The sequence below is a fragment of the Hesperophylax consimilis genome, chromosome 28 (genome assembly GCF_061612785.1).
Source record: "Hesperophylax consimilis isolate HC1 chromosome 28, BYU_Hcon_1.0, whole genome shotgun sequence".
Taxonomy (NCBI): Eukaryota; Metazoa; Arthropoda; class Insecta; order Trichoptera; family Limnephilidae; genus Hesperophylax; species Hesperophylax consimilis.
Window position 1 is genome coordinate 22,686,140 of NC_142863.1, and position 288,358 is coordinate 22,974,497.

Consider the following 288,358-nt stretch of genomic DNA (forward strand, 5'->3'; position numbering starts at 1 on the left):
ATCAGACCTAGACTGCCGGCTGTACGGATCCTCGCTCTTTGGTTTCAACGAATACGAGTCCGACATAGACCTGTGTGTGGGTGACAAAGACTCTGACTTGGAAGCCACTCTTCTAATCATCAAGCGCGCAGACCCGGCAGCCAGCCAACATATGAAACCAAACAGGCGGGTGGAATTCACCCTGGATAAGTTCGTCTTCGAGGCAACCCTTTTCGGAGACGGGGTGGTGAAGTCGAATCTAGTGACGGACCGATTTGACGAACATCCTTCAATGTGGATATGCCTGCGGGTACTGACACAATGGGCACGTGCTGTGCATATCCTGAAATCGCGTGGAAGCCGGGGTCTTATGCCTCTGGTGGCCTTTGTATGGCTCTACATCTTCCACCTGGAGCATAATGAGGAAGAAGTTCCTGGGCCACAGCAGAAGCCGGGTCCCCACACTATCTCCCGCTGGGCGAAGTGGCTGATGGTACCGTCCACCGGTCACTGGGGAGCGCACGTGCTAGACTTTTTGCACTTCCTTAGTGACGATATATCGGTGCAGTGGATAGCCGCCCAAGTAGATCCCGTCAGCGGGGATCCCCTGATCCAGAAAGAGCTCATCCCCGAGCTCGCTATGCAGGCGCAGGTAGCTTTGTTCATCCTCGCCGTGCACGAAGGCTGCATTGAAAAACTCTTCGAACTCTCTTCTAAAAGGAGACTGTTCAAGATAGATTATCGTATGTCTTCTGACAATCCGCAAGTTAGAGAGCAGTATATCCGGCAGATCACGGAAATGAGCGATCCCAACAAGGAGTTGAAAATGGAGTTTGTGAAGAAGAGTGAGACCTTGTTCCTGGAGGTGTCGGGTGACCCCAAGATGTTTGAGTCTGTGGAGAGATGCCTCCGAGTGATGTTCTCGAGGATGCGCAGCATCAAGCTGCTGATGCGCAAGGTGTACCACGCCTGCGGCTCTTCCTTCCTGCTGCTGGAGCAGAGTGCCGGTCGTAACACCCGCGTCCAGTTCCGGGCCTACAACGGCGACTATAACTACCAGCACATGGGCACCGTGCGTCGCCGTATTCAGGTCCTGCTGGACCACCCCAACTTCTTGTGGAAATCACAAGGCAAGACCCGCTTCTTGGAAATCACCGCAAATCAACTGGAAAAGTATGTAGCCTATAAGGGAAAGCACTCAGAGATCCAGCATCGCTTCTTCGGTGACTTGTACTGCACCATCAGGACGGGCAGACATTACCTGTTCAACGTGCCCAGCGATATCGATAATACCTTTGACACGGTGACGCTGGGTGACGTGGAGACGGCCATACGCCACCAGGAGGAAGCCTTTATTCAGGATGAGGAGGAAAACATGCATAAAATTGACAGAATGAAGGAGGCCATCGACAAAGATATTGAATTGAAACAGCTGCAAAAGCAGAAAGCGGAAAGTTCCCAGTCCCCGCCGGTTATAGAGTTGACCTCCTTGAGACAAGTGGCCATGCAGGGGGCCATCAACAGGTGCTTCGCCCTCAGCAACACGTCGCAGACTCGCATCCGGAACTCCTTCTTCCCGTCGTGGCGCTATTCCCTAGAATCGGCGTACACATTTGCCGAGGAGCATGGATTCCGAGAAACCGACGAGAGGCCTTTTAAGTTTGGGATATATTACACCGTGTCGCTGGTCTGGAAAGGCAGGGAATTGATTCTGGGGCTAGATGAGAGGGGTTATTTTGATATTTTGCAATATCGCAACACCCGCTGGGTGTCCACCACCATCAAGGCTCACAACGACAATGACGACATCCGAATATACGTGGAAAGTCACCAGTTGGTGGAGGAAACCTGCCCGCTCCACGCGGTCGTTGCAATATACAAAGAGAGGTCTTTACTGACTTCGATGGATACTGACGAAATTCCCGACAAGCCCTTAATGTCGGACATCTTTGAATGCGACTGGGGTGTCCGCAGTATGCGACGCATTCGCAATATCAAAGCCTTCACGAACCAAGATGGTGCAGTTATCACCCTGAACGCCATCAGTGGGGGTTCTTTTGACCTGGACAATCACCGGTTTGAGCGTAGTCCCCATTACGTGGAGATGGAGCTGATGCAGCCCGTGGAAGGGATGGATGCAGGGGCCATATTTGACATTGGGATTGCGCTTTACGATTACATGGCATCGCTGTTTCCCAACTTGCACAACCAACCTGTAGGTTGATATGTCTTTAGTCTCTGTTCTCTGTAGACGAACCCTTAACGTAAGCTAGATGCATTTACATGTTCAACATGTTTAATATATCGTCGCCGATCGGGCAAAAGTCATCAACCCTTGAGATTTGCTGATGACACCGCTTTGTTGTTTGAATGTAATGGAGACGTTGACGAATTTAACAAACAAGTTAACGAGACTTGCCAATTAATAGCAAACTGGCTGTTATCGCAACATCTATCACTCAACACAAACAAAACCCAAATTTTAAAATTTTGTCCAGTGCAAGCTACACCTATAAATATAAATGTAAACATCAATAATAATATTATCGCAAAAATCAGTAGTTTTTCTTATGTTCTGGGTACCTTGAGAAAAATATTAAACACCGAATCAGTAATAGCCGCATACTATGGTTATGTATATTCAATAATAAAATACGGTATTATTTTTTGGGGAAACTCGGTAAACGCTAAAGATGTTTTCATCATACAAAAGAGATGCATAAGAAAAATTACAAACTCTGATCGTTTAGATTCATGTAGACCTATGTTTAAAAATCTGAAAATTCTGACAGTCACAGACATATATATATATATTGGAGTTATGCATGTTAGTGCGATCATCTACAGACAAATTCCCACTAAAAAACTCAACACATAAATACGCTACAAGGCTTACAGAAAACTTACTAATACCAAAAGCAAACAAAACAATATTCCAAAAAGGACCATACTACATGGCCATTAAAGTATATAACAACCTTCCACATAACATTAAACAAATACAAGATACAAACAAATTCAAATCGTTACTAAACACTTTCCTTGTTAATAAATGTCACTACACGTTGAGTGAATACCTCACGTAAATGAAACGCCTATTTCTATTGGTATATATATTTGTATTTTTTTATTTTTTCATTGGTATATTGTTATTTTATCTGTATAAACATTGTAATTAAATAAATGTGGTTAGCTGGAAGAAATGGGGTCTACCCATAAGCTACACCTTTTGTAATTTTTATTTTTCAATAAATAATTTTTGATTTGATTTGATTTGATATCTATATTCATGCCGTTTCACCACAGGGGTAGGCAGAGAGGACGAACCGCCAAACAACTCGGTTTTCATTCAATTCACACTCATATATCGTCTCATACATACTCTTTTATTTTTAAATTTCTGTTATATAAACTCTTTCAATATATAAATACTGATTTCCTGAAAGCCTTTGATAAAGTGTCTCACAAAGTACTGATCCAAAAACTTCATGCAATAGGAAACAGAGCAAATATATCATGCTGGTTAAGTAGCTACTTATCTGGTAGAACTTTATTTGTTAAAATATGTTTTTTTATCTAAGCTATTTTTGGCCATTAGTGGCGAACCGCAAGGTAGTCATCTTGGCCCAATTTTACTTATTGTTTTTATAAAAAACATAGTCAACTAACTGCTTTAAAATGTCAATGTTCTGCTCTTCGCCGACAATATTAAAATATATAAAGAAATAACCTTCTTAAACGACTGTCATGTGCTTCAATCTAATATAGACATGCTAAATAACTGGTGTTCACAAAACAATTTATATTTAAATGTAGAAAAATGCAAAATTTTGACCTTTTCCAGAAAATAAACATCACATTTTTTTGGTTATTCAATTTTTTATTTAATGTATATAAGTGGGTACAGTGGTGTTATATAAATTACAAATCGATACAAAATATATTTATAATCGCAATCTCACCAAAGAAGAAACTGGTTCTTGTTCTTGGTGAGCCAGTTACACTAATTATAAGAAATATAGAATAACATTATGCAATAGGTAAGTATATCCTATATACGATTGAAACTTCTGGATCATCTATATGTGTCTATCTAAATATTGAGCGATTAATTTTGTAATTAGAAACATCTAAATAAAGTAGAGAAGAATATAGACTGATAACAAATATAAATAAAGGGAAAAACAGGCAATTATTTAGTTAATTATTCCTGACTTCAGTTTTAGTTTCAGTTTGTTGATATCCTTTAATTTATTTATTTCAATCGGAAGGTTGTTGAAATAATTTATTCCTAAATAGGTATAAATGTGTTGCTTTTATTTAGTATTAAATTTTGGTATTTTGATTTTGTATTGATATCTTTTTGATAGATGGGTTTCAAAGTTTTTGATGATTTTTTCTTTGTAAATTTGAATAATTGCATTTTTCTTGAAGATATCATAAATAAATTAAACAAATTTAGAAAGAGTAAAGGAAATGCGAGATCTTGACATAATAATGGATGAGAAACTCGACTTTACGGCCCACATTCAACAAATTGTGAATAAGGGTATGAAAACTTTACAATTTATATTAAGAACAGTTAAAAACTTTGAATCTTTACAAATCATAAAACTATTGCACACATCATCCCTTGTTAAAAACCTGATAGAGTATAACTCCATAGTTTGGTCGCCCTTCTACAATTTACATACTCGTAATGTTGAAAGAATTTAAAGAAAATTTCTATGCTTCTTAAATTTTAAACTTATCATCCCTTTAGAACACATAAATTACCAGTCGTTATTGAATCTTTTAAATATTCCAACATTGAAAAAACAGAAGAAAAATAAACGACCTAACCTTTTTATTACAATTATTGAACTCTAAATTCGATTGTTGTGAACTCTAAATTCGATTGTTGTGAACTCTAAATTCGATTGAAGTGAACTCTTGCATTTAATAAATCTACACAATTTATAATAATAATCTATAAATCTAGTGCTTAAAGTACTGTTCCTTCAAACTATTTGCAGATGACACCCTTTTATATATTATAGCAAATAATATTGAAGATGCATTGTCAAAAATACAAAATGAACTTAATGAATTATCTAAGTGGTTAAACATAAATAAATTGAAATTAAATGTAACTAACAGTTAATTCATGGTATTAGGAAAAAAACTAAACGTACATACTGTCCTAAATATAGACAATCAAAATATCGAAGAAGTAAAATAAATTAAATACTTGGGAATCATAATTGATAACAAGTTAAAATTTAACACTAACTTTGAAATTTTAAATTTAAAAATGCGAAAAAGGTTAATTTCTTAAGAAGGATAAAGGGAAAATTAGACATTAAAACAAGAATATTGGTCTACAATAACACTGTAGCATCCCATCTGAATTATTGCACAAGTGTAATCTTTCTGAGTAACAAAACCCAAATAAAGAGAATGGAAATAATCCAGAACAGAGGCATGAGGTCAATACTGTGTTGTAGCAGGTACACCAGGATAAAAACCATGCAACGTCAATCTTTTAAGTGTGTGACAACGATTAGTTTATACAAATACCTTAGTGTTTATTTATAAGTTAAAAAATAAAATGTTACCTGACTATATGTCAAAGAATGTTAGAATTAATAGTACAGTTCATTTATATCCTACGAGAAACTGCTACGATTTTTGGGTTCCTAAAACAAATTTATCGGGAACACAAAACAATATTTATTATAAAGGTTTTAATGTTCAATGAACTCCCGGTAATTGTTAAGGAAGCTAAAAGTCTTGCAGTTTTTCGTGGATTATGTCTCAACGTTGTGAAGTCCAAATTTTAGTGTGTAAGTAGTAAATAATATTATAGTAGTCCTAGAAAATAAAATATTAGGTATAAGAATTCCAACTATAGTTTTCACTCTCCAATACAACGTTTACACAGTCTTGGTAACAAATACTTAAACAATATAAATGTATTTGACAATAATTTGTACTTGGCAAACTTTAACCGGAGTATGTGCGAACTATTTCTACCACTTTGTAAACTATTGTTATCAACTAATTTTATACCTTCTTATTATCATTATCGATGATTTGGAGGATTTTCTATTTTTTGTCTCACTTATTTGTACTCTATCATACCTATATTTTTTAAACTCTTATATTTTATGTAACCTATATTTTGTTTACTCTGATATTTTTTTATGTAACCTATATTTTGCTAACACTGATTTTTTTATGTAAACTGCATAGTAAAAAAAAATAAAGATTTACGTTATTATATGTAAAAGCCCTATGGGCGTTTAAATAGAATGAATAAAACAGTATTTTTTCATTATAATTCAATGCTGTAATGCATACTTTTTATTTGCATTAATATTTCTTTGTTATATATTTTTTTTATATTGTAAGAACTATAAATTGTTCTGTTTTCAAAGTTTAAACGTTGAGAAGTGGTTTTTTTATTAGTATGGCTGTATGTGTATAATCACTGAATAGATAATACACACTAGAAATGTCTTCAATGCAGATTTGAATGGATTTATGACATTTATGTATGTACCTACTTTTAAGTATGTACCTATAATAATTTCACCATCTGAATGTTATAATCTGTTTCCTATTTTTCTATTTTTAAGAGTTGTGAAAATAATTGCTCGTAATGGAGCTTTCATAATAGAAAAATGCCGTTTATAATATATTTTAAAACAGTTATAGATTTTGTTTCTATTGAAAATAAATGCTGGTGTATAAATGTAGTGTTAAAAATAATGATATATTAAAAGTTTATGTTATTAAAATTTGTCTAATATCATAAAATGTTATTTAGTTGCTTTTAGTAGATAGTTTTTTTTAATAATTATTCAGTTTTAACTGGTTTTTGAATATGAATATAAAAAAATATAAATGTGCAAAGACTCCTTATGTGCGTTTGAAGTTGTTTTTAATTGTTCACCAGGCTAAATTATGACGATTACTTAACCCCTCAGGCCTCTGGCATATTGACCGTTATATGTCTTAAAGATTTCCGCTTTGCAATAAAATCCAAATAAATGGAATATAACTGAACGTATCCGAAGACTAAAAACCGGTTTTGAAAGGTTATGATTTACGCTTTCCAATTTTATTTTTAAAAGGTCATTTTTGAAAACCAACATAAAAATTAGTCACTTTACGTTTTCTCGTCTAAACACTGAACTAAAATTGCTGGTAAAGAAAAAAACACACATTTCTTAGACAAATGTTATAAACATTACTGTCACCTCATTTTATTAGACAAATGTATTATAAACATTACTGTCACCTCAATTTATTAGACAAATGTATTGTATAATAAGCATTACTGTCACCTCATTTTATTAGACAAATGTATTTTAAACATAACCGTCAAATCATTTTATTAGACAAATGTATTATAAACATTACTACCACCTCATTTTTTGTCGTTTCATATAAACATCATTAGTAAAAAGTTCACAAACTTTCATAAATTTTTCGGTTTTTTGGTTTCACAGGGGAGTACATTTTAATTATGCTGCGGTTAACTTCTATATTTGAATATAAAGCTTGGTGTTTTCTCTTTCTAAATCTGTTTACTTCATATTTAAAATTACGACAGTAAGGAAGATACAACGGTTTCTATGAGACAATATGAGCTGTTCCAAAAAGCAAAGAAATTGACTCTACGGGTAATTCCTGTTTGTTCCCAAAACCGAACTAATTGGCCTGACGGGTAAAGTAATTCTTATGCATGTTTTAAGTTTTTTTTTATTGTTGACCAGGCCAGATGATTACAATTACTTGAATGTTAAAGTGATTTTTATATTTTTTTTCATTCTGTGTTGATTTTAGGTAAATCAAACGTTTTTGTAATACGAATATAAAAAAATTGTAAAGGTTTAAATAATCCTTACAAAGTTATGTTTTAACTTTTAAAAAGATTTGTTCGCCAGGCTAATAATTGACTATAATTAGTTAAATGTTGAAATAATTATAATTTTTTTGTTTTAAAAAGATAAAATAAAAGTTTGTAAACAATATTGTGAGTCCTTTTTTTACCTGTGTATGTATGCATATTTGCGTGTTAGGGCTACGTAGTGAGCGTTCAAAAAGAAGAAGAAGATGGTTTACGGGGAGATATGCAAATACGAATGTCAGAGGGAGTGTGATAATATTAAAAAAAAAAAAACAATTATAATTAAGCGGAAAGTGTGAAAATATTTAATAAAGCTGACTCGTTTAAAATATTGTAAAAATCTCTCGGCAAATGCCTACGTTGCATTTAAAGAAACACTATGAATTTTTCATACCTTTAACTTATTTTATCAAAACAAAATATGATTTAAAAATTTCATATAATAACCGTTTATGCTCTACAAATTTACAAATATTATCTTCAAAACAACTAAAACAAATAAAAAAATAGTGTCATTTATTTACATGATAGTTATTGAGTCTAGTACAAAATATGGTAATTTGTATAGCTTTTGAGAAAAATCACCTCAACTCAAGGGTACAAATTTTACTTACTAGGCTTTATCTTATTATGTACAGGATATAAAAAAATACTTACATGAAGCTTATACTTACTGAACCTGATGTTTACAATAATTATTTATATAAGAAATGTTTAGTTATATATTTACAAAGTCGCAATCTGTGGTGTAATCCTCAACAGTTCCATGACTGTTCCAAAGTAGCAATCTGTGGTGTAATCCTCAACAGTTCCATGACTGTTCCAAAGTAGCAATCTATGGTGTTATATTCGACAGTTCCATGACTGTTCCAAAGTAGCAATCTTTGGTGTAATCCTCAACAGTTCCATGAGTGTTCCAAAACTTATGTAAAGTGATACGAAATCATTATGTGGTGAAACCTATTATGCTAAATCACTATTTTGATTAATCTTTATAACGAATTGGTGTACATTATGAATACCAAAACATATGCTTTAGATAAATTGAAGGTTTTCCTATCGTTTCGCTTGAGTAGAATACAAATATAATAATAAATTACTCAATAAAAAATATAAATGTAAACTACCAAAAAAAAAAATTTCAATAGAAATGTATGAACGCGTAAAGGACACAACTTAAAAAAAAATCATTATTATAGCTAAGATTATCTGTGACAGTTTCAATTGATTAACTTTTTTGCTTTATATAAAATTATTTACAAAATAAATAAAAACCAGTTTTGTGGTCCAAATCGAATGTTTCTAGACTCCGTTTGTCAAGCGATTTTAATGCCTATTACCTACAATATAAGGTATACTTTTTTTATACTTATTTTTGGCTTGTAGCTTCCTCAGGAGGGCGGGTGGGCGGTGTGCGGAGCATGCGAGGGGAGGGGATGCACCGCTCTACGAGGTTCCAGGTTCACTTCGCCCACGCCACACAGTGGGCTGAAAATCGCCTTTCATAGACATAGAGACTTGAATTTTCAAGGGTATTTTTTTGGCTAGAAATGGATTCTGCTAATCATTACTATGCTATAAAATTTCGTACGAAGCAATTGCGTGTACAAATGAAGGAGTTATCATTTTTTTAAGAAAAAATTGTATGGCACTGACATTAAAAATGAGGCTATCTCTGGAATCACAAGGTTGACCATTATATCCTTACACACAGATATACTACTATTTATTTGTATTTTTTGACATACTTCGTATTGAATCATCAACGTTAAAAAGTTTTTTTTTCAATTTTGAGGATTTAAAAAAAAAATCGCAAGTTGCGCCACAATACGAAGTATGTCAAAAAAATACAAATAAATAGTAGTATATCTGTGTGTAAGGATAGAATGGCCAATCTTATGATTCCAGAGATAGCCTCATTTTTAATGTCAGTGCAATACAATTTTTTCTTTAAAAAATGATAACTCCTTCATTTGTACACGCAATTACTTCGTACGAAATTTTATAGCATAGTAATGATCAGCAGAATCCATTTCTAGCCAAAATAAAATACCCTTGAAAATTCAAGTCTCTATGTCTATGAAAGGCGTTTTACAGCCCACTGTGCGCCGGCTGTTCGCCGTCCACCGGCATCCGTCAACGTAAATATGATCAGGTCGCTGTACACTGCTGCGCATGTAAAGCCATTCTTCTAAATACTTAAAAACGACTCGAGTTTTATGCGCGTAGCATACGCGCCGCTCGTTAGTATCCGCCATACTATTTTACTAGGGTTCGTACACGACGCGACGCATCGACGCACGGTGAGTGGTTCATTTATGGTTGCACGCTACTGTCAGTGCTGGTAGCGCGCTACGCTAGTTGCATTTTCATCTACTGCCCGTTTGACACAAATGACGTCCGAATATGATTTGAATGTTAAATTTGTTCCGGAGGTGGGAATATATCCATGTTTAACTGTAATTTACCAGAATACTTGAGAAAGGATTTAGAGGAGAACGCATGACAGTAAAATTAATGTTTATTTCGTTGTATGGGTGAACCCAAAATATCACTTTAGATTGTTTTCGCTTGCAAATATAAAGAACGATATATTATTGTCTTCTTCGCTAGGGTCTGGACTGGAGTCAACCACGCTAACTACTGAGCCAAATCTCGATTGGGTAAGACCGACATTTATTTTGTATATTAACTGCTCTAATTTCATCCAATTTCAGAGAAATGTGTTTAAATGATTATCGCCACTGCTAAGTCACCAAATGTAGCGAACCTCTTGGGGTGACCTATGGCGAAGGTGTTGGTTATCCAATAAATGGTTCCCGGGGTGGTGGTACCCGTACCCGACTCCAAATTTAGTTTCATGTATTTGTTTGTACATTTTATATGTACAATAAATTATATCAACTTATTTATTAATTATTGCTTAAACTTATAAAAAATAACCAAGATCGTGAGATTTCCAGGAATTAAAAACAATTGACATGTTGTATTGTGTGTGTTTAGCGCGTTTAGCGTATTTTAGATACATCATGTAATGTAGGTAGGTACTTGTAATTACTATTAAATTTAACCTACAATTACAAACATTGCACAATCACCACAACTTGACAACGGCACTCCGGCTGGAACACTCCTTTGGTGTGAAAAGCCATTTAAAATTTAATTTAAAATAAAGTCGCTGCCCGCGTCTGTCTGTTTGTGCGCTTAGTTCTTCTAAACTACTCAACGGATTTTGATAGTGTTTTCACTATCCTTTGGAGATTTTCTTCCGGAAGGTTTATGTATAGTTATTAATTTGATACATGCAAACATAAATAAACCACATGCATATTAAATTTATAGAAAAGTCGAAAAAAGCTGGAAGCACGTCTGCTGGTATTATATAAATCGCCAATAATATAATTTTCATAAATAATAATTTTGTTGTCATCTTGTTCTCCGTTGTCTTTGATCCAATTTGACAGCTGTCACTGAAAACCATAGAACCACACAAACCAACGACATACTAATAGAGTGGTATATTTATGTACTAATATAAATATTACAAAAATTCTAATGGTTACGGTTTGGAAAACGTATTTCAGCTTCATTTATTCATTTTACATTAATGTTTGACGTTTTTTGGTTGCGTAAAGTTATATGCATACGTTCTTACGCTTAAAGTTTATATTCATTCGTAAACATTAGTGATAAAGATGGCCTCGGCATCTTCAAGCAGTGCGAGAAGTTTGTTCGCCGATTCTAAAATTCGTTTGGCAGACAGAGTGCAAGTAAACGTAAACAACATAGCTTCTCTTACCAGACAGATTCAAAGAGGTTCTAAAACTAACGAGGTGACTTCTTTTTTACGCATTCCCAAAGCAATTCAATATTAATCATAGTTCTTTCTTTCAGAAGAATGCAGCGGAGTGCAATGCAATACGTTCCGTATAATTATAATCTATATAAATAAAAATTTAAATGTTTGTTTGTTCTAAATCTTGAATCTCCGAATTTTCTTCACCGATTTCTTTGAAATTTTGACACAAAATGTTGCATTCAAATACGCGCGTTTTTATATACCTATATTATATAGACGTCACCTGTGACAGGTAAAAACAGTGCCATCTGTTGGACGTAATAGCAACACCCTCTATTTTTTCTCTATCTGTACAGACAGACTTTAGCCACAGCCATTTCAATTATTTTTTTTACATAGTACTCACTTTTAACATAAGTCTACTTTTGTAATACGACTCCATAAACTGAAGTTAAAGTCAGTGGTGGGCCATTTAGTGATGTTTTCTTTGTTAAAAATGTAAATATTATATCACATTACAAAAAAATTATATTTCGTTTTCGCACAAATTACAAAAAAAAAAAACCTCCTCATCTCCGGTGCGATAACTATAAGGATGTATTATTACCTTTTCTACGGGTTTAAATATAGTTTTCTTTTGATAAAATATTCTTACACACAAAATACAAGAATTAGAAGATGAGAAAGAAATGGTTCACATTTTTAAATACAGGTGCATATAGTTGGGACTCTTGCAAAAAGATTGATTTAAAATGTTTGCATAAAACTATTGGACAGAAATCCCTTTTCCGCCATTTCAAGTAGGACTGGCGTAAAATATAGAACCACCCTTCCTGCCCCGAGTGTGTTAAGTGATTGAAAATAGTAGTACTCCATAAAAATCTTCCTTTCTTTCAATCTTGGGAGATTGTTTTTGGTGCTTATTTCTGACAGTGTGGAAGATCTACAGTCTCTTGTATCTAGGATAAACCGAGAATGAGGACAGAATGATCTAATTAATGAAGATTGTTTGTTTGCAGCTACTGATGCGTGCAGCGCGGGAGTTTGCGCAGGTGGAGCACTGCGCCGACAGCACGGAGGCGGGCTTAAAGAAGATGGAGCTGATCGCTGTGCACCTCGGCTTCCAGAACGAGAACATGCTCAAGTCGGCACAGCTGCTGGACGAGATTGAAGAGCAGGTGGCTGCCATGCAGCGCTGACATACCGTCCGGCTAGGAACTTTTCGTAGATCAATATGACGCAGAGTTAAAAGCGGATTTTAAAAATAAATTAATTTACTCGGTTTTCTCTCTTTTCCTATCTCTGTGATATAAATTATGTTTTCCATCTGCGTAACAAATCAAAACGTTAATTTACACGAAATGCGGAAGTAGTTTCAAACATTTGTAAGACGTTTAAGCTGCTCACGTGTAGACTATGTTAACTGACATTTTTGCAAAACTGATTTTTTTTTACTGTAAACAGTGTTTTTTGATGTCTTCTTTCACTGGAGTTCTTCATTTTCATAATGGTAGCAATCTTTTAACAGACGATTTTGGCTGCGTAATCAATGGTATCTGACATACTGTTTTATGTTAATAATGGTAAGTGATGCAAGATGGCGAATGGCCCACGCATACCAGGTTCTGTGTCATCACAATCAACGGATGACGAGAAACATTGTAAATATTGTAGATTTTTTCGACAGTGCAGCAGATCCCACGTAATTCTGCCGAAAACAATAATGCAAACTCTTTAAGTAGTTAAGTACGACCATGATCAGATTTTGATGCATTTCTAACCTGTTTCATGTAAAGCATGTTAAGTGTTTTCATTTAACATGTTTTAATATGTACTTTGTAGTATCAACTTTGATTTAAAAGGCTTTTAATAGATCTACATGAACATGCCATTGTCTACCTGAAAATTTTATTTTGTGGCACGTCAAGTTATCACTCGATTACATCTTGATGATGATTAATCATGGATAAAAAATGTAACGGTTTTGAACTGACATTAATATCACTTTGAATATACTAAGCATATATTTTTTTTTCCTTTTTGTACTTATTAGATTATATGGAACATACAGGGTTTTCCAATAAGAGGTGTTATTTTGAATAGCCCGCTATTTCGATAGATGTTACTTTTGAAGCTGTCATTTTTTGATATTTGACAAGTAGAAACTACGCCATTAATAAAAATGGAACGATACACGCTTCAACAACGCATTGAAATTATTAAAATTCACTTGAGTGAATCAAATGCAAATCATCTTGAGTGATGAGGCCCATTTCCACCTCGGTGGCTTCGTCAACAAGCAAAATTGTCGCATCTGGGGCTCGGAAAACCCAAGAGTTATTGTTAAAAAGCCTTTCTTTCCTCAACGTGTGACTGTCTGGTGCGGTTTATGGTCCGGCGGAGTCATTGGACCTTACTTTTTCGAAAATGAGGCTGGAGCAACAGTTACGGTGAATGGATTGCGCTATAGAGAGATGATTAATGATTTTTTATGGCCGGAATTGGATGGTATTGATCTGGACAACGTTTACTTTCTACAAGACGGCGCTACGTGCCACACAAGCAACGAAACCATTGATATTTTACGATTGAATATCAAAATAGCACCTCTTATTGGAAAACCCTTAACTATGTGTTCCAAAGATTGTAATTCTCACATTTAAATTTTTTATTTCAAATCGTATAACTGCAGTGAACATAACTGTCTTTTGTCTTACAATAAAAGTTTAATAAAAAATAAAACAACCATTAATTTGAATTGAATTCTCAAACATTCAAAATGTCATATCCCAAAACTTGTTTTTGTAAATTAACATGGTCTACACACGAGCTGAATATTTACATAGATGTTTTTGTTGAGAATTAAAAGAGTTAATTGTCTGCCAGTTTAGCGTGAGATCTACCTTAAAATCGTGGTCTACTTTTGTAGTGCTGGTTTACGAGATAGTACATAAAAAGTATGAAGTAGAGTTTAACTAAAGCCCTTTTCAGTAAAGTGCACTTTTTACATCCGCAATTGTGGCTTGTTTGCGGTGAGAATTTTTGTGAAAGTAATGCTATGTATCAGAGATCGCACCCTAATGTAGACTTCACGCTAAATTGGCACCGATAATTCAATAAAATTGTCGTAAAAGTTGTTTATTTTTCAAAGTTCTATCCACTCTTTCCTATTCCCATTTAAAATTTGTAAACTGACCCCCAGGTTCCTGGTACATACGTTTTTGGTTCGTCCCCAAAAATGAAACAATCGCCAATGATGAGTTTTAACTTTTTCTTCTACAACTTGATAGTTTATAAACAGAACATCACATTTTCAAGATACAGGGCTGGCATTGATAGGATATATGTTTATTTCCGTGTTGTGGGGAGATTAGATCCACAAAAAAATATTAATTTATATTATTTAAAAAAATTAAGTAAGCCTGAATTACTAAATTGGCATCTGTAGTTGCTGATGATTAAGCCTGAATTACTAAATTGGCCTCTGTAGTTGCTTATGATTCTAGATTCTAAATTCATGATTTTTTAACTTTCTGAATGTTGATTTTTTTAAAGTGCCGGAAGTGCTTATCAGCCATGAAAATTTTGTTCCCCTTAGAACGCCGCAGTGGATGATAGGCACATTCAAAACATACCTTATTTTCATGAGATTTTGCATCATAAATAATGTTTATAGCTTACTAAAATAAATCTTATTCGATTTGCAACAAAATAAACGGTGAGATAAGAGAAAATCTTGCTTTTTGTTTATTACACAGCAGCCATTTAAAATGTGTGTTTTATGTTTGGGTTTGAAATGAGAATATGCATAGTTCCTACCTGGATGTCATTTATCCAGTTCCTACCTATCCCTAACCATCAGATTGGAAAAGTGTTCGAAATTTGGAACAATGATAAGAACCTGGTAAGAACTATGTAAGAACACAATTCGAGTGCATTGATTTGATTGGTGAAACTACTGGAAGCAATTTGTTTGTGTTTTTCGTGTACACAATCTTTGAAAAGAAGGAAGTTGACTATATTGGAGGTGTTAGGCGATAATTACCTCGGGGTATCGCGGCGGAACTCGTTTTATTGTGATTGTGTTGCGCTTGAACTGACTATACTGTCAACATGTTCGCAGAGACAGTGGTAAGTGATTACCATTTCATTTCGTATCGTTTTAAATTCATTTAGAGTCCACAATTTCATTTCCATCTAAAGCTGTAATTCGGAAGCAGTTTCGGATACAACATTTTCCTTATTTTTATTATGAAAAACACTTCAGGAGACATTAAAATTTCAAGAATATTTTCCTGTTCCTTTAATATATATTTTTATGAAATGAGAGATTTTTTTCTGTATGTAAGCTGTCATTCTGAGGAAACTACGGTAAAGGTTACGAATTCCGCTTCACGGTAAATATGGATTGTTTACTTTGAATTAATTTTTTTTTTTTTATATTAACTCCACACAGGAGGCCCTGAAGAAAATAATTTCCCTCAGGGCCTATGTCATCTTTGGGGATGCTGTGTGGAGGGTCTTTTTGTGGAGAGGAAGGAGTGAACATGGGTCTTGAAGAGTCCCATGTTGTAGGAGGGAGGAAACACAGAGGCCAGCAGTTCGTTCCACAGCCGAGCTGTTGAACTTAAGAACCAATCGTAGAAGCGACCCGTTCTCATGTGACAAATGTCAACCGTGTACAAATGTTGGGCGCGCGTTTGGCGTGTATCTCGACTACGCACCGGTGCCGAAGGGATCAATGACGCTAGTTCCTCAGAGCATCTTCCATTGTAATACCGATAGAACAGCATACTTACCTGACGCCTGTGCTAATAATTAATAATTGAATTTAGTTATATTATTACTAAAAGTTACTATAAATGTTGGTGAACCTTTAATAACGCCTGCTCGCGTCCCCTTTAGAGTTATATCCCAGTTTTCAACTAGTTTGTGGGCTACGCTAGGTTTGTATAGACTAGTTTGTGATTTAATTCTAATACGATATTATGAATATAATCCAACTCTTGATATGAATATAACGGCGCCGCATACTAATTGACATATCGCGTAAGTGACTTAATAAACGAAATTAAAATTAAAAGTGCGTATTTTTCCGTCTCCCCCGACATAATAAATCATATTTTGAATTAATAAAGCTAAATCCATTTATTTGAAAGTGAAATATTGCGTATTAAGAGTGAAACGGAATAAGAGAAAAATAATGAAACTACTTATGCATCTACTAATGGTAGATTATAAAAAAATAAAACAATTAACTTATTACGAAAATAGAATCAGCTGGCGCACGACAATTTTGCGTCGGCACATGGTCGGCACACTGCACGAGGGCATTATAGGCAATTATAGGCATGCACATAAATAAATCACTCCCTGCATGAATACAAAGTTTATGTTATCATTTGTCGAAACGTTCGTTGCTATTTGTTTTCGATTGATTTCATCGCTAATATTGACTATTGACTCCGTTTGAATTCTGCGAAATGTGCATTACTTCACCACATAAATATACCAATCTCTAGATCGATATCTTCGGGCTTTTTGTATACAACAGAATTATACAGTACTTAACCACAGATATACAAGCAGTACCTACCGTGCGGAAAAGAGCAGTAGACAAGATAGAAAAAACTCAAGGTCATCTAAAAGTAAGATGCAACCATAGACAATATAATTGCTCTCGGCCTACTCCATTCATTCACTAGCCCAAAAAAATATTTTAAAAATAAAAATGTCCTTGAAGCAGAAAAATGTCGAAATGTTTTCCGAGGGCAAGGTTCATCTGACTAAGAAAATAAACTTTTACAGTGCATTTCCTTAAGATGAAACTTGTTAATCTGAGAAGAAGAAACCCAAAATGACGAGAAATTTGCAACAACACTGAAGAAAATTTCCAAAACATGATTGTCCGACAGTACGACGAAGAATTCCGACATTTTTTAGCCTCATGAACTCATGGTTACATATGTTTAAAAATCTTTAATTTCACCAAAACAATAAGATAATACAGGATAACACTAATCAATAACATGAATAAGTTGGTCGATATAATAAATAACATTTATACGTTGTGGAGGAAGACATATGTCAAGTATGAAGCATTGTTCAAAAAACCGAACGAATAACCAAAAACTGTTAATTCACTTTAAACTTGAATAATAATAATAATAATAATAATTGGATAATTTGTAGAGCGCCGTTTTTGTGAAAAATCACCTCAAGGGCGCTGTACAATTTATTTCCTAGGATCTACATTTGTTATTTAGAAATGATACCAAAACATACTTACCTGGCAAGTCACTTCCAACAAACACACTTATATTAAAAAGTTTATGCTTATAAAAGATAGAACTGCACGCAGAGGACACTACATCAAAAAACACTGGTAGTCGCATGATCTTAAGTCTGCTATAGTTTTTTATTTTAATTTAAATGTATTTTAACTGTCTTAAAAGCCTACAAATTGTTAGTTGTTATCATTTTTATTTATTTATTTTTAATTATTATTTTTATTTATTTTATTTTATTTTTAGTATTTTTTACATTTTGTTAATTTAAATTTAAATTGCCGTCAACTGTGAAAGTGAAGGTTTCTGAAATTATGGATACGACTGTCTGAAAAGGTGCGTTTTAAGTTTAGACCTAAATTCTGTCGAGTCTGCGATCATTCTCAAATCATGTGGCAGTCCATTCCAGGCTTTAGGTCCTGACACGGCAAAAGCACGCTCACCGAACTTAGTATCTGGTGTGCGCTTTGGTTCCTTCAACCTTCCGATAGCTGATGACGTTGCTGACCTAAGGGTTGACTGTCGGGAGTTGGAATCTTCTGGAATACACAATTCTGATAAATAAGCCGGAGCCATTCCGTTAAGTGACTTAAATACCATCCAGCATACCTTGAACTGGATTCTTTCAGGACATTTGAGCCAGTGCAGATTTTCGAGATGCTCTGAAATGTGGGAGTATTTAGATACTCCGGTGATGAGCCTTGCCGCGGCGTTGAAAACGGATTGTAATTTGTTGATTTGACATTTAGGGAGACTTGCATATATTCCGTTGCAATAATCTAGACGTGAAACAACATAGGAATTGACTAGCAATTTAGTCGCCTCTGTTGGCAGGTTTCTCCGCACTGCTTTAATTTGCCTTAATTGAAAGAACCCCGTGCTTACAGTTCTGTTCACCTGAGTTTTAAGGGAAAAATTAGCATCCAGATTGACACCCAGTAATTTGATGCACGTTTTTGGAGTGATGTCACTTCCGGAAATGGTTATTGGGGAGTTTTCAATGTTATGCTGACGTCTGCTTGTAGCAGTCCACAGAAACTCAGTCTTTGTGGGATTCAGTTTCAATCTATTTGAGGTCATCCAGCGAGTAATTGCTTCTATACACTCAGTTATACGAATTTTTAGACTGTTTATTTCTTCTGGTAAGCAGTAAAAATAAACTTGCTGGTCATCAGCGTAGCAGTGAGATAGAAGGCCGAATGATTCTATTATTTTAGCGACATCATTTGTGAAGAGGATGAAGAGTAGTGGGCCCAGAACGGACCCTTGGGGTACTCCAGATGAAAGGGTTGCATAATTTGATTGGTTTTTTCCTACTTTTACGGCTTGTAAACGGTTGGCCAGGTACGATGTCAGCCAGGTCTTAACATCACAGTTTAAACCAAATGATTCATCTAATCGTTTAATAAGAAAGTCATGGTCAATCGTGTCAAATGCAGCACTCATGTCCAAGACTGAAAGAAGTGCCAGTTTACCCGACTCAATGGCAGTAGTTATGTCCGACAAAACACGTAGTAACCCGGTTTCTGTGGAGTGGAACCGTCTGTATGCAGATTGGTATTTAGTTAATAATTCATTTGAATTTAAGTGACATATGACCTGTGAGGCAGCGATTTTTTCTAATATTTTTGATATAAAAGGCAGATTTGAAACGGGTCGGTAATTTGAAAGATCTTCAGCGTCCAGTTGTGGTTTTTTTAATAATGGAGTTACGATAGCTGATTTAAGGGATTTTGGAAAGTCACCCGTGCTAAGTGACTTATTGAAAAGATGAACTAAAAAGGGAGCAATTTCATTGCAACACTTTTTCAGTAGCCACGTTGGAATAGGGTCGAGCGAACACTGCTTGTTCGGTGAAGTAAGAATTAATTTCCTTACTTCTTCTAGGGATGTAGGTTTGAAGGCAGAAAGGTTTTCTCTATTGCATTTAGTAAAATACGGTGGTGGAGCGTAGGTTTTTAGGGCTCGTATTGACTCAATTTTGTCAAGGAAAAACTTGGAGAAGATTTCCGGAGCTATGTCGATTGTATTTGGTGCATGGACATCAGCAATGACTGTCTTAACCGAGTTCCAAAGACTACGTGGATTTTGACGCTCTGAAGTGATCCTATTTGTCCAATATTCAGACCTTTTTGAACGGATTAAGATCGTGTACTCTTTTTGAGCCTGTATCCAATCGTTCCGTGATGTAACCCCCGAGTGTCTGTAGGACCTCTCCAATTTACGCATCAATCTCTTCTGGCTCCGACATTCTTCGTCAAACCAGGCATCAGATTTTCGTAGACGCCGAGTTTTTGTAGAAATTGGGGCATATGTATTTAAAAGGGTTGAAAGGATGGTGTTATAATCTGCTGCTAGTTTGGTTGGCGACTCTGTTTCCCATGCGCTATGTGTACAGAGCGGAGAAGCTTTTAGTTCTGACAGGAAGTCGTCAAAGTTAAAACCGCGCCATGCTCTTGATGTGATAGTAACGTAAGGAATTTTCGGTGGGTTAAAATCGATTTCTGCGCGAATAAGTCGATGGTCTGATAGTCCTACATCCACACTATCCGCTACCAGAAACGGACCGCTTGACTTTGAGATAAAAATGTCCAAAGTTCCGCCAGCATCGTGAGTTGGGGAATTAACCCATTGACGGCATCCGAAGCAGTCTAATAAATCAGTGAATTTAAGAGTATTTGGTGATTCTAGACGCTCTAAGTGAATGTTAATGTCACCTGTTATGAAAATATTATCGGAAAGTCCCACAACCCGCTCGAGAAAACACGAAAATTCATTAAAAAAGTCCAAAGTGATTTGTTTTGAACCAGGCCGGTATAGGGTAAATAAAATGAATGATGCTCCTGCAGACGAAACTCGGCATCCCAAGTGCTCAAAGGTTCGGTATGCACCAATTGACACCCTTGTTAAACGCAAGCCCTGGCGACCTAAAATCACGATACCCCCGTGATTTACGCTAGCGATGTTGTCATCCCGAGAAATTGTTGCTTTAGGTCGGGCTTCTTCTAGCACGACATAACCTAAAGCTCGGAGTCTCTTTATTGAAAAAGAGTCACTATTTTCGTGCCAAGTCTCAGTTATGGCCAGGACATGAAGATTCTGTTCGTTGAAAACCTCCCCTACCTCCTCTATCTTGTTATTGAGAGATCTAACATTCCAGGATCCTATACCTAGTTGACGGCTCTTAAAGTTTGCATGCACTTACGTAGGTAGGTTGAATATAATATGTTTGTAACTCGCTAACATAATATTGTATTTTTATCACGAACAACTTTAACACGCAATATTTTCGACGGAAATGATAGTATTTCGGCAGAAAATGACAACCCGCGTGTATAAATAAACCACTCTCATTTTGTTTGAATGATTTGAAACTGTCAAACGGAAAAATTCCGTCATCTCTTTCTATTACACGAGTCATTATGGTAGAGAGCGAGAGATCAAACCAATCCTTCTGTTCTCACCAATGAGATCTGAGCTTTTAGCCATATTATTCGTTTTCTATAAGAATTTTGAGGTGGGCGTGGCGGTTTCAAATGAGTTTCAAGGCCAAAGCTTAGTTAAATGCCCCTGCTTCACCATCTATCCAAAATTCAAACAAGACTCGTTGTTTTGTTATCGCCCTTATCTATGGCCAATGACTGACAGTGACAGATGTGACAGAATTACAGACAATTACAGATAAACAAGGATAAACAACGTCAAGCAACGTGTTTCGCGCTCTTTTGCCGTCGAGTTTTATATTGCGATAATGTTTTAACAGTTTTAAGTTCCATCACAACTTTTTAAACTAGTACATATAATCGTCACAATGGAGCCAAATGTAAAGAATTTAATACAGTCTTTCGTGTTTCTGGACTTGGAAACTACAGGATTTCCTTGGCAAGAGAGAAATCAAACTCAGATAACAGAGCTGGCGATGGTGGCCGTAAGCCGACACACTTTACTCAATACTACTACTGGAAAATTACCCAGGGTTCTTCAAAAGTTAGTCTTGTGTTTCAAACCCAACCTTAAAATTAACTCCAAGGTCACAGAAGTCACCGGTCTCTCGAACCAACTTTTAGCCAATGAGAATGCTTTCAACCAGGCGGCATTTGCGATGTTTAACAACTTTTTGTTGAATCAACTAGCGCCTGTATGTTTAGTTGTGCATAACGGTTTCAAATTCGATTATCCCATTCTCAGCGCTCACATCCAGACGTCAAGACAGGAACTAGTCAAAGACATAATGTGCATCGACTCCATCGTAATGTTTCGAGAAATCTTAAAAATTCCGCCAGTTTTAGTTGACATACAAAACACAGTTGTCGACGAACAGAGCGTCGAAATACAAAACACAGTTGTCGACGAACGGAGCGTCGAAATACAAAACATAGTTGTCGACGAATGGAGCGTCGAAATAGATGAGACGGATTTGGCAAACATCGACAGTCTGGAGCAGCAATATTCCTCTTCATCGGAGCTTGATCGCACTCCAGAAAAGAGTTCATGTTCTCAAGTTTCTCCTGCAACGTGTACTCCGATTACTGAAACGAGTCAAAAAGTGAAACGTGTTAAAAAGGCTGTCAAGCCCAAGAAGATTGGTCCGAAATTGTATAATCTTAAAGCCATATACGAGTATCTTGTTGGGAAAGAACCGATTGATGCCCATAGGGCGGAGAACGATTGTCTCTTGCTCTTGGAAAGTTGTATTGCGCGTTCAGCGCAGATTGTGGATTGGTGCGACTCCAATAAGGTTCCGTTTAGCATTTTGCCACCGATGCAATCCGGAAAGAAGTTTCCGAGCATTCAGTACAAGAATAAGGAACTTTTTGTTACAAATTAGTAATCCCCCCGGGCTGGCATTTAAAAACAAAACAGATATTTTTTTATATATTTACACATCATGGTTATATTTTGCCTTAGATCAAAAATTCACTTTTACTTGATTTTATTATATTTATTAATGACTATTTAAATAAAATGTATAGTATGTAGTTTATTAACAGTCCTCACTAGGGATTCCTGTACCGAGGCGGACGAGAGGTTGTTGTATTGATTTCATTATCTTCATGTTTGTTGATTTCATCATCTTCATGTTTGTTGATTTCATCATCTTCATGTTTGTTGATTTCATCATCTTCATATTTGTTGGTTTAATCATCTTCACGTTTGTTGACTGTAAGTTGTGCTGGTGTTACTTCATAATTTTAAAGATTTTTTGTCTTCATGTTTACTTAGCTGCATTTCAATGTTGCTTTTAAACTTGTTTATACCTTACTAGTGGACCCCGCAATGATTCGCTATAGCTAATGTCTTTCTTGGGTGTCTCTGACTTCTTCCACCATTCACAATGTTACTGTTAAAAAACTACATTACATGGATTTTAATTGGACTCCGTATCGCATTCCATTGCAGAGATATTGCGTTAACCATTCCTCGAGTGTCCCCGCCTTCTCTCACCATTCAAAGTACTCTAAACAATCCTGGCACTAATGACTTTAGGGTTTAGCGAGCACAAACATACGCAGGCTGAGTTTTTATATATGAAGATAATAACTCATATTGTTTATCTCATATATAACCCTGCCATTGGTCACCCTAAGTGTTTTGTTACATTTGGTGTGTTACATGTTGATGGGTTGAGGTTTGTCTAGGTTTTGGTGGCGGATACCGCTTGTCAGGTCGAATCGGGATAGACTGGTTGAGGGCAGTGGAAGCTCGTGACTTTTGATTGAACAATTCGACATTAGTCCAAAACGATTTTTTTATTTTTTCGAAAATTCCATTTTTTTTAGTTAGGCCGTGCGCCGCATTTCCTGAATTTTCATACAAAAGCCATAATTAAAAAAAAAAAAAGAAGACGTTTTCAGCGACAACAAAATTTAATTTTTTGTAGTTTGGCACTTCTAGTACACCCAAAAGTCACGAGCTGCCACCTTTTGACTCTCCAGCCAAACTCTCTTTTGACCCATCGCCTTGCCTTGCAGTAGAAGTATACGCCCTTCACTATTTATGTATATGTATTTAATTTTGGTTAATTAATGTTCAGTAGATTCGAGGTTTGCGTCCTTGTGGTCTAGGTGTGTTGGTCAGTAAAGTTCTCATTTTGGTTAATTAATGTTCAGTAGATTCGAGGTTTGCGTCCTTGTGGTCTAGGTGTGTTGGTCAGTAAAGTTCTCATTTTGGTTAATTAATGTTCAGTAGATTCGAGGTTTGCGTCCTTGTGGTCTAGGTGTGTTGGTCAGTAAAGTTCTCATTTTGGTTAATTAATGTTCAGTAGATTCGAGGTTTGCGTCCTTGTGGTCTAGGTGTGTTGGTCAGTAAAGTTCTCATTTTGGTTAATTAATGTTCAGTAGATTCGAGGTTTGCGTCCTTGTGGTCTAGGTGTGTTGGTCAGTAAAGTTCTCATTTTGGTTAATTAATGTTCAGTAGATTCGAGGTTTGCGTCCTTGTGGTCTAGGTGTATTGGTCAGTAAAGTTCTCATTTTTTCCTTTAAATTTGAGTAGAGTTTTATGATAAAATTTCTTTTGATGGAAACTTTCAAGGTTATTTTTTGTGCTTCATGTGGGTGTTTGCAGCAGATGCATGTTGCTTCTTGTGGGTGTTTGCGGCAGATATTGCTCAGGATGTTTAATTTAATTAAAATCTTGTGCCGGATGAGCTGGATCAAATATTCTGAGCGTGAGACTATGGGATCCCCAATTGGGGTATGTTATTTGGCTGAATATAGGGGGGAGGAGAAGGAGTTGAGGAAGAGGAAGGTGGGGAAGTACCTGGCCATTCAGGTCTGGTCGCCAAACACGGCCAAAGCCATTTCAAGCAACGTTTCAATTCTGATTGGTGGTCTTACACCAGGGCGATGCTGAGAGTATCGTTCACTCTGGAACGTGCCGCAAATATACACTATATATTTTTTTAAATTAGTAAATTGTGAAATAACACAACTTAAATGTCTTTCTCTGTCTATCTCCTAATTCGCTAAGCATCCCTTTCTTAATCTTTCTTAAGCTGTGCATTACTTTACGAATCTCCACACTCGTAATACGTATTTCAATCGAAATGCCTCTGGAATCTCATTTCTATTCTTCAGCATTCATTCTACTTTCATCCTTCCTCTGTCAGTTACGTGTCTCACTGCCAATCGTAGTTGGCATCATAACTCCATTGTGGACTACTTCTATTTTATTAACTATATTCCTTTCATTACCCCCTGTCCCCTGCCCCCCTGTAAAAGGTATGTCTTGTTTACATAACCACTCTAACGAAAGCTACCAAATTTTGGTAACGCAGCTAATGCCCTTGAAGCGATAGTTACCTAAATTTAGGTAGACCTGTGGGGGTGATTTTTATAAGTTAAAATGAATTTATTTCGAACTTCCCGCAGTCGGCAAATATATTTAGTCACTAACTTGATTACGCTTCTATCGAATGCCAAAATATGTCAAAAAGTTCTAATGTTGAAATAGAAATACTCAATATTGCCCCAAATACTTGGGCAATTTCTAGTAACTAACGTACAGAGTTCACGGTGAAATATAGGTGGATTTGTCAGCTTTAAACCACAGTAAGCATTTTGTATGAGCACAAGAGTCCAAACTGCTCCCAAACTTCTGGAGCCAGTTACACCATTTCATCCCCAATTAGTGTATGTTGTAGTGGAGAGGAAGGTGGGTGAATGAGCACTGCCGAATTCAAACCCGGAAATGTATATCCCCTGAGTGGATAATAGCAAATTTAATTTTCAAAGAGTTAATAACACTTATTTGACTTACTGTACTGCTCCTCTGTTTATAGTGGTTAGTTCTCTTTGCCCTGATTATACCTAATGATACAGCTATTGAACTCTGTGATATTGCTAATGATGACTAGTTGAATTCCGCCTAATGCGCCCATTTTCACTATCTGTTTTGATAAGAATACGATTTGTTATCATTATAATCTATAGCCAATATCTGACAGTGACAGAGGATGCCAATCGCAGTTAACAGCCATTGTTCACAGTTGTTATTATTTAATTCGCTTAAATTTATCTCTAACCCGAAGGAAAGGGGACTTTAAATAATAATTTTGAATTCAGGAAACATAATCATGGCAACAGGATCAAGTGCGAAGTCTGACATACAGACTTTTGTATTTCTCGACTTGGAAGCGACTGGACTGCCTCGCAATGAGGGGAATAGAACCAAGATAACGGAACTAGCTATGGTGGCCGTGCATCGAAAAGTTTTACTCAAAACACGGGCAGGGAATGTACCCAGAGTTCTTCAGAAGTTGGTCTTGTGTTTCCGACCTAATCGTCTAATTACGTCGAGAGTCACGGGACTAACCGGCCTCTCAAACGAACTTTTGGCCAGTGAGAATGCATTTGATAAGTCGACAGTTTTCATGTTAAACACTTTCTTATCCAGTCTCGAAGCTCCTGTATGTTTTGTTGCGCACAACGGTTTAAAATTCGACTACCCGGTTCTTCGTACTCATATCATTGAAGCGAGCAGTCAACTAGTTAAAGACATTGTGTGCGTTGATTCCTACGTTATGTTTCGAGAATTGTTTGATGTTGGTGGCGGCCCGAACTCGTACGGTCTAAAAGCTATTTATGAATATCTCCTTGAGAAAGAAGCAATTGATGCCCATCGAGCTGAAAATGATTGCCTCTTGCTCTTGGAGTGCTGTGTCGCATATTCAGCGTCGACTTTTTCTTTCTGGTGCAATCACAACATGGTTCTGTTCAGTGCGGTGCCGCCGATGCGACGCTGAATTTGGAGTTTGCAATTTTCAGTATCCGTAGTAGGAAATTATATTTACAAATCAATAAGTTCACTGTACAACTTAGAGTGACGTCAGAAGTAATTGAAATTTATGCGGCCGGTAGAGAGAAAAAACACATTTTTATTTACATTATTGCTTTTGGATTTCAAGCTATATCCGTACTTGGAATTGAGTTCAAATATAATCAAATTGAGACAGAATTTGAAGTGATGAAAGTGATTTTGTATGAAACACGCATAACATATCTCCAATTTTCCTGTAGATAATGTATGTACTTTTATTTTACGCAGTATTTATTATTTGGAATTTATCGACCGTGAAAAAAGAGAATTAAGTGTATTGAATTTGTATTTATATAACGAGTTTCTATTTTTATGTATTTATATAATTGAGTTTCTATTTTTATATATTGAATTTGTATTTATATATTGAGTTTCTATTTTTATGTATTGAATTTGTATTTATATATTGAGTTTCTATTTTTATGTATTGAATTTGTATTTATAATGATTTCTAAAGCAGGTGTCTTGAGTGGAATATACTTTCAGTATTGCTCTGGATTTAGCTCGTCTTTTTCAATTTAAACATTGTAAATTTTATTTTATGTATAATTTTTTTTTTAAATTGAATTTTTTTAATCAAATTTTGTTTTTAAGAAAGACAATTTTTGATGCACAGTTTTAAATCAAAAAAAATATATCCATTTATTTATGGTTTCTGTGTTGTACTCTGCGTATGTTTTTATTTAAATATTTTTATTTAGTTTTGCTAGTTTTAATTATATTGCAATACTTAATTTACTGTAAAGAGTAATTAATCTTTTTTTTTATTGATTGATTTTTTTTTTATCTAAATAAAAATTTTAAAAACCTTTATACCAGGTGTAGTGATGCGCTATAAGTGAAATTTTGTCTATTTATTTTTATGGCATTATTTGCTATGTGTTTTGATTTTTTTTTGGCTTAAATTGAATTATTTTATCCAATTTCTTTCCAATTTTTATTGGTGTATCGATTTTGTATTGGTGATTCAATCCTATATTGTATTTGTATGCCTCTCTTGAAAGAATTAAGTTTTTATACGGACAAAAATATTTACTCATATTCATGTTGCGTATGTTTGCGCACAAAAAAATATTACATCTTAATATTTTTACTTAGAAAAGTGTGTTTTACTAAAATAATTAAATTTATGCCATCTGCGAACGCGTAGATTATAACGTATGTTACGTTCACCCTTATTAAATTTTGTAAAAAGGCATTATTTTTTAGCAAAGTATAAAATAGTGTACAGGATTTATAAAATATATTTTTGTATGGACTGAAGAGTTAGTGATAGAAAGTTTAGGTTAGGTTAGGTTAATTGATATCGTTTCAGAAAAATTTAGTGATATAATGGTTAGGTTAGGTTAAGTTAATTGTCTTCGCTCAATCAAAATATTATAATATTTCTTGGTTTTAAAAAATATTTATTTCACTAAAATGTGTCATTTTTACGAATAAAAATTATAAGTACGTATTATATATGTACGATCAATATGCACGAAATTATTAACCCCTCAGGCCTCTGGCATATTGACCGTTATATGTATTAAATACACTTTGCAATAAAATCCAAATAAATGGAATATTTCTGACGTATCTGAAACCTAAAAATTGTTTTTGAAAGGTGACGAAATACGCTTCAATACGCTAATAAATTTTATTGTTAGAAATAAACATATAATTTTATTGTTTGAATTAAACATATAATTTTACTGTTAGAAATAAACATGTAATTTTATTGTTAGAAATGAACATATAATTTTTAAAATAATAAATTTTTTAATGCAAAATAGTTTATTTTTTTAAATGGCTCACTTTAAGATTTTTCATCTAAACGCTGAACTAAAATTACTTATCTAAATTTGATTTATCTAAAAAAAACATACATTTTATTAGAGACATTATTACATTATTGTCATCTCAATTTTTTGTCTCGTACAAAAATAATTTATAAAAAAATCACAATTTGGTTTTGACTGTGAAATTAATGATTAAATGCATTTGAAAATTTGCACAATTTAAAATATTCATTTTAATTGAAATAATAAAATTCTGCATTTTTGTTGTGTGCTGAAAAGAATAATTTATTTATAATAAAAATTTATATAAAAAAATATATATTTATAAATAGTACTGAGATATTTTGTTTATTTTGTATTCACCTACAACCTATTTTATTATTATACTTTTAACCACTATATTGTTTCTTTAGCCCTTAATTAAGATAGCGATAATACTTATGGCATTTATTTATCTAATCCAACATTTAAATATTTTATAAACAAATTATGAATCAAAATTTGAAATTATTTTTATAGGTACATAAATATTTTTTTGTTAACATTAGCAAACACCCTTTAATATTAATAATGCCTCCAACCTCTGATATTTTTCATACATTCTGATGGCAACATGCTATACTAGCGCCTCCCAGCGGCATGAGTTGTGAACCTTGGTTTTCTTTCCTACATTTTAATGGATTTTATGTGAAATATATTCTTTGAAAAAAATAGGTAACCCACAACATTTCTATTTCTGTAAACTTTAATATGGGCTATTTATTATTTATTGTAATTAATTATTAATTCAATTCAATTCCCATAATAATAACAAACCTGTCAATATTTTTTGGCATCCTGAAAAACGACTTGGAGTGTTTGTTGTTGTTTGTAATTATTACATCTGTAAACTGCACTCATAAAACCTACCTTTTGGGACATTTTTATATATTTTATTTAATCAAAATTGATCAAATTATAAATTATGAAGCACAAAACATCGCCACTAAGTACAAAATAAATTTAATTTTCCGCCATTGAAAAGAATGCCAACGTCAATATGCCACACTGGCGTCTCTAGCGACCAGAATTGTCGATATTGCCAATAATTCACTGGAGTTTGACGTATTATTAACCACTTAATGATAGGGTTTTTAAAAAAAAAAATCATATTTTTAAAAATGTTTTATTCAAATTTTATACATTTTTCGAGCGTGACTCGTTTAAAAGCACGAAGCGGTTAATATTATAGTGAATTTGATATGAATCTAAAAAAAAATTCTATGCCTGTATTGTATTAAAAGATATACAATTTTTTTTAACCTTTTTAAAATTTTTTATCCACAGTTAATTCTTTTTATTATAATCCACTCGATCGATTTTTGGCATATTATGGCAAGTTTGCAAACATTTTTTGAGTGATCGCTTTGTCTTAATTTGCCAAATTTATAGAATCTAAAAATATGTGATAAGCGGCGAAATCTGGCTGGATTCATTGGCTTTAAACCGCAGTAAACTGATTGTATGTTTCCATATTAATATTTTGAGGAATGATGTTAATTAAATAATGTGGTAAATGTTGTATATATACAACCGATCGCTAGCGTGGATATGTTATTATTAGTTTATGGATAAGAAGTTGAATGAACAAGTCATCGTTCAACAATGTATGTTTGAACATAATCGACAGCCATCTTGACTGTCAGTTTGTTGGCATGTTTTCAGGATGGCGTTGTCTTCACAGTTGTTCACTATACATAAGTTATAACATATATCTAATATTTTTTTAATGTTTCAAATACAAAGTGGTATAAATATATTTTATAAAAAATTGTATTCTTTTATTTTCTGTTATTTTTGTGTTTTCTTCATGAGTATTTTGATTTTTTTTGTGCATTACTCCATTTACAATACACAGAATATTTTTAGATACAATCTTAAAAAGAAGAAAATAAATAAAAGATGTACTTAACGGGTGATGTCTGGCATTTACCTACTTGAATCCTTCAAGGCTACCGTTAAAAATGTCAACCGTCTAGGAAACGTTATTTAACAGTGTCATAGCTCATATCACTCTATGCAGAACCAGTCTATATGTCTGATATATAGTAGATCATGGTGCCATCACTGGCTGTAGTTGTACAGTACGAACAACTTATAGTAATTAAATTATTATTTAAAATAACTTAGTAAACACCACTTTCTTGGATTGACGTGTACCCGGCTTTGCTTGGGGACTAATGAATGGTTTGAGGAAAGTTTTGGCTGCTTGGGGACATTTGTCAGCAATGTAAGCGCCCGAAACCTCCTTGACCTGAACTCAAGAATGAGTCGTAGAAGCGACCCGTTCTTATGTGGCAAATGTCCACCGTGTACAAATGTTGGGCGTGTTTCCCGATTATACACCGGTGCCGAAGGGATCAATGACGCTAGTTCCTCGGAACATCTTCCATTGTCCACTGGAAGAACAAGGACAGCATACCTATCTGACGCCTGTCATCTAAAGATTGCATTCCACCTATTAAGATAGGGGAATTGATCAAACACACCGTCCGTTTCTGCACAGTCGAGGGTTTTTTTCAAGTATTTTGGGGTTTTGGACCAGAGGTGGTTGCCGAATTCAATAGTAAGGCGCACTTGCGATTTGTACAGGGTCAGCAGTTGTGTACTATTAAAGTATTTGCGTGTCATGTACAGTACACCCAGCTTCTGTGGGGTTAGCTTGACTACGGCTTTGATGGAACCTCCGTGCCTGAACTGGTCACTCAGAGTTACACAAAGCATGTCAATGGAAGGCATCTTGGAATGACTGCTTCTGTCGAAGGAGACTAGATTGTCATTTCCATCCCTTTCAGACATAATCAGACAAGATTGGGTCTTTGAAACATTTAATTCGACTAGGTTATTCTTACCCCAAGGTAAGAATAACTTTTCTTTGCCTCTCCAGGTATCTGTTTGCTTCAAAGCCTTCCAAGCTGTTGGAGTTTGTGTATCCTTTGGAGGCTTGTCAAACAAAAAGCTACGTTTTACGAAATAACACAGCAATTTATGATGAAATGGTAAAGAGACAATTTCCTGGAGAGACCATATTACAAATGAGGAGGTTCTCCAAAGAATCGAAGGAGGAAGGCACCTGCTCAGGACCTTGTCCGAAAGGCGTGCAAGATGGATCGGCCATGTTATACGACAAGAAGGCCTCTTGCATGTCATAATAGAGGGTATGACCGAGGGGACCAACTCTAGGGGACGCCCACGCCGAGAGTACCTGGAGGACCTGCTGGTGGACGTGCGCTGCTCATCATATGCACAAGTCAAAAGAGCCGCACAAGACAGGGAAGAATGGAAGAGGAGATTAGATGAAATTGCTGCAAACCAATCCCAGGATTGAAACCAGAGAGAGAGGTAAAGAGAATAATCACTAATATTAATATATATTTTTTTAATTTTTTTAAAAAGAAATACAAACATTCCCGGGTTACGAATAACCTGACAATATTTGAAAATCTCCTACTACCACCACAGTAAGCGGAAAATGTTGCTTGTGTTGTGATGGAGGACTTAGCCAGCCGAGGAATTGAACACACTACGCCTAAGTGGGACCCAAGCGCGATGTCAACTCGGCCACCGACCGGTCAGCCTATATCTCGTTACATTCCACAGATGTGTTAATTTACCTCATTTAAAGCTTTTTATCTAATTTATAATTTACTAGCTGAACTCCGCCACGCATTGCTGTGGCTCAATCTATCCGTGCAGATAAAAAACAATAGCGTGCAACTTTTACGTCCAACAGATGGCGCTATTTAAAAAAAATGTTTTTACCGGTGACAGGTGACATCTATAAAATATATTGATATAAATACACATTCGTATTCGAAGGCAATGTTGTGTCAAATTTGAAAGCAATCTGTGAAGAACTTTTGGAGATTTAAGATTTGAACAAATTAAATTCATGATTGACATTTTTTGTTATATTGGAACACTTAAAATACAGGGTAATATGTATAAACTTAAAAAAAATAAAAAAGCCGGAAACAAAAAAAATTCACAAAGAAAAAGCCTATTAATTTATTTGGAATTAACGTCATAAATGCCATTTACATTCATGATAGTTATTGACAGACATAGTTCGAAATAGAAAGGAGAAAAAAAGAAGAAAAAAAAAAACAATAAAATTATATAAGTAAACAATACAATATACATTAGTAGAAATTTAGTGAATGAAATGAAGACGAAACAAAAAAAAAATTATGCATTGATTTCATTAAAATATACACTGCCAAAATGTTTAATCAGTACAGATTTATATTTCAATGGAGACATATTACAAACATCAGCTAACATAGCATAACCATACCAAAAGTTTATAATCTATTTATACATTAAAAAATCAATATAAAAAAGCAGAAATTAAAAGTAAAAATTAAAATCAATCTATTTGTATAAAAAAACAGAATTTTGTGATTCTTCCGGATTCAGAAATATATAATCTTTCTAATTGTTTTAGTCAGTTTTATGATATTAATTTTTAAGTGTAAAGAAATCACACAGAAATTTAATTTTTCAATATAATTAATAATAATGAGTTTATTGCTGAATGTGGGGAGGTTTATGCAATCCCACATATTCCATAAAAATCTTTTACACATATTTTTTTATGTGTAATTGTTTGATATAAACACACAATAAAAATATTATGGAACATCCTGTATGTTTGTATAATTGTGTTACAACCCAATAACAAATGTTCATATCATGCAAAAGTAATACACATAATAATACATACTGTGTGGCATTTTGTCTAAGAGAAAAAAAAACGAAAAAGCAAGTAATAATCATAAAGACGAAAAAATTTAATAAAGCAAAGAAAAAGATTAAGTTAAAGTAAAGAATTGCCAAGGCGCTAATAATAGCTAATACTTAAGGCGAAGCTTAATGCCAAATCACTATTTTGATTGATCTTTATAACGAATTGGTGTACATTGTGAAAACCAAAAAATATGCTTTAGTTAAATTGAAGATTTTCCTATCGCTTCGCTTGAGTAGAATACAAATAAAAAAATAAATTACTTAATAAAAAATATAAATGCAAACTACTACAAAAACATTTTTCTCAAAAGAAATGTATGAACACATAAAAGAAACAACTTTTAAAAAATACAGTTTTATAGCTAAGATTATCTGTGACAGTTTCACTTGATTAACTTTTTTGCTTTCTTATAAAATTATTTATAAATTAAGTAAAAACAAGTTTTTTGCTTGAAATCGAACGTTTCTAGACTCCTTTGTCAAGCGATTTTAATGCCTATTACCTAAGATATGAGGTATACCAAAAATATACAAATTTTTGGCTTGTAGCTTCCTCTTATCACCTACAACAGTCCTAACATATCGCCTTTGTGATTATTTTTCACAAAAATGGCGCCACACAAAAATAAACATCATCCGAATATTATTTGTGATCACCTACAAACGATGATGATACTATGATTACAGTGATCACCTACAAACGATGATGATACTATGATTACAGTGATCACCTACAAACGATGATGATACTATGATTACAGTGATCACCTACAAACTGGTTTTGACAAGGGGCGACAAAATTTTACAAGCGGCAGGCTGTGTTGGCTCAGAGCCGGCCATGGTTAAACCCATCAATGTAATATATAAACCTAAACGAAACATGAAATAGAACAAGACACAGAAAAATAAAAAGATAACGGTATCAATTAGTAACTGCTATTTTAGTCTATTTTCATATACATATACATTTTGTTTATTTCTTACTTTATAAATAAAAACTTTCTTTCTTTTCTTTACCCGATGTATATTGTAATGGCACTACTCCCCAACTGAAACACGAAAAACGTTTTTCTCTATTAAATTGGGTAGTTACGTTAAAAAGAAGAAAAAAATATATTGTAATTAGTTTTTTTAGTATAACATATTTATGTTTCTAAATAAAAGAAATATAGTTTTAAATAAAAAAAATAATAATATACATATACTATAAATATTTAGATACTCCATATAAATAAAAATAGGATATATTTATCCAAGACACTATCTTGGTTATAGACCAACTCTTAAGAACTTTGTAATCATTCAAAAAGTATAAAAAAAAATTATGAAAAAAGATGATTTCGTTAATTCTGAATTTGAAATATGAGATTGACAAAAATGACGTATAATAATTAGGTCCCAATGGTCGAGTGGTTAAAGACGTTGTCCCGGTAAGACAGAGATCCTGGATTCGATATTCGATTCACAGTTAAGACTGTTATCTTTTTATTTTTCTGTGTCTTGATCTGTCTCATGTTTATTGGTACATATTAGGTATCTTCTTTTTCAATAAATATTTTTATTTTGAAACAATTATGAAGGTAATCTATTTAACAATTGTAAACTATGTTATTTTCTGGTAACCTATTAAAAATAATCCTAAAGTGTATGACAGAATATCAACATAGAATATAACATTTTATTATTGTAAGTTCTTTGAAAAACAATGACTTATCCCTAGTTTTCTTACTTGCGACTTAAATATTAATTATTGATGACAAAAGAGCTGAACAACCAATATCCCCATTCAAGACTTTGTATATGTAAGTAATATTAATTATTATTATTATTTTGTAAGTATATTTTATTTGTATATCAATTCTAAAACTACTATTTAGTAATAAATCATTGAAAACATAAATACATAATATTCAACGACCTATTTACTAATATTTACTAATACTTCACAACATTGAGACATAATACTAGAAAAAATTCAAAATTTTTAGCCTCCTTAACATTTTAAGGGAGTTCATTAAACATTATAATTTTTTTTTAACCCATCGGCATACCTGCCGCCAAGATTGGGGGGCTGCACTTCTTTCGCATCGGCATATTGCCCGCCCCGTTGGGGCGACTAAAACTTTTCCCACATTCTTAGATAGTTCACATAAAATTAAAATCTATATAAAAGCATAAAAAGTGTTTAATTTGGGGAAATGTGGGTTGAAATACTGCACAGTAATAATCCTTCTCAAGTATGCACGATGTAAGGATGCCGATGGGAATCATCAATTAGTATTGTTTAGTATGTATCCCTATTTTGTACCTAATTTCATAGAAAACTTTCTGTGTTGATCTATCATCTGTTATTCTATTCTATTATACTTAAATTCTATTGCCACTGGTTTGTCAGACATTTCACAATCGAAAAATATTTATGAAAAGTTTTTTGAGTATGCACATTTTTTTTGTGGTGTGGTTTCCTGCGACGATATACAATATCGTCAGCAATATAAAAATTATAACACATTTAATGTGACCTTCGATTATGGATTGTAAAAGAATAATTATAGTCACACGCATGCATAAAATAATCCACACAACATGAAACATGCTGTCAGTGACAAAAGCGGTTGATTAATTCAGCGTTTTTAAAAGCCCAGCAAGAAGTCTGGCAGTTTTGGTGTGGCCATGAACTTCTGCCAACTGCAGGGGAGTTCTGTGTTCTGTATCTCTCGAGTTCATCACCGCCTCCAAATGTCTCTGGTCTCCCTGAGGAAGCACAGTGCCGCCCCGCCTCGCCATCTCAAATGTCTCCTCGGCTAAACGCAGAAGTTGAGTGACAGAGGGATTGCTCGAACATTGCAGAGGCGTGCGATTGTCGCTTCTCTTTCGAATATTGTAGCATGCACCGTGTGTCAACAGGCAATTCACAATATCAGCAGCTCCCTTCTTAGCGGCGATGTGTAGAGCTGTGGAACCCCCCACTGCAGTTTTAGCGTTGATGAAGTCACGGTAGGCGCTGTGTTTGATTCTCTTTACGTTCTGCAACAACAGACGGACGGTTTGTCCGCAAACTCGGGACGTAGCGAGGTGTAGGAGAGTGTTTCCTTTCTGCGACATGACAGTAGCGTCGGCTCCGCTGTCCAGCAGCAGCTCTGTAACCTCCACCGTGGTGGAAAAGTGCAGCGCCGTTCTACCCTCGCCATCCGCTGTGTTCACATCCGATCCATTCTCTATCAAACTACAAACCTTGCCCCTGTCTCCTTCACTGGATGCATTTAGCAAATTGAAATCACATGGAGCAACGTAGCCAAGATCTAAATTGAATTTTGATTTGTAATATATTTCAAGACTTTCAATTTCTTTATCCAGTTTCGTAAATTTCGGGCTGTTGGGGCCGAAGACGGCATTTCTCGCATCCAAACTCGCCTTGTGAACCTTTATTGCGTTGTGCAGTTCATTTTGATCCAGATAGAGACGCGTTATAATACATTGAGTGTTGACAGTGTCCTCGTGATTGAGTCCCAACACGTTCTTCTGAATAGCTAATATTTCCTGAAACTCTTCCAAAGCTTCGTCATATTTGTGATGGCTCGCAAGATCAGATGCCAAATGGCGCCTGGCCATGAGAGTCTCGGAGTGATTCAATCCCAAAATATTTTTTCCTACTTCATAAACAGTTTTATTCAAAGCTGTGGCTTCGTGGTGCTTGCCTTGAGCACGAAAAACCTCGGCAATATTATTTTGTATGCCAAGAGTGAGAGGGTGATTGTCACCTAGTGTGTGTTTATGTCTTTTATAAACTTCTGCAAACAAGCGTAAGGCCTCTTCATGCTTCCCCAGAGCAGAAAGTGTGACTCCAGCGTTGGTTTTAGTTTGTAAAAGCTCATCATGGCCCTCTCCCAGCACTTCCTGTTGCCTCGGCATGACTTTCTGGAATATATCCCACGACTCTTTGTTCCTTCCTAGCTGGTGTAATAACATGGCCAGCATACTCCTGGTATCCAGGGAAATTGGATGGTGAGGGCCGAAATCTTTAAGTCTCTTTCTATAGATATCTTCCAACATGGGCAAGGCTTCCAAAAATTTACACTGTTGGTGCAATGCTAGTATTATTTTATATTGCACGTCCAGCGTTCCTGGATTATCTTCTCCCAAGATTTCGATTCTGTCATTTAGCAGCTGTTTTAAAATATCTATGGCTTCTGTAAATTTTTTTGACATGAACATTAAGTCAACCCTGTTTAAAATTTCAGTAACATTCGCTAGTGCTACCTGCTTTAACTGGTCTACGTCGGGGAAATCATATTTCATAGCAACAACAACAAGCGTGTTGCCATCGGCGTCGCGAGCCTTCATCACCACCTTTAAGATTTCTATGTCCCTTATTTGGGTTATATCTTTAATTACCGCAACATCCCGGGTTCGTACTTTCCGGAAACAGATTCCAACAATTTGCAGTAAATATTTTATATCTTTCTGTAGCAAAATCCAACGGAGTCTTCTTATTGTCAGCCTTGAGGTTGTATGCTGCGCCATGTTTCAATAAAGATTCAATAATTCCTGGATGAGAGAATCTGGATGCGTAATGTAGAGGAGAATTACCGCCCTTTCCAACAGCATTGGGATTGGCTTTGCTTTTCAACAAAATGTCACACACCTCCTGAAAGCCCTCCCGGGAGGCGATATGTAGTAGTGTTGAATTTTCACAACTTTTTACATCTACATATTGTGCTAAACCTCCAATCAAAGTGTTAACCTTTAAAACATTATTTTCTTTGACTGCTTTAAATAGTTTTCGAATGGACTCTAGCACTTCTTTAATATCTTGACTTTTAGTCAAATCTGCAGGGGTACTTCCAAAGTTGTCCGTGGCATCATATACAGCACCGCTGTGTAATAACAACTTGACCATCTCTATGTGTTCTTGTACGGCGGAAATGTGAATAGGCATGGAACCATTTATATCAGTGGAATTAATATCGAGCAGTTTGTCTATCAAGTGCTGAGCCATAGTAATGTGCCCTCCTGCAGCGGCGCAATGCATCATGGTACAACCATTGCCTCCTGGATCATCAATACTCATCCCAAGCTTTAGAAAGAAGGCCAAGATGTGGTGGTTGCCATGAATAGCGGCCATGTGGATCGGTTTTAAATCCATGTTTCTAGCATTTACGTCTGCTTCCCGGTCTACCAAGAGTTTTATTACTTCAAGACTACCCGCTTGAGCCGCAATATGAAGTAACGTGCAATTATCCTTGCCTCTCTCATTAATCCTGTCACCTACTTGTTGCAACAGTATTGAAGTATTTTGTATTTGGGCATTACCAACTGCCCGTTCTAACGGCGTTCTGTTTTCCGAATCTCTGATATTGGAGTTGGCTCCCCAGTGGAGTAACTTTTCCATGACATCTGGATTATTCTCGAGGACTGCGTGAAACAGTGGTGATAAATTAGGATCCGCAGGATTTATATTAGCTCCCTTTTCTAGTAAAACTTCGACAAACTCCGTATGTCGTAAAGCTGTTGCAATAAATAAAGGCGAAGGGTTTTGTAAGCAATATTCAACTTTAATACCCTTTTCTATAAGCGCCTCGGCTATTGACGCATCGCCGCTTAGAGCAGCCGTGTATAAAAGGTTTGATCCGTCTTCATGTTTAATATTGATGTCAACATCTTTGTTCTTCAGTAAAGCCTTCACTACATGTCTATGCCCTGCTTTAATTGCAGTTAACAAAGGTTTACCTCCGCCAACATTAACATCGGCTCCTTTGGCAATCAATATGTCCAACAGGTCTTTGTTGTTATTTCTTGCTGCGTGGCATAATATGGAAGAACCGTTAGAATCCAAGTAATTAACATCCGCTCCGCACTTTAACAAGATCTCAACTGCTGTCTTGTGATTTCCACTGACAGCCAAAAGCAAAGCGGAGGTACCATTATTTTCCTTATTAACATCAGCCTTTTCCTGAAGCAATGCTTCTATGATTGAACTGTATCCAGCAAACGATGCACTTTGCAACGCTGTGCCAACATAAACGCCTTCCCCATTAATATTGGCTCCATACTTTAGCAATAATTGAATAGTTTTTTCATTGCAAGGTTTAATGGTAGCTGCAAGCAATGGTGTCATATATTACGGTTGTCTTTACAGTTAACATTAGCCCCTTTTTTAATCAATGCCTCCGAAATCGCTTCATGACCATTTCGAGCACTGTGATGCAGAGCTGTGAAACCATCTTTGTCTGCAGAATGTACATTAGCTCCTGCAGCCATCAAAATATCTACCACTTGTTTGTGACCTGCTTGTGCAGACAGATGCAAAGCCGTCATTTGATCTGTGCTTTGGGTTTGGAGTTCAATGCCTCTGAGAATTAAAATCTCTACAACAGAAGTATGGCCACTCATTGCAGCAAGGTGTAATGCCGTACATCCTTTGATATCTATGCTATCCGCCAGAGCGCCATTCTGCAACAAGAGATCAACTATATCCGCATGTCCACACCAAGCCGCAAGGAGAAGCGGGGTGAGGTCATCATTTCTTCTAGCATTGACTTCGGCGTTGTATTGCAACAGTAGACCTACGATGAAAGCATTGCCATTACAAACAGCCATGTGGAAGGGGGATTGTTTGTATACCACATCTCCGTTATTAACAACAGCACCCTTTTCCAAGAGGATCTTGGTGATCTCTTTATGGTTAATTTCCACTGCGTAAAATAATGGAGAGTGACCACTGGAGGTTCTGAGATTCACATGAGCTCCCTTCTTTAGCAGAGCGTTCACAACCTCCATGTGACCATTGGATGCTGCTACATTCAATGGAGAGGCTCCTGTGTCAGTCATAGCATTGACATCAGCTTCATTTAGCAACAAGTACTTTGTCATTTCAATATTACCAATTCCTACGGCTATGTGAAGAGGAGTAAGGCCCCCTAGAAAAGTTTTATCATCCACAGCAGAACCTTTCTCTAAAAGGATTTTGACCACATCTAAATAACTGTTATTCACAGCAGAATGCAAGGGAGAGAATCCTTTGATATCTTTGATAGTTTTTTTGGCTCCTAGTGAAAGTAATGTCATAACAGTTTTCTTGTGGCCATTTTGGGAAGCCAGGTGTAACGGTGTTTTTCCAGCATTGTCAACTTGATTAATGGCATTTCCCATTTCTGTTATTAAGAATTTCACAATGACCTCTCTTCCATACCTTGCGGCTATATGAAGGGCGGTGTGTCCATCAACATCTGTCACTTCAGTGCTAATAATTTTCTGCTTAGTTAAAAATCTGATAGTTTCAATGTTGGATCCCTGCGCAGCGTGGTGTAGCGTAGATGACAAATCTCTAGTTCTTGAACATATATCAGCTCCTCCCGCGATTCCTAATGCGAATTTCTCAAAATTCCCGTCAAGCAGAGTCTTCCACATTTCCTTCTGTTTGTCAAGAATAGATAAGCCCCGCTCGTATCTCCGCCTCAATTGTTTGATATCGTGTTTTAAAACATTCCCTATTGTACAGTTCAGTAAAAGGTCTTTGCTTTCAGTAAGTTTCACGGCATTTAGAAGCACAGCAGACCAAGCATCAGTTGGCAGAATAGTTACCAAGGTATGGAAATGAGCCAAGTGATTGCGCAAGCACTTGCCGCTCAATAGAGGAATGACCCCATCTAGGTACAGCACATTGTTAGGAACACACTTGGAGCGGTCTAAAAGGGACATGATATCCAGTACAAGGGCTTCTACCGTAAACCTGTCTGTAGTTTTATCATCTTTATAGAGCAAAGAAAGATGTTCATATAACTGACCAGACATTCTATCAGTTCCTAAGGTATTCCTCAGTTCAGTTATTTTCAGAGTAAGTTGTTCATCAATTATCCCTTTGTTGTTTTCAATACTTTTGTATTTTCCCCCTCCCTTTTTATAGTTATCTTTTATTTTTCTTCCAAAATCATCAATACATTTAACATCACCTTTGTCAAATGACCCAGTACATTTTATTCTAAATATCGCAAATTCTAGTTCAAAAGTAATCTCTGGTTTTATTCGCAAAGAGACGCTGTTATATAATTTGTATAATAGGTCAGTTAGCATATATTGTCTTACGTTTTCCATACGATTTTTTTGAGATGTTAAGTTTTTTAGGGCCGATTTATTTATAGTAAGTTTCATGTCCCTTATCATTTTGCCATCACTTTTTGTATTACCGTAAAAGGAGGAAGTAAGAAGGAATAATTTATTTAATAAACTATAGTCCTCCGTCGTTAATCTATGATGCGAATTGGATTGGTTGAGCTCATCCTTTATTTCAGTAAACAGTTTGTTCTCGTAGGGAGTTAGATCTGCTATGTTTCCAATAAGATCTACAAGCTTTCGATGGTCTTTTGTAACTGTATCTGGTTCTTGGACATCCGCAATGCAAACGTTGCGAAAGACATTTACAAGTTCGCGAAATTCATCTACACTGTCACTATTGATGAGCGTGGTCAGTATACACTTTACTTTATTCACTTTTTTGGAGTTTGAAATGGTAGTAATGACAGATGCGATCTTTTTAATGTCATTTTGAATGTTAGAACATAGTACAGAGTCATCTAACAGATGTGGATGAGATAGAGAGTCGCGCAAGTCTATCAGGACTTTTCTGGTTTCTTTGGGCGCAGAGCGGAGAAGAAGATCACTCACGGCTGGGGAGAGCTTGGGGCTGTCCAATGTGTTCTTCAGATGCTCTCCTGTCACCTGCAGCGCTCTCTTGATTGTCAACTTGCCGAGTCTAGTAGCAGAGTCTGCCAGCAAAGCCGAGTCAAGATATGTCTTCATGATCTGGAGCGAGGATATGTCTCTCACCTCTTTATAGTCAGTGTACAACTGGGGGTATCTGCAGCTGATGTCAGCGGCAACTTTTTCTCGGCTAAGGATCACAGATTCCCGAAGTTTCCATACATCTGTACGCCCGATATGTTCCTCCAACTCTTGCAGGGCAGAGGCAAACTTGTCCAATTCCTTTAGTAATCTCTCTTTCTTCAGTACCGACAGATAGAATAAATTCATTTCTTGGCGCAGAATGTGGGCTGACACAAAGCTCACCAAGCAGAACTCCATTTCTTCCCAGGGCAAAATATTATATGTAGACTTCAATTGATTTTTCAGTATTTGAATATTTTGAGCTATAAACTTGGCGGTGTATAAAAAGTGACTGTCCACTTCTTCATAAGTATTAATTTGCGCAATATTTTCCACCAGCAGTTGGATGCGTTCTTCGATATTAGCTATGGAAGTTACAGAAAGCGCTCCATCGCCTTTGGAAAAGAAACGTAGATCAAGCAACCAGTATTGGACAAACAGATGCATTTCTTCTATTACAAGGACATTGTTCAATAGTAATTCCTCGTAAGACTCGGAGACGAGTCGCTCCGAGAGTTCAGGAGTTACTGACTCTAGGAGAGTGCGGAGGAGCTCCACATTGCTTGAGCGGATGGCGTAATATACAGCACCGTGCCCTTCATCTTCCTGTTCTACTGAACACTGGCGGGGAATAACAACAACTGCGCCATCAGAGGTGTTAACCTCCAATAACAACTTCAATAAGTCAGCCCTGTTGTGCTTGCAAGCCAAGGTGATGAAAGGGAAGGAGGCAGAGTCCATCCCCTGGAGCCGTGTCAGGTCTGCGCGCGACCGGCAGGCCAGAAGAGCTGACACTTGAGAAGCCTTTTCATCCATTGTCAGCAGGTACACTTCAACACAATTACAACAAACACTACACCCCAAATTGTTATTATATTTGAAAAAGTTCGAACATTGAGCCAAATCCGAATGAATAATAATATAATTATAAAAAATTATTACTCGTCAATCTCAAGTGAATCTCAATTCACCGATAAGATAAATGTGATTTAGGTAGGTGTATGTATATTGAAATTTCGCAGATAAGATTGTAAAATTCAAAAATAAAATGCAATATTCTTACTAGCACAACACGATAATGTTGTTGCCACTAGCTGAATCTGTTATAACAAACTTATGGGTAGCAGAAGTCGGGGACGCCCGAGGAAGACATGGCACGATCAAGTGAATCAGATACTTGAGTCGGGCCATATCAAGAATCAGAATAATAGAAGAGTATGTATGAGATGATGTAACTAACTAACTAACTAACTAACCATCACGCCGTTTCACCGCAGGGGTAGGCAGAGAGGACGGACCGCCAAACAACTCGGTCTTCGCACACACTCCTTGCCTCATTCACATTCACACATCGTCTCATACATACTCTTCTATTGTTCTGACTCTTGACATGGCCCGACTCAAGTATCTGATTCACTTGGTGGTGCCATGTCTTCCTCGGGGGTCCCCGACTTCTGCTACCATTCACATTTGCATTGTATATTCTCCTTACACTCCTTTCTTCGCTCATTCGCTCTACATGCCCAAACCATCTAAGCGTCCCTTTCTTGATCTTACTCATTACGCTTACATCAGCCTTGCACTCTTTGTGGATATCCACATTCCTCACACGATCATACATGGTTTTACCACACATACGCCTCAGGGATAATGTATGAATGTGAATAAGGCTGGAAGTGTGCCTTGCAACTCTGCCTACCCCTGCGGTGAAACGGCGTGATGGATAGTTATTTAGTTAGTTATGCGTATTAGGAATAGTAGTGGTCCCAATTTAGATCATTGTGGTATTCCGTAGTTTATTCAATATTGAGTTCACTGTGAACATTGCCCATAGTATTCTGTTGCTCAGTAGTTACGTATGAGAGCAGGATCAATTATTGTCCTTGTTCTATTGATATTTTAATGGAAGATGCTCCGAGGAACTAGCGTCATTGATCCCGACAGATACGAGATAAGGGAGATGATACAAAAGATAAAGATGCTTCAAAATGAGATAGATGCAGGCGCGGCCGCTCTGAATCTGATCCTCGGGGCGAGTCCGAACAGTATCCTCGGGGCAGTCCACGTCCAGTTTGTGGCGGGAGAGGCGGGGGCATCGGAGAGAGAGAAGCTCTCCTGCCCCCTGAGGGAGACAGGCGTATTAATATCAGAATGAGTCGTTTGTACGAATCGTTCTTGAGTTCAACAGTACGCAGTGGAATGATTTGCAGGTCTCTGTGTTTCCTCCCTCCTACAACATGGGTCTCTTAAAGCGCAGGTTCACTCCTTCCTTTCCTCGATAAGATCCTCCACTTAGCATCCTCAAAGATGATATTGACCCCGAGGGAAATTGTTTTCTTCAAGGCCTCTAGTGTGCAATTAATGTAAAAAAATACAAATTTTATACTTTTACCAATTTTTACTACTATTGGTGTTGTGCAACTTTTTATCAAGTTTTCTTATCTACTATTACTGTTGTGCAACTTTTTATCAATTTTTCTTATCTACATTATCCTTATCTGCTACATTTTTGCAGATTTTTAATTTTTTAAATAAATTAAAAACAATTGTGTGTTATTAATTATTCATTTATTTTTATAAAAAAATGTTACAGTTTTAATACAAATATCGTAAGGAAAACACTATTTACATGAAAATATTTATATTTAAGTACCTACTTACTTTTTTAAAATGTCTCAGACATTATATTTTATTATAGCACCGATAAAATACTTAATTTAAGAAGGAAAATAAAATAGTTATGTATCGCTAATATTACACATCATGTTTAATGAAATTTTGACCAACAATTATGTATTATTTATATTATTTTAAACGGAAACCGAATGAATGGAAACCTGAAATTAATATATTTACTACAAAAATAACACTCAATAATGGCCTTTCATACCACAAGATAACATTGTTCAACAATAACACATTTTAAGCGGGTGAAAATAGCGTCCCCTTGGAGAAAATGAATTTTGCTACCGCTATTTCTTTAAAAATAATACATACAGTGTGTCCGGGGGTAAAATGCAAAAACTTTGGCAGGTGATTCTACGTGATGGTAGAAACAAAAAAAACTTTTGTACCCGAAAACTACCTTAAAATGTTGAAATTTTGAAATGCATATAAAAAAACACAGTATATTTTAATGGTTTTTTTTACATTATATGTACTCACCACACCCCAACACACCCCAACTATGAAAAAGTACCGTAAAATGGTTCCATGATAACTCAACACAATGATAATTCAACACACCTTTAAAAAGGATATCAAGTCATTAAAAGTAATGAAACAAAACTAAGTTAAAAGTTAAGATAAAAGAAACCACTTTTCGTGACTGTGTATCACTTTTTAAAGATGTGATGTGTTGTAATTTTGACAGAGATATGCAAAATGGGTACCCAAAACCATTTGAAATGCAAGATGGAAATGGGTCAAAACTTTTCCATTTGAAAATGCAAAATGGTTTTTAGAAAAGCATTTCAAATGCAAAATGCAAAATACCTGTTTTCAAAATGCATTGAAAATGCAAAATGGTTTCTCAGGTAAAACAATTAAAATAATTATAGAATTTTTAAACAATTTTAATGGACAACAATGTAGAACAAACATATTACATGATGGTAAATCCAAAAACACCGAAACTGCTATCTAACATTTAATATTACAGCGTCATGGCCCCATTTTCAGTATTTGAATCTGTTTTTTTTTTGTAATTGTATCACTCAATTGCCAGGGCTCCTACCAGGGAGCAATTTGACAAATGTAAATTATCTCTCATAGCGAGGTTGAGGACTGATTGATATTTGGGGCTTATGAAAAAAAGATGAGTGGAGATAGTAGGAAGAATGTTGCAAAAAAATCTTTTAAAATGGAAAATGCATTGAGAAAAGCATTTAAAATGGATTTATTTGAAATAAAGCACATCTCTGAATTTTGATGAGTAGTTATCCAGTCACCGTAAAAGATGTATGTGTTATCACATACATTTGGTTTTCACTTTCGCACAAATCGTTACAAAAAAAAGAAGGATTTCCGCATCTCCAGTGACATAGTGTATGGATGTTATTATCCATTCTACAGTTTTACGCTTAGTAAAGTTTACTTTTGATAAAATATTCTTCCACACAAGAGACAAGAAGGTAATTGTATCACATTTTGTATACATATACATATTTATAGTTGATAAAAGATTGGTATATAATATTCATGTAGAATTATCGAACAGCAATGCCTTCACAGTCATTCAAGTAGGATTGGTGTAAAAGTTAGAAATACTCTTCCCGCCAGAAGTGTGTTAATGAGAAAATTAAATTTCGCAATAAATTATTAGAAAAGAAACATTTGAATTTCATTCTAATATTTTTACGTATTAATCTAAAGTCTGGTAAAAATTCTTAAATTATACAAAATATACAATAGTAAAAAAAAGTTAAGTTGCAAAAGATATCTTAAAAATAGGACTAAGGAAGAAAACAAAGCTTGGCTTCAAAAAATAATATTAAAGGCAAATGGTTATAAATTTGTAATGAGAGTTTTAAACGTAATTATGGCGTATTATCATTAAAATAGCATTTAATTTCAACAATAACATTGTTTAAAGTTAGTTTTTTGTGTGTTTAAAACATCAATAAAATAATCTGCCATTTCATGGGGTCTTTGTTAAACTATTAGAATATACAGAAAATACTAAATTGAATATGGTAGCGATGAATTAAAATCTAAATGTAAAAAACTATTTATATTTTTTTCGCCATTTTATTTTCTAGGACTCAATTCTGCAATAATTGTTCTCTCGTTGTGTTTCCGGAGTTGTTCTGGGTTTATTCTGACTTAAGGGGTGGGAAAAAGGGATGGGGATGGGTTTTATATAGTTCATGTAGTCAGTGACCTTTCTATTGTTTTGAAGGTCAAGTGTGCAAAATTTCATCAATCTAGGAATGAGACTGTAGATTTGAATAAAAAAACAAAATCTCCACATAACCTCTTCCTCATTTACAAGTTATCTGGAATCTCGTAGTACATGTGAGAAATTGGCGAATCTATAATCGCAAAATAAATCGAATCGAATCATTTTTGTGTAAATCAAGTTCGAAGTCCGAATTTCAAAAAAATCAATTGCTAGGGGGTTAATATCAATAGACCCGGTTAAGTTTGGCTAGTAAAAGCATGGGATGTTTGGATTCTAGCCTGTGAAAATAAAATGGAGTCAAAACAAAGTACATATAATCTATTTTTAGTGAAGTCTGTTAGTGCTTTCTGTCTTTTTGCTTTTCTTGGTTATTTTAAACCACCCGGCCGATTTGTTTGGATCTTTCGGCATCGAGATGGATCGAGACAGTCTTTCCCTCTCAACTGAGCTGCGTTTCATTCCCTTAGGGATATCTCTATCCCTTTCCAAAATCTCACTGGATAAGCTCTTTTTATAATCTCTTGAACGTGAACTTGACAGATCATTTCTGCTCTTGGAAAGTGTACCAATGTTGTGGTTCATGTTGATATTCTCTTTACTTTCGTTGGTTGATCGTACTTTCCCGTCGGCTTTTCTCAAAGTAGATATGCCATTTGAACTGATTCTTCCATTAGTTGTATTGGGTCTTCTCGATAATGTTGAAGTGCCTGATCGGTTGGGAACAGATCTTTCTTCGCTCGGTCGAATGTCGTATTTGGAAGACGTCAGGTTCTTTGTGGAAGCCGATTTGCTTTTACCGAACAGAAAGCTGGATGATTCTTTCTTGGGTGGTTGTTTGACGGGAGGTTTCTCCGTGCGTTTGAGAGTACCCTGCTGGTTCTGGGAATAGTTGATGTCGTAGCCTTCTCGGTAGAATCTCGGCTTCCAGGGAGCCAGTACGGAGAAGGACCTGGAGACGGTTCTGGTGGATGGCTGGATCCGGGAGGAGTTGATGGAAGATACATCGTCTCTGGATCTGCCGCGAGATATGCGGCCGGATGTCGGAATATCGCCAACTGAAAAAAAAAAGAATTATAACGGGTTTAAACGCAATCCTAATAAACGATCTTAACAGAAAATGGATTCCAATATTCAGAACATGTAAGTCGTACATCAAGTGGGAATGCTGTGTTTATTCTATCGACTTTTCAATACCCAAAATTGAAGAATTTTACTTGTCTCCTGAGGATTGTCATATTTTGAGAAATGTAAAAATATTTTTACCTGTTGGGGCATGCAGGTAAACCACGCTTCTCTGTGACTGAAGACTGGACTCTCCCTCCGTACTGCTACCTGCCGGGCTCCCGGCCTGAGGGGCACGCCGCCTTCTGTTGTGAATAATACAAACATTAGTATAAGTATTAGTCCAGATCCTTGAGGAAACCTTGTTTGGCTCACCCAAATCAGTTATGTATAAATCATAAATTACAAGTTTTTTTATTCAACCATTTTTTTTGACACCATGAATCAAGCATTGTCATAGAAGAGGAGGTCGGAAGACTGCGGCTCGTAGAAAAAAAAAACTAAGTTTTTAAGAAGTTCTCCATGAAATGGTCAAAAATTGTGCATTTCACTAGGTAACCAAGAGATCACAATATGAGGAGCGACAAATACAGGATTACCCTACTGATAATGAAAGGGAAGATTGATGGGAAGATTGGCTACTACAATTGCCGTTCTGGGCAGTGATGATACCCGGCCTCTGATAAAAGGGGGCACCAAAAGAAGGGCATCAAATAATTGATTATGGAACCCCCATGCTTTTAACGGAATGATTTGTCTCAAAATTCTTCCCTTAAATAAAGAGTTAGGTACTAACCTCATATCATTTCTGCTTCCTGTCAATTCTTGTCTGCTTCCCCTAACATCGTGCTTGCTGGAGTGAACATCGGTAGCAGTGTTGGCTCTGTTGCTTTCTTCAATCAAGTCTCCGCGACTTCCCCCGTGACCATTCTTCAAAGCAGGTCCGCTTTTGCTGGTCTTGGACCCGCTGTGACTTCTGGACCTTCTCTTCTCTCTGTACGGGCTCATCGGAGGCTTTTTCAAAGTGCTGGCACCGTCCTTTCCACTGTTTTCATAAGTGCGATCTTCTTTGCTTTCCCGGATTTGACTCTCGTCCTCAGAGTTGCTGTGTATCTCGGAGATGTTGTGCAGATCACGTCGGCCATTTGTCTGGTTCTCTGAAATGTTGTGCAAGTCTCGGCGGCCGTTGTTGTATTTCTCTCGGCTGTAACTGTTCGCCAGTAGATTCTGTCGGGAGTCGAATGCCGGGTTACCATTTTGCAAGTTCTGCATGGAAGAGCTTCGGTATTTGCTCTCTGGTTTGACAGATCTGTCCAGGGCATGCACGGAAGATGAGAGAGTTTTGCCTGATCGCGTGAGAGTCGACTTTCCGTTGGTTTCTTGCGGTCGTTTTCTCAGAGTGCCCTGTTTGGAGCCACTACCGTTAGATTCTTGATCGGTGTCTCCGAAGAATCTCAGACTCTTGGTGGGAGCCTTGGATCCTGAAGGAGTGTACCGCTTAGGAGATATGCTAGAGTCTTCTTCGGTAGTGGTCAAGATGCTGTCCTTTTCAACCTGGAAAACAGAAACAGTAATTGTTATTTTTTTTTTAATGATAAACTAATGTTTATAAGACAGGGTTTTATGCATAGCATAAAGGATAACAAATAATTATAAGCAATAATTTTTGATTGCGGTACTAGTACATATTGAATTATTTAGCGGGTTGGAAATAAGCCGACATAGCTCAGTGGTTCAGAGCACCTGACCGGACATCAGAAGGTACGTGTTCAATTCTTGTTTGCGGCATTTATTTTTACTCGGGAGATATTTTCAATTTGTATTGATATTTTAGGAGACTAATTATTGCTTATAATTATTTAGTAATTGTTATATTTTCTGCACATTGTTATATTTGAGCTTCATGCAGTCGCAACGGTTAGCGGCCAAGAAATGAAGTTTTCTTTCCGCACTTCGACAATTTCCGCACATTTCTCTTTCGATCCATTTGCACAACTGTAGATATCAGGTATATATTTTCACACTTTTCTACATTTTACCACTAACATAACCTTAAATTATGAAAAATCCATTACCTTGATATCTTTCTTCTTCCGTGATAGCCTGTCCAGGGATTTGAACCAGCTGCTTGGGTTGGGAGTCTCCACCTTCTTAACCGGCGTTCTCTCCACTCTCTCAACCCTTTCTGACCTTTCCACCCTTTCCGCTCTTTCCAACCTTTCTCCCCTGTCCACCCTCTCCGTCCGCTCTACCCTTTCGGGGTCCTCTCTGTGACTCCCTCGCAGCCTTGCCTCGCTGCTGCCCCTCCTGTCTGAGGGTATGACGGTGGGCGGAGGCGTCGCTAGGCGGCGCCTCTGGCTGTAGTCGAAATCCTGAAAATCACAACGATATTAAAGAAAGTCTGTCAGAAAAAGAAAGAACTTCCGAAATTATCCATCCAAGTTCCACGCTAAAGATAATCACCCTTATTGTATATCAACATAATGACTGGTACTGGTACTAGGGAAATTACAGGAGGAAACAGAGTTAAATGTGATGACAAAAATATCTGAAATGAAAGAAACGCGTGGGGATAAACTAAAGCGATTGCGTTGTATTAGCTGAATAACACTATCAGTTAGTGCTAGTTGCTGGTTCACCAATTTATTAAGTCAATACTCACTGAATGGAAGGGTGCGTCAACTACGTCCCTCCGGGAGCTGCGACTGGTGGCGGGTCCCTTGTATTCCGTGTAGCGCCGGCGCAGATCCTCCTCGCGCACCATGGCCTCTGTCTCGCTCTCCCTCACCTTCTTGCTCTTCTTGGAAGAGTCACGGGAGAAGAGCTGCTTCACCTAAAGTCACAACAGTCTAAGTTGTACAAGGGTCCAAGCCACCTGAAGCCAGGGAATTTTATACACAATTTTGAAGGAGAACATAGACCCTAGGAGTACTTTCGAAGCATAGGCGAAAGAACCGGTTAATATTTTTATGCCATGAATATTGAAAGCAAGCTAATGGTTGTGTTAAAGAATTGTGTTCTTCTCTCTTTAGAGTTCTTTGAACACACTCAATACTTACCACGATAAGAAGAGAGCAGAGAAAATTAAATGAATTAGGTTTGTGCTTATAAATATTTGGTAAACTTACCTTCTCTAAACCGCTAATCTTTTTGGTTGCCTTTGGAGGCTTGGAGTCAATCTTATCCACGGCGTTCTTTCTGTCTTCGAACTTGTCTAATCTTGGATCATAGAACGAGCCGTCGTCAATACTCCTCTCACGGTGAGCAAACTCTTCCCTCCTTGGTACTCTTCGGCTGTCGCCGTTCTCCTGTCGGTAATCTGCGTTCTCTGTTCTGTATTCAGAGTGCTCGTGTTCAAAGTCCGAAGCGTATCTGGGCTTCAGCGGAGGGTGGTTGTCTTCCGTGTGTTGCCTCTCACTGGCAATCAGGAGAGAGGAAGCGAATCCTTCATCTTCGCTCTCGTTCCTCAAATCTCCCCGACTTCTAACTCCCTTAGAAGACGAAACAGCTCTTTTAGAATTGATGTCTCCATTCGAGTCTTTTCTGTAATCGTTTTCGATTCCAGAATCGGCGAACTTGTTGTCGCGATCCCGGTCGTTTTCGTATCTGCTTCTCGAAGACTCTGGTCCGGAGGTCTCTCCCCCGTAGCCCAAGTCCCGCCTCTCCTCTGAGTCGTGTTGCCTCAGGGACCGTGAGCTGGTTTGCTCAGAGTAATCTAATTGATTTTTGAAATGCTTGTCACTAGCGTTTTGCTTGTTTCTCCTCAGGGAATTGTGGAAGGTTTCTGGCCTCTCTGGGTCGTACTGTTCTTCTAAATTGCTTTTTCCTCTTTTGACTATTTCTGGGTTAGACGCGTAGTGGTCTTTGCTGTTTCCAAATTTTTCCTGTTTATATTTGGAGCTGGTGTATCTCGAGTGGGTGTTGAGCCCATCCTGACTAGAGCCAGTTCGAGTGGTTCTGGATTTGTACTTTTTGATGTCGGGTGAATACCTAGGCCCACTGGCTTGAGAGTCGAGGCTCGGAGGTTCGTATTCTGGTTCAGGAGGGAAATGCCTCGCGGGTTTTGGAGGGGCGAAATATTTTGCTCCCGAAGGCTCTTCCGCTAGACGCCTGTCAATAAACTCACGCCTGTCTATTTCTTCACCCAGAAGGGGTTCGAACCGGGAGGTCTCCGGATTGAATTTTGACTTAGAACTGTGCTCGGTTTTCCTCAAGGTTCCATCCTTGTCCCTGCTTGTGTTTAAAGTATATTCATCTGTGTAACCAGATTTCACATTTCCATCTTCTCTGTAATATTTGGTCATTTCGGAAACGTATCTTTTAGTTGCTTCTACGGGGTTTGCATCCTCAATTTCGAACTCCTTTTCAGGAGTGTATCTCGTGCTAACATTTCCCGGACTAGTTTGATCTCTGTTTTTTCTCGCATTTAGCCTCGACTCCAAAAGTTCCCTCCGGTGACTTAGTTCAGCCTTCTTACTGTTGTATTTCAAATCATCTTGCTCTGCTGAGCTATCTCTTTTTCTGGCGTCCATTCCGTCTGCCCTACCGCGAGTTCTCTCGTAATCGAGATATCGCTGATTTTCTGCGTTAGCGTCTTCGAGTGGATATTCGTTTGCGTAGTCAGGCTCCTTGTCCAAAAACGATCTTTGCTTGAACTCCTTGAATCTCGGAGTAATAGGACTATCTGTTTCCGTTATGAAGTCTTCTAAATGTCTGTATGGATCATCACCTATCTTCTGGCCACTGTACGAAAAGTCAGTTTGATCACGCGAGTAAGAGGACTGCACTCTGCTTTCTTCATACCCTAATCCCTCGTCTTCGTCTGAATTTTGTCCTCGCTGCCTTCCCGGCTTCACGGTCGTATGCACGGTTGACTTCATGCCGGCTTTTTCACCGTTTTCACCGCTTCCACAAACGACTTGGGCGTAAATAATACCCTGTGGACTTTCTGGGACTGATTTGTTGACTGGTGACGGTACTCTCTCTGGACTGAGAGATCTCATATACAAGTTGGGATCGGGACTGACGCTCGGCTTAGTGTAAGAAAAGGGTTGATTGTTGTTATGCGCTGCACCATGTGTTGGAGAAAGAAGATTTGCCTTTGGAGGGGGAGAAAACTTATCTTTGTTCAAGAATCTGACCATGCTGTCAACTGTTTGTCCTTTAGTAAGTGGGAGTCTTTCTGGCGGTTTCTGGCTACTATGAATCATATCTGGGGACTTATCCGATTGTGGCTTGTTTTCTAGCAAGCTAATAGTTTCCTTGATAGATTTTTTGATATCTTTGGATTTTATTTCCTTATTCTTAACTTCTATTTCATCTACGATAATTTTTTTTCTAGAATTATATTTCGGAAGTGTACTAAATGGGTTGATGGATTTCCGCGCTTGGACGAATGGTTCGTCTTTGCCGGTGAGAGTTTTAGCCCTTTTAGGCCTAGCTGGAGGTTTTGGTTCTTTGATTCGAGGCGGTTTTTCGACAGGGTTAACTTTATAATCAGAAGAAGCAGCAACCACTGCTCTTGTAGGACTTCTCTTAACGTTTGTCGATTTAGCTTCAATCCTTTCCTTATCTCCGCCCGGAGAATTTTGAAGTCTAGATTCAGGTGACTTGAAATAGTCGTCCGCCTGATTGATTTCTATTATTGGCGATAGCTGAGTCTTTTTACCAATGACAGAATTGAGATACTCTTCTGATTCGCTTCCTGTTCTCTTCCTGATCGGCCTCTGTGTTGTTGACTTGAGATCACTGACGTCACTTTTACTCCTCTTGACTGTGATGTTAGATTTCTTAGTTCCCTGGGACTGAGAGGAAACCGGATCCTCTCTTTCTGTCTTTTTGAAAAGGTTCAACAGTGAATTCTTTTGCAATTTCTTGGGTTTTTTCGTGCTCACATCGCCGGTGGACCTCCCCAATGAAGACTTGAGGTTCTCAACTGGGAATGTTGAAGTGACCCCGAGTTCTTCACTTCTTCTTCTCGGAGGGCCTAAATTGATATCGAGGGTAGGTCTGTTGCGACGACGTCTGAAAAGAGAGGGCACAAACATAAGAAATAAACATTAACTCTTATCTCCATTCATTAATTACATTCATTCGACATTATTGGGACAATTTTGTTTTTTAAGGTTTTAAGGTTTTTGGTAAAATAAAAATATTGGGACACCTCGGGGGAATGTGCAGTAAGTTCCGTTAGTTTTTTCCATTAAATTAAAAGCGTTAGTAAAACTCTTATTTACATCACCCAGTTTGTATCACGGAACTTATATAGTTGTACTGGGGTGACAGAGTTTCTGTTATTCTGTTTCATTGGGTTGTAGGAAAATCAAATAGGCATTAAAGGCATTGAACATAAAATGTCCAGAAATATGACCTATAGGTACTGTTTGAAAGAAAACTGATTTCGTCAGTTTACATAAGATCTTTCAGCACCTTCTCTCTAGGCAGGTCAATGAAAACTGCTCATGTTTGAAAATTTCGTTTTTTGAACATATTTTCTCGATTTCCCTTGAAGTTAGATAAAATTAACCTTATTTCCGGACACACTCACAGCATAATCGTATCTGTGTATCTCTTTAGCGATTGCAAGCGGAAGTTTGTCTAAATGTATGAAAGGGACATCTAGAATTCTTCTTGAATAGGAATACACTTGATGATCGGGAGTTTACAATAAGTATTTCGGTCCGTGTAGGATTAGAAGTTTCTTTATTATCGTGAGATAATTGCAACGAATATCTAGCGGGACACAAGTCCGTTCTATAGGAGTGAGTTATTCTGGCGAGGGAAGGAACTCATACTGAGCTGTTGGCCTGGAGATCGGCTAGCATCGGCTGTACTCGTAACCATTCGGGTAGAGCCGATATGTTGTCTTTATCATGTGGCGTTACTACTGCCACCTTTGGAAATATCTTAAAACTAAATATCAATAAGTTGAATCTACGCACTCTACCGATATCTGTTGAGCGGTATTGAAACCATAACTCTTAGTCAACACTACAATTACGAATGAGACAGCATGATAGTGGGTATGCTAATAAAATAATATGCCTGTTGTGTACCGTCTTCTTTATCACCGCCTTCCAGCGTGCAACTTCTTATAGTCTTACGAATTGTATCAGCACTACCTAAGAATTATTATTCTCCAAAGAGCAACAGTTTTTTTTTAGTTTGAATATATTTCTTTAAATGAATAAATTGTCAAATAACACAAATTAATCAAATAAAATTTACTTGTGCACGCCGGTTTGGAATCCGCGACCTGGCCAAGACAAACAATCACCACAATTGGCGCATCTGGTAGGATAAAGTATGCGTTAACGGTTAAAAGGGGCCCAAATATGCAAATGCATTTATATTAGGTACAATGTTTAATTATTAACACTGGCGAAGTGAAGAAAGATCGAAGTAAGCAGAATTGCTGTATAATGTGTGTATCTTACCCCCTGACCGGCAGCGAGTGAAACCTGTCCGGAGGCAAGCCAGCATCAGTGGAGTGGCAGGTAGCCCTACTGGCTTGTAGCAGGACCCGCTCGGCCTCCCGGGCCAGCTGTTGCTTGCTCAGCCCGCCCAGCGACTGGCGGCGCACGGGAGGGCTGGCCGGGGCCGACGGCCTCACAGGGGCTGGAACAACAAAACACAACGCGGTTAGTTAAAACAAGACTGTTTCAGTGGCCAACACAGACCCGATAGGCTATGCAACACAATGGCACCATCAAATTAAAGGAACAACAAAACCCGGGTCCATTATACTGAACAAAACCTCCTCCCAAAAGCAAGGCACGCTAAGACCAATACAGAATGAAGGAATTGCTTCGAAACTTTCAAGGAGTTGAGAAAGAGTAACAAAATTATCTTTGATACAATTTGAAATCTACACACGTTTAGATTGATACAGGATAACAGAGTTGCGACGACACTGTAAAAAAGAAAAAGAAAAATAAGACCAGACGTCAAGAAAAGGCATCATCATAATCAAGATAACATCAGAACATAGGGACACCAGGAAAATCCAGAATAATTTTCATTACACTCCAAATAAGAAAGCTACATATTCTAAGACCGACACAGAATGAAGAAGTAGTCACGGGACTACAAAACCAAAACAAACCTCATAATCAAGAAAAAGAAAGCAGCAGTGGTTTTAGGGCCAACAGACAAACTGAGAAACTTACGGAAAAAGTTTTGTATAAAAACCGTTCCTCTTAAACTTCTTTTTAATAAATCGCAAACGCAAGACAAGTTTCTTTGACCCTAAGAGGTTGGTTCCTACTAGTACACAATGTATGCCTAATTATCCGAACTTCATAATTATTCAAAGACATTCCTGTAAAATTTTGACGGCATCTCATTGACAAAGGAGGCGATATTTTCTTGAATACAACCTTTGAGAGGCACAAGGAAAATTACTGTGTTTTTATTTGCAATTCATTCTCACGTCACTAATTAATATTTTCACGAAGGTGATCTTTGGAGTAAGGAATTTAGTGCCATCTGTTTAATTATTTGCTTACTAAAGCGGTTGTTCCTGCATGCACATCGAAATTGTATTTATTTTCGCGCAGTTCGCGGTTACTTCATTCTTTTACCATAATTGTGGCTCGGAAATTACTGGACTTGTTAGTGGTTCTTATTAGTGTACCGAGTGTTTAGAGTGTGGTTTGAACGGTAGAATAAGTCAGGGACGCCAGAGGAAGGGTTAACGCGTTATCGAGTTATGAGGAAGACGAGGCACGATCAAATGAAAAAAACTTACAAAAATGAAAATATTCAATTCTTTAGTAAAATATTATTTCCACCTTAAAACTAGACCCAGTTTTCAAGTGCACTAGAATTCACAACTTAAAACTACACCAAACCATTCATAATCCTTAGTAACGCCAATATATATGTTTTTTGATACAATTTGAGGTCGATGAAACTGTTGGCTTAAAAAACTTGGCTACCTAATCGATGGCTTCTCATTAGTTATGTTGATGTTTAATGGGTTACAGGTTATATTAATTTTTCAACGCTTACATCGATTCGATATATTTAATGAAAAAAAAACTTGCCTGACAAGTACAGTTCAAACTGAGTTAGGTTTCATTAATTAATTAAGGAAGGCTCAACGAACTTGTGTAGGGGTATTAGACGATATTCTTTGACTAAAACGAGCTTGTGTCGGGTATTAGACGATATTATTTGATTACGACGAGCTTGTGTCGGGTATAAGACGATATTATTAGATTACAACGAGCTTGTATGGGGAATTAGACGATATTATTAGATTACAACGAACCTGTGTGGGGAATTAGACGATCTTATTTTATTACAACGAGCTTGTGTCGGGTATTAGACGATATCATTTGATTACAACGAGCTTGTGTCGGGTATAAGACGATATTATTAGATTACAACGAACCCGTATGGGGAATTAGACGAAATTATTTGATTACAACGAACCTGTGTGGGGAATTAGACGATCTTATTTGATTACAACGAGCTTGTGTCGGGTATTAGACGATATCATTTGATTACAACGAGCTTGTGTCGGGTATTAGACGATATTATTAGATTACAACGAACCCGTATGGGGAATTAGACGATATTATTAGATTACAACGAACCTGTGTGGGGAATTAGACGATCTTATTTTATTACAATGAGCTTGTGTCGGGTATTAGACGATATCATTTGATTACAACGAGCTTGTGTCGGGTATAAGACGATATTATTAGATTACAACGAACCCGTATGGGGAATTAGACGAAATTATTTGATTACAACGAACCTGTGTGGGGAATTAGACGATCTTATTTGATTACAACGAGCTTGTGTCGGGTATTAGACGATATCATTTGATTACAACGAGCTTGTGTCGGGTATTAGACGATATTATTAGATTACAACGAACCCGTATGGGGAATTAGACGATATTATTAGATTACAACGAACCTGTATGGGGAATCAGACGATATTATTTGATTACAACGAGCTTGTGTCGGGTATTAGACGATATCATTTGATTACAACGAGCTTGTGTCGGGTATTAGACGATATTATTAGATTACAACGAACCCGTATGGGGAATTAGACGATATTATTTGATTACAACGAACCTGTGTGGGGAATTAGACGATCTTATTTGATTACAACGAGCTTGTGTCGGGTATTAGACGATATCATTTGATTACAACGAGCTTGTGTCGGGTATTAGACGATATTATTAGATTACAACGAACCCGTATGGGGAATTAGACGATATTATTAGATTACAACGAACCTGTGTGGGGAATTAGACGATCTTATTTTATTACAATGAGCTTGTGTCGGGTATTAGACGATATCATTTGATTACAACGAGCTTGTGTCGGGTATAAGACGATATTATTAGATTACAACGAACCCGTATGGGGAATTAGACGATATTATTTGATTACAACGAACCTGTGTGGGGAATTAGACGATCTTATTTGATTACAACGAGCTTGTGTCGGGTATTAGACGATATCATTTGATTACAACGAGCTTGTGTCGGGTATAAGACGATATTATTAGATTACAACGAACCCGTATGGGGAATTAGACGATATTATTTGATTACAACGAACCTGTGTGGGGAATTAGACGATCTTATTTGATTACAACGAGCTTGTGTCGTGTATTAGACGATATTATTGGAATACAACATAAAATATTAAGTAATGATTTTTGTATCTCTTTTGACAACGTCCGTGGTCGTAAGCTGAAGGTTGCAGGTTCTAATCTCGGCGAGGTCAATTAAATTTTATTTCATTAATTTGTGTTCTTCTAGTTAACATCTAGATTTGAAAATAAAGTGTAGTGTTTTCTCTCTCTGACATCGTTTAGATAATTAAACAGTTATGTTGATACAACGATTTCTATAAGACCCTTTGAGCTGTTACAAAAAGCGAAAAAATTGACTCTACGAGTAATAGCTGTATGTTTACAAAATCGAACAAATTAGCAAAAAGTGTTAAAGGTTTTTTTTTTAAATAAGTTCTGTTGTGTAATTATTGCAACGCGTGACAGCTGTTTCACCTTCCGGAGGCATTATCAAATTGTGGTGAAGTCACTTACAGACGATCTACGATTCAGTTTGCAATGTTTTCTGTGTATTTCAAATACATTTTTTTTTAATTTTCCTTAAAAAAATACCGTTTTAGAAAGTAGATAAAATAATCTTTCCGGTGTACGCATTTAACCCTTAAATGCATGATTTATTTATTTTTCTGGAAAAAAATATATTTTGTAGATATTTACATGCATATGCAAGGAAATTTAAAGAATTTTATTTTTTTGTAATTTTTTAATGATATTCGATTAAAAAAAAATTGTTGCAGGTTAACAACACCATGTATTTAATAAAAATTAATATGAACAATTTACGTATGAAAAAAAAATAAAAAACCTAAAAAAAATTCTCGAAACTAATAAGTGTACGGAAAAATACGAGTTATAACATTTAAGTATTGTATTATTGTATCTACTTATCTAAGAAAATCAAAATAATAACAGCAAAACAAAACTGTAATTCTAACCTCCAACCAATTTTCGAGAATCTTCACTTTGTTAAAGAAAAAGTGACATTTGACATTCGCGAAAGAAAAAAAAGGTGATGCCACTCGATAAAATATATTACCGTGAACTTGATAATTCTAAAACGGCATGCATTAAGTATACACCAAAGAGTTAAAGGTGGTTTGAACGGTATGTTGCAGTTTTGCAACAGTATGCATTTAAGGGTTAAAAAACATTGCAATATCAAACGTGAAAATGTTGTCAAAAACGCTAACCACATTTTTATTGAATCTTTTACTCCAATCATAGCAAAATTGAGAGAAGTCGATATTTCGAAAACACATTCGTTTTGTTTGGGGAATTTGTAAAAAAACTTTAAGTTCACTTTTATCTCGTTCATATAATAAAAATAAATTTTAAAGTTGAACAATTTGTTACGATAGAGGTGCTAAATATGAATGTTTCACGTTTGGCTATTTTTACGATTTTATTAATGGATTCCAGTATAAATATTTGAAGCAAACTGGAAACAATTATTATTTGTCTTTCTAACGTTAAAAAAGTTAGGTATTTTTGCATCATAGAAAAAAGATAAAAAAACTTTTATAAAATATGGACGCCCGGTCATATATGATCTTCAAACATTGGAGGGGTTAAAATGAAAACCTTAGACAAATTGCTTTTATTTTTACCACCGATTCGATTATTAATTTCCGACAAGGAGAAACCACAATTTCTTCTACCATTCTAATTCGCGTCATATTTATTCATACGCTCTACATGCCCAAACCATCTAAGCGTCCCTTTCTTACTCATTAACTTACATCATCCTCGGATTCTTTGCAAATCTCCACATTTCTCACACGATCATACACAGTTTTACCACACAAACGCATCAGGAATCTAATTTCTACAGCATTCAGTCTACTTTCATTCTTCCTCTGCCAGTTCCATGCCTCACTTCCATACATCAGGTTAGGTATCAGCGTTCCATTGTGAACTGCTAGCTTCGCCTTCTTTGGACAGTCTTTGTTAGCGCCAACCGGGTTCAGTCCTCCATTAATAGAGTTTCCTGCATTTAGTTTTATTTTAATACCTCTATCAGCCTTTGCATCTCTTGTAAACATACTTCTTAAATACACAAACTCATCCACCTGCTCCAAGTAACTAATTTGCAAACTGTTTGTTTTTAAAAACCCCTGCCGAAGATAAAAAGAAACACATTTGCGTCAAAAACAGCGTCCTGATCATTGGTGTAATATATTCTGGAAAATTAACTGCGTACGTTCATAGAGTTACTGATAAAATCAGTTTTTACGACTGAGCATTAATTTTGCACTCCCCACGACACTTTATTTAGAACTATTAACTGATAATAAAATTGATTGCGTCGTTATAATGTCCAATACTGAACGAAAGAGGGTGTTAAATACTCGACGGGTAACACTTTTAGTCCGACAGTTTTTATTTATTTATTATTAAGTATGAATAAATCAAATAAAATAACACGAAACAGGTTTTATTAATAGTGACAGATTTACCTGTCTCTAATGATGTCTATGAACATAAGTGACTTCAAAACAGTTTGATAATGTCTCCGGAAGGTGAAACAGCTGTCACGAATTGCAATAATTACACAACAGAACGTCTGGAAGTGACTTCACCACAGTTTGATAATGCTTCCGGAAGGTGAAACAGTTGTCACGCATTGCAATAATTACACAACCGAACGTCTTTAAGTAACTTCACCACAGTTTGATAATGCCTCCGGAAGATGAAACAGCTCTCACGCATTGCAATAATTACACAACAGAACGTCTGTAAGTGACTTCACCACACTCCGGAAGGTGAAACAGCTGTCACGCATTGCAATAATTTTAGTTTTCAGATGCATTCAGAAATATTCCAATTATATGGATTTTATTGAATTCTCCGACTTCTGACTGCGTGTTTAAGAAATATAATGGACAATATGCCAGAGGCCCGAGCGGTTAAAAAATGATTGCATTAAATCATAACTGGTACTGATAGTACGATTCTGTGGTAGCAACGTAATACTGTGACACCGGTGAAGTCATCGATACTTCGGTAGAGTTAGCGCGAAGTCGGTGTTATTGACAAATGTGACATACTTCTTTACACAATTTCAGTTCATACTTCGAGATACCTGCCACATACTTTGTATTTCTGTAAATTACTCTGATTGAGTATTGAGTATCCGAGTGATGGCGACCCAAATTTGGGAAGGTGATTTTATGATTTATCTCGATTTAAAAAAAATTTACACTAAAACTATGGCATAAACCGTGGATTTAACTGGATTCATTGGCTACATTTAAACTACAGTAACCAGTTATTTCCGTATTAACATTTGGAGGTATGATATTAATTAAATCGAATGGTTTGAATCGAAAACCGAATGCTAATCGCTCGAGTGGTTGTATATATTATATCGCTCGCTATGTTCGATTATGTATATACAGAATATAATTTTGAATCGATTTTTTTTTTTTAAATAAATGACAATATTAATAATTATGTTGCGTCTTCTTAAGTCGACGTTTCGGACATCGTTAGAGTGTTCATCATCAGGGCAGATGTGTACAATGTACATTGCGGTGTAATGTGTGTTTACGCATGTAAAAGTGACACCGTGTTGTGTTAGGGCAAGCATTTCAGTAGGAATAATAATCACCTGAGTTCTGGAGCCTTTTGACTTTAAAATTGAATTTATTAGAGATATTTTTTAAAGTGAGTATTTTTGGTTGTCTTGACCGATTAAAAAGATAATAATAACCTGTAGCAAAACAATGCTGATATCAGAAAAAAAACATTATATTTCAAATTTCCTTGACAATATTACAAATCCTTGATAGAGTTTTTTTTTACCACCTTTTGAAAAAAAACACATCAAGATCATAATAAAATGATTCTTGTAATATAATTTCAGCATAAATTTGGCGACAAGCCGTTGACCTTGTGCCAATAATGGATTCTAAGAATTATCAAACAAATAGCATCAGCAATAAACGATCTTCCCATTTGAATAAAATGTCAATAAAACTACGTTACAGACTCCAGATGTTATCCGATCTTTGTTACAAATTGTTTATATTATATAAATTCATTGTAGTAATATGTAGACAATATCTTTGTTCGAGCGACAAATGCGAGATTATACCCTACTGATAATCCAGGGAAGACGTAGTTACAGACAGACGTTTCATGGCTTAAAAAATATAGATGATTTAAGCAAATAAACTGAATAAGACTATCGAAAAGCTAAAAATCCGTTTACTTGCTGGAAGAAGATGCTACAAGACCTGGGAGAACTGGGGTCGAAAACACTTTGCAAAACAACCAAACTGCATATTTATAAAACGACAGTCATACCATTAGTTACCTACGGTTGTGGGGCATGGTGCCTAACGTATGTATGAGACCGAGCTAACAGTCCTTGAATTCTTTGAACCTACCCTACCTATCTTATTCAAGAACTTGAAAACCTAATAGATCATGAGACAATTGTGAGGTTCTGTAGGTCTAACAATAGGCTATGGGCTGGTTACGTGTAATGCATGCTAGATGATAGGAAGCCAAAAGTTATGGTCAAGAGGGTGCCCCAGTAGAAACTACCCAGAGGCATACCGAGGAAGAGGTAGATTGGCTGTGTGGAACCGCAGCTAATGGAGAATATTTGAGGAGGCCAAATTGCACTCTAGGATGTAGCGCTGTGATGATGACTATCACGTAGGTTTTTCTGAGTTGTTCCTGTTAAAAGCTGCATAGGAAAGATTGCCCCGATGATAGCCAAACGCCGATGGGAGAGTGCACCAAAATATGTAGGTTTTTAGACTTGTGATTACCGAACACGAGTACCAATTGCTCGGAACCAGTGGAACGTGGGACTGCTGCATTATGTACTAATCTGGGGAATCTTGCAAGATTGGAGGAAGTGGGGAGGAAGGTTAGGAAAGTACATGGATATTCAGACAAATATATAATGAGCTCCGTTCAGTTTTCTTGATAATCAGAGAGGTGCTCGAAAATTCGGTTTTAATAAAAGAATTACTCAAACTGAGGCAGAAGGTTAAAGAAATTAGTTATCAGAATGAACGTTATAATATTTATGTTTCATTTGATTAGAAAATATACCTACAGACACAATTACAGATTTTTTTAAATTGCGGGAATGCAAACAATTTCTCCACCATGGATACCAAGAACTATAAATCCTCGTCGTCCCTATTAATTATATTAATTGAGTTTTTGTGGAATTCCATATCCTCCGAAGTTAGACGTGCTCGGTGCATATTAGGTCTTCCCAGGACTTAATTAATAAATTCAAAGTAATGGCGACAATTGCCGATTTATCCGGATGGCCGAGTTTGCACGCTCGAAAGTGTTCTGAGATCCTTTTGGAGATGATCCATCCTCTCTAGCCGACATATACCTTGTCCGATTGGCTAAAGAAGGAGAAAGAGCAACACGGTATAAAAACCCAGAATTTAATCACGATACCACCTTTGACTGTGATAATACCTTTTATCCACACCGTTTATCACAAATTTCTAATATCTTTGGTATTAGTTTTGTTAATTTTCTTGGTGTTGTTTGTGTAATGCCTCACCTAACCCAACCTAACCTAGATGACTTCATTCTGATGATCGTTTTAAAATACGTTATACATTTAGTCAGTTTTGGGCTTAGCATTTAAACGGCTAGAAACAGTTGCCATTCTGCCTAAATCGCAGCTTGGAGTGTTATTAACGTTTGATTCATATCTTTACAAGTTATGTTTGGTGCCAGAACAGGGGAGTATTCATTTTAGTTAATAAAAATAACTAACAATATTTAGATACACGGAGAGAAACCGATTTTTTTCCTCAGGATAAATTAACAGGCCTCATCAATGAAACATCAATTTATGAATGTTTCATCGATATAAGAATTTTTGTTATAGTGCAAAAATACTTGGATTCTCATTAACGTATTCCGACATCATGATAATTTATTTGTAATGTACTAAAATTTTATCAGGAAACCTGTTAATTCATTCGTAAAGCCTGCAATCCAGTTATTAACCAGAATTACTAATAATTCAAAGAGGTTCCTATTTTTTTAGAAATAGTCATTATGTAAAGTTTAGCTATCACGGTAAATGTTGTACAGAAAAATAAGAAAAGTTTTAAATTTATGAACCAGGTATGGCTCTCGCGTTTGTGTTATTGCACAATTTAATCAATTAAAATAATTTAAGGTTTATTTACAGCTCGTTCCAGAGTGGAAGATACTCTCAGTATCGCCCTGGTGTGAGACTACCATTCATAATTGAAACGTTGAATGAAATGACTTTTAGCTGTGTTTGGTGACCAGATCTGAATAGCCGGGTACTTCCCCACCTTCCTCTTTTCCATCTCCTTCCCCCTTTACTACCTTCAGTCTCACAACATACCCCAGTTGGGGATGCTATAGTATCATTGGCTCCAGGCGGTTAAGGGCAGTTGTGCGGTATTCACATTAAAAAAAAACCACCACGGGATGAATTTAAACCGTATTCATCAAGATTTTTTCAATACAACATTTATTGGCGTTAAAGTAAAAAAAAAATGATTAATGAGATATTGTCTAAAGATGTGCATGTGATCCTTTAGTAATTAACAGAAGAGACATCGATACGAAACAGAAAGAAAGAGTATGGAACAGTAAAGGACGTATTACATAAGAGATTTGTAACAATTTGTGTGGATCGTTCTACTTATTTTATATTTATATTTTCGGTGTATTTGCATTGAAAATTGATGCATTGTTTAGAATGCCAACCATGTATTTTATTGGGGACATATCGGTTGTCATACCTGCGATCAAATCATAAAACCTGAGGAGTTAAAATCGAGGCAGGATTCATTCCTTGTTCAACAGCCCAGAGCAGTGAGCATCCTTTTGGCTGGTCATCATTAAATTTAACAAACTGGAATCTTCATTCTTGGACGATGAGCAATCGAAAAACATCTTCCGATCCTGCACTTTCACGGGATTTTGTCTTGGAGACAAGATTGACAAGGCCTTTCTAGAACTGACGAAAATATTATTTGTTGCAATTTAAGTGGAGATGAGTTGCTGCCACAAGCTGTCTTCAACCACTATGCAATCAATTTATTTCTGTTATACAAAAAACATCCTTTACAGAGCATTATTTTGTATTTAAAAATCAATTTTATTAATTTTTGCCACCTAATCCAGAATGAGTAAAAGAGAAGCTGAATCATCCAATGTCCAGCAAAAAAATATATTATCACTGAATTAAAATATTTGTGTCTATTACCTGTCCGACTCTGTTTAAAAACGCATTGGAAGCTTCCATTCGTGGGTCGAGAATATCGATAACTTGTTTTCGTCATCTTTCGTGCAAGATGACGCCAGCGCTAACATTTTAGCATTTCGTGTGAAATGCGGGGACATAAGGCATATAGTATGAATGCACCGTTCAGGACGAAAACTACCCACTTGTTAAGCTAATCAAGACGATTCCAGGTATAAAGAAGCTTCCAAAATACTATGTCAAAGTCTCCGATAAAGTAACTGTTGTTGTTCCCAATATTTTAATATCTTCCAACCCACTTCTTCTGCTTGTCTCCTACGATTTTCTCAATTTGGCGAGACGTTAATCGACACATTAAGCAGACATTGCAATAATAAGGAAAAGGGAAATGGATAAAGCAGAATTAAATTAGACATTGGTGTTGTGCCATTTTTGTTGAAACTACAGCGTAAAATAAGCAAAAGTTCAATAGCTCTTGAAAATAGGTATAGCGGAAATATTTCCGGCCGCAAGTTTATTCCAAAAATATAGAATATCGAAAGGGGAACGAAATGGACCTATGAGAGGATGCCACCAGAATGATCAAAGTCCTACCTTTGATTCTGGTGTCCAATCATCAATGTTCCCTCTTTCTGCCAGCACGTAAAAAAAAACTCCACGGCGTAATTGCACTTAACCCGGATAGCAACCTAATAGAGGCGGTGCAGAAATTGTACTGGTGGTACTTACCGTCTTCTGGTGACAACAAGGTAACAGGATGGGAAGGTAGGGATTAAATTATTGAACACAGCCCGAACACAGGCAATAAAACATTGGTTTCCAATGATTGTGAGGCTTTAGAACCCGTGCAAGAAAAGGATTCACGGAGGTAAAAATGGATCATGAACTCAAGATTCCAATTGAGCTTTTTTATATTAACATAGGATTTAGGATTAGTGTGAAGGGTCTCTTTAAATAAACAATGGAGAGGAAGTTCTGGGAAGAAAAAGGTATGAGTGGCGGAAAGTAATCTGGGGGACTGTGTCCAGAAGTGACACATGGATACATCCCTCCCACCGCGTTGCAAGGCGATGGGTCGACAGATACCACTTGTGGTGGTGACCTATGGCAGATGTGTTGGTTATCCAATAAGTGGTCCTCGGAGCGGCAGTAGTACCCATACTCGCCTTCCAAATTGGAAAATAAAAACATTGTAAGACTATGTAAGTCTTAAAGACTGCAATTGACTGGGCATCTTGTAAGAATGCAAGGTAATAGAATACCGATAATCAGGACCAAATCGTTGTTCCAGTGGAAGCTACCCAGAAGCAAATCGAGGAAGACTTGGATAGACCACGTGGAAAAGGTTTGAACGGTACAAAGACTGGAAAAAAATTTGGAAGGGCAAAATCGTTCTTGATAAATCAGAAAATTTGATTTCAAGAGAGTGTAATGGCATGTTGAAAAATTGTTGTAAATAATTTGTAACTGGAGTATAAAGATCGTGACTTCGTGACGATTCTCAAACATTCTCACAAGTTACTTACGGTATAATTCAAATGACTATCAACGGTTGTAAAGACACTGTATTCATTGTAAGTACTCCTGCATAGTTGCGCGACAACAAGCGACAGAATACTAACACTGCCTACTAACCTCACACATAGACTTCACATTACCTTTCTGCTCTGGTAACCGAGGCACTGACTTATGTCGTGACGAAAGTACATAATATTGTCATTAAAATAATATGATTTATTTCTGGTTAATAATATAACTTAACAGGTTCATCAGTTTGTCCACAATTTGCTTTAAAAACTATGAAGCAGAAACTCAGTATTTTAAATATCAACTGGAACCTGTGAGATTATGGCATCCCAATCAGGGTATGTTGTGAGGCTGAAGGTGGTAGGGAGAGGAAGGAGATAGGAAAGAGGAAGATGGGAAAGTACCTGGCTATTCAGATCTTGTCGCAAAACACGGCTGGAACTATTTCAAGCAACGTTTCAAGTACTGAGAGTATCTTCCACTCTGGAACGTACCGCGAATACTTCTACTAGGTATATTTTATTTTTAAATGAAATTAAATTGTGAAATGAAACAAAATAATGAAGTTTAATTAACTGCCGAATTGTAAGTCGAGAGCCTTACCCTCGACCACGGAAGCCTTGTTATTATTTTTAATTTTAATTTTAATTTTTTAATAAGTTTTCACCAAGAGTGTACATCTGTTTTCAGCTCTAGCTTGCAATTCGCAAAGGTATTTCCAACGCAAAGTTTACAAAGTCTTGGTAAAGCATATTTCAACGATAAGGACGTATTTGACAATGTTTGGACGATTTGGATGTATTTGACAATATTTGGACGATTTAAATGTACCCGTATTTGACAATAATTGGAAGATTTGGATTTATTTGACAATATTCGGACGATTTGGATGTATTTGATAATATTTGGACAATTTGGATGTATTTGGAAGATATAGATGAATTTAATATATATTTAATACTTATGTACACAGTTGAAATTTGTCTCAAGGGAACGGATCGCTTTTACGACTCGAGTTCAATAGCTCGGCTGCGGAACGATTGTTTCCTCCCTCCCACAACATTGGTCTCTTCAAAAACAATTGTGTCTCTTCAAGACCCTTATTCAATCCTGCCTCTCCTCAAAAACACGCTCCACACAGCATCCCCAAAGATAACATAGGCTCTGAGGAAAATTATTTTCTGAATTCGGTAGATTTACAAAAACTTCGGCAGGTTTTCAAAAATTTCTGTTGATTTTACAAATGGTATCTGGCTCTTAATTATACACACGCCTATGTGGGTCGTTTGCACTCTCCTTCCACTTATTAAAAACAGGTCAGTTGCATTAGATTTTCCGAGAATGTGTGGAAAAAATGTATGAATAACAAAATCCAAAACATAAAACAAACAAAGCTGGAAACTTCACTTTGGGCAGCATAAAATCATCTCTTTTTCTTTTCAATGAAGATTTACAGGAAATCCGTGCGGCGAACGTCCAAACTGAAATATCTTGAAAATCTTAAAACTAAGAATCGAATTTTTCATACATAGCACTTTATCAGACTCAAAGTCACGAGACGCCACTTTATTGAGACGTACATTGCACATTGGATTTGTATATTAAAAAGTGTATAAAAATCTGCTGTTACAACGCAGCTTTCAGCGGCAGAATCACAATTAGGTACCTATTTAAAAATACATAGCTCGAGCATGAGGTATTTTTTAATTGGCGTCTCCCCATTGCATGTTTACCCGACCCCAATGACGTGACCGCTCCCAAAAAGGACCTGCCGCCTCAACACCCGCCGTCCTGCCCGCGTGGGCAGGCAGAGAGAGAGCCCAGGACCTGAGGTGGCCGCCGGTAACTGTAACACTCTCCCACTGGACACAGACAAACAAGACACGGAATTAAAAATGCAAACATGGAAAATGCATCATGTTTAATATGTCAGCCATTAAAATGTTTTCAATATCTCTGATATGTGAGGTCATTTGTTTACTGCTTCTAGAAACATAACAATGTATTTTTTCTTATGTGTTTCTTACAAGAGTTCCAAGTGCTCCCAACCGTCTGGAGCCAGCAAGACTATGACACCCTCCATTGGGGTATATTGTGAGGCTGGAGGGAGGTTGAGAAGTATCTGGCTATTCCAATTTGATCACCAAAACATGAGCTTAAAGCAGCAAGCAACGTCTCGATTCTGAATTGTGGTCTTTCACCAGGGTGATACTGAGGGTTTACACCACTCTATTTTGAAAGGAAGCCATGGACCGAGAGAATAGTGAAGAAAATAAGAAAATAGAGTAAAAAATAATGTGCCTTCAACAAATAGGTAGGACGGTACATGAGAGTACCTAACACTATGAGATGACTGAATCAATTATTTGTTATTATATTATTAATTAATCATCAGGTAGCATTATGCTCATGCGCTAATATTTGTTCCATGCTTCCACTAGGTACTTTATTTGCAAGGAAGTGTTTCCCAGGATTGGATGCAAAAGATGTTTTGTTAATTTTTTTCTAGTGTCCACGGAGATTTATATCTCTCTTGGTGATGAAGATTTTTTGAATACTAATGCAATTTTTTAAAGTCTAAATCAAGTCATCCCTTTTCCTTCTTTCTTTTAATATTTAATTTTAGTTCCTTGAGTCTATCTTTATATTGCCGGTTTGAAATCTCTTTGTATTTTTGTGAACTAAATCAAGTCACCCGTTTTCCTTCTTTCTTTTAGTGTTTAATTTTAGTTCCTTGAGTCAATCTTTATATTGTCGGTCTTTCAAATCTCTTGGTTTTTTTGTGAATCGTCTCTGATACATCTCTTATATATATCCTTCTCAAATTTCATATTAGACATCTATATTTAACAGAACTGTGATAGCTGGAGTTCTATCCTGTTTTGATTTAAAGGATGGTTTACTTTTGTGGGTAGGGACTCATCAACAGTTTTCTGCATAAATCAATAAGTCTTGTTGACGTGAATCAACCGAATGACGATATCTTTCATTTGAACTCGATTTGAAAACATCAATGAGTCACTGACAACAATATAGATTAGGTATGTGTAAACGGAAATGATGTATTAGAATGAAAACTTTGAAGCCAGATATTTTTCTAATTCATTAATTATTAATAATTTTAATTTTTTTTAAGTGGACACTAACTAATTTATTAGGAGTCTCTTCAAATCATTCGTAACCCAGTTAAAAACGGGATTGCAGGCCTTAACGAATAAATTAATAGGTTTCCTGATAAAATTTTATTTAATGACGAATATATTATCACGATGTCGGATGAGTTCACAAATATACAATATTTTCGCATTTCAACATTATATATTATCAAGTGCATGAACACGTGTTCCGATATATTAGAAATTTACTAAAATTTATTAGGAAATGGCCAGCAATCCTGTTCTTTACCGGATTACCAATGAATTGGAGAGATTCGCAATACTAATTTTTATCAGTGTACGTTGAAGAAAGTCTGTGCTTATAAGTAGTAGAAGCTCTGGTTGATGAGTTCTGGCGTAATGAAATTTGCACAAATTTTATCTCGAATTTCAATTTTTCAGTTCTCAAATTAATTTCCATCATGGGCCGTGGGGTTTGGAAAAGACCATTTTACTTTTAACAAATAAAACAAAACACCATTTTGTTTATTTAATTCTTCATTTGTTATTAAATAAATGGGAATTACTTGACGGTAAGTGAATCAATTTAGTTTTAGAATCTACCACACATATTAAGTATTGGGTTATTGTAAGCACGATCAATATTCTAGAATTTCATAAATAATCAAATAGACACACGAACAAAAGTTAATGTATGCGCATGTTTGATGCAAATTTAAATACGAAACAGCTGTCTATGTTTAGAACAGTTTACGTAAGTCTAATGATAGTTGACAGTACCCCCACACATCTGTCAAACGGTGTTTAGGTAGGTATCTACTAGATGGTGATGATGATGACCTAACGAATAATTACTGTACTAAGACGTTTAAACTTGAATTTAAGATGCATGACATAACTGCGAACAAGTGCACAAGCCTTGGAATAAGTAATTTATTGAAGGTTCGATGAACAAACAGTTTTTTTTAAATTTACAGTTGGTATTATCACTGCGTGATGAACGAGATTTTCAGTTATGATAAGAAAAGATGATGCAGAGGATATTGGAATAGATTCATCAAATGATTCAACGAATGCTTTTCAGTTAGGGTATTATGATATTGATCGTCGAAATTGATGAATCATACAATATCTAACTATACAGTTGACTTTAGAGAAAATAAATACAGTACAGTACCAATATAGGACCCTTGTGGAACTCCGTGTTGAAGATTTTATTGTAGAAAACTTTTAAAGTTTTTTTTCATTAACTCCACACGGGACTCTCTGAAGAAAATAATTTCCCTAGAGGCGTTTGTCGTCTTTAGGGATGCCATGTTGAGTTTCTTGTTGAGGGGGGAGGAATCACAGATGTCTGCAAATCGTCACACAGCCGTGCTGTTGAACTCGAGAATGAGTCGTAAAAACGATCCGTTCTTAGCGAAGAATGTCAACCATGTACAAAGGTCGGACGGATTTTTCATGACCATGCACCGATGTCGAAGGGGATTCTCAGATCATTTTACATTGAAATACCAGTAGAACAAGAACATCGTTCCCACCTGACGACTGTGTTTGATGATTGCAGTCCGTTTGTAGGGGAATCTATCAAACGGACTATCCAATAGATATTTCTACAGCGTTGATATGTGTACAGTTGAATTAGTATATACTATGAAAGCAAAAGGGGTCTACATAAGAAAATATAATTCATAAAGTAAATTCACACAACGCAACAATCCATAATAAGTCTGACCAGCACTTCCCATTAAATCAATACTGATTTTTTCGATATTGCGCGTGGGCGATACTGCAAAAAAATCTTAAAAAAATAATATTAATGGTTCAATTAATCTACCATTTCCTCCTTGTCTCATTCTCGTATCAATGAACTAGGCCTTTGTTTGGAGCCCAGAAATAATTTGATTGAAGAGGGAGGCATTTACCGCAATTCGGAGCCTTAAGATAACCGTTACTCCCACTAACTGCTCATGATCAATTTGCATGAGTCCTTTTATGTCCTTGAAGATTTGCATGTAACATGTTATTTATCCTACGCGACAACAGAGCTTTCTAACTGATATTATAAAATTGTCAACCTGCAAAGATACATTATTAATGAATCGTAATGATTTGCAATAATCTATATCTATATAAACAAAAATGTTCATTTTTCCAGCGTAGTTCTTCACCGATTGCTTTGAAATTTTGACACAACGTTGCATTCGAATACGCGTGTGTTTTTATAAACCTATATCATATAGATGTCACTGCACAGACAGATTGAACCACAACAACGCGTGGCGGGGTACAGCTAGTATAATAAAATCAAGCGTTATCGCAGCATAGTATCAGATAAGCTTCGGTTAACTCTCAATATTCACATATATTTTTTAATAATGTCGTTCGTTATTTAAAATTATATGCTTATTAACGAACGGAGACGAAATAACGAAACTCTTAGAGTTGAAAGTAGTCGTTTACACTTCGAGAAATTCGAATGACGCTACATTGGTTCGGGCTTGGAGAAATTATGATTATCATTACAATACATAACAAGTTGTGAATAAAGATATTATTTACTAATTAACTCCCTTTTAGTGTCAAAAGGTAAATGCGGACTGTGAAAGCATATTTCAGTTCAGTTCAGTTGACGGCCGGCATAGTCCAGTGGTAACGCATTGGACTACCATTCCGAAGGTCGCGGGTTCGAACCCGGCGTGCGCAAATAAATTTTATTTGATTAATTTGTGTTATTTCACAATTAATTAATTAAAATAATATATAGTATATTTGCGGCACGTTCCAGAGTGGAAGATACTACCAGTATCGCCCTGGTGTAAGACCACCATTCAGAATTGAAACGTTGCTCCAAATGGCTTTAGCCGTGTTTAGTGACTAGATCTGAATAGCCAGGTACTTCCCCACCTTCCTCTTTCCCTTCCCCACTTACCTTCAGCCTCACAACATCCCCCAATTGGGGATGCCATAGTCTCACTGGCTCCAGACGGGAGCAGTTGGGACTCTTGTGAGGTATTCACTATAAAAAAAAAAAAAAAAAGTTAGTATTTCAATTCAAATTTCGAGTCAATTTATTAATATTTTTACGTAGCTGTATGACGATTGACGTTTTGAAATGTAGTGACGATACCGCCAGCAAATATATATTTCTTATTTATCGCATTATCAATATCGATTGGGCTATCAAAAGCGCAACCGTGCTCGGGAAATCGGTATGAAATCGTTGGTAGTTACACTTATCGATCCGATATTGTAATGTTATCTATTATATTATGTTAGACCCCCTAAAATTCGATGGTCCACTAAGGCGTGTATTTTTATAAATCTTGTTACTCTGGGATAAGACACTGAACAGGTAAAAATTTCCCTTCTAACTGAGAGCAGTTGCAGGGGTCATTACACATCGGTATTATAATGCGTATTTTTTTTTTGTTTATCCTGGTGTTTAATTTGGAACAGCCGCGAGATTCTGGGAGTTACAACAGTAGCCATGAATAATTCAAGAATTTAGTTGACGTTGAAACCATTGTGAGATTTGTAAGTCCCAAATACTGTAATGGGATGGCTACCTGGAAAGAATACCAGATTACAGAATACCTAAAACTATAGACAAATAAGTTCCCTAGAGGAGAAAATGTGATGGAGCACGTTCTCGACTATTCAAATCTTAAACATGTTTATGAGGGAAAATAACAATTCAAGACATGCACAAGTGGTAAATTTTTGGAAGGTACACAATGTTAAAAATTAAGTGTCTCACTTACCAATGCGTAATGGTAAATAAGGCTGCTTGTCACCAACATTTAACCTACATTAAAGATTGAAGGAGTATACGATACAAAAAATAAAGTAATTATAGTTGTTCACATATTCAAATATATTATATTCACAAGGAAATCACCAAACCGACAGAAAAGATGTGCCCAGTGCCTGTTGCGGAATTATTGCGAGGAATTTGTCAGAAATTTGGCTGCTTTTCCGCAGAGTTCATGTTGTTATTGACGTGTTATAATATCATATTATATTATAAATATTATTATTGGGTGTTATTCACTCAAATCCACACTTGTTATTGTTATGTTATTTACAGAAATCCATTAGTCTTGTTCTTTTCGTCACTTCTTTTTGGTTTCAAAGGTTTTTATAGTTTTTTTTTATTGCTACCCAAAAACGATGTGATCAGGAATACCACAAGGCTCGTACATTGGGACCTATAATTATTTGTCAAACTATGCAATGTAAAAAATTTGTGATAATGTGTTACACTCAGTGATTTTAGAGAAACTTTAAATTAAATATTAGCTGCGATACGCAATAATAAGTCATGACAAAATGGATACTGTAATACTACTTCTTCTCTTTCATAATAATATTTTTTTGTATAAATACATATAACATAATTATTGTATGGGCTGTATTTACAAACAATATCCATAATATTTAAACTACGAAAAATGCACAAAAGTTGTTAAAAATTAGAAATTTGGTTATTTTCTAGTAAACGCTTCAAAGTATTAGATTAGTTAAAAAAATCATAAATACTCGAGAAGAAACATAAAAAATAAGAAAAAATGTCAATCATTAGTCAAAATGTTAAAAACTACTTATTCAAACAAACGCAAGAAGGTGAGATTAATCATTAATAGGGTATGGTGAAAGTATTATTTTGGTATGAGTGCCTTTCCTCGGAAAGTGAGTGTCCATTAGTCCAACAGATTCCCGGATGACTCCGACTTCTTTAATCATCTTACCGATTCGTTTTACGTGGACGTCCCTGTTGAAGGACACGCTCCTTTGCTTAGTGACTGGACTCTGCTTGTTCTCTGTCAAATCTTTGGTTTCTGTTTCTTCTTTTGGATCTATTTCATCATCTTGCTCTAGTGTTTTGACTGCATCAGGCATGGGTTCTTTCGGTTCTGTCGGTTTAGTGATTCGACCTTTCTTTCTTTCTTCTTTTCTGTGTCGTTTGTCTCGTTCATCTGTGCTTACTTCTTATTGGTGGTTTACTTTATCGGCGACTCTGGTTTGCTCTATGGCATCTGGAAATTCGACAAGTCAAATAAAATAAAGTCTTTTCAAGCACAACATATTTTATACGTAGTTTAGTAGGCACTCGTCAATACTGAGAGGAAAACAATATATATAGAAACATGAAACATTAAAAAATAGTAATTAATAAACCGAATAGATTATAACTCGAACAATAAGCATGTTTAATCGTTAGAGACAATTCTCAAACGAAAAACGTGAAACAGAAAAAGATTCGGTCACATCTGGGAACAAACATATTTTTATCAAACATGATTTGGGACTTTTGCCGTGGTGCTGAACCTCCTTCTTTTGCCAACGTTTCGGATAGCGTTACATTAGCCATCATCAGGGCAGATTTAGTCATCACATTTACACATCTTTACATTACACCCTTTGCTTTTGATTACACGTCTGCCCTGATGAAGGACACTATAATGGTGTCAAAAACTTTGGCTAAAGAAATACGAAGCGAAAAACGGCATTATTATGCCCAAAAATAAATCAAAACAATATTTTTTATCAGTATAATTCACAATAATTGATAAAATGTATATTTTTTGGTGTACCGTGTTTCTTTCAATACTAAGAAACTCATAAAGCTTTATTAAATTTATGTTTCTAATATTTTATCTTGTTATTCTTTTCTACGTTACATCAAATAATAAATGTATGAAGGTGTTTATTAACTTTAAGCTATTGAAGCTCCTTAGGTATATATAAAACTCAAATACATTATTATTACTTTATAAAATTGGTTACAATCGTAATATGTTTTAAGCCAGTGCCTTCACGCCAATCTAAAGACGGGTTAGTTCACAAAATTTGAACAATTCATCAAATTAATCGTATATTTGTCACTCGTACGCAGCTTGCTGGAATACAATTCCATAGTTTGGTCTCCATATTATCAAATTCATATAAGAAATATTGAAAGAGTGCAGCACAAATTTTTAAGATTTATTAACTTCAAGTTACACATACCTATTCAACACATTAACTACACATCTTTACTAAATACACTTAAATTGCACTCCCTAGAAAACAGAAGAAAAATAAATGATCTAACTTTTTTGTTTAAAATTATTCACTCCGAACTAGATTGTTGCGAACTCCTGAATCTCATTGATTTTAAAGTACCTACTCGAGAAACAAGGCAAAACATATTATTCTGCAACAATAATTCTGTAACCAACTATCACACACATGCACCAATTTCACGACTACACACACTAGGGAACAAATTCACCTCAAACATTGATGTATTTAATACAAGTTTACCTTTATTCAAGAAATATCTGAACAATATTTTTACGTAGAATATTTTGATATCTATGGAGCATCACATAGGGTCTATTGCATATACATATTTGTGTATTTCTATATTAATCTACAATGTAAAAACATATTACCGTTTTCTGTTTATGTATCTTGCATTTTGTCATGTATTATTCATCACATTTAATTAGTCACCTGTAAATTTTGTAATTACTAACATACATACTAGTTTATTTCTATGCCATTTACAACTTAGAATCTTTCTCTTTTATTGTGCACTATCTTTGCTTAAATTTATCTGTATACCTTTCATATGATGTTTACTAGTTATATTTTTATAGTTATCTTTTTTATTTATAAAACCGTCTCTGTATTATGAACTTGTCATGTAGAAGCCCATCAGGGCGTTGAAAATTAATAAATAAATAAATAAATAAAATAAAAAATTTCAAAATTGATTTTCAAGATCTGTGAAGGTTATATTCAAGTTCTGTTATTATTTCAGTTTGATCCTATAACTGTTCCGTAATGATAAAATAACAAAACTTGAATAGAACCTTTACAGAACATGAAAATCATCATTGAAATATGATGAATTGTTAAAAATTTTTTCCGACAATCAAATTGTATACTTAAATTTTCTTCATTTTTCGTCAAATCAACTATCGCTTTTATATCTTTCAAAATCAATATGATTATCAAATTAGTTTCAGAGGTACAAGCACTGTAGGAAATGCTTCGGAACCTTAAAGAAACAACCTTATCGTTTATGACCTGACCTGAATGTGGTCTAGAATGGTATGACATATTATGTTTATCATAAGTTAACTTACAATCTCAGAAAGCAATCGACGATACTTGTATTAGTCAAGCTTTCTTTAAAGGGTATATTTAATTCAGTTAAAGATGTTTAATTGCAAAGCGGAAATTGAGGATTCAGGTAAAAATTGATTCCATTTGTAAATATCTTTCTTCTTTCTCCTTTCTTTTCATACTACCCCTTCAGCATCACACACATGGAGATGATTCTGTTAAAAAGGGACAGCATGCCAACTTCCTGATTAGTCATTCAGAATATACAGACAACACATGTTCATTTTCTAATAGTTATCATGGTGGAATGCGATAGTATCAGTATGTCAATATCAATATCAGTATTTGTATGATCACGTGTTCAAACATTCGTTTTTGACTGATACTTTGCTAGGCACTCTTTCAATTCATTCGTTATAGGCCTGTATTTTCATTTTCAACAGGAAAACGAATGATTTGATCAGATTTTTAATAAATTAACAGTATTTCATATCAGTTTTATCCGTGCAATACCTACCCCAATTGTGGATGCCATAGTCCCAATTGCTCTCAATTGATCTGAGCCAGTGGGACTCCTTGATGATATCTTTATTTATGAGATAGAAGATGTGGAGAGGAAGATTGGGAAGTATTTTTATATTTAGATGTGGTCATCAAGCGCAGAAATCCAGATCAATAAAAAAAACGTTCGACTCACAAGTAAACTTAGTGCCAAGTGCAAATCTACAAATCTGCCATAATTTCCACAATTTCGCTGTAAAAATACTTGCGCAAACAAGTTATTGAATCATGTTAATCGTGAAATCTGACTTTATTTATCAGGATTAACCCTAAGAACTTTACCCAAAAGAAGTACAATTTTCAAATTTAGAATTAAAACAATTTTCTGGTATTTGATTTGAGATTTTCACAGCCTATCTTGATTATTTTTTGGATTATTGTACCGTGTTGGTGTTCCTGCTTCTTTAGCTACGTTTCGGACACCATTAAAATGTCCATCATCGGGGCAGATGTGTAAAAAAAATGCTGTCCGAACGTTGGCTAAAGAAGAAGGATACCCAACACGGCATAATAACCCAAAAATTATGCACTTTAAAATGTTGTATTATTAATGTGTACCAACTGATCACATAATTTAAACATAAATACGAGCTCCTGGAGCTCAAATAAATCAATATATTAAATTAATTAAATACAATAAATAAATATATTAATTAATTAAATAAATTAAATATAGTTTAATGCGAATTCGAATCCAAAACACGTGAAAATGTCTCACTCAAAATAAAATCAATCAATCAATGGAGAGAATGAAGCCGACTACGACTCTCTTTATAAATTGTGTGATTAGTTGACTGAGCGTAGTGATGTCCTGTTTTAACTCGACTAATTGGCACTTCACCTGCCTGTATATTTGTTTGTTATTTCTGGTTTTAGATGATGGCCGTGTTGGATACTAACTTTTTATTGAATATTGGAATTCGCACACGGAGAAAACTTACTGATTTGAAATACTGTTCATATATTAAAAATCTGATAAAATTATTTCTGTTAAAAATGGGACTGCAAGCCTATAACGAATGAATCGAAAGAGTTCCTAACAAATTATCAGCAAAAAGCGAATGTTTTATGGGGACGGCAGAACGCGTGTTAATACAAATACTGATATTGAAATTGACATTGTCGCATTCCGTCGTGATATCTATTAGGAAAAGAAAACGTGTTCTCGCTGTATTCTGAATGACTAATATTTTTTCAGGAAGTTGGCATGCTGTCACTTTTTAACAGGATCATTTTCTCCGTACACGATCGTGGTATCGTGGTACGGGTATCAAATCGGAATAATCAATATTATTGTACTTACTGGCATGAATAAAGTTTCATAAAAGAACTTAAATTGAGATGGTGACATTATCAAAAATAAAAACAGATGCGTTAAATATTTATACTTTATGATTGTAGGTAAGTGCGTCGGTAGTTGTCGCTCTGGGCCCGGGCCATGGAAGCGATGCGAACAATTAGTCTACTCGTATTGATAATAGGCGATGCAGCCACTACACAACGAAAAATTATTTTTTTTTAAATTACAATTAGGTTTACTTTACCGGTTATCGGAATTCTTCACACATTTTGTTTCAATTTTTAAAAAGACACTAATTCCAAAACAAATTCGAGTTCATTGAATCATAGACACACAACCGAAATTAATTTGTATTTTTGATTACATTTGTAGATTTTTTTAAAAATTTCTCATGTGAAACCACACAAGAGTCCCAATTGCTCCCAACCTTCTGGAGCCAGTGAGACTATGGCATCCCCAATTAGGTTTTGTTGTGAGGCTGAAGGTAGTAGAGAGTTGAAGAAGATGGGAAAGAGGGAGGTGGGGAAAGTACTAGGCTATTCAGATCTGGTCTCAAAACATGGACAAAGCTAGTTCAAGCAACGTTAGAATTCTGCAAGCTGGTAGTGGAACCAAATTCTTTAAACTTGGGTTAGATAAGATTGAAAGGGAAAAAGTGTTTGCAGGAAAAGATTTGTGGTCGTCCGTCGGAGCCGAACTAAATTGATGGTAACGATGCTTTTAACGAGACTTTTACTTTCTCGTGACATTTGCCTCTACCGACTTACTGTGCAGGGCCGCACTGGGGACAGACGAAGATTGGGTGATCTTTTCAAAAACATTAAATTGAATTATTTTAATTTTTTAATTATTTTTTTAAATTTTATATATATAAATTACAAATAAAATGAACCTTTGTCTGTCCAACTGGGAAGGATTCCCGTTTAAAGACAGCCAAATTGTGTATTTAGTACATAATATTCTTACAATGGAATGGCGAAGCTGTCAAAACCAATTTTGAGAACATTGTTGATTGCATTTGAAGTGACAGGATGGTTTCTTTATTCTTGAAAGAATCGCAAAGATGTAATTTATTACCAGGGTCAATTTGTATAACATTAGTAATTGCATTCAGAGCAGATGAATGGTTTCTTTAGGGATATCACAATTCTGAGATTCTTTCCAGGGCATTTTGGAGAACATTTACAATTGTAATTGTAAGTTAGAATTTCCACATTTAGAAATCAGTATAAGACATATGAATCCTATAGTAGTATATTTTTAGAATTTCTTAGGTGATAGAAATTACACATTACTAGACCAGAATATATTATGCCGTATGACATATGAATTTCCAATTTAAAAATTTCGAATCTTTATTTATTAAAAGACTAGTCATTATTTATTAAAAGACTAGTCATTATTTTCACTCTTGTTTTCGGAAATGAATTAATGAAACTTTTGGAAGTAGAAATCAACCCACTTCCCGACATCCGATCGGTAGATTGACTCGTTGTCGATGACAATGCATTCTATAAAATTTTGCTGGCAATCACGCACATATACGTTGAAATATATGCGTTTTTCTGAAATAGGAAAACATTACAGAAGTTATAATACGAAATAAATGTCGGTCCTACCCGATTGGCATTCGGCGAGGTTTGTAGAGTTTTCGACTCCAGTTCCTGGGTAGAAAGGTTTTTCGGAAAATTATGTTTTTGTAAAGTGTACCGTCTTATCAGATAATGAGTTCATTAAATCACAGATTATATAATATCACATTTTTATAATAAATTATATATCTATTCTATGTAGTTTCCCCAGAATAATATATAACTTACGCTGAGAAATATTCTTTTGCATTTAATGTTACTAAAAAAATCTTACATAATGAACACATAAGAAAATATTCTTATGTTTAATAAATATATACAGTAATATGGCTTTTGAGAATCGGAATTATGACAGTTGACGCGGAATTTCGCGACGCGCTTTTTCACAAATTAAATAAACATATTTTCAAGCGACGAAACGACCTGCTAGAATAATATAAGGATAGATAATTTCCTTGCCAAGCGAATAAATTATATTTTAGTGTACTAGTAATATTTTCTGATGTTCAAATACCATAAAATCGAGGCATCATAAATTCAAGTGAAAGAAATTCAGAGTGGATTTCTTAGCAAACTAGAGGGTCAATGTATTTTTTTTACCTTACTTCGGTCCTGTTCTCAGTTTGAACTACATATTTGCTATGTTACGAAACTTCGTGATTTATAATCTCTTGGGTGCTCGTCTAAATGGTTAATGGTGTCTTCTTCAGTTGTTACTTCTTATTCCTCTTTCCCTTCTCCGTCTTCTGCTTCTAAATCTAGAGAGTGGATCGTGGACACGTAGTCATTAAAAGCTAGGTATTATCATGTGCCAATGCTATCGTTTAACCTACCATGCATTCTCTCATTTGTAACTTCATGGTATTATTCCTCGTGTCATTGATTAAATAACTTCATTTCTCTTTTTACAAACTTTGCCAGAAAGATCTGATATCAATCGCTAAGATAAGCCTACCTTATTTTATTTCTTTATTCATGTTCTCCGTAAAACGGTTTTCCATCAATATATCACGGAGAAGATCACAAGACAGACGTTTAAAATGTCGATGGTCAATGCAGAATCGTTAAAGACTTGATTGGCGCATTCTGACAGGCAGATGTCCTCGCTTTCGGGGTATAAAAAAGTGCATCGGATCTCCCCCAAGTATACTTGTAAGGCACATATAAGTTAACGTTGCCACTATTAAATTCCATGTGCCGACTAGGAATACAAGACATAATATAACATTCTTGCGCAATACATATACGACCAACTATCAGACACACTCAGTGACCAATAGGATGCATGATCTGGGCAACAAGTATGGGGGTGCTATTGATTTATTTACTGACCACATTTATAGAACTAAGCATAATCTATACCAACACTTTGTCGAATCCTACAAATTAGAGTAGCGTTGGTAAATTATATTTGTAATCACAATTTTACAATTGTGTATTTTGTACCTACTTTACAGTGGATTACGTCTATTTACTGTCAGTATCTCCTGTATAATACAGATATTCTCCTATGTGCACTGCATCATGTATCACTTTTATATAAAAAGTCTTTTTAGGCGTATTAATAAATAAATATAAGTGGATTAGAACATTTTGTGTGCTTCTAAGCTGTTGAAATCGAGCATTCCTGTTAATAATAAGAATGAATATATAAAAGGATAGTACGTATATTCACCCACGTATAGGTAATGCACGTTTTTACTTTTCTATTTTGCTCTTACTTATTCGTACTTTTTCTATTTCTAGGATATGGTTTTATTCAGAGGGGGCCCAAATAATGGAACTATACTCCAGGATACTGTGAATAATTGCTGTATGCCGCTCAAGAGTTTCAAATATTCCCAACCGTCTGGAGCCAGTGAGACTGTGGCATCCCCAATCATTGAGAATTGTTATGAGACTAGAGGTGGTGAGGAGGGTCGGTAAGGAGACGAGGAAGATGAAGGTGGGAAAGTACCTGGCTATTATTAAAATCTGGTCACTAAACAAAAAGGCATTTCATCCAATGATTGAAGCAGAATGATGAAGCAGCAAGAACTGCGTTCATTAAAATGAAATCCCTCTTCTGCAATGATAATATCAGCTTAAAACTAAGGAAGAGAATGCTAAAATGTTATGTGTTGTCGGTCTTCTTGTATGGATGTGAAACATGGACCTTGAAAGTAAATACCATGAACAGGTTAGAGGCTTTTGAAATTTGGCTTCACCGGAGAATACTCAAAGTCCCATGGACCGACATGATCACCAACACAGAAATTCTCAGGCGGGCTAGAGCAGAGAGAGAACTGCTTAGATTAATAAAAATCAGGAAAATTTCATATCTGGGTCATGTACTTCGAGGGGAGAAGTATCACTTGCTCCAGTTAATATTGAAAGGCAAGATAGAGGGTCACAGAGGGCCTGGTAGGAGACAAATGTCTTGGCTGCGAAGTATACGAGAGTGGACCGGCATTAGAAGTGTGGAGGAGCTATTCCGGGCAGCGCAAGACAAAGAGACATTTTCTAGAGTGATCGCCAACGTCGGGGGACCTGATACGGCACATAAAGAAGAATCCAATGATTCGATTCTGAATGATGTCATTTCTCTCGGGCGTTACTGAGAATATCTTCCACACTTGAAATCTTGTCGGCAGACACGAGCGTCACATTCCATCTAGAAATTTAATATTAAAATAGATTTGCTCTTTTTAATCGAAAAGTAATCTAGCTATTAAGAACTAATAACTAAACCTACCTAAAGTCAATTCAAGAAATTCAATCAAACATTTCTGATTGGCGATGTGACACTCTTTTTTGGTCAATATTGTCTTATATTATCTTAATTTACCAAATAGGTACTTTGTGTGACTACATAATTTATTGACACCAATTAAGAGATGTTTCTTTTATTTCAATTTGCATATTTGGTAGGCTCTTCATTGATGTAATGATTGATAATGATTGTAGGTATCTTTAATTATTTATCTAGTGATGTCCACGGCATAAGGTATCACAGGTGTGTTGCACCATCGCTAATTAAGATTATTTATTATATCGTTTGGTAATGCGCCACACGCAAACTAATTTGATTTTGAAATAATAAATATTGTTGTGTTGCTAATATTGTAAAGATAGTTTTAGTCATTAATCATAGATGGCACTGCCTGCAAAGCAAGCGGCGCTTGCGCACGCCAGGTTCCGAATGGTTCCGATTTGGATACCCGAACCTTAGCTGATCGTAGGGGACAGAGCTCAGTGTCTTAATTGTTTCGACATAATAACTTAGATACTCAACTAGAAAAGACCTTAGTCTGGTAAGACTTATTTGTAATTCTTTACGTAAATAAATTATCTTGTAATCTTGACGAAACAAAGCATTTAATAAGGTTTCCTACAGCAAAATTGCAATTGGGAATTTAAATAGGTATTACTCGTATTCCATGACATTACAAGCTTTAAACAAAATATATTCATGCTAGACTTGTACACAAGTCATATATCTTGCATATATACATCATATAACTTTTCATCCCTAAATAAGAGTTATTTCCAATTAGGGGTGAATTAAATTAACAGCTTAGAACTTGTTTTTATTTGCATTGCTTATATGTCCTGTTTTTTCGTTTTTTATTATTTTATTTCTTTTTATATAACCTAATCGTTGATAATTACTTATGGTAACTTATAATAATGTTAATCTCTTCTTTTGAATGAAAATGTAAGAATTATATTTTAATAAACTAAGAAAAAAAAATTATGAAAATATATGTATATTTTGGGGCTCCAGAGTACGCAAATAAAAAATGTATTTACTAATTTCAACTTTTTAGATTTGAGCTGTCAGTTAACGGTTAATAAATATAATCTAATTAACACTTGCTTTTCAACAGTTTAAGTTTATTTTTATAATTTTGTTTACAAACTTACATTAACTTTGTTATTATATTATTATCAAACAACACCTTTCTACAAATTTCGATATATCTTTTAAACTTCCATACTTCTTCGTATATATCTTTTATCGCTGTATTAATTTAGCTGTGTTCTGTACAAGACACAATAGAGGTTTGCTAAATACGAACATACTTTACAACAAACTGTAGTAAAGGTTACTACACATTGCTCTGTAACTACTTTCATAGTATCTTAAGGCGATGCACTACGTAGTAATGCAAAATCATGTGTTTTTGGTTTGAAAATTTGGTCGCCTAGAAATTTTTCGGATGCTTTAATTAAATACTGCAAGTAGAATACATCCTGGCCTTTGAAATAATCGAGTATTTTTAGATAAATCTTTTTATAAGACAACAAAAAAATAATGTATAAGGCCTATGAAAACTGCTTTAAAGTTCGAAATCTCCTACTTACGAACCCATTTTCGGTTATAGTTTTATTGCATAATGTGGCAAAATAAGTTATTTATAAAATGATCGAAATTTTTTTAAATATTACTGCCTGAACATCCACAAAATAAAATAAATGCACTTTTTAGCCATGTTTTTTTCTTGCATAAATCAAAACAGGCGGATGGTGTTAAGCGGGAATTTAAGTCTTATCGCCATCTACGTAAGGTGTGTTTTTGATAGCGGCTCGATTCAAAATATTACACGACGTAGTGCATCGCCTTAAGTACTTATTTCGTACTCTTGTTATTATATACAGTTATTAAACTCCTTTGTATAAAATAACTCTCTATGATAACTTTTTATTTTTGTATTTTACCTGCTAACATCGTTCATACTCAGTTTATTATGTTATTAAGTATACATTTATTATTGTACTCCTGAACAATGTATACAAGTAAAAGCATTCAAGGCGTGAATAAATAAATTGTGTGCTTTTCTCATTTGTACGTATTGATTCTTAAACCACTGGTTGCTTACCAACGTTTTAGAATAAATTAAACCTATTCCTAGAGATAAAATACTAAAGTGTCGTTAATCACTTTAAACGGCTCCGAAGTTGATAGAATCACCTCTTAAACATGCCCACGTTAAAACCAACAGACACGACCTTCAAAAAAACAATGTTGCTTTTAGAGAATGGGGGATAAATTATTATAATACTTGCATTGTTAACAAGTATTACTTTAGAAAAATACATTATGAATTATTGTATTAAAATACAATTTAGAATTATCAGATCGCATCACAATCAGTGCAAAAAAAAAAAAAAAAAAATTAATAAATGTTTTATTATCTTCCTTTTTTGTTGTAACAAATAGAGATAATATGATATCATCACTGGGATCTCCAATGTTGAGGATACCGTATATATTCTCTCATCATTCTCGACAGCTAACGCCATCTATGGCTGAGCTAATTTAACCTAGTGCCATCTATGGGTTAGCTGATACACTCATATCAAGAATGTTACAATTTAGCAGTACGAATAATATAAAGTAATTACAAAAATATTACGTAGTGTTTTTTCTTCTGAAATAGTTATAAATATATATTACATGGTGTTTTTTAGTACAGTTGAGTGGTTTTGGTTTCAGTCTGTATTTGGTTTATTATGGTTTTCTATTTCTGATCTATGTTTTGCATCCAGATTTAAATTCGAGATTTAAATATTATTTTGATTTTTGAAAGAGAGTAGGATTTTGTGGAAAACCCGTGGAAAAACGGCGCTTAACATAATATGAGGTTTTCATTATATCATCATCACATCATTATATTAGACGGCAGAATACTAATAATAAGTCTGCAGCCAGTGTGACAATGGCATACCCAATTGTGGTAATTGATTACTTAAAGCTGGTTACCAAACATGGCTATATTCATTTCAAGCAAAGACTTGACCCAGGACGACACTGAGAGTGGGGATTTTGCGATTTAAGTTAGTTTTTTTTATTTTTTTTTTTTTTTATTTAATATTTGAAAAAAATATTTTTTTACATAGATAAGTATACAGGATATAAACAAGATTTAAAACAATAGAAATTAAAGTAGCCTTTCCTCACCATAAAGAGACAATGCTCTTGTGTTTGGTGAGGGAATTCTAGTTTAATTATGTACATGTTAGTATTAAGGTAAATAAATTATTAAGAAACAACACAAGATTTAAACAATATTACTTCTAGATGTAAGTAGTGAACGTATTTTGGACTTATAGTAGTTTAATAGTTAAATCATGTAGTATATTAAATTTTTTTCATCCGATCAAAAATAAACGAAAATAACTTAAATATCCACAATCTTACAAAATACATAAGGTTTTATAGAAGCGGCAAAGCAATCATAATCATAACAATACATAAAGTAATTCAATTTAGCGTATTTTTGTATGGAAAATAAGGAAAACTTTTATAAAATCCTAAATAAAAGATAAAACAATTTTGTATAAAATTGTATGAATACCTATGAAGGGCCTATATGCAATCCGGACGAAATAAATTTTCTAAATTATAGCAAAAATTAACGAATACTAAGAAAATTCTTGGAAAAGAATCTCTACGTATAAATTGTCAACAAAAAAGAAACTCCTGTTAAAATCGTTATAAAGCAAGCCGATTAACACAAACCTAATCCACTATTACACAACAAAACGACAAAATCATTCATATTCTAGTCATTTCGACGCTCGACGACCCAAATTTGTGCATTTTCCAATCTGTGCGGGAATCGAGACAACAGCTGTTTGCCGGCGCCCATTTTGAATCTAGTGTCACCTGCGCGCCATATTGGGAAAAGTTATTCGCGCAATCGATACCTCTCCTTTCAGGTACACCAATGGCTGACCACGTATGACGTAATACTTAATTGACGACTGTTTGCTACTATATATTACTTTGTGTTGAAATGGTACGAGATACACATTTATTAATGTGACACCAAGAATGGTTGACGGAATGCGCTCTAGGAAGGAGATGGGGAAATTGTGGAACTGCCTAAATAGTGTATCTAGTCACAAAACATAACTAAAGAAAGAATTTGATTTGATTTTGAGGTTCAGTTAATACCCATAAAATATTTTTTTTTTTTTTTTGTTAGGATTGAACCTTCCTCCCGGGGGACTGATCTTTGAACATTGAATTTTTGAAATATTTTTTTTTTGCCTATAATGAAGATTGAACCTTCATCCCCAGAGACTGGAGTCCAGCGCGCTAACGGCTGAACCATATCCCGATTGGGTAGGACCGACAGTTATTTAGTATGTTAACTGCTGTAAATGCGTATATGTCCACGTGTGTATGCGTGATTGCCACCAAACCTTGATAGAATGCATCGTCATTAACAAACGAGTCTTTCTGCTGAGTTTCAGCTCGATCGAATGTCGGGAAGTGGGTCCAATTGCCACTTCATTTATACATTCATTCAAGATAAACAAAAGTCAAATTCAAATGTATGTATTTAAAAAGGACTTGATATGTTAACTTTTTCTTGCAAGAATCATTTGTTGCGTACATTTTTCAATGAAATATCGAAGAATGTTTGGGTATCTGGTAAAATTAGGTAGTATTATTATGTTATACTATTAGAATAATCAATTACCGGGCCAAGTCGGGTATCAGCATTGGCTTATGATTAAAATGATATTATTTTATGCTGTCTATGTTAACAAAACAATACTTTGATTAATAATTCAGATCTCTTTCATTATGAATAAACGTCTTCCCTCGCTAAATTCCTTAGCCGAATTCGTCTTTACTGGCTCATTTTAATTCGTAGGTGTTTAAGAACAATAATTTATTAGTCAATGGTTTCTTAAAATTAAGGACGGATTGTTTCACAGAAATTGAACAATTCATTTCAAAGTTAAAATTTAAGTGCTGTGAAAGTTCTATTCAAGTTCTGTTACCATTTCATCATGGGCCGATTGTTGAACGTTTAAATTTAATGAATTGGTCAAATTTCATAGTTGATTTTCAAGTTCTGTGAAGGTTCTATTGAAGTTCTGTTAATACATCACTATTAGCCAGTTGTTTAAAAAAAACTGAAATATTAACAGAACTTGAAATACAACTTTAAAATGTAATGAATTGTTCAAATGCTGTAAAACAACCTTAGTTATCCTAGGGACGAGTTTTTTCTCAGAATTCGAACAATTCTTTAAATTTCAAAGTTACTTTTCAAGTTCTGTGAAAGATCTTTTCGGGTTCTGTTATTATTTTAGTTCTGTCAAGTAACTGGCTTACAATGATATAATAACAGAACTTTAAAAGTATTTTCACAAAACCAGAAAATGAACGTTGAAATTTGATGAATTTTTTCAAATTCTGTATTTATTTATTATAATTCTGTTTGTTTCAAACACTGTTTTACAGAAAGTAAAAGTGTTCACCTGTGTGTGAAGTTACATAGGCACTAAAGGTATTAAAATTTATTATTATTATGTAATTTAATATAGTTGGCCTCTGTGGTTGGGAAGTAAGGCTCTCGACTACGAATACGTAGGTCGCGGATTCAAATCCCGTCGTGCGCAACATAGTTTTAATTAACATTAAATAATTTTAAAATAACATGTTGTATATTTGCGGCACGTTCCAGAGTGGAAGATATTCTCTGTATCACCCTTGTGAATGACCATCATTTAGAATCGAAATGTTATTTGAAATGGCTTTAGTCGTGTTTACCGGATCTGAATAGCCAGGCTATTCCCAATCTTGCCAACCTTCCTCTCCTCCATCTCTGTCCTCTTTCATCTCTATTCAGCCTTATCGGAAAAAAATTAAGTAAGTACTATAATTTGGGAAATTCATGCGTTGTGTCATTATTACTTCTCAAATTTTTATGAATTATACATTTAACCCTTAGATAGCATACGTTGTTATTGTACGTCAATATGTGAACCATTCGACTTTTTAACGAACATATCCTATTTTCAATTTTGATTTTTGTTATTTTATTTTAGTAGTAAAATACATAATGCTAAGGTTATTATTTAAACAACGAAATAACAAAAACTTATGTTATTTAAGTTTTAAGTATAAAATTTTATCACACATATGAAATGGTACTACTTTTTAAAAAAAATCACATTTAACACTAAATAATGATAGATTGGTAAAATTGCATTTTTTCTTTGACATCGAGAAGGTGTAAATAAATATGACAACCGAATTACAAGCTTATATAAGTGATTTTTTTTAAAGTTAAATATAGATTCATTTATATAATGTCAAGCCACAAACTATTTTTTGGCGCAGGTTTGAGAAAACCACTAAAACCACCAAAACCATTGAACATTCGACAAAATGACGTAGTAGGTATCTCTAAAACAAAATAACTTACCGAGCTGTCGCAATGCGCACGAGTAGGTATAGCGGTCGCTAAGTTGATTCGTGATGACTATACTCTCGATATAAGCATCGATTTGCATCTGATGCTCGTCATTTTGACGAACGTTAGCTGTCTGGGGTTAAGATACATCTAAACTGATTAAGCAAAAAAAACATTCGACATGTTAGAGTTGCATTTCCATCTGATTTATCCGACTTATCACTGTTTGCAGTCGACAAATAATAATAATGTTATGTTGGTTTGAGAGCAGCTGGGTATTGGGCGACCTCCGGACCGTGATAAGTGTTCCCAGCAACCTTGCCGCGGCGCGTGGGTCGCTGGCACTCCGCACATAACACAACACTCAGTGTCAGGTGACACCCACACTCAGTGACAACACACCACATCACAACGACAGTCCAAATAGACCATCAGATACTCCATCAAGAGATTGAAAGCTATTATCCAAAATCCCTTTGGAATCATCACCATGCTCTGAGTGTTGTCCCTAATGAAGAACAACAATAATAGGGTCTTAAATATTTTAGACAGGATCCAAAAACGAATCTTTGGAGTTCCATCGAAGTCGAGTTAGCCTCCTAGAAACTGGGCGTACCATCTATATTGTACATCCTTGTACTTAGATGTACAAGGCCAGTTGATAATTTAATATTAAACAACTGCTGACTCTTCACAAATCGCAAGTGCGCCCCTATGTTGATGTAGGGTAAAGTATTGGTAGTTTACATCTCCAGAAAATAATGACAACATTATTTTTACCCACATTCTTGCGATACCTCGCGTTATCCCTATATCTCCTCCAGCGTACGCGATCTGTTTGTTCACAAAATTATTGTAACGTGAGTTTTGTTAAAATAAAAACTAAATTGGTAATATCAGAATTCTCATTATTACACACCGAGAGTAATCACGCAACCTTGGATTCTGAGGATTGGAGAACCACATAATCATTCGGCTAATTGGCGATAATCACAATCATCCACATTGAATATGGCAGGCGTCTATTCTGGAGTCCCAACATATATAGTTGAAAAACACCCTTGATTCGTTTTACCAGTATTTAAATAGAGGATGTTTCTAAGAACTAGTGTCGTCAATCCCTTCGGCACCAGCAAACGAATCAAACGTGCGCTCAACATTGACACACGGTCGGCATATGTCACATGACAACGCCAAAGGATCGTTTCTAGGACTCGTTCTTGAGTTCAACAGTTAGGCTATGGAACGATTTGCTGGCCTCAGTGTTTCCTCTCTCCTACAACATGGGTCCCTTTAAGATCCTTGTTCCCCGAAAAGACTCTCCACACAACATCCACAAAGGTCTGATGGAAATTATCCTCAGAGCTTCCTGTGTGGAGTTATTGGCAAGTAAAAGGAAAAGGTAGACTCACACTGCACTATTATCAAAATTTAAAAAAAAATCATTACCCTCTTCGAAGAGTTTTTTTTAGTATTTTTTTCTTTCGTGTATTCATATTATGAAGAAGAACACTAAAAATGCCTTCCATGTAGATTTGAATGGAAACCAATGTCACTATGGAACGATTTGCTGGCCTTAGTGTTTCCTCTCTCCTACAACATGGGTCTCTTCAAGATTCTTGTTCCCCGAAAAGACTCTCCTCACAGCATCCACAAAGGTCTGATGGAAATTATCTTCCTCAGAGCCTCTTGTGTGGAGTTATTGGCAAGTAAAAGGAAAAGGTAGACTCATTACCAATTAAAAAAATCATTACCCTCTTCGAAGAGTTTTTTAGTATATTTTTCTTTCGTGTATTCATATTATGAAGAAGAACACTAAAAATGCCTTCCATTTAGATTTGAATGGAAACCAATGTCACTAAAGACTCGGTTCGTCTTTTTACTTGCCAATTTAACAGCGCTATTTCACTTGCCTGACATTGTATATCGTCATCTCATTTTATAAAAACGAACATTTACTGATGGAGTAATGTTGGGTGCATTATTAAGCATCTTTTAGGGTAGGAACTATTTAGAAAGAATTTTAAAGATTTGCTTGTGGAATAACTTTGTATAATGTTGTTCAATCAAAGCCAAGAAGCTGGAAGATTTGGGTAAGCAGTAGGTATTAGTCTGGAAAATATATTGTTTAGCCTGTTTTTTTAGCCGCTGAAACGGGTTTGTATTATAATGTTGTAAGTTGATCTCGTGTCAATATCTCGAACGTAATTTGTTTGTTTTTTTTTCATGTTATTATTTACATGTGTGCAATGCACATAAATGCACATAACATTTAAATCTTGTATAAAATACTGATTTCATTGCGGTTCTTCAACAATTTTTAATTAAAACTCCTAGGAATTTTGTGTACATGCATTTTTTATGAAATGTTATGAAAGATAAGTAGTTTAGTTTTTTTCAATTATTCTCAAAACAAGAATTTGATACAACATTATTCCGGTCTCTTTCTAAATATTGCACAATTATTAAATCTAGTTATTTACTAAAAATCGCTTTTTTATAAACGCAGACCCTTAAAAATTACAAAATCCAACATTACTTGTTAAGATTAACTATAAGAAATGTAAACAAAGAAATACACGTTTCAAATATAGTATATAATATATAATTATCGTTTGTCTGTGTTCATGATCCAATCTGTTCAAGTTTTTGACACTTAAATTAAAAACAATTCCGAGTTTATTCAACAATCACTTACAGACTCACAACCGAAATGAGTAAGTTCGATGATTAATGAACTTCAGCATTCAACTTTAAATTTATTAAGAGTGGTTTCCACAATCCACAATATGTTATCTCCTTGTCAACCGAGATCCGAGACAATGGAAATGGCGTTGAGGCGACTCATTATGCACTTTATGTATCCAGTGCAACAGATTGCAAGGTTGCAATTATGGTTTTACATAAATATCTTCACGGGCCCTACGCAAGCTATTTTTAGGAGCACACGTAGGCTTATGTTTACTGAGATGACTGACTAAGGATGCACAAACTTAACATGTGTATAATATCACATAATGTCTATTGTAAAATTTGGCCAACAACCTAAAGCAATTGTAGCGAGTTAAAGATTTTCTCTTTGTTGAATTGAATTTTTGATTTATAGTAATTTATTATGGGGTATTATGTCGTGTGACGCTACTTCTTTCTTTAGCCAACGTTTCAAACAGCATTACAGTGTCCATCATCAGGGCAGATTTGTGGTGCTGTATGCCTGGTGATGCTGCCTAATATGTAATGCTGTTCAAAATGTTGGCTAAATAAGGATGGAGTGCAACGCGGCATAATACAAAAAATACTCTAATACTTTTGCCGCAAACATTTCAAATCATGTATGAAAATAATAAATTATAATAAAGTATAACAAATTACCTAATTATCCCTAAGGTCCTTACTTTGGACCACAACTAATCTTCCCTATAACATGTCTACTATAACAGGTTACATTTATTATTATAAATCCACATATCTCATTTGAACCCTTATATATAGCATTGCTGGTATTCCTTAAGATCGATTCATTGGACCTCAAGATATCTGTCCTGTAAAAAGCCTATGTTACACAGAATATTACATATCAATCGATATGAATAGATTTGTAGTGTATAAGAAATTAGATTAAATTTCCATTGAATATTTCCAGTGTGTAAGTATTTTTTTACATGAGTCCCATAGTGTCCCTCAAGGTCGTCCCTTTAGACCACAACTAATATTCCTAGTAATAAGCATTCCTTAGCGGCCTGCAGAATATTAAATATAATATACAATAAGTAATATAAATAATAATGCGTTATATTAGTGTTTTAGCATGAGTCATAGTGAAACCTTTTTTGAACCCTTCCAGAAAGCATTGTTGGTATCCCTCAAGGTCGCCCCTTTGGACCACGACACATTTGCCATATAAGGTGACGTCTGAAGACTTTGAACAATGAACCAGTGGCCGCGAGGCAAACCACTCACCCACTGACCTACAGAGGCGAAAAAAAGCCTCGAATTTTCCAAATAAGGTGACTATAAAGGCCTAGCAGTTGGAGAAAAGGATGGCCCTGTAGATATTGAGTGAGTTAAAAGAATTAAAACGTGTATCATTTCGATTTCGTTGAAAATGGTGATTTTTTTTTGGATCCTCCTTATTCGCAATATTTTAGTTGTGAATGGGTTTACCACGAATTCTAATATGTGTAAATGGTTAAACCTTAGCATTATTTGAAATAACATAAATTATCGTCAGACATCGTTTGTCATATGTCCAATTGACCAATTGATTTGTTTTGTAGTATATTATTTTATTAATACAGTTCCAATTTCTTATTTAGCTCTTCGGGCTAATTTGTACTGTTTTGGGAACAAACAGATATTGTCCGTATTCCATTTGTTCGCTTTTAGGAACAGCTCATATGGTCTCAAAAAAAATGTTGTGTCCCCCTTATCGTCCATAGTAAGAAATATAAACTAAACGGTGGTTTAAAGAAAAAAAACATCAGGCTTTATATTCAAATATATAAATTAATCACAGAATATTAAAAATGTACACTTTTGTGAAACCAAATTAATTATTTTCATGTGAAATGACAAAAAAATAAGGTAGCAGTAATGCTTATAATACAGTTGTCTAATAAAATGTGTATTTTGTTTTCGTTAAATTTTTTTTATTTATTTATTTATTTATTTGCAAAAACAGTACAAAAACCAATACATTGCAAAAGCGGTAAACAAATTATTGAAGAAAATTTTATACATAAGTATACAGTTAAAACATATGCAAAAGCGGTAAACAAAATATGGAAAAAAAATTATACATAAGTATACAGTTAAAACAAATACAATATTTCGCGCTTAAAGTCGTTGTAGGACATATGGAAAATATCCAAGTTAGCTGGAAGGGAGTTAATTAACCTAGTGAGTCTTCCCAGGGGCATCACCATTGGTAAGTATTTATAAGTATTTATTTATTTGGTATTTAATGATATTGACATATTTTCGTGTAATTCAATAACATTTTAAAAATATATCGTAAGTATTTATAAGTATTTATTTATTTGGTATTTAATGATATTGACATATTTTCGTGTAATTCAATAACATTTTAAAAATATATCCTAGCTAACATTTAACAATTTACAATTTTTAATTATATTTATTTTTTATTATTTATTGAGTTAGTTTATACAACATTTGAAAATAAACTAATATAAACAAGATTATATTTCATTTTGTAACTTAAAATATTTTTACAATAAACATAACATAAACTTTTTAAATACATTCATTCTTCCTTCATTCTTCAGACTTTCATGCATTTCATCATACATCTTTAGTCCTTTGTACATTAGGCAGTTCTGTGATTTTGATTTCTTCATATGTGGCAATCGAATTCTATTTACATTTCTAGTTTCGTAATTATGAACATCTCTAAAACGATTTCATCCTTAAAATATTTTGGCATTTGGTTGTTCATGACTTTATGCAGAAAAATTAACACATTAAATAACAGTCTCTTTTTTATTGGGATCCAATTTAGCTGCCCTCTCATTTGATTAATGCTTGCGTATTTGCCTCATCCCAATATACATCACATAGTTCTATTCTGTATAACATCTAGTTTGTTCAAATTTCCTTCATTGGCCAAATATAACATAGTAGAGCAATAATCTAAATGTGGACAAACTATAGTTTTATAAATGAGCTCTGTAGTGTTTCCATTTAGTTTATTTCTTAATCTTCTAAGGAAATTGACTTTTTTTGATACCTTCTTTAGCACATATTTCAAATTTGCTGTGAAAGTGAGTTAACATACTGCAAGTTATCATGTTGCTGCTATGAATCCTGTTTAGTTGCGTACCATTCATCTTGTAAACATTTGTTCAGTTTAGTTGTGAATGATTATTGCTGTTGGTAGTATAGAGAGGATTATATGTTTTTATGTTATTTTTTTTAAATATTTATGTGTTTTTATTTCTTATTTTATTATGTATCTAATATTCAAAATTTTTGTAAATATTTTACCCCACGGGTACTGTAGAGCCTTAGTTTTTGTTGTTGTTATAATTTGATGTTTATGTGAAAATCTGTCATATGATTTTATTTGTATGGTTTATAAGTTTATTATTTATAGATATTATATTCTAAATAAATAAAAAATAATCTAACTTCAGTGTTTAGATGAAAAAACGAAGGTGAGCCGTTTTTAAAACCTTTTCACGTTTGATTTAAAAAATTTAATATTTCAAAAATGATAGAGAAGCGGAAATATACAAAAATACTCCGACTTTCTCATAGAAATTTAACGGTCAATGTGCTAGAGGCCTTAATGATTAGACTATTATGTTACATCAAAATCAATTGAAATACTAATCAACACGTTATAAAACTAGCAATTGTTTGCTTAAGGCTATAAAGATATATACGCGTTAGAGAAACAATAAAAAATACTAAGGTCATACGGTTGTTTCTAAAAGAGACTCACTGACATTACAATGCACTGGAAAAAATTATCTTCTCGTGTTTGATAATGCAGCCTTGAAGGTTGGTCCTGATCTGCTAACTAGGTCGCAGGTATTATTAATACATGATATGAACAAAATCTTTTTTAACAATAGATTATTTGTTTATCAGAGTAGCGATTTTAATGTTCATCGAGATTTTGAGGTTATTTCTTCATATAAAATTACATGCACGTTCAACTGATGTTTTTTGCATGTTAATAAAAAGTTTTTTTTTTACTTGTGGGTACTTTACTTTATAAAGTTTAAAAATAAGAATTTTCTTGATATTTTTTACATCTTCCTCGTTTTTTATAATATAGTTTTAGAAATGTTATTAATTTATGAAACTATTTAAATAAAACTCCTTTTAAAAAATACGTTTTCTTGTTGAGAAATTGAAAAATGTGGTAAAAATCAAATAAAAGATCAGTAAATGTTGAGTATATTTATTAACTGAAAATATGTTCATTGATCTAACAACTAAATAACATTAAAAAAACTGTGCACTCACTTTAGAACTCTAAAGTTCACAGATTATTGTCTCATATAATATATATATTCTTAGTCAACTTGAGTACAATTCTCTCGTCTGGAACACACATTACACAGTAGATACATTTTACAAGATATTGAAAGAATGAAATATAAATGTTTACGCTTTACAAGTTTTAAAATTTGCTCAAATAAAATTGTTGAACTATAACATTCTTTTAAATGATCCGAATACGCTTAAATTTTTAGACAGAAGGATTTTCACCGTCTTGGTATTTCTAAAAGATGCATTTTATCGTACAGAATTGCTTGCATTTATAAGTTTTCTGATTCCATTACGTACTAGAAGTTGAGATTTATTTTCAACTCCTCACTGCCCAGAATACTAATTGAGGGAAATACTGAATTATCAATGTCTTGTGTGATTGTTGTTGTTTTATATAATTCTGTTGTATTGAACATAATTATTATTGTTATATGTGATTATTGTTGTTTTGTATAATTCTGTATGAACATATTGCCATGTGTGATTGTTGATGTTTTATATACTTCTATATTGAACATAATTATTATTTTTATTGTTGTTGTTTTATATAATTCTGTATGAACATATTGCCATGTGTGATTGTTGATGTTTTATATACTTCTATATTGAACATAATTATTATTTTTATGTATGATTGTTGTTGTTTTATATAATTCTGTACTGAATATAATTATTGCTGTCATGTGTGGTTGTTGTTCTTTTGTATAATTCTGTATGAACATATTGCCATGTGTGATTGTTGATGTTTTATATACTTCTATATTGAACATAATTATTATTTTTATGTGTGATTGTTGTTGTTTTATATAATTCTGTACTGAATATAATTATTGTTGTCATGTGTGGTTGTTGTTGTTTTGTATAATTCTGTATGAGCATATTGCCATGTGTGATTGTTGATGTTTTATATACTTCTAAATTGAACATAATTATTATTTTTATGTGTGATTGTTGTTGTTTTATATAATTCTGTACTGAATATAATTATTGTTGTCATGTGTGGTTGTTGTTGTTTTGTATAATTCTGTATGAGAATATTGCCATGTGTGATTGTTGATGTTTTATATACTTCTGTATTGAACATAACGAATGTTATATTCTGACTTATTTCTACTTTCTGTCTAGTACCTTCCTAAATTATTACAATGATAGATATATGTTGCTTAGAAAGATTTATTTTTTTATTTTTAGAATAATATAAACCTTCTGAAAGAAATTCTCTAAGTGATAGTGAAAACCCTATCGAAATCCGTTGCATGGTTTGGAAGAACTAAGCGCACAAACCGACAAATGCGGGTAGGGACTTAGTTTTATACTATTACTGTCTCGATTACGTCAGGAAACGGACTGTAATCTTGTTTTTAGTTCATTATGATATGGGATGTTCCGGGATGTTCTCGAACGTTCCACACTATTCCCGAATGTTTCGGGATGTTCTGAGATGATGTGGAATGCTCTCAAATACTCTCGAATATTCTGGACTGTACTAGAAATTTCTCGAGGGCGAAACTTCCAGCCTTTATATCTTCAAAAGTACGCCCTTCGGGTTAAAACGGGAACCTTCTTTATGAATGGGGGATAGAGAGCTATCACACCATATTACTCCATTGATCGTGCCGGGATCGTCATATTTAATATATTTTGACTTCTACATTATTGAGAAGTTTCAAGGTAAACTAATTATTTTATGGCATCTCTAATTTTACTATAAAACCATGACGTAACGTAGACCGTAAAAAATAACAACACAATAGCATCATTGTCACGCCATATTTTTCCTACTTCTTAAGTAATAACAAATTATTCTTTCATTCTGGGTCTAGGTCACAAAGTGTCTTCAATTTCATTGTTTGTGAAAGGAATTGTCACGATTGTCGTTTGTTATAAATTTAATTCAATTGATGTTAAGACATCTCGTTTTGTTGAAAAATTGAATAGTAGATAGACCTTGAAAAAGGCTTGAATTAAAATATTATAATAGAGTCACATCTGGTGTAGATTTAATATATTCCTAGCTCAAGCTGTAAGAATAAAACAGACTTTCTTAAAAATTCAATCACAGAATGGCTGATAGAAAGTGGCAGAACACAATCGAAAAGCTTCCTGAATAAAATCATTGTTTGACTCAAGAAAGATACACATTGACGAATCAGCGGAGACGGTTTACACGTAGTTCCCGGAGCACTTAGGCCATAGGCCCATTGTGCTATCTCCCATTTTACCTCAATCCTTTAACAACAACCCGGTCCCTTTAATAAAGTTCACCAGGGTTGTTATTGGGTATGTGGCTATGTCTTCTGGTTCTACTGTATGTCTCCCCAGGTATATGAGCCTAGTTCCCACCAGGGCAGGACATTGGCACCAAAGGTGAATTGGAGTCTCTTCATCCTCTTCACATTTCCTGCATTCCTGGTGTTTTCTACTCCCAATATCTGCATGTATCTCCTGAGATGGCAGAGTCCCGTTAGTAGTCCTACCAGTTCCCTCAGTGAGTTTCTGTCCATGTCGAGTAGTTTCTTGGTTGGTCTAGGGTCTGGTCCTTTTATGAGTACTTTGGATTGTCTCATTCCAGGTGCCCTCTCCCATTCTTTGCGGTGGTGGGATTTGACCCACCTATCAATATGTAATTTTGTGTGGCAAGCTGCTACTCCTACGGCCAGCTCGGATTCTACAAGTGGTGCTTTCGCCCCTTTCCTTGCTAGTTCGTCAGCCCGCTCGTTGCCCTCAATACCTTTATGTCCTGGTACCCAGAGCAGGGTTACTTTATTGATGGTCGCCAGTTCTATAAGGATAGTCCTGCATTCCATCACCAGTCTGGAGTCGCATCGGTTACTTCCCAGTGTCATTAGGGCTGCCTGGCTATTGGAACATATGCTTATGGAGCTGGACTTAAAGACTGGAGAAGCAGATTTTAGAGTGATGTTATTCAACACGATGTCTCCGGATTTGTCTTCCAACGCTGAGGCACTCGAATCTGTCAGCCAACAATAAATGGACAGCTGTCCAAAGAATGTAACGTAGATGTCGAATAACCATTATGTTTATTTTGATATTATCATTAGTTTCACTTCATATGTAGATCACTGTATTATAGCTATTATCGATCTTCTTGGGATGATCTATGGTAGAGGTATTAGTTCCATATTTTGGTTGTAAAAAAACGCCACGAAAATATGTGCTGAATAAATCACAAATTAGTGAAATATCCAAATGTCCACAAGCCGTTACGTTTACTTATAAATCTGGACATTAGCTATAATTAAAAACTAGTTTCGTAATGCCGGTTTATTTGAATAGAGTTCAAATTAACTGTTTGTCAGTTGGTTTTCGTTCGAAGTGGAGAGGCTCGAAGTTCAAGCGATGACAATAAATTATTTAATATTATTCAAGATCGATTTTTTCGTACGGTGGAAAGAAATACCTGGGCAAGTCCAATTCATTGTAAATACCACTGCAAATACAAGATTGAGACAGTATTATTATGAAGTATAGATACATAGTGTAATTATACACAAATAATGAAAAAAAAATAATAGGTCTCTAAATAGTATAAAAAAAGTCATATCCGCGTCATTTTTTTATGTACATTTTATTTAGTTATAAAATTTGACATCTTATACCTAATATATTATTTTCTAGAACTACTATAATATTATTTACTACTTACATACTAAAAATTGGACTTCACAACATTGAGACATAATCCACGAAAAACTGCAAGACTTTTAGCTTCCTTAACAATTACCGGGAGTTCATTGAAAATTTTAAAACTTTTATAATAAATATTGTTTTGTGTTCCCGATAAATGTGTTTTAGGAAGCCTAAAATCGTTGCAGTTTCTCGTAGGATATAAATAAACTGTACTTTTAATTTTAACATTCTTTGACATATAGTCAGGTAACATTTTATTTTTTAACTTATAAATAAACACTAAGGTATTATAAACTAATCGTTGCCACACACTTAAAAGATTGAGTTGACGTTGCATGGTTTTTATTCTGGTGTACCTACTACCTACAACACAGTATTCACCTCATGCCTCTGTTCTGGATTACTTCCATTCTCTTGGGTTTTGTTACTTAGAAATATTACACTTGTACAATAATTCAGATGGGATGCTGCAGTGGTATTGTTGACCAATATCCTTGTTTTAATATCAAATTTTCCCTTTATCCTACTTAAGAAATTAACCTTTTTCGCAATTTTTTTATTTAAAATTTCAAAGTTAGTGTTAAATTTTAACTTGTTATCGATTATGATTCCCAAGTATTTAATTTCTTTTAATTCTTCAATATTTTGATTGTCTATATTAAGGACAGTATGTACGTTTAGTTTTTTTCCCTAATACCATGAATTTACTTTTAGTTACATTTAATTTCAATTTATTTATGTTTAACCACTTAGATAATTCATTAAGTTCATTTTGAATTTTTGACAATGCATCTTCAATATTATTTGCTATAATATATAAAACTGTGTCATCTGCAAAAATTTTGATGGAACAGTACTTTAAGCACTTCACTATATCATTAATATATAAAATAAATAAATAGTAGCGTCTGTCTGTTTGTGCGCTTAGTTCTTCTAAGCTACATAAAAGATTTCGATAGGGTTTTCACTATCATTTAGAAAAAATAAATCGGAAGGTTTTGTATATATAATACATGCATATTCGTTTTATAGAAAGTAGAGAAAAGTTGATGTTTTGTAATCAAGTCGTAAATAATATATTTTTGTACACTACATTGCTATCGCTGGCTAAGTCTTGCGAGATACATCAAAATAATGTAGTACGGAATTGTATATAATATATTAAAAAGGCCTACAAAAATGTCCGAGATGGTATGTGTTTATCTTTTAAGGATAACCCCCAGCAACGCTGGGTGCACTTAAGCTAGTTTAAAATAAATAAAAAAAGTGACACCGTACAATACATGCATGCCTGTGCACATACTAGAGTATGTTACAATATACGTGTACCTACACAACAGACTTTCACATAGATTACAATATGTACATGTAAATTAAAGGGTGAGACAGAATATAATACATATTTATATTAAGGCGATGCCATACGTAGTAATGCAAAATCATGTGTTTTTGGTTTGAAAATTTGGTCACCTAGAAATGTTTCAGATGCTTTAATTAAATACTGCGAGTAGAATACATCTTGGCCTTTGAAATAATCGAGTATTTTTTAGATAAGTCTTTTTATAAGCCCAGAAAAAAATAATGTATAAGGCCTATGAAAACTGCTTTAAAGTTCAAAATCTCCTACTTACGAACCCATTTTCAGTTATGATTTTATTGTATAATGTGGAAAATTAAGTTATTTATAAAATGATAGAAAAAAAATTAAATATTTATGCCTGACTTCCACAAAATAAAATAAAAGGCACTTTTGGCCATGTTTTTTTCTTGCATAAATCAAAATAGGCGGATGGTGTTAAGCGGGAATTTAAACCTTATCGCCATCTACGTAAGGGCTGTTATTGATAGCGGCTCCATTTAAAATATTACACGACGTAGTGCATCGCCTTAATTAAAGAGTGATACAATATGTGTATTGAGTATTATAATATGTGCGTAAAGGGGTGATACAGAATAAAATATATGTATATAAAAGTGACTATTGTTATGATGCGCATAAAAGAGTACTTCAGAAAATAACATGTTGGTAATTACATCAAAACAACTAAAACACTAAAAAGCAGATGGAGGGCCAGATGAGACGTAGAGAAATTCAGATGGTTTAACGGGGAATTCAATATCTAACCTATAACTGTAAATCAAAATAATTTGATTTGATTATAGCCAATAATTGATGCAAACTTAACATAAACACTCTCGCTATACTGAAACGTGACCAATTAACAAAACAAGGTGACTCCGTACAAACAGAATGCATATTGGAGTCTTCGGCCTCGACTCTTTTCACTTTATCGGTAGCATAAAGCCGTGGATGACCTCGACTTGTTAAACTTCACTGCAGCCAGGAAATGCACCTAATATGGCCTGCGAACCAGGCGGCCTCTGGCGGGCCTTGGCCTTACTAGCCAGGGGTTCGAATCTCGGCTAAGCGGCAACTAAATTATTATACTTTTTGCGATTCGTTTTGTTTATGATTCATGTACGATGGAGAGTGGCCTAGAAAAGAGTAAGCTTAATTATTGTAATTTTAAATAATTATAAAAGTTGCATCTCGATTAAAATTCATATAAATAGGTTTTTTTCTGGCCATCAAGGAAGTTCTAGGCTATCATTTCAAATTATGGAGAGAGTGAAGGTGAATGTATGTATTAACATTGTTTAAACGGGCAAATTTCATAATTATGTGGATATTCGAGTCGAGTTCAGACTTCGAAGAGATGAGACGTTGAACGGAGAGGAGGCAATTTTAGATAAGGCTTGATAGAAGAGATGATATTTGTTTGGAGAGGGACAATTGACAAATATGTGATCTAAAGTTCCCACTTCTAGACCACAGAATGTACAATCTGAGGAGTCATGTATGTGAATTTTATAAAGATGAGAAGGAAGCGAACATTGTCCAATGTTTCCCACGAATAAGTAAGGAATTTTTTTTTTTTTAGAAATGGAGGAATTGTTGAAACCACGTTTTTAATGGGATAGTCCTTTGTATTGAAGCATAGCAGGCTTCCTTGGATTGATTAGCAATGTGCCAATAATCTGCCCAAACATTGCTGGATCTATCTTTGAAGATGGATAAATTGTCAGATAGGGGGATGTGGTTTACAAGGGTAACAATAGGGTCGGATGCTCCTTGTTTTGCTAAGTAATCCATAATGTCGTTACCCACGATGCCAACAATTCCAAGAACAAATTTTCAAAATGTTCAAAAGGAACTTACCTCCAAACAACTGGATTTTTTCAGAATCTAAATAGCCAGGTACCTTCAACCCAACCTTCCTCTTCTCCAACTCCTGCTCCCCACTCCATTCAGTCTTACAATACCCCTATTGATGATACCATGGATCTACTGGCTCCGACCAGTCAGGACTCTTGCGGGATATCCCAATAACGAGCCAAAATATTTGCTAGGAACTCACAGCACTTGCCTCGACTTTATGGTATTATGAACCTTAAAAAATGCTCTTAACATAAGAAAATAAATTTTATTCGCTTGGAAATAAAATAATTTATCTAAATATTAATTTTGCTTGGCGTTTTGTCACTCGCAAACATTGATTTTTTATCTGTGAAAAATGCGCGTCTCAAATTCTGTTTCAATATTATTTAAAAAAAATCATTTTCACAAGTAATTATTTACAGGAGATTATTTAACACGATTAACAAATGACTTACTTTTATTTTTAAGAATGCTTCTTTAGCTTGAAAATATAATAAAACTCAATAATGATTTCGTATTTCACTGTCACATTTTTTTTATTACATTAGGCATACAAAAAAAACATTTCTCTGAATATAATTAGCTGTCCTGGGGAAACTACATAGAATAGATACAAAACGATTTTATAAATTATTTGGTAAGACGGTAGAATTTTTAAATATATAATTTTGTAGAAAAACAAGTAAGTTATTATGAAAATAACTATTTTTGCTGGCACACTCTGGGCGGGTTGTTTCATAGAAATTCAGTGGTGACATTGTAATTAAATGGTTAATCAGCGCCACTTTTTTACAGTTGAAAGGTCCCCGTTAATTGCAGATTCTAAGTAAGTTTCAGCTATTGTAATAAGTGTGGTCAGCAGAAGAAGACAACTCTCACGTTGTTAAGGCGATGCACTACGTCGTGTAATATTTTAAATCGAACCGCTATCAATAACACCCCTTACGTAGAGGGCGATTAGGTTTAAATTCCCGCTTAACACCATCCGCCTGTTTTGATTTATGCAAGAAAAAAACATGGCCAAAAAGTGCCTTTTATTTTATTTTGTGGATGTTTAGGCATAAATATTTAATTGTTTACCAATCATTTTATAAATAACTTAATTTGCCACATTATACAATAAAATCATAACCGAAAATGGGTTCGTAAGTAGGAGATTTTGAACTTTAAAGCAGTTTTCTTAGGCCTTAAACATTCTTTTTTTCTGGGCTTATAAAAAGACTTATCTAAAATATATTCGATTATTTCAAAGGCCAAAATGTATTCTACTCGCAGTATTTAATTAAAGCATCTGAAACATTTCTAGGCGACCAAATTTTCAAATCAAAAACACGTGATTTTGCATTACTACGTAGTGCATCGCCTTAACATAAATATAAAGTTAAAAACTACAAACTTCAAAGTACACAGCATAAAGTTTAATGTATAATTTATGGAATAAAGTTTAAAGGTTAAATATAAAGTAAGCATAAAAAACTTAAACGTTTAAGTTTATTACAATATGATAAAATGCGGAAACGCACCTAGAATCTGCGTTTTTATAAGACATTTCAACTGTCAAAAAAACAAAATGGCACTGAATTGCAATTTGATGACTTTGTCACAAGTGAAAATTTGCGAAATTACTGGGCTTAAGCAAAGCAACCAACAAATATTTATTATTTTTTTGCTTATCATCTAACATCTAACATTAGTCATATGATGCAAGTATGTATTCAATCCATTATCATGATAAATTGGGTTAGTCTGTCACCAGTTACATTACAAAATTAACCTAATTAATGTAACCTTCCCTACAATCTCACAAGTCATTGTTTCAACTTACATGGACATCAATTTGTCAATTCTTTCTAATGTAAATAGGGCGTATCTAACACGTCATTTAACTCAACAAAGCAATTAAAGATTGTCTAGTAATTAAACAATGTGTTATGGTACATCATGTGACTATGAGGTAACACGAGAAAACCATTAAATAGCTCTACATAAAAAAAGCTTTTGCAACACTTTAGTTAATTATGTGGAAATGCGATCCCTGAGGCGTGTATGTGTGGTGAAACCATGCATGTTCTTGTTAAAAATGCGAAGATTCCCAAAGAATTCAAGGCTGATGTAAGCGTAATGAGTGAGGTGGTTCGAGCATGTAGAGCGAATGAACGAAGAAAGGAGTGTGACTGCCATATATAACATACATATAATTAAAATAAAATACAATAAGATTAAATTAACTAAAATAAAATAAAACATATTTAAAACCTGTACTACGGTGGCTTAAGTATATGACGCGAACGTGAATGCTGGAAGTCGGGGACGCTTAAGGAAGACTTGGCACTATCAAGTGAACCAAATACAGAGTCAGAATAATATGTATGAAACGGTTCCATGACAAATCAACACATCGACAATTCAACACACCTTTAAAAAGTGATATAAAGTCATTAGAAACGAAGAAAAATTAATTTAAACCTAACCTAACCTACTTAACCCAGTTAATAAAGTTTTTGTTTTATCACTTTCCATGACTTTAAAAAGTTATATAAAGTCATGGAAAGTGATAAAACAAAAACTTTATTAACTGGGTTAAGTAGGTTAGGTTAGGTTTAAAATATTATAAAAAGTTATATAAAGATGTGATGAATTATCATTTTTTATTTATCCGGTCACCGTATGAAAGGATGTATTCATTAGCGCCCTTGAGATGATTTTGCATAAAAAACGGCGCTATACAAATCATACAAATATTATTATTATTATGAATGTGAACGAGGCAAGGCGTGTAATATTTGGAATTGGGCGGCTAGCATTAGCACTCCTTGTGTAGATGGCGATAAGGTTTATATTCCCGCTTAACTCCAGCCGCCTGCTTTGATTAATGCAAGAAAAAACATCGCTAAAAAGTTTGTTATATTCTATTTTGCGAAGTTCAGGCATAAATATTTAAATGGTTTACGATAATTTTTTACAGAACTTCATTTGCTAGATTATACAATAAAACCATAACCGAAAATGGGTTCTTCTTGTTGTTTTTAACGCTTTCTACGGAGCTTTTAAAGTATATGGTAAAATTATAATACTAGTTCTCTTTCTACCAGCACAGATACTATCTTCAATACTATCAAAGTTATGGACATAAAACAGCTCTTTGCAAGATCCATCTTGTTTAATTTACACCAAAACACTATACAAACTAACTCAAACGATACACAATACCAGAGCCAAAAACAAAGAACTTCTCCAAATTCCTTTTGCTAAAACTACCTTTGCGCATAGACATTTTAAATACATAGCTTGCAAACTATACAATATACTACCAGCCACTATTAGACGAACAGAGTCAATGACCAAATTCAAACATGAAATAAAGAAATGGATAACAAGTATTGGGCGTCCCACTATCACAAACATATGTAAACCAAATTACACGTAAAGATTAACAACAATTCACATAAAAAATAAAATAATAGATTAAATAATTTTATAATAGCCCCTTTGTAAGTAATCTTTAAGTACCTGAATACGTCTGTCTCGACACACTAGTGAGACAGATGTCGAAAAATTTATGTAATAAAACTTTATATTGTTAAAAATTAAGTAAATAAAATAAAAAGTTTGCCCTATTTTCTAATATGTTTTATAGAAGTTAACTGCACAAATGCACTTTAGAAAAAATCGCCACTACTTATTCTTGTGCATTGAGAATTGAGATGAGAGAGATATAACTAATAAGGCTTGGCTTCCTTTCCAGAACTTTGACTGATTTTAAGTCCTTAGATTGTACGAGAATCTTCTATATTTCATTAGTTAGAACTCAAATCGATTACAACTGACCTATTTGAACCCCTTTGTATAAGTTCACTCTCACAATATAGAAACAGTTCAGCACAAATTTCTCAGGTATGTAATATCTAAGCTAAAAATAACAATTGAATACATTCATTATGTCAGTTTGATGAATCAATTGCATCTAATAACGCTGTCCAACAGAAGAATTATGTCAGACCTGGTTGTGTTACACATAGTCATTAACGACTTAATTGACAGTCCTGCCATCATTGACACTATTAAATTCCATGTGCCGACTAGGAACACAAGAGAAAATGTAAAATTCTTATGCAGTACATACACAACCAACTATCAGACACATTCATTAACCAATAGGATGCATGATCTTGGCAACAAGTTTGGGGGTACTATTGACATATTTACAGAATCCTTTCATAAAATTAAGTGTAATCTATACTAGCATTTTGTTGAATCCTACAAATTATAGTAGCGTTTGTAATGTAGATTTAGTGATTTGTCTTATATGTAGTGTTGTTCTATTTTCTATATAATTTCATATTACTGTTACATGTTTTACTAAATTTTTTAATATTCAGTTTTATCAGTTTAACGTTATTTAATGCTTTAAAAACTTTTTGTATAATATTCGATGGCTCGCTACGTATATTCTGTTCGTAAATGCCAGGCGACTGGGCGTAAAAGCAAATAAATTAAAATAAAATAAAAATATCTTGGCCCGAAGAGTTTCACAATAATAATCCATATTGGATAATAACATGCAACATCTAGTAGTGTTTTGGGATTATTGATTGCGTGATATGGCATTAAAAATGTTTCAATATGACATTTGTTTTTATAATACCTGTTTATTTGGCGGAAAAACCTGATTGCGAGTCGGTAAATCATGGAGTGGTTTCTAACAAAGATTCTAGTATTCCATAGATGATAGAAACGAAGATATGGCGTGGAAGAGTGCCAACTGTCATGTTATTAGGAACCATCAAAGCTGCTATGCAATGAAAGTTGTGCGATTAGTGTGTAAACAATGGCGAGCAGCTGAGAAAAATGAGTATTGGTAATTTATTAAGAATCTCTTCAAATTATTGTTAATCCGGTTAACAACGGGATCGCAGGAATTACAAATGAATTAACAACAGATTTCCTGATGAAATTTTAGTAAATTACGAATATATATCATAACAAATGTATGTTTAGTACTTACAAATAATATGACTTACAGAGACGATAATGTGTAGGCGACTTGATTGGAAATATCGACTTTTGTTATACGGACGAATATCCTCTCTGCAAACGTACGAAAGTGCAAAAGAAATAATCTTTTAGGGGATGAATTGTTCAAGGGATTAACTGTCTGGGGGATCAACTGCCATAGAATCGATATTTCTTATACTTATGTACAAATTGGTTCAAAATTCGAAAGGAAAATACGAAAATGTCGGTCTGCAACATTTTTAGACATCTATTTGAAATGGGAACGTATGTTATTTGAAAGGCCTTACAAACTGAAGAAATCAACGGCTAATTTATTTATTTAATTACTTACGTATTTATATTTATTTAATTAGTTGTCGGACCCGTGTAGCTGTTAATATTAACAACATTACTGTCTCAATAAACATGTCACTGAACTAGCTCAGATGGAAAAATATATTTTTAATACATTTTGTTGACTGGAGATTACTACTTTGAATTAACGAATAGCGCTGCCGGAGGTGCTTTATTAATAATAAATTATTTATTCCAGGATGTGGGGAGGTGAGTGTAATCCCACACATCCCATAGAGGGTATAAGTACAGATAATATTTACATAATAAGAAAATAAATAAAAATAAAAATTAAAATTGAAAATGAGATTAAAGCAGAGAAGCACGGGAATCCATCGGATCTAAGATTGTGGGAGCAAGTATCTTTCTCCAATGGTCTTCAATGCTCGATCCTGAAGTCAGACGGGATTCTATGATAATAATATTTCTGGAATGGTTTATCCTTCCCCTCAGTCCTGCAATCCTGGTTCTTAACAGAGCTGTAAATCCTGGAACTCGCCCTTTTGTAAACATTGAGGAGGAACTGCAGTGCCTGGGGAGTCCGAACATCAATTTATTGAACGTGAGCGTAACAATTTATTGAATGTGAGCTTTTTTAAGTGAATACCGCACAATAGTCCCAACTTTCCGAAGCCTGTGGTAGTATAGCATTCCCAATTGGGGTATGTTGTGGGGCTGAAGATAGTGGGAAACGGAAGAAGATGAAGTAGAGTAAGTTTGGGAAGTATCAGGCATTTCAGATCTGGTCACTGAACACGGCTAAAGCCATTTCAAGCAAAGTTTTTCTGGAACGTGCCGCAAATACACTATTTTTCATTTGTAATGATTATATTGTGATCAGGGATTTGAAACCGTGACCTCCGGATTCATAGTCAAGGTTCATACCCACTCAACCACGAAGTCTTCAAAATAATAAAAATCTCCCTATTTATTCATTTTTTAATTTAAAAAATATTATTAATTTTTATCAATTTCACTAAAATTCGGTAATTGACTTTACAAGATTTGTTCTAGAAAGCTACCTTAAGGCCCCGTAGTAAGCGCCCAAAGACGGTTTGAAAGGGAGATATGTAAATACGAATGTTAGAGGGAGCGCGCTAATATTTAAAAAAAAACGAAAATAGCGAAAATTGTGAAAACATTTAATTAAACAAGACTCGTTTCAAATAGATCAAAAACTTTCGGGAAATGCTTTAGTTGCATTTAAAGATACACTGTGACTTTTTTTCAATCATATTAAATAACATAACAAAACGTGTTTTTAATAATTTTCGCTGATTTGCCTTTTTTTCTATCAATGGAATTTCAAATAATTAACGTCTCGGCATTACAAATGCATGAATTATCTTATAATTATATATATATTTTTTGGAAATGAAAAAAGAAACTTTTTATAAATCGGTAGAAATTGGGAATGCGGGGCATAAAATGTTGAAATTTCTCGGACATCCTGTATATAAACCTTTTTTATTGAAAAATAATATCTATATAAAAAAAGAAAAAAAAACTAGTAAATAAATGCACGTTTTTTTTAAGTTACCTTGAGAGAGTTCGTCAAAATATTAGCAAATCAAAAGGTAAAAAAAAACAAGATTAACATGCGGTCAAAGTTACCCCAAGACCAAACGTTTAATTATCAGCTATGTGACAAGGCTGCGAAATAAGCCTATAGTAAAATGGGTCAACTGTACCCAAAATGCACAAAATTTCACCTTATTCGAGGTAGGTACTTGACGAGACCTTTACCAATATGGACATGCGACCAAGAACGAGAAAAAAATAATCGCCTGTGGACTAACAATTTTTCTTTGGCATTTTGTTTGAAGGTTATTATTTAACTTCGTATTCCTTATAAGGATGATATGAATAATGGATGACTTGCCCAACATTTTTTTGTGTTTTTAATTGAGATAATATCACATTGTGTCATTGGGAAAGTTAAAATGAAGATAAGAATTTGAACAGCTGTTTTAAACACGTGTGTAAGCATTAAGTTATATTAAATGTGGTGAAATCGCTAGGTTTACATTACGAATACAAATATGCTTTAAATACATTTAAATTTAAAAGTTTCGCTTGAGTGTAATTAAAATAAAATTGTTAATTAAGTTATAAAAATATCTTTTTTGTATCAGATTGGAATAGCCAGGCACTTCCCGAACATCCTCTTCCTCATCTCCTTCCCCTCCCCACTCCCTCCAGCCTTACAACATACTCCAAATATTGGGGATGATATAAACTCTGAAGAAATTTCAGAGAAACGTGAATTGAGTTCCTTAAAATTATTATCATGTTTTATTTCAGAAATAAATAATTTTATTGATACATGTAACGTCGTGTAACATTTCGGATCGGGCCACTAACAATAACACTCCTTATGTAGATGGCGATAAGGTTTAAATTCCCGCTTAACACCAGTCGCCTGTTTTGATTTAAGAGGAAGCTACAAGCCAAAAATGTGTATATTCTTGGTATACCTTATATCGTAGGTAATAGGCATTAAAATTGCTTGACAAACGGAGTCTAGAAACGTTCGATTTCAAGCACAAAACTGGTTTTTATTTATTTTGTAAATAATTTTATAAGAAAGCAAAAAAGTTAATCAAGTGAAACTGTCACAGATAATATTAGCTATAAAAATGTTTTTTTTTTAAATTTTCCTTTACGCGTTTACACATTTCTATTAAAAAAAATATTTTTTAGTAGTTTACATTTATATTTTTTATTGAGTAATTTATTATTTTATTTGTATTCTAATCAAGCAAAACGATAGGGAAACCTTTAAATAATCTAAAGCATATTTTTTGGTATTCATAATGTACACCAATTCGGTATAAAGATTAATCAAAATAGTGATTTGGCATTAAGCTTCGCCTTAAGCAAGAAAAAAACATCGCCAAAAGTGTTTTACGTAAGTAGAAGATTTTGAACTGTAAGGCAGTTTTTTATAGGCCAGATGCTTTATTTTTTTCTGGGTTTATAAAAAGACTTATCTAAATAATGCTCGATTATTTCAAAGACCAAGATATGTTCCACTCGCAGTATTTAAAATATTTCTAAGCGGTCAAATAATCAAACTAAAAACATATGCATTACTTGATAGTGCTTCGCCTTAAGCTGGCATTTACGCACTTTAAATTATTCAATATCCCTACTTGAAGCTTAGCACAAAGTTCACGAGACAAACCCTAAGTTTGACATTTAAACTAGGAACTATAAAATCGTCCCTAAATCGAGAGTGTTCGATTGAAAATTCAAGTAAAATACTCCATTTCGAAAACCGTTACTTCCTTTTTGAGCTTTGATTTACCGCGGGAAAAGGCGAAATGCAAAATGGCGGCCCCTCGGGCAATCCGTGGACGTATTAATCTATCTTTCGTGAAATCTATGGTAGACGCGTGCATATTTAACAATATTATTGTAAACTTACGGGGAAATAAGTGTTTTATAATAATATACAGAGCTTGAGCAGTGTTAACGGACGGTTCCCACGACTCAATAAAAACAATTTCTCTTCTCATTGAATCTTGATATGTGTTTGCGTAGGTTCCTTGTTTCGAAGTCCCTTTATTGTGCTTTAGAAACGGTGAATTTAGCCTTGTAAACTTGAGATTAGTGCTTTAAACTTGCGCTATGGTAAGTAAGTAAGTAAGTCCCCTTTGTGTAAAGTTCACTCTAACAATAACGAGTTCAACACAAATTTCTTAAGTACAAACATTTTAAGCTCAAAATTCCAATTGAATACATTAATTATGTCAGTTTGATGAATCAATTGCATGTAATAACGCTGTCTGACAGGAAAATCATGTCAGAACTGGTTGTGTTACACAGAGTCATTAATAACTTAATTGACACCCCTTCCATCGTCTCCACTATTAAATTCCATAAAACCTTAAGGAACATAAGATAAAATGTAATATTCTTTTGCAATACATACACAATAAATTATCAGACATGCTCACTAACCAATACGATGTTGGCAAAAAGTCCAGATCGGCGTAAAACCAAAACAAATAAACTAAAATGGCAAGTTACACTCAGTGGTACAATTATTATATAATAAACATTCGGTTTTTTCGTCCAGTTTCCATAAGGATCGTCTATTCATTTTGATTCGTGATGAAAAAAGGACTTGTTCTATTTTGGCATTAATTTACGTACAGTTTAAGCCCCGCATTCCAAATTTCTACCTATTTTTAACACAGTTCCATTAAAAAACTTCTATAATTGAATACAAAGCTTGGTGTATTTTTTTCTTTCAAACACGGATTAATTCATATTTCTATAAGGCAAGGGAGATACAACGGTTTCTATGAGATGATGTGAGCCGAAAAGCAAACGAATTGTTTCTGTGGGTAATAACTGTTTGTTCCCAAAACCGAACAAATTAGCCTGAGGAGGTTAAAGTAGTCGGTACTTACCATAAATATATTCAGTTTAATATATCTAGTATTGAGTTATAAGTATGTTAAAGTGATATTAACAAATCTCGACATTTCCATGTCGTTTGATTATAGTATCCTTCAAAATTTTAGTATCCTTCTATCCTATCCTTCATTAATTATAATATCCTTCAAAATTGTCCAAAGAAACGAAGTTTGAAGTCCACAATGGAGTGCTGGTACCTACCCTGAAGTATGGAAGTGAGGCATGGAACTGGCAAAGAAAGGATTAAAGTGGATTGAATGCTGTTGAAATGAGATCCCTGAGGCGTAGTATGTGTGGTAAAACCATTTATGATCGTGTGAGGAATGTGAAGATCCACCAAGAGTGCAAGGCTGATGATTAGTAAGATCATGAAAGGGACGCTTAGATGATTGGGCATGTAGAGCAAATGAGCGAAAAAGGGAGTGAAAGGAGAATATACGATGCAAATGTGAATGGTAGCAGAAGTCGGGGACGCCCGAGGAAGACATGGAACCAAGTGAATCAGATACTTGAGTCGGGCCATGTCAAGAGTCAGAATAATAGAAGAGTATAATATATGAGACGATGTATGAATGTGAATGACGGTCCGTACTCTCTGCCTACCCCTGCGGGGAAACGGCGTGATGGTTAGTTAGTTAGTTAATTCAAAATTTTGTCTGAATATTACTAGTGTGTCCGGTATACCCATAGACCACAGAGCCAGCCAGTGTGGAGGCAAGTTCAATACGTCCGTGTGGCGGGATAATTCGGCCAAAGTAACTTTCACTCGGCCCGACCGACGCAATGTGAGATAACTGGCGTATTGGATGCGTTATGTCATCATGACACAAGGAAAGATGTAAAAAATAGAGTGGTTTTATACATATCTACGTAGCTTTCTTGTACACCTGATTATAAGTCGATAGAAGTTGGAATATATATGTAATGCTTAGAGGAAAAAAAATCTCGAACTTAAATAATTCAGTTCAGGTGAAGTTAGTTGTAAAAAAGTGGTAATTTTGTTTACGCCATTTTGAAGACGAGATATTTTTGTCAAATTGTTGTGTACTACCTATTATTGTCCTGTCTTGACTGTGAGCTTTCACGGCTACCGATATTACGACAAAATTGCCAAATCTATTTACTTCTCGCTCTGTTACGTTAACTGGACAACTGAACACAGTGACAATTCAACGCACCTTTAAAAGTGACGAAACAAAAATTTGTCTAATTTTATCATCGCTTTTAATGACTTTACATCACTTTTTAAATGTGTGTTGAATTGTAATTGTGTTGAGTTATCATGAAACCATCGACATAACTTGATAACTTTTATTATCAACAAAAATGAAATAGAACAAGACACAGAAATATAAATAGGTAACGGTCTCAACTGGAAATACCCAGGACTACTAATTATTATACGTTTTTTTTCCAATCTCATATTTATTTATTTATTATACGCCCATAAGAGCTTTTACAAATATTTGATTACATGAAAATAATAATTCAGTGAAACAGTAATTAAAATTAAATTTTGCATTTAAAATTAAACAGAACCCATCCAGAAGAATGGTATTATGCTAAACTTAATTGTTATTATTACTGAGGTATGTTATTATAGCCTTCTTGTAGCTATATTGCATGCAGTTGAACACATCTACAATTTCTGAGAAAACATTGCCAACTGCATGCAATCTAGGTACAAGCGAGTATCTTATATTTCAAATTCAAAAATAACAATATTATCAAAATTCTAAATAATTGAATTAAAGTATAATAGAGAACCTGGTTTAGACCGTTACCCTTCTATTTTTCTGTGTCTTGTTCTGTTTAATGTTTCTTTTAAAATTATTAGTATTGTCTTCTTCTTCAACAATATAGTTAAGTTTTAGTAATACTTTCTCTTGGCGGAGAACTAAACGGTAAAAACATACGTTGGTCAATCAACTTTTGAAATCAGATAAAGCGGTTATATAAAACGCAGTTGTAAATTGTTTAGACTATAAAAGATATCCTGACAATAACAAAAATTTCCTTGTTTATTTCCCAAAGGCGGAGAAAGGAATTCCTGCTTTATTTTTGCTGTCGGTGCAAGATTAAAATACATTTAAGGCGAAGCTTAATGCCAAATCACTATTTTGATTAATCTTTACAACAAATTGGTGTACATTATGAATACCAAAAAATATGCTTTAGATAAATTGAAGGTTTTCCTATGGCTTGGCTTGAGTAGAATACAAATAAAAAATAAGGTACTCAATAAAAAATATAAATTCAAACTACTAAAAAAAATTTTTTTTTCAATATAAATGTATGAACGCATTAAGCAAACAACTTTAAAAAATACTTTATTACAGATAAGATTATTTCTGACAGTTAAACTTGATTAACTTTTTTGCTTTCTTATAAAATTATTTACAAAATAAATTAAAACCAGTTTTTTGCTTGAAATCGAACGTTTCTAGACTCCGTTTGTCAAGCGATTTTAATGCCTATTACCTACAATATAAGGTATACCAAGAATATACACATTTTTGGCTTGTAGCTTCCTCTTAAGAAATAACAACAATTATTAAATTACTCTTAATTTCCGAGTTAATCTTTTATTTGTATTACCAATTGAAGAAAGGTGTTATCACGTTTTACCTATAAACAAAGACACAGAGCAACATAAAGCTAATGATAATAGGTAATAACACCAATAGTTAAGTTGGTTGGGACATTGTCCTTGTAAAACAGAGTTCCTGGGTTCGATTTCCAGTTAAGACCGTTACATTTTGTATTTTTCTGTGTCTTGTTCTGTTTCATGTTTCGTTCAGATTTATTAGTATTATCTCCTTCTTCAATGATATAATAGGTCTTTATTATCATATCACTATTCAGTTTATATATAGATAAATATCTACAGTGTATTTACGATACTTATGTAATGAAAAAGATATTGCTTTACAAATGTGATTAAAAATAGTTGGTAATTAATTATATATAGTTCATTGTTAGTAGATATTAATAAATTATTATGCAGAAAATTTTTCTCACTCTATATTCAAATGTCCCCTTTTCAAGTCATCTCCAGAGAATCAAATAAGATTTTCTTGTCTCCTGAAAAATAAAAAAAATAACATTTTTAATAATCGAAAATGACACAAATAATGAAGTCTAGTCAGTAGAGGTTTTTGCTATGTAAACTCGAGCTTTTATGTTGCAAAGGTTGGGGCACTGATAAAAAAAATGCAAGCTTTCGACCTGGGTTGAATTTGGCGTTAGAAATCTTGGATGAAAGGTATCAAAAAATGTTTTTATCAAAAATAATTCCTCGATGGTTAAACCTACGACAAAATTATTTGAAGCAAACTAAAATAAGATAATTTACGCCAATCGTTAAAACAACTCAAATGCAAAACCATTATATTTACCAAGCCATAAAAAACTACAATAATCTCCCTTCCGAATTTCGCTGTATTACGAACCAACAAATAAATAAAATCAAACTTTTTTTCCAAAAAACTTTATAGTAAAAAAAATATGTATATATTATTATATATAGTTTACACATAACATAATATTATAACATAGAATCTAAGTAAGAATCGTGGCTCCTTTATCAGGCACAAGAGCTCCTCTTTTCTGACAAGGTATACATGACCAATTATGAACCTAAATATTATATTTTGCAAAAAATGTATGTATTAATGTAACCCATATGATCTATATTAAAATAATTTTAAAAAAATGCTTACATTTTTTTTGTAAAAGTAATAAATAAAGAGTTACAGCAGCAGAAAAAATATTTTTTGTTAAAAATTCGTAAAATTCCCCATTTTTGTTCATTTATTTTATTATTTATGGCCCATACTAACATAATTATAATAATTTTGTGAGTTCATTTGATATTTCACAGAAAAGAGATAAAGTATATGGACGTTTTTATTTTTTTTTATTTTGGTATCGCAAATATGTAACTATTTTTGAATTCATCTTTTTTTTGGAATCACACAGGAGGCCGAAGTTTTTTTTGAAAGTTCTGTGCGGAGGGTATTTTTTAGGAAAAAAAAGGAGTGAATCTGAGTCTTTTCAAGACCCAGGATGTTATAAGGGGAAGGGGATGGAAAATAGTAAAGTTCGAGAGTACCTGATTATTCAGATTCAGCAGGGCGATACTGAGAGTATCTACCTTACCACTCGATCTGAGAAGGTATTATGAAGGTTAGGCAGAAGTTCATTCGCCAGTCCAAAGATAACAAGTGATAATAGAGATTGATTTACTCAAATTAATATCATGTTATCAGCATAATAATAAAATCTACGATATAAAATTCATGAATTTTCATTGACACGTTTTAGCGTTAATTAATCTATAAGCATACGTAATAAAAAGTATACACAACCTGTCGATTCTGAGATTGAATAAAAACTTGTCATATTAAACAGAATCTCATCAGCGAATCCGTATAAAATACTAGGCTATAAAACAGTCATCAAAATTCCTGATTTTTAACGACCATTAAAAATGAAGAGCAAAATGTCATCACGAACGTTAGAAGAGACCACATTGATAAGGACAGACAAATTTAAAATTAGAGTTGACCCTAACAACAACATGGATTGTGTGTATTGGTGCGTATGTAGGTATCAACATTTGACAGAGGCGATGTCACTAAAAAACAGCTCAATGCTGACTAGAGTACAGGTCAGACCGCTCGACCGCCAAATTACGAAGGCAGCGCTGTCACTAAGTAAACTTCACAGTTTAAAATGGTCTAATCACTCAGTTTATTTAATATGATTGCGGTAAAACAACACACAAATCAGCAGTAACAAAGAGTATCGAAAAAAATTGCCGACATTTGCAAATTGTCCTTGCACGAAGGCACTGACTTGATCACGGGTGTGACAATCCGTCGGTTTTGGAAATACCATTAGATAAACATGGTGTTTATAAATTCGAATATCCGAAAATTTGAACAGTAAAGTTATTCAAAAAACTTTTACAGTGCGTTCATTTTGTTTTACCGATTTTTTTCTAATTTTACTTAATTTTTCTTTTGTGAAGTCGAATAAGAAGTTGTATATATTAACCTGTTTGTAAGCTATACATCTGTGAGAGTAGGTACCCTGTTGCATCAACTTGCGATACCTACTTATAAAAGACCTTAAAAAATCCTTAATCCACTCGAGCGATTTTTGGCATAAAGGTGTGATGTCTGTACGAATGTGGATGAGTGCAAGCGAGATAGAATGCTTGCAAGATCTTATAAAAGGCGATGCACGTTAGTTGTCCGCCCTCTTTTGCTACAAGCAGCTCCCCAATAAATACCAGTACATAGATCACCTAAGAGTATTATTGCACACTACCCAATACGCTACAATAAAGGCACGATAATACTCCATACATTACATAAGGCAAATTAATACAATCAAAAAATATGGGATAAACGGCGAAATCTATGTGGATTTATTGGCATTAAACCGCAGTAAGCAGTTTTATATGTGTCCATATTAATATTATGTTAATTATATAATATGGTAAATGTATATATTCACAACCAATCGTGAGAGTGGTCCGCTTTTTCGATGCATCGAAATCGTAATTGTTACATCACTAGTCAATATGTCAATATTATTCAACCTACGTTCGTAAGTAAGCATCTACCATATTATATATTATGCTACTAAAAAGGCGCGATAGAAAATCGCTTTCAACCGACCTTCTCAACGATAATAATATGCTAATATCATCGCCAATTAGCAACACACATTTAAAGAAATACAGCTATCGAGCCGGGCGCCATTTTAAAAAAATGTTTCAAAGTTTATGGTGAGCGACTGCGCCATCTTTTTATCTGATTGTCTATGGCCAAGCGCGGGCGTTCAATTTTATAAAAAGGTACGCCATTGACATGACGCTCTTTAAAAAAATAAAATTGTTTACATAATATTATTAGATTTTTTATAATATTATATTTTATTTATTGAACCCAACACTACGAGGCCATAGGGCTTATTTTGTATTTGAGAATATTAACGGGAGGGTCTTTTTCAAGGAAATTGAAGATTGAATTAAGATTCTAAAGAAATTCATGGGAGCAAATACTAAACTTGCAAATCTTTCCAGAACTGAGTCGTTGAGCTCAATAACAACGTTTTGGACTCATTTCGCGTGTCTTTCGACTCTGACAAAAGGATCAATTAGTTCTTCGGTAAACACACCATTGAAATATTATATTCTTCTGATTATCAATATACTCGTACTTGGAAGATCGGGAGAATTCAATAACAATTTGGTTTGCTCTCAGATTTTTATCATGTCATATTTACAATGACCGGTCGGTGGCTGAGTTGTCATCGCGTTTAGGTCCCACCCAGGCATAAATAAACCACTCACCACCCAGGCGTAGTGTGTTTAATTCCTTGGCTGACTAAGTTATCAGGTAACATTTTCCGCTTACTGTGGTGGTAGTAGGAGATTTTCAAATATTGCCAGGTTATTCGTAACTTTGTCTTTCTTTCAGAAAATAAAAAAAATATGTATGTATCTAACTGGACTCACGTCCATTCTATATGACGCTCTAAGTTATTATGAGGTGGGGAAATCTCACACTGAAGATGCTCGCCTTTAGATCGGCTAACATCGGCTGTCTTCGGAACCATTCGGGTATTACACCCAAATGTCCGACAGTTGTCTCTATCACGTGGTACTACTATTCACACCTATGGAGACACCTTAAAACTACGTAACACTATACAACTATACATCCTAACGAAATCTTAGATTATATTTCAGAGGTATACAGAAAGACAATAATGGTTCCTGAAATAAAAACAATAAAAATTCAGAGGTTTCTCCTAATGTTCAATTTAATTGCCTGTCTGTTTTTATTGACATTATAAAAATCTTGAGATTTCGTGGATGTGACGACGTTGTTTTTTAAATGTTCCTGAGATCACTTGCCTCAGGCAAAGACAAGGGCATTGCCAAGGACAAGGCATATTGACCCATAAAATAATACAGATACAAGCGTACAAGGTGTCCGGGGGTAAAGTTCGGTAACTTCAGGAGGTGATTATTTTACGTAGTACAAGTAAAAAAGATAAATAACTACATTATATAAATATGTATTTTTTTTATTCACACCTCGTTTCAACTTGATTACAACTATTCTCAACTATGGTAATATCTTTTGTTAAAAAAAAAATTAAAAATTAATAATTTTCTGATTTTTGACGCTTAAAAAGTATATTTTAAATTAAATAATCTAAAAAAAGAAACTAATAAACAATTTTTTATAATTTTTTCCATCTCCCAAGACGTAAATAGTTATTTGGGTTAATTTTTTTGATTCATTAATTTTATTTTAGTAATTTGAATCAAAGTTTACAAATTCTTGAATAATGTACTATATATTCTCTTGCATAATGTGGCTCACACAATACATCTAGAATCAATCAATTATTACAGACTTTATAGTTTTAGGCAGCGCATTATAATACCTATACTTCTTTATATAGGTATTTTGGGAACAGGTTATTTATTATTGTATGCATAAACATCATCGCGTTCAAGTTCAGCATCTGTTTCGCCTTTAGCCAATATCATTCCGTTCAAAACAAAAATTCTAAATCTAATCCGCCTTAGTATTATTCGGATTGTTCTTTTTTGTTAAGACAAAGATACTAAATGGCTATCGTCGACCTTTTCCAGATGACGAAACAAACAAGATATATTTGCACTGATTTAGCATTCGAACCCGCAACCTTCCAACTAAACAGCCAGCGTGGGCATACACTCTGATGTTCAATTATTCTTCAACCAACATAATCATAAAATAAAATGGACCATCTGTTTGCCAACACACAATATGAGTAATAATGTCATAAAATATTATATTTAATTGGTGGGAGAACCAAGGCAAAGCCCGTCAGCAAAGGTCGGACATAATCATCGTAACTCATAACATAACTCTTAACTCGTAACACCCAGCTTTAAAACGTCATCCGTGTATGTAATTCTATTAATTTGTTGCCAAATGGAATTAAAGTCCGTTCCGCTAAAGACGACTCAGTGTCATTTTGAAGTTCTTGGAAACAAGCCATTTTTCTTAAGGCGAAGCTTAATGATAAATCACTATTTTGATTAATCTTTATAACGAATTAGTGTACAATATGAATACCAATAAATATGCTTTAGATAAATTGAAAGTTTTCCTATCGTTTCGCTTGAGTAGAATACAAATAAAATAATAAATTACTCAATAAAAAATATAAATATAAACTAATAAAAAAAATATTCGTTTAATAGAAATATATGAACGCGTAAAGGAAACAACTTTTAAAAAGTACAGTGTTATAGCCAAGTTTATCTGTGACAGTTTCACTTGATTAACTTTTTTGCTTTCTCATAAAATTATTTACAAAATAAATAAAAATCAGTTTTGTGTTTGAAACCGAACGTTTCTAGACTCCGTTTGTCAAGCGATTTTAATGTCTATTACCTACAATATAAGGTATACCAAGAATATACACATTTTTAGCTTGTAGCATCCTCCTACATGTGATTTCATTGATGATATTTTACGATGATTTTTATGATACGTGGCCACTGATGAAAAAACTGCTGATAAAAGTATTATGTGTGTGTGTGTGCCTGAAGTAAGATCAATTTAATTTTACTTCGATTGAAATAATATTAATCGTCGCAATTATTAAATTCCATGTACACACTTGAAACACAAGACAAAATTTAACATTGTTCTGCAATACATATACAAGCAACTATCAGACACACTCACTAACCAATAGAATGCATGATCTGGGCAACAAGTTTGATATATTTACTGACTCCATTTATAGAATTAATAAGCATAATCTACGCCAGCACTTTGTTGAATCCTACAAATTAGAGTAGTGTTGGTAAAGTAAATTTAGTGATTTGTCTCTAATGTAGTATTGTTCTAGTTTCTATTTTATTTTTTGTTACTGTTACATGTTATACTAATTGCTTTAAAATCTCTGTGTACAATTTTCGATATTTCACTAAGTAAATTTTGTTCTTATAATCCATGGAAATGTTCAGCACGGTTGGCGCTATCAGTCCACAATGAAGTTATGTTACCTACCCTGACAAGGCATTGTACTGGCAGAGGAAGAATGATAAACGCCGTCATCAACAGTATTTCAGTTCAGCAATTAAAAACGCAGGAAACTTAATTAAGAGGATTGACTTGTACATACGAAAACGCACCAACACAATCTACATGTCTGCCCTGATGATGGACAATGTAAAGCTGTCCAAAACGTTGAATTAAGGAGGAGGGGGCACAACGGCATAACAACCCAAAAAGTAATCACGCTAATATTTTGGCCTTGAAAATCTCAAATCATATGTTATAATCAATGGAGTCTTATTTTTTCGATTAAAAAAATGTCAAACAACTGTGAACATCTGAAATCTTGTAATAATTTATTCCAATAAGTAGTAAAACAAGTTTTGTATATTACTCGTTATAACCGGACTCTTAATCTTCGATCCCAGATTGTACATATGTTTATTATAAAATTAGGCAATCGGTGTTGAATAATACGTGTCGTTATAGAAACATCGATAGAAGTGCGTTTGGGGTCTATCTGAGTTCCCGAAGTAAGATAATTCATTCCTTAGTAAATCAATTGCAATGACCTGTCTGGATTCTTGAAACGAAATGTTCCGTTTAAAGAACTGAGGGTGACCGAATAACTCATCAAAATGACAATTCAACACACATTTAAAAAGTGAAATAAAATCATAAAAAAGTAATAAAATAAAAACAAAAACTAGATTAAATGCAAACTGCAATGCTGTCCGAAACGTTGGCTAAAGAAGGAGGTAGCGCAACACGGCATAATACCCCAAAAACAAATCACTATAATACTTTTGGCCGTGAAAATATCAAATCATACCTGGGTTAAATAGGTTAGATTTATATCTTAGTTTTTCATCGCTTTTAATGACTTTGTCTCAAATTACTATAACCAATAATAATTAGCCTGAAACACGTATAAATTGTGAAAATCTTCCGAGAAGAAATAAATGCCCCATACGGAAATCGACGTGAAACGCAGCCTCCCGATTACCAGTCAGGTGTGCGCTAGCCACTATGTAACATTTATTTTAAACATCCAAATAATTCATTAAATACTAGTATTTTATTCAACATTTGTTGCTTATTAGATTTTTAAATTTATATGGTTGTTTCAGTCCAAATATTAATGTTTATAATAATTTGTTATCCTTTGTGATTTAGATAAAAAACCTTGTATTGTAATAATTACTTTACATCACTTTTTAAAGGTGTGTTGAATTGTCATTTTGTTGAGTTATTTTGGAACCATATTTAAATTGGGTTTATTTTTTTCGTTCCGACCCTGGTGGGATTTCCCTCGCTGTTAACAGACAAAACCGAGGTACGTATGACGTCACGCATACCCCATTAGATATCGATCGTTTTGGCGGACTTTAAAAAATAAAACTACTGGATTTCCTTATAATATAGGGTTTTCCAATAAGAGGTGTTATTTTGATATCAAATCGTAAAATATCAATGGTTTCGTTGCTTGTGTGGCACGTAGCGCCGTCTTGTTGGAAGTAAACGTTGTCCAGATCAATACCATCCAATTCCGGCCATAAAAAATCATTAATCATCTCTCGATAGCGCAATCTATTCACCGTAACTGTTGCTCCAGCCTCATTTTCAAAAAAGTAAGGTCCAATGACTCCGCCGGACCATAAACCCCACCAAACAGTCACACGTTGAGAATAAAGAGGCTTTTCAACAATAACTCTTGGGTTTTCCGAGCCCCAGATGCGATAATTTTGCTTGTTGACGAAGCCACCGAGGTGGAAATGGGCCACATTACTCAAGATGATTTGTATTTGATTCACTCAAGTGAATTTTAATAATTTCAATGCGTCGAAGCGTGTATCGTTCCATTGTTATTAATGGCGTAGTTTATATTAGTCAAATGTCAAAAAATGACAGCTTCAAAAGTAACATCTACCGAAATAGCGGGCTACTCAAAATAACACCTCTTATTGGAAAACCTGTGTTTTATTTTCCGTCTATCCAATTTTATTTATCACTTTTTACTTACCAGTTTCGGAGCGAAATAGAAGTGAAATAATGTTTTTTTTGTACGTTATTGATATGATACCAAGTACTAACAGTTGAAAAAATATACATCTGGATAAAAAAATTGTTTACTTTCAAATCGGCGTTGATTACGCTTCCATGAATCATCTATTCGGTGGTTTTAAACATCTTAAATGGCAGCTGGACCACGAATCTTTCTTATTTCAGCACGTCAGACGTGGGTTTCATCTCTCCGAGGGGATATGCAGGGAAGACGGAGAGGTGACGCTTAAGAGATAAGCTTAAAAGAAGGTTTAGTAAGACAATTTGTTCAGCGACCAGTCAAATGTAAAATTAAGCTTTTGTAAGTTGTCTTACAAGGGATTATTAGTTAGACAGATTATGATGTAAAAATTTTCTTTTGGATTATGCTTTATAATACTTCATATTATTTCTCAACATGTTATTTCAAAATTTACCAGCAACATTTTAAGCTTACTGTGGTAGTAGTAGGAGATTTTCAAATATTGTCAGGTTATTCGTAACCCGAGAATGTTTGTCTTTCTTTTATAAAAAAAAATACTAATATATTTTTTTCAAGACAATCTTCGCATTTAAAACAACAACTGGAACAATTCCGAGGAATAGCGCTGGTACCAGTCACGTTAATTAGTACAACTGGTTTGAACAATTCATCAAATTTCAAAGTTTGAATTAAAGTTCTGATATTATTTTATCAAGGGCCGGTTGTTGGCACTACTTGGATAATACGAATATAATAATTCGTAACACGAGACTTCCTAGGTTGTTCTTTGTTCATTCATCTAAAACACATACATTGAAAAAAATTCACGCTAATTCATTTTGTTCCTATCATATTTTTTTATATTATTTTGATACTATAAATAATAATTATTATTATGTTAATGCACATTTTAATGTAATTAATTTATACTTAATTATAAGCAATAATTAGTCTCCTGAAATATCAATACAAATTTGAAAATATCTCCCTAGTAAAAATAAATGCCGCCAACGGGAATTGAACAATGACTGCTTATTACTTATTATATATACGAGCATATATATATTTTTTTGTAAATCGATTGTTGATTGAGGTACTAGTACATTAAATTATTTGGCGGGTTTGAAATAAGCCGACATAGCTCAGTGGTTCAGAGCACCTGACCGGACATCAGAAGGTACGGGTTCAATTCCAGTTGGCGGCATTTATTTTTTACTCGGGAGATATTTTCAAATTGTATTGAAATTTCAGGCGACTAATTATTGCTTATAATTATTTGTTATCCTTTGTGCTATGCATAAAAACCTTGTCTTATAAACATTATTTTATCCTTAAAAAAAATAATAATTTATACTTGCTTATTGCAAAAGCCATATGGGCGTAAATTAACACATACATATCTGAACTTGAATATTATCTTTTAAATTCTATGAATTGTTCAATTTCTTTGAAACAACCCTACATAAACCATGAAAGTCTTGATTAACTAACTAATTAACCATCACATCGTTTCTTCGCAGATGTAAACAGAGAGGATGGATTGCCAAACAACTTGGTCTTGTTCACACATTCCTTGCTTCATGCACATTCATACGTCGTCCCACATGCATCGAGAAATCGATTGCTAATATATTAAGGATCTTTTCAAATGTATTTATTTATTTATCAATTCACGCCTTGAAGGCTTTTACATGTATATAATATTAAAGGTAAGCTGTTCAAAAGTACAATGATGAATGTGTATTACATGACATAATAAACTGAGTATGAACCATATAAGCAGGTACAATACAAGTTATCATTGAGAGTTCCGCATCGTTATTTATATACATACGTACGTATCGGTAATTCCAGTTAAAAACGGATTAAGAATAAATAAAAAGGTTTCCTGATAAACATCATGATGTCGGAAAACGTGTTCATGAAAATCCGAATATTTTTGCTTTACAAAGGAAATTATTTGTATCGTCGTGATATATTATCAAGGCAAATCGATAAAAGATTTTTAAATTGATGTTTTATCAATAAGGCTTTTAAATTTATGATGAGGGCTAAAATTGATTTCTCTCCGTGTGGACCAACAAGTTTTTTGTATCTCCGACTACTTCTACCTTACACTACTCTCTTTATTTATTGTTATTAAGTTTAATTTGTAGAACTCCATTTTATTTTTTTATTTTTTATATATACAATAATATTATTATTGGGTTTATAAAAACAGTTTATTTTTAAACAAGTTCTGCTGTGTAATTATTATTACGCGTGACAGCTGTTTCGCCCTCTGAAGGCATTATCAAACTGTGGGTAGCCCACTTACAGACGATACATTTATATTATTTATAGGTAGGTATTTTAATTTCATTTACTGATTTCTTAATTGATTTCTAAGTAAAATATCAAAAATTATTAATGGTTATTACCCCAGCAAAGTTTCCCCAATTAGTGTAATGTTTAAATTTGACTGAATGTCTTTATGTTAGTTATTCCCAAACGATGACTCATAGGGTTATTTTAATAGCATAATTAAGTACTTCATAGTGCACTCGTATTTGCATTAGGTTTGAAGATATCTAGTAGGGGTGAACGAATTATATTTGTTTGTTCATTAATTAGAATAGCTTTTGGATTATTAGAGTTTTTGTTAATTTCTAACTGCTCTAAAAGATTCAGTTTACGGCCTTTATTTTGTATGTGTAACGGAGTTGGTTTATTATTATCATTAAGTGAGTGATTTTCATCTAGGAGATGTTTGGCAAATTGAGATTGTATTTTATTATTATTTTTAAAAGATCTTATATGTTCTTTAAACCTAGTGTTAAAGGACCGGCCCGTTTGTCCAACATAAACAGCGTTGCATTCGTCACACTGGAGTTTATAAATGCCACTATTTTGTAATTTGAGTACCTTACTTTTTGAGTTTTTAAGAGATGATCCTAAGTTGTTATTTGTGCGGAAGGCAATATCTAAACCACACTTTTTGAGGACTTTGGCAATTTTATTAGATGTCTGTCCGATGAATTCTAAACACCCGAATTTATTATTCGTCTTATTATTAGTCGTTGGGTAAATTAATTTAAGGTTATTTTTGTGTTTGTTATTATTAATTATTTTTTCAATGTCTCTACCCTTGAAGCCATTATTTTTAGCAATAGTTAGGATTGTATTTTTTTCCTTCTCGTATGCTTTCTTGTCAAGTGGGATATTAGTAAGCCTATGTACCATTGAGTGGTAGGCAGATAATTTATGTGACCATGGGTGTAAAGATTTATAATTAATGGTCGTATCTGTAAACGTAGGCTTACGGAAAATTTCAAACGTATGTTTATTATTTTCTCTACCGATAGTTAGGTCTAAAAAATTAATTTTATTATTACACTCTCTTTCAACCGTAAAGCAGATTTTACGGTTGATGGAGTTAGCAAATGTGACAAAAAGATCTAATTGTCTGTTGGTACCTTTCCAACAGACCAAAATGTCGTCAACATAACGAACATAGTATATTATGTGTTTGCTAAAGATTGAATTTAAAATTTGTTTTTCAATGTAATCCATGAATATTTCTGCAAGAAGTGGGCTGAGGGGCGATCCCATTGGTAATCCGTCGTTTTGTTGATAGAATTTATCATTAAACTCAAAGTAGTTAGTTTCAACACAAATTTTAAATAGATCGAATAAGTCTTTTTTAGTAACTGGGTTTATATTAGATTCGTCTAAAATATCTTCAATGATTTTAAGGCATTCTTGAATAGGGATATTGCTAAAGAGACTGACCTAGTCTAAAGATATGAACTGGCAATTGTGCGGTAGATTAATGTTTTTTATTTTATTTACAAGTTCGAGAGAATTTTTAACGCTATGTTTTGGGTAGAATTTAGTATGTTGTTTGAAAAGAAAGTTAAGTTTTTTGGCGAGTATTGTCGTTGGGGCGTGTGATGTTTTGGACATCCACAAAAATAAACGATAAATAATAAAATAACGTGCTCTAAAAAATTTTTGTTTAAACAACGACGGAAGATTTATTGACAGACAGGCCTTGAGTAAACAGATTCCCACGGGAAAGGAGAGACCGGAGGACAGTCAGGTTTGGAACTTGAGTGCGTTGACAACTCCATGAAATCTATACAAATGAGAAGTGTTGTGTGAAATTGCAGTGAATTAGTGGATTCAGTTGGTGTTAATAGTATTGCGGAATATTGAATTAAAGTGAAAGATTATTGATCCGGTGTTTGTGTGAAGTGAAAGTGATTCGACTCAGTGGGAAAACAATTAATAATAATGACAATAATAATAATTGGATAATTTGTAGAGCGCCGTTTTGTAAAAACCCACCTCAGGGGCGCCAGGTGTTGTGCAATCGCGATTGTGTTATAAAGTTGTGTTGATTTAAACGTGATTTCGTATACAGTTCGAACTAGATTGCTTGTCTTAAAAACATGAAAATAATAAAAACATTGATTGCGTTTTAAAATAGAGTGAATGTACTTAAAGGCAGGAAGTGTTTAATCGGGCTAAGTTATTGATTTGGCGAGATGGCATTCTATCCACGGAGACCGAAAACCAGAGAATCAAATAGATTATTAACTGTGGGTTCGAATCCTAACAGATTAGGGAGGTACAATTTTATTTACAGGAATATTTAATTACCCTTTTATAAGCGTAGGGAGGAGGTCGAAAATTAAAGTGATTTAGCTATATAGTGTAACCAGGTAAGTTTCACACGAGGATTTGGAGGTGACTAACAGGGTGAGTTTTTTTATATTATTTATTAAATTTCAGAGGACCCTTTTAATAATAGGATACAACCGAGTTTGCAACGCCTGCAACCCAAATAATCTTCCCATAAGAAGGGATACACTAGACGCATTGTCAATCAGCTGTGAGCGAGAGACGAGTCAACGACCTTTTCATATATAGGCCGAGAGGCGCGGAGTACAGTCAGTCAAAGGGGAAGTTTTGCTAGCGTATGCCGTCCCAAATTGAAAGCGATCGGATACAACCAGACGGAACAAAATGGAAACTTTTCTTCTGTTATTTGACCTTCTAATTTAATACTTTTCATCTATTGTTTGACTTTCTAAGTTACGAATTGGGATGCACAAAAACAAATCTAAAGTCGAAAGAGGGAGATGGTAATCTCCGAAATAAAACTACCAACCGAACAACTTTTCTCAACAGGTATCTTTCGAGAGGTAGGCAGCCTCTTTAAATTAAATGCAAAAAATCAAACCAATTATCCGTTTATACCTTACCTGAGAGGATAGGTATTCAGTAGAAGTTACCCATACCTAATACACGAGGATGCTAGTAACCTCATAAAATAAATACTGGAACCAAATATTAAAATACAGACAGTCCTCATCCCAAATTTGGCATATCGAGTAGACCTTACATATATCTCACATGATAATTGGCTGAATGGGTAGGCACACAACCTATCGTTAATAAGCAGGCAGAATGTCGACAAGATCGTCGTGTGTTATATGTGTATTGACCTAGAAAGGGATGTAAATCCCCGACGGCGTGGGAGTTACAACGTTTTCTGGAGGTGGCACGTAACTTAGGACCTTGCGTGTCACATTTTCGCGACTAGATTCGTGATAAAGGGATGTTATGGTTTTCCCCTTCTACACTCAGTAAAGTAGTTTATCCTGGAGGTGTTTGAGATTGGGGCAATTCTGAAATTGGTGAAGAGACCTGGTTTTCTTTATTCTGGCGTGAAGGTTGCCGATTTGGAACAAGGGGAGACCCGGCCGGTTGTGATATCCAGACACGCAGATATCGATCGCCTTGCTCAAATTATCATCCATCAGTTTTGTTTGGTAAGCGGAGGAGCCAATCTTAACTTGAAAAAAAATTCATTTCCTTTCCTCTCCTTCCCCTCCCAAAATATATACATGGATGGCGCCGACAACTAACACCATAAATTTATCGTATGTATATCACATATATAAAATCTAACACTTTATTATATTCACATTACCCTACGATAGGTAGAATCGAGTAGCTAGGGGGGGGTGAGCAGGCGACTTAGAAGATAAGGTTTATGAAATGGTTTTGAAAAACAGCGGTAATGGATTCAACTCACTCTATCTCAAAAGAACCAAGGGATACCACACAAAACATAAATAACTAGGTTTCTAAACCGAGAAACAAAAACCCAACACAACGTTCGGTGAAGCCTTTTTATACTGAACCGTCACGTGAAATGAGTACGTTCAAGGTCGTACGTCACGTAGACAAACTAGGATGTACACACTTGAAGGGGTGTGTAATAAAGAAAAGACGGCAGGGAGGACCTTCCTACCCCGGATATATATATAACCAAAGCCTTATGGAAAAGTTACCTACGGGACTTAAGGAAAATGTATCGTAGGAAGAAGAGAAGGAAAAGTTTGAAGTAGAAAGGGCAGATCATTACAGGCGTTTATAAAAGAAACCACGGGACGTATGGGGATATTATCCTTGTGAATTTTAGGTTGTCCGTATAATGCAGGAGCCCTTGGATTCATCACCATTGCACTTCTTCTAGCGAATTTATTTGGGAATATTGATTGGCAATTATTTATTAGGTTGCGCACGTTTACTGAAATTTTGTCCGTTGGGTCCTTTTTTAAGATTTCAAAGTCTTCTGGTTTTAGGAATGCTTCTACTTTATTTAAGTAATCAATTTTGTTTAATATAACGACGGAATTTCCCTTATCCGCTTTAGTAATTGTGAGGTCGCTATTTTTAATTTTGGCTTTAATATCATTTAAAATTTCCGTTTCTTTTATATTGAATTTATTTTTATTTTTACTGGTTGATTTCAAAGTTTTTCTCAATATATCCGCTGTTATTTGTTTAGGTAAGCCGTTATTTTTTATTTTAGTGTTTTCTGTGGCAATCGACACAGAAATTTCTCTGTCTAAAATAAAAAATAACGGCTTACCTAAACAAATAACAGCGGATATATTGAGAAAAACTTTGAAATCAACCAGTAAAAATAAAAATAAATTCAATATAAAAGAAACGGAAATTTTAAATGATATTAAAGCCAAAATTAAAAATAGCGACCTCACAATTACTAAAGCGGATAAGGGAAATTCCGTCGTTATATTAAACAAAATTGATTACTTAAATAAAGTAGAAGCATTCCTAAAACCAGAAGACTTTGAAATCTTAAAAAAGGACCCAACGGACAAAATTTCAGTAAACGTGCGCAACCTAATAAATAATTGCCAATCAATATTCCCAAATAAATTCGCTAGAAGAAGTGCAATGGTGATGAATCCAAGGGCTCCTGCATTATACGGACAACCTAAAATTCACAAGGATAATATCCCCATACGTCCCGTGGTTTCTTTTATAAACGCCCCAACGACAATACTCGCCAAAAAACTTAACTTTCTTTTCAAACAACATACTAAATTCTACCCAAAACATAGCGTTAAAAATTCTCTCGAACTTGTAAATAAAATAAAAAACATTAATCTACCGCACAATTGCCAGTTCATATCTTTAGACGTGGTCAGTCTCTTTAGCAATATCCCTATTCAAGAATGCCTTAAAATCATTGAAGATATTTTAGACGAATCTAATATAAACCCAGTTACTAAAAAAGACTTATTCGATCTATTTAAAATTTGTGTTGAAACTAACTACTTTGAGTTTAATGATAAATTCTATCAACAAAACGACGGATTACCAATGGGATCGCCCCTCAGCCCACTTCTTGCAGAAATATTCATGGATTACATTGAAAAACAAATTTTAAATTCAATCTTTAGCAAACACATAATATACTATGTTCGTTATGTTGACGACATTTTGGTCTGTTGGAAAGGTACCAACAGACAATTAGATCTTTTTGTCACATTTGCTAACTCCATCAACCGTAAAATCTGCTTTACGGTTGAAAGAGAGTGTAATAATAAAATTAATTTTTTAGACCTAACTATCGGTAGAGAAAATAATAAACATACGTTTGAAATTTTCCGTAAGCCTACGTTTACAGATACGACCATTAATTATAAATCTTTACACCCATGGTCACATAAATTATCTGCCTACCACTCAATGGTACATAGGCTTACTAATATCCCACTTGACAAGAAAGCATACGAGAAGGAAAAAAATACAATCCTAACTATTGCTAAAAATAATGGCTTCAAGGGTAGAGACATTGAAAAAATAATTAATAATAACAAACACAAAAATAACCTTAAATTAATTTACCCAACGACTAATAATAAGACGAATAATAAATTCGGGTGTTTAGAATTCATCGGACAGACATCTAATAAAATTGCCAAAGTCCTCAAAAAGTGTGGTTTAGATATTGCCTTCCGCACAAATAACAACTTAGGATCATCTCTTAAAAACTCAAAAAGTAAGGTACTCAAATTACAAAATAGTGGCATTTATAAACTCCAGTGTGACGAATGCAACGCTGTTTATGTTGGACAAACGGGCCGGTCCTTTAACACTAGGTTTAAAGAACATATAAGATCTTTTAAAAATAATAATAAAATACAATCTCAATTTGCCAAACATCTCCTAGATGAAAATCACTCACTTAATGATAATAATAAACCAACTCCGTTACACATACAAAATAAAGGCCGTAAACTGAATCTTTTAGAGCAGTTAGAAATTAACAAAAACTCTAATAATCCAAAAGCTATTCTAATTAATGAACAAACAAATATAATTCGTTCACCCCTACTAGATATCTTCAAACCTAATGCAAATACGAGTGCACTATGAAGTACTTAATTATGCTATTAAAATAACCCTATGAGTCATCGTTTGGGAATAACTAACATAAAGACATTCAGTCAAATTTAAACATTACACTAATTGGGGAAACTTTGCTGGGGTAATAACCATTAATAATTTTTGATATTTTACTTAGAAATCAATTAAGAAATCAGTAAATGAAATTAAAATACCTACCCAGAAATAATATAAATTTATCGTCTGTAAGTGGGCTACCCACAGTTTGATAATGCCTTCAGAGGGCGAAACAGCTGTCACGCGTAATAATAATTACACAGCAGAACTTGTTTAAAAATAAACTGTTTTTATAAACCCAATAATAATATTATTGTATATATAAAAAAAAAAAAAATAAAAAAAAAAAAAAAAATAAATAAATAAAAAAAACTACTCTCTTTATTCATACGCTTTACATGCCAAACTATATAAACGTGCGTCTTGCATTCTATGATAATCTCCGCATTTCTCTCACGATCATACATATGGTTTTAGCACACTTACGCCTCAGGGATCTCATTTATACAGCATTGAGTCTACTCTCATCCCTTTAGTTCCATTCCTGACTACCATAAACCAGAGTAGGTTGTTGTTACGCAGTTGTGGACTGCTAACTTCGCTCTTTGGACAATTTTTTGTATACACCAACCGCGGTTTGCATCCATTAATGGAGTTTCTTGCATTCGCCCGTCGTTTAATATAATTAATTTATGATTAATTCAATACGTAACTATCTGATGCACTAAAAGGATGAACTAAATATATACAGGGCCATCTGTGATCTGTTTGCGTCAGCGAAAACAAAAACAATAACAAAACAAAGACAAGAAAAAAAACCAGTAATTCATCTGTGCTCAGTTCTCGGAATATGGAACTCATTTCAGCGTAAGTACAATACAGTCAAAGCGCGTCAATCTATTTGTGGATCTATAACACCATATTGGAAATGTTATTTGTAGATCAAATATAGAGAAACCGGTTTGATGCGGAGTGCAGATGATCGGGAGAATGATGTGTAATGCGCTCAGTCGAGATAATAATATAAAGTTATCTAGAATGTCAGGTTTTTGGAAAACTAATGCACATGGTGGTATGAAAATTTACGTATCTCATTGAATATTACCATTTTTACCGGCGCAGACCCTTGAAAAATCACGGGATAGTATAAGTAGGTACTTACAAAATATTTTCATCCAGATTTTTTGTTGGCAAATTAGAGAGATGTCAGAAATTTACATTTCGAATGAACACGATAAAAATAATGATATCTGTCAAAAATTTTAACAAAAGAAAAACAATAAAAAAATAAAATATTTTTAGTACATATTTTATTGCTTTGTTTACACAGTCGGTTACAATTATGAAAAATAAAAATTTAATTGAACGTGAATAATTTTACACACTACGTAGGAAAATTGCATCGACAATGTATTTTATAATACATAAACATGTATTTTTAATTTATATGTGAGTACTGCACAATAGTCCCAACTTCCCAACTACTCTAAACCGTATAGAGCCAGTGATATTATAGCATGGGTATGTTGTAATTCTGAAGATAGTGGGGATGATGAACGTAGGAAAGAACCTGCCTATTCATATTGGTAACCAAACACGGCTAAAGTCATTTCAAGCAACGTTTCTATACTTCATGATTGTGCGCCCCTCTAGAACGTGCCGCAAATATACTATATATTATTTTAAATTGTTAAATAAATATATAAAATTTCAAAGTTTATTTTTATTATTCTCGGGGACGCCCGAGGAAGACGATAATGTAGTTTTTTTTTTATATAATAACAATGTATTAAATAGTAGTGAATTATGGAAGATGCATGATCAAGTGAAACAAAAACTAATAAAAAGTAAATATTTTCAATTCTTTAGAATAATTTTATTTTCACCTTAAAAATAGACCCAGTTTTCTGGCTAATTAGAATTTACTACCTTTACTCTAAAACATTCATAACCTAGTGCAACGCCGGGTGCGTGTCAGTTAATTAATCAAATAAAATTTACTTGCGCACGTGCGCCGGGATTTGAACCCGAGAACTCCGGAAGCCATCGAAGAATCTTATCTAAACATTAGTAGGTAATGATAAAAAATCATGTTTAATGAGACCTGTTCACGTGGTTATGAATTAAAATTGTAACTAGATTACATTCGAACAGGTATCGATCCGTCCCAGTTAGGACAGATAACTGGCTTCGAGTCCCCGGTCACCTGGTCTGTGAGTCATCACCATTAGGGACAAGGGGATCGGTATAATCTGCCTGGCATGTAGCAGAGGCAATAGAGAATAATATTATTATTAATTCACCGCCAACAGAGAGATCTGGTTATTCAGATCTGGTCGCCGTAGATGGAGGCGAAGATCTTTAATATTCCAGCCAGGCACCGTTTAGAGACGAGCTCGCGTATAAACTAACTGAGGCAGGACTGGACCAAAATCTGTTTATTAAATTGATTGAGACAGACTGACCATTTGATATTTCATCCATCTAAAATATGTTTGTTATGTTCCCGTTCCGGTTTTGAGATGGTGACTGTTTTAATTATTCTGTAAAAATTATTTTTCAAATGTGTAATCGTCGTATTTATTAATTAAATGCGTGCGTAGTATTTTTGTTATTTGTTTTTGGGTATTATGCCGTGTTACGCTAACTCCTTCTTTAGCCAACGTTACAGTATTCATCATCAGGTTAGATGTGTTTAAATGGATTTAAAAACCTAAAAAATTAAGTTATTAACAATGTTGCCAACTCAGCTCCTTTAGAGCTAGATTCAGCTCTAAATTGAGGTCGGCAGTTCCAAAAAAAGTGATTAAGATTCATTATAATCTAGCTCATTTTTTAATATAAAACTGATCAACGAAAAATGACAAAATAAGATTATTTTTAATGGTACACTCTGTTTAAGAGACAAGGTTTTTTATGCTTAGCATAAAGGATAACATGTTATTCGCAATAAGCAATATTAGCCTGAAAGACCTAAATAAATTGAAAATATATTTATAAAACAAAAATAATTTCCAAAAAAATAACACGAGTATTCTTATTTGTTTCTCTTCAGGACGGTGAATTTTCGGAACATGTCAATTATGTGATTGATTTATAAACCGTGCAAGGTTTTTGTGTTATTGTGAGATAAATTAATAATCAATCAAATAAATAAACAGAAAAATCAAATTAAATATTTACAGCGTAGAACGCAAATGTAAACGCGACTTTAAATAAATCCTGAGGATTAAATATAATTTTCCTATTTAACACAAAGAAATCACTTTAGTTCTGCACTGGTCCTAGATACATATTAGGAGTCGCAAATGACACATCCAGACGTATGAAGCCTCCTTACATATAAGGACATTTTAGTTCTGGGTTACTTTATTGGGATATTAAACACAAATGCCTCCGTTCAGATAATATGATGCGGTGTTGTTGAAAACTTTACTGCTTATTATGTGGAAAATACGCCGTAATAAATTCCACAGATTTGATCCTTGATAGGGATTATGCGGTTCCTTTCATCACGAAGTAAAAGCGAAAAAAGTTCTACATAAAGGATCAATTATTAATTATCGTCATCGGCTCACACTAATAAATTTGGAATAAAGCACAGATACGCAATACAACGCATTACACGGAGTTTTCCAATAAGAGGTGTTATTTTGAATAGCCCGCTATTTCGGTAGATGTTACTTTTGAAGCTGTCATTTTTTGACATTTGACAAGTAGAAACTACGTCATTGATAAAAATGGAACGATACACGCTTCAACAACGCATTGAAATTATTAAAGTTCACTTGAGTGAATCAAATGCAAATCATCTTGAATAATGAGGCCCATTTCCACCTCGGTGGCTTCGTCAACAAGCAAAATTGTCGCATCTGGGGCTCGGAAAACCCAAGAGTTATTGTTGAAAAGCCTCTCTATCCTCAACGTGTTACTATTTGGTGCGGTTTATGGTCCGACGGAGTCATTGGACCTTACTTTTTCGAAAATGAGGCCGGAGCAACAGTTACGGAGAATGGATTGCGCAATCATTTGTTTTTTGTTTAAAAATTTGATGCATAGAAATTCTGTTAATACTGCGAATGGAACACATCTTGGCCTTTGATATAATAGAGTATTTTTTTATAAGTTAGAAAAAATGCTTTCAAGTGTAAAGCTTCCTAATAACTAACGAACCCCTTTTCGGCTATGCTTTTACTGTTTGCAGCAAATTAAATTCTTTAGTAATAATTGAAAACAAAATTTTTTCAAATACATATATCATAAAATAAATAAAAAAACATGCATTTTGTGTTAATCGGGAATTTTAACCTTATCGCCTTTTTTAACATATGCGTAAGGAGTGCGTGATTTAGTCAGATTTCGAAGGTGAGGTGGATCGCGTTAAATCTACGCAGAGAAATATTAATCTTGCACGGAGATAGAATCTATTTTCGGGAGGCTGTACGGAGTGAAACCTTGTATTCTAAGAGACTCATGTTTCAGGTTGTATTAGGGGAGAAACACAAATCAAGGCGTTGCATTAGAGAACAAGGCAGAGTCGTAAAAACGAACCGTATTATCTCAAATTATGTCAACCGTGTAGGAATGCTAGATAAGCATCGGCGTACCTCCTGACTGTGTCCGGATGTACAAGGAGTACCTTGGATTATAATACCGGTAGAGCAAGCTTGCTAGATTCCCCACCTGTCGTCTGAGGTACAAAGATTTTCAATATGTCCGTCAAGATAGGGTAATGTTGTAAGGCCGATAAAAATACGGGTTTTTAATGGTATCAAAGGACTCCAGGCTAGAGGTGACTACCAGATTTAACAGTAATAAGAACAAGACAAAGAGAGGGACCCCTATATTGTTAACAGTTTTTAATTTAGATGGTTTCTACATATAGTGTAAGCGGATGAAACATTAATGTTATGATTTTAAAAAGAACTAGCGTTTTGCCCATTGCACCCACCGGCGGTATTAATTCGTAAACGACAACAATAGAACAAGAACAAGAACAAAACAACAAAAATAAAACCACGACAACTACGACAATGAGGACGACAACAACTACAACTACAAATACTACAACAACACAGCAAGAGAATCAATAATAACAACAAAATAACAGCAGCTGCAATGAAAATTAAAACAACAGTAGATGTAGCAGCGACAAAAGCCACAACTACAACTGCAAATACTACAACAACACAGCAGCAGCAACAATAATAACAACAAAATAAGAGCAACTGCAACAACAATAATAACTGCAGTAGATGTAGTAGCGACGACAATAACAACAATAAAAACACCAATAACAACAACAACAATAATATGAATGACTTTAAGAGGGAGTCGAAGTTGTCTCAAGAAGTACGAATCGAATGATGTTCTTGGTGGATCATGTCAAATAATGTAACAATCTTTCTGAGTAGATAAAAATCGGTTGGTTAGTTAAAGTACCTACAAGCCATAGATTATTCTTAATTTTGATTGTATTTTTGTTAAACTTACGCGCAGTTTTTTATCAGCTATGTGGCAATAAATTTTCATGCATTCGCAATAATTCGATTAATCAGGGATTCCCATTGTATAGAATTGCCCTGGAGCTTTTAAATCGTTTAAAAATCGAAATTATACGTCGAAATCTCCGCGAGTCGAATCAGTAAGTTTATGTTCCAGACTAAATCGACGTTATTTATGTGTTTTGCTTAACAGATCGCCATTATTTGGAAGCTGTGCTGATACTTCTTGTAAAATTTACAGGGTTGTCACAGAAACATCTTATTTAATTTAAACATCGGAATATGTTATAATTTTACTAATATCTATGGAAATATCACTTTAAAGTTACATAGATATATTAACTTTAAACTCGGTCTAACAAAGAAACTATAAATTACAACAATTTGATGAAAGAATAAAAATTATTAAAATTCTCAGGTAGAAGACTCTACTTCTACTTTTATGACTTGTTAATGGAATTATAGACAGCCCTGATATATTGAGCTTAATCACCTTCAACATACCAACTTGAACTACTCGATTGAAAATGTTTTAAAATAACAACAACAATATCAGGACTGAGTCACTTAGATACTCACTTATACTTAGATTACATGCAGTTGTAAAGAAATTGTAGATGTGTTCAACTGTACGGAATATAGTTACGAGAAGGCTATAGTAACAAACCTCTATTATATTTATAACTAAGTTAAGCATAATACTATTCTTGAATTTCTATATAACCTCTTTAAATAAAACACTTTGTGGAAGTTGAAATTACACCGAATTTATTGTTGTTTTTTCCAAAGTTTATATTGCTACCGACACTCTGTGGAGATCACTCCACCAACGATTGACCACAATCTGCCACAATTTGACCAATCTTACAATAGGATTTATGCGCGCAATTACTATTTTTCAGAAAGCACCAGTACGCATTAACAGCTGATATCGAGAAAATGTACAGGCAGATATTGGTGCAATCTGAAGATAGGGATCTGCAACGCATAGAATGGAGAAACTCTCCCGATGAAGAAATTCAACATTATCAACTCAATACCGTCACCTATGGTTTGGGGCCTTCATCATTTTTGGCAACCAAATGCCTGGAGCAGTTTCTCGAAAAAAATCATAAGGTCAGTCAAATTATAAAACATAACTTTTATATGCCAACTATGCCAATCAATAATAGAATATGGAATAATTGCTTGGGGAGGAGCAACAAACGCAGCTACCGCTCAAATAGAAATCGCACAGAAAACGATATTAAAGGTAATACTCAAAAAACATAAACTAACCGACACAGACCAAATATTTAAAAGCTGTGACATACTTGATATACGCCAATTATATGTTAAAACTCTACTAAACTACATTTTCGACCAAAAAAACAAACCCCAACCAACACAAAATATCACTAATAGACCGGTCAGAAAAGCGTATAAAAAAAACATAAAAACTCCGACGGTAAACACTACCTTTGGACAAAGACACCATAAATACCACGCTATTAAAGCATTCAACAGTCTTCCACTTGAAACAAAAATTGAAGAAAATAAAAATAAATTCAAACACAAAATAAAAAAATGGATTAAAGAACAAAAAGACAATATTACCAAAATTCTATAACATAAAAGAATAAAACATATACACGCAACACAAAAAATATATATAAAACACTCAACACGCACAAACACATAAATCATTATAAATGCCGATTTCCATTCTCTTTTAATATAGTAGTTTCGTTTTTTTAATCTATTTTTCATTGGAGCCAAGCAAGACTATGATATCCACAATTGGGATATTTTGAGGCTAAAGGTAGTTGGGAGGCGAAGGAAATGGAAAGTAAGAAGTTGGGTAAGTACCTTGTCACCATACATGGCAAAAGCCAATTAAAGCAAAGCTTTGGTTCTGATGGACTGTCTTTTACCATGGCGATACTAAAAGTATCTACCACTGCGGAACGTACTGTAAATATTTATTGATTTAAGCCTTTTACATGCATATATTGTTATGGGTAAGTTGTTCAGGAGTACAACAATAAGTGTACAGTATCTACATAACATAATCAACTGAGTATGAACAATGTAAGCAGGTACAATACAAGTTGTTATAAAGAGTTCTGTTGTACAAAGGAGTTTAATAATTGTATATAATAACGAGAGTAGAAAATAAGTACTTAAGGTACTATAAAAGTAGTTATAGAGCAAAGTGTAGTAACTTTTACTTACAGTTTTTTACAAGTATGTCTTTGTTTAACAAACCTTTATTATGCCAGATTGTGTGTTTTAAAAACACAGCTAAATTAATACAGCGTAAAAATGTGCACATGAAGAATTATGAAAGGTGTAATGACATATTAAAAGTTGTTCAAGGGAGTTTGATAAGTGAGATTTTCTATGCCGTGTTGTCCATCATCAGGGCAGATGTAACACGGCATTACACCCCAAAAATAAATCAATTTAATGAGTTTGATATGTTTATTAAAGTAATATAATAAAGTAGTTAAAGAAAGTTTTTTTGTTCGGATTATATTATTTTAAATTAACAAATCGTAAAATAATAGGAATCGATATAATTAAACAAAGGGATTGAAACCGCGACTGCCGGATTTATAAGCGAGGATCGTAACCACTCAACCACGAAGGGCGTATTTTATTTTACTTTACAGTCGGTTATTTACATGGATCTTAAGTACAGAATATATACCTAGTGAGCTATCGAATATTATACACAAAGATTTTAAAATATGAAATAACGTTAACCTGACAAACTAAATACAAAAAAAAAATAGTAAAACATGTAACAGTAACATAAAATAATATAGAAACTAGAACAATACTACATATAAGACAAATCACTAAATGTACACAACCAACGTTACTATAATTTTTAGGATTCCACAAAGTGCTGGTATTAATAATGATAATAATAATTGGATGACTTGTATAGCGCCGTTTTTGTGTAAAAACACCTCAAGGGCGCTGTAAAAACTAATAATACATTTCTACAGTGATCTATGTTATTACTTAACTATTTATGGAGATATACTACAATACTTACCTGGTAGGTCACTTGAGATTAACACTTAAATAACATTATCTAATTGTTTATTGGCGAAATTTAGATACAGATTACGTATAATTCTATAAATGGAGTCAATAAATATATCAAGAGTACCCCCAAAATTGTTGCCCAGATCATAAATTATATCGGTCAGTAAGTGTTTCTGATAGTTGGTTGTGTATTTATTGCAGAAAAATGTTATGTATTCCCCCCAGTCGGCACATGAAATTTTTTTATGTTGTAATATAAAATGTTGACTGTTATCGAGTTCATAAAAAAATCACGTATAAAAAATCCAAAAAAATCTCTGGTTTTCGCGATGACCCTACGCCAAAAAAGAACTTTATTGTTTTACATTACGTTTAGATCTGAAGGCTTGGAGTCCATATTGACCTTCTATGTCCTCTGCTCTCCTGGCCACTCCTTCGGGTATTTTTATTGTATGTTTTGTGTTGTTTGTCCGAAAGTTCAATGCTCTGTTAAAAACATGCTAATCTGATTCCACAGCACCAAGTCAACGCTCGCATCCAAATTGTCCTCTCCCATAGATGTCTGTACATATAGATTGTTATAGACGTCGCATGGCCATGTGAACTGTGCACGTCTTCAGATGACGAATAAGCAAACAGTAACAAAATCTACATATTAGTATGCCACCATCTTTGATTCTGATGTCAACAGTTTCAATTGTTTCATTCTTTATGACTGTCACTTGAAAAAACGAATCGAAAAACCACAAATTTCGATTCCATGATGTTGTATTGATGTTATTTATAATAATGTTTGCACGGAAAAAAACTTATTGATTTGAAATAATGTTACTTTATTAAAAATCTGGTCAAATTAATCGTCTTCCTGTTAAATTCAGGACTCCAGGACTTTAACGAATGAATTTAAAGAGTTCCTAACAAAGTATCAGTCAAAATCCAATGTTTTATGAGGATATAAACACAGGGTTTTCCAATAAGAGGTGTTATTTTGATATTCAATCGTAAAAAATCAATGTTTTCGTTGCTTGTGTAGCACGTAGCGCCGTCTTGTTGAAAGTAAACGTTGTCTCAGTCAATACCACCCAATTCCGGCCATATAAAATCATTAATCATCTCTCGATAGCGCAATCCATTCACCGTAACTGTTGCTTCAGCCTCATTTTCGAAAAAGTAAGGTCCAATGGCTCCGCCGGACCATAAACCGTACCAAACAGTCACACGTTGAGGATAGAGAGGCTTTTCAACAATAACTCTTGGGTTTTTCGAGCCCCAAATGCGTCAATTTTGCTTGTTAATGAAGCCACCGAGGTGGAAATGGGCCTCATCACTCAAAATGATTTGCATTTGATTCACTCAAGTGAATTTTAATAATTTCAAAGCGTTGTTAAAGCGTGTATCGTTCCATTTTTATTAATGGCGTAGTTTCTATTTGGCAAATGTCAAAAAATGACAGCTTTAAAAGTAACATCTACCGAAATAGCGGGCTATTCAAAATAACACCTCTTATTGGAATACCCTGTACTAACGTAGTTGAAACTAAAATACCTTTATTGTAAAATATGATTTAAGATTTTCATAGCCAAAAGTATTTTGTGTATCACAAATCTGCCCTGATGATGGACTCTGTAACGTTTTCCGAAATGTTGGCTAAAGAAGGAGTTAGCGCAAAACGGCATAACACCCCAAAAATAAATAACAAAAAAAAATTAGGAAAAGAACATCCTGATGAAACACTACCATTCAGAATCGAATAGTTGCTTGAAATGCCTTTAGCCATGTTTTGATATTTTATGTATAATTATTATCCTGATTAATTTTGAACAGTTATACTATATTGCGATTTAGCCAACAGCGTTACAGTGTTCATCGCTTTCATTTCCATAAATTGATGGTTTTATATAATTATTTATTTCTTCTTTATATTGTAAAATTGCTTCCAGAGTTTTTGACCTCACTAGGACAAGCCTAAAAAATAATAAAAATATCACAAAGATGAGAATAATATTGTTACATTAATGTTTCAATAATATATTCACACTTTGGCGGGCTCCGAATTCGCCCTCAGGATTGAGAGCCGAAGATCTTACCGCTCTCAGAATTCACCAAAGATATCAAATGATGGATGACCCTTCTCTCCCTCTTGCTGCAAAAAATCGTGACGTGTTCTAAATGGTCGTTGTCAACCTTCACCAAGAGATGGGTATCACAAAAAAAATAATAACTAAATTAGCGTAATTTTATCGTATGTAAAATAAACATACTAAGGTATTATTATTCCTATGTAAACAACTTTACCATAAATGGCAGACAGACGACCTCTGCAGAATTTTTAAAATATAACTTACTTTAAAGCATGAAGACCGCTTTTTCTATTTCAACATGGCTTTAAAATAAACAAAGCATATTTATTTATTTAGAATTTACGGCACAAGTGCCATTTACATACAAAATTTTTATTTTTTTTATATATGCATAGTGCAGTATTTAATTTTGATGAGAAAAATTAAAGAATTAAATTTAGTTACAAAATAACAAATAAAATAACAGTAAAGAAAGAAGCAATGACAATTGCCTGTTATGTAGTGACCTCATTAAAATAAGTGGCGTTAAAATGTGTTATTAGTGCAGCTTTATACTTTACAAGGGGAATATTAAAATTATCTGCGATTTTAGCATAAAAGTTCCCAAGTGTGTGCAATCTATTTATAACTAAGTTATATCCTGAGACTGTGATATAACTGTAACAATAATACATACTAGAGGACCTTGATCTAATGGTAGGTACATGAAATTGAATCAACATTAATATGTCACGGCTATCCAACTGATAATTTATAATTTTGTATAAAAATATAAGATTATATATGTAAATCATATTATCGACATAATTCCTCTTCACTGCTACATATTATATCAAAGGTATATAATATTTGGCTCAAAGCGCGTAATCACAATGTATTATTTTATATCTCAATAGACATCCAATTTGATAGACTAGCCTATCGGTAAAAGGGGAACAAAACAAGTTGGAGGCGGCGTGATTGTCTCCCTTTCTGTAATTGTCAATAAATTAATCTGACACCATGCACCTCGCATTATACTATCACCCTTTAGTCTATGAAAATAATATATGCTTCAGAATTACTTGTCCCTTTTTAGTAAGTCGCACAAATTTCTGGCTGAATAAAAAGTTAACTACAAATCCCAAATCGGGTGTATAGAAGTTCTGGCTTGTTTCCAAAACTACACGTTTTTTAGACTATTATAAATCAGTTAGTCATGTAGCGATGCTACGAGATTTATCTAGAACACTCCAGACGCAATGCGAAGCGGTTGGCGTTCCTACGTTCCTACCTACGGCTTACGAGTACTTGCCGCTGAGCGAACTACCTACGTCAATACTTTGCGAGTTTGACTAGGTACATTTCACGCATTCATTAAAAGGTTCTGGATAAACCTTGTAGCATCGCTACAGACACATTAACAAAAGACAAATATACCCACCTCAGTCATTTTGGGCGTCGCTAAGTTTTTTACAAAAGTCCCACAATAGACAATGGACTACGCTGCAAAGCGTTGAATAGCTTTTACGAACTTTAATTTTCTGTGCAGGATCTATTTATTTAAATGTGCGCTCTTCAGTGTCCAACGTACGAATGTTGTGATAGATTATTCAAAACATTCTCAAACCCTCCTGATGCCATTGGAAACGTTCACGTGGTTTGCCTAAAGCTCGTCGAAATAATACCCGGATTTCATGTTAAGGCAAAGCTTAATGCTAAATCACTATTTCGATTAATCTTTATAACGAATTTTCATACATTATGAATACTAAAAAATATGCTTTAGATGAATTTACGGTTTTCCTATCGTTTCGCTTGAGTAGAATACAAATTAAATAATAAATTACTCAATAAAAAATATAAATGTAAACTACTAAAAAAAATATTTTTTCAATAGAAATGTATGAACGCGTAAAGGAAACAACTTAAACTTAAACTGTGACAGTTTCACTTGATTAACTTTTTTGCTTTCTTATAAAATTATTTACAAAATAAATAAAAACCAGTTTTGTGCTTGAAATCGAACGTTTCTAGACTCCGTTTGTCAAGCGATTTTAATGCCTATTACCTACAATATAAGGTATACCAAGAATATGCACATTTTTGGCTTGTAGCTTCCTCTTAAGACAAGCCTATCATTTCGGATATCTTTGCTATCCACCGAAAGCGAAGGAAAAAACATCGATGCGGGAATAAGAGGAAAACCCAAAAGGTTACGAAAATTTCTATGAACTTCGACACGTTCATGAATTTTTTTTATTGTTTTTGTAATGATTCTTTTAAAGCGTTTTTATAAAAATTCTCAATGTGACTGTCTCCATTTTTCTCGGAATGTTTGTAAAAGACAAAACTGGTATCTGCCGTATCTATGTTATGTAATATAGAAGAAGACGAACAAAGCTGTCTTTTGTATATTACACTTTTGACTTCTTAGTATTCTATTGGCTAGCTCGTTACCACTTCACGTGAATCCCAAATTCCTGAAGAAACTTGACGTCATCGGTTCAGTCGTCATTTTGGGTCGAATCACAAAAGGATTAAGTCAACTCAATGCGAAAACTCGACAGTTAACGATGCTGTTGGAACATACCTAACTTAAAAATTTGTAGTTACAACAATTTTTCATGATATTTCTATTGTAAATAATATCCGTCAATTTATACCTTTCGATCACTAAAAAAGATGATATTAATGAAAAAAAGAAATTTAATTTTCACTTTGTACCTGCGCGTTCAACACGCTCTTGTGTCCTGTTCAGGGTTGATCAAAGCAAAACGAACTCTAAGTAGAATTCTTGCCTGAACAGACTATGCAATAATTACAATAGTGTATTATCCAAGGTTGATATTTTCAGTTGCAAACTTACTAACTTACGGAAAAGTCCCATGTAAATAACATTAGCATTAACGTAGTTTTTCGAAGGAAGCAAATACTTATGAATGCAAGATATCGTTGAAGAAGAAGATAATACTAATAAATCTGAACGAAATATGAAACAGAACAAGACATAAAAAAATAAAAAAAGGTAACGGTCTCAACTAAGAATCGAACTCAGGATCTTTGTCTTACTGGAACAACGCATCAAACCACTAAGCCATTGGGACATTCTTATTTTACTTCATTGTTGTCGATCTCATATTTCAAATTAAGAATTAACAAGATCATTTTGCAACTAATTTTTCACATATTTTTGGCATCTACCTTTTTAAATGGTAACAAATTTTCTAATGAAATTGGTGTGTTACCTAGATAGTGTCTCAGATAAACAAATCCAATTTTTATTTAAATGGAACACCTATTGATTTATTATTTTTTATTTGATAATCGCGCAAGAGTTTGTATTCTAAGTATTCCAGTAGCTCTAAGCCCGTGGAACTGTTACAACCTAACCTTTCTGTTTCTCATCTCTTACTCCTTCTCACTACCTTCAACGTCACAAAATACCCCAATGGATGCTATGGTCATGCTGCAGACTCTTCAGCGATACTCATATAAAATATTATATTTCTTGTCATTGACGAAGATAATAAAAACAAATGTAAAAGTGAATGGTCTCAATCGTACCAGAACAACGCCTCCAACCACTTGGCCATTTAGAAAAATTCAATAGGTATCCCATATAAATAAAAATCTGTAAAGTTTAGCCGAGACACTATCTAGGTTACAAATAAATTCTCGAGAACTTTGTAATCATTCAAAAGATGGCAGTCAAAAATATGGGAAAAAATAGTTTTTATTTTTGTATTTATTTTTTATTTTTAATAATATGTTTACATGGTACATAATTAATTTTACATCTTCGGTCTTTTTACTACTCTTCCATTGAAAGCATTTGCTTGTGTATGGAAGGGGAGGAATGTATATATATTTTTAATTCTGACTTTGAAATATGAGATTGTCAATAATGACGTAAAATAATAAGGCCCCAATGGTCGAGTTGTTCAAGACGTTATCCCGTTAAGACAGAGTTCCTGGTTTGATTCCCAGTTGAGACCGTTAACTTTTTTTTATTTTTCCATCTCTTTTTCTGTTTCTTTAATGATATAACATTAAAAAATTATTCTAATAAAATTAAGTGTATTTCTGTTCAGATGTGATCACAATACACGGATAAACCTAATTCAAGCCACATTTTGATTCTGAAAAGATAAGTTTGATAATAAAGCACGATGACGTAAGGAGAATATTTAGAGTTGACCAGGGACGACCCGAGATGTTTTTTATTGGATTTGTTTGGCACTCGAGCAAGAAGAATAGTGTTGGTTTAATTAATCAAATCGTAAGTACAATGGTCATGATTACATACCTGCAAAGGCGGAACGAATTCAATTAATTTATTGAAGATATTTACTTCAGAAGCAGGCAATTTATTTAATCCACAACCGTCTTGATATAATTAACAAAAAAACTACACTTTTCAAATTCAAGTTCGAGAAAATATTCAAAGATTTTGGTTGTGTTTGCCAATTGCCAATTTGGTTCAGTGAACTCGAATTTCTTCAAGAATTAAAAAAAAAAAAATGTTTCATATTTTTTAAAGTTTTGTGATTTTTCCACAACCCAATGTTTTATTAAATTGACAGGCGGGTATATTATTGGATAACTAATACCTCTGCCATAGGTCACATCAAATGGTTCGCTACGTTTGGTGACTTAGCAGGGGTGCCTAGGTTATGAGGTGAGGTTTATCCGGGTCTTAGTGGCGGATGTATCTGTCCACCAACTGCATGACAGACTGGATAGGGAGAGGCTGATTGAGAATTAACCTTTTGACCTCTCCAACTCTCTCGACCTATCGCCTTGCGCCGTACTGGGCGTCACTCCTAGACACACTGATCCCTAGATTCCTACCCAACCCTTATAACACATTTTACCTTCTCAGAACTTCCCCTCCTTCCATACCTTAAGAAGACCCTCCACACAACATCCTCAAAGATGCCATCTGTGTGGGGCTAATGTAAAATATCCCAATGTGCTATTTTAATTGAATTTTTCTTTCGTTTCTTTCCGAAAAGTCTTACATTGGAAAAAACAAGAACTCAAGAAAGAAGACGAACGCGAATGTTATTAACACACCTGTTAAAATTTGTTTGGGCTTGATGAATTCTTCAATAACAGACGCATGGTTTTTGTTTTTGTTTTTACTGTACAAAACTGCATTTCACTTTATTTAATGTTACAAAGAGTTAAATTATTCCCGACCCGGACAAAATACTTTTACTTATGGTCTGTAGACGTAAAACGTTTATTTAAAAAACGAAATTATACTCGTAAATAGTGCAGGAAATGACTAATAAATACAAATATTATTGAATTTGATCCACACAGTATGTAGGTACAAAATAGAAAAATAAAAAATAAAAACAAAACTAGAACAAGCTTTTACCTTGACCTCTAACCTGAACCAATATTCGTGTATCACTTCACTTCCCTGCAAAACTCCCTCTTGGCGTGACAATTGTGTCCGGCACCTCTGTAAAATTGTCGTTTTTTTATTATTATGGGTCACCTTCAAAAAGGTTACGGATCACTGCTCTACAGACACACGTTGACTCTAGCCATCGTGCGTATATTTAGTTTGCCAATCTTCCTGCAGTTTTCTGCGTGTTGTCACGTCTGATGTCTGCCGTCTGCTATTCTGTCATCTGTCCTCCGTCGCACATTCGTCATTCGCCGACTAAAACATACTGTTTACTGTGAGTTTAACTGTTTTCATCGCCAGCAAGCATTACGTACATACATTATATCAGTACCGCGCGAGTAGCGGCGTGAGATGATTACTGAGATCTTGATTAAAATATGATACGCGATGGAACGCTTATAGCAAACGTGTAGTTACTAGTTCTGGTAAAACTTAAATTGAGTGTCAACATTCTATTCTGTGAAAAATTATTTTATGCAGATCAAATGTCAATGCTGCTTGACTTATATTTATTTATTTAGAATTGACGGGACAAGTGCATTTTTTTTAAATTTTAGTTGGCAAAACAAATAAGAATAGAAAGTAACTCTATAAAATATTAATATGCTTTGCCTTGCACCGCAACTGGAGCAAACAAGGATAGATTCATACGTCCATCTTTCCTGGACACACATAGATCCCTAGATTCCTAAATCCCTACACATCCCTCATACTTTTTTCTTTTCCAGAACTTTCTCTCCTTCCTTTCTGTGATATCTTTACGGATGTGGATGAGTGCAAGCGAGATGGAATGCTTGCAAAATCTTATAAAAGGCGATGCACGTTAGTTGTGTGTCTCTTTTGCTACAAGCAGCTCCCCAATAAATACCAGTACATAGATCTTCTAAGAGTATTATTGCATACTACCCGACACGCTACAACAATACTCTCCATACAGCATTCCCAAAGATTATATAGGCCCAGAGGGAAATTATTTTTCACAGAGCCTCTTGTACGTATTTAATGTAAAACAAGGTTTATACTTCAACAAGGCGTATTAAAACATAAGCTAACAAAGCATAAGAGTTGCCGATGGTATCTAATCTATTTATAACAGACTTGTAGCTTGAGACCGTGATGTATTGTTACAATAATACATACTAAGGAACCTTGATTTCTACTTTGTTGAACTTTGTAATAATTTGAGTTATTAAAAAAACCTCGTTTTTAGCTTAAGGCGATGCTCTACGTAGTAATTCAAAATCATGTGTTTTTGGTTTGAAATTTTGGTCGCCTAGAAATGTTTCAGATGCTTTATAAATACCGCGGGTATAATACATCTTGGCCTTTGAAATTTTTTAACATAAATCTTTTTATAAGCCCAGAAAAAAATAATGTATAAGGCCTATGAAAACTCCTTTAAAGTTCAAAATCTCATACTTACGAACCCATTTTCGGTTATTATTTTATTGTATAATGTGGCAAATTAAGTTATTTATAAAATGATCGAAAAACATTTAAATATTTATGCCTGAACATTAACAAAATAAAACAAAGGCACTTTTTGGCCAAGTTTTTTTCTTGCATAAATTAAAACAGGCGGATGGTGTTAAGCGGGAATTTAAACCTTATCGCCATCTACTTAAGGGGTGTTATTGATAGCGGCTCGATTTAAAATATTACATTACGTAGTGCATCGCCTTAAAACTATTCACCGTTCGGAGATATCAGTACTTTATTTTTTTATGCCAGGATTATTAGTTTTATTTGTGACTAATTAAGAAAGAAATAAAAGGTTTTACCTAATCATTGATATTTGAATAAACGCAATGACATTCTAATATCTAATAAAATAAAGCGCCTAAAAGGCAAGACAGGTTTTTGTTATTATTTATTTTATGTTGCGTTTCAAGTTTCATGCTTGTCCACGCATCGTTGTTTTTTTCAATCGATTTGTTGTGAGCTTTAGTATCTACACGATAATTCCATATAAGGTCCAGAAAGGTAATAAGCCGGGTATCGCAGAGGAACTGAAAGATTATTATTAAATATTAACTTTATTGATATTGTCACAGAAGAGTGACTGAATAGAAATGTGTTGTAGAAGTATCTGTGTTCCCGAAGTGATACATACATCAACAGAATATCAGAAATCAATAAAACATTTTCAAACATCGGAATTCTTTAATTTTTGAATGATAATCACTAGTGTTTTTCTTATTATTATATTATTCCTGAACTTATACTTCAGATTCGTAGCCAAGGATGGTAACCACTCAATCCCATGGAGTGGAGTAACAGGTTTTAAGGTAACGTTTTAAGGTAGTTTTTAGGTTGAGGAGTTTAATTGTCTACATAGGAAAATAAATATTCTTTTATGGAAAAATATTTTTGGGAAAATAAAGTTTGTAATTTCGAAGAAATTTATTCAACTTTTTTATATCTACCATCATGTAGAATCACTTCCCAAAGTTAGCGCACTTTATCCCGGACACCCTGTATAGATATCACTTCTTTTGATCGCCTGTCTGTCAAGTGAATAATATTGGATGTTTCTGCGTGAAAGAAAAAACGAGATAGGTCAAAATAACTAATTTTGGAGTTAAGTATAAAAAGTTTACTCTTTGTTAAATATCTTGCAAGTATCTTATGAAAAAAAAAACAAGAGTATGAAAACGGAATTTTGTTGAGGCAAAGGGTTCATGTCATGATTTTGTATACGACAAACACATTTAGGACAAAAGAGATTAGTGTACTCATGTCGTCGTGTTTATTTTGATTCATCCCTCCTCCCTTTCACACAAGAGTTATACTGCCGCTTAAAATAAATATAAAAAATCAATTGGGTTTCTGAGATCCCTAAACATTGCAAAAATGAAGAAAAAACGATGAAAATCCATTGGATTGTATTCAGGTTTGGGTCTTGTCCGAGCGTTCGTGTTTTTTTCGTTCAATTTGACCGTTTTGAAAAGGCGCATCGATGCCTGTAGCAAGTGAAATTCGTTCCCAAACAAATAGAGTCTAGATACCTACTGTATTATAGCGACAACTCCAACATGGAATCACGATTGTATTCTCCCGTTCGCCGTATACAGGTTTTAGGTAATAACTTCAAGTCTATAATTATGTATATTTTTGATATATTTAAAACATCATTCACTAAATATAAACATATTTGTTTAAATCCACACTTGTTAATCTAATCATTGAGGAAGAAGATAATACTAAGAAATGTAAAGGAAACATCAAATAGAATAAGAAATTCATTGCATTTTCGATGAGAGAGATATTGCAGTAAAAATAATCCGACTTTAAATAAAGTTGATACCTTATCCTTTTGATAGTACCTTCACTCCTACCTCTGCCATTAAAAAACCCCTCACAGCTTCCCCAAAGATGACTTAGGTCCCGACGAAAATTATTTTCCTCAGGGCCTTCTTTGTGGAATGAACGTTAAAAAATATAATTTTAAAATCTGATTCATATCTTCTGTAAAGACAAATTAATGCCTCTTCAACTACTTACCATGAGTTTATTATATGTGCATAGAAGTTCTTGGTATACGAACTAATAAAATTTGACCAGTTTGGATTACGATCACCGTAACAAGTGTAGGCCATGACGCAAATTGATTGTATATTTAAACAATGCAAATAAAATGACAGAGGAAGAACAGATAACAGAAGATTTAAGCCAATATTTTTGGCTTTCACATTTTTCATTCCATACAGGTAAAGTGGTGTCACTTGATGACACTCTAAAGTACAAATAAAATTTAGTAAATAATGACGAATCTTTCAATTAGAGTGTATCGAGTTATATAAGTATGAGAATGCGGTGTATTCGTTGCTTACACGTTAAAAGAAGCATTTTTTCTAGTTGAAAGGTAAATAGAAAAACGGTGACTGGGTAAAAATGCATTATTAATTTGTTCTCCCACCTCATTTTCTAGGCTTAAAAATATAAGGTATTTAAAATTGCCGATAAAAAATTTAGCAAATTTACTAAGAATCTCTTAGTAAAATACCAATATATTGTCACGATATCGGAACATGTGTTCATAAAAATCCTTACATATTTGTATTTCGTCATTATATACTATCAAGACAAACGCAGGTGCATGAACACGTGTTCCTATATCTTTACGAATTTACTAAAAGTTTATCAGGAAACTGTCTGCAATCTTGTTTTTAGCCGGATTACCAATAATTTGAAGAGATTCTTAATAAAATAGAAATACTCATTTTTCTCTGTGTTATCTCTATTAAAACAACAAAAATACTACGTTTGGTTATTATTTTTCCATGTGTGAAAAAAATTTCCATCTGCACTTATACAATTTTTACCATGTTTAATTTTTAGGTTATTATGCCGTGTTGAGCTTCCTCCTTCTTTAGCCAACGTTTCGGACAAGGTCACATTGTCCATCATCAGATGTGAAAATTTTGATGAAGCGTGTCTTTCTGCACACAGAAGTGGTGAGGTGTTTCGCGCCTTAATCCAGTTAAAGGCGATTTTTGTTGCATAATAATTGGTTAAATTAATGTGGATTTCAGCGCTTAGTTAAGGTAAATACCAGGAAGTATTAAACTTAGCTACATCGTCTCTATTAATATTAATGGGATTTTTGTGAACTTCAAGATCCTCCGTAATTAATCACGATTGTACTTTTGGCTGTATTTGGATTGAAAATCTCAAGTCATAATCTCTAAGTCATCTTTGTTATTTATGGAGAATTTTTAAGGACAAAGAGAGAAATCCGACTGTTCAACATCGTAGGAGGAATGAAACACACAAACCAGTGAGTTATTTCACAGCCAAGCCATCGAGCATCAAAATATTCTAATAAACTTTTGCAGTTCCGGCACTCCAGCAAATTTCAGATAAAAAAGTGGGTGTGTCAAGCCTACGCAAGACAGAAGTGAAACTTCTTTTGTTAAACCGTATGAACCACAATCAATTACGTATTTCACTCGTATTACACTCACGACGCAGTATACTAACCAAGCAGCTGATGCTTGGCGTGGCGCAGTTCGCTGGTGTCTGAGAGAGAGGAAAGAAGAGAAGAGAGAGAACGTTCGTGAGCGGCTCCCCCACCTCAACAAGCGCATATGGTGAGAGAGGGACAGTGAACGGTGAGCGGTGGTGGGGGTACCCGCATTTTCGTGTCGATCCTGACTCGGTTTTACTCCGTCCCCGAATTACGCGCCTAAAGAAGTTTCACTTCAATATAATATATTTTTAAAAATAATGTACAATGTACAGAAATAGAATCCCACACAAGATCGCGTAGTGCGCTCTAGCGAACGGATATTTTATCAGAGGGAGATAGTTTTAATTTTTTTTTCTGTAAATTATTACATATTATCAAAATAAATAAATTAATTAAATAAATGTAATACAATTATCATAATATACGGATTAGATAATAATTTTAATCCAACACAATAACGCAAAGCGCGCTCTAGCGGAGTAATGTTTTATCACAGTGAGATAAGTGTTTTTATTATTTTGCAATATTATTTTCTTTTAAAAAATGTTCTGACCTACTAAAAAATAAGATATTGAATGAAAAAGGCGTTAAAAACAAAAAAATAATGTGCGATGGCCGAGAATCGAACTCGGATCAACTGCTTGGAAGGCAACTATGCTGACCATTACACCACCAACGCCAGTTGTCGGGATGAGCTAAGAAGCATTTATATGTTACTTCAAAACTTTGACTAGATCAAATGAACTTTAATCGGTGGTGGGGGTACCCGCATTTTCGTTTCGATCGTGACTCGGTTTTACTCCGTCCCCGAAAATTCATTACGCGCCTAAAGAAGTTTCACTTCAATAAATTACAACAATCAATATTGAAAATAACTTGTAACGTCTTCCCATCATCTCTTGTAGGAAGCCATTCTCGTAAAATAAACACAACACAAAGCACCGAGCACCCAGTCATTAAGCTACATCATTGTAAATTAGCGTACTAAATCAAATGTTTACAAAATGTAAACATTAAATGATACGGGAATGGCTTCCACTGAGCAATTATTCAATTTCCCTGTGTTTTTATGTGACGGTCAAGGCTTACGCCACCGTGAGGTAATATTTGCATTAAAACTCGATTAAATTCAATGTTTGAATCAAATCGAGTTATTATTACGTATTTGTATTGTAAAGTCAATGGGATTGCGTGGGAGTGTAGGCGGTTTGATGCGTGCCTCGTGTCGATATTTCATTTGATATAAAATAACAATTATTTTATTGTATAAAAGATCAAAGATGGTATTGGGTACACAGAGCGCTCGATAGATGAGATAAAATATGCCTGACGCCTAGAAAGGCATGTGAACAGAAGATATATAAATATTCCTGATGCCTAAAAAGGTATCTGAACAGAAGATATATAAATATGCCTGACGCCTAGAAAGACATGTGAATAGAAGATATATAAATATATCTGACGCCTAGAAAGACATGTGAACAGAAGATATAAGTTATACCTGACGCCTAGAAAGACATGTTAAGAGAAGATATATAAAAAAAATCATTAAGTTTTTAAAATAATATATCTATTTTCATTTTTCTTTAGGTTAGTAGCCAATTTCAAATAATATATTGATTTTTAGGTTTGACTGAGGATAAAACATTCCTCCCCAGGAACTGGAGTCAAATGTACTGACATTTATTTAGTTTATTAACTGCTGTAATGTCATTGAATTTTAGAGAAATGAGTATAACTCCGCGTGTGTATGTATGATTGCTTGTATATTTTTCCAATATCATCCAATTTTAATAAAATTTTAACGTATGTGTGTATGTGTGTGTGCGTGAGTGCCATTACGTAATAAAATTCATTGTCATAACAACGAGTCTAAGCATAGACGCTGCTAATTTTCAGCTTTATCAGATTGCGGAAAGTGGTTTAATTTCCACTACCATTATTTGCATTCATTCATTCTCGGTAACGAAATCGAAATTTAAATATATGTATTTAAAAAAGGAAGAAACACGAAAATAAATACAATAGTTAAACGAATGAATTGAAGAAGAGTGCAAACTGAGCAATCTCTGGTAAAAACGCTGCATTACGAACATGGTGGTAAAGCAACGGAAAATTAAATTAGCATTATTAATGCTGACTCCTTCGAGAAAACTTGCAATAATTAATTTTTATTCTGTCACATTTAACTTCCAGTGGACAAAATCCACAACGCCTTGGTGCGAACACGGTAAATACGAACATGTAATTCGTAATTAGTAAGAATAAATTATGTTCAGTTAGTTGAACCGATTTCACAGTCTGAATGATGTTGATTGAGTTCCCATCCAGGCGTTATGGGTTCAATTCCTATGCTAGGTAAGTCCTCCATCATTTTACACTTATAATAATAGTAATAGGACTGTTTCCAAATATTGTCTAGTTATTCAAAACTCGGGAATATATACCTTTTTTTTAAAAACTGAAACGATGTGTTAATAAAAGAAACAAAATAAAACAGGGTATAGATACGAGCCTTGTGGAACGCCATCCTAAACTAGATTTTAATATAAATGCTCAAGGATTCAATTTAGTGATTCACCTATTTTTCTGCCTTGCAAAAAACCTTTAAATTCATCAATTAATCTGAGAAATAATTACATGTTTTACGTATACAGTTTTTACCTATGTACATCGTCAAACACTTTCGAAGCAATTTTAATTACGAAGACTTCAATGTTTTTTTATCCCCCTGTTAATCATTATTTCGACTATCGATTCGCTGTAGCACTTATCATCTAATGGCGTTGGTTTCCATATTCATGATTGATAGTTGTGTTTATCGATGTAATATAAAAAAAAACAGAAATGTGTATGAAGTATGACACAAACGGTTGGACGGGCGATTCAAATTGCATTAATTCGAGACACACATTAAACTGAGGCTTTACATCCAATTAAATTGAACCACGTATCGATGTATTGGCGAATTCAGGAGACTGGGGTGAAATGATTTATATTTATTATCCATAATTGTCACTTTTTTATGGGAACTTGCAAATCGATCTATAAAGAAGAAGTGGAAGGATGTATGCCTTCGAAGAATAGTCATCACTGGACTGTGGATAGGTTTTCTTGGTGAATAGGAAATAAGGTTCTCCCTATGAATGTCAACGAGATGGCTTATTGCCAGGTGTAAAATGCTAATCGCCCATCGGCTTGCATATTTTCATTTAATTTCTGAGATTCCTTTACCTTAGGGAGTATATGGCTACTACCCGTGGCTCTATCCTACTGACTTTCTATTGGGCATGCTCGGTATGAACCATCTACGGGTCAGAAGAGATGACTGACTTTCTATTGGGCATGCTCGGTATGAACCATCTACGGGTCAGAAGAGATGTGCATATTGTATCATTCTTCTTCAAACTAATTCGTGGATGGTTTGAGAATCCGACTATCATGGAGAGTATTAGTCTCTAAGTTCCTGGTGGTTATCTCCGTCACCGACAGCATAGACTATTTTATCTCCCGGCCTGCAGGACTAACTTGCCAATGGTCATGCCGGTGGGGAGAGCAGTCTTGCTGTTGAACAGAATCAATTCGGATATCGACATATTTAGCATCGGTGAATCTGCCTTTAAAAGGCAAGTTCTACTGATGCTGGTATATTTAATACACCGCTTACTTATTAAGTAATACCATTTTACAAATGTACATAAAAACGAATGTAATTTTGTAATGTTTTTAAAGGAATAAACTGATTGAATTGAATTGATAATAACTAACACATTTCTGATTTATTAAAATCATGATAAAAACGTGATGGCGCGCCATTTCCCAATAATAGTTGTGTTGCGTTGGTTCTAGCTTGAAACAAAGGATAGTTTTGGAACCGATAATTGGCGCTGTTTTTGAGTTTTTTTTTTAGTTTTAACATTAAATAAATCAGTTTTACTTCTCTACACACCCCCCCGACCCTCTATATTTTTTATTGCAATGACTCGAAAAACTCAACACAGTAAATTTATAACAATCCGGACCTGTACGGACCGGAATACATTCATAGCAACGGTTTCATTTTTGTATCTATCAAAGATATCAACGGCTTTTATAATTGCATTACAGCCATTTGACATTGGCACTAATAGTAAAAGTTGTTCATTTTTTGCGTTCACACAATAATGAATTACGTGGTCCAATAAACGTGTTGATTTTTTATAATGCTATTTGATTATGCACAAAATGACTTATTTTCTATTTTTGTAACAGTGTTTATGCAGGTGTTAGTTTTTTTTTGTAATATTACTAAAACCTCTGTTTTGTAGGTATCTTAAAATTTTAAAATTTCCATCTGCGTATATTTGTGCTCTTAAAACTCGAAAAGTAGTTGACCGATATCGCTGAAAAATTCAAAGTTTGTTCTTATTAGTGCCAAGAGTGTTTAGAGAGTTGTTTAAATGGTAGAAGAAATCGGGGACGCCTGAAGAATACTTAACGCAATATCTCTGCAACGGAATGAGATACAGAGTCGAATTAAAATAGATACAGGTTTTCCAATAAGAGGTGTTATTTTAAATAGTCCGCTATTTCGGTAGATGTTACTTTTGAAGCTGTCATTTTTTAACATTTGACAAGTAGAAACTACGCCATTAATAAAAATACACGCTTCAACAACGCATTGAAATTATTAAAATTCACTTGAGTGAATCAAATGCAAATCATCTTGAGTGATGAGGCCCATTTCCACCTCGGTGGTTTCGTCAAAAAGCAAAATTGTCGCATCTGGGGCTCGGAAAACCCAAGATTTATTGTTAAAAAGCCTCTCTATCCTCAACGTATGACTGTTTGGTGCGGTTTATGGTCCGGCGGAGTCATTGGAAATTACTTTTTCGAAAATGAGGCTGGAGCAACAGTTACGGTGAATGGATTGCGCTATCGAGAGATGATTAATGATTTGTTATGTTCGGAATTGGATGGTATTGATCTGGACAACTTTCAACAAGACGGCGCTACATGCCACACAAGCAATGAAACTATTGATCTTTCACGATTGAATATCAAAATAACACCTCTTATTGGAAAATCCTGTATAATGTAGTTTTGTAAACTGTAATATTGTGGTATTCAATGTGGTAACAGTATAAGTAAAATATAGCCTTATTCTTCAGTCTTGCATTATTTCCGGATCTCCACATGTCATACTTGGTTTTACCACACGTACGCCTCAGAGATCTCATGAATGAAAAAGTTGACAATTAACCTGTTCCTACAATTATATCAAGGTCCCTAAGTATGTATTATTGAAACAATTATAATACGTTTTCAGGCTATAATTCTGATATAAATAGATTAGACACCATTGGTAACTCTTATGCTATGTTCGCTGATGTTTTTAATATGCTTCTATTGAAATAATATGGCTATTAGCAGTGCATATTTTAACGAGGTCATTGCAGAACAGGTATTTAATTTTTGTTTATTCTTCATTTCTTTCAATAACTTTGTACTAATGAATGCTCTTTTTTCTTGTTTACTACGAAGAAAGGAGTGTAATAAGAATATACAACTAGGAAGTGAAAGATAAAAGAAGTCGGGGACACCCGAGGAAGGCATGGCAAGATCAAGTCAATCAAATACCTGAATCAGGCCGTTTTACGAATCAGAATAACAGAAAAGTTTGTGCGAGACGATTCCATGACGCTTTATCCCCCGACTGTTGGTCCCCCGTCAGTTGATCACTTGATTCATCTGCCAGTTTATTCCTCTGCCAGTTGATTCCTCCGACACTTGATCCCCCGAAGGATTATTTTCGTTGTACTGAAGGATTATTTTCGTATATCCATACGGCCGTGTAACAAAAGTCGATATACTTACGGACACATATTTTTGCTAACAATAATGCCATGTCCTGAAGTAAAATGTAGTGAGTAACATAACAAAAGACGACATGCTTATATATTAAGCCGGCTTAGGAAAAATACACTTTACGTTCTTACATTAATATAACTAAGTGTCCACGAAGGGATATGTAGATAAGATATACCACTGAATACGAAAGGACAACAAAAGAGGCGGGTGTCGGTACCGTCGCCACAGGAACCATTCGTTGGATAACCAACACCTCTGCCATAGGTCATCCTAAGCCGTTCGATATGTTTACTGACTTAGCAGGGCCGATGGATGCGTCTCCCCACCTGTTGGGTGGCGGGCTGGATTTGGAGAGACTGGTCAACACATTGTTGAGGGACGTCTTTTGTTGACCTCTCCAGCAGAACTCTCTCGATCCATCGCCTTGGACCGCAGTGGGAGGGATGAATTCAAACCTCCGTCATTCCTGGACACACTGACCCCCCCAGATTCCTACCCATATATCATACCCTTTTCCTTCCCAGATCTTTTCGTCTTCCTCTTTTTCCTTGAAAAAAAACCTCCACAAGCATCCCTAAAGATGAATGAGAGAAATTATTTCACTCGTGGACTCTTGTGTGGAGCTAAAAAAATGTTATTTATGTTAATTATGTAAAAAATCGTACCTTTACAGTCGGCTAAGTGAAAATACATTTCATATAATATTACTTATTTCTACTTTTGCAAAACAAAGTTACCCAGTGATTAATATAACCCCGATCTCCCCATTGTAATATAATGCTCCTCTTCGCCGAAATCCCACCTAAAGGCTACCGGTATCATCACGTAGAACGCTCGTGACGGGAAATGTTCCACACTGACCCGCCGCTAGATGTACCCACGAGCCATAATCATTTCTTACTACACTGTTTATTACTGGTACTGTATGATGTATGTTTATATATGAGTAGACAGGAATTTATATACCATATTTATTTTAAAATTACGAAATATAATTTAAAAATAATAATACTGTTCTAGAAACTAGATAAATTAATATTTTTAATGTATGTATTTAAAATAAACATAACTTTTTTTAAATAACAAGATTTTAATATCAAATGTTGTCAAAAACGCTAACCACATTTTTACCTAATTTTTTACTCCAATCATAGAAAAATTGAGAGAAATTGATATATCAATAACACATTCGTTTTGTTTGGAAAATTCGTAAGAAAACTGTATCTTCACTTTTATCTTGTTCATATTAAAAAAAAGTAAAATATAATTTTTAAAGTTAAACCGATTGTTACCATAGCGGCGCGAAATATGAGTTATTCATTTTTTGGCTCATTTTAGGATTTTATTAATGGATTCTAATATAAGTATTTGAAACAAACTAGAAAGAATTACTATTTCTCTTTCTAACGTCAAAAAAATTATGCATTTTTGTACGATACAAAAAAAGATAAAAATACTTTTAAAAAATATAGACACCCGGTCACATATGACCCTCAAACGCTGGACGCGTTAAGTACGTATATCAATATCCAAAGTGATTTTATTTAAGAACAAGATAGCTCTTCTCACCGAAATGATCATTGGCAAGTTAGTCCTGCAGGCTGAAAGATAATACAGTATATGCTGTCGGAGACGGAGATAACCATCGGGATAATTAATGTTGAAGACAATATTTGTCATGCGATTTTAAAATGAAATTTATAAACATAAAATCAGTAAAATATTCGGTTGCTTCTAGGAATTATACCCATAACATGTTAAATAACAGAACAAAATACGTTTTTAATGATTTTCAAAGCATGATTTGAACTTTTTTTTCTATTGAGGGAATCTCATGTTATTACCGATTTCGCTCGGCAAATGCATAGATATTATATTAAAAAAATAGTACATGTTTTTTTAATAGCTTGTAACTTAAAGTAATCAAGGGAAAAATGTTTTAAATTCTCAGAAATTCGGAATGCAGGTCTTGTGACATGCAATTATTGTTTACTAGCTGACTTTTACTTGTGTTGCTCGACTTTTATAAACTTTCAATAAATAGAGGGTTTTCCAATAAGAGGTGTTATTTTGAATAGCCCGTTATTTCGGTAGAAGTTACTTTTTAAGCTGTCATTTTTTGACATTTGACAAGTAGAAACTACGTTTTTAATAAAAATGGAACGATACACGCTTCAACAATGCATTGAAATTATTAAAATTCACTATTATTAATTATTAGAGTTCCATCGAAAAATCATCTTGAGTGATGAGGCCCATTTACACCTCGGTGGCTTCGTCAGCAAGCAAAATTGTCGCATCTGGGGCTCGGAAAACCCAAGAGTTATGGTTGAAAAGCTTCTCTATCCTCAACTGTTTGGTGCGGTTTATGGTCCGGCGGAGTCATTGGACAATGAGGCTGGAGCAACAGTTACGGTGAATGGATTGCGCTATCGAGAGATGATTAATGATTTTTCATAGCCAGAATTATGGTATTGATCTGGACAACGTTTACTTTCAACAAGAGGCGTTTAGGCGTTACGTGCCACACAAGCAACGAAACCATTGATATTTTACGATTGAATATCAAAATAACACCTCTTATTGGAAAACCCTTTATAATATCCATGTATTATATAGATACAAACCTTCCGGAATAAATTCTTTAAAGAATAGCGAACACTCTACCAAACTTTGTTGCATAGTTTAGAAGACTAAGCACAACAGACAGATGTAGATAGTGACTGTGTTTTATACTATTTAGAGATGGTAGCCAAACAGCTGCATTGTGTGTTCCCTGAGGTAAGTAGCATCCAATGATTTTTTATCCAAAATGAGTAGTTGTGTGTCTAGTTTGGAATTCAAATCGTCTACGTGCTTTAGATTGCATAAATTCTGGTGTTTTTTTTCCCTATTCTTTCCGGTGCGTGTTAGGAGTCTCTAGGGCTGAATCGTCCAAACGACCAATTAGCAAATTGTTAATCAAATCTCCATTTTAAAACTAAAAATAAAGATAGTTAGTCTCCTTACTAAGAATTACTTTGGCTAAAGTAACCTTTACCATTACGAAAATAGCTTCATATTTAAAATCCTTAAAATCCATTATAATGTTTCATTGAAATAAAGACAAAAAAACTGTCCTGTAAAATTTTCTAAATGGTCGTTTGTGCAATAAGCACTAGGTCGTCGAATCTGTCCGATTTACAATAATCTGGTTGCCACACCTTTATAGTCCTACTTTTAAAAGATTTTGATATTACAACGATACATATTACGATCTTCAATCTAATTTTGCGAGTCGGGTCGGATGGGGAGGTACTGGTTGAGGGAAACCTTTTGACCTCTTTAGCCAGACTCTCTCTCAAACCATCGCCTTGCACCGCAATGGGAGGGATGCATTTATACCTCCTTTGCTTTCCCCCAGATTCCAAACTATCCCTCATACCTTTTTCCTTCCCAGAACATCCTCTCCTTCCTTTCTCTAAAAAGATCCTCAACACAGTTTGGAGGATTGGTTATCATCGCCAGTGTAAATGGATTGTTGGCTAAATGATTCTGCGGTTCTCCAAATCCGCAGAATCCGCGGTTGCGTGATTACCTTCACTGTGAAATAACGAGAATTTGGATAATTCTTATTTAGTTTTTTTTTTTATTTTAACAAAACTCACTTATAATAATTTTACGAACAAATAAATCGCGTAGGTACGCTAGAGGAGGTTTAGGGTCAACCCGACGGCAAGACTGCTGGAGACAGAATAATATTAATTACCATTATTAGATACCAACCTCACAAGAATGTGGGTAAAAATAATATTGTAGTTATTTTCGGGAGATGCAAACTCCCTATAATTTACCCTACAATAGCATCCCCATAGACATAGGCCTTCCCCAGGGCCTCCGTGTGGTGCTAACTTAAAAAAATGTAGTGTGTATATTCCTTGTACCCAGTGTGAACATGATGCTCGTAGGCATTTCAATAGATAAGATTATTTAAAAGAAGCATTATTTATGTAAGGTACGTGCTGTTACCTAGAAACTCTACGTGGTAAGTTGTTATAAAGTCTGTATTTTTCTATGGAAGTTATGAGCTCGATTCTATTACATATTCTGTAGGTACGTACTGCAAAGAATGTTCCCACAGTTTTCTCAAAGGATATGCTGCAAATATCTATATACATATTATATAACGTTTCCGCGAAAAAATATAAAGTCATAGGTATGATATTTGGGGGATATTTTAAGAGGCAGGGGAGATTAATACAATCTCACCTATTAACCCCTTAGGATAATTTGTTCGGTTTTGCGAACAAACGGCTTTTACCCTTTGAGTTAATTTGTTCGCTTTTGGGAACAACTCATATGATCTCATAGAAATTGTTGTATCTCCTTTACTGTAATGGTGAGAAATATGATCTAAACGGTATTAGAAAGAGAAAACACTTCTCTTTATATTCAAATCTAGAAGTTAACCACAGAATAATTAAAATGTTCTCCTCTATGAAACCAAAAGTTCCGACCGCAATTGTGAAAAAATTATGAAAAATTGTTATTTTTTTTTAAATTATTTTTATACGAAACCACAAAAGTGAGGTGACAGTTAGTTTGAAACACATTTTGTTTTAAAAAATTTCGTTATCAGTAATTTAAGTTCAGTGTTTAGATGAAAAAAATATATATTAGGTTAGCAATTTTTAAAACTTTTAACCTCTTCAATAGGTCTCTGTCGACCTATTGGATGGGAGAAATGGATTTATACATTCGTCGCTCCTTGACATACTGTTTGACCTTGACCCAGTTTCCTAGCCACCCGTCATACATGTTTCCTTCCTAGAACTTCCCCTCCTTTGTTTCCTTTAAAAAAACCTGTACACAGCATCCCAAAGATGAAGTAGGCCACAAGGGAAATGATTTTGCTCAGAACCTTCTGTGTGAAACTAATATACCTAAATAAAAAAAAAAATTCTGCATAATATCGTTAATCCTAGACGCAAGATACGTTGATTGATTATTCGGGATCTTCAATAATGCAATTAACGTACATTTTAAAATAAAAATGAGAAAGGAACTTTTAAACCTCAATTAACTGATCTAGAAACAATATAACAAGAATCGAACAACAACAAGCAGAAAAAAGAAGGTGCTTTCATCTAGGATTTGTTTTCATCAAAGACAGATAGTACTGCACATAATTATAACGGAATTTTTCTAAGGAATTCTATGTTACACCACCCACACGCTGCTTTATAAAAAAACAATGGCATAAGGCCCCAGCATTCTCTCGCCGTTCCAACAAATTCAATCGTTGCATTTTTTGCGCTTGGCCAAACCAGTTCCAATGCTCAAAATTTATGCCAGTTAATCATAATATTGTCCATAAAAAAACATATTGCAATGGTAATCCACGACTTAACTTCCGAGAGAGCAAATAAAAGATTAATGATTTTGGGCGAGGCACAAAGGAGTGGCAAAGAAAAGCAACTGAGACAATTTCGTCAGAATTTAAGATTACTTATTACTGACACACACGCCTAATCTGTTCAGAAATCTGCCCACAATTTAGTATAAAAAGGACCGTAAGGAGATAACATATTAATGAGACATTAGATCATTGCTTTTTTATGATTCTGACAATAGATAAGAAGTCTTGACCACAACAAAGACACACACGTCCACTCCTGTAATTGGTCACCTAGTGTTTCCCTCAAAGTCCTTATATTCAAGAATTTGGCGTTATCTTCGCTACGTTCAGCTTTACAAGTTTGGGTCTCCCAACATTTCCGTTTTTATCAACTTTTATTAAAATTCCTCTTTGTTGATTAGATGTCTTCAATTTTTGCTTCGTTCCTAGCTGAAGTTACCGGCGTTGTAAAGACTTTACGCAGAATTTTTCAAAATCAAATCTAGACAGTCAGTTTCGTCTTATTCTGTCGAATTATGGGCGTTTTACACAACGCTTTTTTTCATAGCGATCCCAACATGGAAACTATACCGGGACCCATATGAAAAACTGTGCATCATTATGTTCATACTTACGGTTTTATACAGAAAATATTTTGGAATGGCGCTAAATCATAACCAACATAACATAACCATAGATATCATGAAAGCATCTATCATATTTCTTTGCCGTTGCCGTCAGCAAATCATAGTTCAAATCTGCTGGATTCCAGTTACTAAAATTCTGCTTTAAGAGGATGGAAAAAGTGATGGGGAGGATAAGGTGACTAGGCTCAGTAAATCAGGGCTGTCTATAACAATATTATCTCTTTTAACAAAATTTCGTAAGAGTTCCGGTTTTTTATGTGAAATTCCGCCCAAGAGTCCCAACTGCTCTCAACCATCTGGAGCCAATGAGACTATGGCATCAACAATTAAGGAATGTTGTGAGGCTGAAGGTAGTGGGGAGAGGAAGGAAATGGGGAAGAGGAAGGTGGGTAAGTACCTGGCTATTCAAATCTTGTCACCAAATACGGCCAGAGAAACGATTCAATTCTTAATGGTGGTTTTACACCAGGGTAATACTGAGAGTATCCTCCGCTTTGTAACGTGATGCAAGTATACTTTATATTATTTAAATGAATAAATTGTGAAATAACACAAATTTATAAAATTTACTTGCGCACGCCGGTATTTGAACCCGCCACCTTCGGCTTGCTAGTCAAGAGCCTTACCCGTCGACCACGTAAGCTGTTATTAACGATATTTATTTATTCAAACGCCATAAAATGGCATTTACAATACAGTGATAATTGAATTACAAGCGTACAGTGGTAAACAGAATAATAATGGCAATAAATTAAAGAACAATTAATGTGTACAAAAAAACACTATTGCAAGTGATGCAGTTATTAATATAAGTGCAGAAAGACAATGCATATTTGCGGTATCTAAGATAATAATTTAAGATAATCGTAAAAAACAGTAATTAATGTATTCCATCAATGTTTTTAATCAATTTATAGTTTTTTTTCTATTGTACCATGGGATTATAACGGTAATAAAAATGTAAACAAATCTGTACATCGGTCGTAAAAAATAAAAAGTCGCACATTAATAATACCCGACAACAGCCGCTGTTGTTTTAATAGCAGACACAACCTATCTGCAACAATTACAAGTAACAGTACCTGGTGTCTCAATATACATAGATACAATCAATACATAGTTTAGCTGCATTCACTTTTATTCATACTGTTAGAGGTTTGTTTACAAAGTATTCGGACAGCGAGCACTACTTGAAATCTTTGAAATGTTTAATGTGAGGTACGATTATAAATACGTGGAAGAGATTTATGGGCGTTTTACACGATGATTTTTTTCATAACGACTCCCATATGGAAACCATATCGGGACCCATATGATTTTTATTTATTTAAACTATCATTATTTTCATACGATTTCATACAGATAGAGTAGCCATTAGAGAAAAAATAATATATTTTGGGAGGGTAGTAAATCGTAAAAAATGACAACACCTTGAACATAATAATAGATTTCATGGTAGCATCAGCCATTTTCCTTTGCCGTTGCCGTCAACAAATCATCAAAAATAAACTCAAAATTCACAAATCACTTACACTATCAGTATTAAACACATTTTGCCGATAATCGTTTTATCAATGTTTTAAATATAAAACGAAATACACATTGAACATTTCTTAATATAGTTAAGAAAAGCAATGATAGAGAATAACAATATTGTTCTCTCAGTATTAATCTTTGTGTTTTTTTTTATTATTATTTTATAGGCTTAGCCTAGTGAGGTTAAAACATCTAATGTAAACAATGATGTAATTTAAAGAAACAATAAACCATCTTAAAGTTGTACGAAAATAGGTACAAAAAAGAACACTTCCTTTTTAAATGCGTCTATATGAATTTCATATTTTTTCGGTACTGAATTAATGCAAATCAGGGAAGTGAAATTTAACGCAAATCCCCCCATCTGATCGTGCTAAAACTCGTCAGATAAACTCATTGTCGATGGCACTGCATTCTATCAAATGTTGGGGGCAATCATGCAAACACACGGGGACATATACTTATTTCTCTGAAATCAGAAGACAATACAGTAGTCAATATACGAAATAAATTTCTGTCCTACCTGATTGGCAATTCACGAGTTTGGTAGAATTTTCGACCCCATACTTGGGAAGGAGGGTTCAATCCTCACCCAAAAAACAGTAAAAAACATTGTTTTTTAAAGGTTGATTTTTTTCGCCCAGAATCCAAATGAATAATTAATAATTCAATGCAATGCAATAATGGCAAATGCTATCATGAAATTTTTTGTTATGTTAAAGGTGTTGCCGTTTTTTACGACTTACTACACTTACAAAATATATTATTTCTTCTCTAATGGCAACTCTATCTGTATGAAATCGTATGAAAATAATGATCGTTTAAAGGAAAAAAAATCACATTGTTCCCGATATGGTTTCCATATGGGAGTCGGTATGAAGAAAAACATCGTGTAAAACGCCCATAAGCTTAATAAATATGTTTTAAATCGAGGAGTTCAGTTTATAAATACTAATTATGATTTCTAACTAGGAGATTTTCACCTTATTTCGATTATATTATACTTATTTTCTAACTACCCACTTATTATTATTTATTGACACTTGCGCTAATCCAGATACTTTTTGGTCTAAATGCCAAACCGTTCCCATCCTACAACAGCGGATGCCACCATTTTGTAAAATAATTGATAGCTTTACAATCAAACACGCCGAGAGTGAAATTGCAACAATTATAACACTGGATTGTACGTTATAACACTAATAACCTCCAATTGTCGGCCATTCATCACCCGTTCAGTTGTTCCTCGGCCATCTTGACGTGCGTGGGAAGATTTATGACGTTTGACATTGAAAATCCTCTAATTCAAGATGGCGGCGATTTTTACGATTTTTCCCGCCTTCTGCGAATGGTGACGCGTGTTTTGGATGGCTAATGAGAAATAACTACTCCCATGCATACTGTATTATCATAACAATATTAAATTAATTTAATTTAAATATTATATAGATGTATTGGTAATTAATTATGTTTGAATATATTGTGTGTTAAACTGTGAAAAATATTAAGTATTGCTAATTTATTAAGAATATCTTCAAATTATTTGTAATCTGGTTAAAACGGAATTGCAGGCAAAACACGAATGTATTATCATGATATCGGAACACGTTTTCATAAACTTCCTAATATTTCTGCATTTCGTCATTTTATACTAACAAGGCAAATTCAGGTGCATGAACACATGTTTCGATATATTATGAATTTATTAAAAGTTTATCAGAAAACGGCCTTCAATCCCATTTTTAATCCGATTACCAATAATTTGAAGAGATTTTTAATAAATTAGCAATGGTCATTTTTCTCCGTGTAATCTCTCTCGACATAAATAGTTGTTTTTGTAGTAATTAAGAGGGAACTACAAACCAAAAATGTGTATATTCTTTGTAGGTAATAGGCATTAAAATCGCTTGACAAACGGAGTCTACAAACGTTCGATTTCAAGCACAAAACTAGTTTTTATTTATTTTGTAAATAATTTTATAAGAAAGCAAAAAAGTTAATCAAGTGAAACTATCACAGAAAATCTTAGCTATAATACTGTATTTTTTAAAGTTGTTTCCTTTACTCATTCATACATTTCAATTGAAAAAAATTCGTAGTTTACATTTATATTTTTTATTGAGTAATTTATTTTTTTATTTGTATTCTACTCAAACGAAACGATAGGAAAACCTTCAATTTATCTAAAGCATATATATATTGGTATTCATAATGTGCACCAATTGGTTATAAAGATTAATCAAAATATTGATTTAGCATTAAGCTTCGCCAAGTTGAAACGTAGTGTAATTAAATAAAATTTTACGTATTAAGAAATAAGAGGATTACGGAAATTTGACCAAAGTTATTTAACGTTTTTTTTTGGCTTTTACTATTTTTCCCCGTGTGGAAGGAAAAGGGAAAAATAAAAGAATTGGTTGATAATTACATGTATACTGTTATAAGAATGAAATCGTTGTGCTAAGATCCTTGGCTCTAAGCCAATTGATTCAAACATATATCAGTGATTTAAAATAATATTTAGGTACTGATGTACTATCTTATTATGTGTACACGTGCACAGAATCTGATTTGGATATTTTAACAAACCATTATCGTCAGTTTGTTCGTTGTTCGTTGTTCGTTCCTCGTTAAACTGCCCAACTTTGTTAATCTGCAGTGTTATAGATACCTACATGGTGTCCAGAAACTAGTAGTACAAGCAGGAAACTAATGAATCTTCATCAAAATTGTATTTGGAGTCGATTTGGTCGTATAATTTCGATTTGTGCTTTCGTTTTCGAGTAAATCGAGTCAGAAGATGTATTTTTTTAGATAAAATTTGAAAAAAAATCTGTCGCTACGGGGTAACTATCACCTGTTTACTGTCTTTAAAATGCGTCAAAGCGTAAACCCAACTCCAAAAGTTTTTTTTAATCCTTTAGTTGGCTAAAAAAAGTTTCTAAAAACGAAATGCTCAGATCAAAAAAAAGGTTTTTCGGTTCTCTATGTGATGTGGTTCACGGACAATTTAAGTAATTTAAAAGAGGGTTTTTAGTTCAACATAATTGCTGGAATACTATTTTAAAACTTATAAAACATAATAATTTATTTTGTATTCTTTCAATAGCTTGTACATGAATATTGTAATATGGGTTCCAGACGGCAGAATTGTACTCAAATTGACTTCAGTAATGAAAGAGATTTTGAAAACTATATTAATAATATATAAATTAATAAGTACAGTTCAGTAAATATTATTTCCCTCAATAACTGAAAATGCCATATCATTTTTATACTCCCGAATTAGAATTATTGAAGCGAAGGTTAAAAGTTTTTCGCTCAATTTTTTTAATCAAAATTTCGACGTGTGTCCTTTCGTGTTGATATCAAATAATTTAATTATTATCGTGAAGGAATAACTGTTTCTTGTAAAATGCTATCGTTAACCGCTTCAAGGTGATATTGCTGTACTCCTATGTTTATTGATAACTGTTTAAACGGTTTAAACTATTCAACTATTCAAAATACATTCAGTTTTAGATTTTTAAAATCTGAATGTACGTTTAAGGCGAAACTTAATGCTAAATCATTATTTTCGATTAATCTTTATAACGAATTGGTTTACATTATGAATACCAAAAAATATGCTTTAGATAAATTGAAGGTTTTCCTATCGTTTCGCTTGAGTAGAATACAAATAAAAAATTTAATTACTCAAGAAAAAATTTAAATGTAAACTACAAAAAAATATATTTTTTAAACGCATGAAAGTAACAACTTTTAAAAAATACAATATTTTAGCTAAAATTATCTGTGACAGTTTTCATTGATTAACTTTTTTGCTTTCTTATATAATTATTTACAAAATAAATAAAAAACAATTTTGTGCTTGAAATCGAGCATTTCTAGACTCCGTTTGTCACGCGATTTAATGCGTATTAACCATATTCGTGAAGATATAAGACATGCCAAGAACCTTTAACAAACGGCGCCTGATGCTAGTAAAAACCTTAAGGGCGCTGTATTAGATGTTGGATATTATCAGCGCTTAAGCTCTTCGGCTAGTTGGCGCCCGGAGCGGACTGCTCCAATTGCACCTGCACAGGGCTGACATTGAGCTAACGTTAACTCTACGTTTAACTTCCTTAACATTTGGTTATTTTTTAATCCACTCTCCAAGGAATGTGGGAGTATTCGGTACAGTAAATACCAACATTATAATTATAATGTATAAATTGTACCAGTCAAATTCCAATTTTTTTGCATCATTCAAATTTATTACTTCTGCAATTGCACGTAACATTATTTATAGAACAAACCCCATAAAATATAATTATGATTGAAAGTAAAATCGTCAATAAACTCAATCGGCCACGACAGCCCATAAAACATAAACCATAACTCTGTATAAACCCGGTATTATCTACGTGACCTTGGTCGCATTATAGCCTTTATTCAACCACAACAACTTGTGGCAAAAAGTAACCAAGTGTTCAATTAAAAAAATACTCGCTTTTAAATCGATAATAGATAAAATTTATCTTTTTATTCGCGTTTCTGTGCTAGCAATACAATGGTGAATGAACCAAGTAAATGAGGTGGAACGCAAAGCGGAATAATTGATTTTGTTAATTATTTCGACAAGGTCGCAGTATAACCAAATACACAACAGTCATATACGACAATTCCATGAAATTGTTCTGGTTTAATTTTATTCGAACCACATTCCTTTTTATAACTTTTGAAGGTATACCTATCAATATAATACTTCATTGAAGAAAAACACAAAATTTAGAAGAAGACACTTAAAAAAAACGAAACATGAAACAGAACAAGACATTAAAAAAATAAAAGAAGTAACGGTTTCATTTGAGAATTGAAGCCGGCATAACGCCTCTAACCACTAATTATTTTACTTCATTTTTTTCGATTTCATTTTTATTGATTTATTTAAATACAAACGGCACGACATGTGCCATTAAAATAAATATAAAAATATAGTTTAAAATTACAAGGCAGTAATAGAGTATGTAGCATAAAGTTTAAAGTATAATATACGGTATAAAGTGTAAGGTTAAATATGAAGTTAAGTATAAAGTGTAAAGTATAAAGTATAATTTACGGTGTAGAGTGTAGAGGCAAATATAAAGTTAGGTAAGTTAATTATAAAATATATTTCAAATTTAGAATTACAAATACCATTTTTTTTACAATAAATAGTATATTTCCGGTATTTAGGTAAGTGTAATCGTGAGTTAAATTAGTGTGTTTTTCGGCGTTTAGTTTTGATTTAACCGTCAAGTACCGGATATCAAAAACTATAAATCTCAGCAATAACCCTATTTTAATAATCGATATCAACGTGTAGATATTTATTTTTATAATTTTAATTTTCAGTGTACTTTGTATCCTGATGATGAAACCATTGGTTCTAAAACATGTTTACATTTCATGTTGATCTTTATTATTATAAAAATTGTGGTCGAAATTCGACTATAAACATTATTTTAATTTTCATGCGCGTTAAGAAAATGTAGCCAATATTGATAGCTCTCAGACAAAGTATGATACAGTTAAAAATTACGTAAGTTGATATGGTCGAATTAGCTCAGTGGTCATGGAAGAGGTTCTGGGTTATTTTTAACACTAAGCCCGGGCCTATTTAATCCTGGGGATGCTTTTTTATATATTAACTCCACACAAGAGGCCCTGAAGAAAATAATTTCCCTCAGGGCCTATGTCATCTTTGGGGAAGGTCTTTTTGTGGAGAGGAAGGAGTGAACATGGGTCTTGAAGAGTCCCATGTTGTAGGAGGGAGGAAACACAGAGGCCGGCAGTTCGTTCCACAGCCGAGCTGTTGAACTTAAGAACGAAACGTAGAAGCGACCCGTTCTCATGTGACAAATGTCAACCGTGTACAAATGTTGGGCGCGCGTTTGGCGTATATTCCGACTACGCACCGGTGCCGAAGGGATCAATGACGCTAGTTCCTCAGAGCATCTTCCATTGTAATACCGATAGAACAAGGACAGCATACCTACCTAACGCCTGCGCTCTAAAGATTGCAGTCCGTTTGTTAAGATTGGGGAATCTATCAAACGGACCGCCCGTTTCTGCACAGAGTCAAGGGTTTTTTTCAGGTATTTAGGGGCTCCGGACCAGAGATGGCTGCCAAATTCGACAGTAGGGCGCACTTGAGATTTGTACAGGGTCAGCAGTTGTGTATTATTAAAGTATCTGCGGGCCCTGTACAGTACGCCCAGCTTCTGAGAGGCCAACTTTACTCTGGCTTCGATGGAGCCCCCGTACCTGAGCTGGTCACTGATAGTTAATGCTGTGTGGAGGGTATTCTTAAGGACTGGAAATTCTGGGAAGGAAAAGGTTTGAGAAGTGGGTAGTAATCTAGGAGCAGTGTGTTCAAGAGTGACAGACGTATAAATCTATTCTGCTGCAGTCAGAGAGGCCAGTTATCAGAGATCAATGGGTCTCCCAAAACCAGCCTCTCCCGATCTTGTGGGTAGGCGCATCCTGAACACACCTCACCCGATAAACCCGGGCACCCCTGCTAAGCCACCAAACGTAGCAAACCACTTGGCGTGACCTATAGCAGAGGTGTTGGATATCCAATAAAAGGTTCCCAGGGCGGCGGTACACAAACCAGCCACCAAAATTTCAACTTTTAGATGCGATTGATTATTTTTCTATATTTCATATCTTTTGTTTAAGAGTCTTAACAATTTAAAGTTTTACTCGATAAGTTGTTCCACTATAAAAATAATTTATTATCATTTAAAAACATTGTACCATCACTTGATAAGTTAATAATTTAGTTTAGACAATTATTAAATACACGAATTCAAATTCCTAAAAACGTCGGGATGTAAAATTAGTTATTAGTTTTTCAATAAATTAGATTTTCAATGCGAGGACAAGTCTTTTTTTTCGAATTAAGTAAAGCACCTTGACATGCTCCAAATATGTACAGGTTTTAGCTGTATCTGTTTACAGTATGATTGTACTTAGATGAAATAAAAAACTTATAAATATGTATTTGCCTTTAACGAGATGTGCCCTTAGGGCAGTATCTATGATAAGTCCAAGGTTGTGTGATTTAAGTCAATTTGCAGTTTTATCGCACGAATCAATTAGTTTATTCAATTTGATGAAAATCGTGCGTAACGTTACCTACAATGATGAAAAAGATAAAGATTTCAGATACATTTTTTTGCAACAAGACCGTTTCTTGAAATGATTTAGCTATCGTTAGTGAAAATATCATAATACAGACATTCGCAAATAATTGGTTATTAGTAATACCTATTTGAAAATAGGAAATTATTTATTTGACAATTCGAATAAGTCTGACTACCAAAAAACTAGACTAGACTAGCTAGCAGGTTCTTCAATAGTAAATCTATCGTTCATCTCAACGAATGAATTGGGGTGCCACCTCTGGGCTGGATCCCCACAATACTTCATAAACCTACTTGAGTCAGTCTAATTATTGACAATTCATTGTTAACAGACTTATACCTAATGCACAGATGCAATGTGGGCATACTGAGTCTGTTCAATGGGTATTTTAATGGAGCCTGCTCTAAGGAGGTAGCAGCAGGTGCACGTGCGTGAAACTCGCCGTATACGAACAGAAAACCCCTTCACAATTAAGATGAGGTGTGATGCTAGTTCCTCTAAGCATCTTTATTTGAAATACCCGTAGAACAAGGACAGCATTTCCTCCTGAAAGCTATGCTTCAAAGATTTCAATTCGTTTGCCAAGTTAGAGTAATCTTATCAAATGAACCAGAGACAAGGTTTTTTTCCAAGTTTTTCAAAAAAATTCAGCAGTGGAACTGTGTACCTACTATCATGATTATGCCAACAACAAGAAACCTTTCGATTATTTTTTTTTTAAATAAAAATCGGTTAATTGGCTTTGATTATATTCATGCGTGCATTATTTGTAAACATATGATATAAAAGCACTTGTAAAAAATGCTTTCAAGTAATTTAGAGACCATAAAATTGTCTTTGTGTAAATAACATTCGGGTTTTTGTCTTGTCCACCCGGATGTGTTTTTGTAAAGCAAAGAGCGATTCGTAACTCTAATATATTAAAATAATATTTACATCAATCTAATTTTAAAAAATAATTTATTTTTGTTTACATTGATCCGTATTTAATTACAACGAGGTTGTAAATCGAGGGGTAAGGATCCCGACTAGCAAGCCTAAGGTTCAAATCCCGGCGTGCGCAAGTAAATGTTGATTAATTTGTGTTATTTCACTATATATTCATTTAAAATAATATATAGTATGCCTGCGGCACGTTCCAGAGTGGAATATACTCTCAGTATCGCCCTGGTGTAAGACCACCATTCAGAATTGAAATGGCTTTTGCCATGTTTGGTGACCAGATCTGAATAGTCAAGTACTCCCCTAGCTTCCTGTTCCCCATCTCATTCCCCTCCTCACTACCTTCAGCCTCACAAAATATCCTAAATGGGGATACCATACTCTCACTGGCTTCAGACGGTTGGGAGCAGTTGGGACTCTTGCGCTGTATTCACGTAAAAAAGCTTTCGATATAATACATGCACAAAGGAATTCTCTATTTTGACCAGTGTCGTTATAAATATGTGGCTATAGAAATTAGATCCCTAAGGCGTATGAGAGATAAAACCATGTGGAGATTGTCAAAGAATGCAAGGCTGGTCTAAGTGTAATGAGTAAGATTAAGAAAGGGACGCTTAGATGGTTTGGGAATATAGAGCGAATAAAGAAAGAAAGGAGTTTATATGACGGGAATGGAAATAGTAAAAGAAGTCAGGGACACCCGAAAAAGACATGATAACAAGATACTTAAGTGGGGCCATGTCAAGAGTCAGAAAAACAGAAGGGTATGTGTGAGAAGATATGAGATTCCCTAATACGCACTGGTATAGATATACGGTGAAGTGGGATATATACTGCTCGGTTTATAAAATTTACACATAATAATAATAATATGCGTACAAGATTTTTTAAAGTTGCACCTCTTTGTTCCAATCCTCAAAAACACGGTCATTTTTGCATTTCGCGTTTAGTTGCTAACTTAACGTTTTTTCAGGTGACATTTGCGATGTCATTGAGTCTGTCTGCTTTGAATTGATTCGAAATTTGGCCGATTTGATTATGGGTTCCGTATTTGCTTTGGTAAATTGATATTTCGATTTAAAATATTCCTCTGATAGTGCTGCAAATGGGTATTACTGCTTTTTTTACATTTTCATTTCGCGACCGATCGATATTTGTCAAATCCACCAGATTTTCAACAAAGTCTGCGATCTCCGTCTTAATATCATACTAATGCATCCCTAATCCTGGAGGTCGGGCAGTTTAAAAATCTGTCAGCCATTAATACAGTGATATACGCAGTACGCATGCGCTTGATTATGTGTAACGTTTTCTACTAACCTGTTCTTATCCCTCCGTATTATCTATTATGAGTTAGATGGAATACGAATGCAGACTGACTAAAATTAAATATTGTCGTTTTGTTAAAACATTGTTTTTTTTCAATTAACAATCATAATATGAGTATAAATTGAGAGATTTGATAAAAACATTTGTTTTGGAGTTGCATCAATATGCTTCTCGGGTATAGTGTATTTAGCCTAAAGATATCAGTGCATGCGGTTAAGGGGGAACTAATAAGTAAAAGAAATATTTATTTTGCAATATTAAGCCCAAAATATAATATAGATTTTTGACAGAAACAAAACGCGAAAAATATTTTTGGCTGTACTTTCAAACTGTTTTCAAGAATACTTTTGTTTTGGTGCAGGTGTTAGTCCCCAAATGTTACGAAAAACCAGTTAATGTAACATTTTAAAAATGTTGCTCGATGGCTGGTCTTAACATATTTATTAAGCTCTTTGGCATTTACGCTATGACCATTAAATAATGTTCCTTTAAGTGTTTTTGTAAACGGTGACCCAAACAATCAGGAAATTTTTTTGTTGTAAAATTTTTAAATATTAAATTCATTTTGATTTTCTGGAAGTATTCGACCTCTGTGATCAAGCGACTAAGATACTTGCCTTCGGGTCAAAATGTCCCAGGTGATTCCCAACAATTTTCTCATAATTCGTGTTCTTTCAAATACAATGTTCCGTCACGCCGATTTGCTTTTGACAGGCCGTGTGCTAACCAATAGTATGGTCAGATTTTGAACTGTACAGTTTGAAATCACACACGTCAACTATAATCACGGAGTGCCGTGAGCCGTACAATCGCATCGAAACGTTTGTCTTGTAAAAACCAATGTGTGTACTATCGCCGGTTATTTATCGGAATAATCCCTGAAACGTATTTCAATGTATTTTAATCGCAATCGCAATTATCGCAATCCAATTCAACATAACGAGTGCTACCGTACAACGATCACCGTTCCAGTGCTGACAGATGATTCTCGAGATGCATATTTCGTTCGCCACCCGGTAAGCTGACTGTGAATTAACCTTACAAATTGTGTTATCGCATTCGCTTGTCATAAGCCATTAAAATAAGCCCTTTAACGCTGAAAATGGCTTAAGTCAGAGTGACTACATCTGAACAAACACACGACTGATGGGCAGTGATACTTTCCAACCACAAATAACACATTAGAAAAAGTTACACAAAATATCAAATTATGAACAGAAAAAATTTAACTAGTGAAATTATAATTATATACAGGGTTTTCCAATAAGAGGTGTTATTTTGAGTTGCCCGCTATTTCGGTAGATGCTACTTTTGAAGCTGTCATTTTTTGACATTTGACAAGTAGAAACTACGTTATTAATAAAAATGGAACGATACACGCTGCAACAACGCATTGAAATTATTAAAATTCATTTGAGTGAATCAAATGCAAATCATCTTGAGTGATGAGACCCATTTCCACCTCGGTGACTTCGTCAACAAGCAAAATTGTCGTACCTGGGGCTCGGAAAACCCAAGAATTATTCTTAAAAAGCCTCTTTTTCTTCAACGTGTGACTTTTTGGTGCGGTTTATGGTCCGGCGGAGTCGTTGGACCTTACTTTTTCGAAAATGAGGCTGAAGCAACAGTTACGTTGAATGGATTGCGCTATCGAGAGATGATTAATGATTTTTTATGGCCGGAATTGGATGGTATTGATCTGGAGAACGTTTACTTTCAACAAAACGGCGCTACGTGCCACACAAGCAACGAAACCATTGATCTTTTACGATTGAATATCAAAATAACACCTCTTATTGGAAAACCCTAAATATCCACAAAGTGTTTGATACGTGTGAACATTTAATAAAATTATCTTGCCAAAGTAAGGATTTTAGGGTATTAATGCCATATGATAGAGTCGTGGTCGTGTTTGGTGACCAGATCTGAATACCCACGTAATTCACCAACTTCATCTGCCCCATCTCCTTCCCCTCCCCACTACATTCAGCCTCTCCACAAACCCTAATTGAGGATGTAACGATCTCGGTAGTTGGGACCAGTTAGGACTTTTAAGAGTTCTAACTGATACAAACTTTCTAGAGCCAGTGAGAGTTTGACATTTCCAATTGGGGTATGTAATGAGGCTAAATCTAGTAAAGAGAGGAAGGAGATAGGGTAGAGGAAGGTGGTGAAATACCTGGCTATATAGATCTGGTCACCAAGCACGGAAAAAGCCATTTCAAGCAATGCTTCAATTCTGAATGATGGTCTTACACCAGGGCAAAAACTTCCACTCTAGAATTTACTTCGCCTTACTGTGCCGTCTTATGCGGTATTCACACAATATATATATATATCATGACCGGTCAGTGGTTGAGTGGGCATAGCGCTTGGGTCTCACCCGAGCGTCGCGTGTTCGATTCCTCGGCTGGCTAAGTCCTCCATCACAACACAAGCAACATTTTCGGCTTTCTGTGATGGTAGTAGGAGATTTTCAAACATTGTTGGGTTATTCGTAACCCGGGAATGTTTGTCTTTCTTTTAAAAAAAAAAAAAAAATATATATATATATATATATTTTTATATATATATATATATATATATATATTTTTAGATAGCTAGTTGACAATAATTTGTCTTAGGCCATCCTGTACAAAAACTAGTAATTCGATTCAGATAAAGATTGTGGACACTTTTTCTTTCTTTAAAATGTCGACTGTCCACCGCGCCTTGTGCCGTGTGCTGTGTCCACCTGAGGAACACAAAACACTCAATACAGCCTTATTAAAGCCTTTAAAACCGACCTTGAGCTTTGTCCGACCAATCAAGCCTCCAACCGGATATTTTTTTTATTATTAAAAGGATTGCAGAATGAAGGTGGATGCCCTTAATCAAACTTTTTATAAATTTCACCACAGGGATGTTAATTTTTGGCGTCAATTAAGGCGAAGCTTAATACTAGATCATTATTTTGATTAACCTTTATAACGAATTGGTGTAGATCATGAATACCAAAAAATATGCTTAGTTAAATTGAAGGTTTTTCTATCGTTTCGCTTGAGTAGAATACAAATAAAAAATAAATTACTCAATAAAAAATATAAATGTAAACCGCTAAAAAAAACATTTTTTCAATTTAATTGTATGAACGCGTAAAGGAAAAAACTTTTAAAAAATACAGTTTTATTGTTAAGATTATCTATGACAGTTTCGTTCGATTAACTTTTTTCCTTTCTTATAAAATTATGTTTAAAATAAATAAAAACCAGTTTTGTGCTTGAAATCTAACGTTTCTAGACTCCGTTTGTGAAGCAATTTTAATGCCTATTACGTACAATATAAGGTATACAAAGAATATGCAAATTTTTGGCTTGTAGCTTCCTCTTTAGAAGTTTTTTTTAGCTGATTACCGCACAAGACTCTCAACTGCTTCCACCTAACCTGAGACAGTGGAACTATGTTACTTTCAATCAGGGTATGTCGTAGTCGTCACCACAACTTGTTCAATATACCACACAGCAGCACAGATGTTCTAGTACAGCAAAACATGAAAAGAGCTTCAATGGTGCTATTGAATGAATTTTCTAATACTTGACATATTTATTTACGCTTTAAATAACCTGAAAACTTTATTTGTGTATATATGCATCTCCCTTTAACATACGTTCCTTCATTCACTTCTTATCCAATTACCTGTCATTGTCCAATAGTGCGGAATACCTACAGCAATTCTTATAAGTAGACATGCGATATCCACATTATTAGTTCTCCGAATTATATAGATATGGATTGATAATAATAATTATCAAATTGGTCAAGCAAACTATAACGATTCAATCACTCCCAGACGGATTATGCAGATAAAACTGTTTACCAAGAATGCTGACTCTTACTTACTAGGGTATTATGTATTGCAAAAAGTCAAGGTAGTTCTACATTTGGCTGCCAGAGTCGAATTGTTGATACCGATAAAAATGTAAAAGAAAAACAAAATTTGTGATGTATGTATTTCAAATTTACTATTTCTGAGAAATTCAAATCGAGCTAATTAGGTTAATATCGCAAAACAAGAATTCAAACTACCCGAAACCAGTGGATCTATCGCATCTCCAATAATTGGTTTGTTTTGTGGCTGAGGGTCCGTAGTAAGAATTTAAAAAAGAAGAAGATGGTTTGAAAGGGAGATATGTAAATACAAATGTTAGGGGGAGCGCGGTAATAATAAAAAAACGATAGTAATTTAGCAAAAATTGTGGAAATATTTAATAAAAAACTATTCGTTTAAAATAGAGCAAAAATCTCTGCATTCAAAGATACACAATGAATCTTTTCATACCTATAAGCAGAGACACTCATTCATTGCGTTAATTTTAAGAAATGTAGCATTAATTATTGAAAAACTACCTTTTATAGCTTCAATTTTGCGTTTTCATAGCGCTTAAAGCTAAATAGGATAACGTCAAGGAATGGGATTCGACAAGAGGGGAAAAACAATTGAATCAGCAAAATCACTTGAAACATGTTTATTATATTATTGATTGAAACACAACATGGCACATGTTTCTACAGTAGAGTGTGTTATTTTCGTTATACGATCTGTCAATACAAGATTATAGCGATTAAAAAATATTTTTTAGTATCGCTAAAAACACCATTTATCGCTTTAATTGAATGGGTGTCTCTACCTATAAGATATTATTAAAAAACAGAAAAAAAAATTGTAAATAATTTTTGGAGAAAAATTTGCAATTTTTTTTCCATCGAGGGAATTTCATGAAATTAGCATTTCGGCTCTACAAATGTAAATATATTAAAAAAAACGACGTATAAAAACTTAAGCGCTCAAGAAAAATATGTTATACATTGTTAGAAATTCGTAATGCAGGAGCTGAAGTACTTGGAAAAGGGTGAGAGTTGTGGAGAGGAAGGGTGGTAAGTATCTCGCTGTTCAAATCTGATCACCAAACCTCACTAATGCCAGTTACAAGCAACTACACAATATAATTTACAGTATATTTTTAGCACTATCAAGTATCTTTAAGTGTGTTTTGTGACCCGATCTGAATAGCCAGGTGCCTATTTCCAAAATTTCTTTCCACCCTCCTTTATAACATTCCTAAAAAATTTGATGACATCATTCTGTATCATTATCATTAGCTCTGGGCAATAAAAACTCTAGTGCGATATCACATAAAAAATAAAATAAACAGCATTAAGCAAAATATTTTCTGCAAAAACCTCCTAATATCTAAATCAAATACGTCAAAACAGAAAGAATTCCTTTTAAAATGTAATAAAAAAAGTTGTTGTCCAATAACACATAATTAACAAATACTTTGTGTCATAAACAACCTGTTCATTTGTTATATACAAGTATGTATTTTACACCAATAAAAATACAAGAAAGCATTGACTTGTTTTGTCTCAACGTTTGAAAAGCCTGGGAGCTGTTTTGGCTGTATACAATGTTAAAAATGTCAAGCACGAAGGTAATGGTGGCCATTAAAAATAACGAATTACGTTAGGTGTATTGTAGGAACCACAACCAATGGAGTGATTTTTTGTCAAATTTTTTAAAAATGTTTTGAAAGATCGCTGATTGTCATAAATGTGCCATTTTTATAGAACCTAAAAATATGGAATATACGGTGAAATCTAGGTGGATTCATTAGCTTTAAGCCGTAGTAAGCAGTTGTATATAGGGTTTTCCAATAAGAGTAGTTATTTTGAATAGCCCGCTATTTGGGTAGATGTTACTTTTAAGGCTGACATTTTTTGACATTTGACAAGTAGAAACTACGCCTCGTAGTAAAAATGGAACGATACACGCTTCAACAACGCATTGAAATTATTAAAATTAACTATTATTAATTATTAGAATTCCATCGAAAAATCGTCTTGAGTGATGAGGCCCATTTCCACCTCGGTGGCTTCGTCAACAAGCAAAATTGTCGCATCTGTGGCTCGGGAAACCCAAGAGTTTTGTTGAAAAGCCTCTCTATTCTCAACGTGTGACTGTTTGGTGCGGTTTATGGTCCGGCGGAGTCATTGGACCTTACTTTTTCGAAAATGAGGCTGTAGCAACAGTTACAGTAAATTGATCGCTATCGAGAGATGATTAATAATTTTTATGGCCGGAATTGGATGGCATTGATCTGGACAACGTTTATTTTCAACAATATGGCGCTACGTGCCACACAAGCAACGAAACCATTGATCTTTTACGGGAAAAGTTTCTTTGAACTCCAAAATAACACCTCTTATTGGAAAACCCTATATGTTTTCATATTAATATTTTGAGGAATGGTATTAATTAAATAATATGGGAAATGTATACACCCCTCACTCTAGTGGATAAAACATAATATCAAGCGATAGAAGTATATAACATGGTTAAGTTAATATAACAGAATAGGAAAAATAAAAATATAGTTGCAGTATAAGCTATATATCAGACAAGTACAATTGAAACAGTCACATAGAAAGAATATCCATATTTAGCATACATAGGTAGGTACAATCTACTATATATTTTTAAGTTCCATTGTGAATTCCAATTAGCCATACAAGGGCCTCATTAGGGCATCAGTACATATCATCTGTGTCCAATAGCCATTTTCTTACATTATATTTGACTTTACTGGTACATAAGGTATTATTTTTGATTGAAATTGGTAGATTATTAGATATCTTGGGCACAATGTAGTTTAGAGTTCTTTCTCCGTACTTATTGGTAAATTTCTGAACCACTAATCCATCATTTTGAGTGAATCTTGTGTTATGTTTATGGTAGACTCTTTCCTCATACAAGGAGTCCGACGATATGATTTGTTTAATTATAATATTAAACAACAATAATCCTCTAACAGGATGTTATTGATGTTGATGTTACTTCTGTGTGCATTTGTGTGCCTGAAGCAAGTAAGTCTAAGGAATCTTCAATTGGGGTATGTTTTTAGTCTGAAGGTAGTATGGAGGGAAAGGAGATAGGAAAGAGGAAAGTCAAGAGTACTTTGCTATTTAGACCAGGAAGGAGGGGAAGTTCTGCGAAGGAAAAAAAGTGGGAAATATGAGGGATGGGCAGGAATCTGGGTCAAAAGAAATATCTCAACCAGTCTCTCTCGATCAACCTCACCCCATGAACTCGGGCACCCCTGCTAAATCACCAAATGTAAGGAATTAAATTAATAAATTGTGAGACAATATACATTAATCGAGAGAAAAGTCGAGGTACGCGTCAGCTGTTGCTACATAAAAACATCATCAGATATGTCTTATAGAATGGTAAACTTGTATTAAATAAGTCGACATTCGAGGAGAATTTGTTTCAAAGTGTACGAAGGCGAGAAATAGGCGCGTATTACTGTAATATTTTTGTAAAATGATTGTATTACATTTTATGGGATTTGTGGGGTTGCACATACTCATCCCGAAAATACTCTTTGTTATTATTAATAATGCTCGATTATGTGACGGTTATTTTTGTTTTGTTTGTAAAACTAATCTAGCACAAGTTTTAGAAACATTTACCAAACACGCTCTATTCTAAGTACCTGCGTATGTAAAAAGTTTATCGGCCAAATGTCAAATCCGTTGGTAAAATCTGTCTGTGGTATTATAATATTTATAATGCTCAGACGCGTCGTGAGCTCGGATATTGGCACGACTTCTGTTTAATTTTTAGCACGTTCATATTATGACTCGCACGCTGACAAGTCCGTGTAAATTAAAACATACGTACAGAAATATTTATTTAAATAGTTACTACCTGTCTGCTATCACCTGCGTGGATATCTCAATTACAAAGCAAAAAGTCTGCGTTTTGAAGACGAAAAAACTCTGGAACAGCGCTCTCTAGAGCTATGAAAAATTTAATAGTTCTTCTATCTGGAATTTATAAAACAACTAGCTCACATGCACCCAGAATCTCTTGGGGTTTATTAATGGGTTGGAATAAAGTTTAAAGTTTGTGAATTATAATGTATCTGAAAACTGGGTGTAGTTTTAAGATGGAAATAATATTATTTTAAGCCCTTGAAAATGTTTGTTTAAGTAATTAATTATTGAAGACAATATTAGCGATTAAGGTACGGTCACATCTAGGACTCGAACCCAGAATCCTTGCCTTGCCGGGGCACCGCTCTACCACTGAGCTAATGGGACCCTATCTCCTTCGGTAATATTTAACTGTATCATACTTCGAATAAGAACTACCAACATTGTCTTCATTTTTCTCACCGCACATTTTTATTTGCAACTATCTTTATGTTTTATCACAAGATTCAACTCAAAGTAAATGCAATCTAGACAGCGTCTTTAGATAAATATATCTTATTTTAATGTGCGGCATCTGTTGACTTTTCTGCAAGTCTAGGATGAATACTATGACACTACCAATATCATGCAATAAAAGCTTTCAACAGTTTAAAACTTGAAATTAAAATCGAGGAAAATAAAAATAAAACATAACTAAAACGAAATATATAACGTTTAGTCTTAATATTCCGAGTCAGCCTTCAATCAATCATACACTAAAAATACATTCTTGTAGAGATAACTCTAGTTGTCTGTGCAATCCACTAGAACGAGTAGATTCCATTAAATATTTGGGTGTAATAATTGACAATAAACTACGATGGGAAGATCACGTAATAAATGTTACAAACCGTATACGGAAACTGGCATATATCTTCAGGTCATTACGAAATATTCTTAATAAAAATACACTAAAAACGGTATACTTTTCTTTATGCCAATCAATTATATCTTACGGTATAATAGTCTGGGGAGGATGCTCTAACACGATATTAGATCCATTAATTAAAGCTCAAAAATTGATAATGCGGACTATTTACAAAGTACACTATATTCACCCCACGAAGGACTTATTTAACGACCTCAAAGTACTCAACATAAAATCCTTATACGTCAAAAACATATCCTCCTACTATAAATTCAAACATACGAAAAAAAATATTTTTGAATCGACCCATAATACAAGATATTCCAACAAATCGAATTATACTATTCCCGCAATAAAAACCTCAATGGCACAAAGACAATTTAACTTTCTTGCTCCAAAAATATTCAATAATTTAACGTTAGAAATAAAATCAATAGCCAAATACGACAGTTTCAGGAAAGCGCTCGGGGATTTTTTGATGTGTGATTGTTATAGTGTTAGTAGCCTATTCCAAGTACTCAGATAGAGGTGTATATATTGTTTATATGCGTGAGGATGCGTCATATGGGTGTATGTATACATGTGCTGTTATATGTATATAGGTATGTCTGCTGCTATATACACATGTGTGCTTGCATGCACACATATTAAAAATTATATATATAATTATGTACATTTTTACAATCTAATGCTAATTTACTTCTTTCTCCTTTCTAATTTCTATCTTCTACTTTTTATTACAATTTTTCCAAAATTTTAGCTTCATCTATAGTTACTAATTTCATATGTTTACACTAGATTTCATATTTCATACAAATTAATTACACTCAATTGGTCACCATGAAACAGGCAGCCGCCTAGTATGGTGATTCATTATATCTACTCTATGTAAATTTCATAATAATGTAACATGTATTAAATAAATAAATAAAATAAATTCACACACAAAATTACAAAATGGATTAAAGAACAAAAAAGACAATATTACCAAAATTTCATAGCATAAAATAAAAATAAAACCAATATAAACACACATCACTCACAAACACACAAGATTTTTTTCAATGTACTGTTTTTTTTTAATTTTAAATATATTATTATGTAATTTTAATTTTAAATGTATAATTTTTCTCATTAAATGTATTATGTAGTTTAAATTTCATATTATAAAATGAAGGCCTCAGCACGGGCAAGCCACCCAGTGAGGCCTACATTACTGGAAAACTTGAATTATAAAAAATATTTTACCTAATAAAATAATAAAATAAATAAAATACTTATATTTTGGAATAACTTAGTGAGTAAAACCTCAAATTGTTATATTTAATTATTGAACATAATATTAGCGATTGCTAAGTTATTCCAAACACAATAGCATATTATCCAAGGTTGATATTTTCAGTTGCGAACTTACCAAATACAAGAGGTATATAAAAAATATTTCTCTGATGGTTTGTGAATAATGTTTATATCTCTTTTGTGATTCGATTTATATCTACAACCTCTCTCCGTGGCTATAAATGTATCGTTTTGTAAATTTTTCGATTTATATAATCATTTGTTTTGTATAAATTTTTGAATCCATATTCCTTTCTTACAAATTTAATTTACTTATTCCATATTATTGTGTCTCAGTAGAGGTAAAGTTACAAGGAGGAAATCCATAATTGGTTTTATTTTACTAGATAATACTTATGTACAAACTGATTAAATGTAAACTGTTGATTTCCCGAAAATGAATAAATTAAGTACTTGTTTCACTTGATCGTGTCATATCTTTCTCGGACGTCCTCGACTTTTTCTACAATTGACATACACGTCATACATTCTCCTTGCACATCTTTCTTCGTTCATCACGTAAACTCCTCATTTTACCACAAATAACTGTTTGATTCGTGTCTTTCTCGGTCGTACATGTCTTTTTCTACCATCCACTTTATATGGTATAAAGAAATCCACATTTTTACTGTTAAAAAATTACATCATATCGACTTTAATTACGTACCTTATTCCAGTGCAAATATAACGTGTTAAGTCTTACTTAAGAGTTCCCAATTTCTTTTACCATTGACTACTACACACCAGATTGTTACTATTAAAAAACTACATTATATTGGCTTTCATTGGACGCACTATCTCATGACAGTGCAGAGATAATTAAACACTCCTGACAGTAATAAGAGCAAACGTTGAATTTTCACCGATATTTTTTTTAAATTTTATTTATTACTTGTAAATTATTTAACATTATAAATGATAACAATATGCAGACTTATATATATAATTTTTTCGTTATTATTCTACTACTCCATAAGTTAAGCTCCAAGAGCTCGTGTTTATGGGAGGAGTATTTACCTTTAGTTCTAATGATTTTTTAAACAATAATCAAAAATTTTGATATAAATACAAACATAATATTAACATAGGTACACAAATTAGAAAAGTGTGTTTTTAAAGATAATTAAAATAATATTTTTACAGATTAAGTAAGCGTGAGGAAATTAAGGGTACAATATATCGGGTACACAAATTAGAAAAATATTTTTTTAAAGACAATAAATTTAATATATATATTTTTTACAGATTGACTAAGTGTAAGAAAATTAGGGGTACAATATATCATTATCCAATTTTAGGGACTTAATTAACTTTTTGAATTGTTCATAATTCACAGTTTCGGTTACACTAATTTTATTTTTGGACAATAATATATTGTACCATCTCACACCTAAATACGAATAATGGTGCTGAGCCGTGGTCGTTCTAAGCATAGGAATGGCTATTAAGCCATTAGTTTTGAATCTATTGCTTATGCTATCTGAGGGGTGAATTTTATAAATAAAATATTCTTTATAAATTTGATATAAGGCGATTCTCTTATACAATTCTGTGATAGATGGTACATTAAATTCTCGAAATATCTCTAAAGTAGGGGATCAATCAAAGGACATGAAAAAATTCGAAATAACATGATATTATAGACAACTTTTACCTGTTACTTACTACTCGGATCTGGTCACCAAAAAAGTCTAAAACCATTCAAAAACATATTCACCCACCTAAGGAATGCTGCTAAACTTATGTTATTGCTTGGCAAGTGTAGTTGCTACGTTACTATACTCACCTGTAAAATAAATGTATAATATCCAATGGTAGCAGAAAGCAATAGTTGTGGTATTATAGCAGGCCATATCGGTTCATTAGACAAGTCGTTTCCAAGTTTTAATGCCATTTCCCAAGGCCGCCCACTTTTAGCACCATAGACTATAATATATATTTATAGACCATAGAGAAGTACGAGTATTATAGAGCAAAGATCAAATTTATGTGGGGTGAATTACGGAACGGTTTTTATATTGCAAGTTGATATCCATTATTATTTATTGTTCGTTAAACAGATGTTATGTTGAGTCGCCCTAATATGAGTTTAATTTTTGGCTGAGCGTAACGAAGTCCTGTTTTAAATTTGCCGTTTGGCATTTCATCTCTGTGTAATTTTTTTTCTGTGTCGCGTTCCCGAGAATCTGCAGCATCCCCTGAACTCTCCAGCGAATTTTTTATCTCATTTTGACGGCCTCCTTGGTCGACGGGTAAGTCTCTGAATAAGCAAGCTAGTCGAGGGTTCTAATCAATTACGTAAGTTTCATTTGATTAATATCGAAGTTAGCAGTCCACAATGGAGTGCTGGTACCTACCCTGATGTATAGAAGAGAGACATGGAACTGGCAAAGAAAGGATGAAAGTAGATTGAATGCTGTTGAAATGAGATCCCTGAGGCGTATGTGTGGTAAAACCATGTATGATCGTGTGAGGAATGTGGAGATCCGCAAAGAATGCAAGGCTGATTTAAGGGTAATGAGTAAGATCAAGAAAGGGACGCTTAGATGGTTTGGACATGTAGAGCGAATGAGCGAAGAAAGGAGTGTAAGGAGAATATGCAAATGTGAATGGTAGCAGAAGTCGGGGACGCCCGAGGAAGACATGGCACCACCAAGTGAATCAGATACTTGAGTGGGGCCATGTTAAGAGTCACAACAATATAAGAGTATGTATGAGACGATGTATGAATGTGAATGAGGCAAGGAGTGTGTGCCAATACCGAGTTGTTTTGCGGTCCGTCCTCTCTTCCTACCCCTGCGGGGAAACGGCGTGATGGTTAGTTAGTTGTTTTATTTCACAATGTAGTAATTTTAAATAACATGTAGTATATTTGCGGCGCGTTCCAGAGTGCAAAATACTCTCAGCTATTTATTTATATATTTCTTAAATCCGCAAATAAACGTTTGGCATACGAGTATATCACTCAATACGCTAATTGCGTTAACAAACTGTGTTTTTCAACAAGTGTGATTCATTCGGCACAGAGCAAAGTACAATCCAGATACCGTGGCTGAAATGCAGTCGCTAATTTCTCGAGCAAACCTCAGCTCGAGTTCGATTAGAAAATGACATATTGTACATTAAGCCACAGAATACTGATTAGCCTTAAGTGTTTCGCCAACTGGTTTTAAGGTTTCTTGCTATCCTTCAGTGCTCACACTCAGCCAGCTATCTAGTCAAAGGGAGATATAATTTGATATTATTATATCTGTTAAATTAATAGTTCTTTTTTACTATCCGAGATGGCAGCACTTCCGTTTGTAGCAGATGGTGGAGAGAATATGTACGACATACGTTAGGGTATTAATACTAAATAACAGATGATAAAATTTATGATAATACATAACATCTAAGTGCTTTCAAGTACTTAGAAATGTGTGAACACGTAGAAGAAACAATTTTTTTTAAATACGAATTTATAGTAAAGATTACTGTGACTGTTTTTTTCTTTCTTATAAAATTATTTACAGAATTAATATAAACCATTTGCGTTAAAATCGACTGTTTCTAGGCTCGGTTTGCCAAGCGATTTCTATACCTATTACCTATATTTGTGGAGATTTAAGGCACAATAAGAATATCTACATGTTTGGCTTGGGCATTCCTCTTAACCATGAGATCTATCTCAAGAAGTAAGGTTTCACGTTGAGACGGCCAAGAGAGCTTTCAGATGAAAAAAAGCTGTAACCGTAGCCTAAGTCTAAATTAAAGATTCAGAATGGTTGGACATTACATAAGTTATATTTTACAAGTTATATTTTCTCTAGTCTTCTGTAGACTGTATACGACATGGACGCAAAATCAAAAGCACGAAAGATTCCTTGAAAACAAAGAGTCTACTTTGTTGTGGATGGAACTATTTTAAACTAGCAAAGTTCTCTCTCCCTCGGAAAACGTGGACCTCAATAAACCGCATTCGTTAAGTCACAGCCATTGTGCGTATATGATGCATAAATGGGGCCTATAAGATTCTGAATTGTGTAAATGTGGACACAAACAACAGAACACATCATGGAAGAACGTGTACTTCATTAGTTCCCTTGTGGCAAATCTGTGCTGAACCAAGTGAGTCCCCATGCCGTCGATGAATAATAACCTCCTCATCTCACTTTAACCTAACCTAACCTAACCCAACCATACGAAGAATAATTATTGAAAGAGTTGAAAGGTTTTAAGGGTTATTTTATAACTTAGCAAAGAGAGGGTGTTGTATCCAAAACTGCTTCAGATAAACATGAAAATGGACTATAAGTAATTTAAAACGAGACGAAATGAATTGGTGTTTGCTGGAATTGGATGATAGTATGTGTAGAATTGAACAAAGTATGGAAAAGGAAAAACAGGAAGACTAATCACTTACCACTGAAACTCTGCGAAGGAGCACACAACACAATCACAATATAGTGAGTTCTACCGCGATACATCGTCACAACCGTAACGAATTAGTACTCAAACAATAGTATGCACTTTCAAGACAGTCAAGGTAGTACCAATTCTTATTTTTTTTTCAAAACCAATGCGCTCAAATTTGCACTATATTCTTGCCATTGTTTCAAATTTCAAATACTTTTCCAGCAAATCAAGTTAAGGAGAGGTAGAAACTGGATAAATCAGTATATTCTTCAACCAAACAGAGAGTGTCAATTGTCAAAGCTTACAAATATCTTGAATGTTTACCTTCAGATAAGAAGGTGAGCTGATGTCGTTAAGGATATTACAGAGAAAAGAAAGAGAACGTGTATTGCTTCATCTTTTATTTTTAAAGGAAGGACATTGATTTTTTTATGATATTATGTTTATAGATTTGATTCTTAGTGAGAAACGTTTGTTTTTAATATCGATGAACCATAAGCGCAGCTTCACAGCTGAAGTAAAGGAAATTAATGAACACATTATTTGGACAGTCTCACCTTGGAGGAACCGTAAAAATCATCCAATGCGAGATAAAATGAAGTCCATTTTCGTAACAGCAGCACGATCTGAAGTTTTTTTTAACATTCTAATAATTTATATACCTAACTGGCTATAGATCTCTGACCCAGTTAACGCGATGCATGTACTACAAGAAGTGAAAATTGAATTACTAGTCGACACCACGAAATCACCGCAAAGCGCAGTAATTAAATATCCTTCTGAGTGGACTCGATATTACACTTCTGTGACCGGCCGGTTATAGCGTAATACCTGCTACACTGTACAATCTGTACATTGTGCAGACATTCGACATGGACAACGGGCTAAGGTGTCCGGTTTGTTGGACATAGTTTATCTTGATATTAACAAATTAAATAGTTATTGAGCGGTCTGGGCTTGGGTGCAAAAATGAGCAATCTGAAAGCATGCTGCCTAGTGCATGCTGACGATGCGGTGCCGATATGTTTAACTCAAGAACGAGTCGGAGAAACTACCCATTTTCATGTGACAAATATTAAATTGCAAATGTTTGGTGCGCGTTTTGCGTGTTTCCCGACTGTACAGAAGAGATCATTGATGCTAGTTCCTCGGATCATCTTCCATTGAAATATCGAGAGAACGTGGTTATCAATTGTTTTAGAAAAATCATTAAATATCATCATTGCATTCCTCTTGTTATGCTGTGCTGTACAAAAACATCTGTGCTGCCGTGTGGTATCGACTACGGAGCCTCATATGGTTGAAGTTTTCTGACAGTATGGAAGATCTACAGTATCTAGTATTTATGTTGGACAAAGTATGCATTTGCTTGTTTGCAGAATTATTTATTGTAAGCAGGTAAGTCATGGTATTTGAAAGAGAGGTTACAAAATCACTGTTTAATAATTGTGAACGGTAAATCCTTGGCGGAAGGAGATGAGCTTGTGCATCTCAAGAGACGGGAAGGCTAAGAAAGGACATTGAAATAAAAGCGATTGCAGAAAAATCTTCTAATGGTGGACCGAATACAGTGGTCGCTAGCTAAGTTGTCAAAAGAAGTGGGACATATGTAGTCGACAGTATCTTTAATATCTCAGAATGAGAATCTTGCCCTACCGGCTGCGCCAATGTGATATACAGGGGAAGTAATAAGGAAGTCCATCTCCAATTTCAAACATATATTTTTAACTGAAAATTTTACACTATTATAAAGGATACATATATTGAAACTTGCGCACTCACATGCTCGCTCTCATTCTTGCATCACCTATTTCACTCTTCCAAACTCGCATTTACTAACCCTGATATACACGAAAATGAGGCATGGAACTGATATAGGAAGAATTTAAGAAGACGGAGGTCGCAGAAATGAGATGAGATGTACAAGAAAAGGAACACTCCAGGAAGACAGGACATGGTCAAATAAGTCAAATACTTGAATAAGGTCACGTCAAGAGTCGGACTATGACATTTATTTTATTTATTTATAAAATTGAAACAAACAGGACATTGATTACAGTGATTAAACCATTAACAGATATTAAATATTTCATGGTGGGTACCATTTATATGTTTGTTTGTAATGTCTTATTTACTGTGGGTAACATAGTATGTAGGTAAGTACGTGTATGTATAATTATATCTGTAGGTGTGAGATGTGTGGTGATCTGTGAAGAGAAATGAATGCGCTTTGGAGAGTTTATATCATTGACTTGATGCTCCTTTTAAATATTAGCAGTGAATCCAACCAAATGTTAGAGTTTGTGCAAATATTATTGAAGAGCGTTGCTAATTGACGAAATAATAGTATACATCTCAAAGGTGTGTTAAAATCAATTAGGGATAATAATTCAGTATAGTCGATTTTATCATTTTAAAATTATGTGTATGATGTATTAAAGACGTGATATTTCATAGAGAATAAATCGAGAAATTCCATCCTTTCTCATATATACAGTTAAGATTCGCACACGTCCAAATACCGACAACGTTTGCTCAAGTCTGTTTGCATTTGAAATATTTACAGAACGCGAGATAAAGATTTGAGATAACCTCCATACAAAATCTGAACCTTCGACTGGCCACCAGTTCAACCAAATAAGCTGCGCTTGCTGTACGACCTTCCCCCGCCATAATACGGCCACCACTCTCTCACGACAGCCGGGAAAGTACTCGACAACAGCCTGCCGCAGAGCTTACCAGATACACGGAGCTGCGGTGATGTATGGAACTGCTAACAGAATAAGCGGCGCTTGTGGATAATGAAACTACGACTGGACTCTCGGTGATTACTGGAGATTGGTTATTGCTTGATATAGTTCAAAGGTAGCACTTTCAGCTTTAATAGCTTGCGATCCAGTCTACAGTGGTTATGTAGGAAGTTGCTGAGAGAAAAAGCTTCGTGTAGGCGCGCTTATAGATAGTGAAACTACAGCTAGATTACCGGTGATTACTGTTGATAAGTCATTGCTTGATGAGGTTCAAAAGATGACCTATCAGCATTAGCGTATCATATATAAGGAACAGCAATGATGTGTGGAGTTTTCAAGAGAATAAGCTGCGCTTATTGGCAGTGGAACTACATCTAGATTATCGGTGATTGATTTAGTTCAAAGTTTGCACCATCAACTAGCATTATCAATTACTATCCACTAAAGTCTACGGAATATACTGTAGAGGGCTATTCAGTGGTGATGTATGAATTCGCTCACACTACAAGTGGATTATTGGTTATCATATAGTACAAATAAAGCACTATAATCAGTAGTTTATCAGCCATATACAACTACAGTCAACGATTGGGTAGCGGTGATTTATGAAGCCGCCAACAGTACAGCCGCATAGAGATGCGCTTGTGGACACTAAAATTACATCTCTTTTATTGGAGATTACATCCCTTTGATAATTGCTTGATGAAGTCCCAAGTTGTACTATCATTTGAAGCCTACCAACGTTACTGCTCTCTAATGGCAGTCCATTGATGAATCTGATCGCGCAGCTTTGTGGAATCCAGTTTTACCAGGCCTCCAACAGAGCTTCGATACTTGAGCTTATCTGGGATGCTGCAAACAACTGGACCGACCTTCTTGGAGTGATTATTCAATCAATCAAATCAAAATTTAGGAAAAAAAAATGGCTTGCTTTTCGCATAGTGTTGCAGAGTAAATGTGTTAGGAGAAAGATAGAGATTACCATCAAATTAAAGACTTCAGTAAAGCAATGATTTCGGTTTTTAAAGACATTTTAATAAATACTTAAATCTACTACTACTGCAAAAGCTATCTGCTAATCTATGGCGTAAAGTCGAAACTCCAAACTATACACAATTGACCAATTTAAGTCTGGAAATGCATGATCAAAAACTGTGTAACACTGTGTCATATTTGGTACCCATTGGTTCATCTCCTCTCCTGGCTGGTAGTTAGTACCTACTTGAGGAGTGGGTAAGCTGGTACCGTGTAGGTACTGCAAGTTGCACAAGGCTACGTTACACCTCGCGATGGTATGACAATGAGTGATTGTAATTAGAAGTTACCATTATGTATTACGCTCGTAAATAATTGATTGGGATTGCGTCGAATGCAGAATGTACTTATGTGACGGAAGCTAAACACAATAATTAAGTCCTTACTATACCTTCTAGGTAGAATAAATAAAAGAAAAATTGATACAAATTAGTTTCATAAATTTCTAACAATAATTGAACTCTATTTCCTAACCCAAAAAATATATATCTTACTTAACCTAACTATATAATTACAAAGTTAAAAAAAAATTCTTTCGCTTTTAAGACAGCAATATCTCACGAAAGGTAAGCTCTGGCATTATGAAATTTACACAGCCTTTTCCTTGTGTAATTACAAGGATAACACAATTACTTTCAGTCCGCCAAGTCATTTTTATGAGTTGTGGAGCTTTTAAAATACGCTTTTTTTTTAAAGGCAACTTTCTTTAAATTGAGTGCATTTGCGACAAATTTGTCACAAAAATAACAGTGTTTCTCTGCTACGTTTCTCTCGAGTGCCTCTTCGAGTCAATGGTAAACTGAGGTTACGTAACCGGTCGGTTTGGGTTAAATTCAAAATGTAATAATTTAATTAATCGATTTGAAGTCAGTTATATAATTTACGTCTACAGTGCGTATGTTAAAATGTGATATTTAATATACAAGTTTTTTTTTATTTTAACGTTTGGGTAAGTACGTAATTACCCTTGAGAAATAACAACAAATTGTTGTATCACTATTATTAAACGGGCGATTAGGTGTTGAAGATGTATTTATTTAATGTCTTCAATTTAATATTACACAGTTTGATTAATATGTTTGTTATAATAACAAAACTGTTATTGTAGTTGTTTTATTCTAAGCCCGTCGTCCCACGGGTCGGCAAGCAATCGATATAAACCGAGGACTGTAAGAAACTGCGCAGTCAATTACAGCATTAGCTCATTAAAAAGAGTTCAATTGGGGTTTAAAAGCTCCATTACTCATGATGGAAAGAGTTAGATCTTAACTTATTTTTGTTATCTTAAAATAATACACGGTGCAAATTCAAAACTCACCGTTCGAGAGATATTTATTTATTTATTTACGCCCTTTTTAGGGGCTTTTTATATATTATGAAATAGTAAAAAAAATATTCAGTATTTATTATAAATAACTAAACTGCCTCAGTAAAAATCTTCTGTATTATTTGTTAAGTGATAAATTAAAGATATCCAGTGACTTGAGGTATAATTATTTCCCTCCATAAGTATTCTGGGTAATGAGGAATACATATGGTAGTTAGTCCAAGAATTTTTGTAATGAAATAAATCCCGGCTTCTAATATTATGCAGTGGAATTCGAAAGCTTATCAATGCAATCAATTCGGGACAGTCAAATGCATAATTTAGAATGCTTTATATAAATATCAAGTCAGTGTGTCCTTCTGTCAGATAATTTAAGGATATATACAGGGTTTTCGAATAAGAGGTATTATTTTGATATTCAAAGAAACTTTTCCCGTAAAAAATCAATGGTTTCGTTGCTTGTGTGGCACGTAGCGCCGTCTTGTTGAAAGTAAATGTTGTCCAGATCAATACCATCCAATTCCGGCCATAAAAAATCATTAATCATCTCTCGATAGCGCAATCCATTCACCGTAACTGTTGCTCCAGCCTCATTTCGAAAAAGTAAGGTCCAATGACTCAGCCGGACCATAAACCGCACCAAACAGTCACACGTTGAGGATAAAGAGGCTTTTCAATAATAGCTCTTGGGTTTTCCGAGCCCCAGATGCGACAATTTTTCTTGTTGACGAAGCCACCGAGGTGGGAATGGGCCTCATCACTCAAGATGGTTTGCATTTGATTCACTCAAGTGAATTTTAATAATTTCAATGCGTTGTTGAAGCGTGTATCGTTCCATTTTTATTAATGGCGTAGTTTCTACTTGTCAAATGTCAAAAAATGACACCTTCAAAAGTAACATCTACCGAAATAGCGGGCTATTCAAAATAACACCTCTTATTGGAAAACCCTGATCTATATTAACTATTGCTGCGCACCACAGAATTTTTGGCTTCGTAGTAGTAATAATTAATTAATTTCTCACAACTAATGTATTTTTATGTTGAAATTTTCAGATATTATCGTCAAAATATTTACACTGATGTGCGTTGTTTTCTTTAATATTCTATATCAATAATGACTAGTTTTTTTCATTGAGTATAAACAGTTTTTTTATGTAGGTTCCCGCCCACGCTTAAAAATTTAATTAATTAATTAATTTCAGACCACCCACTACCTAACGAAGCAACAAAAAACCTTAGAGATGTTTTAAACTATATTTACATAAGAAACGAATCCTTTTTTTTTAAACGTGTTCATCGCTTATTACAATCTTTTTCCAGGTTTAACACACTAAAGGATAGACCAACATAAATCTGGTTTTACGCAACTTTTTTTTTATTTATTTCCAATTTGTACAGCAGATACATTTTTTTAGTATTATTTCACCCGCCATGCTAGGGAAGACAAATTGGATACGGAACGTGAGAGATTTATAAAAAAAGATAGGTTGTTAGAGATAGGTTGTGTAGAGGGTCCTGTGTTCCAGTGCTAGACGTGACCGTATCTTTTTCTGATTTTTTCTCTTTCAGATTTTCGTTTAGGAATCGCTTATATTGTCTTCAATAATTAATTATATTTATGCTGATTTAGTATGTAGTTTAAATACATTGTAGTGTCGGTTGGTTATATTTCTGGTGGCGTTTTTGTGTGGTAAGTGTGTTTTTTATTGTATTTGTATAATAAATTTTAGAAGAGTTGACGTATATTTAAGACATGCTCGATGAAGAGTCTAATTGAAGAATATCTTTTCAGTCGCCTGTTGATAACACGTATTACCATTTTTTGTGCTTCTTGTAGAGGACTAATAATGGTTTGAGCACAGCCAACACAGATGATGTTGTATGCTAATACGGATTGACAGAGAACACAGAATACTAATTTAAGTGTTCTATGAGTAAAGCTATTTCTAATAGTTTGAAAAACATGGGATTTAGGCTAATCCAAAAACTTTGGAAATATACGCAGTTACTAGTGTAATGGATTCTGCTATTAGAGTGAACCAAGAATCTTATTGACCGTGAAACCATCATGATATTTCTTTGTTTGTTTATTAGGTACAGATTTAGTCATATTATTACAATTCACATGCAACAATATTCTGTAGATCCCAAAGATTATGATGGGAGATTCACGTAGAAAGAATGTCAGATGACAGGATACAGAAAATCATGACCAAGTGGGTGCTCCAGTAATAGAAACCAAAGGGAAGAGATAGACTGAGGACTGAGGACTGGATAAGAATGGTTAGAGACTGTAAACATGTTATACGTAAATTAATTTTTGAAACATTTATACATAACTAGATTATTGAAAGTCTGGGAACGAGTTGGTTTCTTTAAAAGTTCGTTGAGTTTACAGGCTTCTGATCACACCAACATGCGTTATCTCCCTATTTCGTCTATTTATACATTCCTCTGCGTAAAATTCTTCTCTATTGCACATTTTGTTTATTTTGGGTGTCCCACAGGGATCGGTTGCAGATCCAGCATTGTTTTTACTACGCATTACTGAACTTTTGTCATATGCACAAACCAGCCATTGTTACTCGTTGATAAAACAGTCATCAGTATTTCAATATTTTTGTCAATAAACTCACTACAGAGAAAATCTAATACTTGGGAGGCTTCAATCACATTAATTATTAGAATGGAATATTGTTAATTAGGTGATGGTTACATTGTATTAGTAAATAGGTAGATAGGTAGGCAGGTCTTGCAATATTTGTTTTTTTTTCAACATGTGAATGTTGCATTGTTAAAATATGATGTCACGACTTTAACTACTTTTGGTCACTTTTTCACCATGTACTTATTTAAAATTATTATAGGACAAACATTTGTAAGTTTGGCACAAGCTAATATTTACATATCATCAAAAAAAAGCTGCATGAGTCAATTGTGAGTTTTATATCCGTCAACTGTCCAAACGTTTTAAAGTCTATTGGTCGGCACCTGTTAAGTTTTTTTTAAATGTTTTCAAAAAGGATACCGTTATAATTTGCAACCAGTACTGTATTCAGTCTGTATGGACCAAACAGATCCCCCGCAGCCTCTGATAACCTGGCAACAATGCTTCTATAGCATCGAACTTAATGGCCTTTTGCCAAATAGGACTTGTGAAAAAACACTTTGCTTGATGGCGCAACTATTACATGAATCAAATTAATAATATCTTATTCCATTCAAATACGATACTTGCGAATCAATCGAACATTTATAATACTGTTGTAACTGTGTGGAATATGAATCAGGTCTGCAAAAACTGTAATACGTTATTTAATACTTGTTAAAAAATAAAGTAAGGAGACTTTGTATGAAATTTGCTAGATTTAAAACATGAGTCACGTTTCAAGAAGTCGGCAGTTTACGCAAGTATGCTCAAACATCGTAATATTTAATGTGATTCTGGTTATAGTACACTGAAAGGCCAAATGAACTATTTGTTCGTCTCTGACTAATCGTGATATATTTAAAGATATATTTTTTAGAAGAGTTAGGATATGGATTGTTTCATAGAATTTAAACAATTCATAAAATTTGAACGTTCATTTGTGAGTTCTGTGAACGTCCTATTCATGTTTTGTTATTATATCACTATAGGCCAGTTACTTGACAAAACTGAAATAATAACAGAACTTGAAAATCAACTTTGAAATTGGAAAAATTGTTCAAATTTTCGAAAAACCCGTCCCTAGAATCTTTGGTGGAATACGAAAACATGGAGTCTGGTTGATTTGTTATGAATAAGAGAACTTCGTATCACCTTTTGAAGAGTCAATTATTTGAAGAGTTGTTAAGACCATCAAGAAAACATTACCATTTAATGTGGGTAAAACAGATTACAAAGTACCCTTCAGAATAGAGAATCTATTGTAACAATTACTTTCTTAGTAAATCGGTTTAACCAGTCTCATTTAAGACATCATTATAATTGAAATTGAGCGGGAGTAAATAGAATCATGTAAATAATTCGTCTCAACGTGGACAAACCACAATGTTGGCCATGAACGCCGAAACAGCTGTCACAATAATAATAAAAACACTAAAATACTTGCAGAACTTAACAATAACATAGTAAAATTTAATTTAAGTACATCATTTTTTTAATTCAACAACCAAAGAGGATTCTTTATGATAAGCCTTCAGGACGAAGGAGTGTTTCTAGACCTAGGATTAGGTGGCTGTATGGTGTGGAGGCCAATATCTCATCATAAAGTATAAGACACTAGAAGAAGACAGCAGAAGAGCAGGAGTTGAGGTATTTACTGGAGACAGCAAGGACTCTCCAAGGATTAAAGTGTAGATGTGTTCTAACTGCTTTGAATCCGGAGTCAGCTAGACTACGGCATCCTCTTATGGGGTGTGTTGTGGGGAAGAGTCAGATGGGAAAGATCAAGCTTGTGAAACACCTGGCTCATGAGATCAAACACGGCTAAACCCATTTCATCAACGTTTAGATACTGATACTGAAAGTATCTACCACATTTATAGGAATGCATCAGGTGAATCGCTTAGAGATTAGACGTTTGTGTACAGTGCTAAAAGAATTCGATTTTTTTGACTAATTGAAAATTCTACAAAACTGTCTGAATCTCTTTGCTTTATTGTAAACCTATTAAAATCTGACGAAATAAAGCATTATCGTGATTAAATTTTGAGTTATTGTACCGCGTTGCGTTTCCTCCTTCTTTAGCCATCGTTTCCACACAAAATTTTAACTAAATCGACAAAAATTCATAATAATTATTGTCGCGTTAAAAATCAATCTCTCCCCTTGAATGCGTTCCTGATACAATAAACAGATCTTTATTTGGCCACGGGACGGCGCGACAGGTTCCCGCCCCCGCCCTGGGCTGTGACGTCAGCCGCCTGTAGCTAACCTAACCAGCCTAACATATAGCCTACCTCCTCGCCCCGCTTTACTCCTGGTAACTGATACCAGTACATGGCCATTTTGGCTCAGACCAGCCTACACTGTTAAGGCGCCCACCGCATTGTCTCCCACGCTATCGACTCGACGATGTATTAAATGAATTACGGACTTAGGCTGTTTCCGAATTGCGATAATTTTAAAGATGGATTCGGATCATAAATGTCTATTTTTTATGGATTAAAACGTGAAAGATTTTTCACTTAGGACACAGATTGTGAGTTGAAAATTGCAATTTTGTGGGTTTTAAATTTTATTGGGATAAATAAATCGTTGTCCTACCCGGTTTTGCCGATAATTTTGATTTATATTATCATGAAAACTTGTAAAAAATAATACTGACTAGATAATCTGGAGTCATTTCAGAGATTTAAAAAAATACGTTCTTACCACTGATGCAGTGAGATATGATTTGAGAAAAGTTTTAACGTATTATTTTTTGGGTTACTATGCCGTGTGGAGCTTCCTCCTTCTTTAGCCAACCTTTTGGACAGCGTTAAAGTGTCCAACATCAGGGCAGGTGTGCAGATTGTGATGAAATGTATGTAGAAGTTTTACCATGTTGCGCGTGTTAACCTTCTTGGGGTGTTTCAGTATGAGATAATTAGTTAATTTTTTGCAGTTTTTGGCGTTTAGTTTTGGTATAGCCGTCCAGTACTGGGTACTAAGAACTACATAAATAACATTATTCTCGAATAAAATAATAATAAAAAATTACATTGATGAAAAAAATTAATACAAAGAACGTAATACACGATATTTATGAGTACTGCGTTTATTATCACACACAAGTCCGTCGGTCAGACAAGTTGGCACCGACTACCTGAAATTGTTAAACATCAAATAAAATAAAGTGAGACAGAGAACGCAGAAACACAAGTCTTAGTGTGTGAAGGACAACCTAGTGACAGTACGTACATCGTATTCTACTATTCCGCTCACTCATTTGTTCGTTAAAAGTAGGGGAAAAGTGGCCCACTGACGGGCGAACATGTTCGCGGCGAGCAGTCTGAGCATGACGTCATGCGATTTATGCGGCGGACAACCATTCAAAAATGTTCGTCGCTCGCCTGTGACGTCATGCTTGCCGCGGACTTGCTCACCCGTCAGTGGACAGCTTAACCTCGCAACTGGTGTCTGGTGCGAGGAACGCAAGCAGAAACGAGGAGCGTCCATTACAATGTAGCTGTTGCGCCCGTACACATATTATTTGAATGGCTCTCTTTCCAATGCATTCCGTTCCATTTAGTTATGAAAGATGTTATTTCTAGCCATTTCATTAATTACACATATTCGTTGTGGCTATTATTTTCTTATGCTTTTCATTATCAGACTTCAATCTAGAAAAAGGAACGCGCTGTGTTTTTTTTCGATAAGTATGAACATAACGCATCTCTGTATTTATGTCAATGCGTTTAGCCAAAAACCAAACAGATAGAACCTTGTTGCTTTGAAAATCAGCAGGGTTCTGTGTGATTAGTTTTTTTTGCTAATATAATGCCCTTGCATATTCAATTTTATTTATAAATACAATAATTTATATAATCAGTTTCAAGCTAATAGAAGTTTGATTCAAAATTATCTCCGAGCTTAGATATATTTTGATAAAAAATGTTAGAATTCGATGGAAATGAAAGACCTAATGAAGTGTAAATGAGAACCCTGAGGCGTATATATGGTAAAACCATGTATGACCATATGAGAAATGTGGAGATCCGCAAAGAATGCAAGCCTAATGAAGAAGAAAGTACTTTACGGAGAATATATGACGCAAATGCGAATGGTAGAAGATTCGGGGACACTTAAGGAAGACATGGCACGATCAAGAGAATAAGATTCTCGAGTCGGCCATGTCAAGATTTAGAATAATAGAATAGTATGTATGAGACCATGTATGAATGTGATTAAGGCGATGCCATACGTAGTAATGCAAAATCACGTGTTTTTGGTTTGAAAATTTGGTCGCCTAGAAATGTGTATTTTTTATATAAGCCCAGAAAAAAATAATGTATAGGCCTTTGAAAACTGCTTTAAAGTTCAAAATCTCCTACTTAAAAACCCACTTTCGGTTATAATTTTATTGTATAATATGGCAAATTAAGTTATTTATAAAATGATCGGAAAAAAATTAAATATTTATGCCTGAACATCCACAAAATAAAATAAAACGTACTTTTTGGTCATGTTTTTTTCTTGCATAAATCAAAACAGGCGGATAGTGTTAAGCGGGAACTTAAACCTTATCGCCCTCTTAGTAAGGGTTGTTATTGATAGCGGCTCAGTTTAAAATATTACACGACTTAGTGCATCGCCTTAAGATTTAGAATAATAGAAGATTATGTTTGAGACGACGTATGGGTGTGATTGAGGCAAGGAGTGTGTGCCACAGTTTACAGTTGTGTGTACAGTCGTTCAATGCTCCGTCCTATCAGCCTACCCCTGCAGCAAACCGCAATTTTGGACGAAATTTCAGTTGGAACCTTGTTTTTCAAATGGCATGATTCTTTCGCTCAATAAATGTATTATTTTTCGCGTGGATGTTCGTGAACGTTTTCTTGAATTCTATATAAAATATAATCATTTTATAAATTTAGACAGACAACCTTTAGTCATAGAGCAGTACGCCGCTGTTAGCTGTGAACCATACAGCCTGGTAACAAAACATTGATCTAATTGATTTTGGTGTCTTAGTTCCTCGTGAAGGATGATTGGTAATTTTTTTCATCTAATTCGATCAGCTTTATTACGTTATATGTGCCGCCTACTGCCTTTGTGCTGTTTTTTTCTACCACCCGGTACCTACACAGAACCTGGATTTTTTTTCGGGACACCCATTACAGAGGCTATGTCCAGTGTAATTAATAATAGCAAATTAGATTTTGGAGAGGTCATTTTTAATTAGGTACGTACCCATCAAACGGTTTTTTCTTCTTTTTTCGACCGGTACTCTTTTATGATTCGCGATGTTTTATATAAATATAGGTAAGTACTGATAATGGTTTTTATAGCGCTATTTTTTGTGAAATTTCAACTTTTTATATGAATACCGCACAAGAGTCCCAACTGCTCCCAACCTTCTGGGGCCTGTGAGACTATACTGAGAACATCTTCTCCTCAACCACAAAGGGTAATAATAACAGTTTCTAAAAGTGTTTTACTTTATCTTTTATTGCGCTGTTTTCATGAAATATACCTTCAAGAAGTTCTTAAATGTCAAAAAAAAATTCACTTAAATAAAAATAACAAGAGATAGATATGATTTGAGACTTTCTGACAGTCTTACAGTATAACAAAAGTTTTTAGTGTTAGCGTAAAGACTACACCAAAACTAAACGTCAAAAACCACAGTAATTTTACTAATTAAAAAAAATTTACGCATGACGGTATGAAAAAAAAGCATCTTGTAAAAGGAAAATGCATTACTGCTCACTGTTCATCCAGCATCACCACGAATGCAGCAAATGAATTCATAGTATATTTGGATAATTAATTCCGCAAGATTCACAGTATAATATATGAAGAAAAGTGCAAGCAATAAACGGTCAATCACTATTATTTAATAAAAAAATCTTACCTTTGTTCAGCTGGTTCTCAAAATATCGTCGAACCACAAAATATTAATGTTCTAATTGCAAAAACAATTTCTTATCACTTTAAACTGAAAGTCACCACTTAAAAAACACTTATTTCATTAATTTAAACCTGAAAACAAAATATTCAAAATCATTAATTTTTCATTGAAATGATGTATGTAAATTTAAAAAAAGTTTTTTCCACAGTTTTTCTTTTTTTACACTCAAACATGCATTGCATTATTACCTAACCTAACTATTTGTGTCATTAACGAAAATAAAATGCTAGAAAATCCATATAGAAAAGGCTGTTCATATTTCATGATGCCAGAGCTCATAGATCGGGTGTTTTTAATGCTTGTGTGTATCTAGTACGGTCGATCAATAAAAGATTCATCGCTAATGTCTACAACTTGTTATTGTTCCCGAGCACGACTGCAGATCGTTAACATACAAATAAGTATTCACATCGAATAAAGCAAGTTCACTTAGGACGGGTTCTTTCGGAGAATTTGAACAATTCATCAAATTTCAACGTTCATTTTCGGATTCTGTGAAAGTCCAATTCAAGTTCTGTTATTATATCATTGTAGGCTAGTTGCTTGACAAAACTGAAATAAAAACAGAACTTGAAAAAATCTTTCACAGAACTTGAAAATGAACGTTGAAATTTGATGAATTGTTCATATTCTCCGAAACAACCCGTCCTTAGTCGTTGTGAACTGATGTTTGTTCGTTTGCGATCCACAGTCGTGACCGGGAGGGATGAAAAGTTACCGACAAAACCTTTATTGATCGAACATGCCAGGTACCCAGATGTTTCCATCTAAGATTTACAAGTAGGTACTTAAACACCTCCCCATCAATTTATTTTTATTTTTTTATAAAGAAAGACAAACATTCTCGAGTCATGAATAACCTGACAATATTTTAAAATCTCCTACTATCACCACAGTAAGTGGAAAATGTTGCTTGTGTTGTGATGGATGACTTAGCCAGTCGAGGAATTGAACGTACGACGCCTGGGTGAGACCCAAACGCGATGCCAGCTCAGCCACTGACCGGTCATATATTTTAAATAAGGAATTATTCAAAGTATAAAAAAAAAGTCACTATTTTAATGACAATTCGTTTTCAACTTCAAGGCGGGTAAGTACCATAATATTTAAAAATTCGATTAGAAAGTCCAAAAAAACCAAAGATTAAAATGAACACCGTTTTGAAACGGAAACGGAACGTACACACAAATATACAAACAGACAACATGCAAAGTGGTCAAGTTATCAAATTTATTTTGTAGAACTACATTTTTATGTTTTAATTTCTTTATTTTAAACATTAAAAAATATATAAAAACAGTTTATTTATAAGCAAGATCCGCCGTGTAATTATTATTACGCTGTTTCGCCTTCTGAAGGCATTATCAAACTGTGGTGAGTTCATTTGCAGACGATGTATACAAGAAAACTGTTTTTTTTTAACATACAATATTTTTTAATTTAGCAAATAATGGGAAATGTTGACTTCCGTTTGATGATCGGTCATCAGAAAATTATTTAATTATTCTGTGAACACATTCAGGAAATATCCATCATTATATTAATTTCTCGCAATATCCACGTTCTTGTGTAACATATGACATTATATAAAATATAATTTATACGCATGACGATGTCGTGTCATCGTTAAAGCGCTTCCTGGAAACATCGTTGAAATTTCCTTCCGAGAAAAACAGTTCCTTACTTACGGACTGCAGGTGTATGCAGGTCGTATTTATAATATATATCATACGTAATACAGGGTTTTCTAATAAGAGGTGGTATTTTGAATAGCCCGCTATTTCGGTAGATGTTACTTTTGAAGCTGTCATTTTTTGACATTTGATATGTAGAAACTGCGCCATTAGTAAAAATGGAACGATACACGCTTCAACAACGCATTGAAATTATTAAAATTCACTTGAGTGAATCAAATGCAAATTATCTTGAGTGATGAGGCCCATTTCCACCTCGGTTGCTTCGTCAACAAGCAAAATTTTCGCATCTGGGGCTCGGAAAACCCAAGAGTTATTGTTGAAAAGCCTTTCCATTCTCAACGTGTGACTGTTTGGTGCGGTTTATGGTCCGGCGGAGTAATTGGACCTTACTTTTTCGAAAATGAGGCTGGGGCAACAGTTACGGTGAATGAATCATCTATCGAGAGATGATTAATGATTTTTTTATGGCCGGAAATGGATGGTATTGATCTGGACAACGTTTACTTTCAACAAGGCGGCGCTACGTGCCACACAAGCAACGAAACCATTCTACTTTTACGATTGAATATCAAAATAACACCTCTTATTGGAAAACCCTGTAGCTTGATTCCGTTCTAAACATTGAAGACACAAACTGAACTGAAGAAGGAGATCAAATCAAAGAGACAAATCTGAACGAAACGTGAAACTGAACAATAAGAAGATAACTGTCTCATCTGGAAATTGAACCCAGGACTTTAACCACTTGACTATTGGGACCTTACTAGTTTCGTAAATCTCAAATTTATAAAATAATTTCCCTACGAGGCCTATGTCATTTTTGGGGATGCTGTGTGGTGTTATTAAGTACAGGAAGTTTATGGAAGTAAATTGGTATGAAGGGTTAGTAGGAATCTAGGAATCAGTGTGTTTTGGAGTGACGTATATCCTTCAAGAGAGATCAGTTGGAGAGGTCAAAGGGTCTCCCCAAACCAACATCTCTCGATTCTGCACGCCATGTGGCTACTCACGTAGGCGCATCCTGCAAACACCTCACCCGATGAATCCTGGCACCTCTGCTAAGTCACCAAACGTAGCGAACCACTCGGGGAGACCTATGGCAGAGGTGTTGCTTATCCAATAAATGGTACCCGGGGCGGCGGTACCCAAGCAACAAATATTTTTTAACAGCTGTCTTTTTGAATGATTAACAAAAAACTAAAGTATTGGTTTATAACCTAGATTGTGTCTCGGATAAATAATATCCGATTTTTATTTGTATGGAATACACATTAATTTTTTTATTGGAATAACAATTTTTTAATAACTTTTGAAAGTTATACCAACGATGTATTATATTATTGAAGAAGAAGATAATGCTAATAAATCGAAACGAAACACAGAAAATAAAAAGATAACGGTATAAATATGTTATATAAATGATATGTTTAGTGTGCCTTATTATTAATTTTGCTTACTTCTGATAAAATTGATAAAAAACATTTTAAAATGTCGAAATTCATTCTTGAAGAATTAATAAATTTTTGGCCCGTACTAACCGATTATGGCATCGAAAAGATGGATCGGTGTAAATCACACTTCTAGGAACTTGACTTGTTCAATGGTTCTAACAAAACAGGTTATTCGAGCATGTTTTGAATCTATTTTCAATAAACCATCTCCGTTACTGCAAATTTACCGATGCATTGTGACGCAATAAACGTAGCACTGAATTTAATAAATTAACAAATAAATATTTTGTGACTAGAATTGAATATACCCTTGCTCCCGTGTCTCTCGATATGATGATGATAACTCGACATAATGACAATTCAAGACACATTCAAAAATTTATATGAAGTCATGAAAAGAGGTGAAAAATAACTTACATTTAAAATAATAATAATAATTTGTTATCCCTTGTGCTATGCATAAAAAACCTTGTCTTATAAACGTTAGTTTATCATAAAAAAATAATAATATATGACATTTCAAAATATTTCACCAACAAATGTAGATATAATATGTCTCGACGCCATCTAGTGGTTAATTTAGCACTAACAAAGCCTTTCCTACAAAAATAAAGTTGGTTGTTTATAGGAGAAAAAATATAATAAGCAGTAATTGTTGATTGAAGTACTAGTACATATTGAATTATTTGGCGTGTTGGGAATAAGCCGACGTAGCTCAGTGGTCTAGAGCACCTGACCGTGCATCAGAAGGCGCGGGTTCAATTCCCGTCGGTGGCATTTATTTTTACTAGGGGGATATTTTCAATTGGTATTGCTATTTCAGGCGACTAATTATTAATTCCTATCACAGACATAGGAATTAATAGACGAGAAGATAATGGCGAGGGGTAAAATCAACTGTTGAAGAACGAAGGGGGTGAAGCTGACTGTGATTCGTCAATAAATCAATCTGACAGTAAATAGGCATCTCGCATTATAATATCACCATTTACTTCTTAATAGTAAAATCTGCTTTTGAATGAATAGACATTTTTACATGGGAGCGCAAATTACTCGCCACGTTATGAACAAATTTGCGAAGTCCAAATTCGGCAAAAAAATTCGGTTCTATTTTCAGAGTCGAATATTTCGTTTAAGTATTTAGTTAAGACACTTTTATAAATGTTCATAATTTACTTCTCAGCAACCAACCAGCTTTGTGTTTCGCGTCCAGACGTTTCTCGATGTGATAGTAACAACTGATTCATATTATACAATGTGAATATGCTTAAAATAAAGTAAAATAATGCTTATATATGGAATGTAATACGACAATTGGGTTTATTCTCTTTTTCACATCTATTTTTACAAGTTTTCATAGTACAAGTCAACATTTTGCCGTGTTATTTCGTAAAATGAACCGATGATGCCTCGACCATAGTTCGCACAAGAATGATGACGTCACGTTTTCAAATTTCACTTGAGGCCATACGCGAGCACAGCCGGCTCCAATGGAACCGGTATGGGGAGTGGGGATAATACGCTTTTAATCACTTAGGGCAGGTCTACTAATATTCATATGTCTATGCTTATATTATTTTTTCTAATCCACGTATCCTATTTAATCATATCAATTAGGACGTTCGTACACGGAGAGACTTATAAGCGATTAGAGTTTTGTGCGCGTAGCATACTCGCATTTGTGAGTATCTACCATACTATTTTGCTATTGTTTATACACGACGCGATACGTCGACCACGGGTTTGTCGTCAGTTGCACGTTAGTTGACGTCAATTGCACGCTACTGACAGTGTTGTTAGCACGCTACACTAGTTGTATTTGCGTCTAAAAGTCGTCCGAATATGATTTGACTGTAAATTGTAGTATAACTTGCAAAAAGTGTGTTTTGTTTTGTTTTGAAGCAACATCTATACCAGTAGAACAGCAATGGATGTATTCAATAATAATATGATATTTGAGAGAGATGTGGGTGACAGAATAAGTCGGGGGCGTTCGCTGAAGCAAGTTGAAAAAAGGTCTTGAAATCGACTGTCGTGAGCTTAGCTTAAACTATGATCTCATATCTCGTAAAGAACAGAGTGGGAAAGACATAAAAACTTACTGGTAGAATAGATTTAGTGATTTCAACTATGTCTACGAACACTATGCTTGATAGCTGTTGCGCCTTTAAAATGCATCTGTTTACCGGGTGGTAGAAAAGTGTTGATAGAATATGTTAGGATTTATGAAATCGTTCAAATTAGACTGATACGAATGCAGTTCCGGCTGCAGTCTAAACGGTGAAAATTAGTGAGAAAAAATATAAGAAAAATAAGTAAAGCACACACTGTTTTGCATGGCATTATTAAACATATTCATTTTGGTTGTGCGTCTGTCTGTATGAATGATTGTAAATCTGGTTCAATGAAATTGAATATTTTTTGATTTTATGTGTCATTTTAAAAATTGGAACTGATGTGACCTATAATGTAATGCCTGGTTTTGCATAAATTCAAGCATCTTTATATATATTGTCTTTATTTAATTATGGAGTCAAAGTGAAACCGGTTTGAAATCAATAATATTAATAATTAATTAATGAATAGTAGTGCTTTAAAAAAAGGTTGATTTATGTTTAATTCTGTTTTAATGTACCTACGGATTTGTTTCAAAGTTTTTGGCATAACCAAGTCGAAAAAAACTTGAAAGGGTGTGATTTTAAAAACTGGAAAAATTGTGACAAAGCTAACCGTAGCTCCTTATCTTATTCTTAGTCAAACTATAATTTTATTATAGTTGGATATAGGCTATATCTAAGTACATACATAACCTGAATACAATTCAAAAGGGGAATTATATAGACCATACTGAAAGTACTACCTATAAGAATGCCTACGATTGAAATTGTTAATAGTTTTGATGTACAAAATGTACAACAAATATATACACAAAAATACACTATTGAAATTATTCAAAAATACATAAATCACTACTAGACCGCGTGTCCACCACAAAAGATCCAAAAAATGACATTCGGACAAAGAAATTCCAATTATTTTGCAACAAAACTCCACAACTTCCTTCCCCCAGATTTAAAACTAATAGATAAGTTTAATGAGTATAAAAATGAGATTAAAAATCATACTGAAAGAGTTCAATGAAAAAAAAACTCAAAAATTAAATTAAAAATGACGTAGAAGACAAATAAAATATAATTATGTAACTAGTCCGCCTCGGCACAGGACACTCTAGTAAGGAGGACTAAAAAATACATTTAATTTACATAATATTTTGTATGTACAATGTTTTAATATAGCCACTAATTTAAAAATAAAATTATTCTATTCTCTGGGGGAATTTTTAATAACTAATGTAAATAATACGAATGTTTTTTTAGTAGGACAATTATTAGTGATTGCATGACGAAGGTAGAACATATACCTGTGTGTTTTGCGACCTGTTGCACAGAAACGAATGCGCAATATGCATTAGATTAGCAATTCTATAATTATTATTAGCTAGAACCATTGATCAAACATTTACTAGAACGTACCTGTGCTCTTAACAAAGGACTTGGGTAAATTGACTGATCTAATTTAGGAATATTGACTATTATATGCGTGTTACTCTTATAGAATTAATAATATAAATTAACAAAAATAAACGTTTTATTTTGCTTTGATTTGTGCCACTAATGCCGGATTCTTTCTAACTGACTAACTTATTGACTAGCAATCACGCCGTTTTCATGCAGGGGTAGGCAGCGAAGACGGATCGTCCAAAAAAACTCTGTTTTGGCACACAATCCTTGCCTCATTAACATTCATACATACTCTTCTATTATTCTGACTTTTGGCCCGACTCAAGCATTTGTTTTACTTGATCGTGCCACATCTTTCTCAGGCGTACCCGACTTCTTCTAGCTCCTTACACTCCTTTCTTCTTTCATTCGCTCTACATGCGTCATTTTCTTAATCTTGCTCATTATACTTACATCAGCCTTGCATTATTTGCCATTTTTCACACGATCAAGTGTGGTATTACACACATACGCCTCAGATATCTCTTTTCCGCAGCATTCAGTCTACTTTCACCCTTCCTCTGCCAATTCCATACATAAGGGTAGGTATCAGCACTCTATTGTGGACTGCTAGCTTCGCTTCTTTGGACAGTAACGAATCAGAGCTATTTAATACTCTATTAACAGAGAAGATGCCATTTTGAAAAACAAACAAATACACAAAGTTCCTTACAAGTTACAAAATAAATACGTCTTGCAATATTGCAATACAAATTTTTCTAACAATTTTTTTTCAGTTCTTTGCTTGTTTTTTAAAATGATTACTTCCCCGTGAATAAAATACAGTTCTAACATCAATATTACATTTGATTTAAGGTCTTTTTTTATTTAGCTAGGACGTATTTTCATACATGATTATATATTCCAAAGGCAAGCGTAATTTACTATGGTTAAAACTACACAACTGATCAAATATAAACTTGCTTATTTATTCATATAATGCCAATACAGTATCACTTTTACACTCTCCTCGAACAGAATATTATAAACAAGGTTATATTGCATTGCTTAACATAAGAAAAAACATTTAAATGTCGAACTTAATACAACGAATCAATACTATTAATATATACACACCAACAAAAACAGAAACGAAAGAATTAAACAAAACGCGCGAAAATCTATTCGATTTTTAAATTCGAAACGTCACTTTTGAATTCAGAATTCGAACTGAAACTATTATTTTTTTTATTTAAATTTGTTTGTATTTTATTTCGTATTTCGAACACATTCCCTCCGAACCGAATACTAGAGCCAACTGAATTGAAAGAGAATGAACTAAAGGTATTTACGTATAAGACCGAATTTTCTACTAACCTACCATTAAAATATGCACACTTCATCAAAAAATCTAATCATCTGTATTAAGTTGTAATTATTTTACTTTGATTTGTTTTGAATCTTTTTTTGTTCACATTTTCGACTGCACGAATTGTTTGAACGTTTTCAAACACACCTCATAAAGAGTGAATCGAGTCAGGATCCATCTTAAAAGTCATGATAAATTTAACTAGGCACGTTACACTTAGTAAAAAGTCTAACCCAATACAAGCAGCACAATAATTTTTGCAGTACTAATGATTAAAACGTTTTATAAAGTGGTTATTTTTTAATTGTATCACAGTTTTGTTTGTACGCGATTTTGAGTCGAGGCTTTAAGATGAACTCTAATGAACGAAAAGGTAACAGGTTGCTATGAAATTGGTAGAGAAAATAGTAAAAAGGGAACTCTAAATCAACGTATTTTGTAGAATGCATTCAGCAATGAGTTTATATCTTTTTATAAAGTGTTCACAATTTTACAAATTACTATTATTAACGTAGATAAAGGCCGTGCAACGATTTTCACAGGAATATGAAATGTAACTTAGTAAAAAGGGTGTGTTTTAAGGATTTTTTATTATGATTTGGTTAGTTTTTTTGATTAGGTGGTGTGGTTTTGTTGACCTTTTTATAAAATAGTTGGTCCGGTGTAAAAAAAGGACGCATATGAAAGGGGGCAAGTATATAAAGTGCGGCCATACTAGTTTGAGCAAAACGCAAATGGCATTAGACAAAGGTTCTCAAAATGTTTCAAAAATTTAATTTTACTAGAAATCTTAGTCCCACAGGCTTCTGGCACTTTGACAATTATATTTATTCAGTCCACAATGGAGTGCTGGTACCTACCCTCATGTACGGAAGTGAGGCATGAAACTGGCAGAGAAAGGATGAAAGTAGACTGAATGCTGTATAAATGGGACCCCTGAGGCGTATGTGTGATAAAACCATGTATGATCGTGTGAGAAATGTGGAGATCCGCAAAGACTGCAAGGCTGATGAAAGGGACGCTTAGATGGTTTGGGCATGTAGAGCGAATGAGCGAAGAAAGGAGTATAAGGAGAATATACGATGCAAATGTGAATGGTAGTAGAAATCGGGGACGCCCGAGGAAGACATGACAGGACCAAGTGAATCAGATACTTCAGTAGGGCCATGTCAAGAGTCATAATAATAAAAGACTACGTATGAGACGATGTATGAATGTGAATGAGGCAAGGAGTGTGTTCCAAGACCGAGTTGTTTGGCGGTCCGTCCTCTCTGCCTATCTCTGCGGGAAACAGCGTTATGGTTAGTTAGTTAGTTAAGGCGAAGCTTAATGCTAAATGACAATTTTGATTAATCTTTATAACGAATTGGTGTACATTATGAAAACTAAAAAATATGCTTTAGTTAAATTAAAGGTTTTCCTATCGTTTCGCTTGAGTAGAATACAAATAAAATAATAAATTACTCAATAAAAAATATAAATGTAAACTACTAAAAAAAATATTTTTTCAATATAAATGTATTAACGCGTAAAGGAAACCACTTTTAAAAAATACATTCAATCATTATTATAGCTAAGATTATTTGTGACAGTTTCACTTGATTAACTTTTTTTGCTTACTTATAAAATTATTTACAAAATAAATAAAATCCATTTTTGTGCTTGAAATCGAACGTTTTTAGACTCGGTTTGTCAAGCGATTTTAATGCCTATTACCTACAATATAAGGTATACCAAGAATATACACATTTTTGGCTTGCAGCTTCCTCTTAAATACGCTGTAGGTGTATTGTAAACACTTAAATTATGGATAGCGCAAAAAGTACACATGTTGTTAGAGAATTGTATTTTTTCATAAACATTATTCTTATCTAACTTTCTGTTGTTTCATATAAAAATATTTTATATAAATTTCTCAAAGTTTCATAAATTTATCTGAAATTGAGGTTGGAAACTTTGGTTTCGTAGAGGTACACATTTTCATTTTTTCTGTGGTTAACTTCTAGATTCTATTATAAAGTGTAGTACTTTTTTCTTTCTAACACCGTTTAGATCATATTTTTAGGGAGATATGACGAATTCTGTGAGACCATTTGAGCTGTTCTGAAAAGCGAACAAAATGACGAATTGGGTAATAGCTCTGAGTTTGCAAAACCGAACAGATTAGTCTGAGGAGTTAACTACAAAGTAGAAAATCTTTTTGCTTGAAAAAAAAAGTGGTATGCTGACCTCTGGCGTGGTGAAATTTAGCAATGCTTCTGGAACGTTCGGAGTGTAGGTGATAAGTGAAGGACTTATACCGATAGTAATGAGTGGGTGTGAATACCGCACAGGAGTCCCAACGGCTTCCGACCCGTAAATAAAGTATGTTGTGAGACTGGAGGGATTGGAAAAGTGAAGGATGAAAGTTAGGAAGTACTAATCTATTTAGATCTTGTCACTAAATACGGCTTAAGCCATTTCAAGCAACGTTTCATATCTGAATGGCTGTATTTCAACAGAGAGATAATGAGAGCATTTAAAATTTGAATTAAGAAAGCTGAGTTCTGATGCTATAAAATTTGCACTACTTAATTTTTGTTACTCTGGGAAGTACACATTATTTTGAATAAGTATTTCTTATTTTAAAATACATCTTTTTCAATTTCACTTTTGATTTTGGTAATGAATTAGTGCTTATCTTGGATGCAGAAATTAACCCACTTTCCGAGATTCGATCGAGCTGAAACTCGGCAGATTAACTCGCTGTCAATGAAAGTGCATTCGGACAACTTTTAGTGGTAATCACATACACACATGCGGACATCGGATGACATTGCAACAGTTAATATACGAAATAAATTTCGGTCCTACCCGATCGACATTTGTTCTTTTATTTATTTTAAAATAAATGTATTTTAGTAAAAAAAACTTTTTTTTACATGAAATTTTTTTTCTCTGTAGTTTAAAGAACACTTTAAGAACCACTGACTGAATACATTGATAAATTATAATGTATTTTATATTATATTTCACAAACTATCTAGTGCAATTTACATTAACGATTTATTATATAACTAGCAGATCCGTAAAAAATCACGGGATATTAGATATTATAATTGGTAGGATTTTGAAACTGAAAATATTTATAGAATATTTAATAGTATAATAACCTTGTTTGAGGTACGAAAAGTAATGTTTCTTTTTGTCATACAATTGCTTAATTACTTAAACTTAATCTCGCTTCGTCTAAATCTTCCACATTCAAAATGTAATTTTAAAATAATGAAATAATTTTTTTTTTTTATTACCTCACAAGAGTCCCAACTGCTCCCGTCTGGAGCCAGTGAGACTATGGCATCCCCAATTGGGGGATGTTGTGAGGCTGAAGGTAAGTGGGGAAGGGAAAGAGGAAGGTGGGGAAGTACCTGGCTATTCAGATCTAGTCACTAAACACGGCTAAAGCCATTTGGAGCAACGTTTCAATTCTGAATGGTGGTCTTACACCAGGGCGATACTGGTAGTATCTTCCACTGTGGAACGTGCCGCAAATATACTATATATTATTTTAATTAATTAATTGTGAAATAACACAAATTAATCAAATAAAATTTATTTGCGCACGCCGGGTTCGAACCCGCGACCTTCGGAATGGCAGTCCAATGCGTTACCACTGGACTATGCCGGCCGTCAAAATATTTTTAGACTGTAAAGCTAAACACTCACGGCAGAGCCATTTGGCCCCGGTCCATTTGGCCGAATTTGGGGAGAATCCATTTGGACACGGTCCAAATTAGGGAGTCACACGCACCGAGCCGAGGAGCCGAGCCAGTTATCTCTATATCCAGTGATGCCATTTCAAATATTACGGTGTACTTGTTATATTTCTGGTTATGTTCCAATTTTGAAAACAACACTTGCAAAAACAAATCCTAGTTCTAAAGATCATTGAAACAGAGTTACAGACGGACGCACAACCTAAATTAGCATTTTGTATAACATTTTATTAGCTTTTATTTAACAAAGCAATTATTGACATCACTTAGGTACAAAAGGTAAACCGCTGATAGCTCCATTGTGACATGTCCCTCATTCTCATAAACGACTTCTAACAGAAATAGGTGCAACAAAGAAGGACTACAGTCCAACATTTCAAAGGCCCGCCAAGTCTTGTTAATAAATACGTAAATTAACTGTGTTACTTTAGCTAAGTTCTGTAAAAACCCAATTTGGCGTAATAAAGGTTTGCTAAATACTAACATGATTTACAACAAACTGTTCATCTTTATTTTTATTAATATCAACAAAGTTACTACACATTGCTCTGTTACTATTTCCATAAGATGAGACAATACCCTAAAATAAAGCCAGAATCTCAAAGACGTAAGTAAAGCAGCCGTGCACAGAAACATGCGACGTGCGGCCCTGGTGAATTGGACAGACCTAAGGTTGAATTTGCCCTAAAATAAAGTGGGAATCTTAACGACTGAAGTGATGAAATCGTGTAAAAACAATATACAGGGTGTATCGGCACTAACCCGACAAACTTTAACCAGCTATTCCTTAGCACATTTGGAGTAAAAAATGTTATGGGCACTTTGCTGTCCGGTAGCATTTTTTTTCAATCAAAAACCAAAAAAAAAAATTTCCACACTACATCACTGTCATTGGCATTGATTTTCGTGTTCAACAGCTGTTATAAGCAAGTATGTCGAAAAGCGTCTTCGCTATTTCGCACACACTAAATAATAATAGTTAAAAATGAGACGAATGGTGCCGTGCCATTTCGTTGTGATTGTAAAAGTGCGCCAATATAGGTACACACGTACATTATTCAACGGAATTCGAATAAAAAATTGCCAGATGGGTTTTCAAACTTTGACAAAGGATAAAACAGTGGTGACATGTGGTGAAAATATGAATAATAAGTTTTTTATTAAAAAAAAAAAACGTTACCGGACAGCAAAGTGCCCATAACACTTTTCTTTGTACTCAAAATGTGCTAAGGAATAGCTGGTTAAAGTTTGTCGGGTACGTGCCGATACATCCTGTATAGCGCAGCCCGGTGTAATGGACGGACCTACGGTCGACTTTGCTCTGGCGGGTCTAGAAAATTGATCTTTCTGTGTGTATATTAATTATTTCTGATGAACGTATTACTAAATTCTCAAATGTTTCTAGAGGGATCCCTTGGGAAGTTACTAATTTATCGACTATAAAAATAATATCTGGTACTTACCGCTAACTTTATAGTTAAAACCGTTTTAAATAATAAATTTAATGGTAGCTTCCGATTTTTATTAATCGTAAATATGCATAACTTACACTCGTAGCGACCCCTCTAGAAACATTTAATATAATTTAAAAGTGAGCGTAGAGCAAACCCCTGTTATTCGTCTTAAGCCCCCGCATTCCCAATTTCTACCGATTTATAACATAATTCTCTTTAACTCTTAATTTTTTTAAGTTAAAAAAAATACATTTGTTTTTGAAGATAATATTAAATATCTATAGGTACATAAACTTTAATTATATGAAATTCCCTGATAGAAAAAAATCGCAAAGTAAACTCCGAAAATTATTAAAAAACACGTTTTGTCCCGTTACTTAATATGTTATAGGCATGAAAAAAGTCACAGTGTATCTTTAAATGCAACTAAAGCATTTGTCTAAAGATTTTTGCTCTCTTTCAAACGAGTCGTGTTTATTTATTTATTTTGTAAGAAACAAACAGCTCTTATATAATATACAATGATAGATATAAATATACAAGTTAACTGAAGTCAAGCCACAGAAGTTTCTTATGTTAAAGTGCATTAGAAATGAAGTTTTAGTATCTTAAAATTAATTTGGTGTTAAAGGAAGGGGAGAGGAAGAGGAAAATAGGAAGAGGATAGATGCTCCCGATACATTCCATACTCTCATATTAATAATCGATCGTACGCATTACTTCATATCGATATTTCTTTAGGTTATTACCAAAAATTTCAATGCTGTAAATTTTTTTATTATATTGTGCACATTATACGAGGAATTGGGGAATTTTGTTCTACACGAGGGTAAATAAAATAAATCAGATTGTCGGGTTGATCTAGACGGAATATGAAGATTTATTAAATTGGTAAGTTCTGGTGAGTCCAGACCATTATTTAGGATTTTAAATAATAAGATTTGATCAAAAATTAGACGTCGTGTTTGGAGGGAGTTAAAATTATGAAATTTAATGGATTACGTATAATTTGAGAAAGGTAAGTTTAGTTTATAATTTATGTGTTTAAAAAAGTTTTTTTACATATATCCCTTTCAAACCATCTTTGAACGCTTACTACGGGGCCTTGAGTACTTATTTTGCACAACAGAACTCTCTATGATAACTTGTATTGTACCTGCTTATATCGTTCATACTCAGTTTATTCGGTTATGTACTATACAGTTATTATTGAACTCCTGAACAACCTACCTATAACAATGTATATCTACATGTAAAATCCATTAAGGCGTCTATAAATATAGTTTTCTTTAAAAAATCTAAAAAGAATCTTTTCAAATCCAGACTAGCGATGTAGTAGGTATAATATCTTTAAGTTTACACAGTGTCCGGAAACTAACGGTACAAGCTAGCAATTAATGACTACCGTTGAACCCGAATAAAAAAAACTTAGATTTTTCAGGCTAATTTCCGGAAACCACGTATAATTACATATCATATAAGTTATTCCTGCCAATGACTTCATCTTACTAGACCATTAATTTTTATTCTTTACAATGTAACTTATTTTTAATTTTGTAGAAATAAAATTTAACAATTTTAATTTTGACAAGTCATTCAACATCTTCCCGTGATTTTTCACATATTGTAACAAATAAACAAAAACTTTATATAAAAAGGTGCACACCTATAAAAAATACTTAAAATAATTGATTGGGTACTTTTTTAAAAGTGCCTCCACTTTACCTGTGGAACATTTAAACTGTTTTAAATTTGAATTTCGAACATAGAACTAGATCGCCCACGTCGATGACGTCATTTGACCAATCAGCGATACTCCATAGAGAGAGAGAGAGAGAGAGATGAAATCAGTTCAAAGGATACGGAATAGAAGATGCTGAATAGTGACCAAATATAATTTGCAAAATTTCCATAATATAGTTAAGTTTCAAAGAGATTGAAGCTGAATCCGATAATAATTACTCGCCTGTTAATGTAGATATAATATGTCTCGACGCCATCTAGTGGGAAATTTAGCACTAACAAAGCCTTTCCTACAAAAATAAATTTGGTTGTTTACAGGTGAAAAAATATAATAAGCAGTATTTATCCGTTGAAGTACTAGTATATATTGAATTATTTGGCTGGTTGGAAATAAGCCGACGTGGCTCAGTGGTCCGGACATCAGAAGGCGCGGGTTCAATTCCCGTCGGCGGCATTTATTTTTACTCCGGAGATATTTTCAATTTGTATTGATATTACAGGCGACTAATTTTTGCTTATAATAATTTAACAAACAGATACAGTAAAACTTACTTACCTTAAGAAAATTAAGACAAAATCTGTTTTAAACAAAAAACGGCGCTATATAAATTATCCAATTATTATTCTTATTATGGTGTCAAGCAGTCATTAGTCAATGTCGTATTGACATAGGGCTTTATCGGCCGACCGTGCTATATCTGATACCGATTCGTATGATTTGTTTTTTCTGTACACGGTGTGCCCCAGGCTACCGTCTAATCATTTTCGAGGAAAAACAGTATTTTTTTTTATTTTCACGTGATTTTTCACGGGTCTGCGCTAGTGCTTAAGGCGATGCACTACGTCGTGTAATATTTTGAATGGAGCCGCTATCAATAACAACCCTTACGTAGATGGCGATAAGGTTAAAATTGCCGCTTAACACCGTGCGCCTATTTTGATTTACGCAAGAAAAAAAAAATGGCCAAAAAGTGCTTTTTATTTTATTTTGTAGATGTACAGGCATAAATATTTAATTTTTTTTCGATCATTTTATAGATGACTTAATTTGCCACATTATACAATAAAATCATAACCGAAAATGGGTTCGTAAGTAGGAGATTTTGAACTTTAAAGCAGTTTTCATAGGCCTTATACATTATTTTTTTCTGGGCTTATAAAAAGACTTATCTAAAAAATACTCGATTATTTCAAAGGCCAAGATGTATTCTACTCGCAGTATTTAATTAAAGCATCTGAAACATTTCTAGGCGACCAAATTTTCAAACCAAAAACACATGATTTTGCATTACTACGTATGGCATCGCCTTAAATATTATCTTCAGACATCATCTGGTTTTACAAAAGCACTGCTTCCGTAGGATGAACTCTTGCATGGAGTGAGCATAAAAAAAACCTGGCCAAACCATCTAAGCGTCCCACTCTTTATCTTATTCGCGATGCTAACACCACGTCTGCCTTACATTAAAATACAAATGACGGAAGTCGCCGTTTTGCGGTCGGCCAGAAAAATAATATTTTAATAAACAGTTCTGGGAAGAATCGCCAACGGCCAAATGACAACATAATCCTTATTCTTATTATGAGACATGCGCAGGACCGCATTTTCATCGTGCGCAATGTGTGCTGTGCACACGGGCGGCCGCACTGAAGGACGGCCTTTTGGACTGGCCTCTGTGCACTGGCCTGCACTTTCTCAAAAATTAATACAAATCAGATGCTGTGTGGAAAGTGTAAACCTGGGCCTTGAAATGGCCCATATTTTAGAAGGTCGAGCTGTTGAACTAAAGAACCAGTTGAAGAACCAACCCGTTCTCATTTGCGAACATTGTCGTATATATATATATATATATATATATATATATATAGAGCTAGCATTGGCTAAGTAGTGGCCACAAATATCGGTTAATTGACAAATTGACAAACTTCAATTAGTGTTTAATGTAGAAGCACGGCTCATAACCGGGGATTAAAAATATTCGCACAATTCAGAACCTCTTCGTAACTTTCACTGGCTCAAGTGCCCTGAAAGAATCTAGTACAAATTGTGCTGGGTGGTGTTTAAATCCATCAATGAAATGGCCCCACCCTACATCTCTGAACTACGCGTCCCGGAAAACACTGGTCTGAGGCAGTCAACTCTTAGATCAGCAACATCATCAGCTGTAGGCAGACTGATGGAACCTAAGCGCAAGCCAAATACTAAGTTTGGTGATCGCGCTTTTGGAGTATCTGGGCCGAAGGCTTGGAACTCCCTCCGAAACTAAGATCCATAACAAGTCCAACAGAATTCAGGTCTAAACTAAAAACTTACCTTTTTAAGCTGTCATACCCAATTAAATATACCATTCCTGAGAGAAAGTCCAGTTAAATACAATTTTCCAATTATGTCCTAAATCTTGTATCTAAATTTCGCTAATAAACAATTAGTTAATGTTAATTAAGTGTTAATGTCCAGTGACCTAACAGATAAGTATTGTACTATATATTATGTCCATATATAGTTAGTAATAACATAGATCATTGTAGAAATGTATTATATATTTGTACAGCGCCCGTGAGGTGATTTTGTACAAAAACGGCGCATTACAAATCATCCAAATATTATTATTATTAATTTTCCGCTGTCGGGCGCAGGTCTCCTGCGATAACTTCAAAGATTTAACTTAAAGCACTACAGTTACGCAAAAATATCAATAAATAGGCAATTTTGAATTGAAATACTAACCTAAGTATGCATTAGTAGTCCGTATTCACTTTTGACACTAAAAGGGAGTAAGTTCAGAGGCGGATTTGCAGTCTTGGCCGCCCTAGGCCCCAGACCATGTAGCCGCCCCTTTCTCAGTACCCATCATATTGACCAGGTTAAGAGTATCCAAACTTTTCAGTAAGTTCCTAGGGTCAAAACCGTTTTAATTTTCCTGCCATTATCATTCATGGTTCATGGGGTGAGATTTGTCCAGGTCTTGGCGGCGCATACGTTTGCCCACCTGCTGCGTGGTGGGCCGGATCGAGAGAGACTGGGTGAGGGAGGCCTTTTGACCTTTCCAGCCGGACTATCTTGACCCATCGCCTTGCACCGCAGTTGGAGGGATGTATTCATACGTATGTCACTCCTGGACACACTAATCCCCAGATTCCTACCCACCCACCCCTCATATACTTTCTTTTTTAAGAATTTCCTATCCTTCCCTTCCTTAAAAAGACCCTCCACACAGCATCACCTAAGATGACATAGGTCGTGAGGGAAAATATTTTCCTCAAAGCCTCCTGTGTGGAATTAATGTAAAAAAATACGCTTGCTAAATTCGCTATTTCAATAACTGTATAATTGTCGATTGTCGCAGGCCGGATTGATGACATTGGCGGGCCGTTGTTTGGAGACCCCTGATATAGACTATAGACTACATAATGAATTTACTTTATTGACAACTTTTATCGAAATCGATTCAGAAATTTAGTTAACTATAATAGCTGCTAGTTTGTAATACTTTCTAAGGTTTCAAGGATTTGAATACAACATTTAAAACAGTTTTAGGTTTAATTTATTTAACTAGTTTCAGGTTTATTCTCATACAATAATATATAAGTGTTTCACAGTTACAATTAGGGTTGCCAGATACGGGCGAGCGACGGAGCATGATAGGTGTGGCGAGGGCGGCTGCGGGGCGTGGGGGCGCGCTGTGTGCTGTGTGTGAACACGCTCTTGCATATCGCTATTTCGTACGTAGAATATTTAGGTACTTAGGAAGTAATTTCTTGTTATCATCTGTGACTTTTTTGTCACGATTGGCCGCCCCTAATATCTGGCCGCCCTAGGCCCGGGCCTACATAGGCCTAAGGGCAAATCCGCCTCTGAGTAAGTTAGTTAGTGAGGTTTGTATTCCCAATGTGATGCGAACAAATTTCGTTTCTCCAAGCCCAAACCAATGTCTTCATTGGCCTGAATGGATTCAACTCGCCGCGTACACGAATTCTTTCAAGTCTAACGGCCGCTGTTCCCAATCCTAATAATCAAATTCTAAGCGAATCACCACTGCACTACGTAATTCCAACACACAATAATTGCTTAAGCAAGCCGCTCAGTCTAAGCCAGCCGGACAGCTGGATTAGCTATTGCAATATGTAAGGAAAAAGCTAGTTACAAAAAGTGTCGACAGAGTGAAAAAATACCGCGAATCAATGATCAAATGTCACTCTGACAATCGACAGTCGCGCTCCTTTCAGTTTTTTGTGTTGCATTTGTCATTATCGTTTTAAAATGGATAGAGAAGTTTTAGACATTTTAGATATTCTAGATATTGCGGAATGGGCCGAAGTAATTGATGAAAACATCGGGTTATACAGGTGTGGATGTCAATTACATCGAACTATTTATTTATTTATTAATTTACGGACAATATGTCCATTAAAACCATAATATTGACACGAATAAGAAAACATAGATGACAGTGAATGGAGAGTACATGTATGTGAAGGGCAAAGAAAATGTAAAATAGAAAAAGTACATATAGAAAAAAACTACAAATGAATTAAATGACAAAGAATTTTTTGACCGTTTTCGTATGACGAAAACGTGTTTTTTGTATATTTTGAACCTAATTGAGGAGAATTTAACTTATGCAAGCGAAAGGTAAGTTTTTATTTACGCAAGTGTCATTTTTGCGATGAATGTGCGAAATATTTTGCCCTTACCTCATGTCAGATCTGAAAACCTTTCTATTCTATCAATTTAATGTTATTGTTCGCACGCTTTGCTTTGATCTCCATTTTAAGGTTTGTTTGGGTTTGTTTTGCTGTCGCACGGAGAAAAAACTTACGTCGATCTGCCAAATCAAATGGGAAGTCCCGATTGTGGCATCACGTTCAAGTTGTCACTTTGTTTTTAATATATTATATACGTTAGTTTAAAAAATATGAAATACCAGTTTATGAATAACGGTATTTAAAACAAGTAATGTGTATTAATAAGAGCTACAATAATTAACTCTTTAATATTAATTTAACATAGAAATTTTTTAATTTGACGTTATTTTATTGTCTATGGTAGTGTGTGGGGCTACTTAAGATTTTCAAAGATAAAATGATTGGGAACAACGCAAATCGAACGTTCCCTACAAAATGCTTAAAAATCGCTTGGCTGAGCAAAAACAAAGATTTGAACTTGGATAACGATTAAAAAGTTGGGAACAGCGGCCGTAAGAGCTTTGTTAATTCAACTGCGTTCGTTAATAAGACAGTAATTTTGGGTAGCGATATTATTAAAAAAAGATGTGTAGATTGACAGTTAACCGAAGCTTATCTGATACCATGCAGGACGCGCTAAAATTTGTCAATCGGAATATTTCTTATTAACCGTTGACCGTCCTCGCAAATACAGGAAAAATATATGACGGATTTATTCAAAACCGTGTTGACATAAGGCTTTATTTTTGTAGGGTTATAAACAAAGGTTGCAAAAAATAATTTCTCACATTGCAGTGGCTTACAATTGGTTAAAAAATAATAATAACCATAAACTGAAAATATCAGAAATAATATCTTAAAAATTTTTTAAGTATGTTTTAAACATCGAATTCAGTACATTAAAAATGTCGATATCATTAATCATTGGTAAATTTATTTGCTCTACTATGTAGGCGAGGAATTTAAGAGTTTGCTACATAATTTGTCTGTGAAAGGTGACATTGAAATAAGTCTTTATGCCTAGTGTGTTGAGTAGGTACTCTTAAGTTGACCAGACTCAGAAGTTCTAGACTAGTGCTAGACTTTCAATGTCTTTTAGGTTCATTTAGCAAGCGCTCGAGTTCATTTAGCAAGCTCTCGGGTGCATTTAGCAAGTGCTCGTGTTCATTTAGAAAGCGCTCGGATGTATTTTCAAGTGCTCGGGTTCATTTAGGAAGCGCTCGGGTGTATTAGCAAGTACTCGGGTTCATTTAGCAAGTGCTCGTGTTCATTTAGAAAGCGCTCGGATGTATTTGCAAGTGCTCGGGTTCATTTGGGAAGCGCTCGGGTGTATTAGCAAGTGGTTGGGTTTATTTAGCAAGCGCTCGGGTGCATTTAGCAAGTGCTCGGGTTTATTAGCAAGCGCTCGGGTGCATTTAGCAAGTGCTCGGGTTTATTAGCAAGCGCTCGGGTGCATTTAGAAAGTGCTTGGGTTCATTTAACAAGCGCTCGTGTATAAATTAGCCCTTTTCCTCGCGGTCTTTTTATAAAGCCAGTTTTTCTGTGAGTATTCCTAGAGCCGTCTCTGTAAATGCCTTCAATAATAATGATAATATAATGTATAACAGATGATGATGGTTGGTAGATGGTAGGTTGGTAGCGGCGTGGGTGTGTACTTGCCTACGGACCTAGTGGGCCCGGGTACGGACCAATGATCATCATCACAATCATCAATAATACAATAATAATAGTTTTCAAGTATTGATGAGCGCCGAGGTGGTCTAGTAGATATCTGAAGACAACTAATTCAATCATCACATCGTCGAGATTTAAAAATTATATTTGGATGACATGATTTTCAATTTTTTTACAGTGAATAACTTAATGAGTAAAACCTTAACTTGTAATATTTAATCATTTAAAACAGACGCGTTTATAGATGACGTTAATTTAATCATTTTATTAAAATACACTTTTTGCAAACTATGCTTCAAAATATTAATACGAATTATTTGTTTGCGTCCGTACATACGCAATATTAACACTATATCGGGCATTTTACCGCCAAATTGGGGGCGAAGCGCGGGTGTTTTTTATATTTTAGCGCCAAAATTAGACTTTCCGCAAAATATTCATATCTTATGATCTATTTGATATTTTTCGATGAAACTTTCAGTGTTTTACTTAAGGATGTATCTATTCATTTACTTAGCAATGTATGTGAAACTCATTTTTTATGAATAAAAACTTTCTACTTTCTTGTGAATCATAGAAAAAACAGTAATTCACAATCGAAATAACATATCGAAATTTATTCATACAAAATTACAAGATTATTTAGAAATTTTCAATACATATAAAAAAAAACTATAACCTAATAGTGCTTCAATGTGTGATAGCGTTCGAAACACTTTCCTTTATGCAGGGGCACATTTCAAAACTTGCACGTGTACCTACCGCGTTTCACTGCGTAGTTTGTGAGCGGAACATACGCGACAACGATTTTATTATTTTTATTTTTTTGTTGTGTTTCAAACTCATTGTATTGACAGGTAGATAGATCGGGTACCGCCGACAATAGAAAACATATGACCCCGCACCCATTTAGAACCCCTTGTTTACAAGTTTCCCGCTCTTATCGCTTTGCGCAACAAAACGAGTAAACTCGTCTCCCGCGTCTTACTGTAAAAAGGCGTATGACGAGTTTTCTCGTTTCCCGCAAAGAATGTTTTAATATAAATTAATAGTTTATTTCCGTATACAAACTCAATGCTTACAAGAAAGGCATGCAAATACAACATTTTATCGGTGATTCAAACCAATATTCTATTGTATTTGTATGTTTTTCTTGAAAGAATTGAATTTTTATAAAGACAAAACTATTTATTCACATTCATATTGCATATGTACGAACGTAAATAAGTGATTCGTCTTAATATTTTATAACATAACTTTCTAAAAGTGTATTTCACAAAATAATTTAACTAACACCAACTATAAACGCGTAGTTTTTAACGTACGTTACCTTTACCCTTACTATTAAAAAAACCACAAGGCATGTATTTGTACCAACCGTCTAAAAACGGTGTACAATAATATTTTTTTTAAATATGTAAAAACCACAACAAAAAACCAGAGAATTTTATGACAAACTTTGAGTAAAAAAAAAACAAGAAATTTAGTAATGTTCTCCTGAGCGATAATTAGATACTTATAATATATCTATCGCCCTGATAAAAGACCACCGTTCAGAATAGAAGCATTGCTTGAAATGGCTTTAGCCATGTTTGGTGATCAGATCTGAATAGCCGGCTACTTCCCCACCTTCCTCTTCCCCATTTCCTTCCCCTCCATACTACCTCCAGCCTCACAACATACATACCCCAATTGGGGATGCCATAGTCTCACGGGCTGCAGACGGTCAGTTGGGACTCTTGTGCGGTTTCACATTAAAAAAATAAGAAAACATGATTTGCCAACACATTATGATCAGACCAATCTCATATTCAATGTAAAAGGTATAGAATTTTTTATTTGTCTTGTTGCTGGCTCTTAGGTATTACCTACGTAGGTACCTACCTACTACTGTCATAATGATTTTTCAAATACACCTAATTTAATTTCACTGTTGTTGTTTTCGATATTTAATGAATGCAAATTTTGGAAGCGGAAATTATTTCACTTCCCGATATCCGATCGAGCTGAAACTAGGCAGATAGCCTCTTTGTTGATGAAAATGCAATCTACCAACTTTTGGTGGCAATCACGTACATACATGCGGAGATATACGCATTTCTCTGAAATTCATTACAGCACGTCATAACGCAATAAATGTCTGTCCTACCCGATCGGCAATTGGCGAGATTGGTAGAATTGTCGACTTCAGTTCATGGGTAGGAAGGTTCAATCCTGATTCAAAATAAAAAAAAATAACATAGATGTATTGTTGCCGAAAGAACTTGGTTTTTACCGGTTGATTTTTTCTTAATCAAGATTTACTGTTCGTCTTAATTTCGTCGGCTTTTTTGATTGAAGAACATTTCTCAACGACAACTTTGTGATGTTTTTGAAAACACCGCGTCAAAACAGAACCTTCGAATCCTAAAACCGGCTCCCTATAATAACTACAGCCATCTCGAGGCTTTCGGGCCAATTAGGGCAAGTTCTGCCCAAAGCAAACCAAATTCTGCAAATAACAAGGAGCGATGAGTCACAGAAGGGATATTAAACCCACAAAGAACATAGTACCGAAATACTAATAAACATCAATATTATCGTCATTAATTTTTGGGTTATTATGCCGTGTTGCGCTTCCAACTTTTTAGACAGCATTATTACATGTAAGGTATTATCAGCGCATTAGCATTATTTTTTTAATGATAAACCAATGTTTATAAGACAAGGTTTTTATGCATAGCACAAAGGATAATAAATTATTATAAGCAATAACTAGTCGCCTGTAATATCAATACAAATTGAAAATACCTCCCAAGTAAAAATAAATGCCGCCGACGGGAATTGAACCCGCACCTTCTGATGTCCGGTCAGACGCTCTAGACCACTGAGCCACGTCGGCTTATTTATTCGAAACCTTGTCTTACCTTGTCACGAACAAATGTAGATATATTACAAGATTATTTAGAAATTTTCAATAGATATAAAAAAAAACTATAACCTAATAGTGCTTCAATGTGTGATAGCGTTCGAAACACTTTCCTTTATGCAGGGGCACATTTCAAAACTTGCATATGTACCGCGTTTCACTGCGTAGTTTGTGAGCGGAACATACGCGACAACGATTTTATTATTTTTTTGTTGTGTTTCAAACTCATTGTATTGACAGTTAGATAGATCGGGTACCGCCGACAATAGAAAACACATGACCCCGCTTATTTATTAGAAACCTTGTCTTACCTTGTCACTAACAAATGTAGATATAATATGTCTCGACGCCATCTAATGGGAAATTTAGCACTAACAAAGCCTTTCCTACAAAAATAAAGTTGGTTGTTTAAAAGTGAAAAAATATAATAAGCGGTAATTGTTGATTGAAGTACTAATACATATTAAATTATTTGGAGGGTTGGAAATATATGTAAATTAATGTTATTTTTATTGACTTTTATGTTAGGAATAATAATCTAACTAAACATATTAAAAATGCATGTTTTTTGCATTTTTTCAGATCTCTAAATTATTTTAAAATGCTATGTTGACAGCTCATGGCGAACATCAAATAATAATGCAATCACGCCCCAAAAAAGCCGTCTCGCAGCTCTCGATCTGGAGATGGGAAGATGGCCCAGTGACCAGACTACCCAGTGGCCAGACTGCCCTGGACCCTGCCAAGAGGGGCCCAAGGGACAATGGAAAGGACCGCCAATTAGGGCCGGAGCCGAAGCTGCGAGCAAAGCGAACAAAAAGGGAGTGATTTAGTACCAAAACAACGTCTGGAAGAAAGCGAAAGTTCCTGATGTTTTCATTGGACCAACGTGAAATGTTTTTTTTATTGTTATTGTTTATGGCTCGAAAATTTGTGGTTTTTTTGGTAACTATAAATAAGTACATTCCGTTATAATCAGAGATGTGCTTTATTTCAAATAAATCCATTTCAAATGGAAATGCAAAATGGGTATTTTCCATTTTGCATTTTAAATGCTTTTCTAAAAACCATTTTGCATTTTGCATTTTAAATGCTTTTCCCAATGCATTTTCCATTTTAAATGCTTTTTTGCTTCATTCTTCCTACTATCTCCACTCATCTTTTTTTCATAAGCCCCAAATATCAGTCGGTCCTCAACCTCGCTATGAGAGATAATATACATTTATCACGTTGCTCCCTGGTAGGAGCCCTGGCAATTGAGTGATACCATTACAAAAAATACTGATTCAAATACTGAACATGGAGCCATGACGCTGTAATATTAAATGTTAGATAGCAGTTTCTATGTTTTTACGTTGGCAACATTAGTCCCACGCAAATTTTTTGTGGTTTCATAATATGTAGTCGTGGTGTTTTTGGATTTACCATCATGTGATATGTTTGTTCTACATTGATGTCCATTATTAAATGACAAAATTGTTTAAAAATTCTATAATTATTTTAATTGTTTGACCTGAGAAACCATTTTGCATTTTGAAAATAGGTATTTTGCATTTTGCATTTGAAATGCTTTTCTAAAAACCATTTTGCATTTTCAAATGGAAAAGTTTTGACCCATTTCCATTTTGCATTTCAAATGGTTTTGGGTACCCATTTTGCACATCTCTGGTTATAATCTACGTTTAACGTCAGATATGAAAACGTATTATCGTGATACCTTGTGGCGCATTCTACTTTAGCCAACGTTTCGAACAGCGTTAGAGTGTCCATCATCAGGGCAAATTAATGTGTAGATTGAAGTGTGTGCTTATGTTTGTAGAAGCGATGTCGATATTTCAGAAAAAATAGTTAAATTAATATGATTTTCGGTGTTTGGTTTTGGTGTAGCCATTAGGTAACAACCGAATTCCAAGAACTTTAAGCTTAGTCCCGTCGTCTCTATTAATAATAATGGACTTTTTAGGTTTTCAATTGCCTCCGAGATTGTGCTCGATGCGTTTTGGGTCTTTCAGGGACCCAAAACTCATTAGGCAATTACCAACTAATATTGGATATAATTATGTATTGGTTGTTAATCATACCTAGTACCTAGACCCGGAGATTTCCCTCAAGGATCCCCCTCGGGGTCTATCCTATTCGAATATTCTGTAGAATGGGGGGGTGGATCCTTTTAAAGGAGGGAAAGGAATGAACTAAAGATGCCAATATTTTAGGAGAAACGGACAAAAGCCTATCATTCGACAGCCTAACAGTTGCTTACAAGAACAAGTGCTAAAAATTCCACATTCTCATTTATACATAATTTCAGTTGATCATTGTTGTATTTCGAGAGAATTCTTCATCTTGTCGTATTCAATTTAGATTCGAAACATTGATCGATTGTTCAAATGTTTCTAAAACGGTTATTTCGATTATTCTAATCGATGATTTAGAATCACTTAGATATAATTTCATTCGCTGCTCATTTTCTTTTCAAAAAAGGAATCAATTTTTTTATATTATTTTGTTAGCATTAATGGTATTCCTTCTTGCCATATCTTGAAGCTTGTTAAATTGCAGTGGGTAGGAACCTACCGGCACTTAAAACACGATTGAACAAAGAGAAAAAAGGGCATTTCCAAATTCTAACAGACACGCAACGTATTATTAGAGACCTTAAAATAAACTCTGACCAATGTTGTAAATCATTGTTAGGCCCGGTTTTGGTTCGCCTTTAGATACAGTCGATAATATTGTATCTTTGAATTTGTATATATCATCTTTTTAGGGGCGGCAAATGTTTTTTGCTCTTTTGGGCTGCTGAAAAATGATTTTAAATGTATTGCAGGTAGTTTCGAGAGTTGTGCGGCCATTTTAGACCAAACTTAAGAGTGAATATCACGACAATTGACTCTTGCCGAAAACTTATATACTCCTCGCTGTCTCCCACAAGTCCTTTATATCAATACACCAACAGGTACTGGCTTTTCCAATGTCGTTGGTGAATAACAGAAATAGGAAGGGTCCTAGGTTCGATCCCTGGGGAATTCCGGAATTCGTTTTATATTCACAAGAAAGACGGTACCAGTAAAGGTATTTATACACTGGGTCGACGTACGCGATACACGCATTACTACTAGGTCAATGTGCACACTGGTTCTAAACGCAACGCATGTGACGTGATCTCTAGTTCTTAAGTACGCAGTGCACAAGCGCGTCAGATCATTTGACGTTTATTTTTTAGGTTATGTTGATGTGTTTCACTTGTCAGCAGAAGCAATTCGTAGCTTTGTCGTGTCTTGCGAATCAGAGAGCCAATTTGAGGGCGATTTACTTTTTTATTTTTTTATTTAATATTTGAAAAAATATATTTTTACATAGATAAGTATACAGGATAAAAAAAGATATAAAACAATAGAAATTAAAGTAGCCTTTCCTCACCATAAAGAGACAATGCTCTTGTGTTTGGTGAGGGAATTCTAGTTCAATTATGTACATGTTAGTATTAAGGTAAATAATTTATTAAGAAACAACACAAGATTTAAACAATATTACTTCTAGATGTAAGTAGTGAGGGTTAGTTGTTGACTTAGTTGTATTATTTTATTAAGCCAACTGTAAAAACAAACAACCATAGATATACCAACAATAACAGTAGATGCATAGATAATACCACTCATATATGTGAAATCAACACGTTGGAGGCGTAACACCACCCCCTCCATCTTTACACGTCCCACGACGATCTGGACAGCCCAGATTGTAATTAGTCCACATATCTTAATGCGTAGCTTACGTAGCGTACGTCGACCCAGTGTGTTTCTACCTTGATTAACACCTTGGCGATGATTGAATAAGTAACTTGCCACGTGTAGTGAGTACATTTTTGGAGAAAAATATAGTATTTAATTTTATGGCTAAACCATCACCTGATTAAAATCATTGTAAAAGAAAATAATTCAAATGTGTTAAAAAATTTATTCAACAGTACGTGTAAAACAAAATAATAGTATAATATAAGAACTTTCAAAGGTGAATTTCATCACAATTTCAAAATAAGAGCAAAACATTTGTCTTAAATTATTTAATACTTTTCACCTATCAAAAAGAACTTAAAATGTAAACAAAATAATAATTGCATCTCACCGAATATCACATAGAAAATATAAAACAACCACAATATTGCTATAAAACTGTTCCTGTTTCCCCACAGGTGTTAACATCACACGTGAGTACAAACAACCCAGAGTTAACAACTCTATGACAAGTGTTAACATCACACGTGAGTACAAACAACCCAGAGTTAACAACTCTATGACAAGTGTTAACATCACACATGAGTACACACAACCCAGAGTTAACAACTCTATGACAAGTGTTAACATCACACGTGAGTACACACAACCCAGAGTTAGCAACTCAAGTGAGACTTCTGAGATAGCTTTGAAAGGATATTCTAAATGGGACAATTGTTTCAAAATTACCACATTTATGAAACACACCAAACACTCGTGCCCAATATTTATACACGGTTAACATTCATTGAGTAAGAATGAATCGTAATTGTGCTCAAAAAATTGATTGTGGAAAAACTTTGACAGCACCAATAGTTGTAGGAAACGCAAAAGGCGGGAAAGGTGGAAAGATGAAGAAAATAACACCAAAAATTAATCTTTGTTGCCAATGTCCAGTCTTGATAAAGACCAGGCTTAGGAGGTCTTGCACAAATGATCGATAAAGCCAAATGACAATGCGATATTGACGAAATCCGTCATCTATGGTCAGTTAGCGATATTTGCGAGTACAGGGTCAGAATATGATTCCGGCAGTCAGTAGACAAAAGCCGCTGCTTTTAGCGCGGCCTCCAAGGTGTCGGATAAGCTGTCAATATGCACAACTTTTCGGATAAAGTCGTTCGTTATGCAAACTAACTAGCTTATTAATGAAAGAGGTGAACAAACTAAGCTCTTAGTATTGAATAAAATCATATACACGATCTATAGAATTAATTAATTCGGCTAAAAAGCGATCAATTGATTCCATTCCAGCCAGAAGTCAATTTATTAGTATTTTTAACTTTTACATAGCAGTCTGATACTACAGAAAATTCCTGCAGTGTTGCCAGCATATATCAATTTATAATTTATTCCATTATCAATATCAGTCTAGCTGTCAACAGCGCGACCTTGATCGGGAAATCCGCATAAAATCATAGGTAGTTACGATTTCACTGTGCTAAACCCCCTTGATAGACCTTTGGAGTTAAATATCATGTTGTGGAGACACGGCCAAATACCCAATAACAAACCAGCTGAACTTGGGAGATAATGAAAATCAATAAATCGAAAATAATAATAAAACACAATGTATTACATTACGAACACAGACCAAAGAAGACATAGACTCTTAGAAAAGCACTAATGCAAAAACTTTATATCACTTCTACGAGCTGGATGCAAACCACTTGACAATCTTTTTGGCACCAAGAAGGTTCATGCATGTCTTAAAAAAACTATGACCCCCGACGAATGCACATCGCAAAAACCAGACCCTGCGCACTAAAGCAAAGTTCGCTAAATTAAGATATCAGTTTGCAGCGCAGTCCATTGTGGGACTTTTCTGCACAAGGCATTGTCTCATATTTGTTCGTTTTTATTATGGTGAGTAAATTATAAAACACTTGTAGAAGTGTCTAACTAAATACTGTAACAAAATATTCGATTTTGGAAAAAAAACGAACCTTAGTTCTCCCGATATGAGATTCTCAATTATGCCGTGACAATTAACGCGCCATTGTAAAAAGGACTAGTTATTCCTAAGCAGTTTTTATCTTCGATGACTAAATAGTGATTCTACAATGCGAGTTGCCAGTTGGATTAATTTATTGTCAAATCACTGCAAAGGACGCGCCACTTCCCCAGCTTCGTACAAGTTGGTTTGTTCCTCTCACCCTCATGGGTAGGTCTAATTTTTCTTTGGTCTGTGATTACAAATCTTCAACAAGTTGACAACAGTGTGTTCATGCAATGTTTTTTTAGCTTTTATAATATAGGTCTTCTTGACTTATGCACTACATTACGCGCAACAGCTTTATGAACATTTCCTGACGTGTCGTTCCATCTCTAATTGTGTCCTATAAGAACAAAGGCACTTTTCACAAACATACGGTTTGACTCCCGAATGTTTCAACTTGTGCAGGTCCAAACTGGACTTATACCGGCATGAAAAGTCACACATGTCGCAAGCAAACATCTTTTCCTTCGTGTGTGAGATCTTATGCTTCCTCAGGTGCATCTTTTGCCTGAAAGACTTGGAACACAGATCACAAGAGAATGGGCGTTCGTCGGTGTGAATCATCCGGTGAACTTTAACAGAGTTGACTCTGGTGTTAGAATAATCGCAAAAATCACAGAAATACAAGTCATTTTCTTTTTTGAATTCGCCCAGTTTGTATTTGCGTGGTCTTCCTTGGGTTTTTATCATTCCTTGTGCGAGTTGTGGGTCCACAAATGGGTCGTAAAGAGTTGGTTTCTTGATTCTGTTTGTTATTATTTGTGAGTGGTTCAATAACGGGCCTTGGGCATGTTCTTCACGTTGAAGGGGTTCCTAAAAGAAAGTTTAACAAATTACTGGTTTTAATCTTCTTCTTTGTATGGTGGATGAGAGTTGGAGAAGGTCAAAGTGGAATGCTGAGGTCATAAAGCCCGTGGACAGCATCGGGAATCATTTGATTCAGAATAGATGTGTCTGAAGGAAACAAATGTTTTAACAAATCAAAACAAAATGCATGTAAATATATCTAAGGAAACAACAATTTTTTGTATAAATACCTTACCTGTATACTACTTTGATACACAATCTTTTGCTGATTGTTTTTACTATCAAGATACTGTTGTGTTTCTCTTGATTTATGATTACACCCATCCATTTCTCTAACATCATTCAGATCTTTCTTCTGATTGTGTGTGAGTCTATGTTCTTGCATAGTAGACTTATACACGGTAGTAAAACTACACACATAGCACAAATACAACATCTTAGAATGCTTCAAAGTGTGCTTTTTTAAATACAAAAGATTCCCTGTTGTAAAATCACAAAGTTCGCAATCGTAGCTACGCAATTCAACGTGAATAGCTCTATGACGAATGAGTTCATTCCTAGTTAAGAAAGATTCGTTGCAAGTTGAACATATTAACACAGCGTTGAAGCATTTCTTTTCGTGCTTGTCCAGTGTGATCTTCATTCTGCAGATGTAGCCGCATTTCGAACAGACAAATGATTTTTCTCTGTCGTATATTTCACTTTCTCTCGCACTTCTTTCACGTTTAATTCCAATGTGTGTTTTTTTGTGCTTTATTAAATGTTCTTTTTGGCGGAATGTTGCAGAACATACGTCACATAAGAATGGTCGTTCGCCGGTATGTATCATGCGATGAACTTTAACAGAATTCAAACGTTTATTAGAATAGTTACAAAATTTGCAATGATATAATCCATCTATTTTCTTTTCCTGGTTCCGTTTAAATTTTCTTACAACCATATCCTTTTCGTTTGAAACAAATTTCGACAACAGACGTTTCATTTTCTTGTTTTTCTTTTTCTTTACAGCAATTATTTCTTCTTTTGGAACTTCGTAATCACTTGAGTTGTGTTTTTCTTCCTTGCAAGCTCCGTAATCAGCGTTATCACTGCAGTTGTCCTCGTAATCAAAGTGGTCGTTACTGTCATAGCTGGAGTCGCTAAAAGTTGTTTCTACTTTGATTTTCATTTTTGAAAGTGGAATGTTGTCTGCTTCTGAATCGCAGTCCTCTTCTTCTTTAATCTGGTAATAAAAAATACAGTCTCAGTTTTATAATAATAATTGGCGCAGACCCATGAAAAATGACAGGACAGTATAAATTTTTGTCAAATCATAAAAAAAATATATTACGTTACAGGCAGGTACATTATTTACCACTTTTCTAAATTCTTCACACAATCAGTTCCAATGTTGAAAATGAAACTTAAATTCAAAGCACATTTGAGTTCATTGAACCAGATTTTATGCAGGGCGCTCAGACAACTGAACTTAGTATATTTGATAAAAACTTTTCTTCAGAGCACCTTCTATTGAAATATCCCAGAATGAACACACGTAATACAGAGGAAACTATAGAATAAAGAAGAACCTAAGAAATGCCATGTAGGCGTGTTTTGTGATCCAATAGTCTGTGCGAGTAGCATACGCGCCACCGTGGGTATCCGCCATACTATTTTGCTAGTGTACGAACACGACACGACAAGACTACGGGTGTGACGTCATTTGCACGCTTCTGATAGTGCAGGTAGCGCGCAACGCTATTTGCATTTGCATCTACTACACGTTTGACAAAAATGATGTCTAAACATGATTTGAATGTTAAATTTGTCCCGAGGTGGGAATATATCCATCGGTTTCCATTCAAATCTATATGGAAGGCATTACTAGCGTTCTTCTGTATTCTATGAAGGAAACAATAATAAGAAAAACAGTTTAACAAACCTCATTTTGTGCTTTCAAAACTTCTTCAATCGCATCAAGTTTGTGCAATATTTTTTTACTTTTACTAGTTTTAAAATTTTCTACATTGTGATTCAATTCGTGTTTCTCAAACATTTGTTTATCTAAAAAGATGGCAGCACACATACTGCACATATATTGCACGCAATCCAATCTATGAACGTCCAATTCGTCCGACTCAGCAAAACTAAACTTGCACCTATCGCACTCAAACAATTTCGGCTCGTGCATTTCTCTATGGACTTCCATGCTCGATTTGTCTATGCTTGTGAAATCGCAGAGATGGCATAGATAAGTTGTTTCTTTATCGTGCCGGTTTCTATGCAATTGTAAGTGCTGTTTGCGTCTATAGCTTGCAGGACATATATCACATTTGTACGGTTTTACACCTGTATGAATAAGGTGGTGTACTTTTATCGATGCTAGGTTTTTCGTAGTAAATTCACAGGTATTACAGTGGTAGATTTCGTTTATCTTTTTGCAGATGTCCTTGTATTGCTGGGAGAGGATGGCTTCTTGCTGTATGTTGTAATCGTATTGGTTGAAGTCACAGAACTGATCCAGTAGGCTTTTGTTTGAGGAAGGGTTGCAAAGAAAGCCGGCCAAATTTCCCTGGAAAAGTTGAATGGTATTAAAGCAAAATTTAGCAATATTTTTTACCGCATGAGTCCTCACTTTTTGGCGCCAAGTTTCAGTCAAAGAGTCATTTTGAATATTTTGAGGGAATGTTGTGAGGTCGAAGATAGTGACATATAAGAGGAAGGTTGGGAAGTAGTTGGCTATTCAGATTTGGTCACTAAACATACAGTTTCAAGTTGTACGTCTGACAATAAACTCAACCTTAATCCGACAATAACAGAATTCATTTGAATAGCTTTCATTAGGAGGCAAGCCCTTCTTGAATCGAGTTCAATACATATTTAGGATCCAGATGTAATCCTTTCTACAGAAATAAAACTAGAGTTGAATAGTGCAGTACAGAGTAATAGTACAGTAATACAGCATTATGGACAATAGTCTTTCTCTTGAATCGCAAATTTCAAGAACTGTGAGTTCTGGCTTCTCCGTCTAAAGATTAAAACACACATATCACCCCGGCACTAGATCAACATTGCCTTAGCTCGAGCCGTTTAGAATATCACACTAAACAGCATCGTAGCAGCAGCGCCTCGCCTCGGACAAGCTAGTGAAATGAGGCGAGACGATGCCAATCCAATGCCAAGCTGATATGTTTGCGATAACCTTAAAGCAGATAAAAATCAATCAGGAAATGCCTTCCCTCCGATGGAGCAAAATCACTCATAAATTCCTTCATTGTCTCACATACGGGCTATTGTAATAGCTCGTACGTCGGCCTCCCTCAGAAACAATTCAATAGGATCAAGTCCGTTTCTAATGCTGCGGCCAGAATGATATTGTCCCAAAAAACCACTTCTGAGGGATTGCCTTCATTGGCTTCAATGCCCTGAAAGAATAGAGTTCAAGATCTGCTTAATGACCTGCAAAACATTGCAGGGAATGAAAGGGACAATACTTAAACCATAGACAGCTTACTCTAAGATTTAAGTGGCTAGTTAATTTGGAATAAACTTCCCTCAGATCTTACTAACATCCAGAATTTTGCTGAATTTAAACAGGTTTGATTCTTTTTAATTTATTACAATCAGCCGTAGTCTCAAGTCTCGCTTTCAAAATACATCTATTTGAATTTTAATTTTGTTTTAGGGAATGAATGAAATGGAATCTTGGAAGTGGAAATTAACCCACTTCCCGACTTGGCAGATAGACAACTTTTGGTGGCAATCAGGCTTACACACACCGACATACACGCATTACTCTGTAATTGGTTGACATTAAAAAAGTTACATAATTTGGGTCAGTTGACTCCAGTCATTGCGCTATACTAATGTTGTTGTTTACTCATGTTAAAGTTTTGATTCTGAATGCTCTCTCTCGAAATTAAATTGAATGTACCTTTTCCAAATGAATTTTCAAATGCTTAACAAGATGCAATTCCTTTGTATACTTCAACTTGCAAATATTACATGGAAATTTCTGCATATTCATCAGCTCCTTGAAATTAGGATTATTCTCCGCGTGCATCAACTGGTGCCGCTGAAGACTGGCCTTGTGAGCGCACGTGAATCCACAAACATCACACGTAATGATAGTCATCGTCTTGGATTCCTTGCCGTCCTTTGCTGTCATGTGCAGGCTCCTGTGTTTCAGCAGATGGTGCTTTCTAGTGTAGCTAGCGGGGCATAGATCACAGAGGAACGGACGTTCACCAGAATGCAACAATTTATGAACCTTTACCGAGCGATGTCTACGACTTGAAAAGTTGCAAAGATCACAAAAGAAAAACCGATCGACGCTTTTAGGTGGCAAGTTTTCAACCTCGGTCAAATTTTGATTGGGGCTTGTTTCGGTGCTAACTTGAATAATATTGCTCTCTAAGTTATAATTGCTACATTCGCTTGTGTTGTTTTGTTGCGTTTGGAGCATTGATGTGTTTGTGGTTTTTTTATCATTTGTTTCTAATTTGTTGCTAATTTCTTTTGCTGATTTTTCGTGCTCTTGATTTATCTCTTGAATTGATTTATCCGTCTCTTTTTTCATTATCTGAAATAAAAAAAGAAAAATTATAATAAGCATGGCAAATTTTTTATTATGTTTTAACATTAAATGTACGCAATCGTTCTCATTTTGGTCAATGCACCTATTTAAATTTAACTTTTGTTTTTTGTTGGTAGATTTGTCTTCCTATGTAGGAAATTCAATCCTCAGTAAATCCTCAATATATATTTTTTTAATTTTAAGACATTTAAAATGATGTATTATTGTAAAAAAACACATAGATGCTGTGTGGAGGGTCTTTCCTAATAATGAACAATTGAAAAAAGTGGAACAAACAATAGGCGTCTTGCCTTATTTATCGCAAGTTTAATGGATATGTGAAAGCTCCATCACTCATGATCGAAATAAAAAAGATGTACAAATTTTATGGTGCCATAACTTCTTATTTTGATCTTAGCAACGTCTTAGAATGAGCCAATTGTTAGTTTAAAATATTTATTAATATAGTTTACCTTATCTGAATTATTATGCATTGCATCATCCTTAAATTCAATTATATGTTTTTTTAATGAATTCTTCGCATTGCTTGAATATGGGCAGGAATCGCATTTATACCACTTCCTTGCATCGTCATGCATAGACTTATGCGCCTTAAACTGCAATTTTTTCAAACATGTAAAATTGCATGAACGACAAACATGCACCGTATCTTTCGGATGTTCTTTATTCAAATGCAATTTAAAACGAACACGAACTTTCGTTGTATACGCGCAAATATTGCAAGAGAATTTCAAATCGTTTAAATGTTTTAATTTGTGTATAGCTAAGGCGCCGGCTTTTGTAAAAGTTTTATTGCACTTATTGCATTTTGTTTTCGCGTCGCCGCACTTTGCTATGTGATTTTTCATGACGAAAGGCGTACGACAGCGATAATCACATTTAGTACATACATACGGTTTGATTCCTTTGTGAATTAGGTTGTGTTGATCCATTTTACTGCGCACGGCACACGAATATTTACATTCGTTGCAAAAGAACAACTTTTCTTTTGTGTGTGTCATTCTATGGTTTTTTAAATGTTCTTTTTGTCTAAAAGATTTACTGCAAAGATCACATTGGAATGGTTTTTCCCCTGTATGAACCATTCTATGAGATTTAACCGAGCTGACTTTTTGACTTGAATATTCACAAAGATCACAGAAAAACATACCATTAAACTTTTTGAATTGAATAGATTTCTTTTTCAAAACTACAAGAGGTTCATTTTGATTATTAAGTATTGGAACTTGTTTATTTTTTTCTTGAATTTGAATGTTTGTAATTGGAACATTATCATTTCTTTCTTGAAATTGAGCGATTGAATTTGAAACATCTTTGATTCTTTCTTGAAATTGAGCACTTGAAAATGGAACATCTTTGTTTCTTTCTTGAAACTGAGCGATTGAATTTGGAACATCTTTGTTTCTTTCTTGAAACTGAGCATTTGAGTTCGGAAAATCTTTATTTCTTTCTTGAAACTGAACAATTGAATTCGGAACATCATTATTTCTTTCTTGAAATTGATTGTTTGAATCTTTATTTCTTTCTTGAATCTGAGCGATTGAACTTGGAACATTTTTGTTACTTTCGTGATGATTTGAAATGTGTTTATTTGTTTCTTGGTCACTGTAAACACTGTTTAAACTGTGCTTTTCTGTTAGCGGACTAACGAAATTATGAATAAGTGAAGCATTGCCTCCTTGTGGATAATATTCGCTAAATTGATTAGGAAAATTGTTATTTTGTTGTGGAATTTTGTAATCTAATGCCCTTAAAGTATAATGGTTGAATGAGGGGTTTTGTTCCATATTAATGGGTTTGGTTCCATACATCTGAAGATGTTGATTCATGTTTAAGAGGTTTTGCCCCGGCGCGTACATGTAATTTGCCTAAAAACATTTAAAAAATTAATGCACTGAAAACTGGACTTGAAAGAAACAGTAAATTCATTAAAACAGAAAGTTTTATGAATTCCAAAACATTGTTTTTAACGTTCAAACAAAAAGCTGCTCACCATTTTTACTTCCGTCAAGACGATAATGCTTAACTTTTCACATAAAACCGTAAAAAAATGAGATGTCAACTCATTTTAATAGAACTAGGGTGATAAATAAACATAGTTTCTCAAATAATAATAACGATATATACAAATAATTTCACTGTTTTTAGTTTCCGGCCAAAAACTTGATCGGCCTTGGGAAAGTAAACGTCATAATCAGTGATACCATATCACAAAAATTAAAAATAATGTTTCGTGGGTAAAAAAACCATATATATATATATAAAAATGAAGGTTTTTTGTCTGTTTGTCCCTTATACTCAAAAACTACTGCACCGATTTCGCTGGAATTTCAAAGTTTGTTCTGATTAGTGTTAAGAGTGTTTAGAAAGTAGTTTTAATTGTAGAAGAAGTCGGGTAAGCCCGAGGAAGATGCATTATCTTTGCGTTGGAATGAGCTATGAAGTCTGCACTTTATATCTCTATCTCTGCACTTTGCAAATTGAAGTAAATTTAATTTGGTTTTTTAAGCCCCTGCATACCAAATTTTTATTGATTTATAACAAGTTTCTCTTCAACTTTTTAAAGTCCAGTAAAAAATGCAATTTTTTAAGATAATATCCATACATTTGTTACGTTGAAACGTTAATTATATGAAATTCTTGTTATTTGTTTTTGAGGTGTTATGCCGTGTTGCGCTAACTCCTTCTTTAGCCAACGTTTCGGACAGCATTGCAGTATCCATCATCAGTTAAAAATTAAATAACACATTTGCCCTGATGATGGACACTGCAATGCTGTCCGAAACGTTGGCTAATGAAGGAGTTAGCGCAACACGGCATACCACCCCAAAAATAAATAACAAAAATTTAGATCATTTTAGAAATGCATTATATATTTGTACAGCGCCTTTAAAGTGTTTTTCACAAAAAACCTCGCTATACAAATCATCTAATTATTATTATTATCACAGTCTCAGCCGTGTGTATCCGGGAGTCGCTATATGCACAGCGACTAATCGACAGGGGGCGTGGCCAACATTTCCGAGCATACCCGAAGTGAAGTGTTTCGGCGCTTTATTTGAAATTGGTTCTCCGTTCAGATTTTTTTGTGACGTCACGGCCGAGCATTTCGGAATATTGCCGAGCAGCCGATAGCTAATTTTCATCTTTCATTTCATACGATTCTTGCACCTTGATTTCATTTGGTTAGATTACATTACTATAGGGCCAATATCATAAAGTCGATTCCAAAGCCTTAATAAAGACTGTTTGGTATGACAACCACATTCTAATTCCTGCAAATATAATTAACTTTTGGACAATAAAAGACTTGTGGTAGGTCCTATGTTCAACTTTTGTACAGATTCGTATTAGGCCTATATATACTCAAAGTATCTAATCTTTTTACATTACAAAACAGTACACCTATGGGAAAGTAAAACTAGCATTATTTGGAGTCAATGTGAAAATTTGGATGCCATATAGCATGTTGAAGGATAAGTAAGCAATGAAGGAAGTTGGGAAATTCATTGATACATTTATTTATTGGACAATTTGTATAGCGCCGCTTTTGTGAGATATCACCTCAGGGGCGCTTTACAGTTGATGCAGGTATTACAAAAATATAAATATTTCAAAAAAACTGAATTTAATTTGATACATATAAGCTGCATATTTGATATTTGACATTATTTATTAATGGAAAATAATACATTACACCACACAAAGAAAATATAACCATTGAGGGAACAAACCCCTTTAATAACATGACAGATAAACCCTGAATTGAGCCGATCAGGTTCTGCCTCATCCTGAAATTTATGTTTAATAAATTGCTCCAACAATAGACATATCTCGTACTGAGGAAACTCCAGCTTCAACAAGCCTGAATTTCTTTTGAATCACAAACCATGTTACACAAACCTAGCGTAGCCGCTAAACTATTTGAAAACTGGGATGTTTTTCTTGCCTTGACGTGAGCAGGCGGTATAAAAGGGACACTTTCTTTTGAATCACAAACCATGCTACACAAACCTAGCGTAGCCGCTAAACTAATTGAAAACTGGGATGTTTTTCTTGCCTTGACGTGAGCAGGCGGTATAAAAGGGACACTTTCTATTGAATCACAAACCATGCTACACAAACCTAGCGTAGCCGCTAAACTAATTGAAAACTGGGATGTTTTTCTTGCCTTGACGCGAGTAGGCGGTATAAAAGGGACATTTTCTTTTTCATCATAAACCATGTTACACAAACTTAGCGTAGCCGCTCAACATCGCAGAAATAGTTAACTTAAATAAAATTTGAACGTAAAATAATAAAATCCAGCTAATAAATTTCAATCACAACGCACACAATGCATGCATATTAGGTAAATACTAATTTGACGGAATTTAACATTTAAAAAAACTTGGAACAGTTCGGGTATGCTCGGATTTGTTGGCCACGCCCCCTGTCGACTAGTCGCTGTGCATATAGCGATTCCCGTGTGTATCCGACTGCTTTTTCTAGTGTTTGTGCAACTGAAATTTGAACTAGAAAACAGAAAAATAAACCTAATATTCTTTTAAATAAAATCTACTTTTGCTTGCCAATAGTTTTAAATCTGACGCTTACAATCGTTTCCTCGCGTGCGCATTTATTAACAAGCAAAAATACACCTTACGACATAGATTTAAAGACTATTTCTGCTTGAAAATATTACAGAACTAGGCTGGGTTATAACTTTTATGACGTTACACCGCTGGAATGGAGAATGTTATTTTGGAAACAAATTTATTGGTGTTTTTGATTTGATTGAATTAATTCGAGCTTATCTAAAATGGTGTACATGATTTTTTAAACATTTAAAGATTTCTCTGAAAGCTTTCATCTTTGTGTGATGTGATTAATTAGATACTTTGTATTCCTTCTTTCAAAAAATATTTTTTTGTTGGTTTACAATGGTTAGTTGTCAGTTTTTTATAACATTTTTTTATTTGGTGATTTTTGTTTAAAATCTGATTTAATTGCATTGCAGATTTGTGCAAATGGTTTTATATTAACAGTTGAATTTATTTTTTAATTTTTGAATGAAAATATTACTTTAATTTTGTATTCTGCACAAACTATTTCACTATTATTTGTAAAACTTTTATGAAACAATGTCAATTAAATATATGTTATATCCGTTGTATTATTCTAATTTTAGGCGAACTTTGTGTACCCGCCAACTCAGAATATGATGAACATGGATCCTAATAACATTTATGGATCCAAAACCATTAATGTGGATCAACAATATCATTACAACCACATGGGAGCCATGGATTGCAAAATGCCCCATCAAAACTACAACATAACAAATCAGTATGCAGGATTTTACTCTCAACCTGAAACGACGCAGAATTATAATATAAGTCAGGTTATTCAAGAAGAAAAACAAGACGCTAACTTTTACAGCAGTAAATTATTGAATAATGTACAGCAACATTCTGGTTCTAATATAAGGGAAACTTATTTCAGTGAAGTTATTGCTAAAGAACAAGTTGTACTTGAAAAAAATTCACTTGAAATGGTTGCACCAAAAAAAGATAACACTCAAAATATGGTTAAAAATCACGTTGCTACTAAGGGGAAATTGCCGGTCAAAAAGTCACAGCAGTTTAAAAAGATTGACGGGTTGTTTAATTGTGATCTTTGTGATTACTCAAGTCGGAAAGTGAGCTCTGTTAAATCCCATCGTATGATTCATACCGGCGAACGTCCGTTTACCTGCGATTTATGTACCAAATCTTTCCGACAAAAGGAACATTTGAAGAATCATAGATTAACGCACACAAGAGAAAAGTTGTTTTTCTGCAACGAATGCCCTTACTCATGCGGTGTTCGAGGGAGTATGGATCTTCATAAGCTCATTCACAGAGGTATTAAACCGTACGTTTGTACAAAGTGTGATTATCGCTGCAGACGTCCGTTTGAGATGAAAAAACACAGAGCGAAATGCGAAAGTGTCATACGCAAATGCGACTCGTGCGATAAAACATTTTCAAAGAAAAGCGCATTGGCTGTACACAGAATAATGCATCTAGATTACTTGCATTTCGCTTGCCGTCTTTGTGAATATACGGCGAAGTTACGATCGAGGTTTAAGAGTCATTTGGAGAAAATGCATCCGGAAAAGACGTTTTTTATTTGCCAGTCATGTGATTTTTCATGCTCGAAGAAACGGCTATTTAAGGAGCATAAGTTGAGTCACGATGATAAGAGAAAGTGGTTTAAATGTGACGGGTGTGATTATTCTAGTTCTACTAAAAGTGCATTAAAGGGACACGTTTTAACGTGTATGGAAGACGATGCTCAACAAGAGGAAGCGTTGAATTTAGATCAGGTGCGCCATTACTTTATTACATTTCTCTCTCATTCATGAATATTGCTCATACTTTATTGTGATTTGTTTTAAAATACCATTTTTTTTACAAATATAATTTATTTATTTATCAGTAGAAAGTGTGATTGCAAGTGTTTTTTTCGATGCCTGTCTTGCTAGGAAATGCCTGTATCGAGACAGACGTAGGGGGTTCATAAATGCGTACAAAACGTATGCGTACATGCGTATAAATAATACTCAAATACTAAGGTTAAACGTATTTTTACATTCTTTGTTGTCTTATAATTTTGGGGGGTCAAACACCAATTGTGACCTAAGGGAAGAACCGCCACTGATGTTAACTATTGTATTTCTTAAAGATGCTGCCAGAAAGTCGGAGAATTTGTATATATTTCTGGTTCTCAATAAAATATTTATACATGGATATTTCTGAACGTATCGAAAACATGAAAACTGTTTTTGAAAGGTGATGAAATACGCTTTCAAATTTTATTAATTGAAGTGAACATATAATTATTAAAATTTTTAAAATTTTAAAAGTTTCAAAGTTAGCTATTCTTACGCTTTATCATTTAAACGCTGAAATAAATTAATGAATTAATTGATGATAATGAAAAAATAAACATTGTGTCAGGGTGTTTGTAAGAAAATAGCTTTTTAGTGTCGGTCAATTTATTTATCTTACATACAGGGTTCACAGCTTATAGTAAAAAACAATGATCACTTAACGTTCTCAATAGCAGTTAAACACAGCGTAATAGCTACAACAGAGGACCCGAGATCTCTTAGTTGGGTTGAGGTTTTTCCCGACAAGTAATGTCCCCGAGGAAGCTGTTACTTGAATTCCCAAGGAGGACCCGGGGGGTTCTCTCGACTTTGTAATGATTTCACCCTTCTTACATTTATACCTATATTGAAATGATGGTTATTTCTCCTGTCTGATCTGCAAAATGTTATAACATCCTGGTCATTGCCCTTCGATTTTCCTAAGCTGTTGGTGGCGCCCTTAGAGGACTACCTTAAGAAGAAACCCTAGCTAAGTCTTTCGACCCCCGTATGGAACATACGGCAGAAGATCTTAAGATTTAATTCGCAATAATGCCCCTTTTTCAGCGTTGTGTATTTTTTGGTTTTGAAATTCATATGAGATATGAACGGGCTATTAATGCATATATTTGTGGTAATCCTGGTTCGTTTAAATTAGAGTGAATGATCCCTTTACTATTGAAATTTTAAAAACTTTCTTATAAGACCGCGCGTTCAGCCTACTCTCGTCTCCTACAGTACCCCTAACTCTAATACAGTGGTAATCAATTGTAAACCTTTCCTTTTAAGCTCTTTCCTACCTTAAATAAATCCGAGGACATGAAATAGTTTCGTTATTGCACAAATTAGTATAGTATGGTATTGACATGCATAGTGCGACGGTTTTCACCATCTCAGCTCCGGGGTCGCCTTCATTCTGTTTTACATATATTAATTTTGTTATTCGACACTTAATCTTTTATAGGGAAGGGATGAGAGGGGGGGGGGGGGGGAGAGGAAGGGTAAACTATGTGATCGAAATGTTTTTTTTTTGCAAATTACGTTGGCTCCTCCGCTGACCAAATACGAGAACGGTGGATGGTGATCAGAAATCAAACGCTGACTCCGACGTGGCTACACTATACCCCACAGCTGGCGACCCATTTCATAAAGGTACCCTGACCTGTCGGATGCATTCACGTCCAAGAGAAAGCGAATTAAGTCATCACGCCACTTCCGAAATTGCTCCAACGCCCATTCCTCCGGACGAGCTACTTTACTGAGTCTAGATGGGGAAGGTAATTGCATCCCATATCATGATACTAACGCGATAAGTGTGTCGTGTAGGTTTTGCCTGATGAAGCTCAATCTCCCACGTGCCGTCAGACCTACAGTTCACCTCAAAGGAGCTGCTGTAATTCCGCCAAGGGAGCGTTCCAGTTGGCTTACATCAGCCCCTCGGTCGACACCATTGAATAATGTGATAGCGCTGCGGACTTATTCCCACGAAATATTACGCCGCCGCCCTCCACGTGGATTTTCACAGACGTCCAAAGTGCCTTCATCCTAAACGCCCCAACTGCAGGCCGTGTTCTCGTTCATTACCAGTTGGCTTCATAATCTTCATTCCACTTTCGCGCCCTTGACTCTACACGGCCCCGTTAGGGGGAGTAGTTCTCCAGCGCTTCGTTGGCCTGATTCGTCCACGTTGGCAACCCCTCTCACGTGATAGCGTGAGAAAAAAAATCCTTCTGTCTAGTCCGTGTTTGTGAGAAACGGATTTGCAGCGACACTATCAGACATTACCCAACTATGAAGTTTATTCGAGAGGTAAATTTGGGAATGGGGTAAGGCTTGAGGGTAATTATATTGATCTTGTCGGGGAATCCTGAAAATTGACATGTTGGTTTTATGTACATATTAAAGTGGATTAGTAGTAACTGTCAGTCGGCAAATATCAGCATCACGCGTTCCAAGTCCATCTGGGAATTTGGTTGAATTGAATTGTAAATAAAACACTTACCCAGCCCCTATCCGCTAAATAACAACATCCGGGTTGGGTTTTACACAACCGTTGCCATTTTGGGCGGGGTGTTCGCGAATATCACTAGATTTACCCTGAGCTTATACATAATATCTTTACCTCCACCTGATACATCCTCAACATTATTTTCCTAATTTTTATTGTGTTACCCTCTCTACCGGCCGTAACGAATGTGCTTCGATATCTCCTCCCTAACCTGGTAGTTATTGAAAAATTTCGTTGTAACACGGCTTCGATCGAGCCCAAAGCGCGGTAGCAAGATACTTAGGTATATAGATTTCCGTTATAATTTGACTTTAATCCGAGGCTCCATTGAAGCCCCCAATTAAAGTTTTATCACTTTCGTTTAATTTTTTCCGAGAAGAATATTTTTGGTTTATTATCTTTTGACCACAATCTTCTGTTTATGACCCGTGACTCTAATTGAATCCATAGCAATCGCGCTCAACTTTATTCGAGAAGAAATTTTAACGTTTATTAATTTTTATACAATTCATTTATAATCCGTGACTTTATTTGAATCCATAAGGCTAGCATTACACTTGTAAGTTTTTTCGTAAATTTACGACTTCTAGCCAATGGGCATCTTGCATTTTGAAAATCCAATGCGCCCATTGGCTAGAAGTCGTAAATTTACGAAAAAACTTACAAGTGTAATGCTAGCCTAACAATCGCGTTCAACTTTATTCGAGAAGGAATTTTAACGTTTATTAATTTTAATTACAACTCGTTTATAATCCGTGGCTTTATTTAAAACATAAAAGAATCGCGTTCAACTTTATTCGAGAAGGAATTTTTAGCGTTTATTAATTTTAATTACGACTCGTTTATAATCCGTGGCTTTATTTAAAACATAAAAAGAATCGCGTTCAACTTTATTCGAGAAGGAATTTTTAGCGTCTATTAATTTTAATTACAACTCGTTTATAATCCGTGACTTTATTTAAAACATAAAAGAATCGCGTTCAACTTTTCAACCTGAATTTTGTTATTACGTCAAGGACACTGAGTCTAATTTCTTCAAACACTGAATTTAACTGTATGTTTTTGCCCAGAAAATCTCTAAGTCCAGGATAATGACCAAAGTGATAATTCCTCCTAGCGCGGCGCGTATACTCCCTTAAAAGGTCCTCGGCGACTTGTGACGAACTATCTCGATTTGTGCCCGCGCATGATGTCTTATAGCAGTAATTAACTACGCTTGTCATTGCGATCCAACCTTTATTGAAGCGTTACGGTCTTATATTTCTCGCACAATATCCTCTGTGTGACTTAAAACTTATCAGACTTACCCTTCTGCGTTTCTCAGAAAAAATGGGCATCTGCTGTCTCACAACACAGGCCCGTACTGGTGAAATTCTGAAGTTTGCCCCATCCTGCAGGTGCCTTATAATCCGTCAAAATTGACCTGTTTTTCTAATTTAAATTTTTCGCGTTCCTATTTGGTCCGTGATGTGTGTTCTGATGACCTTTCCTTTAGTGCGCTAAGACGTCCTCTTACGCGTAACTAATCAAAATTTTCCTCTTAACTTTCCGTTTTCGTGGATATATCCTACAGCCTACCTTTAATCTTCTTTCTCCCGTGTGGAAATAGAACTCGCAACTCGCCTTTTGTCGAATTGAATGCTGTACACGTCCGTTCCTCCCTTTACCTCCCGAATCGATCACTTCTGACAACCATTCCCCTTCCTCCGTATGATAAGTCCCTTGCGTAAGGTCGCCTCCTACATTGCACATTTATTCACCTTCCCCTTTCGTAGTTTAGTATAATAATCACACTTTTCACTGATTATTCCAAGTTCCTAAGGCCTTTTCGGTACTTGTTCTAGTTGAAATGTCCCAGTACACATCATGTCGCTCACCCTTTGCCTTTCGTCCGAGATCGCATCGGTTTGATAACCTGTTTATTTCTTTGGCCAGTTTCATTTTAAGAACTATTACTGAATTTTCACGATTCCTCTCTGCAATTATGGGTGTTGGCCTTAATGATTCTGTCACACGCCTATCTTCTCTCTTCGTCCCTCAACTCGTTTCAAATCAATCAGAGGTCTCAAGTTCCCTTCACAACAAACCCGTATGTACTCGGTCATAATTCCTCTGCCAAGCGTCTATACATTAATTTTAATGTATTTTCGTCTTCCATAAGCCACGTATAAAATTAAGTACTTTCGATAATGGTTATTACCGACTAAATGACGCAGAACCATGTTCGAAATTTTCCCAAAAATCAACTCTCTCAAGTGTCTGAAATTGGCAACCCTCTTACTTCTTTTAACCTCGAGTAACAGGCCTGTTGCTACCAAATCTCGCTCCGTCCGAGTGAAGTTATGCGTTCAAAAAAGGTTGTGAACTCCTAGAATGTCAAGTGATTTAACCTTGATCCTAGCCCCGTTCGTTCACCTATTCATTTTGTGGGAATATTTCCAAGGTCGATGCTATATAAATCAAACCCTAAACACGCCCCCTATCTGTAATTCCCTTTGTCCTGTCAGAAAGTCACGCCTTCCCCTTTCGTCGCAACCCTAAAGGAAACTCCCCCACCTTTGTATGCAGTTCCCTGTAATTCATATGCGACTGTGCCGACAGATAGCGCTACTATGACGGATTATATCATCTACCTCGGGAGAGACCTTGATTCATCACAACTTGGTACTGGGGAGTGTTTAACTGGGCAATGACCACTAGGATTCTGTTGCTTAGTTAACCAGGAGACTGGATACTCTGCCTTCAAAATGGGCTGCACGGCGTTATATACCCTTTGGCCAGGGCAGTACCGGCCGCTGGCGGAGGGGTGGGGGTAGCTCGGCCAATGGGGTGTCTTCCTGTACGGGGAATGGGCTGTGAGTGGCCGAGCGAGACGGCGCTATGCGTGTGAGGGAGAAAGTATTCGGATCCGTGCGTCGGTCGAAATACTGTGCGCTACAACATATTTTATTAGATAAATGGATTCTAAACATTGCCTTACTTTTTTGTTGTTTCATATAAAAAAAATTATTAAAAAAAATCATAAATTTTTCTCAAATTGCGATTGGAACCTGGTGCACATTTTATTAATTCTCTGGTAAACTTCTATATTTAGCTACAAAGCTTGGTGTTTTCTCTTTCTAACACCGTTTAGTTCATATTTCTAACTATGACGGTAAGGGAGACCCAACGAATTGACTATGAGTAATAGCTGTTTGTTTCCAAAACTGAAAAAATTAGCCTGAGGAGTTGAACGATGTAGATGTAATATTAATATGTTGTTTATTTTTGTATTCCAGAAAGACCTATTGGACCAAGACTCACAATTTTTAGTAACAAAGCCGGATCAAACACTGTCTACCAAAGACAAACAAATAAATTATGCAACCTTAGACAGCAAACTTCAAAACACAACATTACCTCAACAATTTGACAATGACGATGCACATAAAAACAATCAATTTGATAACAGCGTTAAAGTTGGCATTTTGACTGACGGAAACTTAGTCAATGAATGTAATACGGAATTGAATCAAATCGAACTGAATCAACCCCAAGAATCTGCGATAAAAAATGTGAATTGCTTATTTTACTGCGATATTTGCGAGTTTTCTAGTAGAAGATTGAGTTCGGTGCGCGTACACAAATACCTCCACACCGGTGAGCGTCCGTTCCTGTGCGACGTGTGCCCTGCGAGTTATACGCGCCGTCAACATCTACAAAAGCACAAAACGTTGCACGCGAAAGGGAAGGACGCAAAGCTCGCCAAGTCCATGAAAATCTATACCTGCAGCGCTTGCTCTTTTTCGTGCGCGCACAAGGGCAACCTGCAGAAGCACCAACTTTTGCATATGGCAAAAGACCCGAATAGCGAGAATCATGGGATCATACGCACAAAGAAGTTTCCATGCAATATTTGCAAATTGAAGTTCAGCCAGGAAAATCAAATGGTGAAGCATTTGAAATCTCACATAGAAAAGGTATATATTTTTTTCGATAATAATATATTTTTAATAGTAAATTAAGATCGACATGTTTCAGAATCAATGGTTCTTTATCAGGATACAAAGTATACTTTGTGTATCGGATATTTTAAAAAAGGAGTAATTTTGACTGCCTCCGTGGTTGAGGGTTAAGGCTCTCGACTAGGATTCCGGAGGTTGCAGGTTCAAATCCCGGCGTGTGCCACTAAATTTTACTTGATTAATTTGTGTTACTTCTCAATTAACTCATTTAAAATAATGAGTAGTATATTTGCGGCAAGTTCTAGATTGGAAGATACTATCAGCATCGCCCTAGTGTAAGACCACCATTCAGTATTGATGGTGACCGGATTTGAATAGCCCGGTACTTCCCCACCTTTCTCTCCCCATCTCCCTCCCCTCCCCACTATCTTCAGCCTCACAACATACCCCAATAGGGGGTGCCATAGTCTCACTGGCTCCAGACGGTTGGGAACAGTTGGGATTCTTGTTGCGGTGTTCAAACGAATTACAAGACAAAATGCTCATCTTATTTGTGATTCTTTCCACTTCCAGGCTCACACTGGCGGCTTTGTCTATGACGCTTCCTCCAGCAAAAGTCTCCTCGACCAATACAACGAGTTCAGCCAGCTGAACAGCATCATTCGCCAGGGCGACGATACCATCGAACGCTACAAGGATATCTGCACAAAAGATGGCGAAATGTATTGCTGTAATCTGTGCGAATTCGCCACCAAACGACTAAGCTCCATCCGCGTTCACTACCTCATCCACACTGGCGAAACCCCGTACAAATGTGACCTATGTACCGCCAGCTACAGACGAAAACAACATCTTCAAAACCATAGAATACGCCACTTAAAAGAAACGATTTATCTTTGCCATTTATGCGAATTTACAAGCAGTTTAAAATCTAGTATGGAAGATCATAGAAAAACGCACGACGATGCAAAGATATTCGTTTGCGACAAGTGTGATTTTAGCTGCGGCGATGGTTTGGAACTGGAAGAGCATAAGGAGACGTGCGTGCAGCTGATTTGCAGCCTTTGCGCGGACGTGTTTATGGATCAAGTTAGCTTGGAGGAGCATGAACGCAGTCACCGAGGTGGTGGTGACAAGGTTTCGATTAAAAGAGAGAGCTATTTCGAAGGAGATGATGACGATGTTGATAGTGATTTTGAAACTTTGAAGAAGCTAAGTGAAAATGGCAGAAATAATGAAAAGGTTTGGAATGATTTCATATTTTGTTACAATAATAATTATACACAGTGTTCTGAAAATCATAGTACAAAGCGGAAACTGGTGAATCTACATTGCTTAGAGAAAAAACAAAAAAACCTTTTATTTATTTCATTTTGACAATTTCGATTTTTTATTTATTTTTACTATTTTTGGTTAAAAAAACTTTTGGAGCCAAGCTCCCCTTCGACACATTTAAAAAAGCATTAAACAGCTAATATTAACACTCTAGCGACTGATTTTTATCAAATTTGATCTAAAGAATTCCAAATTCGGACTCAATTTACTCGAAAACGAAAGCTCAAACGAAATATGTTGTACTACAAAACCTATTCAGAATGTGATGTAATTTCCCGCTTGTACTACGAGTTTCCAGATACCTTGTATACATTACGATCGTGATTGTTGTAGTTGTTGACGGAATCCATGGCGAGGGGTGAGGCTCTTGACTAGCAAGCCGAGGGTAGCGGGGGTATTAATTAAAAATAATACATAGCACGCTCGTGGCACGTTCCAGAGTGGAAGATACTCTCAGTTTCGCCCTGGTGTAAGACCACCATTTAGAATTGAATCGTTGCTTTAAAGCAACTTGCACGGCTTTAGCTGTGTTTAGTGACCAGATCTGAATAGCCAAACACTCACCCACCTTCTCTTCTCCATCTCCTTCCTTTCCCCACTACCTTCAGCAACAGCCTCACAACATACCCCAATTGGGAATGCCATGGTCTCACTGGCGCCAGACGGTTGGGAGCAGTTTGGATTCTTGTGCAGTGTTCACATAAGAAAAACCTATTTTTGTTTTAACCGAGCTTTTATAACTGGATTGTTCTCACGTAAGTGTGATCGTCTGTAAAACCCAGTATAAATAAATCAGTTAAAGTTAATTATCCTTTTTTTTCAGGTCATTCGGATATTCAAAACTGACGAAGAATCTGAAGACGACTCGAAATCCGACACGGATCCTTTATCGAAGTTAAAAGTCAAAATGAAATTGGAGACTGCAGCTACGTTATCCGATTTCTGCGGAAATAACAATGATATGGACGACAGATTAGATGACTTCAATGAAAACAGCAGCTGCAACGAAGATGAACCCCCTACTGCAAACAAAGACGGCGTAAGTGCTCATACCGATACGCTACAGACACTGCCCTATTCATTTTTAGAGTGGCTGAGTTGACATCGCATTTGGGTCCCCCCCAGGCGTAGTCTGGCTGAGTCCTCCATCACAACACAAGCAACATTTTCCGCTTACAGTGGTGGTAGTAGGAGATTTTAAAATATTGTCAGGTTATTCGTGACCCATTAACCAAAAACCATTAAAAAAATAACCGTCCTCAAAAGAAGTATTAAGATATGGATTATGGACACAGGAAGGAAGAATATAGATACAATGTTGCAACTTGACAAAGATTAACCCTATGTTATGTTTTTCATCTGTATGTTTTTCTTCTGTATGTTTTTCATCTTTATGTTTTTCTTCTGTATATATTCCACTATATATTTTTCTTCTATAATATTATGTTTTTATTCTATTATTTTGCTTTTTAATTTTCCCCTTATTTATATTTTGCACGCTTACAAAACCTTACTTATACAAAAAATTAATATACTTAACTTAAACAATGTTAACTTCACTGAGAATTTCTTCCGGAAGGTTTATATATATATTACATGCGTATTATATTTTTAGAAAGCAGAGAAAAGTATGTTATGATATCAAGCTACACTTTCTTCAGGGGTACCCCAGGGATCCGTTTTGGGTCCACTTCTCTTCATCCTTTTTACAAATGATGTCGCCAAAATAATCCAGTCATTTGGTCTCTTGTCTCACTGCTATGCTGACGATCAGCAAATTTATTTTTACTGCGCTTCAAACGAAATCAATAGTCTCAAGATTGGATGTCTTCAAACAAGCTGTAGCTGAATCCATCTAAGACTGAGTTTCTCTGGGCGGCCACAAACAAACGTTAACATTTCATAGACGATTCACCTATTTCCGGCATCGATATCATCCCAAACTTCTCGGTGTCGATTTAGATTCAGACTTTTCGTTAAAAGTCAAATAAATAGGACTGTAAGCACCGTTTTTTTTCACCTAAGACAACTCAAGTCTGTCCGAAGAAATCTTCCTACAGAAGCAACAAAACTACTTATCAACTCTTACGTAGTCTCACGTCTCGATTACTGCAACGGCATTTATGCCAGCCTTCCAAAATATCAAATTGACAAACTACAATCAGTGTTTAATGCAGCAGGAAGGGGTAATAAGTGGGGTTTCAAAATATTAGCACATTTCAGAACACCTCCGTAACCTTCACTGGCTCAAGTGCCCTGAAAGAATCCAGTACAAATTGTGCTGGATGTTGGTTAAATCCATCAATGAAATGGCCCCACCCTACATCTCTGAACTATGCGTCCCGGAAAACACTTTTTTTAAAATTTTTATATTAACTCCACACAGGAGGCCCTGAAGAAAATAATTTCCCTCAGGGCCTATGTCATCTTTGAGGATGCTGTGTGGAAGTCTTTTTGTGGAGAGGATGGAGTGAACATGGGTCTTGAAGAGTCCCATGTTGTAGGAGGGAGGAAACACAGAGGCCGGCAGTTCGTTCCACAGCCGAGCTGTTGAACTTAAGAACGAATCGTAGAAGCGACCCGTTGTCATGTGACAAATGTCAACCGTGTACAAATGTTGGGCGCCCTTTTGGCGTGTATCCCGACTACGCACCGGTGCTGAAGGGATCAATGACGCTAGTTCCTCACTGGTCTTAGGCAGTCAACTCTTAGATCAGTATCATATATATCAAATATCAGTATCTTAGCTGTAGGCAGACTGATGGAACCTAAACGCAAGCTAAATACTAAGTTTGGTGATCGCGCTTTCGAAGTATCTGAGCCGAAGGCTTGGAATAAACTCCCTCCGGAACTAAGATCCATAACAAGTCCAACAGAATTCAGGTCTAAACTAAAAACTTACCCTTTTAAGCTGTCATACCCTTAAATTAAATATACCATTCCTGAGAGAAAGTCCAGTTATATCCAATTATGTCCTAATTCCTGTATCTAAATTTCGCTAATAAACAATTAGTTAATGTTAATTAAGTGTTAATCTCAAGTGACCTACCAGGTAAGATTGTACTGTATATTATCTCCATATATAGTTAGTAATAACATAGATCATTATAGAAATGTATTATATATTTGTACAGCGCCCTTGAGGTGATTTTGCATGAAAACAGCGCTATACAAATCATCCAAATGTTATTATTAATATGAGTAGTAAAAAAAAAATTTCGGGCGCTTACATTGCTAACGCTGGCTAAACCTTACGAGGTATATGAAAATAATGTATCACGGATTTTTACATCTTAAAAAGGCCTCACATCCTCAAAACGTCCCCAAGCAACGCTGGGTACACGTCAGCTAGTAATAAAATAAATAAATTAACACTATTTTGCGTAAAGCATAAACTTTTAATTTTGAAAATTATTCTTATATAGGGTGTTAAGGGACGTACTACCAGTGATTCTTGACATTATTTGAAGTAATAAATGTAAAAGATATTTTGGTCCTTTCCAAAATTCGGTGGCATTTGGAAAGAAAAAATTTTTTTTTCCACACCAAGCAAAAAAATTTCTTCCATATGTCCATAGACATATGAATATTAGTAGACCTGCCCTAAGTGATCAAAAGCGTATTATTCCCCACTCCCCATACCGGTTCCATTGGAGCCGGCTGTGCTCGCGTATGGCCTCAAGTGAATTTAGAAAACGTGACGTCATCATTCTTGTGCGAACTATGGTCGAGGCATCATCGGTTCATTTTACGAAATAACACGGCAAAATGGTGGCTTGTGGTATGAAAACTTGTAAAAATAGATGTGAAAAAGAGAATAAACCCAATTTTCGTATTACATTCCATATATAAGCATTATTTTACTTTATTTTAAGCATATTCACATCGTATAATATGGATCAGTTGTAGAAACATATACTATCACATCGAGATACGTCTGAACACAAAGCTGGTTGGTTGCTGGGAAGTAAATTATGAACACTTATAAAAGTGTCGTAACTAAATACGTAAACGAAATATTCGACTCTGAAAATAGAAGAAATTTATTTTGCCGAATTTGGACTTCGCAAATTTGTTCATAACGTGGCGAGTAATTTGCGCTCCCTTGTAAAAATGTCTATTCATTCAAAAGCAGATTTTACTTTTAAGAATTAAATGGTGATATTATAATGCGAGATGCCTATATACTGTCAGATTGATTTATTGACGAATCACAGTCAGCTTTACCCCCTTCGTTCTTCAACAGTTGATTTTACCCCTCATCTTTAATTTCTAGTCTATATATTCATATGTCTGTGCATATGTCGTTGCTGGTCACTCATCCTGGTAACTGACCAACCCCTAACCTCAATCCTGACCGTCCAATACCTACTGATATTTTATATTTAATTTGAAATAAAAAAAACATCAAAAATGTCACTGAATTCCAAAATTGCATGTACATTTTTTACTCCAAATAATGTCAGGAATCCCTGGTTAAAATAAGTCAAGTAACTCCCCTTAACAACCTGTATACATATTCATTTCATATACGGTGATACATTTCTTCCTCTATTAGTATTGAATATAACATGTATTGTATTTTTATAATATCATTGGATTGTAATTTTTCATGTTTACCAACATTCGATCAGGTAAATTTCTTCTTTGAAAGACAATAAATACATAGGTAAATATTATTTTTCAGCTTCACAAATCCTACAATTATGATATCCCGTGATTTATCACGTCATTTATAGAGAATATTATTATTTAAATGAAAAATTTCTTTGTGTACATTTAAGGGCCAGTTGTTTCACAGAACTTGAACAATTTGTCAAATTTCATAGTTAATACATATTCAAATTCTGTGAAAGTTGTATTCGAGTGCTGATTATTATTCCTTTATGGGACTGTTGTTTATTATATATTAACTTTCAAATTTGATGAATTGTTCAAATTCTGTGAAACGACTGGCTCTTATACTGCCGTGGTAAATAAAAACACAGTGTATTCCTTGAAAGTCTTTATTTACCGTGGCAGGATAGACCCTAAACACAATCCGATTTGCAGAACCGAACATATTGGGTTCTGCAAATGGGATTGTGTGGAGGGCATATTAGTTTTGTAGCATTTTGTTAGTTAATTATTACCTTTTTTTTTCAGGTCATTCAGATATTCCAACCTGACGAAGAATCAGAAGACGACTCGAAATCCGATACGGATCCCTTATCGAAGTTAAAAGTCAAAGTGAAACTGAAGAGTAAGTTATCCGATTTCAGCGGAAACAACAATGATATGGGCGATAGTCTAGACGACTTCAACGAAAACAGCAGCTGCAACGAAGACGAACACCCTACAGCAAAAAAAGATGGAAGTCTAAATAAAGAAGAAGACTTCAATTCTGATTCCGACGGCAGTACAAAAAATTCACATTGGAAAAGGCAGTCAAAAGAAGACTACAAGACGAGAAAGTTCAAAAGGAATCAACGCAAACGTGTCGACGGGTTGTATCTTTGTGATTTTTGTAATTATTCTAACAAGCGTTTGAACTCGGTTAAAGTTCATACAATGATCCATACAGGAGAACGTCCGTTCCTATGCGACGTGTGTTCCGCTACCTTCCGGCAAAAAGAACACTTGATCAACCATAAAAACACGCACACAACAGATAAAACATTCTTCTGCGAAGAGTGCGGCTTTACAAGCAAAAGAAAAGTCGGATTGCTGAAACACCAGCTGCTTCATAAAGAGAAATCGTTTGTTTGCACCAAGTGTGGGTACCGTTGCCGGGTTAAAAGCGTCCTAGAAAAGCACGAGATGAAGTGCAAAGATACCGTTATCAAATGCAACATGTGTGATGAAACCTTTGCGGTGCAAAGCGAATTGGTCAACCATAGATCGGTCCATATCGAATTAAAGACCTACAGTTGTGAATTGTGTGATTTTACCGCCACGAATCTCTTGTATTTAAAGAAACATACACTAAAACATTCCAAGGTGTTGTATCTATGCTACGTGTGTAGTTTTACGACCGTGCACAAGACTTTAATGCAGAATCACAGGCTGAAACATAATGAAAAGCTTGGACCCAAAGCTGACGCGGTCGACGTTAGTTGCAATCAAGAGAGGGAACGTCCAGAAGATGTCCCGTACAATTTGAGCGAACGCAAAGGTTTGGAGACCCAATCGGAAATGGTGATTATGAACTTAACCCACTATGTTTTAAACTCCATTTGTTTACATTGTTAAGCCCCCGCTTACCCAATTTATACCGATTTATAACAAGTTTCTCGTTAACTCTTCTAATATCCAAAAAAAAAAATTACTTTTGAAGATAATATCCATACATTTGTTATACCGAAACATTAAATTACCTTGATAGAAAAAAATCCTAAAGTATGCTCTGAAAATTATTAAAAACACATTTTGTTCTATCATTTAATATGTTGTAGGCATGAAAAAATTTACAGTGTATCTTTAAATGCAGGTAAAGCATTAGTCGTTAGATTTTTGCTCTATTTCAAACGAGTCATGTTTTATTAAATATTTTCATCATTTTCGCTTAATTATTATTGTTTTTAAATAATAGCGCGCTCCCTCTAACATTCTTATTTACATATCTCCCTTTCAAACTGTGATCTTTGATCAATCATTTGATTTAGGGGGTATTTCACTATGTCGGGCTAAATATCTGACTAACTATCCGTTGGCTGGCTTTAAAGATCAGAATAACTTCGTTATTCAACGGCGACCGTTTCACCATTGTTTCGAGCTTCCGGATAGATAACACTCGAAATAGTCTGGCAACATCGCAAAATGTTTGCAGTTACTCCATCTACTGCCACGGCTGTCATGCGTCACAGTCCGCACACCGCAAAGTGTGCATTTTTTTGGTTATGTTATGTTGATTATCAGGTCATTTTAGATAGATTCGTGTCGAATTAATACATTGTTTCTTATTTTGAACACAATCAAATAATTCAGGATGGATCATACAAGCATTCAAATTCATTCAACAAAATTCGACTCACTTCTCAGCTGTCAAACTCGGAATGTTTTGACGCCATCTTTGGTTCGAAGAATAGCGCCTAACGTGAAGTTCGAGCACTGATTAGTCAAATCGAACTTTAACCCGAGCGTTAGCGTTATTCAGATATAGTGAAAACGAAAAATGACTAATCCGCGGATTAGTGCTTAGTCAGAACATAATCAGAGATAGTGAAATACCCCCTTAGAATATTGTCAGGATTCTAACAGTCTTTTTAATATGACTTTCATTAATTTTAATAATAAAACTTATTGTTTTGTGAAAATTTCAGTTACCGTTGCATCCGGAACAAGGCATTCGAGGCATGTCACTCGACTATCGAGTCCAAGACTATCGCAGCGGCGGCAAAATGGAAGTGGGTAACATCTTTAAACCTTTCTTCCCCCCACCCGCAAACATACACCAGGAAAAGAAGCAACAGCCGGGTCGTCCCAAAAAATACAAAACGGGTGAATTCAAAAAAGAAAACGACTTGTATTTTTGCGATTTTTGCGACTATTCCAACACAAGAGTCAACTCGGTCAAAGTTCACCGAATGATTCACACGGACGAACGCCCATTCTCTTGTGATCTTTGTCCTAAATCTTTCCGACAGAAGATGCATCTGAGGAATCACAAAATTACCCACACGAAAGAGAAGCTGTTTTTCTGTAACGAGTGTAATTTTTCGTGTGGGTATAAGGCCAGTTTGGACTTGCATAAGTTGAAACATACCGGAGTCCGTCCGTATGTTTGTGAACGTTGCCTTTATTCGTGTAGAAGACCCGTGGAGATGGAAAGGCACGAAAAGGTTTGCGGAGTTGTAAAAAACAATTAGAGAAGTGTCTTGTGTTGGGATTTGCGCCATTTTGACATTTGAATGGTCCCCGTTAAACGCCCATTCTCGGCTCCTTTCTTGCTGGAGTGGATCTTCTATTTCCCTTAGAAACTCGTGAGACTAAGAATGGAACATTCAACCAAAAAAACTAGAAGTCTTTGGGGTACCTAGGGGGAGTGGAGGAGAGAACTGAGACCACCTCGGTGGATTCTTCCCTAGTGTGGCCTTCGGGGAAGAAAAAGGGGAACTTCCGATGGGAAAATCCTTCCCGCTACAGGATCCTCCAGATCGATCCATACGCAGGAAAAAGGGGACCCTCATAGGACCTGGAAACAAACTCAAAGGAATGACGTGAAATGGGAGATGCACCATGCACCCATGTACGAATGCTCACGTGAACTTACCGTCTCTGTATAAATAATTAAATAGTTAAAAAGCTGAAACAAGAGAAGAATTGGCTTTTAACGGTGACCGTAAAACAGTTAAAACTGAAGTTTGAAAGTTCTTACTATATTATGTAAGGTAACAATCATTTTTACCATTTTTTAAGACAAGAAATTGTATTATTATTTTTATATGGTAGCTTTATTTAAAAAAAATTTTGAATCTCCGACAAATGTTTTTCGAATAACATTTTATCTTTATCAGATTTTTATTTAATTTTGAATAACAATATCTTTTGTATTGAAATTATGTACGTATATATTTTTACAAACATGCCAGAATGTTGTGATAGTTAATTTTATTAACTTTTAAATTATAAAATATACAAGTTGATTTTGTACCTATTTAGGTATTATTATGTATCCACTTTTTATTAGACTTATGCTAAACACAATTCAAAGTTTACATAAGTAGAGAGTGAAAAGTTTATTTTTTATTATCGTTATTTAGTGTTTAACACTGTAAATTATCATATTATGTACATGAAACATACATAATTTGGGGTATTATGCCGTGTTGTATGCTACGTTTTTCTTTAGCCAACGTTTCGGACTGCATTATATTAAGCGTGTAAACTCGGCCACCCTGACAAATCGGCAATCGCCGAGCATTTAATTGAAACTGGCCATTATATTGGATTTGTTCCTGAAATCGTGGAAGACCCAAAACACATAGAGCACGTCTAATTACGGAGGCAATTGAAATTCATAAAAATCCCAATAATATTAATAAAGACAGTGGGGCTAAGCTCAATAGTTCTTGGTATCTGATAATTGATGGCTACACCAAAACTAAATGCAAAAAACCATGTTAAATAATACTGCAATACCAGCTTAAATACGGTATCACATCTACATACATAAATACACACTTACCACAATATCTATGCATCTGTCCTGATGATGGACACTGTAATGGTGTCCGAAACTTTGGCTAAAGAAGGAGGTAGCGCAGCATGGCATAATACCCCAAATATAAATCACTATATGAAACACATTTATTTATGGTTATGTAAAATAATGCATTGTGATATATTTTTAGAGTAAAATAAGAAATAAACGTAAGAATTTGGGGTGGTAGAAATTTTAACCCCTAGTTTGTTATAATATTATGAATTTTTTTAACCCTTCAGGCGTCTTTACCCACCTTGTTTACCCGACTCAACAGTCACCGGGGATTTTGACGGCGAAGTTACTCATGTAATTTAGGAAGACTTCTGAAGTTTTTTTTTAAATATTCTATATATTTCTTATTTATGAAGTCGTAATTTTAGAAACTAGATAAAAATTATCTCTCAGATGTTTTTATTTCAAATACATATGGATATTTCTAAATAATAAATTTACAACATCAAACATGAAAATATTTAGCAAGAAAACTTATACGAAACATCCATAATTTTGAAAGAATTCGATATTTAGAAAACATATAACTTTTAAGTAGAGAATCAGTAAGAAAATTGTTACTTCACTTTTTATGCTGTTTATACAGGGTGTATCGGCACGTACCCGACAAACTTTAACCAGCTATTCCTTAGCACATTTGGAGTAAAAAATGTTATGGGCACTTTGCTGTCCGGTAACATTTTTTTTTAATAAAAAATTTACTATTCATATTTTCACCACATGTCACCACTGTTTTATCCTTTGTCAAAGTTTGAAAACCCACCTGGCAATATTTTATTCGAGTTTTGTTGAATAATATACGTACGTACCTACATTAGCGCGCTTTTACGATCACAACGAAATGGCATGGCACCATTCGTCTCATTTTTAGCTATTATTATTTAGTATGTATGAAAGAACGAAGACGCTTTTTGACACACTTGCTAATAACAGCTGTTGAATACGAGAAACAATGCCAATGGCAGTGACGGAGTGTGGATTTTTTTATCATTTTTTGTTTTTAATTGAAAAAAACTGTTACCGGACAGCAAAGTGCCCATAACATTTTTTACTCCAAATGTGCTAAGGAAAAGCTGGTTAAAGTTTGTTGGGTACGTGCCGATACACCCTGCATAATAAAAAAAATATTAATATTTTTTTAACTTTCAACTTTCAATGAAAAAATTCCGCCAATTTGTGATCATATACTTTGACAATTTTTAGGATTTTATCCACGAAATCAAATATAAATATTTGAGACAAATTTTAAAGAATAATTATTTCTCTTTATAACGACGAACAAATCACATTTCTTAAAGAGATAATAATACCTTTGTATTGTATGGACGCCCCGGTCAGATCTGTTCTTCAGGGGCTCTAATGAAATATGATGTATGTGGCTAGTAGTGTCCTTTCGATGCTTGAAGGGTTAAAGAAATCTCATCATATTTATGTAATGTTCAATATGTAGTACTTCATTTCTAAAGTAAATTATATTTACTTAAATTGTTTTAAAAGTGAAATAATAAAATTGTACTTTAATACTGAAATGAATAAATTTTATTTATTTTGTATTTTTTTTCATTGTAGGGTAAACTATTTAATGATTGCCCTCAACTAGTGACCGTCCACTCTCACTTTGATCGTCCTTTTCTCACTAAACTTATGTAAATATTTCACCGAAATCTTAACAGCTTTCTGTATTAGTTCAATGTGAATTGATGAACTATCGTATCGGTAAAAATAGTCCCGTTGAGAAGATAAATCAGATTTTGTTAAGCATGTTAAAGTTTTTTCAATTTTACAGGTAATTTTTTTGCAAAATATTTCACCAACAAATGTAGATATAATATGTCTCGACGCCATCTAGTGGGAAATTTAGAACTAACAAAGGCTTTCCTACAAAAGTAAAGTTGGTTGTTTACAGATGAAAAAATATTATAAGCAGTCATTGTTGATTGAAATACTAGTAGATATTGAATTATTTGGCGGTTTGGGAATAAGCCGACGTAGTTCAGTGGTCCAGAGCACCTGACCGGAAATCAGAAGGTGCGCGTTCAATTCCCATCGGCGGCATTTATTTTTACTCTGGAGACATTTTCAGTTTGTATGGATATTTCAGGCGTCTAATTATTGTTTATAATAATTTGTTATCCTTTGTGCTATGCATAAAAAACCTTGTCTTATAAACATTAGTTTATCATTAAAAAATAACAAATTAAAAGTGTTCAAATAAGATTTGACCAGTAGGCTGAGTTGGCATCGCATCTAGGTCCCACTCAGGCGTAGTGCGTTCAATTCCTCGGCTGGCTAAGTCCTCCATCACGACACAAGCAACATTTATTGCTTACTGTTATGGTAGTAAGAGATTTTGAAATATTGACAGATTATTCGTAATTGTCTTATATTCAAATTTAAATAACTCAAAACACTGAAAAGATTTTATTTAAATGTATTTGATTTTATACCCTTTCCCATTTGTGTCATATTTTTAGGTTCTATAATAAATTTGGCACATTATGGCAAACAATCGCTTAAGACGTTTTGCAAACTTGCCATAATATGTGTGATGTTTGTGTTAAGGTGTATAAGTGCAAGCGATATAGTATGCTTGCGATATTCTATAAAAGGCGACGCATGCTAGTAGAGTCCCTCTTTTGTTACAAGCAGCTCCCCAATAAATACCAGTACTTGATCACGCATATTCTTTATTGAGATACTACCCGACACGCCACAATAAAGGCACGACAAGTCCGCACATTACAAAACATTACCAAAAATCATTTGAAGTCTGTAAAACTGATAAACAATATTAATATTTTTAAACATTTATTTTTATTTTTTATATATATTTAAGATAATAGTGATAATACAGAATTTATACAAACTAAACAAAACATAATAAGACAACTACCTACGCTATTATGGAGTATTGGATTCGGCAAAGTGCCGGTAAGGATTACGCTTAATTCTATAAATGATGTCAGAAAATATATCAATAGTATCCTCAAACTAATAACCACTAAATCTTAAAATTACAATTATAATGACAGCAGCATAATATATTACAAAGTAAATCATATCACATTTGTTGCTACCATGTAATATGCAATAAGTATACATATATCTATTGTAAAAGAATTACTTAACCTTTTGAACGCGTTAATTTGCTCCGTTTTATCTATACCTGTACGCAGAGGCGGTTCCTTGGTACGTGCATTTGTGCATTGCACTGCTTGTCTTCAATCTCCACATAACAAATTACAACGACATCTGTGCCCCAGTGATCGATGTAAGAAATTCGTAATTCCCGTCAGGTCATTATTTGAGCTATCTTCTAGTAAAAAATCCCGCACAAGAGCAAGCGGTCGTGCATACCCAGATATGCACAGAACCAACTTTTACCATACTACTAAAACAGCATCGGGCGGTATCGAGACAGCCCGAAGTAGCCGAAACGGTGACATGAGCGAGACAGATTACACTCTTAACGTCAAATTACGTGTTAGAGCAGTGCAGATACATAACCCATCCGTGCATTATCGAAGTGCTTTGACGGCGAGTGAATTTTGCATCACTTTGATCATGCGTAATCCAATGCGTTTGGAATGGATTCGCTTAGAAATACTAATGTTTAATGTTAACGCAACAACATTAACACATTGGAACTCGTTCGCGGTGAAATCAAACGGTTTCGCTATATTTTCAACGATGAATTGAGTGTCCTTTATTTTCAAGACAATTTTGTATTATTTAATCAGTTATTTTACAAATATAACTTAGAAGATAGAATGAATTGCAGTAGGCGTTCCCATTCATTAATTTGCTTCACCTAAATTACAGACTAGGTACATTTTTAAAGTGAAATGCACTGCTGGTAATTACAGTCACGGGCCGCGTCTGCCTGTACGCGGTACATATTTTAAAATACCTATGCACGCAATTAAATGTCAAATTATAGCATTCTGCCATGATTTATTGGACTATATAGACAGAACAGATTATTCTCCACAATATGAAAACAAATCCTCGTGTGTCAACACTCTTAGATGTTTATAAAAACAAAAACATAAAATTTCATACAAAGACGTACCGTATCTTTTGAATGTGGTCCCGCCATTCACTCGGCGTGTGTGTACTTAGGTGATAGACACAAGTGGGACACCATGATCACTTATCATTTTTAGTTTTGAAAAGTTGTGAATGACATACTAGTACTAAAGCCATCCGTTGACAAAAATGTAAACTAAAGGACTAAAAGGCGCAAAGAGGCGCACTTGATTATCAATCTTTTTTTATGATATACAATTTTATTTTTGAGAAATTCTTGTAGATGTCAGCATCGTGATAGTTCTACGAATGTCCAAGTGAGCAAGAAATACATTTATGACGAAAGAGCGCAGGAATATCGGTTGTCAAAGTTTCCGTATCAACTGTTGATACAGCCGCGTGTGAGTATAGTCTTTTTGCCGTAACAACAGTTGAAACGGCCGCGTGCAAAGAGTTAATATCACCATATAAATTTGGGTACTGCCACCTAGGGAACCATTGAATGGATAACCAACACCTCTGCCATAGGTCACCCCAAGTGGTTCGCTGCGTTTGGTGAATTAGCAGGATTGCCCGGGTTCACCGAGTGAAGTGTGTTCAGGAGGCGCCTGTCCATCAGCTGCGTGGTGTATCAGATCAGGAGTGAGACCCTTAGACCTCTCTCCCCGGGGTTTTTTCCTGACAACGTTACCAAGTATTTATACTGAAATATCAGCCCTAATTACTATCTACCTCAGTAGAATGAAATAAAAATATATTAATTATTATTCTTTTGGTAAACTAATGTTTTAAGACAAGATTTTTTATGCATAGCACAAAGGGTAACAATTATTTTTATAAGCAATAATTATTAGCCTGAAACACTCATCCACATTAAAAAATCTCCTGATAAAAGATACATGACGCCAACGGGACTTGAACCCGTGTCCAAAGGACATTATTGCTTATAGAAATTATTGCTTATAAAAATAATTGTTACTCTTTTTTTATGCATAAAAAATCTTGTCTTAAAACATTAGTTTATCAAAAAAATAATAATTAATATTTGACAAGTTCTAGTATTTTCACCAAAAAATGTAGACAATTTGTCTCGACGCCATCTAGTGAGAGAGTTAGCACTTACAATGCCTTTCTCATATAAAATAAAGTTGGTTGTTTTCAGGTGAAAAAAATGTAACAAGCAGTAATTGTTGAATGAAACACTAGTATATATTGAATTATTTCGCGGATAAGAGATAAGCCGCCATTGCTCAGTGGTCAGAGCTGTCGACCGGAAATCGAAAGGACACGGGCTCATGTCCCGTTGGCGTCATGTATCTTTTATCAGGAGATTTTTCAATGTGGATGAGTGTTTCAGGCTAATAATTATTGCTTATAAAAATAATTAAAAATACATTCATTAGGTACTGTACTGGACACTCACGCCAGTGACATAAAATGTAAATTGCTGGCTTCCTACCTTGGGTAACGATTTGCAAATGAAACAGAGACTTCACAAATGTCATCAGACAACTGACTGATTGCTCCAGTTACTTCTTTATTTATTGAGCTAAAAGTGTACAGTGTCTACACATTGTAATGGGGTTAGTTATTCTTATCTCTAAAAAGGATTGCATGGGAAATGCGGCATAGCACTGAAAATTAATTATTAAGGTCTCACAGTTTGTGGAGCTAGTGATTCAACCTAGCAAGGACAATATAGCACGTGTTAGAATCTTATCAAGATGACTAATTGAAGAATTTGCGAGAAAAGATAAACTATTTCTCATTTATAACATTTTAGGTGATAAGCCTTTGCTGTCCGGGACAAGTACCTATTTATCTTTAAGTTATAATATATTTAGAAGATTTGAATAAAAAATGCGGCATGTGTCACATGAAATAGATCAGTGTTCCGCAAAGTGTGCTCCGCGGCACACTGGTGTGCCGTGGCCATTTGTAAGTGTGCCGCGAGTCCCGCGTCACTTCTCACAAAGTGCTCTGTAAATCGGTCTTTACTTTTCTGTACGGCGCGGCGGCCGGAGGTGGCGTGGGTGGGACTCGATCGCTGCGAAGTGGCCGTGTGCTACGCCGCTACGCTACATTATCACGTGTGCTACACTACATAAGTGGGGTGCTATTGCTACATTATTACGTGATTGCGCACGAGCTATCGGGGTGCATGCGCGTGACAACATAACATTACGAATTACGACGGCAACGTTGCGCCCGCTTGTTTATTAGTCATTCGTTAATGCTAGTGTTTGGTTGTGTCATCGCAAACTTAATTGACTTTTTTAATTGCAAAAAAATATCCCATATTACGTGTATATAATGGATAAATTCGTTAAACGTACCGCAAGTTTGTCAAGTGAAACTAATGATTCCCAAGAAGAAGCAGAGTCAACAAAGAAAAAAACCTAAGCTTTTTGATCGGAAATACGATGAGAGCTATGTGCGTTATGGCTTTATATGTATATTGCGGTGACGAATCGTGCCCAATCCCAAAATGTCTTGTTTGTGGAGAAACTTTGGCTAATAATTCGATGGTGGCCAGTAAACTTTCACGACATTTAACAACTAAACACCCATCGGTGTCTCACAAAGATAAAGCCTTCCTTCAACGTATGAAAGACCAGTCTAAGAAACAGGTAACTCTCATGAGTTCGTCTTTCAATACATCAAGCAAAGCGCAAAAAGCAAGCTACGTGATCGCTAATATGCTGGTTAAATCGAAGAAACCTCATTCTCTGATGATGTTGGGGATTCTCTGGGATGTTTTTTTAAATTATGATGACATGCAGCTTTTGTAGTTTAACCTCAAAGTTCGCCGTTATTCGTAATAATCCTAGTCAATCCTATCCAAAATTTACCTTGTTTTTTTCTTTCTTTGGTGTACCGTTAAAATTTCTTGATTAGTTAGGTGTACCGTAAACATAAAAAGTTTGCGGAACACTGAAATAGATAGTACGAACCAGTATCAAGCAATGGCATTTATTTCACCTTGATTGCGATTACCGTGACAATTATTTCATAGTTTTTGAAAATATCTTTGAGAAATCTTACAGTTTAAACATAGGAACGAAAAAATTACAAATACAGTGTTGCAGTAAATCAGTGAGGTTTCTAATGAATACAATAAACTGCAGTCAAAATATACTGTACCAAAAGATAATTTCTATACCTAATTAGTTAGTTTGACGTCGATTAATCAAGTGTTTTTAAAAACCCAACAAGAAGTCTGGCAGTGCTGGTGTGGCCATTAACCGAAGCCACCTGCAGGGGGGTTCTGTGTTCTGTATCTCTCGAGTTCATCACCACCGTCAAATGCCTCTCGTCTCCCTGAGGAAGCACAGTGCCTCCTTGCACCGCCATCTCAAACACTTCCTCGGCTAAACGCAGCAGTCTGGTGACAGAGGGACTGCAAGAACACTGCAGAGGCGTGTGATTGTCGCTTCTGTCTCGACTGTTGTAGCACGCACCGTACTCCAACAGGCAACTCACAATATCAGTGGCGCCTTTCTTAGCGGCAACATGCAGAGCTGTGGAACCTCCTACTACAGTTTTAGTATTGATAAACTTATGATGGGCTTTGGGTTTGGTTCTCTTTACGTTCTGCAACAAGAGACGGACTGTTTGTCTGCAAGCTCGGGACGTGGCGAGGTGCAGGGGAGTGTTCCCCTTCTGCGACACGGCAGTAGCATCGGCTCTGCTGTCCAACAACAGCTCCATAACCTCCACCGTGGCAGCAAAGTGCAGCGCTGTTCTACCCTCATCATCCACAGTGTTCACGTCTGATCCATTCTTTATCAATCTACAAACCTCGCCCCTATCACCAACACTTGCAGCATTTAATAAATTAAAATCACAAGGAGGAACATAGTCAATATCTGCATCCAATCTTGATTTTAAATATTTACACAGATTATCTAGTCTTGCATCCAGATCTGTGAACTCTGGGTGGTTGGGACCAAGAATAGTATTCCTCCCATTTAACCCTGCCTTGTGAACCCTCAGGGCATCCGGAATATTATTCTGATGGAGATAAAGATCCGCCATCATGTTTTTAGTACGAACAGAGTCCTCGTGATTGAGCCCCAACACATTTTCTTGAATTTCTAATGTTTCCTGAAAGATTTGCAAAGCTTCGTCTAGTTTTTGTTGGTCCATAAGAACATTTGCCATATTGCACCTGGTTTTGAGTGTCTCGGAATGATTCAAACCTAAAACTTTTTTTCTGGATTCATGAACGGTTTGATACAAAGCTAAAGCTTCGTGTAGCTTGCCTTGAACATGCAACACCCTGGCAATATTATTTTGTAGTTCAAGAGTATGAGGGTGTTGGGCACCTAGTGTGTTTTTATATATTTTGTAGACTTGCGTGTACAAGCACAAGCCCTTTTCATGCTTCCCCAGGGCAGCAAGCGTACCTCCTGCGATGATTTTAGTTTGCAAAAAATTCTCATGTTCATTACCTAGCAATTCCCGTTGCCTCGGCATAACTTCCTTTAATATGTCCCATGACTCTTTGTTCCTTCCCAGCCGATGTAAAAATAGAGCCAGAAATTTTCTGGTCTCCAGGGAGTCAGGGTTGTGAGGACCAAATGCTTCCACTCTCTTCCGATAGATATCTTCCAACATGGTCATGGCTTCAAAATATTTACCCTGTTTGTACAATACTAGCGCTATATTATATTGCACGTCCAGCGTTCCTGGATTATCCTCTCCCAGTATTTCGATTCTGTTATTTAGCAGCTGTTTTAAAATTTCTATGACCTCTGTGAATCTTTTATGTTTGTACATTAAGTTAAACCTGAATAAAATTTCGGAAACATTTGCTTGTGGAACCTGCTTTAACTGGTCTACGTCGGGGAAATCATATTTCATAGCAACAACAACAAGCGTGTTGCCATCAGCGTCGCGAGCCTTCATCACCGCCTTTATGGTTTCTATGTCCCTTATTTTGGTTATATCTTTAATTACCTTTACATCCCGGGTTCGTACTTTCCGGTAACAGGAGGCAACAATTTGCAATAAATACGTTATATCTTTTTGTGTAGCAAAATCCAACGGAGTCTTCATATTGTCAGCCTTGAGGTTGTATGCTGCGCCATGTTTCAACAAAGATTCAACTATTGCTGGATGAGAGAATCTGGATGCGTAATGCAGAGGAGAATTGCCACCCTTTCCAACAGCATTGGGATTGGTTTTGCTCTTCAACAAAATGTCACAAACCTCGTGAAAGCCCTCCCGGGAGGCGATATGTAATAGTGTTGAATTTTCAGAACTCTTCGCATCTACATATTGTGCCAAGTCTTTGATCAAAATACCAACCATCGAAATATTATTTTTTTTGACGGCGTTAAATAATTTTCCAATTGACTCTAACACTTCTTTAATATCTCGACTTTTAGTCAAATCTGCAGGGGTACTTCCAAAGTTGTCGGTGGCATCATACACAGCACCGCTGTGTAATAGCAACTTGACCATCTCTGTGTGTCCCAGTTCAGCAGAACAGTGAATAGGCATGGATCCGTTTAAATTAGTGGAATTAATATCAACCTGTTTGTCAATCAAGAATTGAGCCGAACCGAGGTGCTTTCCTACCGTGGCGCAATGCATCAGGCTACAGCCAGCGTATGCCGTATCATGAATGCTTATCCCAATCTCCAAGAAAAAAGACAAGATGTTGTGGTTGCCATGCATAGCGGCTATGTGGATTGGTTTATGATCTTGTTTGTTTCTAGCATTTAAGTCTGCGCCTCGGTATACTAAGAGTTTTGTTACTTCAAGATTACCAGCTTCTGCCGCGATATGCAGTAACGTCCAGTTATCAGTGCCTCTCTCATTAATCCTAGTATCTCCTTGTTGTAGCAGTAATAACGTATTTTGTATTTGGGCATTATAAACTGCCAGCTCTAACGGCGTTCTATTTTCTGAATTTCTGATATTAGGGTTTGCTCTCCAGTGGAGTAACCTTTCCATGGTTTCTGGTTTATTCATGCGGATTGCGTCATACAGTGGCGATAAATTAGGATCCGCGGGATTGACATTGGCTCCATTTTCTAGTAAAACTTCAACAAACTCTGTATATCCGTAAGACATTGCTTTAAATAATGGTGAAGGGTGTTGTATGCAATCTGCAACTTTAATACCTCTCTTTATAAGCGCCCTGGCTATTAACGCATCACCACTCACAGCAGCTGTGTATAAGAGGTTTGATCCATCTCGATCTGTAATATTTATGTCAACATCTTTATTCTTCAACAAAGCTTCAACTACAAGTCTATGTCCTGCTTTAATTGCAGTTAACAGAAGTTGACCTCCGCCAACATTAACATCTGCTCCTTTGGCAATCAAGATATTCAACAGGTCCTTATTATTATTCTTTGCTGCATAGCATAATGCAGAAGAATCTGCAGAATCCAAGTGGTTAACATTTGCTCCGTACTTTAACAAGATCTCAACAGTTGCCTTGTGATTCCCACTGACAGCCATAAGCAACGCGGTGTTACCGCCGTTGTCCTCGGCGTTAACATCAGCCTTTCCTTGGAGCAATACTTTTACTGTTAGTCTTTCTCCACCAAACGATGCAAAGTGCAATGCTGTATTACCAACATCACCTTTCTCATCAACTTTGGCTCCATAATTTAGCAACATCTGAACAGTTTTGTGATTCCAAGGTCTTGTAGCAGCTGCATGTAAAGGTGTTGCATCCCTTCTGTCTTTGCAGTTTACTTCTGCTCCTTTTTTAATCAAAGCCTCTGAAATTGCTTCATGACCAAATAGGGCGCTGAGATGCAGAGCAGTCAAAACCTTATCATTTACCGAATGTACATTCGCTCCTGCAGCTAGCAAAATTTTTACCACTTGCTGGTGACCTGCTTTTGCAGCTATGTGCAATGCTGTCGCTTGACATGAAGATGTAGCTTGGATGTCGACCCCCCTTTGGACTAAAGTCTCTACAACAGAAGCATGGCCAAGGTGAGCAGCAATGTGTAATGCCGTCAATCCGGTGACTTCTCTGCTATCCGCCAGAGCACCATTCTGCAACAGGATGTCAACTATATCCGCATGTCCACCCTCCACCGCAAGGAAAAGTGGGGTGCGCTCATCATTTCTTCTAGCATTGACATTTGCTTCATGTTGCAGCAGTAGACCTACAATGAATGCATTTCCATTGAAAACAGCCACGTGGAAGGGTGTGTGATTGTATATCACATCTCCGTTATTAACAGAAGCATCTTTTTCCAGGAGGATCTTGACGATTTTTTCATGGTTCATTTCCACTGCGTAGTGTAATGGGGAGTAACCCTTGGAGTCTCTAAGGTTTACGTGTGCCCCCTTCTCTATCAGAGAGTTGACAACCTCCTGGTGACCATTACCTGCTGCGAGATGCAATGGATAGATTCCTAGGACAGTCTTAGCATTGACATCGGCTTCATCTAACAGCAAATACTTTACTATTTCTACATGTCCGAATTCTGCGGCTGTGTGAAGGTAAGTACAGCCCCCAATAATAGTATTTTCATCCACAATAGAATCTTTCACCAAGAGAATTTTGACCACATTTAAGTGATTGTTTAACACGGCGTAATGCAAAGGAGAACGTCCTCCAATATCTTTGATAGTTGTTTTGGCTCCTAGTGAAAGCAAAGTCATGACAGTTTTTTTGTGTCCATTTTTGGAGGCCAGGTGTAACGGTGTCTTTCCAGAATGATCAACTTGATTAATTTCATTTCCCATTTCTGCTATCAAGAATTTCACAGCGACATCCCTTCCAAAGGTTGCGGCAACGTGCAGGGCGGTGTGACCGTTGACATCTCTCGATTCAGTGTTGATCATTTTCTGTTTAGTCAAAAACTTGATAGTTTCAATATTGGGTCCCCGCGCAGCGTAGTGTAGCGTAGTTGACAAATCTTCCATTCTTGAACATATATCAGCTCCTCCCGCGATTCCTAATGCGAATTTGTCAAAGTTCCCGTCAAGCAGAGACTTCCACATTTCCTTCTGTTTGTTAAGAATAGATAAGCCCCGCTCGTATCTCCGTCTCAATTGTTTTATATTGTGTTTTAAAATGTTGCCTATTTTACAGGTCAGTAAAAGGTCTTTGCTTTCAGTAAGTTTCACGGCATTTAGGAGTACAGCGTAACCAGCACCAGTTGGCAAAATATCTACCAAGGCGTTCCCGTGAGCCAAGTGGTTGCGCAAGGATTTGCCACTCAACAAAGGCATGTCCCCATCCAGATACAAGCCGTTGTTGGGAAAACATTTGGAACTATCTAAAAGGGACATGGTATCCATCACAAGGCCTTCTATCATAAATTTATTTGTAGTCTCATCTTTATAGAGTAACGAAAGATGCTCATATAACTGACCGCACATTCTGTCAGTCCCTATGGTATTTTCCAGTTCAGTTAATATAAGAGAGAGCTGTTTCCTAATTCTCGTGCTGCTATTTTTAACACTTACGCATTTTTCCTGTCCAATGTCATTCTCGGTGGATTTACCCATTAATTGTCTACTATATCTGTCAATACATTTGATATTACTCTTATCAATTGTTCCGGTATAATTAATTCTATCTATTGCATGTATAATTTGAACAGCAATCTCTGGTTTAATTCTAGAAGATACGCTGTTATAAAATTTGGATAATAGGATACCTAGCGAAAAGCATCTTTCATCTAAAGGCTTTTCTTGATATGATGGAAGGTTTGTTAAGGATCTTTTTGCTAGGAGATTCTTGGTCCTCATCATGTTGCAAACAGTTTTTGTGGCGTTAACATCAAAATAGGAAGAAATGTTTACTAGTGTTTTTAAAGAAAAATAGTCTTCTTTTCTTAAATAAGGTTGTCTTTCGGATTTTTCTAGGACATCTTCTATTTCAGCAAAAATTTTCTTCTCATATGGAGTTTTATCTTCTATATTTCTAATAAGATCTGCTAGGTTTCGGTGGTCTTTTGTAACTGTATCAGTATCGACATCCGCAATGCAAACATTACGTAAGACATTTACAATTTCATAAAATTCATCTACACGGTCACAATTTTTGAGCGTGGTCAGCATACACTTTAATTTGTTAAGTTTGTTGGTATTTGTGATGTCATTAATAAGAGATGAAATCTTTTTAATGTCATTTTGAATGCTAGAATATAGTATAGAGTCTTTTAAATCTAGATGTGGATGAGATAGAGAGTTGCGCAAGTCTCGCAAGACTTTTCTGGTTTCTTTGGGTGCAGAGAAGAGGAGAAGATCACTCACGGCTGGGGAGAGCTTGGGGCTGTCCAACGTGTTCTTCAGATGCTCTCCCGTCACCTGCAGGGCTCTCTTGATAGTCAACTGGCCGAGTCTAGAAGCAGAGTCTGCCAGCAATGCCGCGTCTAGGTATGTCTTCATGATCTGGAGCGAGGATATGTCTCTCACCTCTTTATAGTCAGTGTACAACTGGGGGTATCTGCAGCTGATGTCAGCGGCAACTTTTTCTCGGCTAAGGATCACAGATTTCCGAAGTTCCCATACATCTGTACGCCCGATATGTTCCTCCAACTCTTGCAGGGCAGAGGCAAACTTGTCCAATTCCTTCAGTAATCTCTCTTTCCTCAGTACCGACAGATAGAATAAATTCATATCTTGGCGCCGAATGTGGGCGGACACAAAGCTCACCAAGCAGAACTCCATTTCTTCCCAAGGCAAAATATTGTACGTAGATTTCAATTGATGTTTCAGTATGTGGATATTCTGAACTATAAACTTGGTTGTGTATTAAAAGGGACTGTCCACTTCTGTATAAGTATTAACTTGCGCTATATTTTCCAGAAGCAGTTGGATGCGTTCTTGGATGTTAGCTGTGGAAGTGACAGGAAGGGCTTCGTCACCTCTGGAGAAGAAACGGAGATCGAGCAACTTGTATTGTACAAACAGATGCATTTCCTCTGACACGAGAACATTGTTCAAGAGTAATTCCTCGTAAGACTCGGACACGAGTTGCTCCGAGAGTTCAGAGTTTACTGACCCGAGGAGTGTGCGGAGGAGCTCCACATTGCTGGAGCGGATGGAGTAATATACAGAATTGTGTCCTTCATCTTCCTGCTCCACTGAACACTGGTGGGGAACAACAACAGCTGAGGTGTCATCCTTCAATAACAACTTCAATAAGTCAGCCCTGTTGTGCTTGCAAGCCAAGGTGATGAATGGGAAGGAAGGGGAGTTCCCCCGGAACCGTCTCAGATCTGCGCGAGACCGGCAGGCCAGGAGAGCTGACACTTGATGACTCTTATCTGCATACATTGTCAGTTACACTTCAATACATTTACACGAAGCTCTACTGCTAGTGCCACCAACAAACACTGCACACAATGTTACACTTATAATGTTACATATATCTGTGATGTTTTGTCTATTAGCGCCGAATCGCTTTGTGTCAAATCCGGAAGGATAATATAACAATAATACATTATTATTGAACTCAACAGAATGTTAATTAGATTCGCAGAGGTATAATAACTGTATAATCTATGATTAGATTATTTTAATACATCATAAACGTCATAGATAAGATTGTAGGTGCAGTATCGTACCTAGATACCAATGTGTAAGCTTAGTCCAAACTCCAATAAACGTGTGACTTATTGCCCCAAAATAGAGATCATGGGTTCGATTCCTCGTTGTAACCTTTATCTTTTTATTTTCTGTGTCTTGTTATGTTTCGTTAAGATTTATTAATATGTATTATCTTCTTCTTAAATGACATATGACTTAATTATTTGTTTGCCAGTCGGGAATGTTTGATGTGCGGACGTAGACTTGTAGACGGTGTGGATATAGCTATTAATTTATTGATTTATTAGTCAAGTATCATGAACCTTTCCTTGTGCTTTCCGGTGCTGTGTGCTGATTTCATATGTCTATAATTTTATAAATTCTCTGTAAATGTTTAGTAATAAGTATATTAATCATTGTGTTCATATTTCCATCTCTAACGCGCATATGAAATCTGAGCATACTGAGTCTGTTCTGAGGGTATTTATATGAGCCTGCTCTAAGTAGCTAGCAACATTGATCCCCGGTGCAGTTGATGTTGGCTTCATGAGAATGCTTGAGGTCGCTTCTTTCACTCATTTTTGTGTAAGACGGCTAGAATGAAGAATGAGTAGAACGGCATCGATTTGTTTTTCCTCCTTCATATAATCCGGGCGTTTGGACATTTCCTCTGAAATTTTAGGTGTTCCTCAGCAATACATTTAAGTTGACGGAAACCTTTTTATTCATTCATTCATTGCCTTGCATCGCAGTGGAAGGGATGGATAACGGATTCATATATCTGTCACTCCTGGGCCTCAATTCTCGACGAAGTTATTCCACTCAAACAACGAGTGGTTCGACCCACTCGTTGTTTGATTGGAATGACTTTTGACGTTTGGCGTATGTAAGTATGTACCTTCGACGAGACTCGAGAATAAAAACGTCAACCAATATATGTACTTTCGACGGTGATTGCGAGCGGCATGGATTGGTGAATCGATACCCTGGACACACTGATCCCTAGATTCAAACCCCTCTCCCCTCATACTTTCCTCTTTGTTTTGTTAAAAATTGGATTTTTTTTTAATATGATGAGGCATGGATTAAAAAATTAACTAAGCAATGGAATTTTTAGAACGTCTTCCCCCTCACACCGCAGCTTCAAATTGTTCTCGAATTGCTCCGTCGACTCTAGGTTCATGACTATTTTAGGCAGTGTTGCCAACTCAGCTTCTTAAGAGCTAGATAATAATAATGCTAGCTAAATCGCTTCCGAGTTTAAGTGATCCTAACAACAGTTACATTTAATAGGTAGATATTAGGTCATTCAAAGAAAGAGGGTGAGTATATATTGTTAAAACACGGAACAGATAGGAGTTAATGGATAATAAAATGCTCAATTTAGGCATAATAAGAATGACAGTTGTTTGAATAAATGAAATTTTACGTATTTGTGATGGATTATTTAAAATGAAACACTATTATTCACTACATGTCTACAAATTATACTAACTGTTGCCGTATCCAATATAATTTGCTCATAAGAGAACAGTGCATATATGTTGAAAGTTTGGATTAGTGATAAAAATCATTTTTCCAAAATGAAATCAGTCACAAAATCTGCATAAAGTCGAAGGTTAGGAAAAATCATCATTCCTATGGGTACTAATTTCAGACTTGAGTTCGAAATAAAAAAGCCATTTTTTCAGGCTCTATGGTACCAAATGGGCTGAAAGTTTAGAATAGTGATAAATAATAATATTCTAATAGGCACTAATTTCAGACTTGGGTTCGAACTAAAAAGGCAATTTTTTCAGGCTCTATCTTACGAAACGTGCTGAAATTTAAGAATAGTGATAAGAATCATTGTCCAAAACGAAATCAGTCACAAAATCTGCATAAAGTTAAATTTCTGGAAAAATCATCATTCCTATAGTCACTAATTTCAGACTTGGGTTCGAACTAAAAAAAATATTTTATAAGGCTCTATGGTATCAAACTGGCTGAAAATTTAGAATAGTGTTAACAATCATTGTTCTAAACGAAATCACTCACAAAATCAGCATAAAGTTTCATTTCTGGAAAAATCATCATTCCTATGGTCACTAATTTCAGACTTGGGTTCGAAATTAAAACGATATTTTTTCAGGCTCTATGGGACGAAACGTGCTGAAATTTTAGAATAGTGATAAGAATCATTGACCAAATGAAATCAGTAACAAAATCTGCATAAAGTTGAATTTTTGGAAAAATCATTATTCTTATAGGCACTAATTTCAGACTTGGGTTCGAACTAAAAAAGCCATTTTTTCAGGCTTATGGTACCAAACGTGCTGAACTTTTAAGAATAGTGATAAGAATCATTGTCCAAAACGAAATCAGTCACAAAATCTGCATAAAGTTGAATTTTAGGAAAAATCATCATTATTTTCAGACTTGGGTTTGAACTAAAAAAGCCATTTTTGAGGCTCTATGGAACGAAACGTGCCGAAATTTTAGAAAAGTGATAAGAATCATTGTCCAAAACGAAATCAGTAAAAAAATCAGCATAAAGTTTCATTTCTGGAAAAATCATCATTCCTATGGTCACTAATTTTAGACTTGGGTTCGAACTTAAAGAGATATTTTTTCAGGCTCTATGTGACGAAACGTGCTGAAATTTGAGAATAGTGATAAGAATCATTGTCCAAAACGAAATCAGTCACAAAATCTGCATAAAGTTAAATTTCTGGAAAAATCATCATTCCTATAGTCACTAATTTCAGACTTGGGTTCGAACTAAAAAAAATATTTTTTCAGGCTCTATGGTATCAAACTGGCTGAAAATTTAGAATAGTGTTAACAATCATTGTTCTAAACGAAATCACTCACAAAATCAGCATAAAGTTTCATTTCTGGAAAAATCATCATTCCTATGGTCACTAATTTCAGACTTGGGTTCGAAATTAAAACGATATTTTTTCAGGCTCTATGGGACGAAACGTGCTGAAATTTTAGAATAGTGATAAGAATCATTGACCAAATGAAATCAGTAACAAAATCTGCATAAAGTTGAATTTTTGGAAAAATCATTATTCTTATAGGCACTAATTTCAGACTTGGGTTCGAACTAAAAAAGCCATTTTTTCAGGCTTATGGTACCAAACGTGCTGAACTTTTAAGAATAGTGATAAGAATCATTGTCCAAAACGAAATCAGTCACAAAATCTGCATAAAGTTGAATTTTAGGAAAAATCATCATTATTTTCAGACTTGGGTTTGAACTAAAAAAGCCATTTTTGAGGCTCTATGGAACGAAACGTGCCGAAATTTTAGAAAAGTGATAAGAATCATTGTCCAAAACGAAATCAGTAAAAAAATCAGCATAAAGTTTCATTTCTGGAAAAATCATCATTCCTATGGTCACTAATTTTAGACTTGGGTTCGAACTTAAAGAGATATTTTTTCAGGCTCTATGTGACGAAACGTGCTGAAATTTGAGAATAGTGAAAAGAATCATTGTCCAAAACGAAATAAGTCACAAAATCTTCATAAAGTTGAATTTTTGGAAAAATCATCATTCCTATGGTCACTAATTTCAGACTTGGGTTCGAACTTAAAAAGATATTTTTTCAGGCTCTATGTGACGAAACGTGCTGAAATTTGAGAATAGTGAAAAGAATCATTGTCCAAAACGAAATAAGTCACAGAATCTGCATAAAATTGAATTTTAGGAAAAATCATCATTCCTATGGGCACTAATTTCAGACTTGGGTACGAACTAAAAAATACATTTTTTCAGGTTATTTTGTACCAAACGGGCTAAAATTTAAGATAAGTGATAAGAATCATTGTACGAAACTAAATCAGTCACAACATCTGCATTAAGTTGAATTTTAGGAAAAGTCATTATTCTTATAGGCACTAATTTTAGACTTGGGTTCGAACTAAAAAGGCATTTTTTTCAGGCTCTATCGGACAAAACGTGTTGATTTTTTAGAATTGTGATAAGAATCATTGTCATAAACGAAATCAGTAGCAAAATCTGCAAAAAGTTGAATTTTAGGAAAAATCATCATTCCTATGGACACTAATTTCAGACTTGGGTTCGAACTAAAAAATACATTTTTTCAGGCGTTTTTGTACCTAACGGGCTAAAATTTAAGATAAGTGATAAGAATCATTGAACAAAACTAAATCAGTAACAAAATGTACATAAACTAGATTTTTTGGAAAAATCATTATTCTTATAGGCACTAATTTCAGACGTGGGTTCGAACTAAAAAATACATTTTTTCAGGCTCTCTCGGACAAAACGTGTTGATTTTTTAATTGTCAAAAAAGAAATCAGTCACAGAATATGCATAAAGTTGAATTTTAGGAAAAATCATCATTCCTATGGGCACTAATTTCAGACTTGGGTTCGAACTAAAAAATACATTTTGCGGGCATTTTTGTACCAAACGGGCTGAAATTTAAGATCAGTGATAAGAATCATTGTCAAAAACGAAATCAGTCACAAAATCTGCATAAAGTTGAATTTTAGGAAAAATCAACATTCCTATGGGCACTAATTTCAGACTTGGGTTCGAACTAAAAAATAATTTTTTTCAGGCTTTTTTGTACCAAAGGGGCTAAAATTTAAGATAAGTGATAAGAATCATTGAACAAAACTAAATCAGTAACAAAATGTACATAAACTTGATTTTTTGGAAAATTCATTATTCTTATAGGCACTAATTTCAGACTTGGGTTCGAACTAAAAATACATTTTTTCAGGCTCTCTTGGACAAAACGTGTTGATTTATTAGAATTGTGATAAGAATCATTGTCATAAACGAAATCAGTAGCAAAATCTGCAAAAAGTTGAATTTTAGGAAAAATCAACATTCCTATGGGCACTAATTTCAGACTTGGGTTCGAACTAAAAAATACATTTTTTCTGGCTTTTTTGTACCAAACGGGCTAAAATTTAAGATAAGTGTTAATAATCATTGTACAAAACTGAATCAGTAACAAAATGTACATAAACTTGATTTTTTGGAAAAATCATTATTCTTATAGGCACTAATTTCAGACTTGGGTTCGAACTAAAAATACATTTTTTCAGGCTCTCTTGGACAAAACGTGTTGATTTATTAGAATTGTGATCAGAATCATTGTCAAAAACGAAATCAGTCACAAAATATGCATAAAGTTGAATTTTAGGAAAAATCATCATTCCTATGGGCACTAATTTCAGACTTGGGTTCGAACTAAAAAATACATTTTTGAGGCTCTTTTGTACCAAACGGGCTGAAATTTAAGATCAGTGATAAGAATCATTGTCAAAAACGAAATCAGTCACAAAATCTGCATAAAGTTGAATTTTAGGAAAAATCAACATTCCTATGGGCACTAATTTCAGACTTGGGTTCGAACTAAAAAATACATTTTTTCTGGCTTTTTTGTACCAAACGGGCTAAAATTTAAGATAAGTGATAAGAATCATTGTACAAAACTGAATCAGTAACAAAATGTACATAAACTTGAATTTTTCCGAAAAATCATTATTCTTATAGGCACTAATTTCAGACTTGGGTTCGAACTAAAAATACATTATTTCAGGCTCTCTTGGACAAAACGTGTTGATTTATTAGAATTGTGATTAGAATCATTGTCAAAAACGAAATCAGTCACAAAATATGCATAAAGTTGAATTTTAGGAAAAATCACCATTCCTATGGGCACTTATTTCAGACTTGGGTTCGAACTAAAAAATACATTTTTTCAGGCTTTTTTGTACCAAACGGGCTAAAATTTAAGAAAAGTGATAAGAATCATTGAACAAAACTAAATCAGTAACAAAATGTACATAAACTAGATTTTTTGGAAAAATCATAATTCTTATAGGCACTTATTTCAGACGTGGGTTCGAACTAAAAAATACATTTTTTCAGGCTCTCTCGGACAAAACGTGTTGATTTTTTAATTGTCAAAAACGAAATCAGTCACAGAATATGCATAAAGTTGAATTTTAGGAAAAATCATCATTCCTATGGGCACTAATTTCAGACGTGGGTTCGAACTAAAAAATACATTTTTTCAGGCTCTCTCGGACAAAACGTGTTGATTTTTTAATTGTCAAAAAAGAAATCAGTCACAGAATATGCAAAAAGTTGAATTTTAGGAAAAATCATCATTCCTATGGGCACTAATTTCAGACTTGGGTTCGAACTAAAAAATACATTTTTCAGGCATTTTTGTACCAAACGGGCTGAAATTTAAGATCAGTGATAAGAATCATTGTCAAAAACGAAATCAGTCACAAAATCTGCATTAAGTTGAATTTTAGGAAAAGTCATTATTCTTATAGGCACTAATTTTAGACTTGGGTTCGAACTCAAAAGGCATTTTTTTCAGGCTCTATCGGACAAAACGTGTTGATTATTTAGAATTGTGATAAGAATCATTGTCATAAACGAAATCAGTAGCAAAATCTGCAAAAAGTTGAATTTTAGGAAAAATCATCATTCCTATGGACACTAATTTCAGACTTGGGTTCGAACTAAAAAATACATTTTTTCAGGCTTTTTTGTACCTAACGGGCTAAAATTTAAGATAAGTGATAAGAATCATTGAACAAAACTAAATCAGTAACAAAATGTACATAAACTAGATTTTTCGGAAAAATCATTATTCTTATAGGCACTAATTTCAGACGTGGGTTCGAACTAAAAAATACATTTTTTCAGGCTCTCTCGGACAAAACGTGTTGATTTTTTAATTGTCAAAAAAGAAATCAGTCACAGAATATGCATAAAGTTGAATTTTAGGAAAAATTATCATTCCTATGGGCACTAATTTCAGACTTGGGTTCGAACTAAAAAATACATTTTGCGGGCATTTTTGTACCAAACGGGCTGAAATTTAAGATCAGTGATAAGAATCATTGTCAAAAACGAAATCAGTCACAAAATCTGCATAAAGTTGAATTTTAGGAAAAATCAACATTCCTATGGGCACTAATTTCAGACTTGGGTTCGAACTAAAAAATAATTTTTTTCAGGCTTTTTTGTACCAAAGGGGCTAAAATTTAAGATAAGTGATAAGAATCATTGAACAAAACTAAATCAGTAACAAAATGTACATAAACTTGATTTTTTGGAAAATTCATTATTCTTATAGGCACTAATTTCAGACTTGGGTTCGAACTAAAAATACATTTTTTCAGGCTCTCTTGGACAAAACGTGTTGATTTATTAGAATTGTGATAAGAATCATTGTCATAAACGAAATCAGTAGCAAAATCTGCAAAAAGTTGAATTTTAGGAAAAATCAACATTCCTATGGGCACTAATTTCAGACTTGGGTTCGAACTAAAAAATACATTTTTTCTGGCTTTTTTGTACCAAACGGGCTAAAATTTAAGATAAGTGTTAATAATCATTGTACAAAACTGAATCAGTAACAAAATGTACATAAACTTGATTTTTTGGAAAAATCATTATTCTTATAGGCACTAATTTCAGACTTGGGTTCGAACTAAAAATACATTTTTTCAGGCTCTCTTGGACAAAACGTGTTGATTTATTAGAATTGTGATCAGAATCATTGTCAAAAACGAAATCAGTCACAAAATATGCATAAAGTTGAATTTTAGGAAAAATCATCATTCCTATGGGCACTAATTTCAGACTTGGGTTCGAACTAAAAAATACATTTTTGAGGCTCTTTTGTACCAAACGGGCTGAAATTTAAGATCAGTGATAAGAATCATTGTCAAAAACGAAATCAGTCACAAAATCTGCATAAAGTTGAATTTTAGGAAAAATCAACATTCCTATGGGCACTAATTTCAGACTTGGGTTCGAACTAAAAAATAAATTTTTTCTGGCTTTTTTGTACCAAACGGGCTAAAATTTAAGATAAGTGATAAGAATCATTGTACAAAACTGAATCAGTAACAAAATGTACATAAACTTGAATTTTTCCGAAAAATCATTATTCTTATAGGCACTAATTTCAGACTTGGGTTCGAACTAAAAATACATTATTTCAGGCTCTCTTGGACAAAACGTGTTGATTTATTAGAATTGTGATTAGAATCATTGTCAAAAACGAAATCAGTCACAAAATATGCATAAAGTTGAATTTTAGGAAAAATCACCATTCCTATGGGCACTTATTTCAGACTTGGGTTCGAACTAAAAAATACATTTTTTCAGGCTTTTTTGTACCAAACGGGCTAAAATTTAAGAAAAGTGATAAGAATCATTGAACAAAACTAAATCAGTAACAAAATGTACATAAACTAGATTTTTTGGAAAAATCATAATTCTTATAGGCACTAATTTCAGACGTGGGTTCGAACTAAAAAATACATTTTTTCAGGCTCTCTCGGACAAAACGTGTTGATTTTTTAATTGTCAAAAACGAAATCAGTCACAGAATATGCATAAAGTTGAATTTTAGGAAAAATCATCATTCCTATGGGCACTAATTTCAGACTTGGGTTCGAACTAAAAAATACATTTTTCAGGCATTTTTGTACCAAACGGGCTGAAATTTAAGATCAGTGATAAGAATCATTGTCAAAAACGAAATCAGTCACAAAATCTGCATAAAGTTGAATTTTAGAAAAAATCAACATTCCTATGGGCACTAATTTCAGACTTGGGTTCGAACTAAAAAATAAATTTTTTCAGGCTATTTTGTACCAAACGGGCTAAAATTTAAGATAAGTGATAAGAATCATTGTACGAAACTAAATCAGTCACAACATCTGCATTAAGTTGAATTTTAGGAAAAGTCATTATTCTTATAGGCACTAATTTTAGACTTGGGTTCGAACTCAAAAGGCATTTTTTGCAGGCTCTATCGGACAAAACGTGTTGATTTTTTAGAATTGTGATAAGAATCATTGTCATAAACGAAATCAGTAGCAAAATCTGCAAAAAGTTGAATTTTAGGAAAAATCATCATTCCTATGGACACTAATTTCAGACTTGGGTTCGAACTAAAAAATACATTTTTTCAGGCTTTTTTGTACCTAACGGGCTAAAATTTAAGATAAGTGATAAGAATCATTGAACAAAACTAAATCAGTAACAAAATGTAC

General features: G+C 34.8%; 7 protein-coding genes and 2 non-coding genes across 11 annotated transcripts; 6 read left to right on the forward strand and 3 right to left on the reverse strand.

Annotated features, from left to right (window-relative positions):
* Window positions 1-11,409: 11,409 nt before the first annotated feature.
* On the forward strand, window positions 11,410-13,597 carry BORCS7 (BLOC-1 related complex subunit 7). The gene is made up of 2 exons (XM_089648628.1): window positions 11,410-11,709; window positions 12,695-13,597. The coding sequence occupies exons 1-2, from the start codon at window positions 11,572-11,574 to the stop codon at window positions 12,872-12,874; spliced, it is 318 nt and encodes a 105-aa protein (XP_089504754.1). The 5' UTR covers window positions 11,410-11,571; the 3' UTR covers window positions 12,875-13,597.
* An 8,039-nt stretch (window positions 13,598-21,636) lies between these two features.
* Window positions 21,637-23,452, forward strand: LOC149410383 (three-prime repair exonuclease 1-like). Its single transcript, XM_089648890.1, has one exon. It carries the CDS (start codon window positions 21,774-21,776, stop codon window positions 22,788-22,790), a length of 1,017 nt encoding a protein of 338 aa, XP_089505016.1. The 5' UTR covers window positions 21,637-21,773; the 3' UTR covers window positions 22,791-23,452.
* Window positions 23,453-25,613: 2,161 nt separating this feature from the next.
* Window positions 25,614-27,105, forward strand: LOC149410384 (three-prime repair exonuclease 1-like). Its single transcript, XM_089648891.1, has one exon. It carries the CDS (start codon window positions 26,037-26,039, stop codon window positions 26,703-26,705), a length of 669 nt encoding a protein of 222 aa, XP_089505017.1. The 5' UTR covers window positions 25,614-26,036; the 3' UTR covers window positions 26,706-27,105.
* A 17,685-nt stretch (window positions 27,106-44,790) lies between these two features.
* Window positions 44,791-213,934, reverse strand: blo (bloated). Of its 2 annotated transcripts, none has more exons than XM_089648650.1 (11): window positions 213,763-213,934; window positions 205,921-206,048; window positions 117,146-117,208; window positions 75,430-75,717; window positions 55,633-55,813; window positions 51,325-54,220; window positions 50,859-51,029; window positions 50,272-50,568; window positions 48,993-49,750; window positions 48,398-48,501; window positions 44,791-48,189 (listed from the first exon to the last, which is right to left on the reverse strand). In XM_089648650.1, the coding sequence occupies exons 4-11, from the start codon at window positions 75,578-75,580 to the stop codon at window positions 47,459-47,461; spliced, it is 5,289 nt and encodes a 1,762-aa protein (XP_089504776.1). In that variant the 5' UTR covers window positions 75,581-75,717; window positions 117,146-117,208; window positions 205,921-206,048; window positions 213,763-213,934; the 3' UTR covers window positions 44,791-47,458. The 2 variants fall into 2 exon arrangements, with proteins under 2 accessions (XP_089504776.1, XP_089504775.1); XM_089648649.1 differs by having other exon boundaries at window positions 48,398-48,504.
* On the reverse strand, window positions 155,616-155,687 carry TRNAG-UCC (transfer RNA glycine (anticodon UCC)). The gene has a single exon. It is a non-coding gene; the product is annotated as a tRNA-Gly (tRNA).
* TRNAH-GUG (transfer RNA histidin (anticodon GUG)) lies at window positions 209,830-209,902 on the forward strand. The gene has a single exon. It is a non-coding gene; the product is annotated as a tRNA-His (tRNA).
* Window positions 213,935-238,705: 24,771 nt separating the features above from the next.
* Window positions 238,706-243,528, reverse strand: LOC149410388 (uncharacterized). The gene is made up of 4 exons (XM_089649004.1): window positions 243,363-243,528; window positions 241,822-243,237; window positions 240,707-241,354; window positions 238,706-239,344 (listed from the first exon to the last, which is right to left on the reverse strand). The coding sequence occupies exons 1-4, from the start codon at window positions 243,363-243,365 to the stop codon at window positions 238,706-238,708; spliced, it is 2,706 nt and encodes a 901-aa protein (XP_089505130.1). The 5' UTR covers window positions 243,366-243,528.
* Window positions 243,529-246,117: 2,589 nt separating this feature from the next.
* Window positions 246,118-249,722, forward strand: LOC149410389 (uncharacterized). Its single transcript, XM_089649005.1, has 3 exons — window positions 246,118-246,294; window positions 246,540-247,718; window positions 249,591-249,722. Exons 1-3 carry the CDS (start codon window positions 246,292-246,294, stop codon window positions 249,720-249,722), a joined length of 1,314 nt encoding a protein of 437 aa, XP_089505131.1. The 5' UTR covers window positions 246,118-246,291.
* A 4,185-nt stretch (window positions 249,723-253,907) lies between these two features.
* LOC149410390 (uncharacterized) lies at window positions 253,908-266,268 on the forward strand. 2 transcript variants are annotated; one of them, XM_089649013.1, is made up of 5 exons: window positions 253,908-254,231; window positions 254,790-255,458; window positions 256,375-256,590; window positions 260,697-261,728; window positions 262,853-266,268. In XM_089649013.1, exons 1-5 carry the CDS (start codon window positions 254,025-254,027, stop codon window positions 263,396-263,398), a joined length of 2,670 nt encoding a protein of 889 aa, XP_089505139.1. In that variant the 5' UTR covers window positions 253,908-254,024; the 3' UTR covers window positions 263,399-266,268. The 2 variants fall into 2 exon arrangements, with proteins under 2 accessions (XP_089505139.1, XP_089505140.1); XM_089649014.1 differs by having other exon boundaries at window positions 260,697-261,705; window positions 262,853-263,071.
* Window positions 266,269-288,358: the final 22,090 nt, after the last annotated feature.

What these genes read in the sequence shown, in the direction of transcription:
- BORCS7 (XM_089648628.1), top strand. Translation starts at nt 11,572, where the DNA reads ATGGCCTCGGCATCTTCAAGCAGTGCGAGAAGTTTGTTCGCCGATTCT. An exon ending in GAGGTTCTAAAACTAACGAG is followed by an intron (nt 11,710 to 12,694) that starts GTGACTTCTTTT and finishes GTTTGTTTGCAG; the next exon opens with CTACTGATGCGTGCAGCGCG.
- LOC149410383 (XM_089648890.1), top strand. Translation starts at nt 21,774, where the DNA reads ATGGAGCCAAATGTAAAGAATTTAATACAGTCTTTCGTGTTTCTGGAC.
- LOC149410384 (XM_089648891.1), top strand. Translation starts at nt 26,037, where the DNA reads ATGGCAACAGGATCAAGTGCGAAGTCTGACATACAGACTTTTGTATTT.
- blo (XM_089648649.1), bottom strand. Translation starts at nt 75,580, where the DNA reads ATGCCTGATGCAGTCAAAACACTAGAGCAAGATGATGAAATAGATCCA. An exon ending in CACTCGCTGCCGGTCAGGGG is followed by an intron (nt 54,221 to 55,632) that starts GTAAGATACACA and finishes CTCTCTTTTCAG; the next exon opens with ACGTCGTCGCAACAGACCTA. An exon ending in AGATTAGCGGTTTAGAGAAG is followed by an intron (nt 51,030 to 51,324) that starts GTAAGTTTACCA and finishes TTGTGACTTTAG; the next exon opens with GTGAAGCAGCTCTTCTCCCG.
- LOC149410388 (XM_089649004.1), bottom strand. An exon ending in TGCATAATAATTCAGATAAG is followed by an intron (nt 241,355 to 241,821) that starts GTAAACTATATT and finishes TTTTTATTTCAG; the next exon opens with ATAATGAAAAAAGAGACGGA. An exon ending in TGAAAATTCATTTGGAAAAG is followed by an intron (nt 239,345 to 240,706) that starts GTACATTCAATT and finishes CAACTTTTCCAG; the next exon opens with GGAAATTTGGCCGGCTTTCT.
- LOC149410389 (XM_089649005.1), top strand. An exon ending in AAGCGTTGAATTTAGATCAG is followed by an intron (nt 247,719 to 249,590) that starts GTGCGCCATTAC and finishes TGTGTCGTGTAG; the next exon opens with GTTTTGCCTGATGAAGCTCA.
- LOC149410390 (XM_089649013.1), top strand. Translation starts at nt 254,025, where the DNA reads ATGAAAATCTATACCTGCAGCGCTTGCTCTTTTTCGTGCGCGCACAAG. An exon ending in TGAAATCTCACATAGAAAAG is followed by an intron (nt 254,232 to 254,789) that starts GTATATATTTTT and finishes TTCCACTTCCAG; the next exon opens with GCTCACACTGGCGGCTTTGT. An exon ending in ATGGCAGAAATAATGAAAAG is followed by an intron (nt 255,459 to 256,374) that starts GTTTGGAATGAT and finishes CTTTTTTTTCAG; the next exon opens with GTCATTCGGATATTCAAAAC.